The 288,358-nt window shown below is 41.2% G+C and overlaps 2 protein-coding genes across 2 annotated transcripts; one reads left to right on the forward strand and one right to left on the reverse strand.

The window, feature by feature from the left end:
- Window positions 1-5,231: 5,231 nt before the first annotated feature.
- LOC126209861 (mucin-17) lies at window positions 5,232-159,543 on the reverse strand. The gene is made up of 18 exons (XM_049938987.1): window positions 159,482-159,543; window positions 155,879-156,092; window positions 147,353-147,676; window positions 136,081-136,644; window positions 131,899-133,098; window positions 122,335-125,050; window positions 116,372-116,673; window positions 95,387-95,560; window positions 91,980-92,064; window positions 90,441-90,734; window positions 70,925-71,154; window positions 64,638-64,948; window positions 60,170-60,494; window positions 52,336-52,627; window positions 49,525-49,865; window positions 38,133-38,485; window positions 31,294-31,475; window positions 5,232-9,086 (listed from the first exon to the last, which is right to left on the reverse strand). The coding sequence occupies exons 2-17, from the start codon at window positions 156,062-156,064 to the stop codon at window positions 31,319-31,321; spliced, it is 7,854 nt and encodes a 2,617-aa protein (XP_049794944.1). The 5' UTR covers window positions 156,065-156,092; window positions 159,482-159,543; the 3' UTR covers window positions 5,232-9,086; window positions 31,294-31,318.
- Window positions 159,544-159,582: 39 nt separating this feature from the next.
- Window positions 159,583-162,223, forward strand: LOC126210500 (probable 39S ribosomal protein L49, mitochondrial). Its single transcript, XM_049939744.1, has 4 exons — window positions 159,583-159,735; window positions 159,914-160,097; window positions 160,778-160,905; window positions 161,651-162,223. The coding sequence occupies exons 1-4, from the start codon at window positions 159,610-159,612 to the stop codon at window positions 161,795-161,797; spliced, it is 585 nt and encodes a 194-aa protein (XP_049795701.1). The 5' UTR covers window positions 159,583-159,609; the 3' UTR covers window positions 161,798-162,223.
- The last annotated feature ends 126,135 nt before the right edge of the window (window positions 162,224-288,358 follow it).

Genomic DNA, 288,358 nt, shown 5'->3' on the forward strand with positions numbered 1-288,358 from the left:
TACCATTCTCGGAGAAAAGAAAAAATACCAATGCGAATTCCAATAACCACGAAATATCAGAGTGGCTAAAATCTAAAAACATCGATTTCGAAGACGGTATGTTGAAGAAAGAACTTTTAGGTATAGTTAAAAATCACAGAACAGCGCACAACGAATATGCAATAGATGAAATGGCGAAGAATGCAGGGAAAACTGTTCTCAGAATTCCTCCGTACCACTGTGAATTAAACGCCATCGAGTTAGTGTGGACAGAATCAAAGGCTATGTTGCAGCGAAAAACGAAACATGCAAAATGCCGGGAGTTAAAGTACTGCTAGAAGAAGCAGTAAGAACAGTGACTGCACAGGACTGGAGCAAGTGTGTCCTCCATGTTGTAGAAAAAGTGGAAACTCAAATGTGGAAATTAGACTGCATTATAGAGGAGAGGAGCGGTTTGTTATAAACCTCAATGAAAACAGTTCGACAGAGTGAACCTTGTTTCGTCCTTTATCATTATTATTACTGGTATTGTTATTAAAATTAACAATTAATTGTGTTTGACTGGAGCGTTTTGTTAGCAACCTGAATGACAATAAATCTGCTTCGACATAATGAACTCAGTTTAACATTATTGTTAAATTTATTTCGTACATTGTTGCTCATGTTTCTCACGGTCCGCTGTGACAGCTCGGCAGCCAGCCGAATGCCGCCAGCTGCAAAGCGTGCGCCAAGGATTTTCCACACCCCTACGTATCACGTGAACACCGAATGCTTTCTCTGGAAACGAGCGTAGTCACTCATGTGACACTGTTTATGTTTCGTCCCAGCTCTTGGTGAATAGACTGTAGTGAACGAAATCCAGCAAGCTCTTTTGCTATCCTGAAGAACGCGACAACACTTTGCACGCATCTGTTTATAATGAATACAGTTTACCATCGTAGGATGGTGGTTAAAAAGGCGGAGGGCATGTCTCCATGTGCAAATTGCATCGCAGCATGCCTCAGTCCACCAAGGCACTGGGACACGACATGGTAAAGAGGAAGTGCAGGGAATGGAACGTTCTGCAGCAATAAGGATAATGTTTGTGAGATATTCCACCTGGTCATCACAACTGGGGAAATCTTGTTCTTTGAAGGTTGCCAGGGAGGAGTAAAGCTGCTAGTCAGCCTTAGGAAGCTGCCATTTACAAGTGCACACAGATGTGGTAGGAGTCAGCAAACGGATAGCACACGGGAAATGACCACTTGAGCAGGTGACAGAAAGGACCACTCAACATGATGGGCAAGATGGGCAGTGCAGAAAGATAGGTCCAAATGGGAATAGGTGTGCGAGGAATCTGAGAGGAACATAGGTGCTCCTGTCTTAAGGCAGAAAAGGTTAAGTTGATTAAGAAGGACAGCCAATAGGGCACCTCTCGGACAGGTTCTGGGACAACCCCAAGTGGGATGGTGGGCAGCAGAAATGGGCGAGGTAGCTGCCCAATAAGCTAGAGGAAGTTGGCCCTTGTGACACTGAATGACGGAGGGATGTAAATGGTACAAAGGGAAAAGGTTAAGTGAGGAAGGAAAAGGCAAACTGCAACAGCTTGAAGGCAGTCAGTCAGGAAGATGGGTTGACTCTGAACGTCATCCAACATGAGCAGCAAGCTTCCCCCATGAGATGGAGTGCAGACCTCAGGTGGAAGGTCAAAATGAACCAGGAAGAAATGCAAAAGCTCAAAGCAATCGTGAGTACGCAATTTTGTTTCCCGAAGGCAGAGTACAAGTGGACGCTGCAATTCTAAAAGCAGTCATAAATCCTCTTTGTTGGATTGAAGGCCGTGAACATTCCATTGGAAGAGTGTCATGATGAGGAAAAAATGAAGTGGTGTCACCTTGGCAGCTGCCGAGTGTCAGCCTGCGAAGACTAGCTGCTACAGGGCACCGAGGCAGGAGGATCCTGCTCCATGAGGTCAACAGAAGTGTCGGCTTTCTTCCGCTGTTGGCCTGCAAAGTCCAATGCAGAAAAACGGTTGGTGGTGTGCACCAGCAATACGGTGGCCGGACGGGCGAGGTATCACATGGTAACACCGTCAAAGAGGATCTTCGAGTTGGCGAAGATCATTTGCCGTTGTTGGACTTCTTCGAGCCTTTCCGGTTAGCAGAGGAAGACTTAGGCGTTGGTTGGCTGGAGGGACATAGGAAGTCTTCACAGGAGCATTCGTTTTGTCCCTTCTGGCCTGCCAGTTGTGTAGCTGGTGACTTCGCCCCACGAGGCGAGAGTTTGATAGCTTGTTGCACAGCTGGACGAGGGGACTGCAATGCTACCATGACACTGGGCGATTTCACGACCTCAGAGCTGAATTTGAGGTTGCATGTCTGTGTCGTTATGCCCTTTGTGGAGTGAGATGTAGCAAGAACAGTACTAAAAGTGCCAGACAGTAGAACACAGGGTTAGCAACTAGCCAATAACTTGTGAGTAACCGGGTAAGGAACTTTTTCCTTTATATAGATCTCCTGGACAGCTCACTCATCGAGATACACAGGACAATCTCGAGAGGAAGTGGCATGGTCACCATTGCAGTTGATACAGTAGGGAGGAGGAGGAGGAGGAGGTGGACAATCACCCTCGTGCGCATCCCTAGCACAGATTACATATTTGGCCAGGTGTTGACAAGACATTTGAGTGTGGTTGAAATGTTGACACTGGTAATAGCACATCAGATTTGGAAAGTACCATTAGACTGTGAGGACCTCATAGCCTGCTTTGATCTTGGACGGATGAACCACTCTATCAAAGGTGAGAAGAAGAGTGCATCTACTATTTCGTCACCCGAAGGATGGTAATGACACTCTGATCAGAGAGGTATGTTTGGATTTTGGCCTCGGTCAGACCAACGAGCAGCCTAGTGTAAATAACACCAAACAAAGAGTGTTTGATGGGCCTTAACACAAACAGTACAGCCGTGGAGAAGTGATGCGGCAAGCAGTTTTTGTGCTTAAGAACCAGAAGTAGACTCCAAAAGCAAAGAGCCATTCCGTAAACAAGAGCAGGATTTCTCATAGGGCCGGCAACTGCAGCAACACCTTTCTAAATAATAAACATATTTACCATTGCCAAGGACTGGCCGTCTTCAGTATGTGAAACCAGAAGGAATTGTTTATGTTTCGTAGACGTCGATTGTGAAATGATTGGTTCATTGCGAGAAAAACTCCCACGATTGCCAGTGTCTCCGATGGCACAATCCTTCCAACTGGGGTCCCCCTTCACGAGGGGGGCACACTCGCCTTAGGTAACTGTTCACACCTCCCAAACACCTGACAGAGGGACCGATTGGCAATTTGGGAAGGTAGCAGTTCAGGCAGTCACCTGGCAGAAAAATGCATTCCACGATGCTGTCTCATTATTTCATGATATGGTCCAGCTGAAATGTTACATTCTTCTGCAACCTCTCAGACAGCCTGTCTTCTATTCGCACGCACAATTTCGTTGACATTCCGGACGTGAGTGACGTCGGTATACGTCGAAGGGCATCCTGAATAAGGATCATCTTTAACTTCCGTCCGGCCACTTTTAAACCATGTGAATCATTCGTAATACAGAGTATAGCTTAATCACTCATCACCGTAGGCTTTCTGCATCATTTGGCGTGTCTCTGTAAAGGTTTTCTTGAGTTTCACACAAAATTTAATGGAGACCCATTGCTCTTCTTGACGATGCTATCTTGAAATTTGCAAACTGTATGACTCAACATTCTACTCAGTACAGTACTGGACAATAACTAACAGACACATAACAAACTTTCATCAATTACACATTAAACACAGGCTTGTGCAAAGATGGCAACCACATTTCTCTCCAACACACCATTGGCATGAAATTATAAATGTTCTGGAATTTTCTGAACCGACCTTTTAATATGTTAGTACTTTTCACTTTGGATATTAATCTTAATTATGTCAGTCAGAACAGCATGAAGAGACAAAATATGTATGAAAATGACAAGTTGTTGCTGTTGTCATAATGTGTGAAGACCCATTTGATGCAGCTCCTCACACTAGTCTACCTTGTGCACGTCTTCTCACATCTATGTCACTACTGCATCCTGGATCCATTGAAATATGCTTACTGTATTCCAGCCTGTAACGCTCCAACACCAAATTAACTATTCCATGATGGCTTAGGATGCATCCCATTCCTTTTTAATCAAATTATGCCATTAATTACTTTTACTCTATCTGTACTTTTTAGCATCCACATTCACTTTTATATAGTCCTGTAACTTTCAGAAAATGTTTTCCTAAGACTTTTATCTGATGTTATATTTTTCTACATTGCCAGTCTACCTTTCACATCCTTTTTATTCCTGTTGCTGCTTTGTTTTTCTATCCAAATATCTCTTCTATTTTCAGCATTTCATATCTAATCTAATTCCCTCAGCATCACTTGATTTACTTCCATTGTCCTTGTTTTACTTTTGTTGACGTTCATCTTACAACCTGTTCTCAAGATACTATCCATTCCATTCAACCTGTCTTCCATGTCCTTTGTCATCTCAGACTGAATTAAAATGTCAATACCAAAACTCGTAGTTTTTGTTTCTCCTCCCGGAACTTTAATTCCATTTCCACATTTCTCCCCAGTGTTTACTACTGTTTGCTCTATTACTGTTTGAATAACAAGAGGGTATGCTACAACCCTACTTCACCCCTTTCTGAATGAATGCTTCCCTTCCATGTCCTGGGACTTTTAGAAACACAATCTAGTTACTGTACAGACAATGTTTTGCCCTGTATTTTATCGTTGATAACTTTCAGAATTATGAAGAGTGTATCCTAGCCAGTACTGTGAAAATCTTTTTCTGAATCTACAAATGTGGGTTTGCCTTTCTTCAAGAGGATTTACCTTAACCAAAATTAGTAATTTTTATATGACAAGAAATGGTTATAGCCACAGACGTACACCAAACACTTTGTAACAATCTATCTCTGCTACTTCAAATGTAATGTTTATAATGACAGACTATATAATGAATTCTCTGCTCTAATAAAACAGGGAATTGATCCATATGATGTCTGAAACTACTGTAAGTTCCAAGAGTTTTTGTGGATTCAGGTGCGGGTCTATTTTTTAGAGCCAACAGCATGCCACAAGTGAAACACACACACACACACACACACACACACACACACACAAATAAATTGAGACACTTTTCTGTCTATAACTTAAATAGTATTTATTATAAACTTTAATTTCTTTTGAAAAATGGTAAAGGTAGATCATAAAATAAGGTACAGTATGTGATAAATAGGCACTATTATGATGAACCTGACATAATTAACACTACATGCAAAAATATAATTCTTTTTACAGGCATTTCGAAACAAGTGCACTTTTCATTGAACATAATTATTAAGATGGTCAAAAAACTTTAAAAATAAAATAGGTATTTTCGGTTCATTTAACATCTGCCTGCAATAGCAATGGAACAACACGTGCAAACATTAATAAGTGATTATGCAGTCCTGGTACATGGTACAAATAACAATGGTAAAAAAAAAGAAACATTATTTTAACTACCGGCATTATGGAAATGGTAACCAACAGTAAAAAAAAATATAATGAAACACACATTTACAACCCAATCTATCAACAGTCAGCTAGTATCTAAAATTAAGATTACTTAGCTTGTAACCCAATTTTCTGAACAAATTTCATTATATAGATAAAATATTCCATAAAATTATCTTTTCTCTGAAAAAACTGAAATATTGTTCCTGAAGCTCACCCTGTAGAGATCATAGCACTTCGCTGCACTTCTTATTTCCATGACTGAATGGAAAGGGCATTTAATGCCCACAGTTGTAATTAGAAACAGTTTCCTTCTCATAGGTAGATTGAGTTGTACCACGTCTGTATTAACGTAACAAACCAGGTACATCAATGCAGACTGAGATATGTGTTAGCACAACTCTGTTCCATAGTTTTTAAAATATTATTTTATTAAATACATAAGTTACTGGTTGTTCTAGTTGCTATGGATAATTAATTACCACTTTCTGACTCCAAATACTGCGGATTACAAGTAATGTATTGACTTGCCATATATTAGGAATTGCATGCTTCATCATATTGGTTTACTGTTAGGTACTTATTTTTAACTTCAAAGAAATTTTATATGAAATCTTCCTAAGCCTTCATAAATCTGTTTTAAATATGGACACAATAAGTGCTTTAGAAGGCTTTAACACACTTGTGTGCAAACAAAATTCACAAGGCACTTGCCTTAAGGAAGATACTTTGGAGATTACACACATATCATGGTAAGTTGTCACAAAAATATAAATACAGAATTTCCAGAACTATCAGTGTTTGGAGCCAAATGGCATTTCAGGCTGTCCTGGTCTTTAAAGCTGCCAGATAAACAAAAGTCTTAGATGTTTGTGCTGACATCATCTATACTGAATAATTTCATTGGCAAATCCACACTGGAAGCCAGCTTAATAATACAAGTTTTGGACTGTATTCAGTGAGAGGACAATTTCAGTTAACAGCGCTTCCAATGGAAGGCTTCTGCTGCCTGTAAAGATGTACAAGTGAGATGGTGAGTACTCACACAAGTAAGGACTCAAAAGTTCTATGTGCACACATTTGCTCATAATATTCTAAAATGACTGATAATACAAATTTAGATTAACACAATATATTTTACACAGTAAAGCGAAGAAGTACTGGTATTATTAGCTGAAGGGCATCACTGTAAAAGGGGGGAAACTACATATACAGACTGCCAAACAAAATTTAAAGGAAGAGAACTGAAGTGGGGAGAAACACTTAACTGAAAATGACTTTCACTAACAAAGAGGTTTTACAAAGTGGAATTATGAAATATTAGAGAGATAAATAAATATGAAGCTTTTTAATTGCTTGTAACATTTCAAAATTCTACCACATTCCAGCAGCTTTACAGCCCAAAATGCCGACCTAGTTAAGACAAGATTTCAATGAATACCATTTCCCACAGGTCAAAAATAATGGTGCTACTACTCGACCGCAAATGCGGTTGGTGTATACGTACATATTTATATATTTACAAATCATTTTCATTGAAATGTATTTGATACTGCTCTTTAAAAAAAGTAAAGAGCTATTAACATTACCATTCTAATTCTTATACTGTATTTACATAACTCAGGATGATTTTTAACTATTGCTTGTTTGTTTCTACACATATTACTCCTCCTTATTGATAAAAATTACAAAAACTGATGAATTAATCTTTTCTTGCCTTACTGAGTCTCATAGATTCCCAAAGATATGGGAGGAAATCTCAAATGTAGCACTACTTCACTGAGAAACAAGACACTGAAAAGAATCAATAGATTAGGAGTGACACTATGAGCTTACTTACTAAACAACTTTTTTCTTTTTACAAGGAAACAGTACACACATCTGATGCTAACAAAATACAGATTCTTGAAAAACTGTTAAGAACAATCTTTGTAAGCCAAGAAAATACTTATTCATTAGTTTTACAATGTAATTACATCTGCCACTTTTATGAAAAGCTTTGTATTATTCAGACAGGACAAATGTAACATTTGAGCAAGCTACGTTTATAACTACAGCTCTCACGTTTGACAAAAATATTTTCAGGCACAATGAAGACAAAGTGTTCTTCCAAAAAGACCTGACTCAAGATTTTTTTCCCTAGCCATCTGAAATGAGCACTAAAACAAGATTTCTCAGAAATTGTATTACTCACTGAAAAAGTTAACTGCTCAAGGAGTCTGCCCAGAAGGAAAAAACTTTTAAATGATTTGTGTGTGACAGTGCTAAAATGTCACCAACTGTACGCATAAATAACTGTAGCCATGTTGTCAATAATTTTCAGATTACAAGGAAAATGAATATGAAACTTTATTACAAGCAAGCTACAAATAATGCTTAAAATGTTTTCTTTTTGATTACACCAAAACTGTCTAGTACACAAACAAAACAGCATTAAAAAAAACTCATGGAATCTTTCCTGATTAATATCAGCTTCTTGTATCCGACATTGGTTGAAAACCAAACAAATGACACATATTTCAGTCTAAAATTACTTTCCTCTCATTTTAAAACAGTCTCTGCTTTGACAACAAACAAACATATACAAGATATCAACAAATGTAAAAAATATCTTTTAGGAATCACAGCAACAAAATGCACCAACATCAATTAAATCTGTTGCAACCCCAATTCACAGCTGGAACCTTTGTATCCATATATGACGAGAAAAGGATTTTAAACATATGACAATTCACATTACTGACAAATATCTTCACCAGTAGCAGCAGATCCAAAAAGACGGGCTGTAACTTTCCAGACACCTTCAAGAATCACGAAATTGAAGCAAATTCGAAGGAAACATTCACTAAAACTGATACCACAGTTCAAACAATGTCACAATTTAACATATCCTAGTTTGTTTATCACTTTTTGACTATATCAATACCTATGCGAGATTTTGCACATGTGCACACACTTAAGTACATCACTTTCTGCAATGCCCATGAGAATCATGGGCATTCACTGTACATGAAGAGACATTCTCTATACACACAAATTTCCTAAAACTGAACCAAATATTAACATCAGTCCATTCCACAGATATAAGTGAGTGAACAAGTTCTGTGATAAACCTCCTATGACAGTTTTAAAAAGCTAAAATGAATTGTCTCTATCAGAAATATCACATATAACAATGGTATCTTGTTATCTACCTGCAGTTACTTCAGTGCTTACGAACTGGTAATAATTCATAAAAATAATCTTACTCCACACCACTACAGGGCAAAATTTCAATAACAAGTCTTTACAGATATTGTCAAATACATGACAGGAAATAAAGGCACAAATGTGCCCATGACAGGTGAAAAGTGTATGAAGCATTTAAGCTCTGACAGAACGACAGTTTACTAAATACCAGTGGATTAAAATTGGAGGCAAAGTGAGCAATGCTTTGCACAATTTTCATAAAACCATTTCACGCCAGTGCCTATGTTGTTGACAATCAGCTTCCATCTGATGTGTACGTTGGAACCAAGACTGCTGTAACGTAATAGCACTTTGATGTCATTGGTCACCTAGGATAAAAAGCAAATTTGGAGACGAGTTAGTTACACATTCTATACATCATGTGCATGTCATAAGTTAATGCTTAACACTAAATGTTTATATATATTTGTATGTGTGTGTGTGTGTGTGTGTGTGTGTGTGTGTGTGTGTGTGTGTGTGTGTGAGTGAGTGAGAGAGAGAGAGAGAGAGAGAGAGAGAGAGAGATTAATGACACAAATAGGGCAAATTACCTGACAACAATAACTGTTACTAGTGAGTTGAAATATTTGTTGTGAGCAGATGTGTTGCATTTTGATCATAAACACCCTTGTGAATAAACAAATTTTTGTAAAAAAAAAGTGACCCCTACACAATACAAACAAGGATGGATGTTGAATATTGACTAATTTCAGGCTCTGCCCATTTCTGTACGTCACATATTTTGTATTTGGGGTATACATGGTGTTGGCAGTTCTATTTATGTCATCACACTTCAGGTGTAGCTCAGATCTTCATTATCCAGTATGATCAGCTTCATGTGACAACTATACAACTATGTGTAATATGTAACGGAGAATTTGATCTTATTGGAGTTCAATGTGTGTCATGGTGTAACAAATTTGGCAAATGCTTGTGAAAATGGTCAAAGCCAGAAACCAGTCAGCCAATATTTAAATAGAAAATTATGTGCAAACAATACAAAAAATATATTTTCTTCAACATGAGGGCTCCAAGACACGGCATACTGCAAACTTTTATAAGGATGTGCGAAATATTTTCGTAAGGTGGTGCTCTTTTCTGAGCTCATAATTGCTCGCTATAAATATTTGCAGAGGCTTCCAAATTGTGAGGGGCAATGACATGTAGTGTGAAGCTGGTGGCAAACTTACTATAATTGTGGGGCACACAACTGTGAATGTGGCCATCGCCTTCACTGATTCTGAGGGCTTCCCAACAGCCAGTGTAGAAGAAATGGTTACATGCAGCTTCCTTGCTGACAGTTAATATTTAATGGGTGTTCTTACATTGTGAAAAACATTCAACTCAGTATCAGACAGGGTATATACGATCTGGGACAACTGGGAGACTTGGGAAAAACCCGGAAATTTTTTCATTCGGGAGAAAACCGGGAATTTTTTAGAGTCCCAGGATTTTTTTTGTTTTAGTTTTCAGTTAAATTTTCGTAATTTTGAGTGGTAAGAAATAATACTCTAACAAAGGATATTACTGTGTCCCGTTACTGCAGAATAATACTGCAGCAATAAAAAAAAATTAAGTTGCAAAGGAAATGTGCCAGATACAACAACAAAGAAACAGTACTCATATGCCAGCAGCAAAATGTGTCAAAGCCTTTAGGAAGACTATGCAGGAAGACTATGCAATACTTCATAACAACAAATTGCCTCCGATGAGCATGACATCACAACTTTTTACATTAAATTTGTGTGTGCAGTTGCGAGCGGGCCCATGCACATGCGCTGTTGATCATGCATGTATAGTATCTTCTCCTGCTTTGGGCTAGTGAATGTGGTGGTTAGCTGTATAAGCAGTAGCAGCAAGCAGCAAGATGCTTCCCAGAAAAATTTTACTGGCACGCACAAGCTGCCATATCCACTGGGAGCAAACCGAGGTATCTGCACCAGGCGGCAATTTCAGTCAAGCATTAATCTTCTTGCAGAATAATGAAGTTATTTTTGTCGATTTGCTAAAGTGATATGGTTTTTATTAATCTTTTCCGATAAGGCTGTCAATTTATTTGAAACGAAGTGTTTAATTCAACACTACTGGCTAGTTTCAACTGTTCGCTGCATTTCAAAAGATCATGTTTTCATCTTCTAGCAAGTACGGCATTATACCATAGTAAAGAACCAAATATTAGATAATACTGTATGGTACTCCAAGAAAATTTACAACCAAATCTGGAAATACGAATGTGCACTTTAAGCTGAATTATGCATTTTAGTATGGTTCACGAAATTCCGATGCTCTTGGAATATCCTCTGATGTCTTGTTTCTTTATGACATAATGTAAGATCTAATAATGTTTTACTCGTACGAACCTAAGGGTTCAAATGGCTCTGAGCACTATGGGACTCAACATCTTAGGTCATAAGTCCCCTAGAACTTAGAACTACTTAAACCTAACTAACCTAAGGACACCACACACACCCATACCCGAGGCAGGATTCGAACCTGCGACCGTAGCAGCGAACCTAAGGGCTTCCTGTGTTATCGTAGCGGCACAAGGGCGGTGATGCCTGTTATCTGGTGCTCTCTGGCAACTGCTGAAAGGAACCTCTTTCTAACTGGTCGCGGAAAAATATTGCGAATGATTGATTGAAAAGCATTACTTTCAAAGTAAATTTCCTTTTACACAAGATGAACTGTGTGCAATGAATTTCTAAACTCTCAGAGCATTTGTCTCTCATTTAAAAATCAACTCTTCGAGGATGACCATTTAGAAAAATTTCGAACCCAGAAAATCAGACATTTATGTTGTTATTCAAAATTTCACTGGCACATCTGTGTGATGTATCTTAAAGTGTAACACGCGCAAAAAAGATCAATATTACACGTGAAAGTTTAGCTTCTCTTGCAGCTTATCAATCGTCAATAACAATATTATATGTGAAAGCTTTGCTTTTCTTGTAGCATCACTATGTATATTAATTTAAACCATTCACTTTTCCTATTTGAGTGTATGCACTACTTAACAGTGACAATGCTATTGGCTGACTACATCACGTGTCCTATGCTCTGAATATCTGCTGTATCGGCTGGCGAGATCATGTGACTTGAGGTATGACTGGCTTACAAAAGCACATCGCAATCTCTATTTAAATGCTTCGGAAAGTAACAGCATGTTTGGTGGAATCCAAATTTATACTTTTGTAATACGAAAATATGCAGCGGACATGTTGCTGCACATCAAAGATCTTTCCAAGAGTTTCAACCATTACCATTCAAAAGATTGACAAGTTTTACATTTCTGAGGAAAAGTATACAGTCGCTTAACATGGAAAAAGTGTATTTTTAACCGGGAAATTGGCAATTTTCTTTCATTGTCCACTTATACACCCTGATCAGAGTTTGATGTATTAAACTGTTCCTGCACAGTTGTGTAACTATAATCTACTGTAGATACCTCAAACAAAAAGACATGCCCCATGGTTGCAAGAAAGCAAAGGTCACACCTGTCTACAAGAAGGGTAGCAAAGTGATCCACAAAACTACATTCTAATAACCTTGACATCTGTTTGTTGCAGAATCTTACAAGGAGAGGTCCCCAGTAGTGGAATCACCTTTTGAAATCATCTATACAGTTATGTAGGTTATGGTCCAAGGTTCACACCCTGTAGCCATTCATTCTGATGGGCCCTCATTTGTGAGTAATCAACAAAAAATTTTTTTTAGAATTCTGCATGATGCTCTGTAGCTTTAAAAAAATAGAAACATTAAACAGACTGGTAGCATAACAGTTAAAGGTAAATTCCTCACATGCTAAATGTTGTGGTTTGTATCTCTTCACATGCTTTGAAATTTGTTATCTCTAAATCTTTAACAAAATGAGGCTGATCGTTATTTTTATTCAGTTAATTGATGTTAATGTATTTTTTTTGTTTCTATTTGTTTGTCAGCTGTTATTTTTCTTCCTTTCGTTTATTTCCTACTTGGAATCTTTGGTCACATGATTTGAATTACTGTTATGTAATAACTTCGCTTCAATTTACTCCATTTCATCATCTTATATTTTTGTCCATGTTACTGCATTCATGATGTTTTTCCTCATTTTACTGGAAATTCCTTTCTTTCATTTAACCCTTCTACATTATTTTGTCCATGGTACAATGAGAATTTATGTTTTAAATGTCTGTGTGAAGATTACCATAAAAATGTATATCTTGTGATGAGAAATACAAATTTGGCACCATTGCAAGATCAATGTGAATACATTATTTCATCTTCTGTTTTTAACAGCTAGATCAACATTTTCAAATGTTCAAATGTTATGAAAGATACACAAAAATAATTAAATTTGCAGGCACAAATATCACAAGTTAAAAGAATAACAGGGAGAAAAAATGAGACCAAATTAAAAAGTTAATACAATGATTAAAATGATGTGACAAAGGAATAGAAATAAAAAATTACATTTAAACCAATTAATTGAATAAAAATAATGATCAGTCATTTCAATAAAGTTTTTAAAACACAAAATTTACAAGTGCCTGAAGAGATGTGAACCCACAACCAGTCTGTTTAATGTTCTTATTTTTAAAGCTGTAGCGCATCACACAAAATTCTGAATTTTTTCTTCTTCCCACGGATTAAAAGCAAATGAGGGCTCACAAGGGTGAACGGGTGCAGGGCATGATACCTTGGACCCTAACCTACATCACCATACAGATGATTTAAAAAGAAAAGTCAGTTTCACTGATATGGCTGTCTCTTCTGAACTCTCACATAATTAGGTATCTCGAGCAGACTGACCTCCTCCATGGCAACCAGCATGGATTCTGGAAACATCAATTGTATGAAACCCAACTCACACTTTTCTCACATAACATACTGAAAGCCATGGATCAATGCAGCAGTTAGATGCAGTATTCCTCAATTTCTGTAAAACATTTGACCTGGTACAACATCTACGCTTATTATCAAAAGTATGATCATATAGGGTACCAAGCAAAATTTGTGTCTAGGGAGAGCACAACATGTCACCTGGGATGGGGAGTCATTGACAGGTGTAGAAGTAATTTCGGGTGTGCCTCTGGGAAGTATTTTGGAACCCATACTGTTTATATTGTATATTAATGACTATATGGGCAATATTAATAGTAACTTCAGACTTTTCAGAGATGATGTATTGATCTGTAGTCAAATACTGATAGAAAGAAGCAACACAAATATTCAATTGGATTGTGATAAGATTTCAATGTTGAACAAAGATTGTTGACTTGTTTTAAATATTCAGAAATTTAAAACTGTGCACTTCAGAAAATGAGAAAACATTCTAGGACTACAATATCGATGATTCACAGGTGGAATTGGTCAATTCATATACATACCTATCTGTAACAATTAGTAGGAATATGAAATGGTATGGTCAGAAAGCCTCGGTTGCTGGTAAAGTAGGTGGCAGACTGTGGTTCACTGGCACAATACTAGGGAAGGGAAGGCAGTCTGAAAAGGAGATTGCATGCCAAACACTCTTGAGACTCATCCTAGAACATTACTCAAGTGTGTAGGACCTGTACCAAATAGGACTAACAGGAGATACGGAATGTATACATGTAAGGGCAGCACGATTGGTCAAAAGTTAGTTTGACCATGGGAGAGTGTCATACAGATGGTGAAGAAACTGATCTGGCAGACTCTTTAAGACAGATGTAAATTATTCCAAGAAAACCTATTCACAAAGTTTCAAGAACCAAATTTAAATAACAACTCTAGGAATATATCACCCCCCAGTACTGCTTGCAAAGGGATTGTGAGGACAAGATTCAACTAATTACAATCATACGGAGGTATCTAAATGATCACGCTTCCTGTGTCCCATATGTGACTGGAACAGAAAAAAAAAACCTTAGTAACTGGTACAACAAGATACACATCTACAGGCACTTTACAATGATTCACAGAGAATAAACTTAGCCAGAAAACAATTTCAATAAAGGAAACATAGTAGAATTACTTGAATGAAATGAAATGTTGTGTGGCTTGGGCCTCTTGTCGGTAGACCGGTTGCTGATGTAAGTCTTTTTGGTTGATGCCATTTCAGCGACTTGCATGTCGATGGGGATGAGATGATGATGAAGAACAGTGCATATTCTTATCCTCACTGAATGTGATGTATTTGCAAGTGAAATGTGAACTTAAATTTGTCAGCACAGCCATGTTTTGATCTACGTACTTTCCAAATCTGTTGAATTGAACAGATATTCCAACAACTTTTAATTGAAAGCTCTGTTTCCCCTGGTTAAAGCAACTCTGTGAGCTATTCAGAAATATATCTTCATTAGCCTACATATAAAATACTGGAAGAGTTAAAGCTAAGATCACTGTTCATATTTTGACATTTATCATCTTTGTAAGAAGATGAGAAATTCCCTCTATTTAAAATACTGCCATCTTAGATTGCAATGATTCCATGACAACATATCAAAGTTAAAGTGATGGGAACCAAGCCACTTCTCATGTGCATGAAGGGGTAGGTACCATCTGGAACCAAGTCTGAGCTGTTTCTTGAAGTGTTTCTGGCAGATAAAATATTCCATCTTCTTTCAGTCATGTACCATGGACACCAATGTTTCTTCTTCTGACATTGCAGCCGATAACCATACAGATATTATCAAGGTAAGCCAATGACTGAATTAAAACCACTCGACACAATGATGTAGTGTGGAATAAATGTATGTGCGACAAGAGACAGCCTTCACAAGAGTGGCTGCTACAGATTATACTTCATGCGGCCAAGAATAAAACATATCAAGCACCAAGTCAGCAAACCCACAGTGCTTACTAATTCTGGGATAAATTATTAAAATGGATGGCACATGTAGCAATGCTGAGCAGCGAAGAGTCAGAACAGCAATTCCTCTGAGAGCACAGATATGAAGTGAATGGTTACCATGGCTTGTCGAGCTGGAAACACTTGTCTCGGTTGAGCAGGATGTCTGCTACTCTTATTTCTAGAGCCTTCTTGACCACTGAATGCCAATATGACAATGACAGTACCTTCACTATCTCATAATCCCACTGCACATTTATAGGGCTGCAGAAAGTAGGTGTGTCAGTGGTGTTCAAATGCACTTCTCTTGTATAGTGTGTACTATTTGCCATATGCAAAGAGTTACTTATGGCAAACAGTACACACTGTACAAGAAAATTGGTAAGAGTACCACACTGATAAAGAATTTGATATATACCTGCCTTTCACAAAAAAGTGTATCATTTTTCAAAGACCCCAGAGGGGCTGCCATCTTGGCTGCTGAGCGGGAAGATCACACCCACTTTAAGCTGCTTCATTATTCAGGCAATTTTTGGAGAAATGTTTCCCATATATGCGTCATCCATTTTAATAAATAACCACACAATGTGTAAGCCATGCAGATTCACTGACTCAGTGCTTGTTATTATTCTTAGACTCAAACTTTTACCTGTGATTGATACTCTTCTGACTACTGTCATTTCTGACATGCACGCCTATGCTCCACACTACATCACTGCATCAGATGGTTTTAATTCAGTCTCCGACTCACCTTGGAACTGGCTGTAATGGTTATCAGCCAAAACATCAGAAGAAATATTGCTGTTCCAATGTATGTCTGAAAGGCGTTGGAATATAAAGGTCTGGGCCGTAAGGTGGATGTTAAAAAAATGTCGCATTCACAGAGTTGCAACAATTCCTGTATTTGTCAGGCAATGTGAGGGCAGGCACTGTTATGCAAAAACACAATACCAGTAGTCGAGAACCTCCATCATTTGCTGTGAATGGCTCTTCTCAGTTTTCTAAATGCCTCTCAGTATGCTTCAGAAATGACTGTCCTATAACACTGTACAAAATCCACAAACAAGATTCTTTATTGTGTTGTCTTCCGCCAGGAGACTGGTTTGATGCAGCTCTCCACATTAGTCTATGCTATGCAAGTCTTATCTCTGTGTAACTACCACAACCTATATCCATTTGAACCTGCTTACTGTATTCAGGCTTTAGTTCCCCATTATATTTTTTATCCCTTTCAAACAACAAATTGACAATGCCTTAATGCTCACCACGTGTCCTATTAACCAATCCCTTCTTTTGGTCAAGGTATGCCATAAATTTCTCTTCTCTCCCATTCGATTCAGTACCTTCTCATTTGTTACTTAATCTACCCATCTGATCTTCAGCATTCTTCTATATCACCGTATGTCAAATGCTTTTAGTCTCTTCTTGTCTTAACTGCCTACTGACCACATTTCACCTCCATACAAGGCTGCACTTGAGAAAAATAACTTCCGAAAAGACTACAGCTGAACTTATACGAGATGTTAAGAAATTCATTTTTTTCAGAAATGGTTTAATTGTTATTGCCAGTCTGCATTTTATATCTTCCTTACTTTGGCCACCATCAGTTATTTTGTTGCCCAAATAGCATAATGCAACTACTTCTTTTAGTGTCTCCTTTCCTAATCTAAACTCCTTCGGCACTGACTGGTTAATTCACTTACATTCCATTAACTTAGTTTTATTTATGGTCATCTCATAATCTCCTTTCAACACATCATCCATTACATTCTACTACTCTTACAAGCCCTTTGCCATCTTTGACAGAATTAAAATGTTATCACTAAAAAAGAAAGTTTGTACTTATGCTCCCTGAAATCTCAAATTTCCCCTGGTTTCCTTCACAGGTGGTTCAATGTGCAGACTGAATAACATTGGTGATAGGCTACAGCCCGGTATCACTCCCTTCTCAACTTCTGCTTTCCTTTCACTTCCTTTGACTCTTAAAACTGCAGTCTGGTTTCTGTGCAAATTTACATAACCTTTAGGTATAAGTATTTAATCCCTGCTATCTTCAAAATTTCAGACAGTGTCATAAGGTTTCTCTACATCTCTAAATGTTATGAGTGTAGTTCTGCATTTCTTCAACCTATTTTCTAAGGTAAGTCTAAGGCTTGGTATTGCCTCACCTCTAGTTACATTTGTTCGGAATCCAAACTGATCATCCCCAAGGTCATATTATACCAGTTTTTCCATTCTCCTATGCACAATGTGTGTCATTATTTTGCAACCCTGACTTATTAAACTGATGATTCAACAGTTTTCGTACCTGCAGCACTTCCCTGCTTAGGAAATAGAATTGCTACATTTTCCCAAAGTTTGAGGTATTTTGCCCATCTTGAGGGATCTTGTTTCCACTTAGGTCTTTCTGTGCTCTATCAAATTATTGATGCAGTATCATTTCACCCATCTCATCTTCACCTACTCTCTCTTTCTATAACACTGTCCTCAAGTTTGTTCCCTTTATATAGATGCTCTATATATTTCTTCCACCTTTCCATCTGAGCTCCTAATACTCAAACAGCTTCTTCTTTTATCTCTAACTACACTACAATAAACCAAACTAAATTCCACTGGAACAGGCCTTGGAAGGCCCAATAATACAAATCAATTACAGTGTCGTCGTCAACCTATTGGTGTCATTGGATGTGGATATGGAGGGGCGTGTGTTCAGGACGCTCTCCTTGCTGTTGTCAGCTTTCATGACTGGAGCCACTACTTCTCAATCAAGTAGCTCCTCAGCTGGTCTTAGAAGGGCTGAGTAGACCCTGCTTGTCAACAGAGTTCAGCAGACCCGGACAGTCCTGTCCGAGTGCTAGCCAAGCCCAACAGTATTCAACTTCGGTGATCTGATGGAAACCACTCTAACCACCGGTGCAAGGCAGTTGGTTTCTTATCTACATAGGCCTCCTTAATTTCCCTATATGTAGGATCTGCTTTTCCTCTAGCTATGCATGCTTCTAGGGGCTTGCATTTGTCCTTTAGCCTCTTCCAAAAATGATAGCCAAGATCTTTGTGGCATGCTTCTTTTGATTTGTTGAGCAAGGTGATCTAATGCCACAGCATTGCCTGCTATTCTGTCCTCATTTTTGGGTCAGATACCGATATCTCATCACTCATCACAATTTTCTTCAGCTGACCATCTCCTGTCACATCGAACTCAAAACATTCTCTTAAATGTTGTAAACAGTTATGTGATCAACTAACAAAGACAACAAACATTTCTTTGCAAAACAGTGTCATACTTCCAATGAATGTCGAGCGTCTAGTGAAAACACTTCAGCTACAAACAGTGAGTCACAGTGGCAGCCGTTGCCCCAGGGGTCAGACTGAGTTTTGAAATTGCAATGGACACATAATGCTCTCTCTATATCTGTGTCTTTCTTCAGTGAATTTCTGTTCCATGAACTTCTTCCAGAGTAAGGAAACACATTACATCCCTTTGCTCTTAACAGAAGGTTCCATTTATCTGTTTTCAGCACTACCGAGTCCAGTGGGTCAATGCGTGCACGTGGTCGTTAATCGTCGAATGGGTGTGGCCATATCCCTCTAGTGGCAAGTTTGAGGCCTCAGTGCTCTTATAGAGATGACACATTTTTCTGTAGGCAACAGAATTACACTTCACTTAGTGTTTTTCATTTTATGACCTCCAGCTTGTTTATTTTTCACAACAGCTAACTTCATTTACAAATAAAAAAAAATAAAATAAAAAAAAAAAAAACACACACACACACACACGAGCAGAGTGGTTGGCTATCCACATCCAATTCATGATTCGTTGTGTTAACGTAACGTATCATGAATTGGATGTGGATAGCCAACCACACTGCTCATTTGTAATTTCTTATGATTTGTAAATGAAGTTAGCTGGTACTGTGCTTCACTCCCAGCAATTCAAACTCAAGTATTAGCTTCCAGCCTAACCATAACATTGGAAATTGTGATATACTTGTAAAATAACAGCAAAATATTTGTGACAAATTGCATTTTAAGACTAAACGATTCTCACAGGCTACCGTATACTGTCATCCACTCAGCTGCGAACAATGATACTGAATCACCAACAGCAGCATGCAATGGAAAAGCTACAAACACTGTAAGTGTACTTTGGCCATGAAGAAAATCAACAAGACCAAGTCTTCACAGTCCCCTTGCTAGACCATTCCAAATACTACAGTCTTCAGATATACATGGTCATGCATATTTTCTGCTGTTAAGTGCCCACTTCCCATTAGGCAGTTGTCTCCAGATCCAACCACCTCCATTTAATTTTCATTATGGCCATAATTATGTATTCCACTGAAGTCCTGTCTGTCTGTTTTCCTGTCTCTCCCAGTAAATCCCAACACGCACATCTCTACCGCTTGCTGGGCAGCCCACAGCTTTGTAATGTTCTTTTTTGGATTAAAAATCTGTGTCAAACTGCTTTAAACTGACACACTGCCTGGAAACTTTCCTTTTTGCACAGATCAGAAACTCAAGTTTTGAAAATCCAAATTTGTTTACCAAAAGCACTCCAGGCCTGCTTATTATTTATGCCCCCCTGCCTCCCAAGTCCTTGGCTAACTGCCCTACAGACAAAAACTCGTCAACAGGTCCCAGTACTTAGTTGTTAATTCGTACTAGATTCTTTTCAATGTACTGATAACACATTATTTTAGTCATATAATAACTGATTAACAAGCCTATTTTCAAACTCATTTTATGGAGTTCTTCCATTTGTAGTTAAACTTTTATATTGAGCTCAAGGACTTGGAACCATCAGTGTACAAAAATATGCTATTCGCAAGTTGTGAGCGAAGTTCGAGAAATTTGCAGCGATAGGTCAGCTTGAGAATTGAATCCTTCGGGAACGAGCTGAGGTCAAAATGAACAAAAACCTGTGCCTGAAGCTAAGATGGTGAAGGGCTCTCACCTATTCAGAAAGAAGCAGGTGACGAAAGCGGACGCCAGAAGGCTGCAGAGAAGAAACGTACGTGTCGTATTGGCAGTCAAGAATGTCATAAAAAAAAGGGTCAAAGGTGGGTGAGCTGTGCGTGGCTCGTGTTCATGTCATCTCTTATTTAACATCCTGTTTTTGCTGTACTGCCACTTTGTTATGTTAGTTTCAGTTACTTCTGTCACTGAGTTGCTGCCTTACCTGTAAATGAGCGGCAGCAGTAGCGCTTATTCATATAAGCCCTGCCGTATTATCTTTGTTGGACTGCTATTACTTCCCGACCGTCGTGTGTCAACCAATCAGTTGGAACGTGCCAGCAGTTAGTTTGGGCATGGCAGCAGTGAGGTCCGGACTGCACTGACTCGCCCGACAGTTGCCGACACACATCATTTGAGTGGGGACGATTTTGGTTGGTCGTCAGTTGGTCATCTTGTAGGACGACGTGTATTTGGCCGGCGATCGCTTATGGGTTTGCTGTGTGTGCCGACTTGTGATTCGTCGCTGTTATTGTACTGTCTCATCTAGGAGTACAATGTTATCAGCAAATTGAAAGTGGCTCAACTATCTGTTATTAATCTGTACTAGATCTTAGTTTTTACAGATTAATGTTTTGAAACATTTCTCTTGGTCTGCAGGGAGTAATTTTTGTGATCTGAAATCTCCCTGTCCAGCTCCTTTTTCAATTTTGAATTTCTCACTATCCCAAAGAAGTCTTATGAAACCTGTAGCCTTGGTGTTAGCAGTCGGCAAAAAATTTAGTCCTCTACAGGAGATATTGTGCTAATACTGTGTATAACAGCATTTAGCTTCAAGAATAGCCGTAAGTTTCTTCAGTCTACCATAATCAGCTAATGATTTCACTCTGTAGAGCTACAGTCTGTAAACCAACGAGTGAGCAACACTTGGTGGGGGAAGTAGCCTTTCCCAGAAGAATGCTTTACCCACGCGTACAGGATGGCTAACAATCAGTTTCCTGCTAGCAGTACAGTGCAACAGTGGTGATTTACACAGATACTGATGATGAGTGTTTCTTGCTTTAGTTGTATCAGTTGCTAATTTCGGTATCCCAAATATTTAGTGGAAAATAAACATTCCTATGTATGCATAAGGATTTTGTTGTCATTCACTTCCACACTGTGGAAAGTCCAGCGTAACATTAGAAATCGGCCTGTAATTTTTTTCATTATTTTTGTGACTTAGCTGGGTACAGAGAGTGGGGACTGACTCGCTCCCATGTCAGTTTACCGAAGAACTGTACCAAACTGTGGGGGTGTTGACTGCTACGTTTCACCTGCTGCTCATTCAGTTACAGACATTTTTTTATGGGGGTTTAAGATAGGATGATTTAGCAGGCCAGTCAATGTGTGACAGGATGCACTGGTGTCTGTCAATCAAGGAATGTATACACGTGTGGCCCTACGGTCACAGCTGCTGTCGTCTTTGAAGACAGCAGTGCGCACTGCACTCCTCATGAGGGTGTGGAAGAAATGGCAATACTTGGTCAGTGGGAATCCTGGCAGAAATATCAGGGAGGCAGGCCTGAGCCGCAGTAAGAAAAATATCGGCAAAACTTCAAAGAAAAGCCCGTGATGATACACCAACAAATTGAACAACTTCATTCACAATTTTGTCATGTGCTCCACCACAGAGCCCTCTCTGACACCACCCTCTTCATCGTTGTGTACCCACAAACTAACTACAGCTGGGCCTCTCTCATCCTGGGGTCTGAGTGACTTGCCTTCCTTTTTAATCCTTCACAACTTTTATCTGTCTCCTTCCTGAGGAAGGAACTATTAGTTTCAAAAACTAGGACGAGATGTAACTTTCATTTTTGCGTGTACCTACTGGCAGTACTACACATTTCGCTTACTTAAGATAGGTAGTGAACAGTAATTCTGTCTCAAAAATAATCAGTTTTCTCAACTGAACTTTCCTCCGATACAGTCAAAGCCTATAATGTGCACCATAAACTCTCACATGGGGGGAGTAGGGTGGGAGGGGGAACATTCCCAGAGTTTCATGCTAAACAATTACTTGAATCGGTGCAGCTCATAGAATTTGTAACCAAGGGACGGACAATTGAATGAAGTGTTACACTCTCTTCAGTTAAAACTTCCGGGCTGAGAGGCCATGATTGATGTACAAAACTGCTTCCTGACTTGTCTCCAATTTTATGAGCCATCTTCTAAGGTAAAAAGGCTACTCCCACTAGGGTTTGAGGGGCTCTTGCATTTATGGAGCACACAGAGAGCTCTGCCATATGTCATGTGATGCCAACTGTGCGACTGTCTCTGCTCGGCATCATCATTCTCTATTAAAAATAATCTACTGTATTAGCGCAAAGTTTATGTCCATATTTTATCTAACTTCAAACCACCATCTTTTATATTAAAATTATTAACAGTCACTTTTTGTTATGTCCCAAATGACAGTTCTTTTGTATTTGGCTACAAAGGTGCTTTTCGTGGTTCCAATGTACATTTGTTCACAACTGCACGGAATTTTATATATCCAGATGTTGCTGGGGGTGCTGTGCACCTTTTGCCGTTCTTAAATATTCACTAATCTTCCTGGTGGGTCTACAGATCATTTCAGTCCCATGCTTGGCCAAAACTTTCATGATATGATCCATAATTCTGTTAATGGACAGGAGAAAAACTTTTCCAGGTGGCTGGTACTCCTGGCTTCTTCTCTTCTTAGATGGAATGCTCAATCAATCTCCTTGCTAGCATATCCATTTTTATTGAAGACCAACTGTAAATGATTTTATCCTGCACAGACGCACAAAAAAGGATCTGTTGTTTGGGATATAACATAAATTGGTTGTAGCAGAACATGTTTTTGGAGATGGGAACCACAAAATAAAATTCAGTGAGATGAGTGTTTTGGTAAGGACACTGCATTATCATGTATGCTTGTATAGAGAAGCAGTAGTAATTCATAAACACCAAAATACTTTTAACAGAAAAGAAGAATGTTTGAAGTTAGATAAAATACTGATGTTGAGTTTGCGCCAATAGAATGACAGTCAATCACTTTCAACTGAGGATCATGATGTCATGCAGAGATAGTCATACAGTCAGCACCATATGATATATGATGGAGCCCTCCATATGCTCTCTAAATGTGAGAGCCCCTGAAGCCTTAGTGGCAGCAGCCGTTTCACCTTGGAAGATGTCTCCCGCAGTTGGAGACGAAATGTCATGAGGCAGTCTCAGCCTGGAAGTTTTGAGTGGAGAGAACACGGGCCACAAAAGCCTTCACTGTATGATTAAGCCGTAACACTGGTTGTTACAGTAGAGGAAAATAAACCAAAACTGACATAAAAAATTATATGCCTCAGTATTTGCCAGAAGGTTTAGAAACCTGTCACATCAGATCATCATTCTGAATCCACACAGAAGGTAAGAGTAGAGCTTCTAAACATATGCATACAGAATTTGAAACAAAAATATAGTGAACCCCCGCTTTTCCACTTTTCAAGGGACCTCAAAAATATGGGGTGGAATACAGGAAAATGTAAAATGTGGAAAATAATGTTTTAAGCTGTAGAAGTTAAATATAGGATATCCCCGCTTTTTCGCGCTATTTGTAGAAGTACATAATAGGTGTCAAAATACTTGTCATGGACTTGTTTATTATCTAATAAAAACTGCTAATGTAATGGTAACAGATAACTGTCTGGGCAGTAGAAACATCTGACTCAATTTCATACATCATAACCGATGTTTTCGGAAAGCCTGCAGCTGTCATTCATTTTTTAAATAATGAAACACTGTACCATTTATGTATTTTTTCTTGTTGTCAAGTGCAAGTATTTTGTGTGGTGTTTACATACATGTTGTTCTGTCGCTCTTGTTGTTCTGCGTCTCTTGAACTGGACCCGTCTTTCACATTGTCTGTCTCTGTGTATCATCATTAAATAAAAAACAACCACACATAAATACTACATTTGACAACGAGAATAAATTCTTGAAATATGTTTTGCTCAGCATGAAAAAATAGGTAATTGGCACCGTGTATAGACCAAAAACATTTGAGCAACACAGAGGGAGTGAAGGTGTCAACTAGCGCTACAAGTAGCCAAATGATGAAACGTGTGAAATGTGAATTGACAAAGGTGTGAAGACGATCACAACAATCATGAAATTATGCACGTGCAGTATGGTGTTTGGAATGGTTGTGATTGGTCATGATATCCCCGTCAGCCACCACACCAAGTAGAGCTTGGCAGTGGTGGGAGGTATGACACGAATTGTTCCAACTTTTACACGTTTACTGGTTGAACTCCAGCACCTTGGTGCCAAGAAACTTAACCACATACCATATGTAAACACTGCTTGATGTCCAACATCATACCAGTGTCACTTTATTCTTCACAAACATTTTTTTTATAAAGCATAAATTGCGGGAAAATTATATAAATATGCTGATGCAAAATTGGGTGCGAATTAAGATTGTGGATGTAGGAAAGTTGATGGGAGTGATAAAAAATGTTGTAAATGGCGGGAAAACTTTAATTCCAGGAACATAAAAGTGGGGTTATACTGTATTCAGTTGCTGACTTTCTAATTGTAATCTGCACTTTTGCTGGTCGAAAATTCATTTAAACCACTCACGCAAATGGCTCTAGGTTATTGCATGTGTGTGGGTCCCTTGCCAAATAGGACTAACAGGGTATATTGAATCTTCTGCCAGAAGAAGGAGCCAATGGATCCAAATGCTTGCATACATAATACCTTTTATAAGTGTGTCCTCCTACCATTGCTTGGTGAGCAGATTGTTTTACCTATCCAATTACATTGGTTTCCAAAATCTCAAATTAATGTTATTAATTCAAAGTGTCCAATAATTAAGCAGTACATTCTATCTTGGTTCAGTCTCACCATGTCCCAGCAAGAATGAAAAATAAAATTAAGAGTACATAATCTCTAACTCATTAGTAAAAAATGTCATTGTATGCCATTTAGGGAAGCAAGATGTGAATTTGTATTCAAATCAGGGTAAAAATCAAAGTGTAAAACAATGGTTTCATTCATAACACATGTAAAACATTTTTAGATGTGACAAAATTAAAGCTACAAATGACATAATATTCTGTAACAACGACAAAATCTTCTCGAGTGATCACCCAAATTGTGGTGACATCTTGTCACAATGCTTCAGCGAGTTTTGTACCATTCATCTGTGCGTGAAGTGATGGACTACGCAATGCCAAGAGGGTTCTGGGACACTATTGTCAAAGAGGTGATACAAACATGGCTGCACCATGGCAGTGGCATCTGCAGATAGACTGGAGAAACACCAGGACGTGATGCCTGCACCAGGGCCGTGTCCCCTGACCACCATTGCATCACCCTCTTCTTTAGGTGCACGAATGGCATGCCCACTGAAGAGGTCAGCAGTCCACCGGCTATACAGATACGCTGTACACAGCATCCCGATACTTCACCTGACAATGATGGGTATGAAACTAATTGAAACATTGTGATAAGACGACATCACCACTCGGCTGATCACGTGATAAAATTTTGGAATATGCTCAGAAAGCCTGAAATCACATACTCTGCAACATTCTTAATACACTTGATGCTTAAAAATATTTATGGATAAAAGTAGAATGAACATGAAGAAGCACATGCAAACTGAAGTTATAAAACTATGCAACTGAAAATGAATATTGTTTGTATAGATACCGTATTTCAAGATACTAACATACATACATATTGTTCTTGAGTTTACAGCTGAATAATGTTGCTAAAAGTGCAGCTAGGACTTCTCTGTTACTGTAGATAAAAATGCAGTAGCAGAATTCCATCCATCCACCATGTACAAATTTATGTTAATTCCTTGCATGTCAGTACATTACTGTCCCTTTGCCATAAATGCGAGACTGCTTTATACACTCTTAAGATCTTTCATTCTTTGACATTATAGATGAAACTAGTAAAATGCTATCATCTGAGAAACACTTAGCCCAAATTAATAACGAAACAATAAATCTTTTTTTAAACTGTGACTGCTTATAGCACTTTTTCTGTGTGTTACATCTCAAGGGCTTCATTTTCTTTTCACAGCGTCTGAATACTGAATTGATTTTTTGATGAAATATTGCACACTTTTACCATTATTATTTGACTGAAAACCCGAGAAAAAATGTAATAAATTACTGAATTAAGGAATTCTTAAGCTTACAAGAGAGGTTATGACTTACAAGGGAAGTCTATGACAAATATCGGTGTTTCAAAGTGTGTGGAAAAAAGGGCATTTCTCGCCAGCTGTTTATTGAACTTTTAAGTGGTCATTTAGGTGAACAAGAAAGTGTAAAAATATTTTTTTCCATAGGATCTGTAGTTTATTTAACAAACTGCGTCTTTTGCAACTGCTGTGTCACCGGTGTTAACTTATCGATAAGATATGGGAGCCACACAGGGAGTGACTGCTCTGCTCCGCTTCCCCCCTTTCCTAATGGAAAGTAGCACAGTGACTAAAACAAGCTAATATGATGATTATAAAATAAAGAAAACATATAATACATATTGATGACATTACTATTATTATTATTATTCTTTGTTTTCTCAGACGTCATGTCTGGTCAAAAGTGGAAAGCGACGCGGACCTTGATCAAGCGTGACTTCCTTTTAACTGTACGGTATATGTTACTTTGCATTTAGGAACTTTCGGGTAATTGAACATGTATCAATAATTATAGATTTCTGTAGTTGAATATATAAGTTTGGATGTAGCTGTATTGCGTTGATGTACTGGTGGATACTGTGTGGTATGACTCCTGTAGTTGATAGTGTAATTGGTATAATGTCAACTTTATCCTGATGCCACATGTCCTCGACTTCCTCAGCCAGTTGGGTGTATTTTTCAATTTTTTCTCCTGTTTTCTTCTGTATTATTATTATTATTATTATTAGGTAGATGTGGTCTTGTTTGCTGCAGCTCTCCACACTGGTCTCTCCTGTGTGAGCCTCTCCACCCAATTCAACATGCTTGCAAAATTTGAATCTGTCTCCCTGTATAATTTTATCCCCCCACCCTCACCCCAAAGAAAAATACACTTCCTTCCATAATAAAACTCATGATCCTTTTTTTTTCCTGAGGATGGGATCTATCAGTCAATTACTTCTTTTACTCAGGGTGTGCCATAAATTTCCTTTTTTCCCCAAACTCAATTCAGCCCTTGCTCAGTAGTTATTGAGTAAATCTACCTAATTACAATGTCACCACCAACCCTAAAACGATTTATTTTTGTTCCACAAACTTTAATTCTCTTTCTAAATTTCTACTTTGTTTCCTTCAAAGCTTGTGCAATGTACAGTTTGAATAACATCGGGGAGAGGCTACAACCCTGTCTCATTTCCTTCTCAACTACTGACTCTTTTTCATGTGCTTTGACTTTTACAATTGCAGTCTGATTTCTGTACAAGTTAAAACTTCCTTGCGGATTAAAGCTGTGTGCTGGACCAGGACTCTAACTCGGGACAGCTGCCTTTCGCGGGCAACTTGTCTACCGACTGAGCTACCCAAGCAAGGTTCATGACCTGTCCTCACACCTTTACTTCTGACAGTACCTCATCTCCTACTCTCTAAAGAAGTTTTATAGCAGCACACATACTCCAGGCAAAGTGAAAATCTCATTTTCTGTACGAGTTGTACATAAACTTTAGATATCTATATTTTACCCTTTGTACCTTCAGAATTACAAAGACTGAATGCTAGTCAGCAATGTCAAAAGCTTTCCCTAACTCTCCAAATGTTATAAACACAGGTCCTATGGTCAGTATTGCCTCATGCGTTCCTACTTTTCTCTAGAACCCAAATTGATCTTCCCCAATATCAACTTCTACTAGTTTTCTCTTTCTTCTGTAAATAATTTGAGTCAGTGTCTTGCAAAAATGACTTATTAAACCAATAGTTTGGTAGTGCTCTCACCTGTCAGCATCTGCCATTGCTGGAATTACAATTATGTTGTTTTCTCTCTCTCAACCACACCAGATGGAATAGTTTTGTCATGGCTGGCGCTGCCAACAATCTCAATAATTCAGAGGGAATGCCATTTAATCCAAGGGTCTTGATCCAGTTTTGGTTTTTCAATACTCTGCCAAATTTTTCTGGCAGTACTGTCCTCATCTTCACCTACTTGCTCTTTTTTTCTACAACTGTGTCCTCAAGCTCGTTTCCCTTTTACAGCACTTCAATATGTAAATTCTATCTATCAGCTTTCTCCATTTGTTTGCACTTTTTCACTGCTATAGACGTGCTCCCTCCATTCTGTGCTGAGGGAGGCTTCTGTTACGGCCATATTGCTCATCAAATACTGGTTACTGAGCAGAGAGAGAGAGCGTTCTGGCTAATATGAAATACTTATTAACTGTTTTTCCAAAACTATTAAGTGGAAAAACTTTATTTTTGCACATCTTACAGTCTGATATTGTCACTTGATGTAGGACTGGATTTCTTTTTGTTATATGGGACTGTTACTGTGCTGCATCATGGTAAGTAAAACAAAGTGTGAAAATTTGAAGGTTTTGTAGAGGTAAAAACACACTGCATAAGCTTTACATATAGTTGATTTCAGTTCATACATTGCAGTAAATGAAATGTAGGTAATATATCAAACTTTATTTGAAATTGAGAGCAGGACGATATCTGATTTCGTTCTCGGGTTATTGGGTTTGTATATGACACACAGTCATGTGCGACGTGCCCATTCATGTCATTAAACATCATGGATTATGTGGTCATAACAATCCTCATATCTCAAATGATTCAAGCTACCGAAATGAGGCCTGACCGCCCACCCCCCAATTAGAGCACACAGTGAGGCACATCTGTTGTATACTAAATGACGAACTTTTTTATTCACCGAGATATGAAAGTAGCTTGTCCACAGGAATGAGAGGTCGGCAACTCAGGACGCATACAGACATCTCATAGCACTGCAGGAAAACCTAAGCGGTGTACATATACACATCCACAGCAGCTGCGGAATGGCGCAGCAGGATTTGTACACACATCCACAGCAGTGAAAGAATTAACATAGGCTTGGAATATCACCTCTTTCTTCCATCTCTAATTTTGCTATAAGTGACACCTGTCTTTTCCTTGGCCATGCATTCTTCTACAGACTTGCATTTGTCCTCTAGCACATTTTGCACAATATGTAAGTCTCATTTTTTAGCCACCAGTAATGCCCTTTTACCTGCTGCAATTCTATATTTTCTCCTTACATCAGTTAAGTTCTATATCCTGCATCTTGTCCAAGGATTTCTAATAGGCCTTGTCTGTTTACATACTTGATCCTATATTGGCTTCTCAGTAACATCTCTCACGGCTACTAATTTGCCTTCTGTTGTATTCCTTTCCCCCGTTTCAAACAGTCTTTGCCTAATGCTCCCTGTGTAACTCTCAACAATGTCTGATTCTTTTAATTTAATCAAGTACTGTGTCCTTAACTCGTTTCAATAAGCAGAACCACCAGTAAGTTATAGTCATAGTCCACTTCCGACCCTAGAAATGTTTTGCAGTTTTAAAATTTAGTTTTGAAGTCTCTGTCTCACCATAAACTATTTATGTCTCTAGGTCTCTTCCACATGTACACCCTCCTTTAAAATTTAGTTTTGAGATCTCTCTCTCTCAACATAACAATCTATGGGAAATCACATTCTGTCTTCACATCTCTTCCACATATACAACCCCCTTTCATGACTCTTAAACCACGAGTTAGTAATACTATTATAATGCAATTGTTTTGTGTAAAAATAATATAACCCTACAGTTTACCCAAATCCTGTGCCTTTAATTTTTTTCAGTTTTAATACTCAGTTCATAATCCATAAATTCTCATCTGCCCCAGGAAATGTTTTGCAGTTTAAGATTTGGTTTTAAAATCTGTCTTAGCGTTATATAACCTGTCTGAAACCCTTCTTTCTCTCCAGTTCTCTCTCGTGTATACAACCTCATTTCATGATTCTTAAAGCAAATGTTGGCAATATTACCATAATGAAACTGTTCTATGTACAAATAATACAACCAAATAGTGGCCATTAGGTGTGTCCATTGCTAACACAATGTGGTGACAAATTACACAACTTAATTTGGTAAACTAACTATCAATCCTAGACAAAAACATTATTGCACTTCTTTGTTCCTCTTGGTGAACACTGCCAACAAAAACATGTGTGTCTATGGCAAATTTTAAATGTAAACCATTAAATATGTTTTGTAAACACACCATTATACTCTTGCCAGTCGTAGTCAACTACATGTGGTTTTCTTGCACACTTTGATACATGAGGTCCAATTTACAGACTTGCCTTGTTAGTCTTTCACATATAAAAATTACTGAAGAGAGAAGGGAGCACAAATGAGACAGATGTGCTTTTAAGTTTAATTAAGGCATGCGCTAATGAGTGAGAAAACAGGAAGTGGGATGTGCTTATAGGCACAGTGTTAATAGAGAAATAGACTGAATAGGAAATATAAGAGAATACACAAGCTATTTTAAATGCACTATCTGTTAAAATTTTGAAGCAGCCAACAGTTATGGTGGGAAAATAGAAAGCCAAATATCAGAAACATCCTGCAGTTAGAATAGAGTTCTGATGAACAAAGACTCTGATGTACAGATTTTCAGGTTCACCCACAGTCCACAGCCAGCGTCAGACAAGAAGAGCGACAAGAGAGTTATACACACATGCTGTTACACAATCTCTATTCTATCACTGACAATTACCTGAAAGTATAAACACACTTTTTTTTTACTGCGGGGACACAGGTGACATGGTGACATCTAAGTTACGGCTCAGCACGATGCCAGTGGGTGTCACTATGGTGCTTGGTTTTGGACCAGGGACAGAACCTTTTGGCAAAGAGGTGCTTGTTGTACCACTCTTGGGCACAACTGTCACCGATAGCCTGTGGGCAAAGTCACTACAGTACAATCTAATGCTCACATTCTGGAACACTGACAACCACAACGCAAAATTACACAAAATTTTAATCTCCAAGTTCATATTACTGTAATAAGTATCTGGCTGAACAACTTTTACACCCTGCACAACTTGTGAAAAAGGGTGCCCCCAATAAGAATGCAAAATTTAATTTTTGAATGAAGCACAATAGCTACTTGGAATGTTTTTATTTTAAGTTCATTAGTGTATAAGGCACTTACATGTGGAAAATGGCATCACACAAACGTCTGCAGAAACTTTGTTCAAAAATCTCAAGTATTCTCGTTATCATAAATGTAACACTTCACTTCAGTGATGTAGCCATCCAGTTGGAAATGTGCGTAACTGTTCACGCCGACATTCCTCACAAAGATAACTACACATAAAACCACGCAACGTGTCGCAAGCTCTCGGTGGCCAGTTTCGGTCTCTGTTGGGTGAGTTAACACAAAAAATTTCTCTTGCAACAATGTCCACAATTCACATGCAGTGTAACAGGTGATGCCATCTTGCTGGAGCCACGAGTTTTTGCGGACTGCCCCCGCCCCCCTAAACTGGGGGCCAAGAAACTCATGTTGAGCCAAAATACACCATCACAGCATAACCTGCAGCATTTCATTTGCTCAAAATCAGCACCAGACTGTGGCTCATTGCGCATATACCAGTTGTCGAAGTGTTAGTCTAGGATTATTGACATCTCAAATGTGATATTTATGCCTGTTGGGAATGTGCCATAATGATGACATTCCTTCCCAAATTGTGATCCACATTTTGGTATTCCAACACCCAATTGGCAAATTCACTCTGATGCAAATGATCAGCTGGCAGTAGTAAGTGCATCAGTTGGTCCTTGTAGCTGTGTAGATGAATATAATTATTTAGAATTGACTGCACAAGTCTCCTTGAAATGTTCAATTCTTGTGATCAATGGAGAATCGTGATTCGATGACTGAGTTACACTCTGATTTGCTGAGGTAACATTTTCAGCATATTTGTTAGTTCATCATTTTTGTAGCTTATCATCAGGAACTAAACAATTTCTTTGAACTTTTCAATTACTAGTCAACCTGTCAAGAAACTGAGAACGCAATTTGCAGAGAGTCACAGAAGAACTTTCCCCATGTTTATAATACATTTTGACAGTGACCGTGTGTCGTTTGAGAGCAATTCAGTTCATTTTCATCATCTGCAATGTTTCTAGCTGACAAGTGAGCAATATCAAGCACTGCCAATTGATCAGAAAAAAATGGTTTGTAATTTAAATTGTGCATTCTTATTGGGCCACATTACCATATTTATTTTTTCGTGGGGTTTCACTGCCTCTTATGACAATCTCATAAGACGTGGTACACTAGTTTAACTGAATACAGATGGATTAAAGGAATCTTGCGGTAGGAACTATTCCAGTATCAGTCTGAAGGATAACGACCAACACGCTGTAAGGTGACTACAAATTACTGGAAAAAGAGAAGACTGTATATTTTCACTAAGACTGAACATAAATACGTGATCTTACCGCCATCTTAAAGACAGAACTTTTAATTTCTCACACTGATGTGAGCCTTTTGCATAAAATGTCAAGACATTCCGAAGGAAATGCCATTTTCACGGAACCCTATCACATAGCTTTAGTGTTTTTTTTTTCCTCAGAGGCTTCAGTAATATCACAAAAATTGACACTGCAACCACTGCCTCATCCAAATACACAGCAGTATTTATAAGCTGCCTGCAGAATTCTCAATGAGTTGCAGTCTTAAGTTACATAAATGCACGTTGCCTCACCATGTTTTATGCATGTTGCCTCGCCATGTTTTCTGATGTCAGTCACTCATCTTCCATTAAGGTCACCTATTTTGTCCAATCTTATCTCTTGGAATCTGAAAAGAAATTCACTGATCCAAGCTCTATCCACAGTCAAAAGCACATATTCCACTCTGTTTTGTTTCAATGTTCATTTGTCTGTTTCCCTACCTTTCAGAGTAATTCCCAGCACACATTACACCATTACCCATCGAACAACCATCTTCTTTGTATGCTTTCTGCACTGAAAGGCCATGTCTCACTGTTATAATTCATGACTGGTAGTGCACACTGATTGCAAGCTTTCCATTCCAGACAAATATGAAACTCAATTTAAGAAACACATTCATACATGTACAACTTCCGGTGTGTGTGTGTGTGTGTTTTCTATATCTCTGAAGAAAGACTGTCCACTCCACTTACGGTGTACACGTTTGCCATCACCATCGCATCTGTGTGATGAGTAGCAACCCATCTTATTTCAGAATCAACAGAAGAAGAGAGCAGAAATGGCCTGGAGTGTTTTCAGTTGACCAAGAACACTCCAGGCCATTTCTGCTCTCCTCTTCTGTTTATTCTGAAATAGGATGGGTTGCTACTCATCACACAGACGCAATGGTCATGGCAAACGTGTACACTGTAAGTGGAGTGGACAGTCTTTCTTCAGAGATATAGAAAAAAACACACACACACACACACACACACACACACACACACACTGCAGAAGTTGTACATGTATGAATGTGTCTACCTCTGAAGAATGTGCAGTAGTTTATAATACCTAATTGTCTACTTTCAATGTGCCCTTCTGCCACCTCTATATGGTGAGTAGCAATCTACTTGGATTTTTCACTGTTTGTTTCTCTATTTTTCTGCATATCTCGTCACTGTCTTCAAGTGGTTTTAACACTTTCCCAGTAATTAGTACTTCTTTCTTTTCAATGTATAATGGCATATAGTTCTACCTTCACAAAAGCCAATCAAAAAATTGGTCACACCCAGTAGGTGGGATAGTCCTTGGCAGAAGTAGTTCACTCAACTGGGAGATGTTGATGTAAGAACTTCTGGATTTTATTTTCCAATGCGGTTTAGCCTTAATTTGTGTAATGTTCATCATTTCCCCCTATACCACCACAAGGACGTGGTCTGTGATACTTCTTTGGGGAGGGGGGGGGGGTGCTTAACACATTTACTTTTGTACTGTCAGGTTCCAATTTCAATCGCATTGTGCTGCTTCCCAAATAACTGTATCTGGGCACTGTAGCTGTCAAATTTTCTACATAAGTGCACTGTATCTTTTTCACTCATATTCAATAGTGTCCATAGATTTCTCAGAACCTCCTCATTAGGATACCCTTTATGTTTCAGTTGCAATCTGAATGTGATTTACTAGAATCACTCCTTCAGACCTTCCTCACTTTTCCTTGATGACATGTGCATCCTCTTTTGCAAAATCTAAAGTGTCATCAAAACACCTGTTAAACTGCATAACTGTCTATTTGTAAGTATATACCACCTACAATCAGTCAATAATATTTCCATTTAGTTTTTCAATAACAATAACAACGACAACAACAACAACAACAACAACAACAACAACAACATGAGCCACTTTTTCCACTAGATGGTGAATGCAATCAAAAAGTGACATAAGCACCTCAGACTTCTCTCTTTGATATTGTTGTAGATGAATGAATGTATGCAACATCAAGGAAACTAGGACTTTAAGGAAATGTTGGATGATTCTTAATGACTCGGCACATTTTACTTGTTCAGTTGCATACTATAGAGAAGAAGAGCACAGGGATAAACATGTTTTATCCACAGAACATACGATATACACATGAAAATAAACTGGAGCTGTTTCCAAAGGCCATAGCAAATACACTTGTTGATGAAGTGATACCTCAAACATGGGATATGGAATATGGAGCACACTGCCATTTTGATGGAAGTTTTCAGGAAAACTTGCCACAATTTGAAAAATCTGTAAGACAATGTCAAGTTCATTCTACTGATTTACACTCTGCAATGAACTTGCCTGAGATTCTTGGATGAGTCATGTGGAAGGAATATTACTTTAATAGAACCGAAGTTGATTGTAACAATTCTTTCACTAATGTGGCAAAGAACAAGAGTAAGAGAAATCGTGCACATCACCAACACAAAAAAATCTGATAAGTCTTGGGTGAAAATTACTGCCACATACATATCAGTGACATCTGCTTGTAGTTTTCTAAAAAGGTGACGACTGCAGGCTGTAGGACTGGATTAAAGCTGGATAGAGAAAGCACTCTTAGAATGGAGAACGAGCTACTCTGCATCTGGCTTCTTTGCTCATTTACAACAACTTCCTGTATGCTGTGTTAACAAGATCTACAGCAGCCAGTAAAGCATCAATTATCCAAATACTGACCACAAGTAGCATCAGTTAACCGAAAGTGTTCCAGATGGCAAAATCAAATTTGCATGCGTACCACGTAGAAGTTCTGCTGCTGGCCAGTTCGATAATTTCCCCTGCCCTGCCAACTGTCATTGTTTCTGTTGTATGTTAACCTCTGAATCCTTGCTTGTGACAGACCCTCCTGTTGTCATGCTGTTCACAATGCCAACAAAACATGAATGTGTTATTATTTGAGATTCTGATAAAGCAACAGACCAGTTGAAGAAAGGTGTTTGTGGATGAAGCTCAGCTCGAGAATATGGAGTTGGAAAAGAAGCAACCACATGCCTTACAAAGAGCACTGATAATATTGCAAAATTTGTGATTGTAGTTGACAATAAGATGGAAATTTGCACAGAAAAATAAGAAAATGGCAGGAAATGGGATTTAAGCACAGTATATATCTTCGAATACTTTCCTTACTTTAGTTGGGTCTATTTTTGCATCTGAAGAACTATCAATGAATCAATTTTTATTTGAACTGACCAGTATGATTCTAAAATCTTGAGGATTTGAAGACTGTGAATGGGAAAATATTCAAGACTGGGTGGAATGTGGTGATGACAATAACTATCAATAACTGACAAATGACGAAACAGTTGCCATTGTCAATGATGAGCCAGTGAGGAAGCCTTTCACTAACTAGAGATGACAATGAAGTGCTTGCAACAACAAGAAAAATGTGGCATCCAACTGATGTCTTTAAAATGCTTGCAAAATCTAACTAAAAGAAAAAAAAACATATCTCAGCTCTCAATCAAAAAGAAATTTTGGCCTACTTTAATGGCCATTTTGAACTCTTCAAACAAGGATATGTAGTCAGTTTTTTTTTTTCTTTATAAGAAATGTGGTACAAAATATGAACTTACAGTTTTTTGTTTAATTTAGTGTTTATTTGTGTCATATTCTTATGAACAGTTGAGAGGGAAGACATACAATCTTGAGGTTTGCTGATGACATAGTTACTCTCTGTGAGACAGCAAAGGATTTGGATTGGTTGGGAGGAGGTGACCAAACAGTGAGATCATCAGTCCCATCAGATTAGGGAAAGATGAGGAAGGAAGTCTGCCATGCCCTTTCAAAGGAACCATCCTGGCATTTGCCTGAAGCATTTCAGGGAAATCATGGAAAACCTATAACAGGGCAGCTGGACGTGGGTTTGAACAGTCGTCCTCCCGAATACGAGTCCACTGTGCTAGCCACTGTGCCACCTCGCTCTGTAATGGATTTGGAAGAACAGTTGAATGAATTGGATAATGTCTTCAAGCTGTTATGAGAGGAACATCAACAAAAGTAAACCAAGGGTAAGGAAATGAAATGGATTAAATTAGGCGATGCAGACAGAATTAGACTAGGGAATAAGACACTTAAGCTAGTAGGTGTATTCTGCCATTTGGGCAGAAGAATAAGTGATGACTGCCTAACTAGATAGAAAATAAAATGCAGGCTGGCAATGCAAGAAAAGCATTTCTGAAAAACATAAATAAAAATTTAAATGTCAGGAAGAATTTTCTGAAGGTATTTCTATGGAGTGAAGACTTACACATAACTGAAACACCAACAATAAATAACACAGAATAGAAGAATTTTAAATGTGGTGCTCCAGAAGAACAGTGAAAATTGGATGGGTGCAATGAGTAACTAATGATGAAGTGCTGGACTGAAATGTGAAACAAGAAATTTATGGCACAGCTTGAGTAAAACACTGGATCAGTTGATATGAAACATCCTGCTGCATCAATGGTCAGTCAGTTTGGTTTAGGGTAACAGCTGTAGAGACTGACCAAAGCTTCAGTAGTGTAAGCAGACTCAACTGTATTAGGTTGCACTAGTTATGCAGTGATGAAGGGGCTAGCAATGAGAAGACTAACATGCACCAAATCATTCTTTTGAATGAAGACCACCGCAACAACAAACAACAAAAACAACAATATTCCTAGGACCACTGGTACAATACATTTTCGGAAATGATCAGTTACGTGAAAAACCATTTACCTGAATGAGCAGCCCCACTGCAGTTGTTTCGGATAGTTGATGCTCTACTGTAACATTACTTTTGCTTCTTCAGTATGCGCTTAATAGAAAAATGTCAAGGACCAACAGTTTTCTTTTGATGGGTCACATTTGAATACTACCATTCAAACAAAACAAGTTTCATGCAATGAAACCTATCAAAGTTCTCCAATTATACAACATTATATTTGTGCACTTAAATTAACTACATAACAGCAAAAAAATCTATTGTGTGAAATATGAAAAGAAGAACAACTAGCTTGTCTACATTTACAAATAAAACAATATTCACGAGTGCTAAGAAGCAGATACAAAAAGAAACCAAGATGACTCTCAGAGACATTTTGGTACAGTGGACAGAATTACCTGGGCTGCGAAGACTTTGTCGTTACAGTCGTGGTGGCACTACTGCTGCTACTGCTTGAACCAGCCGCCCTGTCCCAGGCCCGTGGAGCTAGTGACCGCACACTGCTTATACGCGGGACAATTGGACTGCTGGCAGGGACGCTCGGAGATGTAACCAGCCGACCAGTAGAAGCTGCTGTCGCTGGAGCGGAGGCAGTGACTGCTACCCGCCGTGCGTTGCTCGCAGACGGGGGCGTGTACAAGTATGTCCTCCCACCCACTTGCATGACATTAGTCGGTACGAGCACGCCACCGCGGCCCATTGACAGCATGTAACCACCTGTGGGACTCGTAACCTTACCATCCAAGATAACCTGGAAAGAGTTAGGACAGCAACCTTAATTACTTGTACTCTACTTAGAAACTACACAGGCTCACTGTGTGTGTGTGTGTGTGTGTGTGTGTGTGTGTGTGTGTGCGCGCGCGCGTTTCAAGTTGACATAAATATAAACACAAATATGTTTTCTGGGAGTAGGTGTTGCACACCTACATTTCACAGTTTTTCTTTTTTGCTTCTAGAGTTGCTTAATGGTTCCAGTCCATTCTAAAATGCTTGTTGTACATGCAAACTACACAACTGATTTCTGTCTAATGAATGGTCCTTCTGCAGTGGCCCTCATCAGTATTTTTCATACATGCAAAATTTGAAAGTCAGTGGCCAGCCACACAGAGGGTGGGGCAGAGAGAGAGAGAGAGAGAGAGAGAGAGAGAGAGAGAGAGAGAGAGAGAGAGTTCAAAAAATCAATTTTTAAAAATATGATTTTTTATCTACACACTTTAATCAAAGTTGTATGTGAATCTTATTGTGATAGCAGCTTTAGAAATGCCTTTAAATTGTTAAACTTATTAACTCTGCACTGGCGGCCAATCCCACCTTTTCCGACATTTGGGAAACTGCTTGCTACAGCGGAATTTTTGTCAGTGTGAAGGCTATCTTCTTTCGATATCTTTGGCCGACATCTATGTCTTTGCCTGAAAACTTTATTGCAGTGGTTTATTTACGTTTCAAGAATACTTTCATATTAGTAGGTTGAGGGTTGAATTCGCAAACCTTTATGTGGAAGTCAAGATTTATGCATAATGGGCGGTGGAAAAACAGTGTTTAGGAAACAGGGTTTCATGAAAATCAGTTTGCCAACAAAAAGGAGGAAGTAGCTTGACATGAAGAACATAAGCATCGAAACGTGGGACAGGAGAATTGTACAGGTGCTTGAATGCTGTTGATATAGATTCCACTGAATTCAGACTTATTGATTTAGAGCTTCTCTGCCAGGCTATAAAGTTTTCATGTTCACGTGTTAGTTGTTAGACTACGGAATGCGTGATTGTTGTTGAAGAAAGAAGAGTGGGAACAGCTTGCGGTCTTAAATTAATTTGTAATTTGTGCGGCTATGAATTTTCACTTTCCTCCTAAAAAAAAAAAAATTGACTATGGTAGCCTATGAAAGCAATTTTAGGCTAACATATGTTCTGATATGCCTTGCATAGGGCAGGGAAGGAGGTAATTTATTGTATGGTTTCCTGAACATGCCTCCACCTTGTATAAGGTTTGAAAAAATAAATAAAGAAATGTCTGATGCTCTTCGCGATACTGTCAAAGTTTCTATGAAGAAAGCAGTGGAGGAATTGGTGGAAACAAACCAAAAAGAAATAGATCCTGGGGTAGATATTCATGACAGTGAATCTCCTACAAATGTTACTGACGCGTGTGTGTGTGTGTGTGTGTGTGTGTGTGTGTGTGTGTAGATAGGACCTTAATGAAAAGGGGTCACACATCTCTGTATGGAATTGCATCTGTTATTGGTGTTGACTCAGGTAAAGTTTTAGACGTAGAAATTATGTCTAAATACTGCCACCAGTGTGCAACAAGGAAAATGTCCAACAATGAAGACAGTGAGAAACTGTGGCAAGAAAAGCATGCCGTAGCATGCTCTAAAAATTATTAGTGGCTCAAGTGGAGGCATGGAGGCTGCTGCAGTTGTGAGGATGTTCTCCAGATCCAAGAACCAGTATGGTGTTAGATATACTAAATACGTTGGTGATGGGGATTCCTCTTCGTTCAAAGATAAAGATCTGTACAATACAACAATAGAAAAGTTGGAATGTGTTGGCCACATCCAAAAGAGGCTTGGTGGTAGGCTTTATCGCTTGCTGAAGGAGAAGAAAGATGAAGTACCTGAGGATGGAAAACCACTAGGACAAAAAGGCAGGTTTACTCTGAAAGAAACTGATTTTCTTCAGTTATTTTATGGGAGAGCTATCAGGAAAAACACACACAATTTAGAGGCAATGAGGCATGCTGTTTTTCCACGAACTATCCACTGATCAAACACCAATGCACAATCTGTGCCCGAAAGACGGTTGGTGTAAGTTCAACAACGGAAATGAGACGTAATCACATAAACACCCATTACCAGAAACTGTTATGAATGCGATGAAGCCCACATTCAGGTTTCTTACAAACTCTGATTTATTGATAAAGTGTCTTCATGGAAAGACACAAAATGCAAATGAAAGCCTCTATAATTTAATTTGGATTAGATGCTCAAAAAGGACATTCTGTGGACTTTTAAGTACTCAAAATAGGTGTCTATGATGCAGTTTTATGTTACAATAACGGAAATAATGGCAGAATTGAAGTGCTGAAGAGAGTTGGTATAGATCCTGGTGTGTGTACAACAAAAGCATTTTACACCATCAACAAGAGCAGGGTCAAGAAAGCTAACAGATCAATGTCTTACCTGCAAATACTGGCCAGGCAGATTCAAAGAGGAGAGAAGAGAAACCTGGAGGATGAGGGGTGCCAGTATGGAGGATTTTAAAATTGAGGTAAGCTTAGTACATGTAGGACTATGAGAAGCAAATCTTTGAACCTCATTTTTCCGGTTCTACATTTTTTATGTTATTAGTACACTTTTCTCATGAAGTATATGCACTAATGCTATGAAATTTTCATGAACTGTTCGCAGAGTGTTGCTATCTCCCTGGAACTAAAAAATATGAGATTCTGCACTTACATTCTGATTTTTATATGATAGAATGTAGGAAACAAAAAGTTAATTCTGGATGTGCAAAATTAAAAACTCTGTTAATGATACAATTCGTACCACAAATTAATAACTGTAGTTCAGTGGTCTTATAATCTTCTCAGGACACTACAATAACATTTTCAGATTAACTGCATGACTAGAATTTGAGTTATGGCTTCTTATAAAAAAGACAATTTAAAAAAAAATTCAAATTTCTGGCAAAATATTAATCCTGCATATTTTATTATATTTTTTCTGTTAAAACACAGCTCTTTTGCTTTACACATGTAAAATTTTAGATTTGCACATTAATAAATATGGCTGTAATGATTCTTTAAATAAATGTTTATATTTTCCGTTACATCCCCCCCCTTAAGCACAAAACATTGCTCTCGTTTTACAAGATTCACTGGGACCTGAGCACATTGCATGTAAGTCTTATAAATACAAGTTGGCTGGTTCGGTTCTTGTTACACTTTTTTATTTTTATTTAAATTCTACATTTTGTATCAGAAGGAAATTTCAATTGACATATACTGAATAATAATTTTATAACAAAAATATTTTTATTTTTGATTATTAATCATATGAAAACAAAATTTCTGCTACTTTTTTTTATTTTTAAATGATGAGTCAATATTTGTAACTAACATTTCTATTTGACAACATAAATAGAATCTATATAAAAGTAAAAAAATTGCCCTAGCTAGATTCGAACCAGGGACCTCGTGGTTACGCGACTTATGCAGTATGCACTTGTCTGCCAGTAACTTTGGTGAAGTAGTCTAAATGTTGATGTTGCACTTAACAGCTCCAGGATCATATATGAATGTGATTTTTTGGGTATTTTCTGAGAACTGAACTGTACTGCTTTAGAAACTTGACATCTGGACACGGACCTCCACACCCCAGAAGTATGGAGAAAATTGAGGAGTGCCTGTCCATAAAGTCCTGCTGTAAGTATGGCCAGTGCCACTACCAGCTTGTCTAATTACAAGAATGAGAGGTTAAGGAATGGGACTGTGCCCCCGGAACTAGTCACAAATACATATATACTTTATCAAAGCATTGTTCACAGTGTGCAGAACTGAGTGTGTGCACAGTGTGTTGTGTGCGTGTGGTACGAAGCTTGGCCTGTCCTGGTACTACTCTGTACATCTCGGCTTTGCTCAGCCCTCCTCTGAAGTACTTAGTTCAGCATGACATTTCATTTAGCAGACTTTTGTGGCATTTTTCAGTCAGCACAACATTCTTCAGTTGGCAGAATTGTGGTGTCATTGCTCTTTACCCTACAAAAGCAAGTTCACAGGTCCAGCTGCTCTTTGCACAAAAATTGCACAATTGCACATGCCTTTAACAATGAATGAGAATGACAGAAGAGAACAATCGGAATTCTCAATCTCTATTACGCTATTGCGTAACTCATATGTACCACATAATTGCTATGGAAGGATATTACAAACCTGTGCAGAAAGATTCTAAAAATTTTTTTGGTGATGAAAGAACAAAAAATTACAATAATTGACAGACAATTTGTATGGGGTTCGTTGTTCTGTACATCGACAAGCACTTTGTGCTAAATTTGCAGGCATGGAGCACATGATGAAACTGGGCGTAGGAGTAGTAAATTTTCTTAAGTTGGACACATTATTACACCGCCATTTGCAAAATTTCTGATGGAACTGAATGGAGAGTATGTAGACTATACACAGAGTGAAACACCTAAAACTTGCACCGCAAATGCTGTGGAAATGGAAAGTGCTACTTATGTGCAGTTTTCACAGAATAGATTGGTGGTCAAGGGCTCTATTGTTAACCAATCAACAGATTCTAATAATACTTAGGAAGTGTGTATGTTGTGAAAACATACTTTTTTAAATGGAACAATGCCTATTGATGTTAACAAAGTAAAAGTAGGGTAAATTAGAATGTCACTGGCATTTGTTGCAGGACTGTAGTGTGTCATTTTTTATGAGATATATTTTATAAGTTCCCACACTTGTACAGAACCAATGACAGCACACAATAAAGAACAGCAAAAGTGCAGACACTAGTTATGTGGATTCTGACAAGTAACAGGACAGCTGACCATCACGGGTTGTGTTCAAAATGACTGCCAGCAGTGGAAGCAATCATGCTTCCTGTCTGGTATGGAACAACTGCTGCACATGTGCTAGCATTTCAGCGATGATATCCAAGCATGCTGCAGTAACATACTGTTGCATATCATTGGGTGTAGTTGGTTATGTCCTTTTAGACAGTGTGTTTCAGCTTTCCCTAGTTTACAGATGTCAAATCCGGGGACTGAACTGTCCAAGATACAGGTCCTTTGCATTGAATCCAACAATTTGGAAACATTTTGTGAAGACATGCTGTAGTACTTTGTGCACTATAGGCTGGGCAGCCATCATGTTGGTACCACACATTCCTCCAAGTCTGCAGAGGAACGTCTTCTAGTGTCCATGGAAGGTGATCTGTTAGGAGGCTGTGATACTTTTGTGGGCGTTCAGTGTTCCATCTATGAAACACGGGCCTATGTGCTTGTTGTTCACAATCCCACACGCCATGGGCACAGACATTCCACTTGACGAAGGCAATGGGGATTGTCAGCAGACCAATAATGCATGTTTTCGTAGTTTACCTGGCTGTGATTGGTAAATGTGGCTTCATCATTAAACAAGGTACGCGATACATCTGGAGTATACTGTCTTAATGCCCATGTACACAAGTTTACACGATTCTCATAATTTAATGTTGATGTCTATTGGGATATCTTGCTGCATACACTGTACATGAACAAACTGCATTCTTCCTAAACTCTCCATAGACCATGAGCAGGTTGGCTTTTTCTGTGATGGTAATTCCCATCGTCCACTCACGACCTACTGCTCGGAATGTAACACACTAACTGAGTAGCAAGTCACAATGCACTCAAGGGACACACAGGGACACTGTAAGCAAATGTAACAACATCATAGCCAGCAACTACACAGGTTGAATGGTGCACACAAGTGCTGGTGTGAAACGTTTTCAAAATACAACACCTCGTAAACAACGTGCACAAGAATTCTGCAAGAAACACTGCTAACATTCTAATGTATCCTACTTTTAGTTTGTTAATGTCAACAGGCATCATTCTCTGTTGACCCGGTCTGACAATTTGAACAACCCGGAAGAAGGCATGGATGTAGATGATAGCCACTAGGTGGCACCCCTATAATCTGTGAATGCTGCTGTCACTGCCACAGTGCTGTGCGTGGGCCACGCACGCCACGCCAGCCTCTCGGCACTCACGGGGGCCTATAAAGCCAGCAGCACAGGGGCTGCTCAGAAGTCAGTTGTGTTCTGACTGCATTCTATATCCTACATCGAATCCATCATTGTTTGGTTCCTTGGACTTGCAAATTCTGCCGTATCCATCCATAGCTGCTGTTGTCATCTTCATTGTTATCCTTCTGTAGTTTTTGATGACTCACCATCAATGCCATCGAGCAACTGGCCTGCACTGCCTGGTAGTGTTGGATTCCAGTTACAAGATGCTCCATTAAAAAGTATATGTTTGCACAAAAAACACACTTATTATTATTATTATTATTATTATTATTATTATTATTATTACAGTCTGTTTATTTCCTAACAACACGAGCCCCTGACTACCATTACAGTCTGAAAGCTGCACATTAGTAGCAATTTCCATTTCTACAACATATGCAGTGCATGTTTTAAGTGATTCACCCTGCATATTACTGCAGAGTACATTGGTCAAGTACAGGGGAACACCTGGATTGATTTTTCGATTTAAAACCAGCTGAATTTATGTAGGAAGAAGCGAAGCAGGAATGGAAATTACAATATAGGGAACAGACCGTAGACCTTGCATTTTAAGTGGACTTCACTGCACACTGTGTGCAGTAAGACAATGCAAAGTAAGGAAAAATTAATTTCTGATTTGAAATTTAAAAAGAAAATGGGATTGTCAGGGAAAAAATGAAACGATAGAGAGAGAGAGAGAGAGAGAGAGAGAGAGAGAGAGAGAGAGAAGGGGGGGGGGGACAAAGAACATCAGTCTTAAATAAAATGTGAATTTTAAAGAATTAATTGTGGCACTGAAAGAATTTTCTAAACTTTTGCAGTCACTGACAACTTTTCCATCTGTTTTTCAGCTGTTTTCGAGACCATTTGCTGTTTCATTTGAAAGTGCTCCTGCACATGTGCAAATGAAACTGATCAATCTGCAAATTCTTTTACCTGGAAACTGTCTAGGACAGTTTTCCTTGATAAGAGTTTCCACCTCCCCATAATGAGGTTGAAAATGTGATACTTTATTTCCATCCACATGTTTGTGTGGAAGGTTATTTTTATTATTAAATTAAATAAGTCATGATTACCTTAGTAATGAAAATGTGCAAAACTGTCTGTATCTGCCCATATGGTGACAGTTGGTACCAGATGAAAACTTTATTATATCTCCAGTACACCACAACTAATTAAATAATACCGAAAATTCGTTTTCTTTATAGTTTTGTGGTGTTGAGCATTGAAATATGAAACCAAGCCACTTCAAGCCGTTCACAGTTGCACCCCTCCCCATCAGACAGCATGGTGTGATAGTGGGGGAAGAGTGCACAGATGTGCAGAATTCTTGGCCATCCCTCCATTCTCACTTAATGACCCACAAACTAAATTCTCTTCCTAAAATATGCAGATCATGAAATGCACACAAATAGGCAATATGTGATGTTAATACAACACACATTTAAAAAAAAGTTTTGCATCATCCCAGTTCCCAGAACTCCTGAAGATAGACGTGGATATTGTATCACAGACACAGATCCTTTGATTATTCAGAGATCTAAACAACCATGCACGAGCAGCGCCTATTAGATGGAGAGGGTCCAACAGCTGATCAGTTCATCATTTCACCAGGAAAGAGGTACATGGCTCATGTTGTCTGTAAGTTCAACCATGCCTAGATGGTCAATATCGTTGTTCGATTGCATTCGCATTATTACTTTGTGCCAGGAAGGGCTCTCACCAAGGGAAGTGTCCAGGCGTCTCAGAGTGAAGCAAAGCCATGTTGTTCAGACATGGAGGAGATACAGAGAGACAGGAACTGTTGATGACATGCCTCGCTCAGGCCGCCTAAAGGCTACTACTGCAATGGATGACCGCTACCTATGGATTATTGCTCGGAGGAACCCTGACAGCAACGCCACCATGTTGAGTAATGCTTTTCGTGCAGCCACAGGACGTCTTGTTATGACTCAAACTGTGCACAATAGGCTGCATGACGCTGATGCACAACTTTACTTCCGATGTCCATGGCGAGATCTATCTTTGCAACCACAACACCATGCAGTGCAGTACAGATGGGCATCATGTTCTCTTCACCAATGAGTGTCGCATATGCCTCCAACCAGACAATCGTCATAGACGTGTTAGGAGGCAACCAGGTCAGGCTGAACGCCTTCACATGCTGTCCAGCGAGTGCAGCAAGGTGGATGTTCCCTGCTGTTTTGGGGTGGCATGATGTGGCGACGACATACACCGCTGGTGGTCATGGAAGGTGCCGTAATATCTGCACGATACGTGAATGCCATCCTCCGACCAATAGTGCAACCATATGGGAGAGGTATTGGTCTTCATGGATGACAAGTCACACCCCCACCGTGAACATCTTGTGAACGACTTCCTTCAGGATAACGACATCGCTCGACTCAAGTGGCCAGCATGTTCTCCAGACATGAAACTTATCAAACATGCCTGGGACAGATTGAAAAGGGCTGTTTATGGCCCACGTGACCCACCAACAACTCTGAGGGATCTACGCCGAATCACTGCTGAGGAGTGGGACAATCTGGACCAACAGTGCCCGATGAATTTGTGTATAGTATGCCACGACGAATACAGGCACGCATCAATGCAAGAGGACATGCCACTGGGTATTAGAGGTACTGGTGTGTACAGCAATCTGGATCACCACCGCTGAAGGTCTCATGTATGGTGGTACAACATGCAGTGTGTGGTTTTCTTCAGAGAAGAAGAAACATATACCTCACCTGTATTAATTGTATATTGCTGAATTTTTTAGAACATTCTACCAATGTTGGTAACTTTAGAACAATGAATACTCCTCACTGAACGTACACTCTGTGGCATGGTGAACAAGAAAAGAAAGTAAAAGGTCAGCTTGTTGTCAGACTTCCAGACACCCCCATTTCAAATCGGCAAGGGGTTAGAACATTAATCAAAAATTTTCAGGAAATGGTAACTGTATTGGTTGCCAGGAAAAGTAGTTGCAACTAGTACGTAATGATGATATACTTCAACATATACCAGGAATACAGTATCCAACAAGGACCTGGTATAAAATGGGAAAAGAATGAAACATTGCTGTCAAAACTGTATGAACAGCTGTTTGACGGAGACAAAGGTGTTTCTTTGTTTTTGTGAAGTTACGAGCAATTCAACAGTTATGGTGTTAAATTCTCCCGCTTTTCCTTTGTCTGACAGTAAGTGTGCTGCATACATTGCCATACTTGGTCTGACACTATCCACAGGTTGTATAGTTCTGAACAGCTGTCAGCCATCTTCCACAAATTCATGGAATGCTAATCAAGGACGAAAAAGAAATAATGTTTGGATTCAGCTGTACAAGATTCCTGGAAATCATTACATGCAAAAGGGACTACCATCCTTTCCTCCTCAAGATTTAATCTTAATTTTAAAAAAATCAACAGAATGCTTATCACGGTGAAACCTGAGAAATTTGAAATTGTATTCCAGATTTCACGGGGGATATTCCACACAAGAATATTCTTTGAGGGCCTTAGAGAAAAAAAATTCAGGGGAAATATTTACAACCACCACTAAAACTGAAAGTCAAAATTATTACTTCTTTTTGTGCTTTTACATGACAACTGTACTATCTCATCATCTACGTATTTGGCAGCATCGAACTTGAACATTCCCCTTTCCATTTTTCACCGTAGGTGTAACTTCACCATACTGGTTAACTACTTCTGTTCCATTTATATTGAAATTAACTCTGTTGCCTTTTGTCATGAATTTGCTAAATGCTGCAATAAAGGAAGTCACTACTTAAGTGAGAAGAAATTAGTGTTGTTTGTAGTGAGAAACTTATGTTTCTGGTTCTCTCAGCATCACCAGCTCTCCATGTAGAAAGCACAGGTTGTTCCTTCTGAGTTCTGTCTCAACTGAATTCTTTAACCCCACTGCCTAGAATTTTCAGTGCAAATTATTGGTCTGCCATGAAGATATTGCTGCAACTGATGCTCAGTGCTAACCTTTCACAGCCAATTCTAACACATGATTAATGCCGATCCAAACAATTATAGTTTTTTTTCCATACAGACTGATGAGCTGTAATAAATTATCTATACAACAGCAGTTTGTTGAGTTTAACATGAAGTTTAGAGAAAAGAGGAGGCAGCATCCTGACAGATAATTTTACCTAGTATACATCTACTATCGGCCTAAACATCTGAAAAGTCATTTTTAAGGTAAAGCTGCCATTAACCCAAACACTTATTTAGCACAATAGTGCTTTATTAGACGCTGTCCTTTTGTAGCTGATATGCCCTTTCCATTATCTGACTTACCAAGCTATTTAAAGGGAACTACAGTAAATGAGAACTCTGAAGCAAAGAGCAACTTGACATATTTAACACTGATAAACACTGCCAGAGATAAAGGAAAGGCTAAGTGACAAATAAAAAACACTAGTCTTGACTGTGAATCGAAGCTGAGACTTTTGGGTTGTAGTCTGGACAATAGTTCAAAATCTTCTATTTTGTTCTTGTCTGAATTGCTTATCATTCACATTAAACTTCCATATGAGGCGCAACTCCAAACAAATTTTTCACAATAAACTTCTTATCACTTAAATTCAAATTGATATGAATAAGTGTGTCTTTTTTCAGAAATTATTTTTGCTACCGATAGTCTGCATAGCAAAACTCGTGTACCGTGTCTCTAATCTCCCCCCCCCCCCTCCCCCCAGCACTGCTTAATTTGTTTTGAGTACATTCCATTACCCCAATTTTACATTTTTTTCCATCGTATTATCTCTTTTCAAGACTCTACTTGTTGAAATCATATGCTGTTCCAAATCCTCTGCATTCTGACAGAATTACTGTGCTGTTGGAAAACCTCAAAGTTTTATTTCTTCTCCCTAAGCTTTAACTGCCTTCCCAAATTTCTTCCTGGCACCCTTTGTTGCTAGCTCAATGTACAGACTAAGGTCTATAACTACTGTACAACAAAACTACATGTCATAATACGATCAAAGAAGAAGCAATTACCTTGCGCATACCGCCGTTGGTGCCGGGGGATCGACTGACTATGTGCTGTCCCTGGACAGCTAATGGACTGGCTGTGGCAGGTGGTGAACGGAGTGGTAACTCTAAGACGTGGGGCTCTGGTTCACCGGACACTCCCACTGGTATAACCGAGACTGAGTTGGTTTCCGTTACCATCCCTCTGCGAGCCGCATCGGAAGCACTAGGCGACGATGTCAAGGGCTTTTGCTGGGGACGACTGTTATTCTGAAGAGGATTGTAGTCGAAGGCACGGAGACGATGTTGGACGCTGGACACGTATGTAGCTGCTCGATGAGAAGCGCGCGGCGACAGAACCAGATCACCTGCAAAAAACAACACTGTGATCAGCAAGATATTTCACAGGTGTGTATGAATATACTGTATTTGTCAGAGAGTAAGATCACCCTGAAAATAAGACAACCATCTTTTTCAAGACACTCCCTCACAAAAAAATTATTTTTTAACATATTCTTTCTAATCAAAATTATGAACTTTTATTGATGTAAGAGAACTGCCTAAAAATATTACACCTATTCTAAACTTATGCCATTTATTGGCTGTCTCCCATTCTGATAATACATGGAGAAATAAAATAAACAAAAATAATTGTTAACATTAATTTTTTATCTTCATTGCCTTTGTTTGTTTACTTATCCTGCCGTCTGTGGTATCACTTGCTTATTCGAGGCATGCTGCCACGGAATGGTAGGGCCACAACTGAGGAAACTGGATAATTTTTTAATTTCGTCTGTCTCAATTGCACTGATTCAGCTGTAGTGGTTAGCAGTTTCACGCTGACAAGCCCATTCTCAAAACACACACCTTGCTATTAACCACAATTATTCATACAAGCTGGTGCCAAAAGGTACAGCAAACTATATAGTGGACAATAAGTATCCTCACTGATCTTAGTCTATGTGTATGTTGGTGGCGTCACTATTTGTAATCATCATCACCACCATCCTCAGAAGGCAGCTGCGAAACTTACCTTGTGTTGTCACAAATATTTGTCTGGTTAGAGATGGAACTGAGAACACAGCCTGTGGAAGAGCCCATAGGGGTAAGGTCTGGAAAGTACAGAGGATGAGGCAGCACAGTGATTTTGTTTTTTGTTCAATAGTCACGCACCAACAGGGATGAATATGCAGGTGCATAATTGTGATGCAAGAGCCATGAATTGTCTTGCCACATTTCAGGCTGTTTCCTTCTCACATTTTCTCGCAGGGGTCACAACATGTTCCTCAAAGTCAAAGAAAACTATCAGTATGGCTTTGAAATCTGACCTAACCGGATGAGCTTTTTTTGGTCTTGGAGACCCTTTCCCGACCCACTGTGAAGACTGAACCTTGGTCTCAACATCTTAACCGTAGACCCACATTTCATCACTGGACGAATCTCTTAAGGAACATTACATTCTCATCTGTGCAACCCGGAAGTTCTTCATAGACTGCTAGTTGAAGGTCTTTCTTCTCTTGACTCACGAATCGTGGGATGAACTTGGCGGCAACACAATGTATTCCAAGATGCTGTGTCAGGATTTCATGACGTGATCCAACTGAAATACTACGTTCTTCTGTAATCTCTCTGACAGTCAGTCTTCAATTTGCACGCAAAATTTCACTGACGTTCCTGAAATGAGCATCTTCGGTAGATGTCAAAGGCCGTCCTGAACGAGGGTCATCTTTTATGTCCGTCTAATCATTTTTAAACTGTGTGAACCATTCGTAACACTCGTCACCACACGTTTCCTGTGTCATTTGGTGTGCCCCTATAAACATTTTCTTGAGTTTCACAAAATATTTAATGCTGACACACTGTTCTTCTAACTCTTCCATCTCGAAATACACGAACTGCATGACTCAGCATTCTACTCAATACAGCATTGAACAATAACTAACAGACACCAACAATTAAATTTTCAGCAGTTACACATTAAACACAGGTGTGTGCAGGAATGCCAACCATATTTTGCTCCAACATGTCATTGGCAGGAAGTTATGAATGTTCTGTAATTTTTTGAACAGACCTCATACAACAGGCTGACAGCAAGATCAACAGATACAGTAGCTTCTCTCTCAGTAAATTGTGGGACCCAACACTCAGCATTGACAGAGTGACTGCTGTGCACAAAGAGGGCAGCAGAAGCACTGAGAGATGGGTTCACACTCGGCACTCAGCAACCACATCTCTTCCCACCACCACTCTATCTGGCATGCAGGTGGCTGGACAGTGAAGGGATTGGGGGAGGGCAGGGCAGGGGGAAGGAGAGAAAGAGAAGTTTGAAGCAGGTGCTTCTCGCCATACAGTGGCGACACTGAGTCACAGATAGGCACAACAAAGAGACTGCTAAATCAGTAAGCTTTCGGCCTACTTACTAATTTAGTGGTCTACCTGTGACTCAACATCTCCACTGTATGGTGAGAAGCTATCTATCCTTTTCATAATATTGTCATTATTCGATACTGGATTTTTCGCTGTTTGATTTTGTATAAATGATTTTATATGAAGGAAGTGTGATGTAGCAAAGACGGTAGAAGCACTAAGCGACTGCGTTTCATGCAAGGCATTCTGTGGTCTTGTCCCCCTATCACTCCACCCAACACAACATGTGACCAGGTAGTGAATAAAGGGACGATGACTGAATAGAGTATAAAGGAGTAGTGCTTTGGCACAGACGCTCGCTCAATCTATAGGTATTACCTGAAGATGGCGGGTGCACTGTCAAAATATCAACTGCATCCGTTTGGACGCCTGAGAGGAATAAAAACAAATATAGCAATTGTCGACGGTCACCTTGTCGCCAGTATTTCTCCAAGAGTAGCAGGTGGCGCATGAAACTGGAGTGCGAGCCGTAGGGCCGCTGGAGCGTCTGGAAAAGGCGCTTGGTGTCAGCCGTGAACTGCAGGGATGCAGTGCACTGCTCCCACTCCCCACCTCCCCGTGGTGCACCGCCCGCACCGTGGAACTCGAAGCTGGCCTGGACAGGTGGCGGCTGGTCCTCATCGCCGGTGTGGTGGCTGCTACTCGCACCGGAGGACTGTCGTCTCCCACCGACTGGCCCGGTAGACGCAGGTATGGGGGTGACCTAAAAAAATATTTGTCTCCCTTGAATATTTTTTAAATGAGAAATGCAGCATTACTTGGCAATACAAACTGTGGTCCTGACTGATGTAGGAACTAACTTTGTCACATGGTTAAGCACAGTCACATTTTAGTTTCAAGCATTCAGTGGTGTTACCTAATAGCACAAAAACGAAAGTGATTATAGAGACTGTCCCGGCGAACCGGGACAGTGGCCTACTATTAATGCTTCAAGCCGGGAACGTCAGTATGTACTCAACAGCTGCGAGTGCCTGGTGATAATCTGGTGAAGTACTCGTATATTGTCACAAAATTGACACGGACATTTATACCCCTATCACTGGTCCTATCACTTGTAATGTTACATTTAGCTATGATTTGTAAGTTTACCGTAAAGTTTATAGATACAGTGTCTTCATGGAATTTTTATTTAATGTGTTTAATTTTTCCTTCACAGAGATTTAGTTCTTACTTATTATTTACTTATTTTATCTGAGGTGAGTCAGCACTACTGTCGTGCCTGCAGTGCAGGCCAAAGACACTGAGAGGATGAATTCCATGGCACTGCATGGACACCTTTCTTTTTTTAACAATAATTTATACCCTCCTTTCAAGACACTGTCCATTCCGTTCAACTGTTCTTCCAAGTCCTTTGCTGTCTCTGACTGAATTACAATGTCATCGGCGAACCTCAAAGTTTTTATTTCACCTCCGTGGATTTTAATACCTACTCCGAACTGTTCTTTTGTTCCTTTACTGCTTGCTCAATATACAGACTGAATAACATCGGGGAGAGGCTACAACCCTGTCTCACTCCCTTCCCAACCACTGCTCCCCTTTCGTGCCCCTCAACTCATATAACTGCTTTCTGTACAAATTGTAAATAGCCTTTCGCTCCCTGTATGTTACCCCTGCCACCTTCAGAATCTGAAAGAGAGCATTCAAGCCAACATTGTCAAAAGCTTTCTCTAAGTCTACAAATGCTAGAAACGTAGGTTTGCCTTTCCTTAATCTATTTTCAAAGATAAGTCGTATGGTCGGTATTGCCTCACGTGTTCCGACATCAACAAAAGCAAAACAAGGATAATGGAATGTAGTCGAATTAAGTCGCATGACGCTGAGGGAATTAGATTAGGAAGTGAGACACTTAAAGTAGTATAAGAGTTTTGCTATTTGGGGAGCAAAATAACTGATGATGGTTGAAGTAGAGAGGATATAAAATGTAGACTGGCAATGGCAAGGAAAGCGTTTCTGAAGAAGAGAAATTTGTTAACATCGAGTATAGATTTAAATGTCAGGAAGACGTTTCTGAAAGTATTTGTATGGAGTGTAGCCATGTATGGAAGTGAAACATGGACGATAAATAGTGTAGACAAGACGAGAACAGAAGCTTTCTAAATGTGGTGCTACAGAAGAATGCTGAAGATTAGATGGGTAGATCACATAATTAATGAGGAGGTATTGAATAGGATTGGGGAGAAGAGGAGTTTGTGGCACAACTTGACTAGAAGAAGTGATCTGTTGGTAGGACATGTTCTGAGGCATCGAGGGATCACCAATTTAGTATTGGAGGGCAGTGTGGAGGGTAAAAATCGAAGAGGGAGACCAAGAGATGAATACACTAAGCAGATTAAAAGGATGTAGGCTGTAGTAGGTACTGGGAGATGAAGCAGCTTGCAGTCTCAGGACTGAAAACCACAACAACACTGTCAATTGTTTTTTTTTTTTTCTTGTCTTATTGGGAGAAGTTTTGTTAGTAGGGTATAGGGATATGTAAATTAACTTTGTTGAGCAGTAACATAGAAGAAGGAAATGTATTTATAACTAGTGAAAAACTTGACTATATTTTATGATAGCTGTGAAAAACGAACTACAATTAAATTATTTTTCAAGTTAGCTTCCTGTTATAAGGAAATAAAACTGTCACTGAACCTACTACTTGGGGACAGTTACAGAGAGAGAGAGAGAGAGAGAGAGAGAGAGAGAGAGCGCATTACTGTACTTGCCAGCTGCTGTCTCACTGGTAAATTTGGTCCTCTGCCATGAGCAACACTACTTTGTTAGTTAAGTGAGGCGTATCTGTGCTGATGGGCAATCTTTGCCAGGAAGTGAGCAAAACAGAAGAAATTGTGCAGTACAAATAGTTCTCGTTGAAAGAACAAACACATTTAAAGTGGTAGACGGAAATATTTAGAATGCTACTAAATATTTCAGAGCGGCAAAGAAATATGCACTTACAAAATTCCAGGCTGCAGCTCTTAACAGAACTGTGGAAAAATCACAAGAGAAGACCAACTCAGTATTCTGTTTCTAAGAGTATACTACACCAAGTTCATTTTAAGTGATTGTGTGTGTTTTAAATGCAGTAATTGATGATTGTTAACAATTTCTGGAAGAAACATTAATTTTTAACAACTACCTTTTGTGTTAGAGTAATTTAAATAACACGCTGCATGCCTATAACAGAATGCTGTGTAAACAACCACCAGTCAGCAAGGAGCTATCACAAAAGCTACTGGTTTGAAGGGTTAACGTCATTAAATTTATTGACAGTAAGAAGTAAATAAAAGTAAACATGATATTAAATGCACATTCACAATAACAAGAAAAGCTTTACCACATAAGAAAAATCTGATGACATTCAACAGAAATTTAGCTGTTAGGAAATCTTTTCACGAAGTATTTTTTTGTAGTGTAGCCTCATACACAAGTGAATTCAGATGAGAAGCGAACAAAAGCTTTTGAAACATGGTAGCGAAGAAGAATGCTGTCAACTGAATGAGTAGATCGGGAAACTAATGGGGAAGGGCTTCACTGAATTGTGGAGACAAGAGCTTTTTGTCACAAAATAACTAAAAGAAGGTATCAAACAATACACAATGAAATAATGACAATGTGAAAAGGATAGATTGCTACTCAACACAAAGAGGAGGCCTTGGGTTACTGGCAGGCACTGACTTTTTTGTCCAATAACTTAGATGTCTAAAAACCTCCTTCAATGTGCCTTCTGTGTCTCAACATCTACTCTGTGTGGTGAGCAGCAATTTATCCTTTTCATCTGAAAGAAAGTATTGGTTGAGAAGGCAAAAAGGAAAGTCGGTTTGGTAATGGACGGAAGTGTGATGGTAAAAATTATAGAGGAAGACAGACCAGATACAGTAAGCAAGCTTATGTCGTGTGGACCACGGTACTCATGCAGAGATGAAGAGGCTTGCACAGAATACACCAGAGTTGCATCAAACAAGTCTTCAGACTGAAGACCACAAAAACATGCACAAAAGACCCACAGCACAAAGGAGACAATGTAATTTGATTCCGAAAGACTGAAGTTGAATACTCTGGCAATGTATTTATTAGAGGAGGAGGAGGACAGGGTACATAATGTCGAAGTGAGTGGGCTTTCAGGTCTCAATCTGAAAGAAAAGGAAGCAACATGTTCACAGAATTTTGTTAACAATATGGGTAAATGGGAGAATAAAAAACCCTTGCACAACCTTCACAGCTATTTATGGACACAACTATACATCTGATCGAGTGTTAACTATTTCTATTTGATGATGTGTAGCTACAATAAAATCTATGATATGATCTGAGGAAAGGACATTAGCATCTCTCTTCCTTTTTAAATATGTATCAGTGTTTTGTTTATGAGATTTTCTCCAACTTTCAGCCTCTCCTTTGCACAGATCTATATGGAACCTACCCGCCAAAGAAACATTCAGAAAAAAATTATTCTACCTAGAGTAGAGGTTCCCAATCTTTCTGAGAACACTGTTCCCCAAGAACTACCAGATATTAGGTAATACCTGATGTCTACCTGATCATAGAAAAAGAATTTTCTTCAAACACTTGTTTCTAAAATGGTGAAATATAAATGACATTTAGCTTTTGTTTATTAAACAACAAACTAACGAGTCAATGACACAATTGGTACGGCTTATTATAACCAGTTTCTTTATAGAATGATAAAACAATTTTCAATGCATCACGAGTATTACCTACACTCCTTCTCAGCAAAGAAAGCAAACTATACACACTTGTTACAAAATACGCTTTCTCTGCACTACTCCTTCCCCATTGCGATACTTTGTTCACCCACAACCTGCACTCCCAATTAAAATCTACCAAATTAAGAAGTGTCTGCAGCTCGTGGTCTCGCGGTAGTGTTCTCGCTTCCCGAGCATGGGGTCCCGGGTTCGATTCCCGGCGGGGTCAGGGATTTTTCCTGCCTCGAGATGACTGGGTGTTGTTGTGTCGTCTTCATCATCATCATTCATCCCCATTATGGTTGGAGGAAGGCAATGGCAAACCACCTCCACTAGGACCTTTGCCTAGTAAGGCGGCGCGGGGACTCCCGCGTAGCTCCCCTACGCTCTGTAAAGGAGTATGGGGTCATCATCATCATCATCATCATCATCACACTATATTTATTGTCTGTAGATCACATAATTGCTGGACTCCTTGCTCCTGAACTGGCAGGAAATGAAAAGACTTCACACTGCCAATGCTCCATCTCTGGCCACTGCCGCCACCGCCGCCACCACCACCACCACCACCACCACCACCACCAACAACAACACTGAAGGTCCTGCAGCAGTGTATTAGCCATTACATAGTTACTGCTGTGTTATGGTGCGATGTCAATTAGTTTACTTATTATTGTGAAGTTAATAATGAAGCAGTTTCTGATCTATAGCATGAACAACCTACAACCCAGAGAAGACATTTTCATGAGACATATAAGCATATGTGATGTATCATATTTACGCGAGTATAAGACGGCAACACCGTTTTTTAAGAGGCTCCTTGACAAAAATATTTTTTTAACGTATTCAGACTAATCAAAATTACAAACTCTCTTAATGAGAAAATATCTGCCTAAAAAGTTAACATTATTATATATATAGTACATCAGACAAATGTCTGCTTGTGTCTGTGTACGTGCGGTTGGATATGGGTGTGTGTGCGAGTGTATACCCGTCCTTTTTTCCCTCTAAGGTAAGTCTTTCCGCTCCCGGGATTGGAATGACTCCTTACCCTCTCCCTTAAAACCCACATCCTTTCGTCTTTCCCTCTCCTTCCCTCTTTCCTGATGAAGCACCGCTGGTTGTGAAAGCTTGAATTTTGTGTGTATGTTTGTGTGTCTATCGACCTGCCAGTGCTTTCGTTTGGTAAGTCTCATCATCTTAAACAAAGATTCCATGACTTACCAAACGGGAAAGCGCTGGTAGATAGACACAATAAAAAAACACACAAACACACACACAAAATTTCAAGCTTTCGCAACCAATGGTTGCTTCGTCAGGAAAGAGGGAAGGAGAGGGAAAGACGAAAGGATGTGGGTTTTAAGGGAGAGGGTAAGGAGTCATTCCAATCCCGAGAGCGGAAAGACTTACCTTAGGGGGAAAAAAGGACAGGTATACACTCGCGCGCACACACAAACACACACATATCCATCCACACATATACAGACAGAAGCACACATATATATATATATATATTTATTTTCTAAACTTATGCCATCTATTGAGTGTCTATATTCTGATAATACAAGGACAAATAAAAAGAAAAGGTTTATAATACTGTTTACCTTCATTACCGTTTTGCTTACTAAGGCTGTCGCCTGTCTTATCACTATTCTGAATCACCACCACCATCATCCCAATAGCACAGCTGCAAAATTTATATTTCTGTTGCCACAAATATTTGGCCGTTTCTTTCGAAAATGCTGCAACTTCTCAAAGTTGTGGTTGTGGTGGGACCTGAGAACACAACTGTTTCTCTACCACCCCAGCTCCCATATACATAGTAGATTTCACTTCTATGCTGACATAAGAATGTAACAATGTCTCTCGCTTCCAAACATATCGTATGCCTGCTGCACTCTCATTGGCCACATAGAACCAGCTGCTGACAACCCCTTTTGTTCCCATTGTACCTCATGGCAATTGTTGATAACATTGCTGCACAAAACAGGTAAGTTTGGCACAGGCCCCTATCTAGACTTTTACCATATCCTGCAGAAATGTACACTATTGTTGAGTATTTGTGCAATTTTAAAGTAATTCAATTCTGACTACAAATGGATTCAGTTAAACTGCGGTTTAAGCATGGTAGAAGTCCATAAAAAACTGAAGTATGTGGCAAAGATTCCCACAGTTCCTAATTTCTCTTTGCCCAACTCTACCTTCCTGAATTTTTCAAAATAAATCTGCATGTGATCTCAATAGAGAAAGCTACATCTGTAAATTTACGCCAACCCCAAAGCTTTATTTGTTAATCTAAGATGGACCCCATTTATCAGTCTATTAAACAATTAAGAATATGGACTTCAGCAGCAGTAGTTTAATTTGTGAATACAAGACGACAATGTATTTTTCAAATGCTGAATTTGGGAAAAAATTCATTTTATAATAGGGTAAACACATGATGTGTCTCAATTTTCTTATCATAAGATGCACGGTATTAAGTATGTGTGTAGTGGGGTGACAAAGTGAGGAAGATGATGTTCACACTTTCATCCCACAGGTTGTCAAACTCCACTACATTGTGTCATGCATTAAGGCTACTTTCTTTTTCAGCGAGGCACACAGGGAGGAGGTGGGGCAGAAGGGGTGGGGGGTTGCTGGTTGTGTGTCTAATTATTGGTAACTTACATATTCAACATTACAATCTCACAAAAGTATTGTTAATAGTAATGATCTTTTGAAAATAATTTAGTTTTGTGACCAAAACACCATTGCACTTTGACTTTACTTACTCAGAACGACAAGGAAGGCCAGGAATTTTTGAATTGCACTGTTACTGGTGATGAGACCTGGGCTCCCCTTTAAAATTTAGAAAGAAAAAGCCAGTAAACGAAGTGGCATCAGTCACAAAATGATTATGCCTCTGTGCTTTGAGATTGAAAGTGCCTCCTACTCATCGACTTTATGCCTGACAGAGAAATAGGCCTACTGTCAGACCCTTCACCAACTGTCGTGTACCATTAAAAAGAAAGTTTTTTCACAACATTCACTCACTTTCTGCTGCGTTGATAAAGTATTTGCTTCCACAGTTTAAATGGGAAGTTTTTGAACATTTACCTTATAGCCAGGATTTGGCCCCAAGTTGTTATGATCTTTTTCTGAAATTGGAGGATTTTTTGGGCACAAAGCCCTCTGGAAATGACAACGATATGACAGAGGACGTTGGTGAGTAATTTGATAACTATGCACCAACTTTGGAGGCAGAGGGCATTGGAAAGCTTGAGGAAGCCAAGATAAACTTTTAAATTTGAACAATGACTGCATGGGAAAAACAGTATGCTGTAAAACAAGTTATATTTCATTATTAGGAGAAACAAACCTTATTTAATTTTAGAATGACTCTCATATTTTCATCTCGTGTGCACAAGTCTGTGTGTATCTTTTTATTACAGCTCTATATTTTACACCAATCTGCTACTTTGTGTTTCAGCAGGATAGTTATCTACCATAAGTGGCATAATGGAAAGCACTCACTGGTATCAGGACAACATGAAGCTGCAATTTGTGTCGCCACTTACAGTGAGGTTGTTTCCAAACGTGGCCAGATTGCTGTAATCCATCATCACAGCCCCACTGCCTTGCTGGGCTGTACCATCCGTGATTCCATCACTGTCATCTAATCGTGTACTGTTGTTAGCTGTCGAATCTCCACTCTTCGGTGCAGTTTCCTGGGTCTCCTTCGTTGTCGAGCTGTCTGCCTTGGTGCGCCTGCGCTTTGGCTTTGGCTGGCCTGTCGACGAGGACTGTTGCTGCGCATTTTGCCCGCTAGATTCCTTAGATTGCTGAGGCCCCTCTTCATTTTCCGAGCCAGACGGCACCTCAATGTCATGATACTGCAGTATCCTGTGTAAGAGATGAGTGATGTGTAGCTCGCTCAAATATGGCACCCTCATAAATACATACTAGAATTCAGCTGTTACTATGTAAAGCAACAAAAGCATAGTTTGGTATAAAAATTGTGAACTTAAGAATTTCCCTACAAAAAGCAGTTCAAAGTTCATTATTGTTGCTTGATAATCAATATAATCTGAGGATTGGAATCTCTGAAATAAGTACAGAGGTGAAAAGTAATAAGGGATGCATGAGCCTTCTTATATTCAGAGCTGAGAAGTATCTTATTCACCATTGCTTTCTCAACTGAAAACAAAACAAGCAGGAGCAAATGTGCTGGATAAATCACAAAAACATTATTTACTAATTCATTATTTATTTGGTTAACAATGCCAATGAATAAGTAGCATCTTTTGGAACACAATTTTATTCTTTTATAACTAAAACAGTCAATATTCATCCAATGGTGAAGTAACTGCACAAAAGTGGTGTCTGGGGTGTAGAGACTCCTTTACATCATAATTATATGATATTTCTGTGCCTGGGTTGTTCAGAATTATGACGCAAAGTTCCTTTGGGACTACAATGACTACAGCCATTATGAAATATAGTATGACCCCTCTTTTATGTTCTCAGAATTAATGTTCCCCTGGCATTTAAGACATTTCTTATGTTCAATCAAATTTCCTCTGTTGACAAAATTAACTTGCACCCAAGTTTACGTTAACCGATTGTAATTTTCCTGCAGTTTATACTTCATGAAAAAATGTTCATGGAGAAAAGAAATGACATAACTGACGGCACTGGCCATAAAGCAGCGTTTACAAACATTATGTGGTTAAGTTTCTTGACACCAGCATGTTCTACATGACAGACCTGAACCGGTAACTGGGTAAAAGTCTGAACAATTCACGCTTTATCTCTTGCCGCAACTAACTGCCACTGCCACTCGGCTTGGTGGCTGGTGGTAGTAATTAGGTTTGTTTGAATAAAGTTATCAGGACCCACCACAGTCATTTCCAAACTGTCTCTACAGCACATATGCATTTTCATGAGTGTTGTCAATGTCATGACACTTCTGTATTATTCGAATCATATTAGTGTGTTTTGTAGTTTGGCCACTTGTAGTGCTAGCTGACACCTTTGCTCACACTGCATTGTCAAGTTTTTGGTTTAAACACAGCATCAGTTATGTATTTGTTTGTACTCAGCATGATGTGTTTTGAGATTTTATTCTCGCTGTTGAGTGTGAATATTCACACATGTATTTTTTGCAATGTTTGACAAACAAGCAACGTGATGATAGTTTGTGTGTGCATGGTTTTCTAGATAACTGAGGAAGCACAGTACCCGATAGCCTCAAAATGATGCAGAACAACACATATGCAAACACCAAACAAAATACTTGTGTAAATATTTGCACTTGACAACAAGAATAAATTCTTGAAATTTGTTGTGCTAAGCATGGGGAGAAAAAAAAAAATATAAGCAAGACCTTGACAAGTATTTTGATGCCTATTATGTACATATGTCATACATAAAGTGCGAAACTGCAAGGGGGGGAGGGGGGGGGAGATCCTATACGTAGCTTTTACTGCTTAAACATTATTTCCCACATTTACATCATTTTTTCGAGTCTCTTGAAAGGTGTAAAAGTGGGATTTCATTGCAGATAAAAAAATATTTGCAGTTGTGAATATGGACAATCATCAGCCGTCTAATGGGATGATAACAATGAAAATGTGTGTCGGATCGTGACACGAGTCTGGATTTCCCACTTATTGTGGGTTTGAGCCCTGGTCCGGCACAAATTTTAACTGTCATCATCCCATTATACAGCAGATCATTGTCAATATTCACAACTGTGAATACACTTTTCATGTATTTTATGTAACAACTCTTCCGTTACTGTGTAGAGTTGATAACCTAACATCTTGCGGAAGCTTCTTCAGGGACTTAGGGACTCTTGTACTTTCATGTCAGTACATATATTCCCTAAAGGTATTTGTGGTTAATAACAAGAGTTAATTTAGGATGAACTCAGCAATTCACAACCACAATACAAGAAGTGAAAATCATCTTCACAGTTAGTAAGCATCTCTGTCTAGGGTTCAGAATGGAGTCTTTAATATTCCGGGGCAAAAGTCTATAATAGGTTGCTGGTGGAAGTCAAGCACGAAACTGAAAACCCCAAATATTTAAAAACAAAGTAAATGTATGCTTCATTAGCCAGTCTTCCAATATATACCATCCATCCAAACAGTTCGAAGACTGATGTTATTCCCGGCATATGAGTGACGTAAGCACAGTTGCTACAGTGACAGCTTGAACTAAGAAGTGTGAAAAAGAAATGCGTATTCGACCACGCAGTGTTAAGTTGTGATGTGTGGCCGTAGCACATCTCTAAATCAAGTGTTCAAGACATTCTTCAGAATGTTTTGAAGAAAGTAAAAATCTGTGGAGTGGAATGTTTGTCGCACACACATCACCTCCTGAACAAAGACAATGACCGTGGATGCCTGTGCAGCTCAACTGAAATGCAAAATGTGTACAATACTTTCCTGGGAAAGTCACAAAAGCCACAAAATGACAAAGTGCAGAAATGCACATGAAGGATCAACATTTTGATGAAATAACCAACAGGAGAGTTGAACAATATTACAAAGGACTTTTCTGACATTTTAACATTGTTGTACGAATGATTTGTGTGTTGCATTCAAGTGGTGGGAGGCTATGTAGATCATATGACACATTAAAACCATTATTTTAATTTTTCTCCACTTTTTAATTAACCCTTTGACTGCTACAGATGTGCTCTCTACATTCTGTGATGAGCACGGCTTTTTTGTCATTGTTCTGCCTGCCTAATGCTGTTACCTGTGCTGAGATGACGACGTTCTGGCTGCTATGAAATACTTGTCATTGGATTTTAAGAAAACTATTTGGTGAAAAGATTTGTGTTTTGTGCATCGTACAGTTCGATACCTTCACTCAATAAGGAACAAACTTATTTTCAGTAGCATTGTGTATGACTAATTCTACCTTATACACTGCTGTGTATGAGATGTAGATAAGATGTAGAAATTTTATTTAAAATTGAGACCAGAACTACACATTTCATTCTCAAGTTACTAGTTTTTATATCCAGCAGATGTTCGAGCACAGTGCACCCAATTCCATTGCTGTGCATTGGGAATCATATGGTCATAACAACTGTCATATTTCATAAACGGTTCAACATAATAAAAAGAGATTTTTGCAAATTGTAGCACTCAAAAAGGCACGTATGTTGCATGATAAATATTCAAAACTTTTTTATTCGCTGAGATACAGAATATCTCATCCATTGCAGTGAGACTGTTGGCGGAATGGAATGTGTAAACATGTCAAAACCACTTCAGGAAAACCTGGTGGCGACATTTGAACAGAATGTAAATTCTACCCAATTAATATTTATATCAGATAGATTCTGATTTTACCAGTATATAGAGAGCTGACAGTTGTCTATGTGAATAGAAAAAGGTTATTTGAAGTATGAGATGAAAAACAACAGATGAGAGGAGGAGGAGGAAGAGCAGTAGCTCATTCCAAAGTAATTTTTTTTTCTCCTAATGTACTGATCTAGAGGTGTGAGTAGATTATCACTAGTCATATTAGTTGTTCGTGTACTTTACAGAAGCAGCCAGCAGTTACTGCTTCTGCCTGTTAATGTGTAAATTGAGTTATTTCACATCCCTGAAAGGTCCTCTTCAGGACATGACTTACAGAAAATAATGAGTGAATGAATGAAATGAATGTATGGAGCTGTTTATTGCGCGGTAACTTGCTCCTTCATGAACAGAAACTACCCTCTGAATTAAAGAAAGATCTTATATGCCAGATTTTGTTTCTTCTAAAATTCATAATAGTCTCATTAAGTAGAACATAAAATTGTGTAGCTTCTAAATTCCACTGGGGTAAGATTGGAAGGAGAGGGGCAACAAAGAAGAGCAAGCGTACAGGAGGTAGAGGCATATACCATATACTGAAACTGAATTAGACGCAATTGCACTATCACGAAATTTCATATACATCTTAAAAAAAAATCTGAAATGCTCTTATCATAACTTCATGAATACACAATGAGAAAGAGAACAACAGAAAGCACACAATTACCTTTTCCTATAGCTATCGAAAAACATCTTTTGGTTGCCAGTGAGGTTACTTGGGTTACGACATTTGGCTCGCAGACTGGCATAGTACCGACACAGCTTGCACAGAAAGCGCTCTGAGCTGACACGCGCAGGAATGCCGTCTCGGGTCAGTGCCGCATTGAGTTCTCTGGCTTCCGCATTGCCCAAACCGTACATGTGAGCACGTACAAGCCTCCGATTGCAGATACCACACACCATGTAGAAGTCTACCCATGAGAAATGTTGCGAACAAAGTGCGAAGTGGGCCTGGGGCTTGTCCGTGTCAACAGGGACCTGTAGACATAAATTATAACAAATCTCTATGGTACATATCTCCAATATCAGAAAATTTTACATCCAACTTATATCCAAACAGCACATGGGAATGCAGCCAACACAAAATACTCTTACCAGATGATATTTCAACAGGTAACCTCCATTATGGTTCTCAAAATGCTTAATGTAGTGTGACCTGACTGTGCTCTGCTATTTAAACCCAGCTATATTCCCATAAACTATTTGAACAATGTATATGATACGTAAAAAGTAGTTTTCACATTCTGCTTCTATTCATGAGAAAAGTGATAGGTACATGTAAAAGACTGAGGTGTCCAAGTTTCATACTTCTCGATAGGGATTAGTAGCTATACTGATTGGTTAGTATTCTAGGTTTGGCTGTCCACCACTCGCAGTACTATTTTCTAGATGAATGTTGGTACAACTCAAGCCACAGTATGTTTTTTTAAAAACACAAAGACAGCTCTGTCGTGACATATGAAAAACCATAAAAATAATAAATATCCTTCCTATAATTAACTATATGAAATCTGTACTGACACACATTAGCTACAAGCTGTAATACATACATTAAAAAACTTCTATATTTATTAATAAATGGAAATGTTGATTAAATACTGAATCACTTTTTTAAATAAAAATAATGTTTATAATTTTCATTATCAGTCACTTGAAAATGAGAGTATTTACATTAAATTACCATTGGGACAAAGATGAGAAATGTTATATAGAAAAGGAAATACTCTTTTTGTTTATTTCTTGTGTATGCTGTTCTGCAGCCTTAAGAAATTGTATGAATTGCATAGTATTGTAAATATTAATCCACCAGAGCTGCTTTTTTATATTTTATTTACTGCCATCAGTTTCGATCAATAACTCATTCTCAAGTGCTCCTTTTGTCCTGAATTATCTGTCACCAATAAGAATTTCGTCTCAGTGCTCAATACATTTTTTATTTCTAAGTTCTCTCTGCTCATTCAACATGTTATTCAGATTTCTTGTTAAATGTGTGTAGAGTTCTAGATGCTCACATACTGATCGTGCACTTTTACTTGGCCCCTGCCCAGAGGATGCCAGGAGCGGAAGCTTGTGATCAGCTCGTAGCACATTGGCTGCTGAGACAAGCCCTACCTCCCCCTCCCACAGCATGTAATGGGTTAATGTGTTATGGAAATGACACAAAAGTCACTAGAGGGACCAAGTACGGCTTCTTTGCTCATTTCATGTAAATAATATTAACTATCACAACATCGCAAAACACGGATCAACACTGTATCCACAATGGTTACTTATTGCTATGTTGCACAATACTGTTACATAGCTGAGGCTGGCAACAAGCTTAAACATTCTGGAATGGTATGAAGTTAGACTACTTACACAAATCACGTAGGAGCTGAGTAAAAGTGTGCAACCAGTAGCTTCCTCCTTCAGGGCTCTATGAAGGATGGAAAGATTGACATACAAACTTTTTTCCTGCAATACTTGGTCAACTGTACATGTCAACTGATGCTTTTCCTAATCACAAGGATGCCCTCACTAAAGTGAATTTAAGATAAGACTTTTGAGCAAAACACAGTAAGAGGATGTAGTGATGTGACCTGAGAGAAACTTTAATGTTTTCTTCGTGTTCTATAGGCTTAAAAATTACACCACAGGTCAACAGCAAATGAAAATAGAGAGAACATACTATGAAGTGTATCAACACTGCACAGAGCCTTCCTTAAGATACGAGAAACTTCAATTTGAAGTCTCTCATATAATATCATCATTAACGAAAAAACAACCCAGACAACAGTGTTTTGCACACATTTATACTTTTAACCATTCCATCAAAATGAGTTTCTGGAACCTCTCTACATTATTTGTGCTTACTTCACCCCCCCCCCCCCCCCCCGCCCTTTTTTATTTTTTTAAAGAATGATAGTGTGTTATGTTCCTCAAAAAACATTTTTTACTTGATAAGCTGTAATTGGTATGCTCTGGGTCTGACTAGAATCGTTTGGTCACTAAACTAAAGAAGGAAAGAAAATCAAGAATTTAACATACCATAGGTATATAGTCATGAGCACAAGCTAAGGGACAACAATGGAACAAGGGGATAGGAAATTGGTGGTGACCTTCTCATAAGAACCATCTTTGCATTTACCTTAAGTGATTCGGAAAAAAAGCACAGGAAACTTAAATCTAAACAGTCAAACAGATATTTCAACCCCGGCACTCCAGAAACTCTCCACTATTTCCTCAGATAACATCAGTTCTTGCATGATTATCTTTTAAGCAAAAAACCATTTAACAGGAACAAGAAATACTCTATAATATCCAAATTTCACTTTTTCTTACACATAAATACAAAACTGTTGTGCCAAATGATAAGGAAGAACACAAGCATCCAGCAGATGTCCGAGTGCGTCATATACGGGGAGAACCTGAACTACTCTCAACTGAATTTCAGAGGTTTGTCAGGAATATTTTCTGCGTATTTCGGTATGAGGAACCTCAAGTCTCCAGTAGCTCATTTTGGATTAGAAACGTAATTATGGTTTATTTGATTTGTTGCCCTAATTACTTACACTATCTGCTCAAAAGTACCTGCATACCTATTAGTGAACATTTATATGCGGTGGGTCCGAGCCTTTATGATGGCTTGGAATCTGCTGGGGGCATTCTCAATGAGCTGTCTGAATGTTTGTGGAGGAATTGCAGCCCATTCTTCTTGAAGAGCAGAAAGCAGAGAAGGTAGTGATGGGGCATGGAGCAAAGTTGATGGTCTAACTCATCTCAATGGTGTTCAATGCATTTGGGTGAGGGCTCAGCAGGCCAGTCATTTCACTAATATTACTGTCCACAAACCATTGTCTCACAGATGCTGCTTTGTGATAGGGTACACTTTCAAGCAGATAAAAGAACAACCAGCATCTCTAAACTGTTCCTTTACCACACGCAGTATAAAATGCTTTGAAATGTGTTCCTATATTTCTACATTTAGCATTCTCTAAAGCACTATAAAGGGACCACATCTTCACCACAAAAAGGATACCCATACCTTAACATCACCTCCACTTACTTCAGTGTCGGCACTGAACATGACGGCAGGTAACACGGCAGGTAACATTGTTCGGGCATTCACCGAACCCAAACCATTTCATCAGAATGGCACAGGATATAATGTGAGCCGTCACTCAAAATTACTAGTTTTCAGTCATCCGCTGTACATTGACATCACTCTTTACACCAACTCGAGCATCGACTAGCATAGAAAAGGTAAATGGCGTGGCTTATGAGGGGCTGCTCCACCACTGTACCCCAATCTCTGCAATTCCCTATGTACACTCACTGTGCTGCCTCAACTGCTGGTAGCACTTTGGAACTCTCAAGTGATTCTTTCCGCTGATTTCGTGCGATTTTTTGCAACCACCCTTGCAATGCTCAATGGTCCCTGTTTACCAGTACACCAAGTCAGCTTGGTCCTGGTTTAGCTGTGGTTGGATGAGCTCCAGAGCAAACTGTTCTGGTGTTACTGCTTCTCTACTGACACCATAATACTCTGTCTTTTTAAACTGGTGAGTCTGCTTCGTGTGACATCTAATTGTCAATTCCACTTTATATACGGGTGTTCAGATAGTTCTGATCAGATAATAGTTCTGATCAGATAATAGTTCTGATCAGATAATAGTTCTGATCAGATAATAGTTCTGATCAGATAATAGTTCTGATCAGATAATAGTTCTGATCAATTAATAGTTCTGATCAATTAATAGTTCTGATCAGATAATAGTTCTGATCAGATAATACACTCCTGCAAATTTAAATAAGAACACCGTGAATTCATTGTCCCAGGAAGGGGAAACTTTATTGACACATTCCTGGGGTCAGATACATCACATGATCACACTGACAGAACCACAGGCACATAGACACAGGCAACAGAGCATGCACAATGTCGGCACTAGTACAGTGTATATCCACCTTTCGCAGCAATGCAGGCTGCTATTCTCCCATGGAAACGATCGTAGAGATGCTGGATGTAGTCCTGTGGAACGGCTTGCCATGCCATTTCCACCTGGCGCCTCAGTTGGACCAGCGTTCGTACTGGACGTGCAGACCGCGTGGGACGACGCTTCATCCAGTCCCAAACATGCTCAATGGGGGACAGATCCGGAGATCTTGCTGGCCAGGGTAGTTGACTTACACCTTCTAGAGCACGTTGGGTGGCACGGGATACATGCGGACGTGCATTGTCCTGTTGGAACAGCAAGTTCCCTTGCCGGTCTACGAATGGTAGAACGATGGGTTCGATGACGGTTTGGATGTACCGTGCACTATTCAGAGTCCCCTCGATGATCACCAGTGGTGTACGGCCAGTGTAGGAGATCGCTCCCCACACCATGATGCCGGGTGTTGGCCCTGTGTGCCTCGGTCGTATGCAGTCCTGATTGTGGCGCTCACCTGCATGGCGCCAAACACGCATACGACCATCATTGGCACCAAGGCAGAAGCGACTCTCATCGCTGAAGACGACACGTCTCCATTCACGCCTGTCGCGACACCACTGGAGGCGGGCTGCACGATGTTGGGGCGTGAGCGGAAGACGGCCTAACGGTGTGCGGGACCGTAGCCCAGCTTCATGGAGACGGTTGCGAATGGTCCTCGCCGATACGCCAGGAGCAACAGTGTCCCTAATTTGCTGGGAAGTGGCGGTGCGGTCCCCTACGGCACTGCGTAGGATCCTACGGTCTTGGCGTGCATCCGTGCGTCGCTGCGGTCCAGTCCCAGGTCGACGGGCACGTGCACCTTCCGCCGACCACTGGCGACAACATCGATGTACTGTGGAGACCTCACGCCCCACGTGTTGAGCAATTCGGCGGTACGTCCACCCGGCCTCCCGCATGCCCACTATACGCCCTCGCTCAAAGTCCGTCAACTGCACATACGGTTCATGTCCACGCTGTTGCGGCATGCTACCAGTGTTAAAGACTGCGATGGAGCTCCGTATGCCACGGCAAACTGGCTGACACTGACGGCGGCGGTGCACAAATGCTGCGCAGCTAGCGCCATTCGACGGCCAACACTGCGGTTCCTGGTGTGTCCGCTGTGCCGTGCGTGTGATCATTGCTTGTACAGCCCTCTCGCAGTGTCCGGAGCAAGTATGGTGGGTCTGACACACCGGTGTCAATGTGTTCTTTTTTCCATTTCCAGGAGTGTAGTTCTGATCAGATAATAGTTCTGATCAGATAATAGTTCTGATCAGATAATAGTTCTGATCAGATAATAGTTCTGATCAGATAATAGTTCTGATCAGATAATAGTTCTGATCAGATAATAGTTCTGATCAGATAATAGTTCTGATCAGATAATAGTTCTGATCAGATAATAGTTCTGATCAGATAGTCCTGATCAGATAGTGTATATTTCTGTGAAAATACCTTCACAACAGTGGAAAAGCCAGTAGTACAAAATCACCAAGATGGAAAACACAAAACAAAGGCTAATGCAAGAACCGTAAAGTGACTGTTGTCTCTGAGTGAACAGCTGGGCAGTGTCATAGTATCATTCTTCCACTGCAGTCATTCAACTAATATGCGAGATGGATATTGGCGAACACTTTGTCAGTAAAAAAATCCGTACAGCTACATATCGCTGTTTCAGTGGAGTCCGAGTTTGCCCTGTGTAACAAAAATAGTGTTGCAAACTTCCAGCAATTACGGCGAGACATACTGTTCTCGGATGAGCTCCAGTTTTATCAATAGGTACTACGGTTTTTGTTCTGTGGTGAAGACTGTTTTAAGCAACAGGTTGCAGAATGGCTGAATCATGTTTAGCAATCCCATTCGACAGCAGTGAAAATGCAACACTTCACATTTAACATCACTGAGGGGTCACATTCTTACCTTATAATGATGTACATATTACAACGGGCTAGGTGGTTGAGGAAGGATCGAACAAGCAAAAGTCTGCCTCTGTGTGTGCCAGTACCTTGTTCATGATGCTCCTCTTCAGCTTCAGGAGCCACTTCCGACGGACATGGTGCGATGCAGTCTGGTCACAACCCTGGGCCGCGCACACTGCAGTCGCTCCTCCGAGCCCTCCGCCAGTGCGGTGGTAACGCTTACGGTTGTCCTTGTATGACGGACAGTTCGCCTTGCGGTCCACATGACGATAGCAGGCATCGCAGAGACAGGACTCGGCTGTGAGGTGCGTCTCGACTGTGATCGAAAAGACAATGGGTAACATTTTAAAAGAAAGAGAGAGAGAGAGAGAGAGAGAGAGAGGGAGAGAGAGAGAATTACTGGATTTATAAATGAGTGCACACTTTGGTTTTATACTTTTCAAGTGCAGGCACACATTTTACTATGTTATCAACTGCGTATATGTACTCCAAAACGAAACAATATTGGAACTTCTCCTTTATTACTTAATTCTGTAAATATACAGATATAATTTCACCTTGTAATCAATAAGAAAAGAACCTCTCTAATTTTCTTCATATTTTATTTTGAAGCTCAGCACCTGGACATCAAATTCCTAATTACACAATCCAGGAGGTGGAGGAGGAGATGGGGGGGGGGGAATGTATTTGCAAATTTTTTTTAATAAAAGTGAAATATTCTATGTTTAGTTACTAACCACATGAATATTTGAGTGTGCACAATAAAATCAAAACTTGGTGAAAAAAAATGAGAAACACCAGTTAGAAAATGAAACATATTTATTACTTTTAGAGACGGAACAGTATTATTGATGCCTGTAATTTTTTTCATTTAACAATGTGACATTTAACATGTCCTTATCAATCTTTGTTTTCATAACACTAGTAATAAAAAATGGTATTTTTAATAAAAAGTCATGATAAAATATTTGTTTAATAGCAACTCCATTTGAAAAAAAAAAAAAAAAAAAAAGAAGGGGGGTTTCTCACCACTGATTTTTTGTGTTTATGGGACTCATACAATTTGGATTAAGCTACTAGTAATTGCATTCATTAGGATACCATTTTGAACTTGACAACAATGGACGACTTGTAATCTTCAAATATGATTCCTCCCCCCCCCCCCCCCCCCCCACCCCGCCAAGTTTTTTTCGAGAACTGCATTGAGTAAGAACTTCCAGCAAATTGGTATAGAACTTTTGAGGTTTTTGCTGACAATGTTTACCCCGTAAGTTATAAATATATGCTTATAATCCACATATATTAAAAATTATAGTCTATGCCCATCCAACTGTTTATTTGAGTACCGTACATAAGAATTTGCAGTAAATCGATCACGAATTTTTCGAGATTTCTGTTAACAAACTTTCCTCAGATATATATCTAAAAACAAAGATGATGTGACTTACCAAATGAAAGTGCTGGCAGGTCGACAGACACACAAACAAACACAAACATACACACAAAATTCAAGCTTTCGCAACAAATTGTTGCCTCATCAGGAAAGAGGGAAGGAGAGGGAAAGACGAAAGGATGTGGGTTTTAAGGGAGAGGGTAAGGGGTCATTCCAATCCTGGGAGCGGAAAGACTTACCTTAGGGGGAAAAAAGGACGGGTATACACTCGCGCACACACACACATATCCATCCACACATATACAGACACAAGCAGACATATTTATAGACCACATATATAATTACAAAAAATATGTAGCAATGTCCTTCAAAACATTTCTAAGAGAACTGTGTAAAAATGTGAAGTAAATCGGCCAAGAACATTGAGAATTTTGGTAACAGCTTGTCTTTATACAGAAGGGCAGATCATCATTACCATTTGATGACAAATACAAAACAGAAACAAAACTCACCAAAATAATTGCTATTAGTAAGATTCGTATCACAGACATTATGATTACATAATTTTTACCCTATTTACTCAGCTACAAATACACGTTAAATTGCTGGAAATTATTTGCACTTAACAGTGTTCAGAAATAAGGTGGCAAGCTACTTTAAAGAATTTTATCTCACTGCTTTAGAAAATTGATATGTGAATGTCAGATTTCAAATCTTGTTAAGTATGAAGAAAATCAAAGAGGGCCAGTCCATAACGTCCCCCTGTAACATTAACTTCTCCTCACTGTCACATAACCCAATGAAAAATATATGAGATAGTGCAGGGCATATACCATATGTGCACGAAAACATTTAAAAGTCAACCAAAATATGCTAGTAATGGACTGCATTCGAAACAACATTCATGACAATATAACGTAACAAGTTGTTCAAGGCATATAAAGATCATATAAAACCTGCACAACAGTCAGTGAAAATTCGAGACACACAGTGTGCCGCAAGCACTAACCGAATACAACAGCTATGCAACACACTATAACAGCCATTACGATAAAGGTGAAAACCTTCACATTAAAAGAATGAAGACAAAAATGTTTAAGGAAGACTTCTAATTATGCTCTAAAAGTTCTGTGAAACAACGAGATTGTTAAACAAGCACCTTCAAAATTTTATGGCTGAGGCTTGCTCAGCATTCACTGCTTATAATTGAGAGTAGTGCTAGAAATACTTAACACTGCCTACATTACTGGATGCAAATATGGAGCAAGGAGTGAAAATTACAAAAACAGAGAAAATACATTAAACAACCCCAAAAAAATTGTGTGCACATATTTTTAGTGAAACAAATTTTATAGTCATAGGTTGATGAATGACACAGCTTTCCATTTTTGAGTGTTGTAAGGAAGAGACTATTTCATAATATGCACAATACTTTCAGTGCAAACTAAATTGTCTCTAGGCACTGCAATCAATATACTTAGGTATGAAGAGAGAGTGTACACATAACTCTTCTAACAATAATTCTATTCAAAATATACATAAATGACCTTGTGGATCACATCAGAAGTTCACTGAGGCTTTTTGCGGATGATGCTGTGGTATATCGAGAGGTTGTAACAATGGAAAATTGTACTGAAATGCAGGAGGATTGCAGCGAATTGACGCATGGTGCAGGGAATGGCAATTGAATCTCAATATAGACAAGTGTAATGTGAAACTTCCTGGCAGATTAAAACTGTGTGCCAGACCGAGACTCGAACTCGGGACCTTTGCCTTTCTCGGGCAAGTGCTCTACCAACTGAGCTACCCAAGCACGACTCACGCCCCGTCCTCACAGCTTTACTTCTGCCAGTACCTCGTCTCCTACCTTCCAAACTTAACAGAAGCTCTCCTGCGAAAGGCAAAGGTCCCGAGTTCGAGGCTCGGTCCAGCACACAGTTTTAATCTGCCAGGAAGTTTCATATCAGCGCACACTCCGCTGCAGAGTGAAAATCTCATTCTCTAAGTGTAATGTGCTGCGAATACATAGAAAGAAAGATCCCTTATCATTTAGCTACAATATAGAAGGTCAGCAACTGGAAGCAGTTAATTCCATAAATTATCTGGGAGTACGCATTAGGAGTGATTTAAAATGGAATGATCATATAAAGTTGATCGTCGGTAAAGCAGATGCCAGACAGATTCATTGGAAGAATCCTAAGGAAATGCAATCCAAAAACAAAGGAAGTAGGTTACAGTACACTTGTTCGCCCACTGCTTGAATATTGCTCAGCAGTGTGGGATCTGTACCAGATAGGGTTGATAGAAGAGATAGAGAAGATTCAACGGAGAGCAGTGCGCTTCGTTACAGGATCATTTAGTAATCGCGAAAGCGTTACGGAGATGATACATAAACTCCGGTGGAAGACTCTGCAGGAGAGACGCTCAGTAGCTCGGTATGGGCTTTTGTTGAAGCTTCGAGAACATACCTTCACCGAGGAGTCAAGCAGTATACTGCTCCCTCCTACGTATATCTCGCGAAGAGACCATGACGATAAAATCAGAGAGATTAGAGCCCACACAGAGGCATACCGACAACCCTTCTTTCCACGAACAATACGAGACTGGAATAGAAGGGAGAACCGATAGAGGTACTCAAGGTACCCTCCGCCACACACCGTCAGGTGGCTTGCGGAGTATGGATGTAGATAATGAACCACAAACCATTTTGAGCACTGGAGCACTGAAGGTATGGTATAATCACTGAGGATGGCTGCACTACAGGTATATTCTACTGATTCAAAAATATTTTTGAAACTGGTTGAAATATCACCACACTGTTTATCAAATTCTTTGTGACACTAACAGGAGCAGAAGCAGAGAAAGCCAGCAGGACCCAACACACAAATTACTGCAAGGTAACAAACTGTGTAAGGGGAACAAGAATCAGCTTTTAATTACAAATACAGTAGCAGCCTGATATACTGCAGATTCGGGTATAATGTGATGTAAAGGTTGTCTCACAAAATATAATATTATTTATGAACGATTTTTATACTTTCAGTATATTTTATAAGATTGGAAAAAACCTTATTACAGCCTGCATGAAGCCTTTCTGCAGAATAATTTAATGCTGCAACCTCCAAGTTCTCTAAATAACAACTAAAATAGCTAGACGTAATTAAACTCAACCTCTGGTTTGTCTTATCAACAAACCAGGACTGTTACTGAACATAAGCTTCGCATATACATCCATCTCACTGTTAACATCGTGACGCAGTCAACAAAGTGACTGTGCAATAATGCTTGACAATGATCAAAATGAGCACAACCAACATGTGGATCATAAATTATTTATTTGTTGTCTAGATTTGTGTGCTTGTTACAATGTCACAGAAATTCTGTGAGTGATACACTAAAAATTATTGATCACGTGAAGAATGATGTGTGCAGTGTACCTGAAGGAACAATCTGGGGATGGGAGAAAGGAGAAGAAGACGATTTTTAATAAAGAGAAGTGAGGCGTGCCACTTTCAGAGTCAATTATTAAGTACAAGCTAAAAAATTTTGCTTTGATTTACATGACAACAAAGATTTTATAACTTCCAATGAATGGTTTTCAAGATGCCACCACAGAATTTTCCAAGCCACCACTGAAGGGGAAGCAAGGGCTTGTAACAGTGAATCTGCCTCAGTAGCCTGAATTTCTACACAAAGTAATGGTAGATAAAAATTTAAAAGAGCATCAAGTGTATAATTGTGATGAAACTGTGCTTTCTTATCAATTGCTCCCAACCAGAACTCTTTATTAAAATAATAATAAAGTCAAGAAATGAGACAGATCTGAAAATAAATGGAGACATAATAATCCCCCTTTTTGCCACAAATAAATCGGGCAGCCAGAAGCTGAAACCTCTTCGTATAGGGAAAAGTAAAAGACAGATGTTTCAAGCATATAAACATATCATTACTATTCACTTATAGGCATTCAAAGAATGCTTAGATGATATGTGACATCTCTACCTATTGGTTTCAAGAAGAGTTTGTTCTGTCAGTGTGACAGCACCTATGATCATTTAAGCTGAGAGAAGCAGTTCTACTAATCCTTGATCACTGTCCAGTTCATCCACCTGCTGACGTGTTGCAATCAGGATGTGGAAAAATAAAAACTTTGTTTTTGCAAAAAAAAAAAAAAAAAAAAAAAAAAAAAAAAAAACCACCACCACACGACAGCATTAATTCAGCTGCTGGATCAGGGCATCATACAAGCATTTGAAGCTAATTATTACCATGGATGGCTCACTTCAATGGCAAATTCAGATAAGGAAATGGAAATGTTCTCGTAACGTGTAAATCTTAAGAGTTGTGTATTCAGTACATCTGGCAAGGCAAAGCACTGGTCATACCACTACTAGGATTTGCTGCAACACGTGTTCTGTTGAAGAAAATATAACAGATGGACACTTCACTGACTTAGATTTCAACTGCAGTGACATTCAGTCTGCATGTGATGTTCTACAGTGCAATATTGATCTTGCAGACTTGAGGTAGTTGTTGGCAAAGAAGAACCAATTTCAGAGATTACAGATGACAATGACATTATTGATTCTGTTCGAAATGAGAGGAATCAAGCAATCGAGGATGAAGATGATGTTCCTTATACATGTGAAAAGACTGGATGATACAAAGAAAGTGATTATGTAGATGGAGCGACAAAGTGAAGCAAACGAAATTGAGTTGTTGCAACTGACGAGCATAAATCAATACGCACTAGAGAAACTGTGTGAAATGACCTGCCACATGAATCTGAGATACTTCATTAAAGCAGTAGAAAAATGATGTACTATAGCTTGCAGGCAGTTTTGTAAATTACCACAGAGTATTTGAAAGTGTACTTTATACACCATACTGAAGCTCGTGTTATGGTTTGGGCGACATTTCAGAGTAGTTTGACAAATTGCTCTACACTATTTGGTACGTTTCTGAAATGTACTCCTAATGCTCTTTCAATTTAAATGCAGAATGTATAATTTTACATTTTGTGTTCTTCCTAACTTTCCACGCATAATTTGTCATTACATGTCACTTTCGATATACCATGGGTATGTTATAACATGAGAGTAAAGCATTCCTCCCCCCGACAACCACGTTATATCGACTGCTACTGTAACTTCATAAAAAAATGCATTCCAGCAACACAGTATCTTTTTAAACTACAACAATATAAATGTTTGCTTCTTTGGGACATAGTTCCAACATTTGGGGATACTTTATTTCAACATAGCTACCATCTCTGGCCATAGTAACAGAGTTCTTATAGGGGGGGGGGTGGGGTGGGGGGGTGGGGGGACATATCCATACATAAGATATTCCATCTGATTCTTCCCAAAGTCTCAAGGACTCATGTCTGTAAGTAGGCAGAATGGGGAATCACTTTTCAAATGTATTCACGAATTTTTGGTTACAATATGTCAGATGAGCAAGTGAATACTGTCATGGAAATGACATATAACCTCAAGCAACTGACGTCATATGAAACTTTAGCACCTCCTGGTGTATCAAATAACTTAGAGGAATGCAGCCAGATAACAAACTTGACAATTGCCAATATTTACACATGTGAACAACCAGTCATTTCCAAGGCACAAATGACATGAAAGATTGCTGTGCACGGTAAATTAAACCCTCAGTGGGTGGGGCTGTGCCAACCAGGAAACTAAAAGATGAAATATGCACAAAAACAACCGAAATTATAAGTTAGTGCCTCCTTGCAACTGAAAATGTCAGACACTGTGACACTGGAATATTAACGAACAACAAATGATCATATAGTGCTAACTCCATCCCTCTGTTGTTTGAACAGGGAGAAAGCAGGATTCCAAGCAGAAGTCAAACACAGATATCTGTACGTATTTTTATGCCATTTGCTAATTTTAATCTCATTAGTTTCCTTCATAACACTATACTACAAACTGGAAGCGCTCACCAGTAGCAACACAGAAAGAGTGTTGTTAAAGAAGTGGCTGAGATCAAACTAGCAAGTGACCTTAAGCTGTGTCTGCTAGGAGAGAGAGTACATGGTCACACACACAGGACCACGGCAAGGCCAGTCTCCAGCATAGCACAATATATGAGGGCCTGCTGAAAAATAATGTGTCTGAATTTTTTATGTGAAAACTCTTCATGCTTTTTACGTAATACAAATGTTATTAATATTGTACATCTTCATTTTTCAAGTTTACATATTTATTTCTCAACTTAGTCACCCAAGTGACTAACACATTTCTCCCAACGAGATACCAGTCTGCTGGTACCATCACTGTACAAAATATTTGACTTAGTTGACAGAGCTACAACCCCACCTCTGCTTGCACTGCTTCATCACTATCAAAAGTGACGTCCTCAAATGTGACCTTTTGGAAATAAGTGAAAATCGAATGTTGGGACTGCATGGAGGATGACAGACGACAGTGAATCAAAGATGTCTGATTGTTGTAGATGTCACAGCACTTGTGTGTGGTCTGGCATTGTCACCGTGAAGGAGAGGATGCTCTGTGGGAGGATGAACTCTTTGAACACAAAACTCCTTTACAGTACACACTTTCTCACGCACCAACATTTACATTATAAATCACCATGTTACACATTACAATTCATAGCCTCTAGAGGTAGAGACATAAAGAACAAAGATGTAATATATTAATAACATTTGTTTTATTTACAAAGCTTTAAGAGTTTTTTCAAAAAACTTTGGAGGCACTGCTTTTCAGCCAGGCCTTGTAGTTATGGTCAGACACTGAATGGGCACACAAAACACACGCTGTATCATGCTTCTGCCTGACATTATGCAAACTGTTTTCTAATGAACATTCACTCACCAAGTGCAGATATAAGTGTGTGTGTGTGTGTGTGTGTGTGTGTGTGTGTGTATGTGTGTGTGTATACTGTAACTGAAGACAGCACGAGGACTTATCTAGTGTCCTTGCTGGGACAGCCCAGGCGGACAGTCTACTAGTTACATTAGTTATTGTTCACTGGGGTCAGGACTATTCCAGTGTTCATAGTTATACAACTCCGAGTCAACTGTCAACTTTTAACCACATTGCCACACCTCATCTTAATACTAAAGTCGGTAATTTCTTCAAAAATTATTGTTAAGTTTAGTTAATGGATGTTCCCAACTTCTGCCCAAGCCTAGCTGGCCCTGCAACAGAGCTGTTTAGTTGCTGTGTTCTAGCAAGTTACCTCTATAACAGCAACTACTTTCTGTGGTAAGGTGTTCTCTTCCTGTCACATTTATTTTAGTCGCCAAGTGTATTTGGTGAACTCAGCACACACAGTTGGAGGTTTGTTTCTAAATTATACTTGGAATTCTGTCCTGTCCCTCATCAAAAAACAGAAGAATAGAGTTAGTGCTACTCGCTTATCTGTTTCAGATTAATATTTCACTATCAACAATGTATGACTATAATGTTAATTGGGCAGTGTTGCTACTTGTTTATGACATGTAACGTATTTCTGCATATGCCCTTCTTTGGGTTTTTTGTTTAGGTGCAGCCCTTCCCACCAAGGGTTTAAATTGGCATACAACTCACCTGTCAATATATCTGTAGTTATTGAGGGTGTTAATTGGCTGCATTTATAAAAGTTATGTGAACAACTAAGGTCATGTTTTGAGCATTTACCTGTGCAGTTTTTGCATGATGCTATGGTGATAAACTGCAGTGATAGTTGTTCAATGTGAAAAGAGAATTATCAACAACAATCTACATAAAATTTTCATTACTGTCATCTCATCCTCAGCACTGCCGATGTGGAACTTTCATTCTTTCTGGTAAAATGAATTCACCCTTTTACACTGGCATATAATTCAAGACAAATATCAGTAAACACTAGTATTATGGCAGTATTTCTCTTGTTAGGAGAAATAGGTTTATTACTGCTCCTGAGGGGTGTTGTAGTGAGAACGCATTTCTCTCCTGTGTAACTCCTTTTATATTTGGTCTCAGCAATGCTCAACACTTGCCATATATGGCAACAATAAAACTGTTAAAAGAATATTTGACATCATTTAAGACAGCACTGAATTCCACATAGGTTGGATTTCATATTTTCTTTTACAACATTCTAGAAACCTCACAATAATAAAATAAAACTGATCTTCTTATGCAATGATAATTTATTCCTTTGAGACCATCTTTAACAACTAAGCAGTACAGAACATTCTGTTGCAGATACACATGTAAGTAAACGAATATAGCAAACATAACCACAAAGCTCTGAACAGATAATGGCAACACTAAATGCCACAGCATTAACAACAAACAGGCACACTGCAGCCGGAACAACTAAAAAGCAGTAGGTATTCTTCTTGTGAAGAGATGCTGACTGACAACAAACATTCTGACGTACACAGGCTAATCTGAACTTAAAAGTACTGTTTTACATGTACAAAATGAAAGAAAATACTGTCAATTCCGAAGTTCTGCATAATATAATATTTTTGTTCCACTTACTTTTTTATTTCCATGTTCGTGCAACAAGCTACAATATATAGACGTCCATAACAGAAACTAACAATATTACGAAAGATTGGTGCCAATGAGAAAATAAAGCTGTTTGCATAAGGAAGGGACAGAATGCCATTAACAAGGTGACCTTACACACTGCCTTTTCAATTTTTTTTCATAATACAGTATTTGAAGCTCAGTGCCCAAAACATTTCCTAATGGCAAGCCACTATGACGAAAATCATTTTTGGAGATTAGAATATTTCTGAGCATTATTAAGAACAAAATATTTCGAGATTATTAGCTATGTTGTTGGCAGCTATATCCCTAGAGTTAAAGGCTTACAATGGTTCGAATCTTACTAGCATCAATTTTTAAGATGGTTCAAATGGCTCTGAGCACTATGGGACTCAACTGCTGAAGTCATTAGTCCCCTAGAACTTAGAACTAGTTAAACCTAACTAACCTAAGGACATCACAAACATCCATGCCCGAGGCAGGATTCGAACCTGCGACCGTAGCTGTCTTGCGGTTCCAGACTGCAGCGCCTTTAACCGCACGGCCACTACGGCCGGCGCTCAATTTTTAAGATTTTTATTTAATTTCCTTATTTATTAACTATGGAAATATTAATTAACAAATATCAAATCTGAATTTTTAATAGAAATGCTATTGTTTTTAATTATTGATTACATGAAAATGTAAGTAGTCACAACACATCAAAATTTGGACAAAAATGAGAAACATTAAATAGGAAATAAAATACTTTTTATTTATGAAGATTCAGCAGTTATTATTGGCATATACAATTCTTTTTTATTTAACAATAAGGTACTCTGTAGGCCTGTATCAGATTTTTGTTATTTTGATTTAACCAGAAATTCAAAATAAAGAGGCAGAGTTTTTATTAAGAAATTATAATTAAATATTTATTCATTGACAATTCCATTTGATAATAAATATAGAATACAAATAAAAGTAAAAAAAGTTGCTAATAACAAGTACTGAACCGGAGACTTCACGATTACAAGACTTTTCCTCAGTGCACGCAGCTACTGACGACATTGTTAACAAACTAGAAATGTTTTGTACTTAACAGTGCCCAGAAATATTTTACTCTTCAAAGGCATTTTTTTTTTTTTTAAAGAATTATGTCATACTGCTTTAGGAACATTGGTGTTCAAACACTGGCTTTCAAATCCTATAAGCATGAAAGAATCGAAGGAGGCAAGCCTATAAAGGTCTCCTTATAAGAACCTGTACATCACCACTGGAAATGCATGAGCAGCAGATTATTATTATTTTTGTTTTTCAAGAATATTAACATGCACACAGTAGAGTTGGAAAAGTATTTCACCTAAGTACACATAAATACAAGAGCCAAAACCTATATACACATGTAAAAGGAATTACATCTGACAGTACAGGATAACCACACAACTTACCCCACTGAGCACCTGAGATCCATAATGTGTCCACAGACAGCAGCACAATTTAGGAAGATGTGCTGAATGTAGATTCAATAAAATACAAGTAGTGCAACTTAATCATTACTAGTTTTATAGTCTCCAAGGTTAACAAAACAATAATAAGTATTAAAAAAGAAAAAAAATTATCGACAGCTCTCAAGAAATTTCAGGAAAGCTGAATAATCTTATGTTACAAAAGGACAACAGCCATGCAACTCTGAATTCTGTTTATAATAAACAAAAGGGAAGACAACACCAAAGTAGATTTCACTTCAATACAACAAATTCTGCCATGTGACAGAGCAAGCAGGCAGGGAAAGAAAATATGTACTGGGGTTACAGCTTGCAATGCATTTTCCATTTCCAGTTTGAAAACAGGAATTACAACTTCAATATAAGCAAACTATTTTATTAAATATTCTATTGTATTAAATATCCCTGGTGTTCTTGCCTTCTAAAATTAGAGTAAAAAACTGAGCTTAACATGGTTACTTATATGGTCTCCATTAGGAGCCATTGACTGTCATATTATTTATTCATTCCAAGAGGACTCCTGACACTGTGTTTGATGGGAGAAGCTGAACTGATTGAAATTAAAGGACACTGACTGATGCTGATTGCTTTGTTGTCACTGACAGTGTTAGTGCACAACACTTGTTAGGGCATCTACGTCTGTGGAATGGGAAATGACATGTGGAATTAATGACTGCTGAAAAGTTGCGAGTTATAGTGTGTGAAACTATCTATCCAATCAAAAGTTTTAACAGGACAAAAACAAGACTCTCTAGAAATTACACAATGCATTTTTGTTTTAATTTTCATAGCCAAACAAAGGGGCATCCAGTTGAGCAGCATGAGGTCTAGTTTTACAAATGAGGTTTAACTGCTTGAAAGTAAACAAAGCACTTAAGAAAACCAATTAGTGATTTCAGGGAAAAATTGAAATATTTCAAGAACAGCTGCTGGGAGTTATGTAAATGGTGTGTCCACAAACATCAACTCACAGCATCGATTGAAACTTCTCTGTGTTCTCTTGCTCTATATACTCTTCAATAATAATAGAATACCGACTGATATTTAAATACATAATATTTCATGCATTCTGAACAAAACCTGAAAAATTAAGTGTCGAAAAATGGCAAATGTTTTGTCTAAAAGTAGGAAATAAAATAGATTCGAGAAACATTTGATATGTCTTTGAATGATGCCTGAAACCATGTACGGCGGACAAGTTGCCGTATGTGTATTTAAACTCAATGTTTAACTAGAATTTTAAAGAGTTCTACAGGGGCTTTGTTTGGCAGAATTTCACTCTGTCATCTCCTTAATATCACTAATGTAAGAGCATCACAGCTGTTGTATATGAATTCAAGCTTCATAAAAGGCATGATAAATGTTTCTTTAATTTATTTTATTTCCTACTTTCAGAACAACCATTTCACAATCAATTTTTACTTTTTATTATTGTTATTATTTTAATGACATATCACATATGTTAAACACTGTGCCATCTGCTAGCTGTAGTTGGTAGCATCCGAAAAGGACTCAGAATCAGTCAATGGATTTTAATTTCATACCTGCCAACTTTTGAAAAGGGCTGTCAATCACAATCACACACAACAACAAAATCAAACTATTTTCGACATACTCCAACTTGACAAAAATCGTATCACTTCTGGGCTACAAAATATAATAATTCATGCTTTGAACAGGATGTTTCTATGAAATTTCATCTACTTACATCATAAACCAAAGATTTGTGGACGAACATAACAATCATGGAGAAATCCATTTTAAACAGCAGCAGGCTTGGTGAATATTGGTTTGGAGCATAATAACAAGACTTCTTTGGTATATTAAGCAGATATGTGATAATTGAAAAAGACTTTATGCAATAAAATTTGTTTAACACAACACAGGCAAGAAATAACACAACACACCGCAAATCACATGCTAGTTTGACTTTAAAATCATAGTAGTGGCCTTTTTAGTTTCCTGCAAAAAGTCTTGAGAAAACATTTTGTCGTAACAGGGACCACAAATCCTGGTCTTCAAAACAGAAATAGACACTAGAAATTCACTGTACATGGATGATCTGAACTTTGTTCTACGAGGCTGAAAACATGTTCACATTCTGCATTGCTATGGGGTATGGTGAGATTCTAAGTACATTACTATAGAAATTTGGTAATTCTTAAGTAGTCCATTAGCTCCATGAATTCTTGATATCTGTGCCCAATTGGAATCACTTGCAGCAACTTGATTTACAGCCAAAGTGTCATCTACCTGAAGAGCTGTGAACAGGCTCTGAAGCTCATTCATTACTTAATCTGTAGTTTCATCCTCTTCCTTGTATAACATGCCAGAAAACTTTTCTGAGAAAAAACAAATGAAAAGAAATCTGTGCAGCTTCAATTTTATCTAACCTAGAAACTTGAGCATGCTTTAACACATCATTCTTCAGTGAAACTTTGTTGATGATGTAGTCACAGGCAGTACAAAAGTAGATTCTCACTAATGAAAAGAGAAGGCATTCATTTGTATCTTGGAGATCATTCACTACGTTTGAAGTCTGAATGACAACAACTAACTTATCATCAATTCTTTGGTTTTGAATCAAGTTGCACTCAACTTCAAGCAATGAGGAGCTCTTGACAATTTTGGGCTTAACGAACTTGGTGAACAATTGCTTTGGCAAATCCATTAGAAGTGTGAACTTTGGGGGGAAGATGTCTGAAGGGCAACACTCAATTTGTCAAATGCAAGAATAGTCACATGAAGGGGAGTGCAAAATGTCTTGTTCAAGTTTAAAGACAGGAACATGAACAATTTTTCCTCTCATGTTGTAGCAGAAATCTAACTTTTTAGAATGGGTTTGCCACATTTATTCTTTTAGGGGCATGTGTAGTAGCAGAACCAAGAATTATCTTCTTCTGATACTCTTTGGATCCACTTTATTAAACTCTAGGTATTCTGAAAGATGTCCACAGCTCGTGGTCTTGCGGTAGTGTTCTTGTTTCCCACGCAGGGGGTCCCGGCGATGGCACGTGTGCGGGCGTACATTGTCTTGATGGAAGATGACTTTCTTCCTTGCTAAGCCTGGCCTTTTTTTGCATATCTTTTGTTTCAATTTGTCCAGAAGGTTAGCATAGTACTCTCCAGCAATTGCTTGCCCAGTGGGGAGATAATCTACAAACAGAATCCCCTTCGCATCCCACTAAACACTAATGCCATGGCCTTTCCTGTCAAAGGAATTGTCTTTGCTTTCTTTGGTGGCGGAGAATCAGCATGTTTCCACTGCTTTGCCTGTTGTTTTGTCTCTGGGATATAAGAGTGCACCCAAGATCTTTTTGCTCCGGTTTGTGACCATAAACCCTTTCAGACGACATCTGGCAAATGTGAGACATTCCATGCACTTTCAATTGGCAATCCTCCATGACCATTCTGTGCACTTTTGAAATGATTTCTCGAGCAGTGACACATCTTGGCTGACCACTGAGTAGATCATTATCTAAGCTCTTCCAACCAAATTTAAATTCATTTGTCCACCTGGCAACAGTTGAATATGAAGGAGCACAGTCCCCCCAGTGTACTCTGGAAATCAGCATGAATGTCCTTTGTTTTCATACCTTTCTTTATGAAGTACTTAATCACTGAGCGAATCTCAATTTTTTCCATCTTTGCAAATCACTAAGTGGGAACAACAACAGAGCCATGTCACCGCCACAGCTCTCTTCCAAGACCACTGACGTGGCACATGTTTACAGACAACAGTCCAATGAATATCACAGGAACAATTTGTTGTGCTATTGCTGACCTCTCGTGGTGATTCTGATAACTTTTCAAACCACCCTCATGTGAGGCACAAAATTGATAGAAATTTTTGAAGTAACAATGCCTGCATTTGGTGGTGGTGATTCATGGAAATTTCTGAAGACCAAGATATAGATGGTCTGATGAAACAGGGCCCTAAAATACTTGTTAGCATGATTAGGAGATACACAGTGACCCAAATTTGTACAATAGCTAGTGCTGATTTTTGCAGGCAAATTTCATGAGATTCAATGTGTGCAAGAAGGGATACCAAACTACTAACTTTTATTTTAAATGTGACTGTTATGAGCAAGGTTCACTTAGGATACAAAATTTTCACACTTTGCTTCATAAAAGTAAAAACTATACAGTATAAACCCATTTTTGCATTTCCTGAATTAATGTGTTCCCACTGTTTAACAACACGCATTTATTGGCTCCTTCAAATTTCCTACATTAACTATCTTAATTTGCACCAGCTTCAGCATTAACATAATCATAAACTGCACAATGGGAAAAAAAGGTTATGAAACAAAAGAAACCCCTGTGTAATTGACCTTTTAGGCACTGGCCTGGTGCTGATGTTCATATAGTGTTTATAAACATCCACCAGCAATGCAGGTGCCCTATATGCAGCCAATGCCAGGTCCGGATCGGTATGGTACTTCTCCAATTTTGTGGATAACCATACCCACATACAGGGCATTATTATGATGGGGTCGCCATTTGCAAAGGCATTTTAAAAGCTACTGCCAGCTCCACTCCTTCCCACACCCCAGGAATCTATGTACTACTCCTGTCTGTATTCAATGTGTATCACACAAGCAGATGCGATATCATTTCCCAGTGTTTGTGCAATGTGGAACTGAGCAGAACATGCGAACAGGCCCAGTCATTAGAGGTCATTACAAGTCTAAACACTTCATGATGCTAATGCTTTGTCTCATAACACTGTCACCCTAGTAATAACTAGGTTCTGCGTAGTCCTGTTCATAGCCGTTATGTTAGTGAATTAAGTGTTGTGTTTCATTAAATTTCAGTATAACTCAGAACAGAAAGAAAGTTGGTGACAATTAACAAGAGCTACTACGGTGATATCTCTTCTCGAGAACGCGTGAACTAGTTTCGAACTGCCGCAGATGTGGAGCCCCGTTTGGAAAATGTATCAGCTACAATGGATTTGTTGGGATATTATTTTGTTAAAAAATGTACTACATTTAATTTTTGTGGAGCGCTATCAAATTGTGGATTGTGTATCTTTTATATTTTTGAATATGTAAAATTTGACAAGGTGGTGTTTGGGTTGGCACCTACAGCACAGCTTATTGCTACTACTTCTGTCAGCCGCTGTGGCCAAGCGGTTCTAGGCGCTTCAGTCCAGAACTGCGCTGCTGCTGTGGTTGCAGGTTCGAATCCTGCCTCAGGCATGGCTGTGTGTGATGTCCTTAGGTTAGTTGGGTTGAAGTAGTTCAAAGTCTAGGGCACTGATGACCTCAGATGTTAAGTCCCATAGTGCTTAGAGCCATTTGAACCTTTTTTCTTTTTTTCTTTTTTTTTTTTTTTTAAATACTTACACAAATTGCACAGATATTTAGTTATTACTGTCACACCATTTCAGTGGTTCATTCAGAATGCAGGCAATTTCGAGGTGGTGTTTATTTTGGGACATGACAGCACAATTAAAATGTATCTGTGCATTTTACTCTACTTCATGCTCAAAGGAATTATATTTTGTTCTTCATAAAAGTAACAAAATGATTATGTTCATGGAAAGCTATTTTCTCATTCAGTCCGCTGTCTTACATAATAAGTCAGTTTCAGGTATTGTCACTTGTCACTCCACATCTTGCTCATTTTTCTCAGAAGTTTTTTAGATTTAGCTGTATCAGATGTTATAGTTTGAAGTAATGGGTATGCTCCTTGCCTACATGTTGGTAGCATATATTTGTAACAAATGTTCAGGTCTTGTAATCACTTTGAGAATTCTCCTAAAATTTTACCAAATGCAGTAGTGAATACAATAAAGAAACACACAGGGTGACACAGAATAACGGGAATGTTTGAAATGAGTAGTGGCAGCCATGGGCAGATGGCAGCACTGCGGGTTCGTGACAGCGAGTAAATAGTCTGCCATTTCAGTAATCCTGGATCAGTGGTGGATAACAGTGTGCATTAGCCATAAAATTGTTTTATAAAAACAGTGATAGTTTGGTAGCGCCGCAGAGGGGTTTTCGACGTTTTTGTAATTTAGGATGCCATGATACCATTCTGTTGAAACACGCGATGAAAGTGTTGGGAGTTTGAAGAGACTGGACTGCCCTCAAGAAGAAACCAACAGGACAACCAAGAAGTGTGCATTCTCCAGAGTCTGTCTTACAGAGCCCACGGCGTTAGATTTGTAAGCAAGTAGCAGCGGCTGGAATGTCCCGGGAGAGTGTTCGCACAATTGTTCATCTTGATTTAAAATTTCATCCATACAAATTACAGATGGTGCAACTACTGAAGGACAAGGTTAGGATTCTTGTCAACAAACACTAACAAAAATAAACAATGACAATGAATATCTGAACAAGTTGCGGGTGTCAGATGAGGCACATTTTCATCTCACAGGTTATGTGAATAAACAGAACTACCGTTACTGACAAATACAATTCTTAATGACATTCATGAGCACCCTTTACACACTAGTAAAGTGACAGTATGGTGTGGTGTTTCGTCACATGTGATTATCGGACCTTATTTTTCTGCAAATGAACTGAGAAACACAATAGCTGTCAATGCAGATAGTTACATGGAGATGTTACAAACTTTCGTTACACCTGCATTGAACAACTTTCCAAACATATAAGAAGCCTGGTTTCAACAGGATGGAGTGACATCACACACTGCACAGCATCAATGGCATACGTGCGAGAATTGTTTGGCAACTGTGTGATCTCACAACTCGGTAACATTCCCTGGCACCCTAGATTGCCAGATTTATCAGTTTGTGATATTTTATTGTGGGATTATCTCAAGAGCAAAGTCTATATGACTTGACCAAGAACCTTAAATGAGTTAAAACAGAGAATTCGGGATGCAATTCACAGTATCCCAGCTGAGATGTTGCAGCTGTCAATGAGGAATCTCAACAGCAGATTTCACAAAATTAATCACACATGACGACGCCATCTAAAGGACGTAATTTTAAAAAAATGATAAATGCCATCAATGTTTCATAAATGGCATGGCAAAGTTGTAAGGCTTTGATTACTATGAATGTTATTTCTTTCCTTCATCACTTCTAGCTTTATTTGATTGTGGAAACAATCCTGTTTTTCCTATGTCACCCTGTACTTCTGCTGCATCACACCTTTTGAACCACATAACCAGATAGAAAAGATCTACCAGAAGGCATTGAAACAGACTGCAATTCTGAAGTTTTTGATAGACTAGCAGGAACTACAAATGTGCTCCTGAAATGTTTAACCTATGTAAAACCATGGGTCTCAAATTAAAGGTAAGAGCATTGAATGAATGGGCTCACTGGTGCTCTATCAAGTATGTGCATGAAAAGTAATTTTCACTATTTACATAATTTTTTTAAAGTCCCCTGAAAAGCATAGAAGCCACATTTCACTGTAGTCCATATACAAAGCCTTCCTAGAAGGAAGGTCATAACGTTCAAGTCACCCAGAGGTTACTCAAGTACAGAGGAGATGCAACACAGCCAGTGATACATCTGCACCATGGAAAGTATGATGGCTGTTTTTATAACAGAATAATTGGTTGCTGAATAGTAATAATCTCAAATTAACAGTGGGCTGTAGACAGATTTTTTTTTTTTTTCCTTTTTGCCCCAGAATACACAGTATCATATTACGAATAAATGTCAGTTTGAAATCCTTACTCCAAGAGTTTGCACAACACAATTATTAGCTCTCAGTCTTTATTTCAAACAATTCCAGAAATGTAAAATTTTGACACCTTTGACGCTAAGGGGGATCCAAATATTTTACAAATATATTTAACATGGCATTCATAATCTACTAAAATTGCTGCAAGATGATACTGCCATGGCACAATTAAAATTTTATTTGGTATAAAATAACTACTGTTATCATGCACTAGTTGCAGTTATAGAATTTTAGAGTGATCAAATATAATTGTCAGTTGAGTAACTGAACCACTGTCCACAATCACATGATCAAGTAACAAAGAAAAAAATAGACACGAATAAATGGGTGTACGCACATTCACAGCAAAATGTATGCTTCAATAGAAGTGTCACTGCATAATTTGTGATAATGAATTCATGTATTTTAGTACAGTTTCAGTGCAAACAAGCAGGCATGTACAACACACACACACACACACACACACACACACACACACACACACACACACACACACAAAGAAAAATCACAAAGTAAATGAAAGCACTGTAGATAATACTCACTTTCTAGGACCTTCCGCTGTCGTTCAGCAGTTTTAAGCTGGGCTATGTGGCATGGGGTGTCCAGAGAACCAAACTTCCCAAAACAATATGAGCAGACATCTGAACAAAGTCGGCCAGGATGTATAGAAAATGATGCACTCTTCTCAGGTATGATGAGGTCTACTGGCGGCTTTGCAACATCATCCTTTCCTGGGGCTGCTCCATTTGAGACCCCTTCAATACTACTGGTGCCCAGTGCAGCTGCTGGGGCCTCATCCTTGCCACACGCGACGTATGGTGAATTTGTACTCAGTTCTGGAAGAGAAAAAAAATAGTATGTGTGACGATCAACATTTAATAAATGTTATGAACATTTTCAAAGTAAACACCACAAAAATGACTACCAATTAAGAAAACAAAGTTGAATAGGTTGCTATAACAGAGGTGATACAGGTTCAGTACATCACCTCTGTGATGGCAATGCACTCAGTGTTGTGCTTCATAAAAATTTGTGGTACAAATTGCTTGAGTTATCTGTAAATAGCCTAATTCAATGCCTGAGAGTAATATAGCAGTTGATGTGAGGAGGACAAACTTTTTCTAATTGTTTATGTTCAATAATTCAAGATTCCTGTTAATAGCACAACAAAATAGCAATGCTCAATGCGAACAAGCCAATACTCATAAAACTCTGAAATAGCTGGACCTCCGTAGTAAATATCAGTGTGTCATTTAAATATTGCACTAAAAACAGGACATAAGCATCAGTTATACAATTTGATTCAGGAAACAGTAGCTTTTTTCCCCCAAAGTAATGCCTTTCCAGTTATTAATGTAGTTTTCTAACAACTATTTCATTTTTAAGGTATACCTCGACTTATTTCATGACTGTAAGGGTCAATGGGGATCTACGGAACATGATAAATGAATGAAACACAAGACAATTTGTTTAATGGGATTGAGAGACTATAAAATTGAATGAGCTGTAACAGAAATCAATTGACAGACTGGAGTTAGGTCAACCTCGGATGGAACTGCCAGCCAAGTCAAATGTTTATCCTCCCATTGTACACAGACTGTGGTAACATTTTCTAAACATAGAGCTACAGAGTGGTGCACAGTACAGTGTGAGAACCATGAGGGAATTGGATGACTGTAAAAGAATGAGACATTATTCCTTTCTGTCTTAACTGGTTGATAATGAGATATCCAGGCACTTGAAAAGAATTGATCATATAATGTAATTTGGAAATTTACACTGAATGCAGTTCATTTTAATTACCAGTGTGAATATTTCCTTAAAAAAAAAACAGCCTTTTAAATGCCATTTCAGTGCATGTTAGAAACGATTGTAATATTGCAACTTCTGAAATGGTGTTCTGCAATTTATTGCCCATACCTTTGTATGAGAGTTAATTCACCACTTCTTTGATATTCCATAAATAACTTACAAAAACAGATATTTTCATGAAAATTACGTTATTTCCATAGCTTCAATGATTTGGTAAATATTCACAGCTTTTAATAAAGAATATGACAGTTAAACAAATGAAATCTTACCATGAAAGGACTTATGGGATGAATTCTTAACCAGCTTCTTGTTATTCACACCAAAGTTGCTTGGGTCCCCAGTTAACAACTCATTCTGTAACACACAATAATTCGGTGTTATACGATGTTCTCACAGGAACCGCTAAGAAAATGATATACTGAAACAACATTACTTTTATGTGAAATGATGACAGTTTTAAAAATTTTAGGTACACTTAATTTCTTGTCAGAAATTACATGACGTGGGGAAAAAAAAAAGAAGAAGAAGAAGTAGTTACACTTTTTTTCAACATAGTTACATCACTACTATGCACACATCTTTAGGAAATCTGCACGTGCCTTTGTTGTCTTTGCCCTAATGGGGCAATTGTGACCGACAGTGTGTTGTTTTAATAGCTCTCCCACCTTTCTTTGGGTGAATTTTACAATTCCATCAGCAGGCAATTTTAGCTTCATCAGTAAGTGTTATCCCAATAGATTACGCCAACGCTGCTCTCTTTGAATAAAATTCTTTGGATATGCCATAATGTAAAATGATGAACTAATGTATTGTCCTATAATTCAAGTATGCAACACATAATGAAAGTTCAAAAACGGCCAACAGCAGATGATATGAAAAGAATAACACATGTGGATGATGTGATGATTTGGGAAGAAAATGAGCAGAAATTGGAAGTACAATTAAATACCTGACAGAGGGTAATTGAAGAAGCAGACATGGAAATAAGGTCAACAAAAAGTGATACAAAAATCATAACACATGCAGACAATGTGATGTTTGGGAAGAAAAGAGCAGAAATTGGAAGAACAACTAAATACCTGACAGAGTAATTGATGAAGCAAGCATGGAAATAAGTTAAAAAAAAGAGAGGTAATGAAAATAAGCAAGAACAATGAAAAATGAAGGATGTAAGTTTTAATGGTACAAACATTAAAGAAGTAGATGTTTTCAAATTTCTAGGAAATACGTTAACCAAGAAAGGAAACATCAATTATGAAATTTTGGAGATAATAGAAATTGTTCAAAATTTTATCATTGTGTATCAAAAATAATTAGAAAATACCTGCTACAGCAAAGAGTGTGGAGCACAAGTCATTATCTGCCAATTTTGACTTAAGGAGCAGAATGTTTGTCTTAGACAAAGAAACATCTGAGCAGAATACTAGCAATAGATGCACTTACTACAAAGGATACTGGGTAAGACAGAAAGGGACAAGATAAAGACTGTGACAATATGAAGCACCCTTCAGATGAATCCCCTAAATGAAACTACGGAGAGAAATCGGTTGACCAAGTTAAAAGAATGGGACAAGAAAGACTTCCAAGAAGAGCTTTAGCATGGACAGAATCTGGAAAAGACCAAATGGAACGCCACAAATAAGATGGACAGACAGTGTGAACTTAAGACCATTGGAATGGGAGGAAATGCTAAAGTGCAGACCGTGGAAGAAAAGAGAAGCTTGGAAGTAGCTCTGTGAATGACCTGCACAAGCAGAAACATTTCACGAAGAAGAAGAAGATTTTTCATAGTGACCATTTCACCAGATGATAGTCTGAAGAATTTTATGGAAATGGCCTTTAGCTGTGAAAGCCTATGGACATATTACAAGATGATTAAAATTGAACATTCACTATTTGATACGATTCCCATGAAAAATGAGTGACTGTAGGACAACGAAACTTTGGGAAACATTTATAAGGACATAACAAAGAGAAATAAAAAATAAAACACTGAAAGAAGCACATTTTAATTCCCTCATGAGAGGGTAACATCTGCATATTTGCAGATCATGTGTGCTTTCCAGGTTACAAATGTTGCTCAATGTGAACACCACCTGCACCCACGACAGCCTGGAACTGCACTAGAGGTAGCTCTACCGTTGCCCGGAAAATCTCAGGTGAGATGTTGGCTGCCTCCCTCAATATGCTCCTATCAAACCTCCTGCCTTTCAGGAGACCCAACCACACAGATTCAAATCTGGTGATCCTGGTGGCCATGCAGTTTGGAACTATTGGCCAACGATTCGGTTTTCTCCAAATGCGTTACAGTAACTGAAAGACCTCACGAGCAATGTGAGGTGGAGCTCCACCGTGCAGTTTGAAGAACCTCTCTCCGACAGTGTAGGGACCACATGTTGGTGATGCCGACCACAGTGACATGCGCCATTGAAGCTCCACAACTTGGTCCCCAGGATCCGAGTTCCTCACAGAAAAATGGACAAAATATGAACTGTGCCGTGAAGCCACACCACACAGTGATGCATTCACTGTGCATGGGAACTTCACAAACAGTTGTTGACAGCAATTCCTAAATGTGACAATTGTGTGTGTTCACTGCCCACTGAGCACAAAGTGTGTTTCATCACTCTACAAAATGTTCGAAGGCCACACGTCGTGAACTTCAACACTCGAAAGAAATATGAGTTGGCGAGTAATGTGAAGTTTGTACAAGTAACATTTCACCACTGTTAGCAGCATTTTTTGAAAGAATGTTCAGCTGTCGTAATACAGATCTTGCACTGCTTGTAGATCACATATTGCATCCGGCATTCTCAGTCATGGCAACAGTAACTTCAACAATTTGAGGCGCAATCAGCTATCCACATTGATGGTTATGTTTCAATCCTACATCGTCACACCAGTACCAGTGTCTAATGCCAAGCCATGACACTAACACCACTAACAACGCAATCCTGCAGCTCACAGTCTGATCATTTCTATAAAATTGGTACCCATACTGTACATAGTTTGCTGTCTATGTATGAGAAGTTTCATTATAACCACACTGTACACTAATCTTTTTTTGAAGAGGTCATTAACTCTTCCCTGCACTTTAGAACTGTGTCTACATGGTCTTATCTAGTGTAATTAATTACTAGTTTGTCTTCCAGTACATGTTCACAAGTACTGGTACATAATGAAACAAAATGGCACAGTTCATTGATAACGTGGAGTACTGCGTGGTAATTCTTACAACATTTCCTCAAGCTCATATTGCCACATTTGTGAACATTGTAATTCATTTTTGGCAGCAGTGAAAATGTTGCCACTGTATCAGTTTAAATCAGACAGCTAAGAAATTCACATTTCTGCTGCCACCTAAAACAAATTACCGTCCACTTTATCAAATGACTGTACTCTTTTGTTTAGGGTCCTGCAGTGGTGTGTGACAGTGCTGGGGCAGAGGAATTCCAATATGTACCAGCATTGAAGATATGGACTTGTGAACAAACAAATAACTTTATTTTATAAGGCAATGATTAAAACTTTACAACCATACCTCATAGTTATATTTTTACGCCTAGAATGCAATAGCAACAAACAATCTTCTATTTAGACATCATGGCTGCAAATTACAACCCGGAAGCATACCTATTAAATTAAAGGCCATGCAAGTATCTAGATATGAACACACCTCCTTGCAAATCCTGTATTCAACCTTCTCCTCCCCAGAGTCATGTCCTCCACCTTCACGCCTGCCGTTGGGTGCCGAGCCCTGCTTCAACACCATTTTCAGCGAACGGCGTCGTTTCTCTGGAGAAGTTCGCTGCACCTGCGGTTGCACAATATCATTGCAATTGGTACTTTCCTGTAGACAAGATTTCATCAAAAGTTTACAATCATTAATCAGACTGGGGTACTAACTAAAATAGGCTTAGGAAAGAAGTCAATAAGAAAGGCTTTGTTTTAGATACAATTAAAATATGAAAGTAATCATTTCTCTCTCAAATGTGGAGGCACGATCCCATATTTGTCAATAAACACACACACACACACGCACGCACACACACACACGCACACTTCATTACGTTGACAAGGAAAGAAAAGTACAGGAAGACCTCAAGAACCTCACCATTAGTTTCTCTTCAGTTTACCTGATTGCTTTCAGACCAAGGGTTTATTTTTTATTGACAGGCAAACATGCTGCATCATGCCTTGTCTTTTACCTGCAATGGCATCTCCACAAAAAAATGTGTCACATTTACATAGTTAGTTGCAGTGTCTTAATTCCCCCCCCCCCCCCTCCCCCCTGCAAAATATGTACTCCTTAGTACCAATGCACTTGTAAATGTGAATAGACACACAATGTGTACACAATGAGGGCGTACTGAAAAATAATGGCTCTGAATTTTTTAATGTGAAAAACTAATTCTTTTTAACTTTCTATATCATTATTCTTAATGTCTACAAATTTATTTCTCAACATAGTCAACCTGGCAACAAACGCATGTCTTCCAAAAAGGCACTAGTTTGTTGACACTGTCATTGTAGAAAGTTTGACTTTGTTGGTGAAGCCACAGCTTCACCTCTGCTTGCACTGTTTCATAACTGTCAGAGGAAAGTTTTAAAAAATCTTGTTTAAGTATGCAAATGGATGAAAATCAGATAGGGCCAAGTCAGGACTTTACAAAAGGACGACTGATGATAGTGAACCCAAGGTATCAGACTGTTGCAGATGTAGCAGTGCTTGCATGGGGTCTGCATTGTCATGCTGAAGAAGAGGGTGCTCCATGTGCGGACAAACTCTTCAAATTCCAAAGTTGATTACACCATGTTGTTTCTCATACATCCACATCATTAAGTTACATGCTGGCATGTCACATGCTACAATCCAGAGCCCTCTAGCAGCGACTTGTGTCAGTGGAGAGGGAAAGTCAACCGAGTAATATGTGTAACATAAAATATCTCGACCAATATTTGGAAAAGAATAAGAAGATACTGAAACTTACTTTTCAGCACACCATCGTACTGTTACCCAATATTTTATCAACAGCATACCATCAGAATGGTATGCAGTTGTTTCAGCTTACTTGTAACTTATATCAATGCAACCCCAGCACCTGTGCTTCTGAGCCTCCAATATTTAAACTAGCTTTGCAACACGTACTTTGCTACTTCCTGGTGTACTGAAACTGTGTCAGACCGGGACTTGAACCTGGGATCTTTGCCTTTTCTGAGCAAGTGTTCTACCAATTGAGCTATCTGATGATAACTCTCGACCCGCCCTCGGAGCTTTATTTTTGCCAGAAATGCTCTTGAGCAGGGTGGGGGGTTTGTCAGCCACGTTCAAAAACTTCAGTCAGTAGAGCACTTGCCGCCTGCAAAAGGCCAAGGTCCCAGATTAGAGCCCCACTCCAGCACACAGTTTTAGTCTGCCAGGAAGTTTCAAATCAGCATACGGACAGCTGCACTGTGAAATTCAGTCTGGATGTACTTTGCTCTTGCCAGCCCCATCTCAAACCTCTTGACATTTCATCTATGCTCTTTCCACTATATCCGCAATCCCTTTCCTATTTACGGTCAGCATATTTACCACTCTCACACATTTCTCCAAACCGAAACAATACTTCAATTATCAATGTCTCAGCTCTTTTCATTTATTTACTTTTTTGCCATGTGGTCTCACCACGCCATTAGTTACCGTTCATTTGCCCTTAGATTGGAAAGTGAGTATCTATGTCACCTATGGGAAGGAACTTTACTCAAAACCTAAGCTACTTTGCATTTTTTCTTCCACCCACTGCTTAATTTATTGGCTATTTGGCAAGTGGCTATCGTCATTTCCTATGAGTTGGGAAATTCAGAACTAGTGTAGTAGTAGTAGTAGTAGTAGTAGTAGTAGGTGCGTGGTCATCAATGAAAGTAAATTGGTATGTCTGCATGCACAGCCTTTAAGTGGGAATCCCACATTACCATTTTGGATACAGTTCTTGAGGTGGTGGTTTGCTGTTGCCCCCATCTTGTCTGTTACAAATTGTAGGGGTGTATCTCCATCATGTGAATGACTGGTGAGTGCCATTAGTGTGGAGTACAGAAAAGAATGAAGGGGGAGAATCAAACCAGGTGACAATACTTAACCAATATCTCTATAATAGCTTAATGTTCTCATTAATTGGGATGAACCACCACAACAGTGACATGTGATGTCATTCCTAAATATTCCATGAAAAAAATTTGGTTTTCACCTAGAATAGTCATAGAATGTCTGTTGGCCAGAAAATTATGCTATCAAGTCTGCCTCCTTCTATGACTGGGGAAGGAAATTGTCCTTTGCCTTAAGTGATTTAAGGAAATTGTGGAAAACCAAAATTTGAATCGGTAGACAGGGACTTTAACTGCCATTCTGCCAAATGTGAGTCCAATGTCTTAACTGCTGCACTTGGTGGAAACTACTCAACACAACAGTGAAACACACACAGTGGAGAAAGACAACCCAACAACACACTCTGAGGTTACAGGAACTCGATTTGGGCAAAATTAGAAATGTGCTGTTGGGAGCTTAGGCTATAAACTTACAGCCAGTCACTGATGGGCGAGTGGAAGCACATTTATTCAAACTAACTCGTCCCTATTAACATAGTTATGCTGCAGAGCACAGTTAGTTATTAAATTAATTGAAGCAAATGGTTTCAGCTGAACAATCAAAGCAAGGGGGTGGTTATATTAGGTGTAAATATTCATGGTTACATTGAATATAAATGCTAACAGCTACACTAGACATAAATACTCTGATGTTTACTGGATAAAGCTGGATTATTAAATACTAAATTAATTACATTAGAAATACCTTAGTTCCATTATTTTGTTAAGATAAAAGGCAGTACTGCACAATCAGCGCAGCAATAACATAGATGACATGTGATACTGCAGGGTGCAAAGTAGTTGAAATGAAATGTAAAGGGCACACATTTTAATTTTTGCTACTGAACAAAACACATGAATAAACTTTTAATCTAACAAGTGCAGTAGATTAGCAAGTGTAAACTACGACAAAGATGAAAAAGAAAACTGAAATTAAATTTAAAAAACTCTTATTTTTCTCAAATTAGCAAATCAAGTTAATTCCAGCCTCCAACATCATTATAAAGTTGGCATTGTCGAAGAAATAGCTGGCTTACCCTCTTGAAAAACTGCACTGCTGCACACATCCTAACACATTCGCTTACTGGAATAATTTCCATGCAATCATAGCGCCTTAACTGTGCATTTCTGGCTTAGGGTTATACAGAAAATTCTGCTCGATTCAACGTCCTCTATTCCGTTCTGACCTTACTGTGTATGTTACGGCATGAAGTCCACCTCGGCAAAAGTGGATACTTTTCAAATACACAGGTTTGGAAATACCATGTGATTATGGGCAATAAAGAAATACATTATAAAATTGCATTTTATTGTTTTCTAATGTTTATTAAACTGAAACAATACATTGGTAAATATAACTACAAAATTTTAAATTCCTCCAAATAGGCACCTTTTGCTTTAATCAGAGCCTTGCATACTCTCTGCATGCACAGGGTCGGTTTTGCCTGGGTTACAGTTGGAATTAGTCTCCATCCTCACTGCAGGACCTCCCACAGTAGTGTCCCATTCATGATTTCTTGTTTTCAGATCCTCTTTTCCAATCTATCTCCCACAGCACCTCGATTGGGGTACTACCTGGGACTGGGAAGGTCATTCCAACTTTTCAAAATTTTCTGAACCTCCAGAGACTTCACATAGTTCTGACACAAGCAAGATATATGTTTCAGGTCATTGTCATGCTGCGAAACAAACCCTTCCCCAACTAAATGAATCCCAGATGTCTTGGCATGTCACTGGAGAATGGCATGACAATCCTTGTGGTTCATGTTTCCACCTACTTCCATCAAATCACTGACTTTATTCCCTCCAAAAGATCCCCATACCACCACAGAATCCTCTCGATGCTTCACAATTGGAATCGCATATAAAGCTTCACAGGGTAAGTGCTGTACAAACTGATGACATTTATTCCGAAATATTTTGAACTTTGACTTGTCAGCGAGTAACACTTTTTCCCAACCTCCTGCTCTCCAATGTCAGTGTGTCATAGCCCACTGAAGCTCGCTCTTCTTCTTAACAGGGCACAACAATGGTTTCCTTCCTGCTACATAACCCTGGAGGCTGTTTTCTGTGAAGCGCCATCACACTGTTGACTCACTTGTGTATCCCTAGTTGTGATTAGTTGAGCAGTAATTCACGGACAGTTCTGAATCTATTATGTTTACTGGTCACTACCAAATACTTTTCCTGGCGTCCATATTTTCCTGTGTGCTCCTGAGCAAAGACACCCATCACAGGAGCATGTACCTCCATGCTGGTGCATGGTCTTTACAACACTCTTGATGAAACTTTACAAATTCTTTGATATTTCTTGGATACTATTGCCTTCTTGGTGCAAAGCGATTATCTTCATCTGTGAATCATAAGGAATCTGGCACTTTGTGAGCATTAGCAATTACTTTCACTGTGTGTACTACCTTCTTTCGTGGCATATCATACCTTCATACAAATGGAACTACAACTGTCAAAAACGTACCTGTACATAGCTGTGCCATCAACTGGTGCAACCTGACATGTTTGGTGGAACTATTTGGACAGGTAAAGCCAGTTTATATAAAACTGAGGAATATCAATATTTACCAATATTTATGTGTATGCACAATTATCTGTATAATACGTGTCATTATTAATCATTATTTGAGCATACTACTCTGTATTCTAATCGGTAACTCACATAGATCTCTCCCATCTTGCTCTGTTGTAATGTGTAGCTTTGTTTTTCCAAACTTATGGATGATAGTTTATCATCGTCTCATACAACCAAAATTACACATACCCATAATAGTTGCTGCGAATGAATGCTATATCAATTAATCTGGAACCAGGTGGTTCAAAACCTAATCACAGAAAAAAATGTTTGATTGCCAGCATTTTGGCAAGGGCAGGGAGGAGACATAGTGGCCTTTAAAGTTCCTGACAACTACACTTAACAGTTATGCTCTGGGTTGGATTACAATCTCTCCACAGTGCGGAAAGTGTGGTCTTCACTATTTATGACAATCACTTTGACATGACTGTAAAACTCTGAGATTACGAAGTGCAGACCTGGAGCAGTAGACTGCCAGTCAGCAAGCAGATCACTAACTCCCCTCTTTTCAGTCGCTACCCCTGAATAACAGCACAAACAAAACAAAACAAAACAAAACAAAACAATGCACTGCACAAGCTGTCATTACAATAATTCACACTTCACAAGACTAACAAATGCAATGGTGAGGATCTAGTCCAGAACTGCATAACAAGATTCCCAAACTATTCTCACTGTTGACAAGCTGGGTGTTTGAACTGGCAAACTCTGACAGACAAACCTACAATTCAGATTAATATGGTTCTGAGGGGAGTAGTGTAGCGCTTGTGGTTTAAACGAAAAAAACTGTTAAGGGAGCCCATCCATGACTAAATTGGATATCTCTAACTCTTACAGACTGAATAGTGACTTGCACAGTACAAATAAAGAGAGACGAACAACCATTAACATTACCATAAAAGAACAACAAAAACAAAACAAATTAAATTCTATAATTAACACCTGATCCTTAAACTTCAGATTAAAAAGTTTGGACCAACATTCTCAAGATACTAACCAGTGGTCTTTCAAACATCAGCTACACAATATACTGATGCCACCATCATCAAACGTCTGTTTCTACAAATCTACAATGAAATACAATTTTTCCCATATACAGACATTAGTGCATAAAACAGATGAACTGAACATACTTACATTTGAAGAACATCCAAAATGAGAAGCATGCAAGAAAAAAAGGTATTTTGCTAAATATAAAGTTTTGCTGTGAAAATTGTTAATGTTAAGTTTAGTGCTATAACGTTACTTTAGTTCCAAAATAAACAAAAAAATGCTGTTGATTTACATAATTGTATTTTATTTTTCCACACAGGACAAGGACTGACGTAAAAAAAAAGAAGAAAAAAAAAAGACAGCTCCAATAATTAAGACAGTAATATATTGAAAAATGTTATTAAGTTGGCAACACAATAAAATGAAACAGTAACGTTAAGCGGTTGGTGATTACAATAACACAAGAGCAAACAGTAAAAATGGCGAAAGAATAGCAACACGTATGGGTAAAGAGTTGATGACTTGATGTTGCAGAACAACTGCATGAAAAAATGGGAGCTATCAACATTGCAGGCAAGTGGAATAAAGGAAAAGGTGAGTTGGTAGCGTTGGTGATGGCAGGAATTGCAGAGTGGAAGAATTATGCTATCTGAAAGAAATATATTTCCTTCCCACACCATTTCAGCTCTGCAGCCTGGTGACACAGTTCTGTTTGTATCTGCCCACCCATGTCCTTATACTTTCTTTGCACTAATTTTGCAATTATAAGTTTTCTGTTTGTAATTTTTGATCTCCTCTAATACTGAAGAAAGGAAATAGATTTGAAATCAATATCAAATGTTGGCCTGTCTTCCTTATCATTGTCATTGTCATTGTCCTTGTCATTGTTGTTGTCCATACCAGTTTTATTTTTCTGCTCTGACTCAAAACAGACAGGTACAGTTTTTTTAGAGAGGTGCCAGCCTGTCTTAAACATCTGTCCAATAAAATGTCAGTATCATATTTTATGCATGTTTTGATGATTTTCTCAGATACTGGATCAACAGTTGCTACAAATTTTTGAATGACTGCTCCATGTCTGCAGCTAATGATTTTTATTTTATTTCTGTATTGTTGCAAAAGTAATAAGTAGCTGTAAAATAATATGATTTTTATTGTAACCTGTAGATTATATACTGGTATAGCTGAAATGTCATTTAAGTTATTCACTCCATCAAACCCCATATGCATGTTCATAGGAAACATATTGAACATATGTGTTAGACACACATCTCATCTTTGTAAATACTGGGTGATTCAGCTGTCTCTACTGTGGTTGTTTTGTGCAACCCACACTATCACATCTGGCCTTCAAAAACCATACAAGTGATTTTCACATTCTCGCTACATGCGAACTATTAATCCTAGAGAAAAAAATGAACAAGAATACGTTTTCACTACAGGCTGTAGTTTTCAACTTACTCAAGGAAAACTTACAAAAGTGACCTTCAGACCCAACTCCACCCCCACACTCAGTATGTAGTTCACGGCATTCCCTCCTAACATTGTACAAACATTTGCGAATGCGTAAATTACATCCTACAATGACTTTTTTGTCTTCACTGACTGGCCTTATTATGCCACTCACTCAGTCGAGCACTTACAAATTGTAAAACCGACAGTCATGTTTATTTCATCTACCAATTTTGTGAATTCTAGCAGCATAAAATAAACAATGGTGACTGGAATTTGATAGTAGGAAAAGGGAGAGAAGGAAATGTAATAGGTGAATATGGGTTGGGGGTAAGAAATGACAGAGGAAGCTGCCTGGTAGAATTTTGCACAGAGCATAACTTAACCATAGCTAACACTTGGTTCAAGAATCATAAAAGAAGGTTGTATACATGGAAGAATACTGGAGATACTAGAAGGTATCAGATAGATTATATAATGGTAAGACAGAGATTTAGGAACCAGGTTTTAAATTGTAAGACATTTCCAGGGGTAGATGTGGACTCTGACCGCAATCTATTGGTTATGAACTGTAGATTAAAACTGAAGAAACTGCAAAAAGGTGGGAATTTAAGGAGACCGGATAAACCGAAAGAACCAGAGGTAGCAGAGAGCTTCAGGGAGAGCATAAGGGAACAATTGACAGGAATGGGGGAAAGAAATACAGTAGAAGAAGAATGGGTAGCTTTGAGGGATGAAGTAGTTAAGGCAGCAGAGGATCAAGTAGGTGAAAAGACGAGGGCTTGTAGAAATCCTTAGGTAACAGAAGAAATACTGAATTTAATTGATGAAAGGAGAAAATATAAAAATGCAGTAAATGAAGCAGGCAAAAAGGAATACAAACGTCTCAAAAATGAGATCGGCAGGAAGTGCAAAATGGCTAAGCAGGGATGGCTAGAGGACAAATGTAAGGATGTAGAGGCTTATCTCACTAGGAGTAAGATAGATACTGCCTACAGGAAAATTAAAGAGACCTTAAGAGAAAAGAGAACCACTTTCATGAATATCAACAGCTCAGATGGAAACCCAGTTCTAAGCAAAGAAGGGAAAGCAGAAAGGTGGAAGGAGTATATAGAGGGTCTATACAAGGGCGATGTACTTGAGGACAATATTATGCGAGTGGAAGAGGACACAGATGAAGATAAAATGGGAGATATGTTACTGCGTGAAGAGTCTGACAGAGTACTGAAAGACGCGAGTCGAAACAAGGCTCCGAGAGTAGACAACATTCCATTAGAATTACTGACAGCCTTGGGACAGCCAGTCCTGACAAAACTCTACCGTCTGGTGAGCAAGATGTATGAGACAGGCGAAATACCATCAGACTTCAAGAAGAATATAATAATTCCAATCCCAAAGAAAGCAGGTGTTGACAGATGTGAAAATTACCGAACTATCAGTTTAATAAGTCAAAGCTGCAAAATACAAATGCCAATTCTTTACAGACAAATGGAAAAACTGGTAGAAGCCGACCAGAGGGTAGATCAGTTTGGATTCCGTAGAAATATTGGAACACGTGAGGCAATACTGACCCTACGACTTATCTTCGAAAATAGATTAAGGAAAGGCAAACGTACGGTTCTAGCATTTATAGACTTAAAGAAAGCTTTTGCCAATGTTGACTAGAATACTCTCTTTCAAATTCTGAAGGTGGCAGGGGTAAAATACAGGGATCGAGAGGCTATTCACAAACAGAAACAAGATGGCAGTTATAAGAGTCGAGGGGCATGAAAGGGAAGCAGTGGTTGGGAAAGGAGTGAGACAGGGTTGTAGCCTCTCCCTGATGTTATTCAATCTGTATATTGAGCAAGCAGTAAAGGAAACGAAAGAAAAATTCGGAGTAGGTATTAAAATCCATGGAGAAGGAATAAAAACTCTGTGTTTCGCCAATGACATTGTAATTCTGTCAGAGACAGCAAAGAACTTGGAAGAGCAGTTGAATGGAATGGACAGTGTCTTGAAAGGAGGATATAAGATGAACATCAACAAAAGCAAAACGAGGATAATGGAATGTAGTCAAATTAAGTCGGGTGATGCTGAGGGAATTAGATTAGCAAATGAGACACTTAAAGTAGTAAAGGAGTTTTGCTATTTGGGGAGCAAAATAACTGATGATGGTCGAAGTAGAGAGGATATAAAATGTAGAATGGCAATGGCAAGGAAAGCGTTTCTGAAGAAGAGAAATTTGTTAACATCGAGTATAGATTTAAGTGTCAGGAAGTCGTTTCTGAAAGTATGTGTATATTTGTATGGAGTGTAGTCATGTATGGACATGAAGCATGGACGATAAAAAGTTCGGACAAGAAGAGAATAGAAGCTTTCGAAATGTGGTGCTACAGAAGAATGCTGAAGATTAGATGGACAGATCACAGAACTAATGAGCAGGTATTGAATAGAATTGGGGAGAAGATGACTTTTGTGGCACAACTTGACTAGAAGAAGGGATCGGTTGGTAGGACATGTTCTGAGGCATCAAGGGATCACCAATTTAGTATTGGAGGGCAGTGTGGAGGGTAAAAATCGTAGATGGAGACCAAGAGATGAATACACTAAGCCGATTCAGAAGGATGTAGGCTGCAGTAAGTACTGGGAGACGAAGAAGCTTGCATAGGCTAGAGTAGCATGGACAGCTGCATCAAACCAGTCTCATGACTGAAGACCACAACAACAACAACAACAACAACAACAAAATAAACAATTACACCATTGTATTTTTCAAGTCTTCTCACTGCAAAACTACTGTGTGCGTAAGGGTAAGTTTGGACTGAATTGTAAATTTCATTAGTTTTAGTGTAGTGTTTACAAAAATCATCTCTCTTTCCTTATCCTCAGAGGCACATTTCAATTAATAGTGTTAATGAAATAAGAGACTATGCTGGTGGCATAACAGCCCAATCAAGAGAGACCAAAAATGGTCGAAAATCAGGACCAGTTAGTGAAGCTGGATATTTTGTAGAGTGGTAGGAGGGAATGCCACAAACAACATACTAGAAATCCTGACTGGTGAGGTATGAGTGCGGTAGTTGAGGTGCATTTGGAGGTCACTTTTGTATGTTTCTCTTGAGTAATGCAAAAACTGCGGCCTCTGTGAAAAATATACCAGCACAAAATTTAACTATGTTACATTTCTTACAAAAACATCCTAGTCATTTTATCCTGCAGGACAACTAGTTAGCACACAGAGAGCAAAGAATACGAAAATCTTGGGTGTGGGTTTTGAAGGCCAGATATAATATTGTGGGTTTCATAAAACAACATTGGTAGGAGCAGCGGACGCATCCTGTACACAGTGTGAAGTTGGTGTATGTTCTTTGTAACAGTACCTACACTAAATTTTCAGTATTTGTCATTGCAGATATTTAATGACAGAAGTGCTAACAAAATATCCTGTAAGTTATTACCTTTCTGGTAACTTATATTCTATTTACTCACTGCTTTCCACTTTAACTTAAAGAACTCATGTGCTGAATATCTAATATACAAGGGGATTTTCAACAAGTAAAGCAACACCTTTTTTCTGGAAGCATTTCGGTGTTATACAGGATTCCCATAAACCATACTATTCTCCACTCTTTTGGCTAAAAAACTCTATTTGTCAACATAATGTCTGTTCAATGCGACGGCCTTTCACCACTCTATGGGAAGGCACGTATGCCCACATAGTAACATACCATTCTATGATTGAAGTCGGAGGCAACATCTTGCTCTCCATCATCCACATACTGCTTCCTTCATTAGGCGAAATACTGCTTGCTGCAGAGTGCAACCTTCATTGGACTAAAAGATGGTCCTTTGTTGCTCTTTATGGTCATCCGTTAGGCGGTGAGGAACCTAGTTGGCTAAAACCTTTGAGTATCCCAACCAGTGGACGAGAGTGAAAGCACTACCGACAGAGTCGTCCAGTTCACTGAGGGATTCGACTGTGGTCTGTGTGGTTGACCAGCACACGTGTGATCGGACAGGTTTGCACGACACTTGCAATAATGACAGACACCTTGCCCAATGATTCATTGTGCTTTTGTTGACTGCCAGGTCTCTGCAGAATACCTGCAATGCTTTGGTTTGCCAGCAAATAAAAAGTACTTTGCTTGGAATGCACCTCCGTCACAGAAGCCATTTTGAAGGCTACATAAAGCAATGCCACTTATCAGAACTTTATGAAACTACAGAGGCTGAAGTGAGAGTATTTCACAATGTCCCACAACAAACCGTGCATTTGTTTTACACCCGAAATTGACCGAGGAAAGAAATGTGTTGCATTACTTATTGAATGCCCCTTGTAGTTTCATATAAAGCTTTTAGAAGGGTATTTGAAAATTGCCCAAGGCCAAAACTGTATAACAGTGTGAAAATAAAATGAAAATTAACACCTGCAGGCATAAAGTATTAAAGAAATAAAAAAGTTGTGTTTATTGTTTCTCATCTGTTAACATTATGGGCATAAATATTCCTAAATACTAATTAAAATCAAATGCAATGACATTATCAATCATAGTGAGATCTAGATTTCCCCGCAAACAGTCAACTGTCAGAGAAGAACCAATTTAAATGCTTAACAACTGTAAGGTAAAACTGCAAGATTTCTCTGCTGAGTTTGGAACTTTATAAACTTAATAGGCTGACAAGTCTGCCATAGCCTGAGTACAAATTTTGTCAATTTTCTATTAGAAATGAAATGTTATATGTACTGCTGCAGTAGGCTGTGTGACACGATGCCAGACAGTTTCTGTATGGTGGGCGGAGCTGCTTCACGTCTACAATACGATTTTGTAAATGTCTCTATGGCACATCTCTTTGTAGGTCTGTAGATGGCTATTGTTTTTGCCTACAGTCATTTGCACTTCACAGTTGAAAGCTCTCAAAAGTGCTGCGAGGTGCAGGGGATTTCCCTAAGCTGACAACTGTAGGAGTGTCTTTGCAGCAAAGAATAAATGTGTTAAAACTTCACGCAAAATGTGGTAGTTTTTCATGCATCCCACTGATTATGACCTCAAATCCCCCTAACTATGTTAAGTAGGTGTTTCTTACCCCCAGAGTGACTATTGCCTGGCAGTAAGGGATGTGTGTACCAAGTTTGGTTGACATCAGTCCAGTGGTTTGGGAGCAGATGTGAAACATCCATAGACACATACTTATATACATCCATTTTTATAACAAATATGGATTTTAGAATGATGATGATTGACAGTGCAACTAACTATGGGTCAAGAAACGGGCTGCCTAGGAAGGGAAACATATTTATTTCCCAGTTTACATACTATGTCTGTTTTCCATTTCTGTGTAGCAGATTTTTGAAGCACGAAGCAGGATTGTCACACTTCACTAAAATTATAGAGCAGCAATTTGTCATTGTGTTAAAGGTAGCAATGCTTGAACATTATTCCAGCATAAGAGCTTTACTGTGTCTAGCAGATTTATACATAATTCTAAGTCGGTGTCTATTTACCGAAAACATTTGGGTGGTCTCTCATATTTTGGCGGTAGACAGATGTGAATTGCGCCGACGGGGTGAGGTGCTTCCATGTTATCCACTCCAAATATACTTTTTGCCTCGATTTCGGGACTCTCCGAAGGAGCAATATTCAAGATAACTGACAATCCCTTCTTCAAGTTACCCACAGACAAAGACTGCAGCAGTCTAACAAATATGAGCACACAGAGTATACAACAAATATGAGAAACATAATGGGACATGTGAGACAAGCACATTACATGAAAGAATTGTCTGAAATGAAACTAGAAACAAAGACTGAAAAAAAATTCCAGTCAAAACACAGCAGCAGCAGATCGAGAGAGAAAGGTTTCATGTCATCTATCTCTGTATCAGCCTACCTGGTTTGTGTCCCTTTGTTCATTATCCATAAACGTCCAACTCACCCCAAAACTCTCCTCTCCCTTAACAATATTTTAAAAAATTAGATGGGTGGTCTCTAGCTCAATCTAATTTGAGTGTCTCACAGTTTGACGACAACCTAGAACTGCGTGCAATCGCTAACCGAGAGGCCACTTCCTAGCGAAATTATTACAGAAGAGGAATAGAAATTGGTAGACAGAGCCAATGCACCTGCACCCTTGCCCCCAGTTAATCCCCTCTGCTGTCACACCATATGCGGCAGCAACAATTAAATAAAACTATGCAAGCTTTCAGTCGCACATCCATTGTTTCAGTTTAGCTTTCAATTTACATGTACAGAGTTGAACGTGTTTACGACGTTTAGTGTGTTAACATGTTGTGTGCAATGCCACCCGAAAAAAGAAATGTCATTTCGTGGATAGCTGATCATCCTGGAACATTTACATATGAAAGAATTGTTTTACATTGTCAATTTTGCGAGAAAAATGTTTCATGCAAAAAAAGTTTCAAATAGTCCAAAATGTCAAGACAAGTCTTCATATAACAGGAATGTAGAAGAAAGGACCACGACAACAACAGACAAGAGCAAGTTGCAGTAGCAGGGATTTGTCCAAAGGTAACCAAAAAGTCAATTTAAACATGTATCTCTGTGAAGCATTCATTGCAAGCAATATTCCTCTTCAGAAACTTACAAACCCTATCCTCAAAGGCTTCCTGTGCAAATATTGCTAAAATACATCAGATGAACCAACACTGCGAAAATTACATACCGACGATTTATGTAAATGTTCTGGAAGAAATATGCAATGAACTCAAGGACAGCACTATCTCGATTTCTGTTGGCGAAGCTCCAGACACTTGTGGCCATTACATTGCAAATTTAATTGTTGGTGCTTTTAAAGAACAGCCTCCTCCTACCTATTCAGCAGTCTGCAAAGAACTTGAAAAAGTAAATCATTCTATGATTGCCAGATTTGTGAATGAGGGTATTAGAAAAATATATCCAGAATTTTCTGCAGATGAAAGGGTGTTTGTGTTTATTTCAGATGCTGCTGCGTATATGATCAAAGCAGGAAGAGCCCTCCGAGTATTTTATCCCATTTCGATTTATGTGACGTGCTTTGTTCATGGAGTACATCTCCTTGCTGAAGAAGTACATTCCACTTTTGTGAATGTAAATAAAATGACTTCGTCCACAAAGAAAGTGTTTCTAAAGGCTCCTGCTCACATCAGGACTTACAAAGAAAAACTATCGAATGTGCCTTTACATTCCGAACCAGTGGTAACTCGGGGTATGTGGGTCGAAGATGTGTTGTTTTACAATGAACATTTCGAGGCCATTAGAGGGAGAGTAAATGACTTCGATAATGCAGAGGCTTTGGCAGTTTACCAGTGCAAGGAAGCTTTTAATGATTCCGGTATTAAAAAAGACATTGCTGTGATTAGCACTCATTTTTCCCACATACCTGCAAGTGTTAACAAGTTTGAAACTCCATGTTTGGCATTGAATGAATCTATTCAGTTAATGAATAAAATTATTCTAGTGAATTCCTTTTTGGCAGAGGTATTCCCAAGAAAACTTAAAGAAAAGCTTGAAAACATTTTAAACAATAACCCAAGCTCTGAACCCTTGTGCCAAATTGATAATTAATGGGATGGGTGAACTTTTACCAGAAACAATAAGTGCCAACATAGCACCCAAATTCAAATACTGCCCAGTTACCTCAGTTGATGTAGAATAGTGCTTTTCTGTTTATAAAAATGTGTTGAGTGATGGAAGACACAATCTTACTACTGAACATTTGGAACTGTACTTGGTCGTTTATGTTTACAATAGCAGAAAAATGTAAAATAAATTATAAATGATGCTTTGGTCCAATAGCACTAATTAAAAGTTTACACTGTTCAAAAAAATTCATGATTGTATGTTGAAGCTTCCTGGCAGATTAAAGCTGCGTGCTAGACCGAGACTTGAACTCAGGACCTTTGCCTTCACAGGAGAGCTTCTGTAAAGTTTGGAAGGTAGGAGATGAGGTACTGGCAGAAGTGAAGCTGTGAGGAGGGGGCGTGAGTCGTGCTTGGGTAGCTCAGTTGGTAAAGCATTTGCCCGCGTAAGGCAAAGGTCCCAAGGTTGGTCCGGCACACAGTTTTAATCTGGCAGGAAGTTTCATACCAGTGCACACTCCACTGCAGAATGAAAATCTCATTCATGATTGTATGTTTTTTTTTAAATAAAATATTATGCAGTTTTTGAGCGTGCCCCTGCGCGTGCGATATTTCTCAAATTTGGTCCTGTACATATCGACTGCGGCTCACTCGCATCACATCGGCTTGTTACTGACAACAATAGCAAAGAAGGAACAATTCTTGAAACACAGTATGTATCCCCACTTTCCAACTTTTTAGACAATAATCCCAGAAAGACCCCCTTCCTAAACTCTATCAGAAAGTATTCAGAAAATATCAGTGTTCTAAATGTACCGATTTTTTGTATGGTTGGTGCTCATCCTCGTAATTGATAAGTACAGGTTCAACTTTCAGATATAATGCACGCAGCAACTACCATATTTTTTAATTATTTGATCTAGCATATTTCAACACTTTTCATGCATTTTAAAGTATTTTTCATGCATATTTTAAGGTTTTTATGATGCACATAATCCAGTCTCTAGTGATAATGCTGTAATTCTAAATACTATTAACAAGTAGTATGAGCAATTTAAAAGTGGAAATGAGTTTTTAGAGGATGGGCAATATTAGGGACTTCATTGACCTCAAAAGACAGAAGAAAATTGGTAAAAATTGTTCATACAAGGCTGTGAAAAGTATTTTAACCAATAATTTGCAAATGACGTAAGTGCGTGCAAAATTTGTTTCCAGACTTTTGAGTGATGAACAGAAGGAGAAATCTTATGTCACTGTGCATGGATGTGAACGATCATCTCCATTCAGATCCAGGATTCATGTCCAAAATCACAACTGGAGATGAAACTTGGGCCTGTGGATTCAATCCTGATACGAAAATTCGGAGTTCCCATGAAAAACTAGTGAATCTCACTGACCTAAAAATGCCCATCAGTCAAAATTGAATATCAAGGTCGTGCTCATTGATTTTTCCAATGCTGAGGGTCTAATGGAATCAGAGTTTGTTCCAAGGGGAACAACTGTAAAGGCTGAATTTTACAAGGGCATACTGCAATGTTTGTGAAACGATGTACCAAGGAAGAGACCAGAAAAATAGGCAAACAGCTTTCTTCTTCATCACAATAACAAGTCGTATCACATCTTGCTTTTCATTTGTAAGTTTTTGCTGGAAAAAGTGTTCCTGTCTATCAATGTACATCTTACTCAACAGATTTAACACCATGTGACTTCTGGTTCTTCCCAAAAACTAAAACCACACTTAAAGGAAAATGTTTGGACGCCATTCCTGACACAGAGGGCCAGGACAGAGCAGCTGAATGTCCTTCCAACAGAAGCCTTCCAGAAATATTTTCAGTCATAGATTCAATGTTGGGATAATTGTATTGCATGCCAAGGACAGTACTTTGAAGGAGATTCAATCAAATTCCATGTAAGCTTATTATTCTGTTTCTAACAACACCATTCACGGTATTTTTTTTATCACACCTTGTATGACACATCACAGAAGTTTATGAGACTTACACTGTTCTGGATGTAGATTTGCTGCAACATTTGAGTCCAAATTTTCCTCTATCTTTATTTGCTTACAAGGTAGCAACTAGACGATGGCATTACACTGTAACGTAGATACTTCAGTGATTGATATAGTCTAATTGTCTGAATAGCGCAGTCTAGATCATGATTTTATTTATTTTTGATGGCCAATTCCAGCCAGTATAGGCCCTTCAGATCTACATACAACATGGATGTCCAACAAAATTTTTAGTACAGGGTGCAAGATTTAAAAAATTGCCAGTTTTGACATAACTGATCCGGCTAGTTTGAAACTGAGCTTTGGTCCAAAAAGTAAACCAGACAAGAAGTATGCAAAGCTGTTTGTATCTCCAAGTGATTGTCAGTTATCCAATTGGTATATTTAAGGTAGAGCACATGTGATACTCAAAACACTAAGTATTTCTATAGCAGCCTACATACAAAGTACATCTTTTTGTGTTATTAAAATGAATATGCATGGGATCTTTTTGAAACAAACCATCAGAAATTACAACCTCATATGATTAAATCCAGGTATGCAAAAAGTTATTAAATAAAATTTGAAAATGTTCACAAGCACTCCCTTAATGTTGGGTTGAAACTGAAAATTAAAAATCTGAAATAGGAGAAAAGTAATGACAATTCAGAATTGTTGGATATCTCAAAAATGGAGAAACAGGGAATACACATTTAAAAACAGTCTTACTAAACTTAATGCCACCTAAAAACTGCTTCTTACAGAATTTCATATCAGAGCACATTAATTGTTACTGTATTACTTTTACACTTTCTATACTTTTATTTTACGTTTCTCGCCACAGAGGAGGCACTGAGCTGTTATTCCATCCCGAACTTTCTCTCGTTTTATTTTATGTTTAATTGCGTCCTCAGTCCTGCACCATTTTAATGCTGACTGGCACAGCTGAAGTTGAAAATCAATGTGTTCTGAAAGAACATTTTTTGGGTTCGTTAACTGAACTGTAGCCCAGGGCCAATATACGACAAGATGAACATGGTATGTCTCCCAAAATTGCCCTTAAATTGGCCAGCATAACTGGCTTAATAGATTATGACTGAACTAAGATGGTCCTTGTCTCTCTAGCTTGACAAATTATTGTGCAGCTATGCCAACAGGGATGCACAACTCTTGGTTCTATGACCGCATACTGTACTGTATTACATGTCCCAAAGAGTTGTGAAAGCCCAAATTCGTGGAGGAATATCTTTACAACCTTGAAATTTTAATATGTTTACCCCTTTCTTCTAGAGCATAGAATGGCATTTTCTTTTAGTGATTGATTCATTTGGGGTCTTAGAATAAGTATAACTGTACATATCTACATGGATGTATCTACAACATCTATTAAAACAGCTCTGATGGGTAATACTAAATGTAGAATGGGCAAGTCATGATAGACTTCCTTCATTCACAGAACCTGTAGAGCACTGTTGTGATTCCGTTGTGAAGCAAGGGGAGGGGACATCCTCAAGGGAATTGTGGAATGTTGATGGGTATATGTACTGCTGCCATTTTGTGAAGTGCTGGGAATCAGTATGTGAGTGTTTCGGATCAGTCCTTCCTGCAACTCAATAAGAGCAGTATGAGGAAGCCACAGAGAAAAGATTGAGGGCTTTACTTCATCACTATTCCATAAAGGATTGCTTCCATCTTGAAACTGCAGTCACACCAATGAACCTACATAATTTCCCATGAACTGTGTAACAACCAGAAAAAAATAAACATATATAGTAATTGCATAAGCCACATTATTTCCTGTCATGTTCAACTACATTAAATTTGCAGTTTTTGAGTAACAATCATTTCCAGAAATTCTTTAGTCAGTAAGAAGCCTGTATCCAGATACTAGGAGGGGGCAAAGTTTTCGTGTAACATGAGATTCTTCCAGATAGTGTGTTCCACTACTATTCTCTTAAGCCAACAAAAGATGTTTGTGTGAGTTGAAGACTTATTTTTAGGTAGTTAGTAAAGCGAGACCATCCCACTGTATGTGCTTTTGCTGAAATACGTGAAAAGATGATGAAAGAAGCGTGGGCACTGGGCACTGACAAAGCATGATGGTGATCAAGCATCTCCACCTGCTGTGCTTCAGCGTCATGGTTTGGCGCTGTTTTGGCAAGCAGAACAAGACACGGTCTACAGTGTCAACAGCAAAAAAGGCAACTGATATGTTCAGGTCTTAAATGTCTTTTCAATACATTCTCATACATGATGTTACGAAAGTCACTTGGTTTATGTTGTTCTGGCTTACGAAAGATCTTACGGGTCTCAACTTTCTGCGGAAGGAAATGATGTCTACGTGGCCAGGAAGAGAGGCAGGTTCACATCATCAAGAAATCTAGAAGAAGGTGACCATGAACATTGAAGAAGGTGGAGGGGACTTGAAGCTACATGGGTGACACACTGATAATGAAGTGAAAGCCACACAAAACTTGTGTCTAACTTCAAATGTGTGCCGTCAGCCCCCCCCCCCCCCCCCCCAATGCAACAGTTGCTGCAAAGAGTTTTTAGATCTGAAGGTGGTCTATACCAGCTGAAAAGCTTGCATCGAAAATAAATGAAGTTTTGATTTAGACTGTGTTATTCAATCAAAGTAACAACTCTCTTCTTTACAATAGTAAATAGACATTTTAATACTTTTTAGGTGACACACACAGCACCCCTTCAGAAGGTGCGGATTCTACTGTCAAAAAATTGTCCAGACTAAGTATTAATTCACTGTGCTGCTATGGAGTACCTGCAAAGTAACAAGATATCAGGACAGATACTTGTTGGTAGCCTTTTTCTTCTTTTCTGGAGCACTGATATTTTACGAGGATATCCGTTTATAGATGTGATCTATGGATGAATATAGTATTTTGATGCAAACAAACAAAATACTGAGTTTCAACATAAAACATTTTTGTGGCTTCCTAGCTTTATATCCAAGGCCATAAAAATAAGAGAGAATTGTACATTTAAATTAATATAATATGTACAAAAATAGATGGACAACATAGTTAGCCTGATGGGCAATGAGGAATCTATGCAATAAAATTTTCAAGGGCTATTTGCTATACGTCCATGACATTTTGGAAAGCATGTGCCCACCTCCCGATTTCTGCTAATGCCTTCCAGAAGATGTAAGGAGAGTGTATGCCATATGAAATGATCAGAGCACACTACAAATTTTTGGCTATGGGCACACAAAAATTTTACTGTATTAATGTTTTGCAAAAACCTTCATCTGTATATAAAAGATCAATGACTATACTATGAAGCTTTTTTTAGTGCACAAAGTATCATGAACAGTACAATTGATCATTGCCAACAGTAACACATTGTGTGAATTCACAGCCATTTTTATATGTATGGCACGCTGTTTCGAGCAGATACACAACGGCTCTTTAAGTGAACAGTAGTTGTTCGACTTAGAAAAGATCTTCATAAATACAGCCCTAGTGGAAATGTGCCATCACTCAGTAAATTTACTGTTCCTCATTGAGTTATATTTTCATCACACACTTCATGCAAAAGCTAATAATGCTGTTTATTATGGTTTTAGCCGTCTGTTACGGTTATGTAAAATGCAGCTGCATGAGTGGTTGCCTATCTCCCCCACTGTTCTTGTTGTTATTGAAACTATACTGTTTCTTGATTTCACTCATATGTACACTACTTAATAAAATTAAATAGTTCAGAAATTGGCACACAATTCCACTGTCACATTTTTACATGCACCATAAACATGGTGCATACACAAAGAAAAAAGCAAAGCCATGAGAAGTGAAGCACAAGGTGATTAACAGATAAGCAGAGGACAATATCACAGTACATAAATACGCAGATACAATCAACAACACTCACTGAAAATGTAATTTATAAGGGTGATCAAAAATAAACTTCACGAGGCACAATGTCTACAATCAGTACTCACTTTGATGACAGTCTTGAGCGTGCCAGTGTAAGGTGCCGACTTGGGCACTGGGGGTGGCGGGGGCACGGCGTGGCGCATCGTCAGGCCCAGTGCCCACAGGATAGACACTTTTTCTGCCTGCTCCTCTGGCGTCGCCTCAGGAAGCTTCACCGGTTCAGATACTTCGGGCGTGACAGTGGGTGTGTCCTCACTGATGGTAGCTGCCAAGTCTTCATCATTAGTAATTCCTCCAGATTCCTTTTTAGCAATGCGGTCCAGAATTTCTTCCAAGACGCACTTCACATCTGAGGAGAGCTGCTGTTCTGCTGATAAAAGATCCACGAGATGGCTTTAGGAATAAGAAATTCTAGTAAGTTTTTACAGTTACTTTGTACACAACAGTATACATTTTGATTAATCATTTATGTATATTGGAAGATACTACTTCTTCCTTCGAGAAACTATATTTTGCAGAACATGTGCTGTGTTGGTTGAGTGATAACTGCGTTTATTGCTTCCCCAAAATGTTCACTGTGGGACATTAACTGTTATACAATTTATCAGAGGATGTGTGAAGTTATTTGCTCCTACAATCAATCATGCCTAGTTCAAACTCATTCAGTTCTCTCTACTGACTTATTCAGACAGAAAGCAAGTTTATGGTATTTTTATTCCTGTGTGTGTGTGTGTGTGTGTGTGTGTGTGTGTGTTTTGTTTGCTCTAAGGAATTAGGAACTCTTGAGGCTTTTCCACAGTGTGATGAAAGGAGCTGCAGTTTTAAGTCCCCCCCCCCCCCCCCTATATATATATATATATATATATATATATATATATATAACAGAGGGAAACATTCCACGTGGAAAAAATATATCTAAAAAGAAAGATGATGAGACTTACCAAACAAAAGCGCTGGCAGGTCGATAGACACACAAACAAACACAAATATACACACAAAATTCAAGCTTTCGCAACAAACTGTTGCCTCATCAGGAAAGAGGGAAGGAGAGGGAAAGACGAAAGGATGTGGGTTTTAAGGGAGAGGGTAAGGAGTCATTCCAATCCCGGGAGCGGAAAGACTTACCTTAGGGGGAAAAAAGGACAGGTATACACTCGCACACACACACATATCCATCCACACATACAGACACAAGCAGACATATTTAAATATGTCTGCTTGTGTCTGTATGTGTGGATGGATATGTGTGTGTGTGCGAGTGTATACCTGTCCTTTTTTCCCCCTAAGGTAAGTCTTTCCGCTCCCGGGATTGGAATGACTCCTTACCCTCTCCCTTAAAACCCACATCCTTTCGTCTTTCCCTCTCCTTCCCTCTTTCCTGATGAGGCAACAGTTTGTTGCGAAAGCTTGAATTTTGTGTGTATATTTGTGTTTGTTTGTGTGTCTATCGACCTGCCAGCGCTTTTGTTTGGTAAGTCTCATCATCTTTCTTTTTAGATATATATATATATATATATATATATATATATATAACAGAGGGAAACATTCCACGTGGAAAAAATATATCTAAAAAGAAAGAAAGTGATGAGACTTACCAAACAAAAGCGCTGGCAGGTCGATAGACACACAAACAAACACAAACATACACACAAAATTCTAGCTTTCGCAACAAACGGTTGCTTCGTCAGGAAAGAGGGAAGGAGAGGGAAAGATGAAAGGAAGTGGGTTTTAAGGGAGAGGGTAAGGAGTCATTCCAATCCCGGGAGCGGAAAGACTTACCTTAGGGGGAAAAAAGGACGGGTATACACTCGCTGACACACACATATCCATCCGCATATACACAGACACAAGCAGACATTTGGTCCAAACTCTTTGCCTTTACAAATGTCTGCTTGTGTCTGTGTATATGCGGATGGATATGTGTGTGTCTGCGAGTGTATACCCGTCCTTTTTTCCCCCTAAGGTAAGTCTTTCCACTCCCGGGATTGGAATGACTCCTTACCCTCTCCCTTAAAACCCACATCCTTTCGTCTTTCCCTCTCCTTCCCTCTTTCCTGATGGGGCAACAGTTTGTTGCAAAAGCTTGAATTTTGTGTGTATGTTTGTGTTTGTTTGTGTGTCTGTCGACCTGCCAGCACTTTCATTTGGTAAGTCACATCATCTTTGTTTTTCGATATATTTTTCCTACGTGGAATGTTTCCTCAGCTACTACAAGTATTTACGATGCAGACTTTTGAAAGCATCAGAACTTCATTTTAAATGCAAACCAAGAGGGGTACAGCTTGATCCTACAAGGAGAGTAAGGAAGAAGTGCCCTTGAAAATGTAAGTGCCCTTGAAAAATGCCAAACTATAATTCCATAGTGTGGTAAACTACACTTATCACCGCCTGTCACTCCACGCCGGCCACACAAGCAACTTGTTGCGCTGGCATGCCACAGACGTTATTTCATGCCCTGAGCTAATGCTCGCTAGTCGTGGATGTGAGGACCGACACCAGACACTCCACCACCGGCCTCCAGCTCTATCTACGACACCAACTTGCTGTGCCGACTCAAAACTAGTGCTGTCAATTCCAATGACATCATTGATTGTCTCCATCTAGGCTGACGTGAGCCTCCAGAAATCAGCCTACACCATATCATTAGCTGTTAGCTATCAAGCAACCTCGAAGTTTGGACATGTTGTTATGCTACAGACTGTATCACTTCTCTTTGTACTTCCATGTTATGCCATCATGCATTGTATCAAATAAACAAATTCAAAAGTAATTGTTTGTTTGTGTGGTCTGCCACAATACAGTGTCATCTGGTGTTCAAGTATGGTCATTTAATGTGCTTACTTCTTGAGTTTGTCACTGGCCATAAGTGATTTTTCATATATTGGTATTGTGTTGAATCATCATTTGCTATTTTAGAAGGATGCTATTCATGCCATTTTTCCGCTTTACCTCGGAGGATGTCTCCCACAGTCAGAGACGAAATGTCAGGGGAGAATTTTATTTATCGACCACGGCCTATCAGCCCTCAAGTTTTAAGTGAAGACCATAATGGCTGTGAAAGCCTACACTGTATGATCAATCACTGTGTAAGTCTATCCACCAATGGAAGATGCAAATGATGAAGACAAGGATGCCTTTTACGAGCAGTTGCACGATTTATTTGATGAAACAACCAGTCATGATGTTACACTTCTTATGAGCGATATGAAAGCATTACTTAGCAATGTTCGTAAAAGCATTCAATATGTTGGACCCTTTGCAACAGCACAATGCATTTATGATAACGGTTAATGTTTCAGATTAATCTATACCCTTCTGAGGTTCTGTATAGAACATAAAATGATACATAAGATAACCTGGCTTCACCTGACGGAGACACTTTAAATGAATTTGATTATGTTTATATAAATAGTCAATCGACGTCATCTTTGTGAGATAAATGAATCTACCATGCCGCAGATGTGGGGTCAGACCATTTCTTGGCCTGAGCAGACTTTAAACTGAAGTTCAAATCACAGCAATGCTGGGTGTATGTAATTCTGTTGTTAGTTTGCAATGAGTAATATCTTTTATTTGTCGAGACTAAGTTTCTGGCAACATTCATTATCAAACTTTGTGTCCGAAACTAATCATCGCAAATGAAGGATATTTCTTATTGCAACTTCGACAGTGCCACAAATAGTAGTTTCTGCAAAATAAATTTCTGATCCGTTTCTCCTGCATCATGCTGGAGACACTTTAATGCAGCAAAGCCAAAAGACATGAAAGTAGAAAATTCATTCGTAATATGCCTTAAAAATTGATTCCAGGCATTTCAAGATCTGACATCAAAATGGAATGTTTTAAATTCAAGAACTCTGTGAGATTATGTGCTGAAAAAACAATTGGATGACGAAGGGCAATGAAGATAAAGCAAAGGATTCAAGACAGAACTGGACATCTAATAGCAGAAAGAAAGATGGTAAAGCAACACTGTGAACAAGCAAAGATGAAGAAGAGCTTCAAATAGCTAAATGAAAATATACCAAAATAGACCACTGAGACAAAAGCGGTTGTAGAGCTGAGCAAAAGAGAGAGAGAGAGAGAGAGAGAGAGAGAGAGAGAGAGAGAGAGAGAGAGGTTGAGGTTGAACAGAAAGGTAGAGGGACACAAAATGCGGCATCTCAAAATGACACCAGGAGGACATTCTATTGTATGAGATCATTGCTGGAAGAAGCCCGACGGTTGAAGCATTGTTCCAGATTGAAGATCCCCGAATCGGCACTGTTGTGGAAACCAATGGATGGCTTCAGGAATAGATTAAGGCCTTGTAAAACCTGAAAAACTATTGCAAAGATCTTCAATGGAAGGATATGAACTGGACAGAAGCTGAAAACTTTTGCCTAGTATGCTACCTAGCACTGGAGGAACTAACTCCAAGTCTAGTGTGGTTTACACTTTTCGAATAATCACAGGTGAGTTTTTTGCTATAAAACCAGTTTACAAAAAATAAATTAAATAAATAAATACTAATGGTACGTGCATAATGAGATTTTGATTTCCTTACCCAATTATGGTAGGATCAGTAAGCTGATTGTTGGCACGCCAAGTAAAATATAGCCGTTAAAATTGTCTTATTTTGGAATATTACCCTTAAAAAGGTATGCTTTCAAACAGTAATTAATTTTGTCAGAATGATGTATTCAATTTAATAACTGGTCACGTGTAACAGAAATACCACCACATGTAAAGTTTTTGTTACCACATCACTGTATTGCCATTTGACACTTCACACCATGAATAATATTGTGGCCAGCAACCAAAGATGTCGACAAGGGGATAATTTCATAGCAAAATTGCAACCGAGGTTTGAGGAAGGCTGGCATGTACCAGATTCCGTGTCAATGTGGCAAGTCGTATATTGGTCAGACGATGCACACCGTCGAGGATCGATGCTGTGAACACCAGAGGACTGATGTATCCGAGCAAGTCGGCGGTCGCTGAACATTGTTTGTCGGAAAATCACGCTATGGAGTATGACCGCATGAGGATTCTGGTACAGATGTCGAGATACTGGGACAGCGTTGTTAGAGAGGTCATCGAAATTCGCACATATGACGACCTCATAAACCGTGACTGTGGCTATAATCTTAGCAAGGCTTGGGAACCAGCGATTGGGTTAATCAAGAGTAAATCGAACAAACGTATAGTTGCGACGACCACGGCGGACAGAGCCATCACACCGATGTCATCTCAGATGCCGTCGCAATCTGTTCCACCACGCGACCTTGGCGCGGGGCGCGGACGGCGGAGGGAGCGCGCCGCGGGCAGAGGGTATTTAAATCGGCCGCCGCCGCGACCGAACCCAGTTCCCTCTGAGCAGCCATAGCATACGGATCTCCGTGCCGGCACGTTCACAGGAGCTCAGTCCGTCAGTTCACCTGATGATGGCGACATGTATGATCGCCGAAATATTGTGCCCGTTGGACACTATAGACCGGCAGCACACCCGTGAATATTTTGATTACGATAAATTTAGTTTGTCCAGCATTTAATATTTGATTAATTGTCTCAATTGTTTTATCTTAATGTTGAAGTCATGTTTTCAAACAAGTGAATAGGGATTGAATTCTCATTTGCAACCTGTTTAGTCAATCATTACCGTCTCTCACGAGCAAATAAAACATTATACTGGGTCCAGTCAACTGACATTTTTTGAAGAATAACATTTTCGCTTTGCCTGTTACCTTGACTTAAAAATCAGCATAAATGTTTATACATACATATCAGTATTGTACGAGAACTCTTCTTGCAAATTGTTCAAACATGCACTAACAGTGGCACAAAAGTGCAGTAGTAGACACACGACTGACATGTGCTATAACATCAGAATCAACTGTTATGTGAAACATTCAATCATATCATCAATTTTTTAAAAAAGGTTGCTGAAATGACTAGCTGAATACCAGAAACCTATCTAATATCAGCAAAATAACTGACTTTACAACAGTTCTGAGAATTGTTTTTATGACTGTAGAACACATTTTACCTTGCTCCGTTCCAGGTTCTGTGGTCGGTGCTGCGTTGCAAGTTACGGAACCAAAAGAAGCCAGCTCACCAGTTCGACACGATGACAGGGCCTCTATGTCCATAAACAGATCATCCGTCTTTATTGCCTCATCTCGCAATGTACTTTCTGCAGGAAGCTCCATGGACACATCCTCTGCAATGCTGTCTTCCACACCCGCTGTACTCATGAGTGTCGCAGGTTCCACAGATTCACTTTCTGGAATACTCTTTTCCTCGATCACATCCATTCCTACCTCCCCTACAGTATCCGAGGCACTTTCCGCACAGCTAGCATCTTGCTGCTCACATTTACCAAAGGAAAAGGCATTATTAATTTCAACTTCAGATGGAGTCAAATCTGAGACCTGTCCCTCTACTGATGTGAGCGAGTTTTCTGTGTCTGTGATACTGTCTGTTATGTCCCCACAAGCTTCCACACCAACCATATCACTTGTAACTGTATTCGCAAAGGTATCCATCGATTCTTCGATAACTTCAGGTGGGTCACTTCCCGGCCCCGGAACGACAGCTTCATCTCTGCTGGCAATTGAGGCCTCGTCTCCACTTTCTTTACTGCCCAAGGACTCACTAGCTGCCAAATCTGCAGTAGTGGTAGCTCTCACCCGATCAAATTCTACTTCCATTTCTGCAGGTACAGCTTCCGCACCGGATGTCGGCGTGGGATGTTCTATGATCTGAGCTGCTTGTACAGGCTCTTTTTTACTAGGAACAGGCACATCACTTTCTGCTATCAGGTAGTTAGTTATACACATGTTTGCAACAGGAAAGTCTCCCTGTACTCTGCTCGCATTGACGTGAGCAGCCTTGTCGCCAGATTCGGCCCATACACCAGTAACTTTTCTACTGGTCGAATTGACCGCCGGTGATTTTTGCACCTTCTGAAGCAGTCGCAACCTCGCCCCTTCACTGAGGCTTCGCTTCCTGTGCAGTCTCATTTGTCCCAACCTGTCCTTGTACAGCAGCCTCTGCTTATTACAAGGATCCAAACTGCGCCGCCGATTAATACGCTTAACTGCCGCTCGATTTTGAAACCTGGAATGCTGAGTAAATTTCACAAAACTATTAGCAGGTCTCACAAGGACAGTACTAGCTGGTAGGGAAGTTCCTTTCGCAGTCACATCATCTGCTGCCCTCACAACAGTACTACTGACTGGTACAGCGGGTAGCACACAGGAGATTTTGTTTTCTGTTGAGACAGTTTTAGCATTTTCCCCAGTAGTAGCCAGTAGGATGGTTCCTTTGGTCATCACATCATCTACTATCCTCACAACAGTGCTACTGACTGGTATAGCAAGTGGCACACTGGAGACTTTGCTTTCTTTTGGCACTGTTCTAACATTTTCCGCACTGTTACTTTCAGTCCTGTCACACGCCGATTCCAAATTAGACCCCTTCGAAACAGGGCCACTTGCCCCGACATCACATTTAGTTGCGGTCGGTGCAACTGCACTATCGAAATTACATTTGGCAGGGCTCGAACTTATCCTTTCTGATGTGAGATTCTGTTTTACTTCTGGAGTTTTCAAAGCAACACCTTCATTAGTTTCAATACTTTTCTTCTCCACTATTACCACAACAGTTTCACTTTGTACTGTCTCACCTTTATCATTAGTTGACTGTGTTGTCTCAGCATTATTGGCAGAATCAGCATTGGAGATTGGTGGGAGTTCAGTACATGCCATGTTCGTGACTGGAGGAAGTTCAGTACTGGAAGAATCTTTGGTATCATTAGCACAAGACGACACTGCTACACTGTCACACACACTCTTACTACTTGCAGTCTTAATAGGTGACCCTATAACATTATTATTCACAGGAGAATTTTCAAAATTACTCTTTTTAGTCTCTTTCACCTCCATCTTTCGGGAGTGATCACACAGCACATCCATTCTTTCAACCTCCATCTTTTGGGAGTTATCACATACCACATCCATATTTACACAGTCTTCTCTGACATCACTCACTAAAGGCACATCAACTTCTTTCATTACAATGTCTTCCACTTCTTTCATTACTACATCTTCCTTCTCTTTTACTACTACAGCTTCCACATCTTTGGTTGCAGCACCAGCCTCGGCTGCCGAATTTGCACAGCTTCTCTCGCTGTCATCTTTGGTATCAGTAACTTTATTACAAAACACAGTCTCTTTCTTCTCGAATTTTAAGGAACTTTCATCAGTAGTGTATTTGGCTTCTTTACTGCAAGGCAACTTGCAGTCACACAACTCTTTGGCAGTAGCATTAACTTTTGTCGCTAGCAATTTCCCGGTATCTAGCGAGTCCTCCAGTTTTACTTTACACGAGTCGGCATGCAGCTTGCTCGGTTTGCATTCATCCTTAAGGCACAGGTGATCAGACTCTTTAGAACTCTTCAGACTAACATGACTCTGATCTTCCACATCATTAACCAAGTTCTTAAGTTTGTATTTGGAGCCAGTGTCATCCTTTAGTTCTTTAATGTCAGCTTTGCTCTCCTTCGAAAGCTTCGATAGCTTATTCTTCAACTGATCTATAAGCGGTTTTCCTGGTGATAAATCACCATTTACGAGTTTTTCACTTTTGGTTTCCAACACACTGTCTGGAAGGTCTGTTTTTAGTTTGACACCTGTCTTCGGCACCTGCTTGCTATCAGCAGCCTCCTCAGCCTTCTTCACTGTAGTTCCGCTCTCCAGTTTCTGAAATGTGGGAAGATAAATGAATTAGCACTGATAAGTTAAATATTGCAATATGCTATTTTACCTCTCCACCAATTACAAAAGGCTTTTAATCCCCCATTATGTAAAAGTGCGTGTCTGTAGCATTAAGGCAATGATATATACATATAAGTTACCAATACAGTATTATAACAAGAGCAGAGTTCAAATAAAACTGCAAAGGTTAGCACAAAAATTTGCACCAAAATGCAACTTCAGCAATAATTTTTGTAACTCTAAAATACACAATTAGCAAACAAAGCTGGTAGGGCGAAGGAATATCAACAGCACCAAAGAACCTAAATTACCCATGACTCCCAGGTGACATCTTTACAGATAGTTCAGGTCAATATATTTTCACATATTATAGGTTCATTATGATTAATATTTTTGCTCAGGAATTAGAACATAGCTATTACTGTAGATACTTGTTACATTAAACCAAAGATGTCCCGTGAATATAAACACATTACTGCACATAAACAAAAACTGAAGGCTATTGTATCCCTCGTATGGAACTGTAAAACTAAAATAATGTGCATACAAAATTTATAGTGTAAAATATTTCACATAGAGAAAATTCAAGAATGTACGTTGCTATTTATTTGCACTTTACTGCTGTCAACTCTAATATTGTTGAACTACATATAATATGCTACTGCATACAGTTTATAGAACAAATGGCTTTACGTAAGACTTTCAGAATGGCCGTAGCAACACATCATAGATTATAATAATGGAATTCCTAGACAAAGCAGTGTGGAAAATAAGGAAAGACAAGGCTATAGCCGAGTGGTTGTCTTTTCCTATTTCATGTATGTACATGTATACACATTAATAAATTAAAGTCTGCTGCAACATTTTTCTGTTGGTATGTGGAGGCTCATCTCAGGAATTATTGTAGGGATTTTGTTATGGTTTTCACTAACAGATAATACTGTTTCTCAAGGAAGGTCTGCGTACATAATTTATATGCAATGCCAAACATGTCACCCGGCAGTAGATACTTAGTGCTACCCATGTGAAGCCAGAGTAGGTTGCTAGTAACACGTAAAGATATTACTAACTGCAATCATAGTGTAACCACAGGGGCTGAAAAATGGGAACACTGTGAGAAATGTCTGAACATAAATGCAGATGCTAACCAAGCCTGCAGGTTGCGCTGTTGGACCTGAATGTGAATGCTACCTTTGCGATGTACTCAATATGTTGCAAGTGTCAGTCTTGATCAGAACACTGTTCTGTGTAGTTGCAAGTGCAATATATTGGAGCTAAGTCAACTTGAACATAGGTAAATTGCTGGCGCTCGTATGGTGGGTGCTTCCATAATCAAAGTAGCTGAAGTGTTTTATGCTTCAAGAGGAACCATACTGAAGATTTATACGGCTCACAGGGAAAGCAGAAAAACATCATCTGTTATGTGACAATGTGGAAGGAAGTGCATGTGGAGTGAGTGGAATGGATGACCACTGAAGAGGATTATGATTAAAACTAAGAGGATGACAACTGTTGAAGTCACCACAGAACTGAACGTCACACTCGTGAACCATGTCAGCACCAAAATGACATGAAGGGAACTCAATAAGTATGGCATTGCGAGGCGAGCTGTAATCCCAAAACCACTCAGCAGCTATGTAAATTCCTGTAACAGGAAAATGTGGTGCCAAACCAAAAAAAAATCTGGACTTTGGGGCAATAGAAGGAAGTAACTTGGTCAGATTGGTCACGATTAACACTGTTTCCAACTTTTGGTTGAGTTTACATTCAAAAAGTGAAAAATATGGTGGGAGTTACTGATGATTTGGCCAGCCACATCATGGTATTCCATGGGTCTCAAAGTTACTCTACAAGGTTGCATTACCACTACAGGTTATGTGACTATTTTGAATGATCAGGCGAAAGGCTGAAGAACAGAGTATCTGAAAAAGATCTATATGCAAAACTGCTGTAGCGAAGATCTTGGAGAATGTAAATACTATAGGATTATGAAAGACCACTTACTGAAAAGCGGAAGCATTGAGTTGTCAACAGGCACACACAAAAGAAGGCAAACTTGCTGGCTCTTAGAGTTATCCTTTGATGAGCTGGAGCGTGCACACACACACACGCACGCATGTACAAGTATACCCCTACGTAGTACCACACACACACACACAAACACACACACACACACACACACACACACACAAGTATGCCCCTACACAATATGGCTAGACTGGCAGTGCCATTGTTATTTTGCGGCAGATGTACTGGGGTTGTGGTGGGGGTAGTGTTGGGTGGAGTGGGGTGGGGAAAAAGAGAGGGAGGCAGGGAGAGGGACTGCGGGTGGATGGCTTGTGGCTTGGAGGGAATCCTGTTTGCAGCCTAGGAATGCAGGAGGGAGGGAGGGGATGCAGGTATAGTTTTAGCAGCAGGTGGGAAGAAGCACACGCTTAAGGTGACATGAATTGCAAGGAAGTGATGGGATGGAGGAAGGGGAAAGCTAATGGGAACAGTTGGTTACTTGAGATTGAGGCCAAGATGATTAAAGGAGTGGAACATGTGTTTTAAGGATAACTCCCACATGTGCAGTTCAGAGAAACTCTTAGCGGAGGGAAGGATCCAGATGGCTCAAGCTGTGAAGCAGCCATTGAAATTGAGCATGTTGTGGCCGGCTGCATGTTGTGCAACTATGTGGTCAACTTTGTTCTTGACAACAGTTCAGCAGTGGCCAATCATCCTGCTGTACAGCTGGGTGGTAGTCATACCAACATAAAAGACTGTGCAGTGTTTGCAGCAGAGTTGGTATATGACATGGCTGCTTTCACAGGCGACCTGGCCTCTGTTGTGATAGGGTAAGCCTGTGACAGGACTGGCCTTCTAGAGGGAACCTTCCTAGCCCCCTGAAACTCCCAAGTCTAGTTCAGGTTCACTGATGATATCTTCATGATATGGACTCAGGCCCACAGCACCCTATCCACATTAATTTACAACCTCAACACCTTTTCTCCAATCAGCTTCACCAGGTTCTCCTCCACCTAAGATGCCACCATCCTGGATATTGCTCTCCACTTCGCTGATGGCTCCACCCACACCTCTGTCCACATTAAACCCATTAACTACCAACATTAGCTGCATTTCGACAGATGCTATCCCTACCACATCAAAAAATCCCTCCCGTACAGTCTAGTCACCCGCAGATGATGTATCTGCAGTGATGAAAACTCTCTTGCCCAGTATGCTGAATTTCTCACAAAGGCCTTAACAGACACGCAATACCCTCCAAACCCAGTCCTCACATGCCCCAAAACCCTCCCACCACCCTCTAGAATCTGCTACAAAGGAGTGCCCCCCTTGTCATCTAATATCACCCTGGACTGGAACAATTGAACCATATCCTTCGCCCAGGTTATTATTCACTCCCATCCTGCCCTGGTATGACAGACATCCCACCCAAGGTTCTTCCTGACCCTCCTAACAACCTGCACAACATTTTAGCCTGTCCCTATGCCACTTCCACTCCCAACCCTTTGCCACATGGAGCATACCCCTGTGGTAGACCAAAGTGGCAGACTTGCCCAATCCATGCACCCACTACCTTCTACTCCAGTCCTGTCACAGGCTTATTCCATCCCATCAGAGGCTGGGCCACCTATGAGAGCAGCCATGTCATATACAAACTCTGTTGCAAACAGTGCACAGCCTTTTATGTTGGTATAACTACCACCCAGCTGTCCAACAAGATGACTCATCACCAGACTGTTTCCAAGAACAAAGTCAAGGTGCAGCTGAGTACAATATGCTCAATTTCAATGGCTGCTTCACAATCTGAGCCATCTGGATCCCTCCCTCCACCAACATCTCTGAACTACACAGATGGGCGTTATCCTTACAACACGTCCTCCACTCCCATAATCATCTTGTCCTCAATCTTAGGTAATCCACTCTCCCTGCACCGTTTCCCCTTCATTCTGTAACCCCTTGCCAGTTCATGACCTCACATCACCTTCATAGTGTGTCACTTCCCACCGGCCACTACAACTACACCTGCACCCCTACCTCCCTCCCGCATTCCTATCCAGAAAATTGGCCTCCCTCTGAGCTGCTAGCCACTCAGCTCCAGTCCCTCTTCCTTCACCCTATCAGACACTACCCCCCACCACAACCAACCCACCTGCCATAAAATAACATTCGCACTGCTAGTCTAGCCAGCATCACATGGGGTACAGGTGTGTGTGTGTGTGTGTGTGTGTGTGTGTGTGTGTGTGTGTCCATGCGCAATAGTGCATGCACACTCACTGACTTTGGTTCGTACTCAAGTACTAGTTTCTGAAGGACAATATCTTTAACTTTGAATGTTACCTTTACTCAAAAAGCAGATGTATGTATACGGCACCCATACTTGCATGAGAACTATTATTGCAAACCTTTTCAAATACAACAAAAGTTTTTGAGTGATATAATTTATCGCTACAGTATTTCCCCGTGTTTCATAAAAATGCCAATTTTTTATCAGAGCATCAGACTGTTGCAGTGGCTAGTTCATAGTTTCTCGAGTATCCCTTGCACTAGTGCCATGAGTCGACTGTCGCATGATTGTGTAAGGCCAATACTGTATCGAACACAACGGCGCATCGGGAAATCTCAAGCCTACTGAAATAAAGCATTGTCTTCTAAGCCCTACCCTTACAAATTCTTCAAGATAAATTGTTACAAAAACTCAACAGCCAAAATGTCATCTGTAAATGTAAGATGCCCCTGATATTAAACCACGAAACAATGTAAAAACATTGACCTCAGCAGACATAGTTTCATCTGCAAACATAGTACGAACCCATATTATTCAAATGACGAATTTGGGAAAAAATCTCATCTTATAATCTATATATCTAAAAACAAAGATGATGTGACTTACCGAACGAAAGTGCTGGCAGGTAGATAGACACACAAAAACACAAACACACACACAAAATTCAAGCTTTTGCAACAAACTGTTGCCTCATCAGGAAAGAGGGAAGGAGAGGGAAAGACGAAAGGAGGTGGGTTTTAGGGGAGAGGGTAAGGAGTCATTCCAATCCCGGGAGCGGAAAGACTTACCTTAGGGGGAAAAAAGGACGGGTATACACTCGCGCGCGCACACACACACACACACACACACACACACACACACACACACACACACACACACACACACACACACACACACACACATATCCATCCACACATATACAGACACAAGCAGACATATTTAAAGACAAAGAGTTTGGGCAGAGGTGTCAGTCGAGGCAGAAGTGAAGAGGCAAAGATGATGTTGAATGACAAGTGAGGTATGAGTGGCGGCAACTTGAAATTAGCGGAGATTGAGGCCTGGTGGGTAACGGGAAGAGAGGATATTTTGAAGAGCAAGTTCCCATCTCCGGAGTTCGGATAGGTTGGTGTTGGTGGGAAGTATCCAGATAACCCGGACGGTGTAACACTGTGCCAAGATGTGCTGGCCGTGCACCAAGGCATGTTTAGCCACAGGGTGATCCACATTACCAACAAACACTGTCTGCATTCATGCAAATGGACAGTTTGTTGCTGGTCATTCCCACATAGAATGCATCACAGTGTAGGCACCTAACCTTCGTAACCTGTTAGTTCATCCCTATGAAATCCCCAAACCACCTTCCCTACCCTCTGGCTCCTATCCTTGTAACCGCCCTCGGTGTAAAACCTGTCCCATGCACCCTCCCACCACCACCTACTCCAGTCCTGTAACCCGGAAGGTGTACGCGATCAAAGGCAGAGCCACATGTGAAAGCACCCACGTGATTTACCAACTGACCTGCCTACACTGTGATGCATTCTATGTGGGAATGACCAGCAACAAACTGTCCATTCGCATGAATGGACACAGGCAGACAGTGTTTGTTGGTAATGAGGATCACCCTGTGGCTAAACATGCCTTGTTGCACGGCCAGCACATCTTGGCACAGTGTTACACCGTCCGGGTTATCTGGATACTTCCCAACAACACCAACCTATCCGAACTCCGGAGATGGGAACTTGCTCTTCAATATATCCTCTCTTCCCGTTACCCACCAGGCCTCAATCTCCGCTAATTTCAAGTTGCCGCCACTCATACCTCACTTGTCATTCAACATCATCTTTGCCTCTTCACTTCTGCCTCAACTGACATCTCTGCCCAAACTCTTTGTCTTTAAATATGTCTGCTTGTGTCTGTATATGTGTGGATGGATATGTGTGTGTGTGCGAGTGTATACCCGTCCTTTTTTCCCCCCTAAGGTAAGTCTTTCCGCTCCCGGGATTGGAATGACTCCTTACCCTCTCCCCTAAAACCCACCTCCTTTCGTCTTTCCCTCTCCTTCCCTCTTTCCTGATGAGGCAACAGTTTGTTGCGAAAGCTCGAATTTTGTGTGTGTGTTTGTGTGTCTATCGACCTGCCAGCGCTTTCGTTCGGTAAGTCACATCATCTTTGTTTTTAGATATATTTTTCCCACGTGGAATGTTTCCCTCTATTATATTGATATCATCTTATAATCTGGTACATGTGGTATATACCACATGTTCAGTTCAAACTTGGTAAGCATATTACATTCCAATTAAAATAACTCTGTGACTGACAGACATTTGTGGTGGGAAACTGAGTCACTGACCCATGACACATTGCATGACTGACAGATGGTGTATTGTGACAACTATGTTAAATTTTTCTACTTTTACGTGTGCCTAGAGGCCATACTAGAATTTTGCATCCAGGTAGGCTCTGGCCAGCCATTAATTTTAAGTTCACATTAAAAAAAAAGCTTTGAATACATCTACAAAAGATTACTGGAATATTAACTGACCTCTGGAGAAGTACTGGGGGTCCGCCTGACTGCCCGCATAGGTGTGGCAGCTCGGACGAATGGCTGGCCGCGAGCCCTCTTGATGACTGCTGATAGCCCTGTCCTCTTGATTACGCCCGATGGACCTGCTCTCACAAGCCGCTGCCTGCTGAGCCCACCCATCGCGGCGGCCGACACTGAAGACATCCGCTTCCTCTTGGCCGCACTCTCCCCGATCTCTAGGCCACCTGTCTTGCCGGCCTTCTTCTTTCGTGTTAAGCGCGAACCGAGTGGCACGGCAGTACCGCCGAGAGGAACTCCCAGACCCTCTGAGACTTCCAGCCGCCGGATGGCCAGCTTCTTTGTCGGTTCCACGTGGCTCCGTGAGAATTTTGGCCGTGGGGTGTCCGGTCGGGGCATGCCTGGCCGTACGCGCCCCTCAGGCGGGAAGCTCGGCTCGCCTGGCTCCCCTTCCGTGTCTGTATCCTGGACGCTCTCCGTCTTCCCACTTCCCGAGATGGCTTTCGTACTGGGGCTGCGTGATTTCACGGGTGAAATCGGTTTCATAGTGCTTGCGAACACGGGAGTGTTTTCCTTCTGTTTGCAGTTCACTGTAGGACTTGCAGTCTTCACATTAGTTGCTGATGACACACTTTTGAGAGGCTGTGGTTTCACTTCCTTTACTGCCACCGGTGTCTTTGGAACATCTTTACCTTCTGTTTTAGCACTTGTTTCCTTTATTGCCATCGGTGACTTTGAAACATTTCTACTTTCTGTTTTAACATTTGCTTCCTTTACTGCCACCACTTTCTTTGGAACACATTTACTCTCCATTTTAGCACTCGCTTCCTTCACTACCATTGGTGTCTTTGGAACATCTTTACCTTCTGCTTTAACACTTGCTTCTTTTACTGCTACCGTTGTCTTTGAAACACTTTTACCTTCTGCTTTAGCACTTGCTTCCTTTACTGTCACCGGAGTCTTTGAAACACTTCTACCTTCTGATTTAGCACTTTCTTCCTTTGCTATCACTGGTGTCCTTGAAACATTTTTACCTTCTGTTTTAGGAGTCACTTCTTTTACTGTAGTTGGTGTCTTTGGAACATCTTTACTTTCTGTTTTAGAGCTCACTTCCTTTACTGCCACTGGTGTCTTTGAAACATTTTTACCTTCCGTTTTAGCACCTGACTTCTGGTCCACCAAATTTGAAGTTTTCTGCCCCTGCAAAAAGAAAAAAAAAATGTTGGTGCCTAATGCATTTCTGTTAACTTCTTGCAATGTGCATCCACAGCCTCTACAAATTCTTTACATGATGTCATGTTTCCACCTTCTGCTGTAATTATTTTTATTTTGCTACTGCAATTTCAGCTTATGCATCATAGTCAAGCATCTACAAATACACAGTATAGTGTACTAAAAATACAGAATGAAAGTATGTTCATCAAATTTTCAGTACGTTACATTCACGTACTTACAACACTCAGCGCATATTATGGTACAGAAACTTAGCTTATTTTCATCTGCTTATGACATATGACACTATATTCGGGAGTAGCTCCTTGAAGTCACAAAGGATATTTTTGACTCAAAAATAGACAGTTCAAGCAATATGCAGAGCAGGAGTCTGGGAATTCCGAAATTGGCCTCTCAATGTATATTTTCTTTGGTGTAATTTGTTGAGCTTATCACAGGAATTGGCAGCTTTGTCTCAGTTAATACTAGGCAGAGTCCAATCTGCATTTGGATCACACCTCCTTGACTCTTGTGCAAAAAGATCTATGACATTCCTCTGCATCCATTTTCAATAAGCTACCACAAAAATAAAAAATGATCATGTTACTTATGACATTAGTAACAGCACTGACTAGTACCATCAAGGGTAATGCTGTCTTATAAGGACCTATAGCCATGGCGTAATATGACACAGAATTTTGGAAGAATATGAATGTGACAGAAAATCTCCTGTACACACTGTTGTTCTGCTATTACATCTTTCACAGTACACTGTGTTGTATCTGGGTAGATACTTGAGACTGGCACCTAAGCCGAAACTGCAACTGCATGCTCTCTGCTTCTCCACACAACAGTGAATGGGACATGTGAAATTAACAACACACAAAACCAAACTCTGCAAAGCGAAGACAACACAATGATGGCAATGGCAATGCACACTGAAGTGTATACTGTGCTTAAGGATGTTAGTGACATGAACCAAGTGAATACAAGCCCTGTGACTTTTGCTGCTTCTACTATTATGTGGGCACTCAACCTGGCAGGCTTAGATTGGAAGCATTTTGAAATTTAATTGTGTAAGTTAAAGGAGACACGATACTGCATGAAGAGTTTGACAGAGCACTGAAAGACCTAAGTCGAAACAAGGCCCCCATGACTAGACAACATTCCATTAGAACTACTGACAGCCTTGGGAGAGCCAGTCCTGACAAAACTCTACCATCTGGTGAGCAAGATGTATGAGACAGGCGAAATACCCTCAGACTTCAAGAAGAATATAATAATTCCAATCCCAAAGGAAGCAGGTGTTGACAGACGTGAAAATCACCGAACTATCAGTTTAATAAGCCACGGCTGCAAAATACTAACGCGAATTCATTACAGACGAATGGAAAAACTGGTAGAAGCCGACCTCGGGGGAGATCAGTTTGGATTCCTTAGAAATGTTGGAACACTTGAAGCAATACTTACCCTACAACTTATCTTAGAAAATAGATTAAGGAAAGGCAAACCTACGTTTCTAGCATTTGTAGACTTGGAGGAAGCCTTTGACAATGTTGACTGGAATATTCCCTTTCAAATTCTGAATTTGGCAGGGATAAAACACAGAGAGCGAAAGGCTATTTACAATTCGTACAGAAACCAGATGGCAGTTATAAGAGTCGAGAGGCATGAAAGGGAATCAGTGGTTGGGAAGGGAGTGAGATAGGGTTGTAGCCTATCCCCGATGTTATTCAATCTGCATATTGAGCAAGCAGTAAAGGAAACAAAAGAAAAATTCGGAGTAGGAATTAAAATCCATGGAGAAGAAATAAAAACTGAGGTTCGCCAATGACATTGTAATTTTGTCAGACAGCAAAGGACCTGGAAGGGCAGCTCAGCTGAATTGAATGGACAGTGTCTTGAAAGGAGTTACAAAGCACTATGTTACAAAAAGTGCAATTAGTTTTGGTCTATGAAGACCATCTTCAAGACATGCTAAAAAACACTTTTTCCATCACATCCTGCCAACATATTTATTTATTTTATTTTATGCATCTAGTTTTATAGGACCAAACTGAGCAAATCTCCAAACTCATGGAATGAGTTACATGAGATTAACATCTGACAAGTAATAACTGAGCAAATAAAATATGTAACACGAATCCTATGCAGACAAGCTGAGAGTATATAACAGCAGAATAAACAATATAACCCAGGAATTCACTTAATTTTTTCCCAGGAACCCCTAACAGAATAAAAGGAGAGTGCCATAAGGAAATTTTTCAGTTTGAGGATTACTGCTAAGATTTTTTTAAAAAATTATTGCAGTAGCTAACTGAAAATGGATGCAGGAGAATACTGCACACCTTTCTGCACAACAGTCAAGGAGGTTTGATCCAAATGCAGATTAGATTTCTCCCTAATATTACATGAGTGAAAGCTGTTAATTCTTTGAATAAGCTCATATTGTTCATACCGCATTAAAGAAAATCTATATTGAGAGGTTGATGTCAGAAGTCTCAGACTGCTGAATACAAGTCAACAAGAGGTTCATGAACTTCCACCACAAGTTGCATTTATGCCAGGTATCACATATGTAAGAAGGTACAGTCAGAAAATAATAACCCAGGAAAGATTTTTTTGTTTCACATAAAATTTTAAGTACCACATACAACAAATTTGAGCATTTGCATAGGTGCAACACACCTGTTCAGATTTGTTGTATGTGGTACTTACAACAGTACACAAAACAATGAATATTTTCTGGCTTATTATTTTCTGACTGCCCTATACTTAGATACATTGGATGGATGTGGTAGAAAAAGTGTTTTTACTCATGTCAGAGATGGTCATCACAGACTGAAAATAATTTCCTGTTGTACAAGATTATGGTTCGCAACTGGAATAAGATGTAAACACTTTCCTAGATATCTGTAATATTGGCTGTGATTATGTCACAACTCATCAAATTGACAGTGTACTACTTACCTCACTTACAGTCTTTTTGGCAACTGTGCCACGGGACACAGGAGAAATGTTTTTATTGGGAGAGTCCTCCTTCACTTTGACATTGTCGGTACACAGGTTGGAATTTGTGTCCACCGGCTTGTTGCAGCTGCAGCCGCCGGCCTTTGCTTGCAGCTGCGTGGCAGCGGCCTCGGCCGCTTTGCGCTCGGCCCGCATCTCACTGAACTTCTGCAGGATGGCGGTGGCCTTGCTGCGCTTGATCAGTGCCGTGATCTTGCTCGAGATGGCGCGCCCCAGCACAGGGTCTGGCCCGTCCACCTCCACCCCGTCAGTACCCTCGGTGCCGCCCGGGCTGCTGGCGGAGCCGCCTCCCACACTGTCGCTGTTGCGCCGCAGAAACTGGGATGGGGAATCGAACGATATCAGGGGTTGCGTCTTGGGCAGTTCAGTCAAGAGGAGGCGCGGCCGACTCTGCTGCGGCGGCTCCGAGTTTGGAGCACTTTTCACCACTGGTGTTCCCGGCGGAGTCTGCGATGGTGTGGTATTTGCAGAAGTCGGTACGCTGGCACTTGATGTAGGACCGACCTAGAACAGTAGAAGTACAGTTTGCTTTTACTTCGATAATAACATAAGAAAAAATAAAACTAAAAGTCCTCTGGAAGAAAGGAAAACTTTGAGTGGCATTGTAATTCTGTCAGAGACAGTAAAAGACTTGGGAGAGAGAAGCTGAGGGAATTACATTTGGATATGACACACTAAAACTAGTGGACCTGTTTTGGTATCTGGGCAGCATAATAACTGATAATGGCTGAAGCAGATGGGGTTTGAAACATAGACTAATAATAGCAAGGAAACTTTTCCTTCAAAAGAATAATAAGTTAACATCAATTACAGGTTTAAGTATCAGGAAGACTTCTCTGATACTTATATGAATGTTAATGTGGACGTTTAACAACAGACACAAGATGAGAGTTGAAGCTTCTAAATTGTGGCACTACAGATGGTTGACAAACCGAGTAATTAGTGGTAAGAAGTAAAGCTGTCAACAACCCAAACCTTGATACCATATTGAACACATGTTCAATACGGTATGTTTATGACACACACACACACACACACACACACACACACAGAGAGAGAGAGAGAGAGAGAGAGAGAGAGAGAGAGAGAGATAGAGAGAGATTGATTCTAATGCCAACATATAATTACAATATCAACGTTTCCATTTGAATAGTAATGGCAAAATGGGTGTTCAATTTAATAAATAGGATGGGAAAAGTAGTAATTAAAATGTGATGTGTGTTCTCATCCACTGCCTAAGTGTACTTTGAGCACTCATTCAACGATGTAAAAGTGAGCACATGGTATGTTCTATTCGTGATGTGGCAGAGACAACACTCGACTGAATGAATGAACTTTTTGAGAGGTTCATTGAGACTAAAAATTGAGGCAATTAATCACTTTTTTCCTGTAATAGTCAAAGCCTAAAGGTTTCCAGGAAAAGAAAAGGAGTAGGAGATTAATGTTTAACATCCCGTCAACAATGAGGTTATTAGAGAGAGAGCAGAAGCTCAGATTCGGGAAGGATGGGGAAGGAAATCGGCCATATCCTTTCAGAGGAACCATGCAGCCATTTGCCTGAAGCGATCAAGGGAAATCACATAAAACCTAAATCAAAATGGCTGGATGCAGGTTTGAACCACCATCATCCTCCTAAATGCGAGTCCAATGTGCTAACCACTGAACCACTTCACTTAGTGTAAAAGAAATGGATGGACTGCCAATTGGTTCTCTGTGGTGTCAAGAAGGGAAGAAAATGTCAAAGGGAAGGAACTGCAATGGGATAGGAGAGAGGTGTCACATTGAAGCAGTCTGAAATCCCCTACCCACAAAATAAGTCCGTCGCAGTCAACTAACAATCTCTTTCACTGTGGAATACTGGCTGAAGATTCACGTAAAAAAAAAAAAGAGAGAGAGAGAGACAAGACCACAGTAACAAGTTATAATTGAGTGCACACAAATCACTCTCTCAAAGAAAGTGTAAAACCTGATCTGCTACTATTTGGATGTCATCTACCCATGGAGAGAGAGAGAGAGAGAGAGAGAGATGTCAAGCCAGAAAGCAGCAAGTTGGAAAGTTGGAGCACTCTTACGAGGACACAGGCAGCCAATAATGTGGTGGATCCTCTCACCTCAAGATGAGGCCATGAATTTACCATTTATCGTCGAAAAATAGTCGGCAAAGGACATGCACAACTCGCATGCACTAGTGCGTGATGAAGGATTCCTCAAAAGCTGACGTTTTCCAAAATGACTATTTTTAAATGTGCCTTTCCGTCACTACAACCTCTATGTAACGAGCAGCAGTCTAACATAAATTATATTTTTAGGTATTCAGATTACTGGTGGCAAATGTAAAATCAAATGAAACTATTAAACAGAGGAAACATGACAGAGGAACTGATAAAATACCTGCACAAATTGATAGAGATCATGCAAAAGCAACTCGCTCCCTTTCTAGCGGCTGTGCTAGATCAACAAAAAGTGTCAAGCATTTTGAGAAAGGAACTAATCACTACAATTTTCAAGGAAAGCACTCAGACAATGCACATAACTAAAGACCTATAGAATTACAGCAATATGGTGTAGAATTATGGAAGACAGTTTATTCTCACAGAGAACAGCCTTTTAAGAGCATTAAAATCTTCTCTGTTGGAATAAACATCGGTTTTACAGATGCTGTCACCTGGATCAATATCATTTCCCTCGGCCTCAGGAGCGAGTTCAGTAGTCTTCTATGTTACCTAGTGAACAAAGCAAAAGCTTATGGAACCTAAGATCAGCTTTGCCACTGGACTGAATACTCCCTAAACAGCAGATCATTGCATGTCACTTTTAGTAGGGAGAAATTGTCAGAAGTGAAAGTAACTGTGGATGTGCCTTAAGGGAGTGCTATGGGCACATTCCGATCCATTAAATGTTTAAATGAGCTGGCAGATAATGCCAAAAGATTCATGAAGCTGTTCACAGTTGATGCTGCTGTGTATAGTGAAACTGAAGCACCAGAAAAATGGAAAAATGTTCTAGTATGTGTGAAGACCTGCTGAGGATTGACAATTGATGCAGGGACTCTTAAGTACTGCAATGTGCAATGATCACACAAAATTAGTAGTAGAACAGTCAGATTACTGACAAATCATTGGGAGAATCCTAAGGAAAGTTAACTCATCCACAATAGTGGGAGCAAACAAAACCTTTATTTGGTAAATTCTACGAGTGTTGGATTTGAGTGTGGGATCCTTCTGAGGTAGGATTAATTGAGGAAGCACGGAAGATCTAAGTAAATGGTGAGTGTTTCATCAAGGAGATAGTTAAAATGAGAGCTGCACACAACAGAGATGTTAATGTTAAAATCCTGACAGTCTGCTCCAAGAAAGGAGTCTATGAATGTATTACATCCTCTCATACAAACCTCCTGAACAGACTGAAGCTGTGAAATCAGAGAAATTCAAGATTATATAGAGGATTATCAATGGTCATTCTTCCGACACACCAAAGTGAACTGAATAGTCAAGTGATGAAATTATAGCATTACATGAGGTACCCTCTGTCACACACCTTGAGGTTCTTCGAGGACTACAAACCTACATTGCCCAATTATATAGAGCAGAGCCCACCACCCAGTACTTACAGAAATACAGGATGCATTCACAAAGAAATGAGCCAGAAGCTGTAAAATGAAAACCGCTGAAAGGATTGTGATGTCACTGCCTACGAAAGAAAGTGCAGTCCCTGTAAAAGTGTTGATATCTCGAAGTTGCTGGTAGAGGGATACGGTCATACACCCACATAGTGACAGAGCGAGCATGTGAACTTGTCAACTGTCCACTGAATTCAAGCTATGTTGGAAACAGTGAAATGGAGGCTTCAGCACAAGTACAATGGGATTTAGTGCATTTGCTGACAGTGGAATGTGTGCAGAAAATGAAAATTTGTTAAAGAATGGCACAAATGTACAGAGAATACTGCAAGTCCACCGCACGTGTCAAGGTGTGGTGCAAGTGATTCATCAAAGGACGGTTGTCGTTTGCTGATGATGCACAATATGGAATGCCACACTGCATTACCGGTGTCATTATCCAGCAGGTGAATGCCCTCATTATTAAGGACTGGTGAATTCCGGTAGCAGAGCCTATTTATGCAGAGGCTGAACTGAGTGTCAGAAGTGTTAACACCAGAAAGTGTGCAAAGCATGTTCCCAATGGCTGCCTCAGTCTTCAGCTAGCACAGGAATGAGACTCTCATCAACAAAATGCCCCTGCCTCTGTAGCACTGTAACGGAAAGGAATGAGTTCTTATCACGAGTGGTCGCTGGAGATGACACACGGTGTCATCACTTCGAACCCGAGTCACGACACCTTAGTCTCCAATGGAAGCGTGCGAGGTCACCACCACCCAAAAATATGGAAGCATGTAAGATCACTGCCACCCAAAAATCTAAGGGAATCTACATAACTGTGGGAAAGGTTAGGCTCACCTCGTGCTCTAATAAAAATACCACCTTCTTATTGAATCAATGGTGAATGTGCAGTGATACAGATCTTGACCATCCTTCATATAGCAATCAACTCTAAATGACCAGAGCACCTGGTCATTTTGCTCCATGACAATGCAAGGCCCCAGACAGAAAATGCAGTAACGAAGCTCTTGCAGACATTCAAACGGGAGGTCATCTGTCACCCTCCACACATTCCAGACCTGTCTGCCTGCAATTATGCTACTTCAGTGAGCTAAAGAAGGCTCCAAGAGGCAAAACAATTCACACTGGATGAGGATATCAAGCAGTACATTCAGAACTGGTTCACAATGCAGCCCCAGGAATTTTACAAGACAGCCATCCACAACCTCGTGTCACAGTGGGTCAAGTGTCTCACCTGAGCTGGGCCATACTTTTGATAAAGGTGCAAGTTTCTGTTTACTGGTCTCCAGTTCTTTTTTCTTAATGGCCCTCAGATAACGGAACGGTATAGAGTACACGCTGGATAGATTTGATTTGTGAGTAATCAACAGCAGTCTATTTATTAAGAACTCGCCAGCCATCATACCCACCAGAACTGGGAAACGCTGACAGACTGTGCATTTAATAGAATATATGCAAGGACTCTGGAAAACAAAGGAACATCAAAGGGCACAGTAGGTGCCGCAGGTTGAACTCTGCTGTAAACAGCGGTGTGAGACCATCAGTAGTTCATAGTCTGGTCAGAGTCGAGGCAGTGAGTACACACAACAGCACAACTTACAGCACCAAATGATGACTATTCAATTTGGTCTTCAAAATGCCGCCCACAAAATGGAAACAACAACTCTGCTGCATACCAGGGAGCACACCATTAACAGCACAAACTGTTCCCAATTTTTGGAGACAAAAATAAGGAAAGGAGTGAAGCAGGTTTGCTTACTATCAACACTGACTGATATTTGCTCTGTATGTAAAGGAAGCAATGAGGGACGGAAAGAGTTATACCACTGTGTGAGTGTTGGAACTTGCAGACAGAAAACCAGCATGCTACGTTTCGCAAGTGACAAGTCAGCAGTCATAGAAAGTGAACAAGAATCACACCATATGTCTACTGAACTGGACCACATGTTAGCTGATGGCTGTAATATGCATACAAACAGAAAGAAAACTACAGTAATGTGGTGTGAAACAGGCGGACATGGCAGATGGCGAGATGTTAAACTACATCTGCATCAGGGTAACAAAGTGACTGACAGCTAGTTGTCTACAGAACAACTTCCACAGTAATAGTCAATCAGAGCGTGTCTCTGGTCATACCTTTTGTCCTGTGCACAGTTGTCCTGCTGGTTGCCATCCAGATGCGGATGACAATTGCGACGTGTAACGTAACAGTTGTAATTTGTTATTATACTGCTCTGCAAAACTTATGGATGAGAAAAATAATGTAAGATAATACAGCAACTAATTGGTGGAAACAAATGAAAGTGTGGGAGCATGTTGCCAGAGGTCTCCCAAACATGCACATAAAGCTGGAGGTCATATGGCTTGAGGTCAGGTGACACAGCACCAAATGAGGCTGACTCCAAGACACAAGGCATCTGAAGGAATGGGAAAAGAAAGTTTGTGTCCTTCAGTGAACAGTTATGCTGCCATATGGTGGTGTTATTCATTACAACATTGCCTGGAGACAATATTTGTATGGTTTCACATGGAGACGAATCGTGGGGAAATGGGAAGAACGATGAATTGTGACAAGTGAAGCCCAGAAGTTTGTTATTGCTTACAGCACTGTTTCATGTGTACGTGGAGCATTCTGAGCTGTGGGCACTTCTGCTTGAAGGAGAGATGGTAATCAATCACTGTCAACTACAGTAGCAGGTAACCACTAAACTGTGAAACATAAAAGAAGTGAACCATATCAAACAGAATGTACAGGGTTATTCTAAACAAGCTTTATACCAATGAAAGGAAGTAGCTTCAAAGTTTTTGATGGGCAGGTGGTAATGGCTTCAGACACGGCCAGTAGTGTTTGCGCACCAGTAGGGCCATCATTCCGTTTCACTGTCAGTTGTGTGTGAGATGGTGACTGGACCACAAGGTTTTCTGCAAGGTTTGTGAAAGCAAGTCGCAAATTGCAGTGCAGCAGACATTTTGTACCAAGTTCTGTATTCAACCACCAACTTGCAAAAGCACTAACCATTGGCTTAAGCAATTTAAACAGACTGGGAGTGCATGCAAAGGATAAAGCACAGGCTGACCGCCTGTGTCAGAGGACGATGTCAGACAGATTCAAGAAAGTTGTTTGTGCAGTTCCAGCAAGTCTACAACAGAGCCAGTTTGCACAGGCTCCCAAAACTATGACAAAGAGAAGCATCTTGGATTTTGTGGTTATGTGTGGGCAAAAATGGAGGATGACGCATTTTTACAGTGTGTAATTTTTAGCGATGAAGCGACGTTCCACCTTTGTGGAAAAGTCAACAGACACAATATTCGCATATGGGGTTTGGACAATCCACATTCACCATTGCAACACAAAAGAGACTCACCGAAAATCAACGTGTTCTGTGCCATATTCCATACCAAGTTTTATGGGCCATTTTTCTTTGCGGAATGAACTGTAATGGGAATCATGTGTCTGGAAATGTTGGAACAATATTCCCTCAAGTTATGGAAGATTGCCAGGAGTTCATTTTCCAACAAGATGAAGCTCCACCATCTTGTCACCGTGATGGACGAGGCTTCTTGAATGACTGGAAATGTTGGAACAATATTCCCTCAAGTTATGGAAGATTGCCAGGAGTTAATTTTCCAACAAGATGGAGCTCCACCATCTTGGCACCGTGATGGACGAGGCTTCTTGAATGACTCCCTTCCTCAGTGCTGGATTGGTCGCAGGGGACTTGAGAACCTGGCTTTGCACTTCTGGCCACCGAGATCTCCTGACCTCACACTCTGCGACTATTTCTTATGGGGCTATGTGAAGGAAGCTGTTTATGTCCCACCTCTACTAACCACTCCTAATGATTCATGGACCAAATCACTGCTGCTGTGCACTTGGTAACAGCAGATATGCTTTTGCTTGTGTGGGGCGAGTTTGGCTACTGCGTCAATGTTTACCGAGCAGCCAATGGTGGCCACACTGTACATTCATAACACTTATCACATTTCTAATTATTAAATAATGATTAAAAATTAATTACAAATTATTAAATTGACATCAAACATTATTAAAAAAAAACTTTTAAACTACTACTTTTCGTTTGTAAAAGCTAGTTCATCTTGGATTTGAACTTGGATAAATGCAAAGTTTTGAAAATGGGTCCATCATTTAGAATATTTGTCTACAATTACAGCCACATTTAACAGCGCTTCAAAGAACACAATCTCACGCTCCACAGTGACTTCATGGCGGTGGTCTCACCAGAATGTTGAGTTCCGCTGACACCCACACATTGGTGTCACGGTTTGCCATGGTGCTAAGATCATAAGGACTAGACTAACGAGGAGAGGGGTTGCATGCTCTTCTCAAATGAGAGCATATTCAGCCTTGAGTAGTGATTCTGGACATACTATCATATAGTGAGAGGTGGGAGAAATAATGCTCCCATGAACATTATCAAACATGATCGTTTTGATGGTCCAGATGTTATGGTGTGGAGAAGTATATTGTTGTAATGGAGTACTGACCCCCCCCAAATCTTTGAACACAGTACATTAACTGGTCGATGTTATTGTACTCCTTCCTCCTGTGTCTCTTTTCAGGGGTGCATTGTGCCCTGACTTCATTTCTTGGATGAGACTGTGCTACCACATCAAACATTACAGGTGGAGGAGCTCTTGGAATGAGAGGATATTCAGTGAATGTACTGGTCTGCTTGTTCTGCCGCCCCCCCCCCCCCCCCCCGAGTTAAAGTCCACTGAGCATGTGTGGGATGCATTGGGGTGACGTATTGCAGGAGCAAGAAAATTCCCCACCGCAAGAACTCGTTACCAACCTTGTGGCCAGCATGGAACCACATCGCAAAGCAAGCACTGCTGTATGTGGTGCTCACACACCCTATTAAGAAACATATCCCAACTTTCGTAATGCCTAGGGGACCATCATAAATCGTGGTGACTTCAGTGTAACTGTCGTCTTTGAATATAGTGTCATTACTGTGCATCTCATGATGTATTTCTTTCGGTTACTTTCCTGTACAAAACTGTAGCAGTTCTTTTATGTATAGTCCAAGTTTCATCGAGATATGTTACTTGACTGTGACTCTTCCTGAAAGTTACTTCTGTCTTTAAGTTCCCGACCTAGTGTACATGCTTTGTCTCTCTGTATGGAAGGTCTCTTTTATGGAATATGAGAAGCTAACTGTGAAACAAGTTAGGAACAATGCTGTGATGCTCGACTTTGGGGAGGCATTCGATACAGTTCTGTGCTGCTGCCTAATGAACAAAATATGAGTGTACAGAGTATCACACCAGCTGTGAGATGGAACTGAAGTGTTTCTAGCAAATATAACACAACATTTTATACCCAACAGAAAGAAATCTTCAGGTTTAAAAGTAACTTCGGACGTACTCCAACAGTGCGTTATAGGACCAATACTGTTCACCATATACTGTGTATTAATAACCTAGTGGATTTCTGAAGTTCCCAAGGATTTTTGAGGATGATGCTGTTGTACACAGAGGAGTAGCAAAGTTCAAAAATTACTGTTAAATGCAGGAAGACCTGCAAATTGTAAGCATACTAATTTAATGTACTGCACATAAACAGGCAAAAAGACCCATTATCGTGAGATTACACAACTGCAAAAAAAAAAAAAAAAAAGTGTGAAATCTTATGGGACTTCACTGCTAAGGTCATCAGTCCCTAAGCTTACACACTACTTAACCTAAATTATCCTGAATCTCCACCAGGACCAGCTGCACAGTCCGTGACTGTAGCACCTTGGAGTGCTCGGATAACCCCACGCGGCCACAAAACAATCACTGAAGCAATTGTGTCCATAAAATATTTAGGAGTATATATACAGAGTGATTTAAAGTAGAACGACCACATAAATCTAATTGCAGGTAAGGCAGATGCCAGACAGATTCATTGTAAAAATCATCAGGAAATGTAGACCACCCATAAAGGAGGTAGCTCACAAAACCCTTGTTCGACTAATATTTGAATACTGTTCACCAGTTTGCGGTTTACACCAGCAAGGACTGATGGAGGAAATGGAGAAGATCCAAAGAGCAGTATAGTGCATTTCGTTACAGACACGTTAATAGGTGCAAAAGCGTAATGGAGATGATCGGACAACTTTTGTGGCAGACACTATAAGAGAGGCATATGCATCACAGATTAGTTCACTATTAAAATTTCAAGGAAGTTTCTGGTTAGACTGTCAACCAATATAGTGCTTTCTCTGACATTTATCTCGTGTAAAGGCAATGAAAGTCAAATTAGGGATATTTGAGCTCACCCGAAGGCTTATCACAGCTCATTCTTCCCACAAACCATTTACAACTGGAACAGGGAAAGGGGACAGTGACAACGTTACACGAAGTACACTCTACTATACACCACAATGTAGCTAGTGGAGTACAGATATAGAAGAAGAGCGTGACTAAACTATTAGGGTTATGTGCACATTAATGGGGAACTTACGAATGTATTCATTATGGATATGCACAGGTGTTGCTACAAGCCATATTGCCCTTGCGTGTAATGGCAAACTGACAACATCCCCCTTCCTGTGCTCAACTGTTAATTCCTCTGTTATTATGATCCAAGTAAACGACAAGAGCTATTGAAAGAAGTCATTTTCTTGTTTAGGCTATTTTTAAAATTGAAATAAACAATGTGTTCTGTGTATAGAGTGAATTACTGTCTACACTTCTAGTAGTCAATAGCACGCTACGGATGGAAAAGATTTTATTCCATTTCACAACATCAACATCATCTCCAAATCTACCAATATAATGTGTTTTCTACTTTTTCCTGAATCTGCTCACTATTACTAGCCACAGTACTAAAGTACTGTCTTCCATGACACTGCTCTTTCTAATATCAGACCAGTCCTCTGCTAATCTACTTTCAGTTTTTCCACCTAATCTTTGATGAAGTACTCATGAGAGTTTTTGATGCTTGTTATGATGGACAGACTACATTGTAGTTTTGGTACCTACCACCTTTATACACAATTATTGAACAGTACATGCAATGGCACCAGTAAAATACAAACAGTGAAAATATGATTTTTATGAAATGAAATTATCGAACAGCATTATTGCCCAGGAGATCCTGCCTGCACTTGTTTGACCGCTTTGACTTCAGCGACTTGGGTGTCTTTGTGATGAAGATGGAATGTAATGATTCTGATAACACAAACACCCAGTCCCAAAATCTCTGACCCAACCAAGAATCAAATCCCGGACTCCGCGATCAGAAAGCAGCAGTGACACTGACTACTAGATTGAGAACTGCACACAAGATTTTTAAGGAAAGTTAAAGAATGCTCAAGGTTACACAGAACACACATGGAGAGGTGAGACCAGAACTTACTATCTGTAATGCTGGGGGCAAAGTGCATGATTACAGAAGAAAATACAAAGAACATATTAACAGAATGAATGAAGATAGATTGCAAAACAGGTAAGGTTCTATAAGCCACAAAAGGAGGAAATATTGAAAGACCTGGGGAAATATGGAAGCAGACATTTAGCCTACACCATTAAGTGGTGGTGAGGAAGAAGAAGAAGAAGAAATGTTACACACAATTTCAGACCTACCGTTATGCGTCGTTTCTTGAGACTGTATTCGAGTGGCCGTTCGCCAAATTCTATAAGTCCTTTCCCATCTCGACGCTTTCCACTACGCAGCCCTTTGGAATCAGATCGCGTCCCATACGGCGATTTATAGGTAACACCATTGGTCACCAGAGAGTCAGCACGAATTCGCGTGATCTTATTGCCACCAATGCCAGATTTCTTAGCAACTACCCTGGGGTTAATCTTCGAAGAACTTGTCAGCAAATTCTTTGAATTCAATGTTCCGACCCCTGGCTCCGAAGCTGCAACAGAGGCGACAGAGTTTTTCCTCCGCCGTACAAATGCCTGAAACAAGTAAAAGCTAATTAAAAGAAGAGCATGTTCTGATTACTGCAACACAAAAATCTATTTCAAAAAACTTTGAGGGAATATAAACAACGGAAGGAAAGAAATACCAACGCACCATATAGTTGATCAAAGGGATGTCAATAATGACAGAAACGAGACTGAGAATGTTACTGATTTTTTGGATAAATCATGCTGCAGAGCTAACAGAATACATATCTGGATCCTTTCCCCCAACGCCAGCTCCACCAAATTGTGTATCGTAATACACTGTTGTATCCCAAAATCCTCCTGGTGTCAACCCTGTTAGTCCTGTCCCAAACCAACCTCTTCGCCACCCCACTTTGTTCATTCTACACTCGCACTATCCTCTCCAGTATCTGCATTTTTCTCCATTCTATCTTCTCCATTCAGACCATCCCTCAACATCATCAAGCAATGCGCACAGCTCCATCTAGCCTTCCCAGAGTGACCTTACTGGTGCCACATTAACATACTGTGCACTTTCTGTTCCTCCCTCCCCATCTCCTATCCTCCCTCCTGCTTCCTGCCCTCCCCCCCCCCCCCCCCCCACTTGCTCGGTCCCCTCGATAAAACCCCTAAACCCAGTTAAGTTGCTGTGTCGGCATAATGTAGCCACGCAAGTGAATACGTATTTTGTTAGCTCAGAAGGATTCATATGAAAACTCAGCCTTATTCTCATTCTGGTTTGTGCACTTATTGATGACTCAATGCCTCAACTACACAGTGAATTGTTACCTTTACTCCTTCCATAACACTTTTTTCTTAATCTTTTTGAAGTCATCAGTCTTAGACTGGTTTGATGCAACCTACCACCTATAATAACCAATAAAAATAAAAGACACTTAACACTCTTAAAGTGAAGAGTACATGCAAATTAATGCAAAAAATGTAAATCAATAACACGGTGACTGCATTAAAAACACATTTAAGCATGTAAGGAATCTTAAAACTATAAAAACTGAGAGTGCAAAGATGTGGGAGCCAGGATTTGAGCCTCAGATTTAATAAATATGAACTAAACCAGTCTTTTTCTAGTCTTGATTTATTTGCAAATTGGCTCTAGAATAAAATTGTGTTTCATTGACCAAAAAACCAAATCTCCTCCAACACCAAATCCCTCGACATTTATACGAACCACCATTTTCTGATTTTCCTCTCCCACAAATTGTCCACAAACTAATCTCCTGTGCAGCACCCTATTCGCACACTCCAGCAAATACCTCTATCACGTCCAAAAAACTCAGTAGCAGCTATCTTCCCTGCCCTGCTTATCACAACCCTGTACCAACCAGGCCTCTAATGCTTTAATATGTAAATTGACAAGGCTAAGGTTTTCTCAAGTCAAGCCCTAAAATGCAGGCAGGAAAGAGATCAAGGTCTGCACTTTGAAATCTGCTTAAGTCCTCGCTTCTATTGGGATCCACAAAGTTTAGGTTCTACAGGAGAGGAATTCAAACTGTCATCCTATACAGAGCAGAGACCTGGACTGACACAAAAGATAGGAAACTCCTGACATTTGAGAATGCTGTTCCAAGACAGATTTTTGGGCAACGATGGAGACCACTAGAGAAAAAAACCACGAATTGCAGGAGTTGTGCAAAATGCTGGCCATTGTGGCTGTGACTAGAGAGATGAGACTGACATGGTACGAGTATATAATGCATCAAAAAGACCAGATAACAGGCAAGTCGTGGAGGGACATCAAGGGCAACAGATGGAGAGGAAGACCACTACTGAGACTGCCTGACAAGCTCAGGGATGAGACGAGTGTTGGGACTAGCTGGAGAAGAATACTTGGACTAAGGAATGTAGAGGCGGCTAAGTGGCAAGGACAAAGACTAACTGTGATTTGTATGGCCAACCTAGGAAGCAACAAGAACACCCTGATATGCTTCCCACACCACCTACTAGCACCTTCCTAATCTCCTCGTCTAACAACTCCCAAGGCTTCTATCGTTGAAACTGAAGTGTCCTCTGGGACAACGACCTAACTGAAATTCATATCAGTCTGTAATTCTTACATATTACTCTGCCACATCATATATTCTTAAACTACAAGATTTTGTTTATATCTGACTGAAATTTAGTCCACGTACATGAGTTTTAAATGAATGATAAATCTATTTAAAATGTTTGATGCACTGTACCCTAATTTCGATAAATTTAAGTCAGTTCCAAAGAATGCCCCAATCATTCCTGCTGTACAACAGTTTTAAATACCCACCCTCTACTAGTTACTTAATAAATCCTAGTCTTGATAAATCTTACATCGGAAGGAGAGCAACATGTTAAACTATATACTTTTACAAACAAATGTGTGTTCATTGCACTGCTTTTTTCCTAGTGGTAAAATGTCATTATTTGCTCAGTTCCTTATCATCATCTTTATTTCCATAACCCTCCAACATCTTAGCTGCAGTATTCTTTCCACTCTTCCTCCCAAAGCCACCTACTCTTCTCAGTTGGCTCTATCAGTTCTACATTGAAGCTGGCACAGTGCTTACCAGTGTACTGTCTTCAATCTATTGCTCTCTCTGACACCTACCCTTTCATCTTGGTTTCCCTTCACAAAAGGAATGTTCTCCTCAATCTAACCTGTATTAAGTATCAAAGAATGTGGAGCAACAATGTAGTTGTCTGTAGCGGAGTATATGGTGTACAAGTTTTTGAAGGAACACTTCTTTTTTCTTTTATTTAAATTCTTTATACATATTAACAAATGGAAATATTAATAAACACTGAATTAGAATTCCCAGAGGATGGAACTAGAGATGGGGAACAGTTCCAAAGGAATGGTTCACTAAACTGAATGAAAGGACCGAGGAAAGACTTCTGAATAGCAGTCATTCCCTCTCTCTTTAGGTCAATCTTGTTCCCACTTAAATACTTTCCTTTTTTGGGTCCCCACTTGTTACTCATTCCTCATTCTTTCTTCAGTTATGGTTCCTTTTGTTCACAGTGTTCACCTGTCCTTGTTCAATTTCAAATCTTTCTCAAATTCTCTACATCTAGTCCTTTCCATAAGCCAGTAATTTATAACTTTATTACAATTTTATATTAAAATTAACGCAAAAGTTCCTATTCACCGAAACTTATTTTTTTTATTAGCTAGTGTACGTTTGAAAACACACACACACACACACACACACACACACACACACACACACACACACAAACTGATTGGTTTGCAAGAAGGAACCCATATCCAGAAACAAATGGCTTGGATGCTGGAGAGCATGAAAGTATAAGAATGAATGGTTGTGACAGTTTGTTCCAATTTGCTTTACTGCCTAAATACAGAAGGTATGCAACCCTTTAGCATCTATGTACTGCAAATGGATGACCTGGACCTAATAACATTCCTATGCATGCGCTACCTTCCTCCACACAGCCCTTGTGTGCATCCTACTGCAGACGTTGTGTGGTCTGCCAGTGCAGTAACGTTAACATCAACACGACATGTACCAGTACAAAGCTGTGGAAATGTTTGACATGGTGTCTGCATAGGGCACAGAGAACAGCAATGGGAGAGTTACTTCTACTGCAAGGTTGTACGCAGAATGTTTTCCAAACAGATATACCCTATTTCATTTCACATTCGCTGTCACCTCAGACAAGCCGGAAAGTTGCACGAAAGTATTTTCTGCATGAGGTGTGTCCGATGTACAGCAAAGTAGTAGCACTTTGTGCTGGGCACTTGCGAATACTATCCCCAGTCTACTGTTGCCCTGTGGTAGGTGTTGAAACATGATGCGGGTTGTCCACACTTCTTGAACACTACAGTTGGAGGAGCACATGCTGACAATGTTTGAAGAGAACCCAGCCTCCAGCAGTTGGCATGTGGCACAAGCACTGCACATGGGTAAAAGTGCTGTGTGGCACGATACCCATGAACACTGGCTCCAGCCATACCATCTGCACACAGTCCAGTCACTGCGGGAGAATGACTATCCACAAAGGGTACAGTTTGCACAGTGGTATTTACAACAATGCACACTGCACCCACAATCCTGAGCTTCACGCTATTCCCATGTGAAGGGGCATTTTAAACTTGCACAACATGTAAATTTGGGTGGGTGAAAATCCGGGTGCACAAGTGATATAAAATTACCAACACAGGGTCAGTATTAACATCTGGCTTGGATAATTGTTGACCAATATCATTGGGCAATATCTACTGCCAAACAGATTAACAGGACCAATCTATTTCACATTTATTAAAGACGTTTTACCTACCCTATTGGATGTAGTGCGACTAAATGTTCGGGTGGACAAGCGGCTGCAACACAACTGAGCTCCAGCACCCTCTCATGTGGGTGTGTGGAACCACATCCCAGCTGATTGACTGGTAGATGTGGACCAGTTCCACGACCAGCAGGACGGCAGATCTGACATCTATAAAGAGCATGTTGCACTGCAGCCCAGTAACATCAGTGGTGCACCTTATCACTGGAGTTTATGAAGCAATTGAAATACTTCAAAGACAACAGCACGTACTAGCTCATGTGCTCGAGGCTCAGCACTGACGTAGGAGGTAAACAGCTCGTTTGTAATGTAAACTGGTCAATGTACTACTTAAGTTGCATTTATTGACGTAATGTGGAATGCAAATCATCTCAGAATTCATCACTTTTTAGTGCCAAAGCTATGGGTTTCTGGATTCAGGTTCCTTCTTGAAAACTGGTCAGTGTGCCTTTCTACACAACATCGTAAGCGTTGTTGGCATTTTTCTGGGACATCATGTACATAATACAAGTTTTTACAGAATATAATTTTAAACTGACATTAACTGAATTTATTAAAATGGTTCTCTGTACCACCTTCACCTATCAGTTTCTGAGGTACAGTTGGTAATCCACTGAAGGGAGTAGAAGACAGTCTTACTGCCTGAAGTCCCTTCTAATCTATTTTGTCTACTCACATCGCTGATCTTTTTAGTTTGAATTTTGGGAATTTATGCTCCTACATGAGTCTGATGTACAATGATATGAGATATTTACGAAACTAGGGGACCTAACAGACTGCTCTGCCCTCCTCACTTACAGGATTTGAAGATCAGTGATGGCGATCAATTTCCTAAAGCATTACAATGCAATTCTAAAAAAAAAATACTTTATGGATTGTTTGAATGTTTACCTGTATTAAATACTAAACAATGTGGAGCAACAATGTAGTTGTCTGTAGCCGAGTGTATATTGTACAAGTTTTTGTAGGAACACTTCTTTTTTCTTTTATTTAAATTCTTTATACATCTTAACAAATGGAAATATTAATTAATAAACATTGAATTACAATTTTTAATAAAAATTGTCTTTATTCTTAATTAGTGGTTATATGACAATTAATTAAAATATATAACACACATACAGTATAATGTAATTAGACAAGAAAGAAGAATGGTGAACAAATATAAATGAATGGATGTTCATTTAAGTGTTCCTGTCAGTAGAACTAGGAATTTCACCTCATTCAGAAGCATACTGGTCAGCCACAGCCAACTGTAATTTAACAGCTTTCTTGGTTGAATTTTCCTTTTGGTACAATTTACATCACATCTGTTAAAGTGCTGCCAAAACTATGTACGTACACTGTAGAATCGAAAGCTTAGAATGACAACTATATTTCCTGGCATACAATATTATATTTTACTAGTAATTTCAAATTCCAAAGCACATCTTCATCATCAGGCCTTCAGTCAACTACTGAAGACCTTTATTGAGATAGCATACTTTAACAGCAAATATTTTACACTCCTACTCACACTCTATGGGTCAAAGTCAACACTAATGTTTAATCGGCAAGTAAGCTAACGACAGCTCAGTACTCTACACCATTTTTAAATTGCTTTTATACTTACATATTCCATAGCAAACTGGGCATTAACTTAATACTAAAAAACAAGTGGATATGAAAGAGATAAAGAAATGTCATGAATACCAGTTTATTTCTGATCGAAATTATACTTTTCACTAGATATTAAAGAGAGCTTCACAACTTTGAATCAATGCATAATAAAATTACTTAAATAGGATACAAATAGAGCACCAAATATTAACTTATCATTCTCCATCATTTTCTATGCCACCTGCCTACTTATCTCTCTGGGTTTTACTGACTAACTTTTCATCTGATTAAATTTCATTTTCACTCTTTTCTTAGTAATTTTCCGATTTATCTTATAATCTTTCTATATTATTCCAACTTCTCAAGTATTAACTGTAACTGTACCATTTAACTTTGTTATTTCCTTCCAATTTCATCCCCCTTGCCCTTTGTTGTGTTTCATTCTGTTTCTGTGTGTTCTGCCTTTCAACACATCCCCTCACATCTCAGGCATTTGCTCCCTCAATTATTCTTATTTGCCAATTTCTCCTCACTGTTTTCTGTCTTTTGCTACCTATCACATATTTGTCTCATTGAGCTTTTGTTTTCTTCCCCAAAAACTCCACTGCCACACAGGCTTTCAGACTTTTCAAAACTTACACAATACCTCTAATTAGCATTGCCTAGAACAACCTTTCACCATCTGCTTGCATATTTTTTCTCCCACTTTCTACCAATGCCAAACTACAAATTACGTTCGTACAATTCTTTAACTGACTAAATTCAAATATGTTGCAGAATAATACCACCTAAGGAGCGAAGTAAATATTGTAAGAGTGAGATGAAGTTCATCTTATACAGCTATCAATATTTTTCCTTAGGCAATTTGTATTGTTTCTCTCCTTATCTCACTCGTCCCTTACTACATTCTTTTGACATTTAGTCTCTGCCACCGCCATGTGTTCTAAAATGGAATTACATTAATAAAGTAAGATACAACAGTTATCTCCTAAGTAATTAAAAACATCACAGTCTAAAACCTTTGCTAGATTATCAAGATGTTCTCCTGGGAGTCTTTTTTTATCCCAAAAAATCAGTACCTATACATATACCGCTTGGACACTTTTGTATCAATCATGTGTCAGTATGTAATCTTTTGGAAAATAGTAAGACACATTAAAAGAGCATGCTCTTCCAGGAACTTAACAACTGAGGTTTACCTAAAAATTTATTAAATGTTATAAAAAGTATGTATGAAGAGTCAGATATCTACTGCAGGCAAAAATAATCAAAACAGAGAGAGTATGAACCTAGGTTTACTGAGGATGCAGTTTATCACCCATGCTTTTTAATTAAGATCTACATAAAGCAATTTTTTTTGAAAATGATAAATGAACTAACGTCTTACTCTTTCAACTTTGAAAACCAGACTACATACTGACAATGTCATCAGCAGATGGCTGAGTAATAATTACTAACAGTGAGAATAACCTACTAAGAGCAGTATCTTAACTACAAAGGATCTGATCTTCATGCAACTTACAGACACCTGATTTAAAAAAAAAAAAAAAAAAAAAAGGCAATAGTTTTTATGGAAGAAACAAAATTAGATCCAAATGGGAAAATAGGACAGAAAGTAAATTTAAACACTTGGGATGCAATGTATCACATAAAGATGAAATTTTTTTGAACATAGAAAAAATTTTAACTTAATGGTAGTACTACATGAACCTTGCAAAGAAAAGTAAGAAAAGAGAGAATTCAGAAATTTTACGAAACACAGTCATTCCTAGATGTAATGTACAGAAGCGAAAACTAAACAACACCAACAACAACAACAACAAAAAAAAAAGGACCACTAAAAATCCGGAGTATGGAAATGAGACTTTTCAGGCATGTAGCAACATACATGACAGACTTCAAAAAATACTTTACAAATACAAACCGACAGGATGAAGAGACCCAAAGCCAGATGGAAGGACTTGGACTAATCTCTCTAAGTCGATGTAGTAACAGGCAAAGCCTAAAACGTGCAGGAGGAGATGGTGATGACGTAAGACGTCCAATGAAACAGAAGATTATTAGCTAAACTTTTTTCAGTGCATAAATCTGCAATTTCTAGTAATTAACAAAATAAATGTACTTATAACTAATCAGGAACCCAAGAAAGTCTCCACAGAGCTTTATTGCAAATGACAGTTTTTGAGTGGAAAAAAAAAAACCAGATTTCAGAAACTTTTCCACTTCTTGCATTACTGGATGTGCATTTTGACTTGTTTTATATACTTAAGCTTAGCTATGTAAGATACCAAAACATAAATCTGCAAGAGTTATTCACAATAATGACATGCTTACTCCAGGTATTGGTTTCTTTGTGGCTGAAGCTACATCCTCCGATAGCTTCAGCAGATCCTTCTTTGCATCAGCCAAACTATTAAATTTCTTTATAGTCGAAACTGTCAACGAAGTTTTGCTACTGTCAGCATCTCTACGGTTTCCCAACTGTTTGCTTGCAGCTGGCTTTTTTTCACGTGCTGCCATCTCCCCTGTCAGTCATTAGCATAGACACCTGAAACAGTGTGAACAATCTTGAGTAATCATATCAGGCACATACAATGAAGTGAACACATATTTTTCAGCTCTGAATCGACACAGTTACTCCGCAAATAAGCATCTGTTTCAATGACAGGAAAACCCTGTGTAAGTGGATCCATTATACCAAAGTTTTCTTACATAATATGAAAGCAATCTTAAACTGATGTACTGAACCTATACCTCACATGTACATGAATTATGGGTGTGTCAAGGCACTACTGAAAACATTAAAACTTATATTGCTGTGTCACACGACTGCCTTATAGCTACAGTTGGAGTACAAGATCTCTGCTGCTACACGACTCACCAAGCTGTTAAGCGACCCCTGTTCAGCTATTGTCACAAGTGTGTGAGACAAAGCGTTGGTCTTTAAGGGGACATAGACAAGAACACTATCATTTACTAACTGTCACTGGTTCTGTTCTGCTGCAAAAGGCTGGGTAATTAAGTGACCTACAAAAAGAGAAAAACGTAATCTTTAATATTACATTAACTGATGCAATTCCTGGGAAACTGCCTGCAATGTACAAGCTCATTATTCTTCTAGAGTAACTTTAGTGAACAGCTGACAATAGTTCCAAATTATTATATCAAAATGCTTAAGAAGGGTGGAGAGTGGTAGTCTGTAAGCACACGAACCATCACAACAATTAAGAAAGCTACTAGAATGAATTTTGTTATAGTTTGGGGTCAAGGCACAAAACTAAACAGTTACAAAGATCATGAAGGGAATTGATGGAGAATATTAAGTGGGAGCACCTCAATATAAATACTCTTACACAACACTAGTTTTGAATTCTGGCTTTCTAAAGAACCAAACGTCAGTACTTGGGGAACAATGTTGCTTGTATACACATTATCTTAACTGTTGTATAGGAAGCTCTGAAGATGACAATCATTACTAGGACAAGGAAAAAATAATTCTTCGTCAACATGAAAGAACACTTGTGTTGCTTTTATCATATAAGTTACACTGAACACATAATATACTCATTTCAAGAAAGAAGGGAAGCTTTTGGATTTTATAAGATCAGAATATGTAAACCAAGATGACAGCCCAACGTTTGTCAAATATTCATACATACAGAATGCATGATGTATTTTAGGAGCACACATCACTCCTGCGGTAAGCCTATGTAGTACACAATTGAAGACTACATTCACCATGCTGAACATGTAAACGTATTTACATAACAGCTACAGTTGTTAAGCCAGGTTTGATAAAAGAGCATTTTCATGGAAATAAATTTTTCTCTGTGGTTTTATTATTCCACAATTTCAATAGTTGTATTAAAAGGGACACATTTGTGAAGAAACTGATTCCCTCTTTAACACAAATGAAACATTGATTTAATAATGACAAAGGTGAGGATTTTTGAGCTAGCACAGTCTCAAATATTAAAGGGGAGATAGTATACGCAAGCTGACCCATGAACCAAAGAATTCAAGTTCCAACTTGGAGTTGTATGGGAATATTTGAGAAGAGGTTCACTGCTTTGAGCCATTAACATTTCTGCACAGGAGTTTACATAAAATATCTGTAACATACAAAACAAAGAGTCTGCATGATAGGATGGATGCATAGATTAATTCCTAATACATAGAAAGAACATCTATAATTTATGTTTGGCAGTACTGAATCATAATTAATCATAATGGGAGCTACATGACAGTAAATAGTGCAAGGGTAACCTCTTATCATAAAACAAAATTTTCCAGAAAGATCCTTTTGGCAGCATCTGCGAAAAAATTCTGAAGTTAAAGGCTTCATTTAACTAAATTCTTGGTGGCTTCCATACATAATAATGGTAGATTATACATACATTACCTGATACATTTCAATGACACTGCACTACTCTCATATGTTGTTAGAATTCACAACAAGTTTCTGAGTCTAGAAAGGGCTCCAAACATGGCTGAGTGTTTTTAAACTACCATATGTGTTTTCAAATTTTTAATTTATTATTATAAATATGGATGTGCACAGTTCCCCTTTTGGTTTTGCTTTCTCACTACATAATGTTTGTCAAAGAGGTCTGTCTATATATGCACAACATAGTAGCATATTGGCTGGCCTACAAAATATGAAAAAGAAAAATATGATACCTGGAAATACTTTGAATATTAAAAGCTTAAAAGTAATATTACAACTAAGTCTGAAAAAAAGTTTAGCCAATTCAGGATTTTAAATGAAGCTCAACTAGAAAAAAAGTTGCTGGGTTTCTGTCAAACTGCAGAAAAACCAAGCTACATTACTGCAGAAAATGCAACTACTACTATAATATTGCATGCATACAATTAATCGCCAAAACAGTATCAGTGCAAGAATAAATAGGTTAAATGACATTCTCAGGTCCAATGACGAGAAAAATAAAAATATCTACAGTTTTAACTAAGCAGCTGTTTCTCACACAGCTAATATTCCGAAACGCCAAACTTCAGAAGAAATAGGACACCGAGCAAGCGAGATGACAAGATTTACAATAATTTGCAATTACTGTACAGGGCACTTTTAGAAAACCATAATTTTTATGGGAACATTAGCGTTTCGGATAGCCACGACATTAAACAGAAGGAGACAAATTATGTGACGGAAGAAAGATATGATAAGTCTGTAAATTATATTCTAAAAAAATTGTAAAAAGATATTATACCCGCGCGAAGAACAGCCAGAGGGATTTCCTACTGTTTCATTCGACGGTTTTATAAATTTTCCGTATTAACAATTTAAAAAAAAAAAATGGTCGTCCATACATACTACTGTTTATTGTCAAGCCACTACGTTTCCGCATTACAATTACGAAAGTGCTAAATATGCATGCAGGGCAATTCGTCAAGCAACTAATCGTTAATAATGTACAACTTTTTAATTTAGTTTTATTGTTTCATAATGATCCAAGCTTTACTTCTGCAGGACAAGTAGTCAATGACAAAGACACCTTAAAGGGTAAGGCAACACAAAAACTTTACTAATTGACAAACAAAACACGAACGCAAAGTCCCGAATTTCACTAATTTTTGAAGTATGTTTTCGTGCATTTCACTGCTGCGAAGTCTCAAATTGTTCATTTCAGTAGAATGTACATACCTCTTTTTGCATTCGAAACATTAAAATTCAAGTGCCTATTTCATATACTTCACGAAAAAACGTTTTGAAATATAGGCATAGGGAACACACACCGCTATCACCTTCCCTGTTTCATGTTATTTAGCGCCACCTATGCGAAGAAAATCACGTAGCTTGCGAGAGACATATATTATCAAGAATTTCACTGTACTACATAAAGTTACACACTCTGTCGGATGATTTTAATCCGCATGCTAGACTAAAGTTCACAATAAACACAAAAATCAATGTATTACTTGAGATTTAGGGGATTTAAACGAAACATTAGCGCGTACGATGCTGCACTGTGCACTTGCGCCCTACATCCATGTTGGACTAAAGCAAAAAGAATGACGACGCTAAGCGTAACACCCCTAACACGAATATGGCAGCCCTCAGAGTGGGTATAAGGAGCTGTACTACGCTATTTACGCCAAACTCGTGTTTGTGCGGTCATTATGGTCTTTATCGAGATGTCAGTCGTCTTAAAACGTTACCCTCCCTTCGCATGGTAATATATTACTTTCTTTCCGAAGCCTTTATGTTTTAAATACAATAATATTTCTATATTTACATATGAATTACAGATTGATCATCGATACAAGTGTCATAAATATGTTAAGACATCTCAGATTTAACTTGGATTAACGCAGAGGCATGTTTTGTGGAAAAAAATTCTTATTTCGTAGGTCTTGTCTAGAAATTCCTCGTATAGATCTAGTTCCGAGGAAGGCCCCAAGGAATTGTATACGGGCTTTGAAATCTCCAGCTCACCCGAGGAATGGCAATGGGTAGAAAGACTTTTGGGGCCAAAAGTTGTACCGCAGCCAAAGCCGAAGGCAGATTATCCATCTGGCTGGAAACCACCTTCAGGTAAATTTTAATACAGAGCCAAGCAAGGATCTGTGACATACGTATTTTAGGAATGATAATAGAAAGCGTACGGCAAATGTGATCAGTCGACTGTTTGACGCGAAGAAATGTTACAATATAACAGTGTGGTAACCATTTTTCGAAAACTGCTTTTGTACAAAGCGCCATGATTACTATAAAATATAAAGCGAGCTCAATCTGTGTGATCTGTGTATGCTACTTGACAGCAAAAGCAGGCTTCTTATTCTGTGTCATTGATTCAATAAAAGATCGGATTTGACTGAAATGTGAAATGTTTCGGCTGTCAGTCAGTAACGTTCGTGTACTTCGTTATAACGCTGCAGCAATGTTCTGTGTATCGCATATAATTATTTAAGTTTCTGCTAGATAATTCGAAATGTAAATATTTACTTTTACTTGCACAAAAACAACAAACGAGAAATATGTGCATTTTTACATTTTTTGTCACTGTCCAGTCAGAAGAGTATCAGTAGTTTAGTTTTCGTCAACAGAGATGCAGTAATGCACCAGATGGTTGTAGCAGTGACATAGGCCTCTAACTGTTTTGTAACAGAATGGTGTACTTATGTTGTCGGATGAACTCTGAATTATAAACAATTTTTTTCATTTGTGGTATACATTGAACCTTGTCAGTTGGTCTAATATGACTTTTTGTTTAGATGCTGCTTTATCACTACCATATTTTGTAAAACGGAATAAGAACTACATGCTGCCAGTGTATCTGAATATTAAATTCAGAGGACAGCGGCGTATAACTGTAGTTCGCAATATCCAAGGTGACATATGGGTATGTATCTGTTGTATTTTATTCACTGACAAGTATAAATATTTTTAATTGTTTTACATCTGACATAAGTCATTGTTGTACTTTGTACCATAACAAATGTTAAGCGCAGTAGTATTTTATGTAAAATTCAGTTCTTCCGTTAATAATGCTTGTATTACATTCCTGTACTGTGTAAAAAGAGTTTATGGGTGAAAGTAGCAGCCAGAGGGAATTTTCTCTTCACATACCTACTGTGTGACAAACAGGATTGCTGTTTGTCCTAGGATCGAAAATTTTTAATCGCAATCCACTGTTTTTTTTTTTTTTTTTCCAAAGGCAAACTTAGTTCACATAGGATACATGCTGTTTAAAGTTGTAGATCTGTTGAATAACTATACATTTAGCATGATTTCGTATGTCTTTCTTGTGTTTACATTACAAGAAATATTTTGATGTGTAATGCAAGTTTTTTAAAACTAATACCAGTATATTTGGTGCAAGAGCTGTTAAAATACAGCAGGAACTGTAGACACACATATAAAAAAAGTCCTTTTTTAATCTCTCTCTCTCTCTCTCTCTCTCTCTTTTTTTTACAAAACCTATTTTATTATTTAGTTTGATGGTTTGTGGAAAGAACAAGAAACCATTATTTCATTGCATACATCTTTTATTAATAATTGCTTTATGCCTTTGATTAGTTACGTTATTAATATTGCATAGGAACAACATTAATTTTATGTTCATGACTGTTTATATCCTGTTTCAGCTGATGGAACGTGAATTGAGAGAGCATCTGGAATCTGTTGTAAAGAAACCTGTTGTTACAATGGTCCATGAGGTCTGCTGCTTAATAAAAGTCAAAGGAGATGTTTATTTACCTGTGGAGCAGTGGCTTTATCAAAAGGGCTTCTAGTGTGTAGTGTAAATAGAAAACAACATGATTCAAGTAATTTTGTACATTTGATTTCATCCATGCATGAATAACATTGGAAGGGTGATTTTAATTATGAGTTCAGTATACATTGTGGACTGAAGTTTGCAGTACATCATGCATAAATTCTAACACAGAAATCTAGACATTTGTATCCTGTCATAATTCCATGAGGCAAATTTGTAAATAAAGATGGAGCTATATAATCCAAGCTACTAGTAAAGTAATTCAGATTAAAATGATTTAACAAAACTTTTTTTGTGCTCAATAGCTTTTGACACACAGTTTTTGGGTATAATGGAAAAAAAAAAGTTTTTGAATTGTAAATGAGATATTACTACGTAACTTTTTGAAAACTATTACACAATTGATGTTTAGCAGGTAGAAACAATCCTAAATGGGAATAAAATGTGACTAATTTGTAATAAATGTATGGTGTTGTGATATTTGATAATAAATATTCATGTTTGTATAAAAGCAGATCTTAATCTTTAAAGGTCATGACATATACTGTTTTATAGGATAATGGGGAACAGAAAGATGGGGGTGGGGGGGTGTGGGGTGAGAGAGAGAGAGAGAGAGAGAGAGAGAGAGAGAGAGAGAGAGAGAGTAGCAAACTGCTCAGTAAGTGTGGACATCTATTTAGGTCTGTATGTCTTTGTTAATGTACTCCCAATGTGTAGTAAACTGCTACCATCCGCAGGAGAATTAGTAAAAGTGAAAAGAATATCCCTGGCAGTGGCAGTACGCTTGGTGTAGCTTCTTTGCAACTCTACCTCAACCACTCACGTAAAATGATTTGGTATATATTTCCTTGACAACACATCAGTGTTGCGATCTCTCTGTAGGCAGCTATTGTTTTTGTTTGCACTTTACAGTGGAAAGCTCGCAACAGTGCTGCCAGCTCTAGGGATTGTCCTTCACTGACTGGACTATGGTATATGTTTTAACTGCTCTTAATGTCATGGACGAATGGAAAAACTGGTAGAAGCGGACCTCGGGGAAGATCAGTTTGCATTCCGTAGAAATGTTGGAACACGTGAGGCAATACTAACCTTACGACTTATCTTAGAAGAAAGATTAAGAAAAGGCAAACCTACATTTCTAGCATTTGTAGACTTAGAGAAAGCTTTTGACAATGTTAACTGGAATACTCTCTTTCAAATTCTGAAGGTGGCAGGGGTAAAATACAAGGAGCGAAAGGCTGTTTACAATTTGTACAGAAACCAGATGGCAGTTATAAGAGTCGAGGGGCATGAAAGGGAAGCAGTGGTTGGGAAAGGAGTGAGACAGGGTTGTAGCCTCTCCCCGATGTTATTCAATCTGTATATTAAGCAAGCAGTAAAGGAAACAAAAGAAAAATTCGGAGTAGGTATTAAAATTCATGGAGAAGAAGTAAAAACTTTGAGGTTCGCCAATGACATTGTAATTCTGTTAGAGACAGCAAAGGACTTGGAAGAGCAGTTGAACGGAATGGACAGTGTCTTGAAAGGAGGATATAAGATGAACGTCAACAAAAGCAAAACGAGGATAATGGAATGTAGTCAAATTAAATCGGGTGATACTGAGGGGATTAGATTAGGAAATGAGACACTTAAAGTAGTAAAGGAGTTTTGCTATTTAGGGAGCAAAATAACTGATGATGGTCGAAGTAGAGAGGATATAAAATGTAGACTGGCAATGGCAAGGAAAGCATTTCTGAAGCAGAGAAATTTGTTAACATCGAGAATTGATTTAAGTGTCAGGAAGTAGTTTCTGAAAGTATTTGTATGGAGTGTAGCCATGTATGGAAGTGAAACATGGACGATAACCAGTTTGGACAAGAAGAGAATAGAAGCTTTCGAAATGTGGTGCTACAGAAGAATGCTGAAGATAAGATGGGTAGATCACGTAACTAATGAGGAGGTATTGAATAGGATTGGGGAGAAGAGAAGTTTGTGGCACAACTGACTAGAAGAAGGGATCGGTTGGTAGGACATGTTTTGAGGCATTAAGGGATCACAAATTTAGCATTGGAGGGCAGCGTGGAGGGTAAAAATCATAGAGGGAGATCAATACACTAAGCAGATTCAGAAGGATGTAGGTTGCAGTAGGTACGGGGAGATGAAGAAGCTTGCACAGGATAGAGTAGCATGGAGAGCTGCATCAAACCAGTCTCAGGACTGAAGACCACAACAACAACAACAACAACAATGTCATTGTCTGAGCTTTTATCCATTAGCAACATAGTGTAGCTTTCTTGGAAGTCCAAGAAGTTCATAAGTAACACGGGATAAATCACTTCTATTCATTCTTGTTCCAACTAGCAGTGGGGCACCAGTGCGAGTAGAGAAATAAGATGAAAGATTGGCCAACTACAGACTTACAGTGTAAGCTTCTTGGCCTTTCTTTTTCCCTCTTTCCAGAAACTCTTCATTCTTTCATTTATTTTGTTTCTGTCCTCCTTGGAAACATAATATATGGATCTCTTGTTTAGCAATTTCTCTTTAAACAATTTTATGCTGTTGATTTTGTTTCTGAATTCTTCCTTGTTTTGGAATATCTAGTGCAAGGGTAGTCAATCTTTTTTTACCTACTGCCCACTTTCGTATCTCTGCTAGTAGTGAAATTTTCTAATCGTCCACTGGTTCGACAGAAATGGTGATTGACAGGGTAGATAAATAACTTTATAAAATTCGTAAAGCAGAGTTACAGCAAATGAAAGCATAAAATAATAATTACTTACTAAAATTTTTGTAGAAATCTTCTGAAAGTGGAATTCTCACCATAAGGTCACTGGGACCAGGTTGACTACCACTGACCTGTTATGATATTGTGCGTTCTACCCACTTAGAGGTGGATTTAATGCTGTGATGTAACTGAAGATTTTATTATTATTATTTTTTAATTGCTCAGTTGATTTTTGTCTATTCTTTTTTGATGTTGGCAAAATTTCACCTGTTGTTTCCACATTGGTCCATGATCTTTTCAGTGTACTTACAGAGCTCCTCGTTTTCCCTATTTTTTCAAGTCCCATCAGTAATCTTAAGAGTCCGGGATCCAAGGATGTTCTTTAGAATCTTCCTTTCCTTCTTTTGAAATTCTTTCAGCTGTCCCTTTTTATTTACCTTGTATGATATCACTCGTGTGTCATCCCTGTCCTGTGTTAGTTTGTAAGCAAGGTCTAATTTTCTCTCTGTAACTTTGACTGCTTCTTTGTCTAGTCCACTGAGTTAGACCCATTCTTCGAAGTGTTTATATGTCCTGTTTATCTTCCCATATTTTACCTGCAAGTATTTCCTGTGATTTCATGCAAGACCTCCAGCATTTTTGTGCATCCTTCCAGTTTCCAGCTAAAAGCTAAATGTCTGATTCCAAAGGTGTATCCCACTCGTTCCTTCCAACTTTAGAGCTTCTTTCCAGGTGTTCATTGTTGTGAACTGCTGTGTTATATATTAATAATTCTATGTTCACATTCTACTATGAACATCACCTTGTACACTACTTGATTAAGTGATACTTTAAATTTCAGAGTGGAGCATAATTTCTGCCAGTAACTCTTCCCTAACTGCTGAAGCTTTCTAGCATGTAGCTGCAGTGGCAAATTCAGAAAGAAGATTATCACAGAGAAATTGTTTCTGGCCTAGGGAATTATTTTCAGAATGTGTCTTTTCACCCTGCATTGAAGTGCACACTGTTTTGAAACTTCTCAATTTAATGAGAGATTTATTCTGGAAACAATTCCCTAGGGACTGACTCTGTAGCTGAGTAGTTAGTGCCACTGTCTTCAGTGTGGAAGGATACTAATTCGATTACTGATATCGCCTTGGATTTTTCTGAGGTAGGGATGTCCACACAGTCTTGGAGGCCAGATGAGGAGCTCCTCGAGTAAAGGAGCGGTGGCTTCATCACGAATCGTCTACTGGTAATAGTGACTAGAGGGATTGGCAACATGCTAATAGCTTGTCCCCGTATCGTAGACAACTCCTTGTACTGTCTTATAGGCAGCAGTCGGAAGAGGCCTAAGGCCTAATCTCTTAATGGTGTTTAACAATCCCATAGACTGTAGCTAAGCCATTCCTCCACAGTATCCATTCTCCCAGAAATGCTGGTCAAGTGAATAATGCAGAAGAACTTTTTTGAAATTAGGAAAAAAGGAGAAAGATCTTGACTGAGGTGAATCGGGAAGGTTGGGTTTCGAGTACTGTCTGAATAGCTCAGTCAGTACAGGCACCACCTGCAAAAGGCAAGGTTTCCAGTCTGAGTCCTGGTCCAGCACATCGCTTCAATGTGCCTGGGAGTTTGAGAGTTAAGTTAAGATTCCACATAAACCCTTGTCACTGTTCTCTAAACAAGTGTGATTTGAGTCTAGAATAATTTGTACTAAGACCTTCACAGGACATTCGATATTGTGCAGTAGTACATTTTTTTATAGGATTGAAAACTGTCCATGCGATATGGTAGACTTAGCAGCAGCATAGGCCGAGTACGGGAAGTGATTGAGGCTTGTGAGGGTGCACATGTTCATCACAATCCACAATTTATTAACAACAGAATTGCCAAGAAAATTCCAGACAAATGATAAAATTTATTAAAATGTGCACAGTAATGGTAGAACCTCAACAGACAATCTTTAAATAACAGACAATGAATACAGCAAATCTTTCAATCAGAGAAAACCCTGTGCCTAAGATACAAGAACAGCATCTAAAGACTTGCTAAATGAAAGCAAAATACAACTAACAGAGTTCAGTGCCTACGATAGGTCCACCTACAGCACAGGTAACACTATAAATTCCGGAGAGGAGGCAATGAGCGCTCACATCTCGTTCAGTCACATCCCAGATGATATCAGTTGGGTACAGATCTGGGATGCTGGGGGGCCAGCACATCAATTGGAATTTGCCACTATTCCTTGAAGACCTCCATCACACTTCTGGCCTTGTGACATGGCACATTATCTTGCTGAAAATTGCTACTGCTGTTGGGAAATCTGACTGTCATGAAGCGGTGTACGTGATCTGCAACCAGTGTACGATACCCCTTGGCTGTCGTGGTGCCTTGCATGAGCTCCACTGGACCCATGAATGTCCATGTGAACGTCCCCTATAGCATATGGAGCATAATGCCAGGTTGTCTTTGTTCCACTGTATAGGTGGCCAGGAGCTGTTCCCCTGAAAGACAATGGATTCATACCCTCCCATTGGTATGATAAAGTAGTACTTTTGGGAAATTTGTGATAATCTTCTATGGGACCAAACTGCTGAGGTCATCGGTTCCTATATTTACACACTACTTAATTTAACTTAAACACACACACACGTGCGTCTGAGGGAGGACTCTAACCTCCGAAGGGGGGGGGGGGGTGGCTAGCTGCGCAAACTGTGACAAGGTGCCTCAGACCGAGCAGATATGAAGAAGTCATTGGGATTCATCAGACCATGCAATACTTTGCCACTGCGTCAACATCCACAGCCGATGGTCACACGCCCGTTTTAGTTTTAGTTCCTGATGTTACGGTGTTAGCATTTGCACATGCACGGACCATTGGTTGCGGAGGCCCATCATTAGGAGTGTTCAGTGCACTGTGTGTTAACGTACACTTGCACGCGGCCCAGTATTAAACACTGGTGTCAGTTCCACCACAGTTCGCCACCTGTTCTGTTTTACTGATCTGCGCAGCCTACGACATCTGATGTCTGTAATGTGGGGTGGTCACCCATCCCCATGACATCTGGATGTGGTTTCACTTTGATATCACCACAGCACTCCTCAAACACCCAACAAGTTGTACAGTTTCCTAAATGATCATTCGTGTGTCTGACTAGCAGTCATTCCTCACTAGGTGATGCTGATTTTTGTGCGCGTGTGTGTGTGTGTGTGTGTGTGTGTGTGTGTGTGATGTGCAAACTCCTGTGGGAATCCATGTGAACTGCCAGCAGGAGAAGAATAGACATGTATGCTGCTTGTATACATCAAGATAGGAATTGATATGATATGAAGTGGCTCAGGATAGCCAAGGCAGTCAAGATGACAATGCACGTTAAGGAGGAAATACCGGTTTGAATCGCAATCTAGGACAAATTTTCACCTGTCTTCTTCATGAATACAGGATCAACAATGATATCCAAATGGCTGAATTAATTTACACTATGCCCTAGACAAAAGAAATCTAGCTGTAGTACAATGTGCTCAAAACTCTCCAGAGACAAAATGGTATAATAAAATAGTGACTTGAATCAGTAGCATATTAATCTTTACTCAACAACCAAGCAGAGCCATCTTCACATAGAACAGCTGAAGACAGTATTGATACATGGTCAACTTGTAAGGACTCGCTGTCCACGCGAGTTCCATTGCACTAGTGCCTGTTCTATTTCCTGTTAGTACACAGTCAGCCAGACAGTTTCAAAGAAAATAACACTCGTACTGGCCCTTGGGAAACTATGTATGCAAGACACGTCACAGCACAAGGCGCTATCCCTGTCCGTGCACTTCAGGAACAGACTTCTGTGAAACAAAGATAATGCTGACCCGTCTGTCCTCCTGGCACACTCGTGTTGTCAGCTGCCAACTGTAACTTGGCTCCAGGGGCAAACACCTCAAAGTCCAGTCAGTTCTGCTGCTCCTCGACAGACTGACTTCCATTTACTGTGGACATTAGCTCGATGATTTCAAGCGGTGCCAGTGTGGTCTCTGCCCTCAATACCTTTGCCCTCTCAGATAGGCGAAAACAGCTGTACCCTTGGCACCGCCTACCGTATGGGGTGCAATTGGCTTTTTGCCAGGAAATGACAGAACACTTAGTATCTCATTTTCCAAGCTAAATCCCTTAGTAGTTTTGTCAGAACCAACTTTGGGCTAGTTTCCTGCATCAAAGTAATTATACTTATACTGTAGATGAATATTGTGTGTCAAAGACAAAGGCTTGAAACAAGGGTACATTTCAGATGTTACACTTGAATGAGCTGCATTTCACAATAGCTGTGCACACAAACTGTACATTCTTTTTTTAAATATTCTGTGCATGGCACTCCGTAGTACATCATGTATAATATGATTCTAAGTAAGGAAACACCATTAATTCCTTTCGAGCTACCCGCACAAAACTAATGATCTCCAGTCAGATGAGTTTGTAGCAGAGTTAATATTGTCATTTCACACAAGAATTCGACAACATTGCTAGCTGTCTTCTACAGGCTGTCCAGAGAGGATCAGAGTTATTAGCTGTCTGAGACTCTGCAACAAACAGTCAACTTCACTGTTAATTCCAGTCTCATCTGAGAGGATATACAGGGCACCTGATTCACACAGGAACTCTATGACAGTCTCAGATTATTTAGCAATAATGAATGCTATAAATAAGTCACGCATGTATTCACCAATCATATGGTACAAGTGTCAAACAATACCCAAGTGGCAGAGCAGTTATGTCAGGTTGATGGCTTGAAATGATTGTTGCCTTCTGTTGGGAGAGATGTTGATGGACTGTATCATGTGGCGAAATGTATCTAAATTAGTTAAGATACTGTCAGTATGGTGAAGAGCTGCAACTTTACAAATACCCTGATCCCTACCATTGAAGATGTTCACACTTAGTGACAATATCTTTTTTAATGATGGCTTAAAACCTGCATCCATTTCAAATGGCATTTGTAGGGCATTAATCTTCCATCTTCAAAACCTGCATTAAAGCAGCCATTAAATGATACATAAATATGTGAAACGTAGCAAAGGAAAAAATCTCTCTAGAAAACTAATAAACTGTGAGGCAGACTTGCTGTCCAGTCCTCGCTTCCATGAGACAAAATATGCAGTAATACCTACAGACACACATAAAAGAATCAGTTCAACAGTATTTTGGCAGGCCAAATAACTTTTATTGATTGCTGCACTACTCTTCAAAGTGTCTCAGGTACATGACAGTGTTTTTAACACCGTCACCAAAACCTCTGTCCGAACGTTCCACCAGTCTTTCAATTCCTTGGCGACACAAATTGGCTTGTCAGTCATGAGCCATTTGAGAACCAATGTGACTCTACTCATCATTGGAAAATGACTTTCACCCAAGACGTCCTTTCAGTATGCTGGAAAGGTGGAAACTGCACAGTCCAAGATCTGGACTCTTTGGCCAGAATCACACATCTGTGTGGCCTCGGTCATCTTTTTCCAGTTACTATTAATTATCTTTTGATGCATCCTCTGCAGTTTTTTCAGACATTTATTTTGCATATATTTTGTATATGTGCGGCGTCTCAAGCTTCAAACAACCTCTTCTTTACTGAACCTATTTTGGCCTAGTTTGAGATTTGATTAAACATTGTGTGATCGAGGCCCTCCAGATTGGAGGCCCCCCAGGACCAGAGGCCGAGCGTGGGCCAACATTTCCGCCCCCCCCCTCCTACCCCCTCTTAGTCCTTCACTGGTCATATCTCCCGAAAATTGTTTCGTACAATTTTGCAAGTATGTTCAGTGGCTGTGAATAGAGTTAGTAGTAAAGAAGTGATAAATCAAAAGGGCATGCTTGGTGCTGACGTTTTATTGGATGAACAGCGATAGCGTAGTTATGTGATAAAATTTTTTTCCTTCCGTCATTTTTCGGGGTGTGAGTATCGTGAATTATACTGTCTCATGACGTGTGTATTACCCTGATCAGCCAAATCATTATGACCGCTGCCCACCGCGACATTGGATGCCTCCAGGTGGCGCTCCGGGCACGTTACGCGGTAACAAAAGTACCGGGTGATCAAAAAGTCAGTATAAATTTGAAAACTTAACAAACCACGGAATAATGTAGATATAGAGGTAAAAATTGACACACATGCTTGGAGTGACATGGGGTTTTATTAGAACCAAAAAAAGAACAAAGTTCACAAAATGTCCTACAGATGGCGCTGGACAGCAAAACGTCAGTGACTGCGCAAGACAATCGTGTATGAAAGGAGCTGTAATGAGAGAAAGAATCAAATGCGCCAGCAGTCGCAGCATGTTGACGTTACCTGAAAAGGCGCTTTTAGTGAAGCTGTATTATCAGAATAGGGAACGTACTAGTTCAGCGTTACGATCCTACCGCCATAGGAAGGGGATTCGAAGGGGCAAAGGTCCGTTGACAAATCAGCTGTGGTGAGAATGATTTTGAAGTTCGAAGCCACTGGTTCTTTAGACGATAGACTCCGTAGTGGCCGACCGAGCACAAGGCGTAATGCTGCTGAGACAGTTCAGGACGAAATGGAGACTGGAGCGGGTTCGTCTATGCACGGGGAAGTCAGCGCTCGTGCAGTCGCACGTCGGATCGGCATTCCATTACACTACTGTTTGCTTGGCACTTAGGCGTACCCTCAAATCCATCGGCATCATGAACTGTTACCTGGCGATTTAATGAAGCGGAGAGCATTTGCGGTGTGGGCGTTTCAAAAGATGGCGGAAGATGACGATTGGTTAAGTAACGTGTTGTGGACGGACGAAGCTTCCGAGGGTCTGTCAACGCCCACAACTGCAGAATTTGGGCTACCGAACATCCTAGAGCTGTCGTGGAAACTCCATTGCACGACGAGAAAGTTACGGTATGGGTTGGATTTACCACATCTGCCGTTATCGGGCCTATTTTCTTCGAGGAAATGCGTGATTCTGGTTTTGTAACTGCTACCTGACGGGTGAGACGTACGCCGATATGTTACAGAATCGCACCATCCACAGCCTGGCTGATAAACACCTGCTGGAACGTACGACGTTTATGCAGGATGGCGCTCCACCCCATATTGCTAGACGCGTGAAAGATCTCTTGTGCGCGTCGTTTGGTGATGATCCTGTGCTCAGCCGCCACTTTCGTCATGCTTGGCCCCCCAGGTCCCCAGACCTCAGTCCGTGCGATTATTGGCTTTGGGGTTACCTGAAGTCGCAAGTGTATCGTGATCGACCGACATCTCTAGGGATGCTGAAAGACAACATCCGACGCCAATGCCTCACCATAACTCCGGACATGCTTTACAGTGCTGTTCACAACATTATTCCTCGACTACAGCTACTGTTCAGGAATGATGGTGGACATATTGAGCATTTTCTGTAAAGAACATCATCTTTGTTTTGTCTTACTTTGTTATGCTAATTATTGCTATTCTGATCAGATGAAGCGCCATCTGTCTGACATTTTTTGAACGTTTGTATTTTTTTGGTTCTAATAAAACCCCATGTCATTCCAAGCATGTGTGTCAATTTGTACCTCTCTGTCTACATTATTCCGTGATTTATTAAGTTTTCAAATTTATACTGACTTTTTGATCACCCGGTATATAAGCGGAGCAGACACGGACGGTGGATCACCCTAGCGAACATATGGGCTGCAAATGGGGAAATCCAGTGATATAAGTGACTTTGACAAGAGGCAGATTATTTTCACGCGGAGTCTGCGAACGATTATCTCGAAAACGGCGAAGCTCCTCGAATGTTCACGTGTTAATGTCGTGAGCATCTACGGAAAGAGGTAGAAAGCCAGTGAAACTACTACTGGGCGCTAAATGGTTAGACGTCCACGGCTCTTCACAGAACGTGGGGTTCGGAGGCTTCTCTGCCCTGTAAAGCAGGATAGATAGTGATCTGTGGCATCTCTGCCGAAAGAGCACAATGCTGTTGCACATACAAGTGTTTCGTGGCACACCGTTCATCGTACATTGTTGAAAATGGAGCCCAACAGCAGACTACCCCTCCGTGTTCAATGTTGACCCAACGACATCGTCAATTACGATTGCAGTGGGCAAAGGACCATCGGGATTCGACCGTCGATCAGTGGCAACAAGCCGGCTCTTCGAGTGAATCAAATTTTGGCTACACTAGGTCGATGGTCGTCTCCACAATGCCGACATCGAGGTCCTTCTCTAAATCCTCGCACAAACGAAAAAATAGCTGACATCGAATAGAAAAGCATCTGAAATCACTGAACAGAGGAAAGTCCACTGGACCTGACGGGATACCAATTCGATTCTACACAGAGTACGCGAAAGAACTTGCCCCTCTTCTAACAGCCGTGTACCGCAAGTCTCTAGAGGAACGGAAGGTTCCAAATGATTCGAAAAGAGCACAGGTAGCCCAAGCCTTCAAGAAGGGTCGTCGAGCAGATGCGCAAAACTATAGACCTATAGCTCTGACATCGATCTGTTGTAGAATTTTAGAACATGTTTTTTGCTCGCGTATCATGTCATTTCTGGAAACCCAGAATCTACTCTTTAGGAATCAACATGGATTCCGGAAACAGCGATCGTGTGATATCCAACTCGCTTTATTTGTTCATGAGACCCAGAAAATATTAGATACAGGCTCCCAGGTAGATGCCATTTTCCTTGACTTCCGGAAGGCGTTCGATACAGTTCCGCACTGTCGCCTGATAAACAAAGTAAGAGCCTACGGAATATCAGACCAGCTGTGTGGGCTGGATTGAAGAGATTTTAGCAAACAGAACACAGCATGTTTTTCTCAATGGAGAGACGTCTACAGACGTTAAATTAACCTCTGGCGTGTCACAGGGGAGTGTTATGGGACCATTGCTTTTCACAATATATATAAATGAGCTTGTAGATAGTGTCGGAAGTTCCATGCGGCTTTTCGCGGATGATGCTGTAGTATACAGAGAAGTTGCAGCATTAGAAAATTGCAGCGAAATGCAGGAAGATCTGCAGCGAATATCCACTTGGTGCAGGGAGTGGCTACTGACCCTTAACATAGACAAATGTAATGTATTGCGAATACATAGAAAGAAGGATCCTTTATTGTATGATTATATGATAGCGGAACAAACACTGGTAGCAGTTACTTCTGTAAAATATCTAGGAGTATACGTGCGGAACGATTTGAAGTGGAATGATCATATAAAATTAATTGTTGGTAAGGCGAGTGCCAGGTTGAGATTCATTGGGAGAGTGCTTAGAAAATGTAGTCCATCAACAAAGGAGGTGGCTTACAAAACACTCGTTCGACCTATACTTGAGTATTGCTCATCAGTGTGGAATCCGTACCAGGTCGGGTTGACAGAGGAGATAGAGAAGATCCAAAGAAGAGCGGCGAGTTTCGTCACAGCGTTATTTGGTAAGCGTGATAGCGTTACGGAGATGTTTAGCAAACTCAAGTGGCAGACTCTGCAAGAGAGGCGCTCTGCATCGCGGTGTAGCTTGCTCGCCAGGTTTCGAGAGGGTGCGTTTCTGTATGAGGTATCGAATATATTGCTTCCCCCTAGTTATAACTCCCGAGGAGATCACGAATGTAAAATTAGAGAGATTCGAGCGCGCACGGAGGCTTTCCGGCAGTCGTTCTTCTCGCGAACCGTACGCGACTGGAACAGGAAAGGGAGGTAATAACAGTGGCACGTAAAGTGCCCTCCGCAACACACCGTTGGGTGGCTTGCGGAGTATAAATGTAGATGTAGATGAACGGCGGCTCGAAACGTGCAGCGCGCCACGGACCGGGTCTGGTGGGAGTATATGCTATGGGAGACATTCTCGTGCGTTTGCGACCTTTGGTAGTAACATAAGACAAGCTGACCGCTGAAAACCACCTGGATCCCCTATGCTTTATGTCTTCCATGACGGCGATGACGTCTTTTAGCAGTATAAGCGTTCTTGTCTCGGAGGCAAAACCGTGGTTTGAGGCGCACTGTAGTGAATTGGCGTCGATGTCTCGGCGAACAGCTTCGCCTGATGTAGGTTCTATGGAACTCATCTGGGTCGCTATTGGGCGCCATCGTCGCGTAACAAATCAGCAGATCGTTATTTACGTGAATTATATGACATTTGCGTAGACATCTGATGCCACATACCTCCACAAACTTAACAACAAACTGTCGGATCCTTGATACGCAGAATCTGTGATGTATTTCGTTCCAAATACGCACAAACAAGGTATTAAGCAGATAGTCACAATATTTGGCTCATTAGTGTTTCTTTCCTTTTTTTTGTTTTTTTGTAGAATTTAAAGTAGGCTTTCATCACTTTTTTCGTTTCTACAACATTTACAAGTTGAAGTGGCTCTTTCAAGGGCTTTTCTTTCTTTCTTTTTCTTTCTTTTCTTTTTTCCCCCTTTTGTTTAATAGACGGTTTCCATCTATAATAATTGTCATACTGTGCTAAAACTGTAACATAAGATTATAACTTACATCTTTAGGGGTAGTTTATCATAGCATTTAAAATTTTTTAATTCCGTCAATAATTATATTGTTGTTCCTGTAAGTCACAAGATAGACGGCGTGTTAGTAGGACTGTGCAAGTTTTAGAGGTTTAGTAATGTGGGTAGCTGGCCCGAGGACAGTGTTCTGTTAAAAAGAATAACTCAGTTCATAGTGAGCTATCATTTGGAACTGGCATAATAGATCGATATCGCGATCGTGGTGAATAAAGATGTCTCACTAAAAAATGTTTTTATTGGTAAAAAATTGCAGAACTGTGGGCACAATTATACAGAAAATAATGGACTCCGCATCTGTTTCCTTTGCTATTGTAGAGACGTGACACAGGAGTCAGAGATCCACAAACAGTTCCTTGAGCCATGGGCTCTGCGATGTTCGCAGTCACAGGCTATGGCTTTGGAACAATGAAATTTGCGATTATCTGAATGAGACGCGTATTGGCAACGGGGATCAGATATAATAAATAACTGGCGCCGTCCATGAAAACATCAATATAGTTGATAGGAAGACCTTTCATTCCCGAACAGGAAGGAAAACGTAAATCTGCGTGTATACATATGGCTGGCTTTGAACACTATGGGACTCAACATCTGTCATCAGTCCCCTAGAACTTAGAACTACTTAAACCTAACTAACCTAAGGACATCACACATATCCATGCCCGAGGCAGGATTCGAACCTGCGACTGTGGTGGTCGCGCGGTTCCAGACTGAAGCGCCTAGAACTGCTCGGCCACACCGGCCGGTGCGTGTATACACATATTTCTTATGAAAGCCAAGATCGCTTGATTGTAAGACCTTTATTCCAATTACTAGTTTCGACAGAATCGTGCTGTCATCTTCAGGTTGCCAATACACTTTGCGCATATGTTCACATACATGTCTCGTCGACATTTTGAGACGTAACTGTAGAACTTTTCCTCCTCCGTTAACGCCGTCAGAAATTGTTTTAAAATCTTGGCAATGTAACGCTCTGAAATCAGCTTCCGACGCAAGAAGATGGGACCAATAAGGCGACGTGCAGACACTGCACACCACATCCTAACCTTATCATGCAATGGCGTTTCGTGGAAGTTATGCGGATTCTCCACTGCCCAGACCCCGTTAGGTTAGGTTAGGTTTGACTCGGTGCCCCACTGCAGACTCCTAACTAAGGTACGAGCATATGGGATTGGTTCCCAAGTATGTCAGTGGCTCGAAGACTTCTTCAGTAATAGAACCCAGTACGTTGTCCTCGATGGTGAGTGTTCATCGGAGGTGAGGGTATCATCTGGAGAGCCCCAGGGAAGTGTGGTAGGTCCGCTGTTGTTTTCTATCTATATAAATGATCTTTTGGATAGGGTGGATAGCAATGTGCGGTTGTTTGCTGATGATGCTGTGGTGTACGGGAAGGTGTCGTCGTTGAGTGACTGTAGGATACAAGATGACTTGGACAAGATTTGTGATTGGTGTAAAGAATGGCAGCTAACTCTAAATATAGATAAATGTAAATTAATGCAGATGAATAGCAAAAAGAATCCTGTAACGTTTGAATACTCCATTCGTAGAGCAGCGCTTGACACAGTCACGTCGATTAAATATTTGGGCGTAACATTGCAGAGCGATATGAACTGGGACAAGCATGTAATGGCAGTTGTGGGGAAGGCGGATAGTCGTCTTCGGTTCGTTGGCAGAATTTTGGAAAGATGTCGTTCATCTGTGAAGGAGACCGCTTATAAAACACTAATACGACCTATTCTTGAGTACTGCTCGAGCGTTTGGGATCCCTATCAGGTCGGATTGAGGAAGGACATAGAAGCAATTCAGAGGCGGGCTGCTAGATTTGTTACTGGTAGGTTTGATCATCACGCGAGTGTTACGGAAATGCTTCAGGAACTCGGGTGGGAGTCTCTAGAGGAAAGGAGGCGTTCTTTTCGTGAATCGCTACTGAGGAAATTTAGAGAACCAGCATTTGAGGCTGACTGCAGTACAATTTTACTGCCGCCAACTTACATTTCGCGAAAAGACCACATAGATAAGATAAGAGAGACTAGGGCTTGTACAGAGGCATATAAGCAGTAATTTTTTCCTCGTTCTGTTTGGGAGTGGAACAGGGCGAGAAGATGCTAGTTGTGGTACGAGGTACCCTCCGCCACGCACCGTATGGTGGATTGCGGAGTATGTATGTAGATGTAGATGTAGATTCCGTGAGTTTACATAACCACTCAGGTGAATATAGGCTTCATCAGACATAAAGAACAGATCCATGTACAGGCCATTCGTTGTTATGTCAGTGAACAGCCACTCACAAACCTTCAGGCGCTGGGGAGCATCTGTCGCGGTTTTCGGACTAAGCGCTGCACGGCACTCTTTGCTAGCAAACAACTTCTCAGCAAACAACAGACCACGCCGTTTGCACGACTATGTTGTCACGTAACTTTCCACAACGAACACCCGCTGCTGCACTGTGAGCACCATCATCCCATTTGCACTACTCCACTCACATTAACGCAGCCCGCACTACACTCTAAACCGGCGTGCATCTCGTGGCGGGCGTACACGCGGTGTGCGTGTCAAGGGGTGTGATTATAGGCATACATTCACGTCCAATCGTATACGCTAGTCCGACCTACATTTATTTGCCCCATCCCGTATATTGCTTTCACAATAAGTTTTGAATAAATTGGCAAACTCTCTTCTTCCAGCGAGAGCAACGGTCTTGCAGTGGATACACCGGTTCCAGTCAGATAACCTAAGTTAAGCGCTGTCGGGCTTGGCCGGCACTTGGATGGGTGACCATCCGGGCCCCCATGCGCTGTTGCCATTCTTCGGGGTGCACTCAGCCTCGTGATGCCAACTGAGGAGCTACTCGACCGAGTAGTAGCGGCTTCGGTCTAAGAAAACCATCATAACGACCGGGAGAGCGGTGTGCTGACCACACGCCCCTTCTGTCCGCATTCTCAGCTGAGGATGACACGGCGGTCGGATGGTCCCGATGGGCCACTTGTGGCCTGATGAAGGAGTGCTGTGCTTCTTCCAGCAGTGTAAAATATAACAGTAGTACCTAAAATTGTTCATTTAAAATCTGATCGGGCAGCGTTCTAGATTGATGTGATGCTGACAAAGCAAGCTAGTTAACTGCATCGTCATACGACTTCCGGATACGCACCTGTAGAGACCATTATACCAAGAACAAATGAGGGAAAATTGTAGCTCAGTCATCAAATAACGAGTATTACATTTGAGTTTGGCAAAGCAGTGGAGCGGAAATGGCAAGAACAGATCTAAATGCAACGACATGGCGACTGTGAAATAAAACGGTTTCTCTAGGCATTCTGGGCGGAAGTTCCGCCATTTGCAGCAATGACCTAATCAGGGCCGAATGCACAACTGAAAAGATTCACTTGGGGAATAAGTACAGCGTCACAACAACATTGACCTGTGAGTGTACCGTGTTCACATCTGGAAGTCAGTACGCCCACTCAACATTTATTGTCTCCTGGTTAGGAGTACGTTGCCCGCGCAATTTGAAAAGTCAGCTGACTTTTTGAACAGCCCTCGTATACTATAATTGCGAAACTTCGTGCGTGAGTGAGTGTTTGTTACTCCTTTTACGCTGAAACGCCTGGACGGATTTTGAAGAAATATGCAATGGGATTAGCTAATGCCGTGAATTAACACAAAGGCTACTTTTAAAAGTGTGCAGTACAAAATATTTATTGAGTCGAGGAATATAATGTGAAATGTGCACCAGGACTTAAACTCAGAAAAAACTGTGTCATATTTGTAAAAATGTTTTTATTTTTTACTATGTCCTGCCTAATACGATTCAATGTAACGAATACAATGCTTATACAATCCTCAAAGTGTGTAATCGACACCTCCATACAGGCCCGTTTCATTTTAGTCGCTGAGAGTCAGGTGTATCTTACAGCTTCTGAGACGCTCGAAGACTCACAACAACGGCGTCATGTAAATACTGTAAGAAGGAGAGAAATCGTGCTGAAAACAACGCCGTTCATTCTGTTAGCGACTGTCGAAGAAGAACGGAGAAAATCGCGAAGAAGATGCTGGACACGTCGATGGCTTGAACAACGAATTGCTGGCGCAGCAACACTGCACAGGGCTGAACAACAATCCTGAGACACACACCATTGGAAGTTATTAGTTAACTGAATCTCCATTTCACTTCTGGTTTTAAACTGAATATAGTTAAGGTATACTGTCTAACATCAGTTTGCGTGTGCATAACAGCCATGTTCTCGATGTTGCGTTGACTACCAACGCTCTGAAATAACGTACTTCATCACATAAATTTCAACATCGAAACTCGTTTCGTAATTTCATTCGAATGGAAGAGAATATTTTTTTTTTGAAACTGCTCACCGTCATTGACAAAGGTATTTACCAGCAAGATACAAACTTGAGCCAGTCAGTTAACCTATACATATACAGGGCTATTACAAATGATTGAAGCGATTTCATAAATTCACTGTAGCTCCATTCATTGACATATGGTCACGACACACTACAGATACGTATAAAAACTCATATTGTTCGGCTGAAGCCGCACTTCAGGTTTCTGCCGCCAGAGCGCTCGAGAGCGCAGTGAGACAAAATGGCGACAGGAGCCGAGAAAGCGTATGTCGTGCTTGAAATGCACTCACATCAGTCAGTCATAACAGTGCAACGACACTTCAGGACGAAGTTCAACAAAGATCCACCAACTGCTAACTCCATTCGGCGATGGTATGCGCAGTTTAAAGCTTCTGGATGCCTCTGTAAGGGGAAATCAACGGGTCGGCCTGCAGTGAGCGAAGAAACGTTACAGGACACATGTGTCTGGACATGCTGGAAAATTGGCTCATGCCACAACTGGAGACCGACAGCGCCGACTTCACCTTCAACAGGATGGTGCTCCACCACACTTCCATCATGATGTTTGGCATTTCTTAAACAGGAGATTGGAAAACCGATGGATCGGTCGTGGTGGAGATCATGATCAGCAATTCATGTCATGGCGTCCATGCTCTCCCGACTTAACCCCATGCGATTTCTTTCTGTGGGGTTATGTGAAAGATTCAGTGTTTAAACCTCCTCTACCAAGAAACGTGCCAGATCTGCGAGCTCGCATCAACGATGCTTTCGAACTCATTGACGGGGACATGCTGTGCCGAGTGTGGGAGGAACTTGATTATCGGCTTGATGTCTGCCGAATCACTAAAGGGGCACATATCGAACATTTGTGAATGCCTAAAAAATCTTTTTGAGTTTTTGTATGTGTGTGCAAAGCATTGTGAAAATATCTCAAATAATAAAGTTATTGTAGAGCTGTGAAATCGCTTCAGACATTTGTAATAACCCTGTACATATTACAGAAAGTTTCATAGCCGCAAAAACTTATGTTTGTTTTCGGACATAGACTGGCAGTCACCTTAAGATTACTGGCCACTGGGGACACATTCCTGTTAATGGCCTTTGCAACAGGAATTCCAGCAAATATATTATTTGTAATAAATAACACCGACTTTTGAGATCATACTGCTGCTAAGTGAATAATAAAGATTCAAAATCTCGTCGAAAAGAAACGAGGAAAAGAATTTTGGAGTAGGTGGACGCAAATCTGCTACCTTTCTCTTTACAACTAAGAAATTCTCGACGCTATCAACAATGCTATAGCTATGTATGGAAAGCAGATGTAAAGTCTGTAAATAGTGGAAGTTTAATATGTTGCAAATATAATTTGACTGTTCTTAAATGAGGATCGTTGAAATGAATAATTTAATTTTTGACGATACTCGGTTGTAATAGCCAAGTAACTAGCTACTGTGTGAATGATGGATTTAATGAAAGCAGATGTAAGTATTAAACCTGTAAATATTAGAAGTTTAATTTTAATTCATGTACATAATTGTACTGTTTATTGACTGAGGATCATTAAAATTAATGAAACTCAACTTTTTCTAATTACATTTTTGTAATGTGTTTATCTGACATGTTCCACACCCCTCTTTTTTTGGGTCTATGGAATGAATAATTAATCTTATCTAATCTAACCATAGCAACCGGTCGTCTGTACATGGAATACGCTGTGTAAAAGCTGTATCTACAAACGTAATTATTTGATATTTAATATATACATTGCACCAAAACGACGCCCTCACTCTGCCGTAGCTCTGAAACAGTATACTCTCGTAGTACACAAGTAATAACACTAAAAACATCACGTACAGGAAGCCATTACCTGCCGATATGTAGATTCCAGTAAAATTCTGGAAATTAATAATAACAAATCGCATCTAAAACGACGCGTTTTCGTGAGATCTTCAGCTTGCTGATGCTTTGAAACAGGTTATATTCATTCAACATACTCTATGAAAAAGAAGACCCACTAAACGCGATGTTTAACGCCGTACAATATGGCGGCTCCTAGCTCTGCTTATAACGTAAAACGACGTTGCATCTCACTGCCCACATTACACCGCACGAGGCGAAGATATGACGTGCCATATTATTTATGCCATCCTCCGCATTGTGGATGAATGTGGCATTACCCGCTAGAGCTTCTATATATTAGTCTAAATCGTCCGTCACGTTTTCCCCAACTCTGAGGATTCGGCAATCCCTTGTGGGTGGTTAACCTGTTCACGCGACTGTATACAATATTTCTTATAAAATATTCGATATTGCATGTATGAAGTGTACCGAATAGTAGTCACTGAGTATAGACATATTTAGAATGCCCCTTTTCACATAACAGAAAAACTGAAATGTAATATAGCCGGCCGCTGTGGCCGAGCGGTTCTAGGCGCTTCAGTCCGGAAACGCGCAACTGCTACGGTCGCAGGTTTGAATCCTGCCTCGGTCATGAATGTGTGAGATGTCCTTAGGTTAGTTATGTTTAAGTAGTTCTAAGTTCTAGGGGACTGATGACCTCAGATATTTAAGTCCCATAGTGCTCAGAGCCATGAAATGTAATATTGCATGGCTGTGGAAATGTAGGCTCGGAACTTAAGTGGTAGTTTGTAAATATTAAATGTAATGAGCTAAGAACTCGATACCATTGTGTGCAAATATGGATGTTATGCAGTGACAACCTGCGCCTATTTATTAATTTTTACCTTTATATGGGTACTTGTAAAAGTGGTATTTTTTAATCATACGTAGGTACTTAAAGAAATGTTGCATTTTCATTGTGCAGAAGGGGGAAGTATAATTTCAAGTTACAGTGAAATGAATTTTTATTAATAATTTAATCTATCATTTAACCAGTATTCGTTTTGTGTTATTCATGACAGGTTTGTTGCTTGCTGAGTTGAGGTAAAAACTTTACTCTTTGAAGATTGTGTTACTTGTGAGAGTTTCCTTAAAATGATCAGTCCATTATAAAACTATCTTAATTATCACTCGTCCTGCGCTACTGATATGAGCTATGGGGTTAAGTATTATGCAGTTTGTGTGTGTATGTCTATGATAAATGCGTCACAAATATTCCTCTCCTCTTTGGCAATTGCGAAAATATCTCAGGAAGCGAAAAATTTTCAGGCGAATTGCTTCATTATACTTTTTGACTGCGGGAAGAAACGCAATTGTATAACTTGTTTTCATGTTTATAAGTATTTTTATTAACGTGTATTTACAATATACAATTGAGCGCTACATCCTGGTTGGCAGTTATCTCTCCGACAATTTATGACCCATCTTTTTCTTCATTCCGGGTCTCTTGGAAATCTAAACACGCGAAAACTATTTTTGTAATGGCTAGTGCAGTTAACAGCTGAGCTGCCACATGTATTTAAGAAAAATTCTTCAATACGTTTGATTAGAAATCTCCACTCTCGTCGTGACTCGTATTTAAACAAGTATGAATATCATATCCTTTGGGGAAAACACGGCGGATAGTCCAGCTCAGATTATAGCAGTCTTATTCCACGCTATGACGTCAACAGGTCTCCCTTCAAGTGTGTTTTCACATTCCGTGAGAGGACGGCTTTAGGGTGCTTTCGACCAGTCAGGCCAAGCGGTTTTCACACGCCCTGTTTTCTTCACCGCTTTCTTAGTCGCCCATGTACTCAGTATTTTTTTCTCGCGTAGCAGGTACCAACGAGGTCGTGTTGAAAATTAATCCGCCGCATTTTTATTCGAAGTATTAAAGATTTTAAAATAAAACAAACTTTATTGACATTCTACATCTTTATTCTTCGTGTCTACATACTTATTTCTCAACACATTCACCCCAGAGGCGAACACATTTCTCCAAACTAGAGACCAGTTTGGTAGCACCGTTACCATGGAATGTGTGACTTTACTGACGGAGCTGCAACCTCAGCACTTCACCGCTGTCGAAGTGAAGTCCCCGAAGGTGTTCTTTAAATTTTGGAAACAGATGAAAATCGGATGTGGTGAAACCAGGACTTTATGGATGATGATCGATGACGGTCGAGACTTGTTTATGTTCGTTTTAAAGTACTAAGAAAAACCGTTGTTCATCGTGAGAAATGTTCTCAAAAATTATCAGTAGTGTTCCTTGAAAAGAACATCGCCGCACTGTTGCAGCCGGCCGAAGTGGCCGCGCGGTTCTGGCGCTGCAGTCTGGAACCGCGAGACCGCTACGGTCGCAGGTTCGAATCCTGCCTCGGGCATGGATGTGTGTGATGTCCTTAGGTTAGTTAGGTTTAACTAGTTCTAAGTTCTAGGGGACTAATGACCTCAGCAGTTGAGTCCCATAGTGCTCAGAGCCAGCCAGCACTGTTGCAGATGTCGCTGTCATGTCGTCAGAAGAATGCAGTGCCAAAGCAAGGTTGGCACCTCGGAATGAAAGCACAGAAGAGTATGGTCACTGCACGCCGCACTGACAAAAGAGAAATACCGACTTAGCCACGCCTCATAGAGCTTCGCTACGCCACTGCAATCGATGGTCTACTTATGGCTGAGCACAGGAAAGCTCGGCCCAATTCGCAGTCAATGATTACGACGACAGCATCGTCTTAGATACGCCGCCAGTGTATTAAATGCCTTACACATTTATCCTACAAGTGGAAGAGTCTTGTAAATTAGTCACTACGCAAAGATACTTTATCAGAGACAGTTGCAAATACTCATAACATTCCAGTGGAAAAAGATTATACAAAGTTAAGTAAATCCTTACATCTATATTGTAATCTACATCTACGTGGATACTCTGCAAATCTCAATTAAGTGCCTGGCAGAGGGTTCATCGAACCACCTTCACAAGTCTCTATTATTCCAATCTCGGATAGCGCGCGGAAAGAACGAACACCTGTTTCTTTCCGTACGAGCTTTGATTTGCCTTATTTTATCTTGGTGAATGTTCCTCCCTATGTATGTCGGTGTCAACAAAATATTTTCGCATTCGGAGGCGAAAGTTGGTGATTGGAATTTCGTGAGAAGATTCCGTCGCAACGAAAAACGCCTTTCTTTTAATGATGTCCAGTCCAAATCCTGTATCATTTCTGTGACACACTCTCCCATATTTCGCTATAATACAAAACGTGCTGCCTTTCTTTGAACTTTTTCGATGTACTCCGTCAGTCCTATCTGGCAAGGATCCCACGCCGCGCAGCAGTATTCTAAAAGAGGACGGACAAGCGTCGTGTAGGCAGCACCGTTACCATGGAATGTTTGACTTTACTGACGGAGCTGCAACCTCAGCACTTCACCGCTGTCGAAGTGAAGTCCCCGAAGGTGTTCTTTAAATTTTGGAAACAGATGACCTTAGTAGGTCTGTTACATTTTCTAAGTGTCCTGCCAATAAAAGGCAATCTTTGGTTAGCCTTCCCCAAAACATTTTCTATGTGTTCCTTCCAATTTAAGTTGTTCGTAATTGTAATACCTAGGCATTTAGTTGAATTTACGGCTGTTAGATTCAACTGATTTATCGTGTAACCGAAGTTTAACGAGTTCCTTTTAGCACTCATGTGGATGACCTCACACCAATTTTCGCACCATTCAGATATCTTTTCTAAATCGTTTTGCAGTTTGTTTTGGTCTTCTGATGACTTTATTAGTCGATAAACGACAGCGTCATATGCAAACAACTTAAGACGGCTCCTCAGATTGTCTTCCACATCGTTTATATAGATAAGGAACAGCAAAGGGCCTATAACATTACCTTGGGGAACGGCAGAAATCACTTCTGTTTTAGTCGGTGACCTTCCGTCAATTACTACGAACCGACAGGAAATCACAAATCCAGTCACATAACTGAGACGATATTCCATAAGCACGCAATTTCACTACAAGCCGCTTCTGTGGTACCGTGTCAAAGACCTTCCGGAAATCCAGGAATACGGAATCGTTCTGAAATCCCTTGTCAATAGCACTCAACACTTCATGTGAATAAAGAGCTAGTTATGTTTCACAGGAACGATGTTTTCCAAACCCATGTTGACTGTGTGTCAATAGACCGTTTTCTTCGAGGTAGTTCATAATGTTCGAACACAATATATGTTTCAAAATCCTGCTGCAGATCGACGTTAACGATATGGGCCTGTAATTTAGTGGATTTCTCCTACTACCTTTCTTGAATATTGGTGCGACCTGTGCAACTTTCCAGTCTTTGGGTACGGATCTTTCGTCGAGCGAACAGTTGTATATAATTGTAAAGTATGGAGCTAATGCATCAGCATACTCCGAAAGGAACCTAATTGGTATACAGTCTGGACCAGAAGACTTGCTTTTATTAAGTGATTTAAGATGCTTCACTACTCCGAGGATATTTACTTCTATGTTACTCATGTTGGCAGCTGTTCTCGATTCGATTTCTGGAATATTTACTTCGTCTTCTGCTGTGAAGGCATTTCGGAAGGCTGTGTTTAGTAACTCTGATTTGGAAGCACTGTCTTCGATAGTATCTCCATTGATATCCTGAAGAGAAGGCATTGATTGTTTCTTGCCGCTAACATACTTCACATACGACCAGAATCTGTTTGGATTTTCTGCCAGGTTTCGAGACAAAGTTTCGTTGTGGAAATTGTTATAGGCATCTCGCACTGAAGTCCGCGCTAAATTTCGAGCTTCTGTAAAGGATCGCCAATCTTGGGGATTTTTCATATGTTTAAATTTGGCATGTTTGTTTCGTTGTTTCTGCAACAATAGTAATAATGTGATCTAATATTTTGTGTGTTAAAGTTCCGCGCGATCTTCTCACGGACCAAACGAAAGAACCCACTGTTGTGTCGCCGCTTGCTTCCATTATCAACCGCAATGTCAGAATTGCCTCTCTGGCGCCTTTACCTTTTCTAAAGCCAAACTGATCGTCATCTAGCACATCATCAATTTTCTTTTCCATTCTTCTGTTTATTATTCTTGTCAGTAACTTGAATGCTTGAGCTGTTAGGCTGATCTTGCGATAATTTTCGCACTCGTCAGATCTTGTAGTCTTCGGAATTGTGTGGATGAGATTTTTCCGAAGTCAGATGGTATGTCACCAGGCTCATACAATCTACACACCAACGTGAATAGTAATTTTGTTGCCACTCCCCCCCCCCCCCCCCCTCCAATCCAGTTAATAAGTACTTTAAAACAAATATAATTGTATTTGTAATAAGATAAAACGAAAAGGGTGTCTCTTATTCGTGATTAAGGAGTTAGTTTCGTAAAATATACGTATGAAGGTGGGCATTCATAATGCCCTTTTGCATGTTGATAGTCCAAAGTTTCTTATATGTTAAAATATTCCACAAATAGTTTGTTTTAGCGCTAAATCGGTGTCCAATGTGAGAAGCCGGTTAAAAAATATTTCTTACGATACCTCGTTCTTCCGTGTACGATTAGTATGTGTTGAGAAAAAGGTACGTTGACTTGCGAAGTGATACCTCGTACATCTCTGTACGATTAGTATTTCTGTAACACCACATTTCGAAAGCTTCTATTCTCTTCTAGTCTCAACTATTTATCGTCCATGTTTCACTTCCATACATGGCTACACTCCATACAAATACTTTCAGAAACGACTTCCTGACACTTAAATCTATACTCGATGTTAACAAATTTCTCTTCTTCAGAAACGCTTTCCTTGCCATTGCCAGTCTACATTTTATATCCTCTCTACTTCGACCATCATCAGTTATTTTGCTCCCCAAATAGCAAAACTCATTTATTGCTTCAAGTGTCTCATTTGATAATCTAATTCCCTCAGCATCACCCGATTTAATTCGACTACATTCCATTATCCTCGTTTTGCTTTTGTTGATGTTCATCTTATATCCTCCTTTCAAGACACTGTCCATTCCGTTCAACTGCTTTTCCAGGTTCTTTTCTGTCTCTGATAGCATTACAATGTCATCGGCAAACCTCAAAGTTTTTGTTAATTCTCAATGAATTTTAATTACTACTCCAAATTTTTCTTTTGTTTCCTTTACTGCTTGCTCCATACAGAGATCGAATAACATCGGGGATAGGTTACAACCCTGACTGGCTCCCTTCCCAACCACTGCTTCACTTTCATACCCCTCGACTCTTATAACTGCCATCTCGTTTCTGTACAAATTGTAAATAGCCTTTCGCTCCCTGTATTTGACCCCTGCCACCTTCGCAGTTTGAACGAGAGTATTCCAGTCAACATTGTCAAAAGCTTTCTCTAAGTCTACAAATGCTAGAAACGTAGGTTTGCCTTTCTTTACCCTATCACCTAAGATAAGTCGTACGGTTAGTATAGCCTCATGTGTTCCAACATTTCTACGGAATCCAAACTGATCTTCCCCGAGGTCTGCTTCTACCAGTTTTACCATTCATCTGTAAAGAATTCACGTTAGTATTTTGCAGCCGTGACTTATTGAAATGATAGTTCGGTATTTTTCAAACCTGTAAACACCTGCTTTCTTTGGGATTGGAATTATTATATTCTTCTTGAAGTCTGAGGTTATTTCGCCTGTCTCATACATCTTGCTCACCAGATGGTAGAGTTTTGTCAGGACTGGCTCTCCCAAGGCTGTCAGTAGTTCTAATGGAATGTTGTCTACTCCTGGGCCCTTGTTTCGACTTAGATCTTCCAGTGCTCTGTCAAATTCTTCACACAGTATCATATCTCCCATTTCATCTTCATCTACGTCCTCTACCATTCCCATAATATTGCCTTCAGGTACATAGCCCTTGTATAGACCCTTTTCCTTCATTGCTTAGAACTTTCCATCTGAGCTCTTGATAATCATACAGGTGATTATCTTTACTGCATAGGTCTCTGTTGTGGATTGGCAAGAGAGCCAACCCGGTTTTGAGAGGAAGCCGAAAGGCACGCGTTTTAGCTCACGCAGGCTGGCGTGAGGTCTGGAACAGGACAAGGAATTTAGACTAGCAAAAACGGACGTAGCTGTGGAATACTTAACTTTAATCCATAAATGGTGAACATCGCTCGTGACGGTACATGTTAACAGCATCCATAGTAACTGGTAATGGCGCCTTGCTAGGTCGTAGCAAATGACGTAGCTGAAGGCTATGCTAACTATCGTATCGGCAAATGAGAGGGTATTTTGTCAGTGAACCATCGCTAGCAAAGTCGGTTGTATCACTGGGGCGAGTGCTAGGAAGTCTCTCTAGACCTGCCATGTGGCGGCGCTCGGTCTGCAATCACTGATAGTGGCGACACGCGGGTCCGACGTATACTAACGGACCGCGGCCGATTTAAAGGCTACCGCCTAGCAAGTGTGGTGTCTGGCGGTGACACCACAGTCTCTTTAAATTTTCCTGCATTTATCTTACCGCCTAGTGATACATGCGTCTTCATCCTTACATTTGTCCTCTAGCCATCCCTGCTTAGCCATTTTGCACTTCCTGTCGATCTCTTTTTTGAGACGTTTGTATTCCTTTTTGGCTGCAAATTATGTCCCTCGCTTATTTACGCAGAATTTATCACTTACCACCACAATCAGCGATGACAACTCGCAACAAATGGAATCGAAATTCACTGAACAACTCGCTACAATCACGTTTAATGCTCGCATTAGCTACCGTATTCACAGAAGGGCGCTCGAACATACTGGACCTCATTGGCTGTCTTGTGTGTGCGTGACGTGGTGGGCAGAACAAGCCTAACGTCGACCGCCATCGTTAGGGACTCCAACTATAGTACCGGCAATACTTTGATACGCGTCCCCAGACGGTCAACGTGTTGACGGTTTGACGACGTTATCGGACGTATGAGGGCCCCTTAAACGGCTTGAGAGTCTGTAGACATCGAGGTGGCTAATCACTGGCGTGGGCGAATCGAGCATTCACGCCGTACGGCAGGAAACGCCAGCCCGCCGCAAGCGCGGCTAGTGCGTCGCGGAGCGGCTTGATACTGTAATGGCGGCCCGCCCAGCCAACACGGCAGGCTTTGGCAGCGCTGGCGAGGCGTGGCGGCTACCCGCACGCGAAGCGCTCTGCGGGTTGCCGGCGTTCAAGGCGCTCCCGTCTGCCGGGCTAGGCGCCAACGCAAGCTCAAGACGTCGACTCTTCGGTAGGGCCGGCGGTTAACGCCGAAACAACCGTTTTCCGGTTGAATCTTTTTTTTTCAACGCCAGTGAACGTGATTTATTTTCAAAGAATATTCTTAAGAATTTATTTTATTTACTAGCGATTCATCAAGAACATTAACACATTTAATCACACTATGCAAGCATGGAAGTAGTTGCCAGGGAGTAACTGATGAAATCATAACCAAATTCCTTTTAACAAATGGGAATTTTATTCACTTTAATAGTGCCTAAAGGCATTTTTTTAAAGAAACAGATTTAAAACTATAATCAGAACGCATCCTCTAAATATCAAAATTACAATTTATTCAGAGGCAGAAAGAAACAAGTTTTGACTGTATGAGCTTTCGGGCAGAGAAACTTGCCGCTCCGTTTTGACACTGCCGTAGTTACGACCGCTCACAACAGCCTCTGAAAGACTACACTGGTGCAAATCTGCAACACACTAAATAACTTTAAACTAAGAGTTTTAACAATTTACACAAGCACACAAACTATGCACCCCCATTAGGAGGGATGGAAATGGCACAAAACACTAAGAATTTAAACCTTAACCTTGCCACCGAAGGTGCAACTTGATTTTAACTTCTAAGAAAAGTCTTATGGTGAAAGGGTGGCAACTTTATATACTAAAACGATCATTTAAATAAAAGCCCATGAAATGCAATCTTATACAAAATTCTACAAGGTTGGCCAAACAATAGTTAAGATGCTCCACAGTACACAGATATCGCCTCTCAAGATCATAGGCTATAATATCAAAGATCAAAACATATTTCAGGTATTAGGCCGTTACACTCCAAGCAATAAATTCGTTAACACACCAGATCCAACAAACATGACAGAGGCAGCTACTAACGTACAGTAGATTGATAGGGAGATTACCGAACAACCCGAACCGCCGGTTGCTCTAACCCGTCCCTACTCCACAAGGGAAAAACGGACCACCCAATTTATAAATCACCACCTTCCCGCAGGTGGGCAAACGGAGATGAATGGTGGGGCGATCCCAAAGCAAAACGGCTGGTGACCTCACCAAGAAAACAAGTAGAATTTAACAAGAGTAAATCAAACAACACATCACCAATCACTTAACTTCTAATAAACGGCGATTCAGCCGGCCGGAGTGGCCGAGCGGTTCTAGGCGCTACAGACTGGAGCCGCGCGACCGCTACGGTCGCAGGTTCGAGTCTTGCCTCGGGCATGGATGTGTGTGCTGTCCTTAGGTTAGATAGGTTTAAGTAGTTCTAAGTTCTAGGGGACTTATGACCTCAGAAGTTAAGTCCCATAGTGCTCAGAGCCATTTTTTTGAACTGCGATTCTTTAGAAGGCCTCGCGCAGCACCCCCAATCGATCTCCCGACCCGTCCGCTGCCAGCCCCTTCAACGGACGCAGGAAGGCGCGCCGATCTACCGTCTCACGGCGTCGCAGCTCGCACCGGCCAGACTGATGTCGTGGGTTGACTCCTGTTGCTCTCGTGTCGACCGCGAAGTCACTACCCCTCGCTATACGGCGCGGCCCACTGGACTCACGTGGCGACCTCACATGCGCCGACGCTCAAGACGGACAAGTCATCTTGTGTCTCAGTGCGCGACCGACCAACCGATCGATCCAACCGCCAATGACCATTGCCTGAGCAAACTCGAGCAGACTGGCGGCCTAACACGCAGACTCAGATGCAGGAACTAAGCCCCGACCGGGCGACCACTCGCTGAGTTCTCTTACTGGCGGAGTGGAAAGACTCTCACTTTGCCTGCTTTGAAGGTTGATCCGAACGACCAACATTCTAGCATTCCGAACGACAGACAGACACTAACTGCCTAACAAATGCGGACGAGAGACACACTAGCAAGCTAGCGACGAGAGGCTGACCCAGACTGACCCACTGGCGAGCTCATAGCGCCCCTTAAATGCACGTGAACAGGCTACCTTTCCCCTTTCCCACCAGAGGGAGACACCAAAGCTGCGATTGCCATAGCGGCGCCACCGCCAGAAACTGAGGGCGACTGCTTCACACTACGCGCTGCGGCGCGCTCTTCAAAACAGCAATTTTTACCACGGCTCAGCCAGTTTAACCCGAATGTTAAAACCGTTCAAAATAACCGGTTTCTAAAATGGCCAATATTCCGTTTTTATTCCTATTACACTTGGTTCAAGAATCATAAAAAAAAGGTTGTATACGTGGAAGAGGCCTGGAGACACTGGAAGGTTTCAGATAGATTATATAATGGTAAGACAGAGATTTAGGAACCAGGTTTTATATTGTAAGACATTTCCTGGGGCAGATGTGGACTCTGAACACAATCTATTGGTTATGAACTATAGATTAAAACTGTAGAAACTGCAAAAAGGTGGGAATTTAAGGAGATGGGACCTGGATAAACTGAAAGAACCAGAGGTTGTAGAGAGTTTCAGAGAGAGGATTAGGGAACGATTGACAAGAACGGGGGAAAGAAATACAGTAGAAGAAGAATGGGTAGTTTTGAGAGATGAAATAGTGAAGGCAGCAGAGGATCAAGTCGGTAAAAAGAAGAGGGCTTGTAGAAATCCTTGGGTAACAGAAGATATATTGATTTTAAGTGATGAAAGGAGAAAATATAAAAATGCAGGCAAAAAGGAGTACAAACGTCTCAAAAATGAGATCGACAGAAGTGCAAAATGGCTAAGCAGTGATCGCTAGAGGACAAATGTAAGAATGTAGAGGCATGTATCACCAGGGGTAAGACAGATACTGCCTAGAGGAAAATTAAAGAGATCTTAGGAGAAAAGAGAACGACTTGTATGCATATCAAGAGCTCAGATGGAAACCGAGTTCTAAGCAAAGAAGGGAAAGCAGAAAGGTGGAAGGAGTATGTAGAGGGTCTATACAAGGGCGATGTACTTGAGGAGAATATTATGGAAATGGAAGAGAATGAAGATGAAGATGAAATGCGAGATATGATACTGCTTGAAGAGACCTAAGTCGAAACAAGGCCCCCGGAGTAGACAACATTCCTTTAGAAGTACTGATGACCTTGGGAGAGCCAGTCCTGAGAAAACTCTACCATCTGGTGAGCAAGATGTATGAGACAGGCGTAATACCCTCAGACTTAAAGAAGAATGTAATAATTCCAATCCAGGTATTGACATGTGAAAATTACCGAACTATCAGTTTAATAAGTCACGGCTGCAAAATACTAACACGAATTCTATACAGACGAGTGGAAAAACTGGTAGAAGCCGACCTCGGGGAAGACCAGATTGGATTCCGTAGAAATGTTGGAACACGTGAGGCACTACCGACCCTAGGACGTATCTCAGAAGCTAGATTAAGGAAAGGCAAACCTACGTTTCTAGCATTTGTAGATTTAGAGAAAGCTTTTGACAATGTTGACTGGAATACTCTCTTTCAAATTCTAAAGGTGGCAGTGGTAAAATACAGGGAGCGAAAGGCTATTTACAATTTGTACAGAAACCAGATGGCAGTTATAAGAGTCGAGGGGCATGAAAGGGAAGCAGTGGTTGGAAAAGGAGTGAGACAGGGTTGTAGCCTATCCCCGATGTTATTCAATCTGTACATTGAGCAAGCAGTAAAGGAAACGAAAAATTCGGAATAGGAATCAAAATCCATGGAGAAGAAATAAAACCTTTGAGGTTTGCTGATGACATTGTAATTCTGTCAGAGGCAGCAAAGAACTTGGAAGAGCAGTTCAACGGAATGGACAGTGTCTTGAAAGGAGGATATAAGATGAATATCAACAAAAGCAAAAGGTGGGTAATGGCATGTAGTCAAATTAAATCAGGTGCCGCTGAGGGAATTATATTAGGGAATGAGGCAGTTAAAGTGGTAATTGAGTTTTGCTATTTGGGGAGCAAAAAACTGATGATGGTCGAAGTAGAGAGGATAAGAATGTAGACTGGCTATGGAAAGGAAAGAGTTTCTGAGGAAGAGAAATTTGTTAACATCGAGTATAGATTTAAATGCCAGGAAGTCGTTTCTGAAAGTATTTGCATGGAGTGTAGTCATGTATGGAAGTGAAACATGGACGATAAATAGTTTGGAGAAAAAGAGAACAGAAGTTTTCGAAATGTGGTGCTACAGAAGAACGCTGAAGATGGGTAGATCACATAACTAATGAGGAGGTATTGAATAGAATTGGGGAGAAGAGGAGTTTGTGGCACAACTTGACTAGAAGAAGGGATTGGTTGGTCGGACATATTCTGAGATAATAAGGGATCACCACTTAAGTATTGGAGGGCAGCGTGGAGGGTAAAAATCGTAGAGGGAGACCAAGAGATGAATACACTAAGTAGATTCAGAATGACGTAGGTTGCAGTAGGTACTGGGAGATGAAGAAGCTTGCACAGGATAGAGTAGCATTGAGAGCTGCATCAAACCAGTCTCTGGACCGAAGACCACAACAACAACAACATTCCTATTATTTCCTGTAGTAAATATTGACTGAATTTTCTCGTTTTGAGAGTACTGAAGGGAACCTGTCAACAGTTAAATCCCATTCAACACACAGGATCGCATAAATTTTTATTCAAGACAACTGGTTTCAACTAGCTATGCTGTCATCTTCAGGTCTTAAAATCTTTTGTTGCGAAACATGTTCATTTTACGCTAATCTCATGCACAAGATGTCAAGTGGATAAAAACAGCACATTATAAAAAGTTTTTCATCGCTCAAATATTTGAAAACATAAAGCACTTTGTGCACAGACTATGCCCATATGCATATAGCTCACAGTTGCTTGTTGCATCATACAATACACGTACACAATAGCACAACTGTTCCCATATGCTGGACTTATTCTGAACAGTGCGAATTCAGTTTAAAGTGAAAAAAGTACCGTGTTTGTATGATGCAACAATCAACTTTGAGTAATCTGTGTGTGAACATAGCCTGTTGCACAAGGTTATTTATATTTTTATATATTTTAGCGAGGACAAACCTTTTGACATTTTGTGCGTCAGGTCAGCGTGTAATGGTAACACCGGTCGCCTTAGATGGCAATCGATGCTAAAGTTATACCTACCTCTGCGAGGAATTTTTAAGAAGATATGACCTTGACATAATATAATGGAAACAGAACAATCAAGCTGGGATTCGTTTCCGAAACACTCCAGTAAGGTTTAATCAACAATAAACAGGTGGGTCAGAACAGACGTTCTCCCAGCACAAAAGCAAGTTGTAACATTAAATATTAAATTCGGTCGCCAGCCTAATTTGGCATTCTTACGTCAAGCAATGAAGCAGAAGGCAGACTAAGGCTGACCTAACCTTCCTTGACACACACACACACACACACACACACACACACACACACACTAAACTCTTTCCTTATATCTGTTCACACTACCACATAGTAACCTAACCATGCATATAAATGTGCTACTAACTATTAAGTCAGAAAAACAAGTGGCCAGTGAGATACTAAGCAGTAACATATGCCTCTGAACAACACATACATTAAATGAGCTAGATGCAGCAGTTTAATAGAATCAATCACCAACACACATTAAACTAGTAGCAAACTCAACAGGGAAGAGCATGAAATGATTCTGATTTAAATCGGAGGGTCTGTTAATGATTATACTTTATACACCATTGCTTCAATTTACATTACAATAGCCAATACAGTAAATATTTCTTTCTTAAACTCGGCTTGAAACAAACAGAATGCAAATCTGACTACACTGGCTCTGAAGGAGCCTTTGCATTGCTTCATTAACTAACCAGCCTAGTACACGAGGCTCTTAAACTTTCCTGGTTTGAAGAACCATGCTCTTTAACAAAAATACACAAGTATGTATGAAAAAGGGTAAGTATCCTCACCAATGATTATCAATTACGTAAAGCACAACAAAGTATAACTCCTTAAATAACAAATGTGCTTTGATAACCAGTCTTTTGACCCACTCCTCAATATAATTGGCTGTGCAGATGACAACACAACATTAAATTCAAGTCCAACCACTTTCTCATAATAAATTAGGACACTCGGAATTAAATCCCTAGGACAGGATTCATGTCCAGGTTTGTGATTTGGGATAATCACGGGTGTAAGACAGAGTTTTTAGTGACACCACAATTATTATTAAAATCAACCAAATTTCACGAATACGTGCTCCATTTACAGAGTGCCAAATATAAACAATTTAGTGAAAGGCTGGTGGTACTGATAACGTAATTTTCAGTAGCGGTTAACACGGCGGCGATGCAGTCATGGCAGTACTGTTGGTCTCGCCTTGTTATAGATCTTCTTCGCGTCGGAATTATAATTTTATAGGGCCAAAAAACTATTACATGATAATATTATCACCAAATACAGTATCCGAGGCCCATAAATACTGCTCTTAAGATCTACATCTACATCTACATGACTACTCTGCAATTCACATTTAAGTGCTTGGCAGAGGGTTCGTCGAACCACAATCATACTATCTCTCTACCATTCCACTCCCGAACAGCGCGCGGGAAAAACGAACACCTAAACCTTTCTGTTCGAGCTCTGATTTCTCTTATTTTATTTTGATGATCATTCCTACCTATGCAGGTTGGGCTCAACAAAATATTTTCGCATTCGGAAGAGAAAGTTGGTGACTGAAATTTCGTAAATAGATCTCGCCGCGACGAAAAACGTCTTTTCTGTAATGACTTCTATCCCAATTCGCGTATCATATCTGCCACACTCTCTCCCCTACTACGTGATAATACAAAACGAGCTGTCCTTTTTGCACCCTTTCGATGTCCTCCGTCAATCCCACCTGGTAAGGATCCCACACCGCGCAGCAATATTCTAACAGAGGACGAACGAGTGTAGTGTAAGCTGTCTCTTTAGTGGACTTGTTGCATCTTCTAAGTGTCCTGCCAATGAAACGCAACCTTTGGTTCGCCTTCCCCACAATATTATCTATGTGGTCTTTCCAACTGAAGTTGTTCGTAATTTTAACACCCAGGTACTTAGTTGAATTGACAGCCTTGAGAATTGTACTATTTATCGAGTAATCGCATTCCAACGGATTTCTTTTGGAACTCATGTGGATCACCTCACACTTTTCGTTATTTAGCGTCAACTGCCACCTGCCACATCATACAGCAATCTTTTCTAAATCGCTTTGCAACTGATACTGGTCTTCGGATGACCTTACTAGACGGTGAATTACAGCATCATCTGCGAACAACCTAAGAGAACTGCTGAGATTGTCACCCAGGTCATTTATATAGATCAGGAACAGCAGAGGTCCCAGGACGCTTCCCTGGGGAACACCTGACATCACTTCAGTTTTACTCGATGATTTGCCGTCTATTACTACGAACTGCGACCTTCCTGACAGGAAATCACGAATCCAGTCGCACAAGCTCTTCTGGCCTCGAAACTCCAAGAATATGAGCCACATTGATCCGCTACTGTTAGCGAGGTGTTAACCACAGCACTGCTTCCCCACATCTTTTACATTCAACCCTGCTTTACGTAACTATGGACCAAGTCAATTACAGTACATTATATAATAAACGTTCCAGTAATTATTTAAATCCACAAGCATAATTTAAACAACATCATTCAAAAGTTCACATAATTGAAATATGTCTACATAGTCAAAGTATTTCTATGATAGATACAACATTCTATATAAGCAACACTACAAACTGACATAGAAATATCGATACAGATACAAAATAGGTAAGCGTAAAATGACCATGTTTTACAACAAAAGATTTTAAGACCTGAAGACAACAGCATAGCCTGTTGAAACAGGTTGTCTTAAATAAAAAAAAATACATTTTATGCGACCTTGGCTATTAAATGTTTAACAAATAAATCTAGAAATCGAAAAAAGATAGAAAAATTTTTACTCGTTCAATTTCAAGAAACATAGAACCGAAGTACTAAATTAAATAGGCAAATAAAAGAAAAACCCAGTCCACAGTTCAGTGCTTTCCCCGAAAAGTGACAGGTAATTGAATACTACAAAAAATTACTCCTTTGAAATCTTGCTCAAAAATAATGTTGTAATCGAGGATCATATCAGTATTTGGGCATCACTAATAGTGTTAAAGCGTGAAAACTGAGGTCGAAGAACTCTATTTTTCGTGTTAATTTGTCCGTTTTCAAAAGGCGCAAGCAGATAAAGGCGTATTATTTAGACACGGGCAACAGGTCAGCTGCTTTCTGTTTTTATTGTAAACTATGAAAGAAATGTTAAGTTATAAGTTTTCTTCTTATATGATGTGGCAAGTTGGACGTGCTTCCTACAGTTCTTAATCGTTTAAAGCAAATGGAGCACTGTACTTCATTGATACCGCACATCATAGAATACTTCCAAACTAGGCGTGGTGCCGTTCTGTAATACAACTAATGTCCTGTGACAATAGCGAGAAAATACCATACAGGTAAGATGGAGCCAGTCTGACACTCTACATGTACACGCGTAGGCCATACCACACGGTGACACCTACATTACTGTCTCAGCAATGTTGTAGTATCTGATCACGATGATACACACATCAAAAAAAGTTTTACATCACCTCGGTTCCGAGAGTTCCGGAACCAGTACAGAAAATTGGAACAGAAATCAAGATAAACATCATTTCCGCCCTTTTTATTGCACATGAAAATTACACATTGCATGTTGTACCATCATACAGCGAGACTTTCAGGGGTGGTGGTCCAGATTGCTGTACACACCGGCACCTCTGATGCCCAGTAGCACGTCCTCTTGCATTGATGCATGCCTGTATTCGTCGTGGCATACTATCCACAAGTTAATCAAGCCACTGTTGATCCAGATTGTCCCACTCCTCAACGAAGATTCGGCGTAGATCCCTCAGAGTGGTTGGTGGGTCACGTCGTCCATAAACAGCCCTTATCAATCTATCCCTGGCATGTTCGATAGGGTTCATGTCTGGACAACATGCTGGCCACTCTAGTCGAGCGATGTCGTTATTCTGACGGAAGTCATTCACTAGATGTGTACGATGGGGGCGCAAATTATAGTCCATGAAGACGAATACCTCGCCAATATGCTGCCGATATGGTTGCACTATCGGTCGGAGGATGGCATTCACGCATCTTACAACCATTACAGCGCCTTCCATGACCGCCAGCGGCGTACGTCGACCCCACGTAATGCCACACCAAAACATCAGGTAACCTCCACCTTGCTGCACTCGCTGGACACTCAACCTGACCAGAAACACGTCTCCGACTATTGTCTAGTTTAAGGCACGTGCGACACTCATCGGTGAAGAGAACGTGATGCCAATCCTGAGCGGTCCATGCGGCATGTTGTTGGGCCGATCTGTACCGCGCTGCATGCTGTCTTGGTTGCAAAGATGGACCTCGACATGGATGTCAGGAGTGAAGTTGCGCAACATGCAGCCTCTTACGCACAGTCTGAGTCTTAACGCGACGTCTTGAGGCTGCACGAAAAGCATCATTCAACATGGTGGCGTTGCTGTCAGGGTTCCTCCGAACCATAATCCGTAACTAACGGTCATCCACTGCAGTAGTAGCCCTTGAGCGGCCTGAGCGAGGCATGTCATCGGCAGTTCCTGTCTCTCTGCATCTCCTCCGTCCGAACAACATCGCTTTGGTCACTCCGAGACACCTGGACACTTGCCTTGATGAAAGCCTTTCCTGGCACAAAGTAACAATGCGGACGCGATCGTACCTCGATATTGACCGTCTAGGCATGGTTGAACTACAGACAACACGAGTCATGTACCTCCTTCCTGGTGGAATGACTGGAACTGATCGGCTGTCGGACCCCCTCCGTCTAATAGGCGCTGATGTGCATGGTTGTTTACATCCTTGGGCGGGTTTAGTGACATCTCTGAACAGTGTCTGCGATACAATATCCACAGAAGACGTCTGTCTTCAGTAGGTCTGGGAAGTGGGGTGATGCAAAACTTTTTTTGATGAGTGTATTATTGCACTTGGCCTCCCGCAGCCATTATCGGAAACATTCGGTGACGTTACAGTAAACAAGTACTTTGTATAAGGAAAATGCATCGCACTGCCAATAGTTTCAAGACACTTGTTCATATACGAGGGCAGTTCAATAAGTAATGCAACACATTTTTTTTCTCGGCCAATTTTGGTTGAAAAAACCGGAAATTTCTTGTGGAATATTGTCAAACATTCCCGCTTCGTCTCGTATAGTTTCATTGACTTCCGACAGGTGGCAGCGCTGTACGGAGCTGTTAAAATGGCGTCTGTAACGGATGTGCGTTGCAAACAACGGGCAGTGATCGAGTTTCTTTTGGCGGAAAACCAGGGCATCTCAGATATTCATAGGCGCTTGCAGAATGTCTGCGGTGATCTGGCAGTGGACAAAAGCACGGTGAGTCGTTCGGCAAAGCGTGTGTCATCATCGCCGCAAGGTCAAGCAAGACTGTCTGATCTTCCGCGTGCGGGTCGGCCGTGCACAGCTGTGACTCCTGCAATGGCGGAGCGTGCGAACACACTCGTTCGAGATGATCGACGGATCACCATCATACAACTCAGTGCTCAACTTGACATCTCTGTTGGTAGTGCTGTCACAATTGTTCACCAGTTGGGATATTCAAAGGTTTGTTCCCGCTGGGTCCCTCGTTGTCTAACCGAACACCATAAAGAGCAAAGGAGAACCATCTGTGCGGAATTGCTTGCTCGTCATGTGGCTGAGGGTGACAATTTCTTGTCAAAGATTGTTACAGGCGATGAAACATGGGTTCATCACTTCGAACCTGAAACAAAACGGCAATCAATGGAGTGGCGCCACACCCACTCCCCTACCAAGAAAAAGTTTAAAGCCATACCCTCAGCCGGTAAAGTCACGGTTACAGTCTTCTGGGACGCTGAAGGGGTTATTCTGTTTGATGTCCTTCCCCATGGTCAAACGATCAACTCTGAAGTGTATTGTGCTACTCTTCAGAAGTTGAAGGAACGACTTCAGCGTGTTCGTAGGCACAAAAATCTGAACGAACTTCTCCTTCTTCATGACAACGCAAGACCTCACACAAGTCTTCGCACCCGAGAGGAGCTCACAAAACTTCAGTGGACTGTTCTTGCTCATGCAGCCTACAGCCCCGATCTCGCACCGTCGGATTTCCATATGTTTGGCCCAATGAAGGACGCAATCCGTGGGAGGCACTACGCGGATGATGAAGAAGTTATTGATGCAGTACGACGTTGGCTCCGACATCGACCAGTGGAATGGTACCGTGCAGGCATACAGGCCCTCATTTCAAGGTGGCGTAAGGCCGTAGCACTGAATGGAGATTACGTTGAAAAATAGTGTTGTGTACCTAAAAGATTGGGGAACAACCTGGTGTATTTCAATGCTGAATAAAACAACCCCTGTTTCAGAAAAAAATGTGTTGCATTACTTATTGAACTGCCCTCGTACTATCAGATGGTTCAGCGAGTCCTCCTGAAACATCACGATAAAAACACGACGAGCAGACCTATGTGGCCACAATCCCAGGTGCAATACGACTGTGATCGACTAATACAAATTCTTAGGACATGTATTTGTTGCTCGTTTCTGACCTCATTGTATGACAAGTTGAAAAAGAGAGAGAGTTATATATACGTGCGTATGATAAAGCCCTTCCATCGAAAATTTCTCTTCTTTATACTATTCTGCTGGTTATTAAAACTTCTGATGTAGTAGCTTGTTAGCCTGCTATTGAGGGACGCTTTTACAAGAAATATTGTGAATACACTGTTTAGTTTTTCTAGTATTAATAACGGAAGTTTATCGTTTTTGCTTACTACTTCCGAACGCAGCAGCCAATCGCGGAAGAGGACCACCATTTAGGCGGTTTTTTCCCCCAATACTCGTACCGAACAAAGCTTCTGTCATCGGTACCTCACACCACATTACGTCATATTGCCACTGTTGCCTTCTCAGCTGCTCTAAGAAGAGCTTCTTGTAGCCGAATATGATGACGGAAATATTAACATTGTTATTAAAATAGCACTGATCGCTTTTCCGATTTTCTCTGATAAAGGAATATTTCAAAGCAATGGAAGTTTTACTAATCTAAAAGCAAAAAATTTAAGCACTGCTGCTATGGCTAAGATGGCTCTGCGACGGTATCGGATGCGAATTTCTGGACCTCCGCTGTCGGGTGTAGAATTGTAGGGTTCCCCTTAATAGGTCAGGCGTGCACTACAAGCAGGAACCGGCTACTAGGGTAGCGGAGTACGTATGGCGTGCAAATGGGGCTTTTTTAGGTTAGAGAACCCCTTCCTTGGGGGCAATGGCGATTTGCCTGTTAAATCAGCCACAGCGAATCTTTATCCTTGCAGATCAGAGACAGAAAAGATTAATGCGATTTTTGTAAACTGCAGGAGCATACAAGGAAAGACCTCAGAATTAGTATCGCTTACTGAAGGTTATAATGCACAGATAGTGTTGGGAACAGAAAGATGGTTGAAACCAGACGTCAATGACAACGAAATCCTAAGTTCAGACTGGAATGTTTATCGTAAGGATGGGTTAGTCGTCATTGGTGCCGGTGTATTTATTGCAGTAAGAAATTCGATAAAATCTAGCGAGGTTATCACGGATTCCGAATGTGAAATAATCTGGGTGAAATGGTGATCGGATGGTTTTATAGACCACCTGGGTCAGGATCTGTATTTGTAGAGCGCTTCAGGCAGAACTTGCAGAATATCATTAGTAATTTTCCTGATCATGCCGTTGTAATAGGGGGTGACCAACCTGCCAGCTATAGATTGGGATTGTTATGCCCTCAAAACTGGTGCCAGAGACAGGGAATCGTGTGTCCTACAAGGCATGTTAAGAAAGGTAGGAAGATATATTTGCTCAGGATACAAATTTCAGAATATCTCATCAGTCAGCATCAAATATTCGACGATGAGGACGAAGACGTGAAGAACAAATGGAAAAAACTGAAAGGCATCGTTCAATATGCCCTAGACAAGTATGTTCCGAGTAAGGTTTTAAGGGATGGGAAAGATCCACCATGGTTTAATAGCCGTGTTAGAAAAGCGCTACGTAAACAAAGAGCACTTCATCTCAGATTCAAGAGAAGTAAAAACCTAGCTGACGAACAAAAGCTGAACGAACCGAAAATGAGCGTTAGGAGAGCAATGAGAGAAGCGTCAAACGATTTTGAAAGTAAGACGTTGTCAATCGACCTGAGTAGAAACCCTAAGAGATTTTGGTGGTATGTAAAATCAGTAAGTCGGTAAAAATCATATTTTCATTCTCTCAACGACCACACCGAAACGGAAGATAACAGAGAGAAGGCCGAAATACTGAATTCGGTCTTCCGAAGTTGCCCGCATCTCGTGGTCGTGCGGTAGCGTTCTCGCTTCCCACGCCCGGGTTCCCGGGTTCGATTCCCGGCGGGGTCAGGGATTTTCTCTGCCTCGTGATGGCTGGGTGTTGTGTGCTGTCCTTAGGTTAGTTAGGTTTAAGTAGTTCTAAGTTCCAGGGGACTGATGACCATAGATGTTAAGTCCCATAGTGCTCAGAGCCATTTGAACCAATCTTCCGAAGTTGTTTAGTTGTTTCACGGTGGGAGATCGTAACAGCGTCCCTCCTTTCAATCGTTGTGCGAATGTCGAAATGGCAGATATTGAGATAAGCGATCGCGGAATTGAAAAGCAGCTACAATCGCTTACTAATGGAAAGGCTTCAGGTCCAGGTGAGAAACCTATAAGATTCTATAAGATTAGGCGAAAGAACTTGCTCCTTCTAGCAGTAATTTATCGTAGATCGCTTGAGCAACGAACGGTACCTAACGACTGAAAAATAGCGGAGGTCATTCCCGTGTTTAAGAAAGCCGTAAGACAGATCCACACAATTGTAGACCTATATCGTCGACGTCATCTGTTGTAGAATTATGAAACATGTTTAATGCTCAAGAATTAAAGAATAATACGTTCTTGGAAAGTGAACATCTTGTAACGCCGGAAATGCATATCTTCATCTATTGTAGTATAAATTTTTTCCTTATTTTGTTACCTGAAGATATGTCTTCATATATTGTAATTGTTTTACAGTTTATATATATATATATATATATATATATATATATGCATTTATGTCGATGTATAATTGGTTTGTGTTGCAAATATTATTTGTATTTTTACGCTGGGTCTTGTCTAGGGAAACTATACTATCGAACGATGTGGGGAGCCAAAGTGTTTAGGATCTTGGGTAGTGTTAACTTTGCCGCGTGGAGCGCGGGCAGAGTAGAGTCTGGGTGGAGTAGGGCAGTGGAGCAGGTGTGTTGAGTGACGCTCCCGCGAGTTGCCGCGCTTTCGGGGTTTGGCAGCATGTAACTGCGCTCGACTGGCTATGATAGTTTCTGGCACGGTTTCGCGGACGGGAAACATTAGCTGGGACACATCAAGAGCCCGTTTCGCCTGGTGACCGTGTCGTGTCTGAGGATATTCGTGTAACCTAAACAGACTCAGAATCCCCTCTATAAAAATTAACAGATTCCGCAAACAGAGATTGTGCGAAACTCAGCTCGCTCTGTTCCTCCATGAGATCCACAGCGCAGTGGACAAACGGCGTTCAGGCTGATGCCGTGTTCCTCGATTTCAGTAAGGCGTTTGACACCGTCACACATTGCCGCTTAATGAAAAAAATACGAGCTTGCGGAGTATCGGATCAGATCTGCGATTGGATTTAAGACTTTCTTGCAGATAGCACGTCGCTCTTAACGGAACTAAATCGACAGATGTAAAGGTAATATCCGGAGTACCGCAGGGAAGTGTGATAGGACCGTTGCTGTTCACAATATGTGTAAATGATCTAATAGAAAGCGTCGGATGCTCTTTAAGGCTATTCGCAGATGATGCAATTGTCTATACTAAAGTAGGAACGCCAGAAGTCGGTAAGAATTTGCACAAAGACCTGCAGAGAATTGATGAATGGTGTAGACTCTGGCAGTTGACCCTGAATGAAAATAAATGTAACATACTGCGCATACATAGGAAAAGAAATCCACTACTGTACAACTGCACTATTGACGACAAACAGCTGGAGACAGCGTCTGCCGTAAAACATCTAGGCGTAACTATTCAGAGCGACCGTAAGTGGAGTGACTATATAAAACAGAAGTTGGGAAAGGAGACACCAGACTCAGATTACTCGGAAGAATCTTAAGGAAATGTAACTCATCTGAGAAAGAAGTGGCTTATAAGGCGTTTGTTCGCCAGATTCTTGAGTATTGTTCATCTATCCGGGATCGAAATGGTTCAAATGGCTCTGAGCACTATGGGACTTAACTTCTGAGGTCATCAGTCTCCTAGAACTTAGAACTACTTAAATTTAACTAAGGACATCACACACATCCATGCCCGAGGCAGGATTCGAACCTGCGACCGTAGCGGTCGAGGGGGTCCAGAGTGTAGCGCCTAGAACCGCTCGGCCACCCCGCCGGCTATCCTGGATCGCTATCGGGTAGGACTGATAGAGGAGATAGAGAAGATCCAACGAAGAGCGGCGCGTTTCGTCACGGGATCGTTTAGCTGGCGAGAGAGCGTTACGGAGATGCTAAACAAACTCCACTGGCAGACGTTACAAGAGAGGCGTTGCGCATCACGCAGAGATTTGCTATTGAAATTTCGGGGCAGCACTTTTCAGGAGTCGGACAACATATTACTTCCCCCCACATACATCTCGCGTATTGATCACGAGGAGAAAATTCGGGAAATTAGAGCCAATACAGAGGCTTACCGACAATCACTCTTCCCACGCACTATTCGCGAGTGGAATAGGTTTGGAGGGATCAGATAGTGGTACCGAAAGTACTTTCCGCCGCACCCCATTGGGTGGCTTGCGGAGTATGATGTACGTGTAGTTTTAGATGATATGTCGGTATTTTTACCCGGTTGTTAGAAAAAATAGAAAATAATGTTACAACCGAGACCAAACAAATACCGAAAACTACCGGTTATTCACAACTAAAATGCCGGTATCGGTGTTAAACTGCCGGTTTTATCCATCCCTAGTCTTCGAATAGGCGGCCTTCAGCAGCCTTCCACGCAGAAAGTAGCCGAGGTCGCTAAGCGCCGAACCGACGGTGTGGTGGGATAGGTGGTTCAGGTAGTGTACTGCAGCCAAAGTATAGCAGCAGAGGTTGAAAATACCGCTTCACTTGTAAACTACACTCCTGGAGATGGAAAAAAGAACACATTGACACCGGTGTGTCAGACCCACCATACTTGCTCCGGACACTGCGAGAGGGCTGTACAAGCAATGATCACACGCACGGCACAGCGGACACACCAGGAACCGCGGTGTTGGCCGTCGAATGGCGCTAGCTGCGCAGCATCTGTGCACCGCCGCCGTCAGTGTCAGCCAGTTTGCCGTGGCATACGGAGCTCCATCGCAGTCTTTAACACTGGTAGCATGCCGCGACAGCGTGGACGTGAACCGTATGTGCAGTTGACGGACTTTGAGCGAGGCGTATAGTGGGCATGCGGGAGGCCGGGTGGACGTACCGCCGAATTGCTCAACACGTGGGGCGTGAGGTCTCCACAGTACATCGATGTTGTCGCCAGTGGTCGGCGGAAGGTGCACGTGCCCGTCGACCTGGGACCGGACCGCAGCGACGCACGGATGCACGCCAAGACCGTAGGATCCTACGCAGTGCCGTAGGGGACCGCACCGCCACTTCCCAGCAAATTAGGGACACTGTTGCTCCTGGGGTATCGGCGACGACCATTCGCAACCGTCTCCGTGAAGCTGGGCTACGGTCCCGCACACCGTTAGGCCGTCTTCCGCTCACGCCCCAATATCGTGCAGCCCGCCTCCAGTGGTGTCGCGACAGGCGTGAATGGAGGGACGAATGGAGACGTGTCGTCTTCAGCGATGAGAGTCGCTTCTGCCTTGGTGCCAATGATGGTCGTATGCGTGTTTGGCGCCGTGCAGGTGAGCGCCACAATCAGGACTGCATACGACCGAGGCACACAGGGCCAACACCCGGCATCATGGTGTGGGGAGCGATCTCCTACACTGGCCGTACACCACTGGTGATCGTCGAAGGGACACTGAATAGTGCACGGTACATCCAAACCGTCATCGAACCCATCGTTCTACCATTCCTAGACCGGCAAGGGAACTTGCTGTTCCAACAGGACAATGCACGTCCGCATGTATCCCGTGCCACCCAACGTGCTCTAGAAGGTGTAAGTCAACTATCCTGGCCAGCAAGATCTCCGGATCTGTCCCCCATTGAGCATGTTTGGGACTGGATGAAGCGTCGTCTCACGCGGTCTGCACGTCCAGCACGAACGCTGGTCCAACTGAGGCGCCAGGTGGAAATGGCATGGCAAGCCGTTCCACAGGACTACATCCAGCATCTCTACGATCGTCTCCATGGGAGAATAGCAGCCTGCATTGCTGCGAAAGGTGGATATACACTGTACTAGTGCCGACATTGTGCATGCTCTGTTGCCTGTGTCTATGTGCCTGTGGTTCTGTCAGTGTGATCATGTGATGTATCTGACCCCAGGAATGTGTCAATAAAGTTTCCCCTTCCTGGGACAATGAATTCACGGTGTTCTTATTTCAATTTCCAGGAGTGTACTTTATTTTTCACACGACCGGTTTCGGACTGTTATAAGCCCATCCTCAGGAGTCGTAGCTGTGCTGTGGTCCCCGAGCGCCGCGCGGTGTGCTGCCTATGAGCGCAGAACAGGGAGTCCGAAACCGGTCATGTGAAAATAAAGTGATTTACAACCTCTGCTATAACGCTCAGTTGCGGATGTTCTGCCAACAGGACTGTTCAAACTACAGTAGTAATGCTGTGGCTTAATACAGGGTGTAACAAAAAGGTATGGCCAGACATTCAGGAAACAATGCATTACAAACCACCAGCTGTGCCACCAAAACTTTATTCCTCAACCAGTTTCGGTTCTAAAAACCGTCATCACTGGACGGCTTTAACGACGCAGTAAAAACGATGTAAAAGGTATGGACAGATATTCAGGAAATAATGCGCTATAAACCAGCAATTGGATACCAATTAGGTTCCTTTCAGAGTACGCTGACGCAATAGCTCCATACTTAATCATTTACAACTGCTCGCTCGAGGAAAGATCCCTACTAGAAAGTTGCACAGGCCACATCAATGTTTAAGAAATGCAGTAGAAGCAATCCACTAAATTACAGTCGTCACGCAGCATAATTTTGGAACACATATTGTGTTCGAACATTATGAATTATCTCGAAGATAACGGTCTATTCACACACTCAACGCAGATTTAGAAAACATTGTTCTTGAGAAACACAACTAGCTCTTTACTCACACGAAGTGTCGAGTGTTATTGACAACGGATTTCAGATCGATTCCGCTTTTCTAGATTTCATGATGGCTTTTGACACCGTACCTCATAAGCGGCTTGTAGTGAAATGCGTGCTTATGGAATATCGTCTCAGTTATGTGACTGCACTCGTGACTCCCTGTCAGAGAGGTCACAATTCGCAGCAACTGACGGAAAGTCATCGAATAGAACACAATTGATTTCTAGCGTTCCCCAAGTTAGTGTTACAGGCTCTCTGCTGTTACTTGTCTATATAAACGATTTAGGAGAAAATCTAGGCAGTCTACTTAGGTTGTTTGCAGATGATGCTGTCGTTTATCGCCTAGTAAAGTCATCAGAAAACCAAAACACATTGCAAAATGATTTAGAAAAGACATCTGTGTGGTGCAAAAGCAGGCACTTGACCCTAAGTAATGAAAAGTGTCAGGTCATTCATGTGAGTGCTAAAAGGAATCCGTTAAACTTCGGTTACTCGATAAACCAGTTAAGTCTAAAGACGGTAAATTCAACAAAAGACCTAGGAATTACAATTACGAACGACTTAAATTGGAAAGAGCACACAGAAAATGTTGTGGAGAAGGCAAACCAAAGACTGAATTTTTTGGCAGGACACTTAGAAACTGTAGCAGATCTACTAAGGAGACTGCCTACACTATGCTTGTCCGTCCTCTTTACGAGTACTGCTGCGCGGTGTGGGATCCTTACCACATAGGATTGACGGAGAGCATTGAGAAAGATCAAAGAAGAGCAGCACGTTTTGTATTATCGCGGAATAGGGGAGAGTGTGTCACTGACATGATATAGTACTTGGAGTGGACATCATTAAAACAAAGGCGTTTTCAGATGGGGCGGAATCTTCTCACGAAATTTCAATCACCAACTTTCTCCTCCGAATGCGAAAATATTTTGTAGACGCCGATCTACATAGGGAGAAACGATCATCATAATAAAATTAGGGAATAAAATTAGGGAAATCAGAGTTCGTACGGAAAGATATAGATTTTAGTTTTTTCGAGATTGCAGTTATTGTGAAGGTGGTTCGATGAACCCTCTGCTAGGCACTTAAGTGTGATTTACACAGACAAGTACATGATGTTCTGAAAACATAGTCGTAAGGTTACTTACAAACGAGGACGTTGGTGATTTACACACACATCAGTACAGTGGCACCTCACTATAAACTTGCCTCTTTCTTGGCTCACACAATATATGCTAACCATTACAACAACTAATGTCAGAAGACCACGATAAAAAAATTGAACTTGTTTTCACACACATCGATTAAAATGAAAGTTGCAGGTCAAAATCTGTGTTTCAGAAAACTTATAGCTGGTGGGCCAACAGAAGTTTTGAAGTCCATAAAGCGAGAAGCGATGTTCCACCCACGCATGCTGGTTTTAATAGTTACATAAAAAGATCATATGTTTTCCCCTCTTTGTTCGATAGCGAAACGTGGACGACTGGAATAGTGTTTGTTTCCTCCAAATAACTCGTAAGATATTTGTGAAATACAAACAACTGTGCGAAACATTTGTTCAAACTTTTGAACGTTTCATCCACACACACACACACACACACACACACACACACACACACACAAAAAGATTCGCAGATTGATGAGAATGATTTTCCCTTTTCTCCAATAGACACAAAAATTCTCTCATCATTCGGTTCCCTGTTGTCATCGGTAAATAAAAATTTGCGTCATCACTCAACATCAAATTATTTTCTTGAAAGAATATTCTTCCAGGATCGCTCGGGTCCTGCGTAGGTCTCATGCATTTTGTCATCATGCGACGCAGTTATTGTTGGGCACTTGTATGTGATGGTAATGATGTCGGTAAGTCTTTGTGTCGATTGAATCCCTACTTCAACATTGATAAAATTGTAGTATCTATTTCTTTTGCACGCTTTTTCTGCACTTAAAAATATTTTTGCACCTCGCTCGCTGCTTCATCTGGAAGCGAAACGCAGCTACCTTCACCTATAACTGTATTATTTTTACAAGATAGTTTTCCTATATGTTTATTTTGTATACCATTTACACAACGCCAGAAAGTTACATCTTCTTTGGTAATATAGTCCACTGTATACAGTGTTTATTTTAACTTGGGGCAACTAAATGTCACGAGAAGTATGCATCGTATGAAAAAAGTGTTCTAGGTAAAAAGTTAATATTAGTGAAGGTGATACCTGCCTCTGCTACAATGGGTCCCTTCCTAACCACCGTTCCTACGTGGGTGGGGTCAACTTTGTATTTTCAAATGGGAACCCCCACTTTTATTGCATATTCGGATACTACGCCAAAAGATACGCACGGTTTACTCAAACCATTGTTTTCCATTCGTGGTGATGTCACTGTAATCGGCAAATATCAAGTGTGCCTATTTTTGCAATTAAGAATCGACGCATTTTATTCTTCATTTAATGTAGGATGTAAATGTGAACCTCTGGGTTCTAACGGTTGGCATTTGCAAACTGACATGTTGCAAATTTGGCTTTACAGTACAATATGGTTAGCCGTTTCAGTGTCTGGCTAGAAAGTAAGTTGAGTGTGATCCAAGAACAATGTCGTGGATAACTGTTCTCATCGGGATGCTCGTTTCGATGAGCCCTTGCCTCTCACCATTCTGTAATTCACAATCAATGCTCAAACTGACAATTTTCCATTTCGGTACATTAATTAATTCGTGAATGTAAATTTCAGATTGATGAAAGGCAAGGGGACTCACCGAAACCAAGCACCCTAATGGTGAGAGGCAAGGGGATTCACCGAAATCACAGGCAAGGGATCCATCCAAATCAAGAACCCCAATCGTGAGAGGCAAGGGATTCACCAAAATCAAGAACCCCAATTGTGATGTCCAAGGGATTCACCGAAATAAAGAACTCCAACTGTGAGAGGCAAGGGATTCACCGAAGTCACAGGCAAGGTATTCACTCAAATCAAGAAACCCAATCGTGAGAGGCAAGGGATTCTCCAAAATCAAGAACAACTGTGAGAGGCAAGGGATTCACCGAAATCAAGCACCCCAATGGTGAGAGGCAAGGGGATTCACCGAAATCACAGGCAAGGGATTCACCCAAATCAAGAACCCCAATCGTGAGAGGCAATGGATTCTCCAAAATCAAGAACAACTGTGAGAGGCAAGGGATTAACCGAAATCAAGCACCCCAATGGTGAGAGGCAAGGGGATTCACCGAAATCACAGGCAAGGGATTCACCCAAATCAAGAAACCCAATCGTGAGAGGCAATGGATTCTCCAAAATCAAGAACAACTGTGAGAGGCAAGGGATTCACCGAAATCAAGCATCCCAATGGTGAGAGGCAAGGGGAGTCACCGAAATCACAGGCAAGGGATTCACCCAAATCAAGAACCCCAATCGTGAGAGGCAAGGGATTCACCAAAATCAAGAACCCCAATTGTGATGTCCAAGGGATTCACCGAAATAAAGAACTCCAACTGTGAGAGGCAAGGGATTCACCGAAATCACAGGCAAGGTATTCACCCAAATCAAGAAACCCAATCGTGAGAGGCAAGGGATTCTCCAAAATCAAGAACAACTGTGAGAGGCAAGTGATTCACCGAAATCAAGCACCCCAATAGTGAGAGGCAAGGGGAATCACCGAAATCACAGACAAGCGATTCACCAAAATCAAGAACCCCAATTGTGAGAGGCAAGGGATTCACTGAAATCAAGCACCGCTATGGTGAACGGCAAGGGTATTCACCAATCTCAAGCATCCAGATGGCAACAGAAAACTGTTACATTCACGTCGTTGTTCCAGGATCACGCTAAACGTAGTTTCCAACCAGATACTGATACGGCTGCACAATCAAATTTGCAAAATTAAAGTAAATTTCAAACTTAAATTACCAACCGTTAGTACACAAAGATTTTCACTTGCATCGTTAACGTAATATAGAATCAGAAGCATCGGTTCTCAATAGCAAAAACAAGCACACTTGATATTTGTGGATTACAGAGCCATCTACCACGAATGGAAACAATGCTTTGAGTAAACCGTAAGTATTAATGACGTAGAATCCGAATTCGCAATAAAAATACGAAACTAACGCCACCCACGCAGGAGGGGTGGTTAGGAGGCGGACAGTTTTAAGACAATGTCTTCTTTACTACTATTAACATTTCACCTGGAACATTTTTTTCGTACGACGCGGCGATTCGAGATGTTTAGTTGAACTATCTCAAGTTAAAACGAACACCCTGTACACTGATGCCCGCTGTAAATCAAAGGTTTCCCTTTTGTGGTCTCTGTGAACTACACCTCTACAACGCTTACGAGTGTTGCTAGTCAGAGATCAAGTGCAGTGCTGGACGGTCCTGGGAGAAAGCCGCGCACCTTAGCCGCCTGTTAATGAACTCTTGTGTGGACAGCGTTCTTACAAGGGAACCTCCCCATCGCACCTCCCTCAGATTTAGTTATAAATTGACACAGTGGATAGGCCTTGAAAAACTGAACACAGATCGAATCGAGAAAACAGGAAGAAGTTGTGTGGAACTATGAAAAAATAAGCAAAATATACAAACTGAGTAGTCCATGTGCAAGATAGGCAACATAAAGGAGAATATTAGCTGATGAACGCCATGGTCTCGTGGTTAGAGTGAGCAACTGCGGAACGAAAAGTCCTTGGTTCGAGTCCTCCCTCGAGTGAAAATTTTACTTTCTTAATTTTCGCAAAGTTACGATCTGTCCGTTCATTCATTGACGTCTCTGTTCACTGTAATAAGTTTAGTGTCTGTGTTTTGCGACCGCACCGCAAAACCGTGCGATTAGTAGACGAAAGGACGTTCCTCCCCAATAGGAACCGAAAACATTTGATCGCAAGGTCATAGGTCAACCGATTCCTCCACAGGAAAACAAGTCTGATATATTCTTTACGACACTGGTGACGGCATGTGCGTCACATGACAGGAATATGTTGTCGACCCACCTAACTTGCACACTTGGTGAATGGGTAAAAAGATTCTTCTACCTTGCCCGATTTAGGTTTTCTTGTGGATGTGATAATCACTCCAAAAAAAGTGATGAAAACATAAGGGTTTGTCACATAAACTGCATCAAATGAATGCAACAGTTTCAGAGTCGCACAGTTTTCCCTGTGCTCTCTCAAAACATGTTTTTTACGTTTTCAAATGTTTCCGTGCGTAGACCGTCAAATTCTGTATATGACCAAGCAAATCTGAACATGTCCTGGAATTTTGGAGAGCGAAGTTGATTATGTGTGAGTGCCTGAACTTTGATAATTATCTGAAAATAAAAAATTAAAATTTTCACCCGAGAGAAGATTTGAACCAAGGACCTGTCGTTCCACAGCTGCTCACGCTAACCACGGGACCACGGCGCTCGTAAACCAACACTCTCCTTGATGTTGCCTACCTTGCGCATGGACTACTCATTTTGTATATTTTGCTTATTTTTTTCATAGTTCCACACAACTTCTTCCTGTTTTCTCGATTGATCTGTGTTCAGTTTTTCAAGGCCTATTCCTGTGCCAACTTATAACTAAATCTGAGGGGGGTGCGATGGGGAGGTTTCCTTGTTAGAGCAGGGAGTGACCTTTCCCATTAGAACGTTGCTGGCAGCGACGGACAGGTTGGTGAATCCTACTTCTGGAACACCCTGTTCCGACGTCCATTACCTGAAGTGCCCTAGGCTCCGTAGACATTTCACTCCGTACAAGTGTCACAAATTCGTCCAGTCACCGACACTCGTAGGTTAACCCGTCGCTTCGAAACCTGGACAGAACAGAAATGAAAAAGGTGCGCGTTTAGACTTTAGTTTCGCTAATTCTTGTGTAGTTTTCACTGGCGCGTACTTTTCCAAGGTGCAAGTAGGCATAAAAGCATGTCAGTCCTCGGTGAAACCTTGGATGAAACGGCAGATGTGCATCCGATCCGAACTGTGCATGGTCAGAAAAACCTGATTCCGGAAACAACATTCAACTTTCGACTCAATCCTAACGATTTCCAGCAGCATAACGATCAGAATGATCAGGAGCCACCGCTCCCTCGCGCTTATAATCTTGCTTCTCCCACCAAAATCCATAGCGTACTTCTACCCAAAATTACGGAAAATGGACCACCATTTGGAAAACAACCAGATAACGAATTTCACATATGGCTGAAATAAAAGCTTCTTTTGTATCACTTCCACTGAGACCAAACACATTTTTCTGTATATGATAGTTTAAGCATAATTAATGATTCAAATGGTTCAAATGGCTCTGAGCACTATGGGACTTAACATCTGAGGTCATCAGTGCCCTAGAACTTAGATCTACTTAAACCTAACTAACCTAAGGTCATCACACACATCGGTGCCCGAGGCAGGATTAGAACCTGTGACCGTAGCAGTCGCACGATTCCGCACTGAAGCGCCAAGAACCGTTCGGCCACCGCAGCCGGCAGAGTAATTAATGAAAACACGAATTTTGCGCTTGCGTGCTTACAGCAAATAACAAAGAAATTCGAGTAGTTGTTAAAGATACAAAAAAAAAAACCTTCTCCTGCTCAATAGATCCATCCTTTTATGCTCTGCCTATTGGTAGTATCAAATATTACAAACCATTTATCACTTTTAATTTGCGAATGTTTTTAAAACTGAATTCATTTTTAAGCAAATAAATTAGAAATCAAATAGTAACCAAGATACGCGTCACCTGGTTAAGTAGGAAGAGGTGCAGGAAATGCCATACTGCATTTCCTGTGTAAATGTGGAGAATACAATGCTATGACACACTTGTATAATTAAAAAGATATACCATCGTAATCAACAAATAAAATATGTATAAATGTGTGACTTTCAGGGATGGTAGCTGAAGTCCTAAGCCATCACCCAATACCTTGTTTGTTAAGATTTTATGAATCGGTTAGAACTGCAACATTATAAGAAAGGCGACGAAGATCAACCGAAATAAGACAAGAGAAGGAGGCAAGGCAGAGAAGCTTTCGCTAGTGTACTTACCACATACGAAGAGCGTCAGAGCACGGCTAGGCAATGTTTGTCTCAACAGATACCCCTCCATTGTGGTTGCACCTACGGTACGGCTATCTGTATCGCTGACGCACGCAAGCCTCCCCACCAACGGCAAGGTCCATGGTTCATGGGGGGAAAATTTCACATATGGCTTAAATAAAAGCTTCTTTTACATCACTTCCATTAAACCAAACACATTTTTGTTTATAAGATAGTTAAGCATAATTAATGAAAACACGAATTTTGCGCTTGCACGCTTACACCAAGTAACGAAAAATTCGAGTAGTTGTTAAAAGATGGAAAACTATAAACTTCGCCTGCTCAATAGATCCATCCTGTTATGCTCTGCCTATTGGTAGTATCACATTTTACAAACGATTTATCACATTTAATTTGCGAATGTTTTTAAAACTGAATTAATTTTTAATCATATAAATTAGAAATCAAATAGTAACCTAGATACGCGTCACTTTGTTAAGTAGGAATAGATGTAGGAAGTGTCATACTGCGTCATTTCCTGTGTAAATATGGAGAATACAATCCTATGATACGTTTATATAATTAAAAAGATGTAAAATGGTAATCAAAAAATAAAATATGTATAAATGCGTGACTTTCAGGGATGATAGCTTAAGTCCTAAGCTATCACCCAATACCTTGTTCCTTAAGATTTCATGAATCGGTTTCGACTGCAACATTATAAGAAAGGCGATGAAGATCAACCGAAACAAGCACAAGAGAAGAAGGCAAGGCAGGGAAGCTTCCGCTAGTCCACTTACCACATACGAAGAGCTTCAGAGCACAGCTAGGCAATGTCCTCCACCGGCGATGCTTCAAACCGATTTTCCGCAGCAGGCACGGGATCCACAACGTGACAGGTTCCACCAAGAAGGCAGTCAACAAACGAATACACTGCACGAGTGTATAAACTACGTTGTGAATGCGGAGCTGCCTACGTAGGGAAGACAGGGGGGGGGGGGGCAGTAATAGCAGGATACGAACGCTATGTGCGATTACCACCACACCATAATAAATCGGCGACAACGGAAAACCAGTGCGACTGTGGACAGCTTATCTTGTTCCAGGAAGAAACAGTCGTCCACGTGCCACCGTAAAATTTGAGAGACGACTGAAATTATGAAAGCGGCCTGACAATAGAGAGAACGGCTACATACTTCCAGGCGTCCTCTTTGCCAGATATAGAAGTCCGACGGAGCGCTAGCGTTCACGTGGCGGAAGCCTCTCCGAGCACGGACACAACAGCCTAAACAAACAGCTATAGAGGGACTGTCAGTGCATTTTCGCCCCACACCGGGAAACAAACGTGCCCGCCAGAGGCCAAGCGCTGATTTGCAGACTGTCACCAATCAATGACGAGCCGAAAAGACCACCAATAGCTTCTTTCCCAACCTCTCCCATCCGTCATAACTGGCCTATTACGAGGGTCACTCCAAAAGAAATGCACACTATTTGTTTTTAAAATCCATCATTTATTCTACATGTTTGAAAGTTTTACAGTGTGCACATACATTCTTTAGGAACAATATTTTCATTTCTCCACATAATTTCCGTCCCTCTCAACTGCCTTACGCCATCTTCGAACCAGCGCCTGTATACCGGCATGGCAAAATCCTGGACCAACCTGTTGGAGCCACTGTTTGGCAAAGTGCACAAGGGAGCCATCATCTTCAAACCTTGATCCACGAAGAGAGTCTTTCAGTTTCCCAAATCACATGGAGCCAGCTCAGGACTGTAAGGCGGGTGTTCCAGTGTTGTCTATCCGAGTTTTGTGATCGCTTCCATGGTTTTCTGACTGACATGTGGCCGTGCATTGTCGTGCAACAGCGAAACATCCTGCTTTTGCCGATGTGGTCGAACACGACTCAGTCGAGCTTGAGGTTACTTCAGTGTCGTCACATATGCATCAGAATTTATGGTGGTTCCACTTGGCATGATGTCCACAAGCAAGAGTCCTTCGGAATCGAAAAACACCGTAGCCATAACTTTTCCAGCAGAAGGTGTGGTTTTGAATTTTTTTTTTTCTTGGGTGAATTTGCATGATGCCACTCCATTGATTGCCTCTTCGTCTCTGGTGAAAAATGTGGAGCAATGTTTCATCACCTCTCACAATTCTTCCAAGAAATTCATCTCGACCATTCTCGTACTGTGTCCAAACGTTCGCTGCATACCGTTTTTCTCGTTCCTTTGTGAGCCACTGTCAACATCCTGGGGACCCACCTGGCACAAACCTTTATTAACGCCAACACTTTCAGTATTCTGCAAACAGTTCCTTCCCCTATCCCAACATAGCGTGACAATTCGTTCACTGTGATGTGTCTGTCAGCAGTCACCAATTCGTTAACTCTCTGCACATTGTCTGGAGAGGCCTGCCGCTGCGAGGACAATCCTCAATATTGCCGCGCCCGCTTTCATCACGTAACCTGCTTGCCCACCGACTAACTGTACTGCGATCGACAGCAGCATCTCCGTACACCTTTTTCAACCTCTTGTGGATGTTTCCTACTGTCTCGTTTACACAGCACAGGAATTCTACGACAGCACATTGCTTCTGACGAACGTCAAATGTAGCAGCCATCTTGAAGACATGCTGTGACGGCGCCACTCACGGGAAAAGGTTGAACTAAGGTTGAAATCAAGCGGGAAGGGTGTATCTACACACTGTAAAACTTTCACACAAGCAGAATGAATACTGTATTTTTACAAAAATAGTGTGCATTTCTTTTGGAGTGACCCTCGTATGTTTTGGGGCCGATAAACGTTTTTACAAATATGACGTACTGACACTGTTCGTCTGCAAGAAATGGAGGCACTTTTCTTCCACCAAAACCTGATCCGTCCTCTTGTTGTGGGCAGCTCCCGTCTAGTGATACGCAGCTCATACACGACTGCGCCGCCTGCAGATCATACAGGACGAAGAACTACGCATCATTAGCAACACTCCACGCTACACTGGCACCACGGATCTTCACAATGAATACCGCCTTCAAGCCCTCAAGGAAGTATTCAAAAAACTCACCACACCACTGTACAGGAACTCGAGGCACTCGAAGAATCCTTTCATTCCTACTGTGGGGAACTATGATCACAGCCATAGGAGGAAGCATAAGCGACCAAACACACTGCGAGATAGGGCATTATCTCTTATGGCGAGCTAACACACACTCACAAGCGACAATATTGGCGAACCCCCGCACATCAGCAATACTGACTGGATATGTCAGCTGCTACGAGGCGTGTTTTTTTTTAAAGTAAGTACCGTTTTGAAATTAAAAAACACGTGCTAAGATATCTCAATAATTTTATTTTTACAAGAAAGCCTGTACCTTAATCTACTTTTATACATAATTTCCGTCAATATTGAGGCACTTGTCATAACGTTGTACCAGTTTTTGAATACCCTCCTCATAGAAGTCTGCCTCCTGACTTGTTAACCACCGTATCATCACTGTTTTGACTTCGTCATCGTCTTAAAGACGCTGACCGCCCAGGTGTTTCTTCAAGTGCAGGAACAATAAGGTAGTCACTGGGCGCAAGATCGGGGCTGTACGGAGGATGATCTAGAGTTTCCCATCGAAAAGGTGTGATGAGATCTTTGGTCTGATTCACCACATGCGGACGGGCATTGTCTTGCAGCAAAACGATGCCCTTGTTCAAGTTGCCACGTCTTTTGTTATGAATTGAACGGCGCAGATTGTGCAATGCCATACAGTAAGCTGCTGCATTGATTGTCTCATTACGAGGCATAAATTCCACAAGCAATACTCCTTTTCTGTGCACATGATTTTCCGGGCAGAAATTGTTTGCTTAAGTTTCACTTTTCTGGGTGAATCTGACCTCCGTACAGCCCCGATCTTGCGCCCAGTGACTACCATCCGTTCCTGCACTTGCTTCAACACCTGGGCGGTCAGCGTCTTCAAGACGATGACGAAGTCAAAACAGTGGTGATGCAGTGGTTAACAAGTCAGGCGGCAGACTTCTGTGAGGAGGGTATTCAAAAACTGGTACAACGTTATGACAAGTGCCTCAATATTGACGGAAATTACACTCCTGGAAATGGAAAAAAGAACACATTGACACCGGTGTGTCAGACCCACCATACTTGCTCCGGACACTGCGAGAGGGCTGTACAAGCAATGATCACACGCACGGCACAGCGGACACACCAGGAACCGCGGTGTTGGCCGTCGAATGGCGCTAGCTGCGCAGCATTTGTGCACCGCCGCCGTCAGTGTCAGCCAGTTTGCCGTGGCATACGGAGCTCCATCGCAGTCTTTAACACTGATAGCATGCCGCGACAGCGTGGACGTGAACCGTATGTGCAGTTGACGGACTTTGAGCGAGGGCGTATAGTGGGCATGCGGGAGGCCGGGTGCACGTACCGCCGAATTGCTCAACACGTGGGGCGTGAGGACTCCACAGTACATCGATGTTGTCGCCAGTGGTCGGCGGAAGGTGCACGTGCCCGTCGACCTGGGACCGGACCGCAGCGACGCACGGATGCACGCCAAGACCGTAGGATCCTACGCAGTGCCGTAGGGGACCGCACCGCCACTTCCCAGCAAATTAGGGACACTGTTGCTCCTGGGGTATCGGCGAGGACCATTCGCAACCGTCTCCATGAAGCTGGGCTACGGTCCCGCACACCGTTAGGCCGTCTTCCGCTCACGCCCCAACATCGTGCAGCCCGCCTCCAGTGGTGTCGCGACAGGCGTGAATGGAGGGACGAATGGAGACGTGTCGTCTTCAGCGATGAGAGTCGCTTCTGCCTTGGTGACAATGATGGTCGTATGCGTGTTTGGCGCCGTGCAGGTGAGCGCCACAATCAGGACTGCATACGACCGAGGCACACAGGGCCAACACCCGGCATCATGGTGTGGGGAGCGATCTCCTACACTGGCCGTACACCACTGGTGATCGTCGAGGGGACACTGAATAGTGCACGGTACATCCAAACCGTCATCGAACCCATCGTTCTACCATTCCTAGACCGGCAAGGGAACTTGCTGTTCCAACAGGACAATGCACGTCCGCGTGTATCCCGTGCCACCCAACGTGCTCTAGAAGGTGTAAGTCAACTACCCTGGCCAGCAAGATCTCCGGATCTGTCCCCCATTGAGCATGTTTGGGACTGGATGAAGCGTCGTCTCACGCGGTCTGCACGTCCAGCACGAACGCTGGTCCAACTGAGGCGCCAGGTGGAAATGGCATGGCAAGCCGTTCCACAGGACTACATCCAGCATCTCTACGATCGTCTCCATGGGAGAATAGCAGCCTGCATTGCTGCGAAAGGTGGATATACACTGTACTAGTGCCGACATTGTGCATGCTCTGTTGCCTGTGTCTATGTGCCTGTGGTTCTGTCAGTGTGATCATGTGATGTATCTGACCCCAGGAATGTGTCAATAAAGTTTCCCCTTCCTGGAACAATGAATTCACGGTGTTCTTATTTCAATTTCCAGGAGTGTATGTAGAAAAGTAGATTAAGGTACAGGCTTTCATGTAAAAATAAAATTATTGAGATATCTTAGCACGTCTTTTTTTAATTTCAAAACGGTACGTACTTAAAAGACACGCCTCGTATTAAAGCCAACAGGCAACAGCAGGGAAGCCGACAAGCTCGCGCACTAACGCAAAAAAGAACCCGCAAACACTGCTCCACAGTGTGAACCCGGTATATCACCTATAGGACATTAACTGATGATGCACCCAACTGTTACAGGTATGCTGATGCTGACCGAGAAGTCAACGCCGGTACCCAGGTGCAGCCAACGAGTAACAACGACGCACAAAGACATCCGCCTGCATGATCCTCACCGCTAACTTGCCCAACCCTTGCATGATCTGTCACAGAAAGCAAGCAGTCCGCTACTTCTCTTACTACCCAACTCGACTATCGCAGAGGTTCCTTTCCCTTGGCCTTTCCCTTGGACCTTTTTTCCCTCTGCCCTTCAAACCGCTACCTTTCGTTCAGCTTTCGAATCAATCAATCTATAGATGAGTCCGTATTAATGGTTAATCATAGCCACACATACGTAAAATATCGGAGTACCCAATCCTGCGAACACCTCACTTGGTGAACTTTTTGGAAAGATGGCAGTAGACCTGTTATGTTGGCCATCATGCCGGTGTGTGCATGGAGGGGCTCCACCTCTATTTAAAAAAGCCACCAAAACCAGTCTCGCCCTGCGGAAGGCCGTTGGATTATGGTCGAAACGCTGGTTTCACAGTTTATAAGTAGGGTATTTTAAACAGTGACGCGGTACAGCACCTAGAAGAATTTTAATCATCAGGATACTGGTCGTGGAAGCCGACGTAGTCATACCGCATAAAGCGCTCAGCATTTATTAATTTTTAAAGTTTTTTTTAAAAAAAAAAACGGATATCAATGATACGATTTGCTGATGACGTTGCTATCCTGAGTGAAAGTGAAGAAGAATTAAATGAAATGCTGAATGGAATGAACAGTCTAATGAGTACAGAATATGGGTTGAGAGTAAATCGAAGAAAGACGAAAGTAATGAGAAGTAGCAGAAATGAGATCAGCGAGTAACTTAACATCAGGATTGATGGTGACGAAGTAGATGAAGTTAAGGAATTGTACTACCTAGGCAGCAAAACAACCAATGACGGATGGAGCAAGGAGGACATCAAAAGCACACCAGCAATCGCAAAAAGGGCATTCCTGGCCAAGAGAAGTCTACTAGCATCAAACATACGCCTTAATCTGAGGAAGAAGTTTCTGAGAATGTACGTTTGGAGCACAGCATTGTATGGTAGGGAAACATGGACTGTGCGAAAACCGTAGCAGAAGAGAATCGAAGCACTTGAGATGTGGTGCTACAGGAGAATGTTGAAAATTTGATGGACTGATCAGGTAAGGAATGAGGAGGTTCTGCACAAAATCGGAGAGGAAAGGAATATGTGGAAAACACCGATAAGAAGAAGGAAGAGGATGATAGGACATCTGTTAAGACATCAGGGAATGATAGAGATTCGAATACATCCAGCAAATAATTGGGGATATAGGTTGCAAGAGCTACTCTGAGATGGAGAGGTTGCTCACAGGAGAGGAATTTGTGGCGGGCCGCATCATACCAGTCAAAAGACTGATGATCCCCCCACCCCCCACAAAAAAAAAATTTTTTTTGTAAGAATATCATATACTGCGAATTCCCAATTTTTTAGTTTATGTAGTATTTATAATACTAATGCCTCATTTGATACATCTCAGCGCCTTGAGCAGACAGATATGGTTGGATTTGTTCTGGCATGAAATTGCTATTGAGTTTCAAAGTACAGGGTGTTTCAAAAAGAATATACGTATTACAAAGTACTATTTTGTCCAAACCGTAGATCACTGCGGCCTCGGATCGGCTATTGGAGAAACGAATACATAGTCTAGTTTATATTAATAGCCGCTATAAGTCACTTGTCTTCTGTTTTGTTGGTAACCGTCATATGTTTAAAATGGCTACTCTGCAGAAGAAATCATTTTGTGTTCTCGAGTTTGCGAAGTGCAATTCCATGATTACTGGGCAAAGACGTTTCAGGTTGCGGTACCAAACTGATCCTCCGAATGGGTGGAACATTCGCAGATGGTATCGACAGTTTCTAGATACAGGATGTGTATTGATTTGGTTCAAATGGCTCTGAGCACTATGGGACTTAACATCTCAGGTCATCAGTCCCCTAGAACTTAGAACTACTTAAACCTAACCAACCTAAGGACGCCACACACATCCATACCCGAGGCAGGATTCGAACCTGCGACCGTAGCGGTCGCGCTGTTCCAGACTGTAGCGCCTAGAAGCGCTCGGCCACAGTGGCCGGCATGGGTATTGAAACCGGATACTTACGGAAAGGCAGGATTCGGTGTGGACGGGGCCGTAATCAGTTACCGAGGTTGCTCAGTTTTTTTAAAAAAAAATCACGTACACTTTATTTGGAAACAATTGCAAATAAAGTTGACAGTAAGGAACAATTATGAAATTTGACCGTCAAGACACAACATCTAATTAAAAAAAAAATCGTAAGCAAATTGCACTCACGGCTGAAGGCCTTATTGATCAGAAATTCAAATTATTTGTCGGCTGAAGGCCCCAATAGTAATAACTGAAAAAAACAGTTGGACGGCTGAAGGCCTGGATAACAAATTTTTGAGAAGCATTTAAACTTCTCCGAGATATATTTAAAGAACAATGATCAACGTTTCAGTGTTAAGATATTTTGTCTAATTAAAATTTCTTGGTTCAAATGGTTCAAATGGCTCTGAGCACTATGGGACTTAACATCTGTGGTCATCAGTCCCCTAGAACTTAGAGCTACTTAAACCTAACTAACCTAAGTACACCACACACATCCATGCCCGAGGCAGGATTCGAACCTGCGACCGTAGCGGTCGCGCGGTTCCAGACTGAAGCGCCTAGAACCGCTCGGCCACACCGGGCGGCTAAAATTTCTTAAGGCAAGTTACACTCACGGCTGAAAGCCTTGTTGTTGTTGTGGTCTTCAGCCTTATTAACAAGAAATTCAAACTCTTTGTCGGCTGAAGGCCCAAATAGTAATAATTCAAAATTAAAATATTTTAAAAAAAAGACGAGCATCACAATCTGACCAAATCAAGAGAGAAGTGGGCCTCAGACAGTGCTCCAAGTATCGACCTGGGAAAGTCGCTCAACTTCGTAAACGATGAGACAGGCAGCCAAGAGTCGTATTCACTTAACCGGATGGCAACTCAAACTAGTGACAGTTTAAACGCAGACCAACACTCTTGCAAAATCTGCCTAACGTCTGGTAAGCAATACAACGATTGAATAACCCAGGCGAGGCGGAACCAGCGGACAGCACTGCGTCTTCAGAATCCGGTGCTTAGAACATCCAGAAGTAGAAGGAACCACTACGACCAAAGTAGTCCAAAAGAAACAAAATATCCGAACCACAATCAAGGAGGCTGTCGAACTACACTCCTTACCGGACAGCAGCGGCAAGGCGAGGAAAGGTACACTGCCGCGAAAATGTGCTAACCTCCAGGGCAGGTAACTGGGGGCGTTACCGGCCACTAGGGAGAAAAATACCGCTGGTTGAACTTCAACAATAATAACATGAGAAATTCAATGATTAATAAGAAGGGGAGGACGGCTAATTAATTTCGCCAACTCCAAACACTCCACTCGTTGCTCTTCGTCTCATCGACCCTGCGAGCAGCAACGCACCAACCGAACTCCCCGACACACTCCCACCCGGAAAACAGTTCACGTCCCTCCAAAGATAGTACCACCATACTAGATATCGATAACCGCTGCTGCTGCCACTCGCGGACAGACAACGCTAGCAAACGTAGTGGCGCCAGTAAACACAAGAGACGCCTCTACCCCTATTACACGATGCCAACCTGCCAACGGCACCAACGCGAGCTCATGTATGTAGAGAAAAGAACTATCCAGAAAGAAAGGAACTATCCAGACGACCTACGCCTCGCCTTCCTTGTTCCTACTACTCAGCAACGCATCGACGATTTGGCGTTAACGTTCTACGGAAATAAGATTAACTACTCAGCGGCTGTTATAGTGCTGGAAGAACTGTGGTTCTATAAACCTAATCTTCAACAATTAATTAATCAATTTAGAGAGGCATACAGGGAATTTGTTTTCATGCCAAATGGAGTGAGGTGTGCTCATCGGTACTACGATTTTACGCAGGGGAGATACAGGCCTCTGTGGTATAACTATTAGAACCTCAATAAGCACAGCTCAAAGTCCTTCTCAGACACACAGCCGCAGGCCATCCTATGAAATGGCCTCACGTCCAGTGAGGTCTCCTTCTCAGGGTAGACAAAAATATAGGCTTGTGCACAAGTTGGAAAAAGAGAAACAGAGGTGCCAGTGCACCTGTCAGTATGATTACTGTTTACACTTTAGGTGGCAATCATTGGCTAGGCTCTATTATGTATTGGACATTTCAGGATGGCGTACCACATGCGTCCCGCTTTGGGATACACAAGAAGACAGTATGAAAATGCTACCCGTGGTCTACAACAAGCCGAAGGTGGCGAACATTACTCAGCTGCTACTTCGTCGGAGCATCGGGTTGGTGACGACTCTTCACAACATACATTTGACGACGGATGGGAGCTACGACGGATGTTCGTGAAGAAAATGTTGCACGAATTCAAACTGCTTTGAAAATCAACCCATCGTTCCAGTCGGGAGTTACAACTGTCTACAACAACAATTTGGCGTGTTTAGAGACGTCGATTGGTTATGAAGCCGTACAAGTTACAGCTGCTACAAGCTCTGCGTCCTGACGACAAACGCAAACGTGTGGCGTTTTGTAGCGAGAGTCTTGATGCTACTGACAATGATAACACTTTCTCAAAACGCATCGTGTTCAGTGATGAAGCACTTTCCATGTTAGTGGTCAGGTAAACAAACACAATGTTCGAATTTGGGGCCTACAGAAACGACATGCAGCTATTGAACATGTACGAGATGTGTTTTGTGCGATATCCCGATCATCTGTTTACGGCCCATTCTCCTTTGATGGAAATACAGTTAATGGTCAGCAGTATCTCGCTATGTTACAAAACTGGTTGTTTCCGAGGCTGCTCGAAGACAACTTCATTTTTCAATGAGACGGGGCATCCCCTCAACTGGAGTCGCCAAGTGCGTGAAAATCTGAATGAAACTCTACATCTACATCTACATCTACATCTACATCCATACTCCACAAGCCACCTGACGATGTGTGGCGGAGGGTACATTGAGTACCTCTATCGGTTCTCCCTTCATGCCAGTCTCGTATTGTTCCTGGAAAGAAAGATTATCGGTATGCCTCTGTGTGGGCTCTAATCTCTCTGATTTTATCCTCATGGTCTCTTCACGAGATATACGTAGGAGCGAGCAATATACTGCTTGACTCCTCGGTGAAGGTATGTTCTCAAAACTTCAACAAAAGCCCGTACCGAGCCACTGAGCGTCTCTCTTGCAGAGTCTTCCACTGGAGTTTATCTATCATCTCCGTAACGCTTTCGCGATTACTAAATGATCCTGTAACGAAGCGCGCTGCTCTCTGTTGAATCTTCTCTATCTCTTCTATCAACCCTACCTGGTACGGATCCCACACCGGTGAGCAGTATTCAAGTAGTCGGCGAACAAGTGTACTGTAAGTTACTTCCTTTGTTTCCGGACTGCATTTCCTTAGGATTCTTCCAATGAATCTCAGTCTGGCATCTGCTTCACCGACGATTAATTTTATATGGTCATTCCATTTTAAATCATTCCTAATGCCTACTCCCAGATAATTTACGGAATTAACTGCTTCCAGTTGCTGACCTGCTATATTGTAGCTAAATGATAAAGGATCTTTCTTTCTATGTATTCGCAGCACATTACATTTGTCTACATTGAGATTCAATTGCCATTTCCTGCACCATGTGTTAATTCGTTGCAGATCCTCCTGCATTTCAGTACAATTTTCCTTTGTTACCACCTCTCGATATACTACAGCATCATCCGCAAAAAGCCTCAGTGAACTTTCGATGTTATTCACAAGGTCATTTATAAGTATATATACGTTGGATTGGTCGTCATGGAGTTGGCGACTTAGCATGTCTCAACTGGGCTCCATGGTTACAGGATTTGACACCATCTGGCTTACACCTGTGGGGTTTCGCTAAAGATAACATTTATTTACCACTACTCCCACAGAACTTTAACATAATGTAGTGCTTCAGCAACCGTGAATTGTTCAGACAATAAGAAATTCAGCCCTCAGTTGGAAGGTAATTTTTTTTTGTTTATCTAGGTTTCGTTGCCAATAATGGTATCTTCCTTAGAACAAAAATTAAATTATTCTGAGGGCCAAACATTGTCCATGACATAGAGTAAAACTAATACAGAAACTTCTTGTTGCTTACATGTGACCCTTATTCCTGGCCCGACGTAGTTCCGTCCACGTTTTACTTATTGTTTTTGCCCGCATCTCGTGGTCGTGCGGTAGCGTTCTCGCTTCCCACGCCCGGGTTCCCGGGTTCGATTCCCGGCGGGGTCAGGGATTTTCTCTGCCTCGTGATGGCTGGGTGTTGTGTGCTGTCCTTAGGTTAGTTAGGTTTACGTAGTTCTAAGTTCTAGGGGACTGATGACCATAGATGTTAAGTCCCATAGTGCTCAGAGCCATTTGAACCATTTTGAACTTATTGTTTTTAGTATTGACAGACATAATCTTATGATAATGCGTCTTTATTCTGTATTAGTTTTACTCTGTGACATGACCCATGTTTGGCCCTCAAAATAATTTAATTTTTGTTCTAAAGAAGACAACATTATTGGCATCGAAACCTAGGTAAACTAAAAAAAAATATCATTCAACTGGAGGCTGAATTTCTTATTGACTCCCACAGAACCTTGCAGAGTTGAAGATCAGGATCCGCGCTGCCGTAGCATCCGTGATAAAGGACATGCTTGCCTGAGTATGGGAGGAATTTGAATATCGATGTGACATTGTTCGTGTCGCTGATGGAGGACATATTGTACATGTGTAATCTGAATTTCAGAGGTTCCTAAATGTGTGTGTTAAGTTTCATATTCGTATGTCTTGAAGTTTAATAAATACAGGGTGGCGCACGAAATGTGTTACCATTTTGTTTTTGAATATAAACTTTATTGTCAATACAATCTGAAAGGAACATATACTACAATGAAGAGCCGTCCATGGAGATTTGTTCTAACTCAGCACATGCTCAATATGCCCACCATTTCGTTTCCTAACTTCCTTCAAACGAAGACTGAAGTTATCCTTAATTTCACTGCAAGCTTGAAGAATAAGTCTTCTGAGCTCCATTAAATCAGGTGGACCTTTCGGAAAATTTTTTCCTTTAGGTACCCCCAACGAAAAAAGTCACATGGATTGAAGTCTGGACTATTGAGTGGCAAATATTGTCCGTCATTGAAGCGACCTGGAAACCTGAGTGAAATGATCCGCATGTCGAAATGTTCGTGTAAAAACTCCAACACAGTGTTTGCAGTATGTGGCCTTTCTCCATCTTGTATGAACCACTACGTGTTGAAGGGCAAGCCAGTAGCAAGAAGCTGTGGAATAACGCTATTGCGAAGCAAGCTCAAATAACGCTCGCTCTTCACAGTTTCTTCAAAGAAAAAGGGACCAATAAGTCCTTGACTGGAAATTGCTGCCCACGCTGTAATCCTAGGAGCATAATGTTGTCGTTCATGAAGCACTTGTGGGTTTGCAGTGGCCCAAAAGCGTACATATTGTTTGTTAACCACACCGTGTAAATGAAAATGCCCCTCGTCCGAAAACCAAACGTTGTTGAGAGTTTCTTCCCTATCCTCCGCCCACTGAGCAAACAGTAGTTTCTGCTGCTTCTTCAGTGAGCTTCTGTGCACAGGTCATCTTGTATGGGTACATATGGAGGTCACTTTTAAGAATGCGTTGAACAGAGCGTCTGGATATACCCAGTTGCACTGCTGCCTTTCTACACGATTTGCCGGGACTTCTCTGTACAGCAACTCGTACCGCTTCAATATTCTCCGGTGAACAAACAGGCTTAGGCCGAGGTCGCTTCGCTTCCAATACTGTTCCTTCCTGTACAAATTTATCGTACAACCTGTGGATGGTCTTTTTGCAATGGACCCATCGTGTGCTAAACTGTTGTCGAAAACGCCTCTGAGTCACAACAAGGCTTTTCGTTTCATGAAAAAGTAACACAATTGCCGATCGTTGCTGTGTCGTCAGTCTTCCATTGTCAGCCACTGCTGCTTACTAGTCTCCTAGCGACAGTATCGTGAATTACACGTCATTTCGTAACTCATTTGTTTTTCCAAACTCTGCTGGTACTGCTGTAGAGATCCCAGCGGGATATCTAGTCTGCGTCGTAAATTGTGAACGAAACAATTGGTAACACATTTCGTGCGCCACCCTGTATATGCATTCGAAAGATATATTCTTTTTGGAACACTTGCCATCTTCTGTCTCTCTGTGAACGCCGCCCTCTTTGGTGCCAGCTCCACCATCCGCGAGCTGGCTCCGACAGCAACCCCCCTCACGTCGCCCCACTCCTCTGGACCCTGGTCAGACCGAGCTTCCGCCCCCCCCCCCCCCCCCAACACGCTGGTCAAGGCGGACGCTCTGGGCTTGCAGCGGGTCCCCGCTAACGACGTCGGTCCATCCCCATGCTCTGCCTCGACCAACGCTTGAAACTCAGATCATTTCAATGACTTTAGCCGTCTGATAGCTCGCCAGCCTATACTGTATGTTGCGATACGACACTCCAAGGGTAGATTTGGACCCTACATCAGCATCTACATGGATGCTCTGCAAATCACATTCAAGTGCCTGGCAGAGGGTTCATCGAACCACCTTCACAATGATCTATTATTCCAATCTCGTATAGCGCGTGGAAAGAATGAGCACCTATATTTTTCGGTACGAGCTCTGATTTTCCTTATTTTATCGTGGTGATCGTTCCGCCCTATGTAGGTCGGTGGCAACAAAATATTTTCGCATTCGGAAGAGAAAGTTGGTGATTGGAATTTCGTGAGAAGATTCCGTCGCAACGAAAAACGCCTTTCTTTTAATGATTTGCAGCCCAAATCCTGTATCATTTCTGAGACACTCTCTCCCATATGTCGCTATAACACAAAACGTGCTGCCTTTCTTTGAACTTTTTCAATGTTCTCCGTCAGTCCTACCTCTTAAGGATCCCACATCGCGCAGCAGTATTCTATAAGAGGACGGACAAGCGTAGTGTAGGCCGTCTCCTTAGTAGGTCACATTTTCTAAGTGTCCTGCCAATAAAACGCAGTCTTTGGTTACCCTTCCCCACAACATTCTCTATGTGTTCGTTCCAATTTAAGTTGTTCGTAATTGTAATACCTAGGTATATAGTTCAATTTACGGCTTTTAAATTAGACTGATTTATCATGTAACCGAAGTTTAACGAATTTCTTTTACCACCCATGTGGATGACCTCACACTTTTCGTTATTTAGGGTCAACTACCACTTTTCGCATCATTCAGGTATCTTTTCTAAATCGTTTTGCAGTGTATTTTGATCTTCTGATGACATTATTAGTCGATAAACGACAGCGTAATCTGCAAACAACCAAAGACGGCTGCTCAGATTGTCTCCAAAATCGTTTATATAGACAAGGAACATCAAAGGGCCTATAACATTACCTTGGGGAACGCCAGAAATCACTTCCGTATTACTCGATGACTTTCCGTCAATTAGTACGAACTCTGACCTCTCTGACAGGAAATCACAAATCCAGTCACATAACTGAGACGATATTCCATAAGCACGCAGTTTCACTACGAGACGCTTATGTGTTACCGTGTCAAAAGCTTTCCGGAAATCCATAAATACGGAATTGATCTGAAATCCTTTGTCAATAGCATTCAACACTTCATGTGAATAAAGAGCTAGTTGTGTTTCACAGGAACGATGTTTTCTAAACCCATGTTGACTGTGTGTCAATAGACCGTTTCCTTCGAGGTAATTCATAATGTTCGAACACAACATATGTTCCAAAATCCTGCCGCATATCGACGTTAACGATATGGGCCTGTAATTTAGTGGACTACTCCTACTACCTTTCTTGAATATTGGTGTGACCTGTGCAACTTCCCAGTCTTTGGGTACGGATCTTTCGTCGAGTGAACGGTTGTTTATGACCCTGACCACAATTTATTGTTTATGAACTGTAGATTAAAACTGAGGAACGTGCAAAATGGTACGAAATTAAGGTGATTGGACCTGAATAAGTTGAAAGACCAGAGGCGGTCGAGAGTTTCAGAGGGAGCATTGGGCGGCAATTGATCAAATACGTAAAAAGACAAGGCCTGGTATAAATCCTTCGATATCACGGGAGGTATTAAGTGGCGAAAGGAAAAAACATAAAACTGCCGCAAATTAACAAGCGAAGGGGAACTGAAACGTTTAAAAAATGAGATTCGCTGTAAGTGCAAAATGGCTAAGCAGGAATGTCTAGATGACACATAGTGCCTACAGGAAAATTCAAGAGACATTTGCAGAAAACAGAAGCAGCTCTATGAATATCAAGAGCTCAGACGGAAAACCAGTACTAATCAAAGAAGGGAGAACTGAAGAGTGGAAGAAGAATGTAGAGGGCCTGTACAATGAAGATGGAGGCAATATTATCGAAGGACGTAGATAAAGATGAGATGGGAGATATGATACTGCAAGAAGAATATGACAAAGCACTGAAAGACCTAAGGCCCCTGGAGGAGACGATATTCCATCAGAATTACTTATAGTCTCAAGAGATCCAGCAATGACGAAAGCAATCCATCTGGTGCGCAAGATGTATGAGGTAGGCGAAATACCCTCCGACTTCAAGAAGACTGTTAGAATTCCAATTGCCGGCCGCAATGGCTGAGCGGTTCTAGGAGCTTCAATCTGGAACCGCGCGACCGTTACGGTCACAGGTTCGAATCCTGCCTCGTACACGGATGTGTGTGATGTCCTTAGCTTAGTTAGGTTTAAGTAGTTCTACGTTCTAGGGGACTGATGACCTCAGATGTTAAGTCCCATAGTGCTCAGAGCCATTTGAACAATTCCAATTAGAAAGAAAGCAGATGCTGGCAGATATGAATACTGCCCAAATATCAATTTAATAAGTCATGGTTGCAAAATACTGACACAATTTACGAATATTTACACATCAGAGGAAAAACTGGTAGAATCCGACCTCGGGGAAGATCAGTTTCGATTCCGGAGAAATACAGGGGCACGCGAGGTAATATTGACCCTACGACTTCTCTCAAAAGATGTTAACGAAAGGAATACTTACGTTTATAGTGTTTGCATACTTAGAAGAAGCCTTTGACACTGTTTTGGAATACACTCTTTGAAATACTGTAGGTGGCAGGGGTAAAATACAGGGAACAAAAGGCTCTTTATAACTAAAGCAGACGGCAATTATAAGATTCGAGGGGCATGAAAGGGAAGCAGTGGCTGAGAAATGAGTGAGACGCGGTTGTAGCCTGTCCCCGATGTTATTCAATAGGTACCTTGAGCAAGCAATAAAGGCAAGAGACAACATTTTTGAATAGGAATTAAACTTCAGGGAGAAGAAATAAAAATTTTGAGATTTGCCGAAGACATCGTAATTCTGCCAAAGACAACAAAGGACTTGGAAGAGCAGTTAAACGAAATGGACAGTGTCTTGAAAGCAGGATATAATATAATAATAACAAAAGGATAATGACATGTAGTAGAATTAAATAAAGCGGTGATGAGAGAATTAAATTAGGAAAAAGAGACACTTAAAGTAGTAGATGAGTTTTGCTGTTTGGGCAACAACATAACTGATGACAGTCGACATAGAGGGGTAATAAAATATAGACTGGAAACGGCAACAAAAGTGTTTCCGAAAAAGAGGAATTTCTTAACATCGAATGTTGTTTTAAGTGTTGGGAAGTCTTTCCTGAAGATATTTTATGGAGTGTAGTCACATATGGAAGTGAAACGTGGACGATAAACAGTTTGGACAAGAAGAGAAGAGACTCTTTCGAAATGTGGTGCTACGGAAGAATGTTGAGCGTTAGACGATTAGATTGCGTAATTGATGATGACGTACTGAATACAATTGTGGAGGAAAGGAATCTGTGTCACAACTAAATTAGAAGGAGGGATCAGTTGATAGGACACATTCTGAGACATCAAGGGGTCACCAATTTAGTGCTGAAGGGAAGTGTGGGGAATAAAAATCGTAGAGGGACACCAAGAGATGAGTACAGTAAGGAGATTCAGAAGGATGTAGTTACTCGGACATGTAGAGCCTTGTACAGGATAGATTGAGAGCTGCATCAAAACAGTCGACTTTCCGTGTATTGCTACGTACTGTGACCTTTATGATATGAAACCACGATTCCAGTCGCACAACTGAGATGATACTGGAAATCTAGAAATGTGAGCTCTGCCCGCGAAAGGTAAAGGTCCCGAGTTGGAGTCTCGAACCGGCACACAGTTTTAATCTATCAGGAAGTTTCATATCAGCGCACACTCCGCTGCAGAGTGAAAATCTCAATCTGGGAATATGAACTCTGTTTATTTTAGACCACCTATCGATAGCATTCGTTGAACCCAAATTCCTAAAATGAGGCCGGCCGGAGTGGCCGAGCGGTTCTAGGCGCTACAGTTTGGAACCGCACGACCGCTACAGTCGCAGGTTCGAATCCTGCCTCGGGCATGGATGTGTGTGATGTCCTTAGGTTAGGTTTAAGTATTTATAAGCTCTAGGGGACTGATGACCTAAGCAGTTAAGTCCCATAGTGCCCAGAGCCATTTGAACCATTTGAACCTAAAATGAGTTTTGTCAATCTCAAAATACACAATTAATAGCTAGGTCTATATTGTAGCGCAGGAATCTTTCTCCGTAGAGGACACTTATTGGACAATGCTGAGCTGGTGCGTTTCTGGCGCTAGTTGCCATCGATTCTCATTTTCATCTTTGAGTTCGATGTTGATTGCTCTTCTCGATATCTTTGGCGGCGGGCATTTAACGGCAGCGCATGCGTTCTGCTGGGTCTCTGGTGTAGGTAACGGCGGTGTGAGGTGCAGTGACATGGGACTGTGTACGTAGACAGCACGCGGAGAGGCCGAGTCGCCACGACGAAGGAGCGTGGCCAGCCGCTACGGCGTGTTGAATCGTGCAACGCCGATCCGTTGCCCATGGTGATCTGGTTTTCCTAGAGGTTGGAAGGACAAGTTCCTTCGAGTCTCCAGAATGAGAATTTCACTCTGCAGCGGAGTGTGCGCTGATATGAAGCTTCCTGGCAGATTAAAACTGTGTGCCGGACCGGACTCGAACTCGGGACCTTTGCCTTTCGCGGGCAAGTGCTCTACCATCTGAGCTATCCAAGCACGACTCACGCCAGGTCCCCACAGCTTTACTTCTGCCAGTACCTCGCCTCCTACCTTCCAAGCTTTACAGAAGCTCTCCTGCGAACTAGCACTCCTGAAAGAAAGGATATTGCGGAGACATGTCTTAGCCACAGCCTAGGGGATGTTTCCAGAATGAGAATTTCACTCTGCAGCGGAGTGTGCGCTGATATGAAACTTCCTGGCAGATTAAAACTGTGTGCCGGACCGAGACTCGAACTCGGGAGCTTTGCCTTTTGCAGGCAAGTGCTCTACCATCTGAGCTATCCAAGCACGACTCGCACGACTCACGCCCCGTCCCCACAGCTTTACTTCTGCCAGTACCTCGCCTCCTACCTTCCAAACTGGAAACATCCCCTTGGCTGCGGCTAAGCCATGTCTCCGCAATATCCTTTCTTTCAGGAGTGCTAGTTCTGCAAGGTTCGCAGGAGAGCTTCTGTAAAGTTTGGAAGGTAGGAGGCGAGGTACTGGCAGAAGTCAAGCTGTGGGGACGGGGCGTGAGTCGTGCTTCGATAGCTCAGATGGTAGAGCACTTGCCCGCGAAAGGCAGAGGTCCCGAGTTCGAGTCTCGGTCCGGCACACAGTTTTAATCTGCCAGGAAGTTACTTCGAGTCTGTTACAAGCTACACAGGCCGAGTGAATTGGAGTCGTCGAGTTGCTTCGGTGGGATGCTTGCATCTTAACTGAACATGCCATTGTACTAAAAACTATTTGGAATTGTTCTAATTGTTTATCACGCCTCGCGGTGTCGTGACTTGATACTTGACGGCAGTTAAGTAAGTGTGACCAACAAACCGACATGAAGCATGGTTGAATACGTAGATAGAAGTGCAACGAGTAGTGCGTAAGTCGGTGTGTAGCGTTCCAAGCCATGCCGAGATATTTCTTCCATTCTACCTTGTAGTTCATTATTGTAGTTTGGCGTTTAAATGTGTGCCGAGATAATTCTTGTCATTTTAACTTTAGGACATTATTTTAGTGATCCTTTTGCGAATTGGTTTATCACATTTTAAGAGCCGAGACTGGTTGCATTGAAAGTATTGATCAGCTGTTCTCTAGACAAGATAGTGTGTCTCATGCCTCAGAATATTGTCCGCCGCTGATGTGTTTTGTGCTGCAGATAATTGGCAGTGGTGGACGCGAGTACACTGGGAGCAGAGTACCACGGTGGCAGAGTGATATTTAAGGCCCTGCCCCCCCCCCCCTTTACATCGCGGGTCACGTTGTTACTTTCTTATTCAAAAAATGCCTCTAAGCACTATGGGACTTAACATCTGAGGTCATCAGTCCCCTACAAATGGTTCAAATGGCTCTGAGCACTATGGGACTTAACGTCTGAGGTCATCAGTCCCCTAGAACTTAGAACTACTTAAACCTAACTAACCTAAGGACATCACACACATCCATGCCCGAGGCAGGATTCGAACCTGCGACCGTAGCAGTCTCGCGGTTCCGGACTGCAGCACCTAGAACCGCACGGCCACCTCAGCCGGCTTCAGTCCCCTACACTTAGAACTACTTAAACCTAACTAACCTAAGGACATCACACACATCCATGCCCGAGGCAGGAGTCGAACCTGCGACCGTAGCAGCAGCACGGTTCCGGATTGAAGCGCCTAGAACCGCTCGGCCACAGCGGCCGGCTACTGTCTTTTGATTCCATCCTTTCCGTGTAGAGTTATGGTGGCTGAAGTTCAATTGCAGTGCATAGTTGAGTACAGTTCTACTTCATTTGCTGTCTCGTGAATCTCTTGTATTCATTAAAATCCTCTGGTGTGCTCGCGTCTATCACTAATTCACACGCAGTATTGAAGCGGCCTCATTTTGGGGGCTATTGTCATATGGTCATGTTCTAGTAGTAATGATTTTAACAACATTGTTGAATAATCTAGTTGAAAATTTGTTTGTTCAGATTAAAGCATCTCCTTAGTCGTGGAAGTGATTCTGGACTCGGGTAGGCGCACCGGCCCCGGATCGAATCCGCCCGGCGGATTAACGACGACGGCCGGTGTGTCGGCCAGCCTGGGTGTGGTTTTCAGGCGGTTTTCCACATCCTACTAGGTGAATACCGGGCTGGTCCCCACGTCCCACCTCAGTTACAAGACTCACAGACATTTGAAACACATTCACATTATTTCACGATTTACACTCGATGCAGACAGCTGGGGTACACTAATTCCGTCCTGGAGGGTATAGGGTGGCGGCAGGAAGGGCATCCGGCCACCCCTTAAGGGTCTCCGGAAAGGCTCAAAATCATGAAAAGTTCAATTTTTACTTTTTTGCGTTTTCTGAATCTGCAGACTATTACCTTTTAATAGATATATAATTTATTCAATTCCGAAGACTACAACTATTTTTAAATTTTTTTTGAAATGTGTTCTACATGGGCGTGACCCACTGTGGCGCTGTTAAACTGCTGTCAAATGGTGTTATTATTAACGTCCGTGTTCATCAGGTACATTTTAGTGATGTGAGATAAAGTATGTGTTGTGGCTAACCTGTGATGGTTCAATATAAATCGCTGGTGTGATTGTCGATTGTTTCATGTTTATTTACTCTGTCGTTATCTCGAAAATATTCGTAATTAATTCTGTTTCTTGAGTCTCTGTTTTGTTGAAGTATAATAAAGAGTAAAAGTAAAGTTATTAGAAATCCTCTGAAGGCTTTTAAGAAAAGGAGAAATGTTGGAAAGCCAAAGGTATTTAGAAATATGGGAATGAAGATAGGTTCTAACATGGTACGAGCGATGCTTGCTTTAGACAAGGAACGCCTTCGGGCTGCAGACAGGGCTGTAAAGAGTCTAGAAATACAAGCAAGAGTAAACAGGAGGAGGAACAAGAGGAAGCTGGAGGAGGAGTTCGCAGAGGATGAAGATAATCCATCCTATGGACCTAGAATGCACTAAAAAGTTAATCCAATCTTTGTCGCTCGATTCCCAAAACTTTTATTTTCTCATACTAATTACATGTTTTCTAAGGATCTTCCAAACATATTTGTTTCAAACGTTCAGTAAATGTTACACAGTACCTTCTGCATAATTTAACACAGCCATTTTCCAAAAAACTGTATATTTTTCAATATATAAATAAAAAATTGCAAAAAAATGTTGTGAATTTTCATTACAATTGAAAAAGAATCATCTTTAATAACTGAACTAAAATTTTGTAAAATCCCTGAGTTAAGTTGTAGCCCATATTCCAATAAATAATCTGTAAAAAGTTCAACTTCCTACCTCAAATACTTTGGGAGGAAAGCTGTAATTTATAAGCGTTATTTTAACATTGCAAGTATAGGGCGTTCCGGAGCCCCTTAACCACTAACATGCCAAATCCGGTCACCATGGCCGACCCTGCGTCACCGCGGGACAAGGCGCAAGCGATAGATAGATAGATAGAAAGCTTTTAGGAATTGTGTTTTATTTAGGAAAGTTGGCTAGACAAATCTTACAAGATCTGTGCTCTGTCACTTAATGCATTCTTTAGCTTGTTGGAAGTAATTAGAGTTCTGATAGGAATCGTGTGGATATTAGTTCCATCTAAGTAATGAAGTTTTTCTGAGTTAATAACTAGTTACAATCAATTTTCAAGTTTTTATGGGTCTTGTTCTAGTCAAAGAAATTTGTTCGTCATTTATCGAAGTGATATGGCTTTACAAGGCAATCGCCTTTATTATTGTGATTTGATAATGCTTTATGACTGAATAAAGTGTGTGGCAACTACAACGGATTACTATTGTGATTTCGGTGTGTCCTTAGGGCCCACACCTCAAATGCTTCGGTGTGGCCGAGCGGTTCTAGGCGCTGCAGTCTGGAACAGCGCGACCGCTACGGTCGCAGGTTCGAATCCTGCCTCGGGCACGGATGTGTGTGCTGTCCTTAGGTTAGTTAGGTTTAACTAGTTCTGAGTTCTAGGGGACTGATGACCTTAGAAGTTAAGTCCCATAGTGCTGAGAGCCATTTGAACCAATCAAATGCTTCGATCTTCGAGAGACTTAAGCACCATCGAGGAGAGAGACAACAAGCCCGGGAGATATCGAACGCGCAATCATGGAAACAGAAGCGTTGAATTCGGATGTCTGGAAAACTCGAACTCTTCACTAGTAGAAGCGTTTCGCCACCCGTGGTAGCCACGGGAAGATATGCGATAAGGATCATATAACGACCCCAAGGAGAACTGCATATGTAAACCATTCAACAAATTATGACTCAAATACCATTTAATGAAGTGTGAAACCAAAACGCAACAAAAAAGCATATTAACAAAATACTGTTGAAAGCTTAATTCAAATGGAACCTATGTACACATTGTGTTTGGAAAAGTTGTTATTATTACGCAATCTAGAGTTTTCTAGTGATTCCAAGTTGCAGTGCAACAATTTTCCACCAGCGATCACTTCTAATTTGTTTCCATATAGCGCGTTGTCTAAGTGGTCATAATAAAATAAATTCGAATGCACTGATTGGCGTGGATATAGTTTTTAAACAGTCTTTTCCACTTCTTTACCAGCTCACTGACATCCATTAGGAAATTGCATACTTACTTCATTAACAATATTATGATAGCACTGATGATAACCGGTATTTGACAGAGATAGCACAATCGAGCGAAAACCTTCCCGCGCTTGAAAGTGATAGCATTAAATTTTTTAATTTGGAACTGCTTATCTTTATGAAGTGAGATATAACTAAAGAAAACAAGAGGCTTTAGATAAATGTCCGACCGATCAGAGATGGCAGGGAGCAGCTAATACGACACTAGACACGAAATAAACTGCTCGAAAAGGTGTAGCACCAACCGCATATCCGCTAGCGAATATGTACTTCCATTCAATGGGATTAGGGAATGACAAAATTATCACGTCTACCAACAAAACGAAACGCCTATTACAGTTATTACTCTCTCATAGCTGTGAATACTTAAAGTTGAGGATGATATTTTACATTTTTATTGCAGTACTAGCAGAGTAACCGGCGTTGCCCAGGAACTATTTATTCCAGTCACCCCACCTGCCCCCCTCTCATCTCTCTCCTCCTTCCATCATCTCTCCCTCTCCCTCCTCCTCCTCCTCCCTCACTGTGTCCACCTTGTTCAATTTCCACATACTCTCTCTCTCTCTCTCTCTCTGTCTCATCTCCTCCTACCCCATCTCTCTTAATTTGGAACTGCTTATCTCTATGAAGTGAGATATAACTAAAGAACACAAGAGGCTTTAGATAAATGTCTGACCGATCAGAGATGGAAGGGAGCAGCTAATACGACACCCACCATACAATACGCCCCCACCGCAGTAAGACGTTGTTCGTTCTTAAGCCCACAGTATTTCATTCCAGATAGTAAGTAACATCTAGAACAAGTTCAGATGAAATCAATACAGAGATTCACGAGTAACTTTTTATCCGTGGATTCGCCAGTGCGCACACGTCACAAATATTTAACATATTTCGCACATACACTATGTGATCAAAAGTATCCAGATACCCCCAAAAACATACTTTGTTTCATATTAGGTGCATTGTGCTACCACCTACTGCCAGGTTCTCCATATCAGCGACCTCAGTAGTCATTAAACATCGTAAGAGAGCAGAATGGGGCGCTCTGCGGAACTCACGGACTTCGAACGTGGTCAGGTGATTGGGTGTCACTTGTGGCATACGACTGTACGCGAGATTTCCACACTCCTAAACATCCCTAGGACCACTGTTTCCCGTGCGATAGTGAAGTGGAAACGTGAAGGGACACGTAAAGCACAATAGCGTACAGGCCGACCTCGTCTGTTTACTGACAGAGACCGCTAACAGTTGAGGAGGGTCGTAATGTGTAATAGGCAGACATCTATTCAGACCATCATACAGGAATTCCAGACTGCATCAGGATCCAATGCAAGCAGTATGACAGTGTCCGTTCCCGGTAGCTGCGTGGTCAGCGCAACAGAATATCAATTCTAAGGGCCCGAGTTTGATTCCCGGCTGGGCCGGAGGTTTACTCCGATCAGGGACTGGGTGTTGTGTTGTCCTAATCATCATCATTTCATCCCCATCGACGTGCAAGTCACCGAAGTGGTGTCAAATCGAAAGACTTGCACCAGGCGAACGGTCTAGCCGATGGGAGGCCCTAGTGACAAGACATTTTTACTATGACAGTAAGGCGGGAGGCGAGAAGACTTGTATTGCATGGTCCAGCGGCTGCTCATAAGCCACACATCACGCTGCTAAATGGCAAACGACGCTTCGCTTGGTGTAAGGAGCGTAAACATTGGACGATCGAAGAGTGGAAAAACGTTGGGTGGAGTGACGAATGACGGTACACAATGTGGCGATCCGGTGGCAGGATGGGGGTATGGCGAATGCCCGGTGAACGTCGCATGAAATAAGACTTGCACGCGGCGGCCGAACTCCCCCGGACGGGGCCTCCCAGCCAACAATGCCATACGAGTATAGTACTGGTACCGACCTGCCATGGTGTTATCATAAGCTACAATAAAACTAACGTTTAACGCAGCGTACACAAGACCGAAGGCCCATGAAAGAGAACTATTTCTTCGAGACGTGAAGCACATAGAACCGCAAGAACCGATAGGCATCCATTTGTCTATTGTATCCAGCACAATATCCCTCGAACTGATTGACAAAGGGGCCTGTGACAGACGCCTACAACGATCTACCAACGGCTTCCGCTTCTGCCACGCTGACGTTAATGGGAGCGTGGTAGCAGTTGACTATGGTGCTCTGGGGGTGCGTTTTTTTTTTGGTCGTCAGTCTACTGACTGGTTTGATGCGGCCCGCCACGAATTCCTTTCCTGTGCTAACCTCTTCATCTCAGAGTAGCACTTGCAACCTACGTCCTCAATTATTTGCTTGACGTATTCCAATCTATGTCTTCCTCTACAGTTTTTGCCCTCTACAGCTCCCTCTAGTACCATGGAAGTCATTACCTCATGTCTTAGCAGATGTCCTATCATCCTGTCCCTTCTCCTTATCAGTGTTTTCCACATATTCCTTTCCTCTCCGATTCTGCATAGGACCTCCTCATTCCTTACCTTATCAGTCCACCTAATTTTCAACATTCGTCTATAGCACCACATCTCAAATGCTTCGATTCTCTTCTGTTCCGGTTTTCCCACAGTCCATGTTTCACTACCATACAATGCTGTACTCCAGACGTACATCCTCAGAAATTTCTTCCTCAAATTAAGGCCGGTATTTGTAATTAGTAGACTTTTTTGCCATAGCGAGTCTGCTTTTGATGTCACCCTTGCTCCGTCCGTCATTGGTTATTTTGCTGCCTAGGTAGCAGAATTCCTTAACTTCATTGACTTCGTGACCATCAATCCTGATGTTAAGTCTCTCGCTGTTCTCATTTCTACTACTTCTCATTACCTTCGTCTTTCTCCGATTTACTCTCAAACCATACTGTGTACCCATTAGACTGTTCATTCCGTTCAGCAGATCATTTATTCTTCTTCAATTTCACTCAGGATAGCAATGTCATCAGCGAATCGTGTCATTGATATCCTTTCACCTTGTATTTTAATTCCACTCCTGAACCTTTCTTTTATTTCCATCATTGCTTCCTCGATGTACAGATTGAAGAGTAGGAGCGAAAGGCTACAGCCTTGTCTTACACCCTTCTTAATACGAGCACTTCGTTCTTGATCGTCCACTCTTATTATTCCCTCTTGGTTGTTGTACATATTGTATACTACCCGTCTCTCCCTATAGCTTACCCCTACTTTTTTCAGAATCACGAACAACTTGCACCATTTTATATTGTCGAACACTTTTTCCAGGTCGACAAATCCTATGAAAGTGTCTTGATTTTTCTTTAGCCTTGCTTCCATTATCAGCCGTAACGTCAGAATTGCCTCTCTCGTCCCTTTACTTTTCCTAAAGCCAAACTGATTGTCACCTAGCGCATTCTCAATTTTCTTTTCCATTCTTCTGTATATTATTCTTGTAAGCAGCTTCGATGCATGAGGTTAAGCTGATTGTGCGATAATTCTCGCACTTGTCAGCTCTTGCCGTCTTCGGAATTGTGTGGATGATGCTTTTCCGAAAGGCAGATGGTATATCGCCAGACTCACATATTCTACACACCAACGTGAATAGTCGTTTTGTTGCCACTTCCCCCAATGATTTTAGAAATTCTGATGGAATGTTATCTATCCCTTCTCCCTTATTTGACCGGAAGTCCTCCAAAGCTCTTTTAAATTCCGATTCTAATACTGGATCCCCAATCTCTTCTAAATCGACTCCTGTTTCTTCTTCTATCACATCAGACAAATCTTCACCCTCATAGAGGCTTCCACTGTATTCTTTCCACCTATCTGCTCTCTCCTCTGCATTTAACAGTGGAATTCCCGTTTAAGAGTGCAACGGGAATGTTACCACCGTTGCTTTTAATGTCACCAAAGGTTGTTTTGACTTTCCTGTATGCTGAGTCTGTCCTTCCGACAATCATATCTTTTTCGATGTCTTCACATTTTTCCTGCAGCAATTTCGTCTTAGCTTCCCTGCACTTCCTATTTATTTCATGCCTCAGCGACTTGTATTTCTGTATTCCTGATTTTCCCGGAACATGTTTGTACTTCCTCCTTTCATCAATCAACTGAAGTATTGCTTCTGTTACCCATGGTTTCTTCGCAGGTACCTTCTTTGTACCTACGTTTTCCTTCCCAACTTCTGTGATGGCCCTTTTTAGAGATGTCCATTCCTCTTCAACTGTACTGCCTACTGCGCTATTCCTTGTTGTTGTATCTATAGCGTTAGAGAACTTCAAACGTATCTCGTCATTCCTTAGTACTTCCGTATCCCACTTCTTTGCGTATTGATTTTTCCTGACTAATGTCTTGAACTTCAGCCTACTCTTCATCACTACTATATTGTGATCTGAGTCTATATCTGCTCCTGGGTACGCCTTACAATCCAGTATCTGATTTCGGAATCTCTGCTGACCATGATGTAATCTGAAATCTTCCCGTATCTCCCGGCCTTTTCCAAGTATACCTCCTCCTCTTGTGATTCTTGAACAGGGTATTCGCTATTACTAGCTGAAACATGTTACAGAACTCAATTAGTCTTTCTCCTCTTTCATTCGTTGTCGCAAGCCCATATTCCCCTGTAACCTTTTCTTCTACTCCTTCCCCTACAACTGCATTCCAGTCGCCCACGACTATTAGATTTTCGTCCCCCTTTACATACTGCATTACCCTTTCAATATCCTCATACACTTTCTCTATCTGTTCATCTTCAGCTTGCGACGTCGGCATGTACACCTGAACTATCGTTGTCGGTGTTGGTCTGCTGTCGATTCTGATTAGAACAACCTGGTCACTGAACTGTTCACAGAAACACACCCTCTGCCCTACCTTCCTATTCATATTACCCGATACTCATCTGGCCAGAAATCCTTGTCTTCCTTCCACTTCACTTCACTGACCCCTACTATATCTAGATTGAGCCTTTGCATTTCCCTTTTCAGATTTTGTAGTTTCCCTACCATCTTCAAGCTTCTGACATTCCACGCCCCGACTCGTAGAACGTTATCCTTTCGTTGATTATTCAATCTTTTTCTCATGCTAACCTCCCCCTTGGCAGTCCCCTCCCGGATATCCGAATGGGGGACTATTCGGGAATCTTTTGCCAATGGAGAGATCATCATGACACTTCTTCAAATACAGGCCACATGTCCTGTGGATACACGTTACGTGTCTTTAATGCAGTGGTTTCCATTGCCTTCTGCATCCTCATGTCGTTGATCATTGCTGATTCTTCCGCTTTTAGGGGCAATTCCCCACCCCTAGGACAAGACAGTGCCCTGAGCCTCTATCCGCTCCTCCGCCCTCTTTGAGAAGGCCGTTGGCAGAATGAGGCTGACTTCTTATGCCGGAAGTCTTCGGCCGCCAATGCTGATTATTTATCAAAATTTAGGCAGTGGCGGGGATCGAACCCGGGACCGAAGACGTTTTTGATTATGAATCAAAGACGCTACCCCTAGACCACGGGTACCCCTCCCGGGGGTGCGTACCAAACCCGTCTCTGAACTGCCATTCGAAGTCCCTACCAACCTCGTCGTTGACGCACTGTGGCCATATGGCACAGTTTGGAGCCACAGAGAAGAAAAATGGAATACCTTTGAAATGTATCCTGTACTTAAGTAGACAAAGAACTTAAGAAGCACGTTGCATCGTATGTATTCGTTGACGGCTGCTGCACGATATTTATGTATGATGGCCAACTGAGGACCAGCTCGGGCTACAGCCAGGAGGAATGTCCAATCTGAGTGTCTGCAGCGCAGCTTCATGCAGATGCCGTGCACTGAACTTCTCCAGTGATCCACGATGGCCTCTCTTCCACTAACGTACGTGGAGGCGATACGATATGTGACGGATGACCAAAACCTGATACCACATCAAGTCACTGCAAATTCCATTGGAGAGCCGGCACCTACGGCGACGATGACGCCACCGCCGACGAACGGTGCAGAGGTTCTTGCAGCCTCTGTGCGTCGCAGTGTCGGGGACACCCGGCCGCCGTCACTGCCGGAGTCGAAAACAGAGATTCCCGAGACCATGTCGAACCCTGTCCTCTGATGGCTGTTGAGTCACGAACCCACAGGTAAAAGTCACCCAAGGGCACAAGAAGAGACGATTTTCGGCTGAAGAACGCGACAGTGGATGAAATGATTCTGTTGCAGCTTCTATAGTCGCAGCGGATTCCAGCAGCCTCATTCACCAGCAGGCACCAGACAGTGTGGAACACTTGTCCCTTCCAGGTGGTCCTGAAAACGAGATGCATCGGGTAGACCCCCAGAACATGGGCTCCCGTGAAAGTGGCGAGTCACCACTGATCTCCCAATCCTCGCTTGGTGGTTGGGCAGGCGACATGTAGGCAGATGATGCGCAACACTGATCGATAGTATGTCTGGTGCCCATGGCTGACATTGAGTCCAGAGGCCCCTGGCTGTTGGGGGACCATATGGCACAGTTATGCACATCATGCTCCTGGGCAGATGACTGGTGCCCAATCCCACCATGGGCTTGTGCCCTTGCATTACCTCCATTCAGTGTCAGTGGTATCCACTCGACCGTCAAGACCCACATGTTACACAACGTGATAAGAGCAGCAGACTTGGACATTGCCCTTCTCCAGGAGGCCTGCATTTGGAGATTTATAGCTACACCACTTACAGCCAACTATCTGGTGATGGTGCAGGAGGAACAGCCATCCTTCTCTGAAGCGACAGGTATGACATACTTGCACTAGGCATAGCACTCGGTGCAGTCTGCCTCATTGTCATATACGAGGTGTGGCTAGAAAAAAACCGGACTAGTACTGGTGAAACAATAAAACGAATGCAATAAGGCTGAAACTCGCGTGGCCTGTCACGTGACTCTCGCTCCGCCTACTGCTCGAGTTTCATCTGCCTCCTGCACTCAGTCTGCCCGTGGCGTCTGTTTTAAGTAGTTGACGTTTTGTCTGTGCGTCGGAAAATGTTGAGTGTACAGAAAGAACAGCGTGTTAACATCAAATTTTGTTTCAAACTAGGAAAATCTGCAAGTGAAACGTTTGTAATGTTACAACAAGTGTACGGCGATGATTGTTTATCGCGAACACAAGTGTTTGAGTGGTTTAAACGATTTAAAGATGGCCTCGAAGACACCAGAGATGACACTCGCACTGGCAGACCATTGTCAGCAAAAACTGATGCAAACATTGAAAAAATCGGTAAACTTGTTCGAAAAGATCGCCGTTTAACAATCAGAGCAGTGTCTGAGTTAACAGGAGTTGACAAGGAAAGTGTTAGGCAGATTCTTCATGAAAGTTTCAACATGAACAAAGTGTGTCCAAAAATGGTTCCAAAGTGTCTCACAATTGAACAGAAGGAACGCCGAAGAATGATTTGTTCTGACATCCTGGAAAACATTGAAAGTGATCTCACCTTCTTACAAAATGTTATTACTTGCGATGAATCGTGGTTTTTTACTTACGATCCCGAAACTAAACGCCAATCGATGCATTGGAAAACTCCTGGTTCTCCACGACAAAAAAAAGCACGAATGTCAAAATCGAAATTCAAGGCAATGATGATTGTTTTTCTTTTTGACATCAAAGGGATTGTGCACATTGATTGGGTACCAGAGGGACAAACAGTGAATCAGAATTACTACATTAGCGTCCTGGCTACCCTACGTGAGCGAGTACGGAGAAAACGGAACGATTTGTGGAGAAAAAAGTCATGGATCCTTCACCAAGACAATGCCCCAGCTCACAGTGCGTTGTCAGTGAAGACGTTTTTGGCAAAACACAACATTCCCATCTTAGATCATCCACCCTACTCACCTGATTTGGCCCCCTGTGACTTTTTTCTTTTCCCTAAAGTCAAGTCAGCTTTGAAAGGAACTAGATTTGAGACTGTTGAAGCAGTAAAAGAAAAAGCGACGGAAGTAATGTATGGACTTACCGAAAATGATCTGCAGCATTGCTATGAACAGTGGAAAATTCGTATGGAGCGGTGTAGAGACCGAGGAGGACAGTACATTGAAGGAGATAACATGAAATTGTAAATAATTGTAAATAAATGTTTTTTCCAGCATCAGTCCGGTTTTTTTCTAGCCGCACCTCGTATATGCCCTCCAGTACTTCACACCCTGGTGACGAGCATCGCCTCATTAACATATCTACATGCCCTCTGGTACTTCACACGCTGGTGACAAGCATGTCTTCTATTCAGAGGAGGTCGCCCCACTTTTATGGGGAAGCATGGACCATTACACAGTAGGCTGCGATTTTAACAGTGTCCTGTGGCCCGAGGACCAGAGACCGCATTACATCCCATGCCCGACTCTACATGCACTGGTATGTGACCTCACATTCCATAACACATGGCTCTTTTGTCGCGGTAACCAGCATGGATATACACATTTTACCAGCCACTGCCAACCAACTGGGCCTGCGCACAGTGACCCATGATGAAGAAATCTGGCCGATGGCCTTCACGGATCATCTCGTGTGTATCTGCCGTGTCACCCTACCCCAGCAACTCACCCGCCGTAGCAGAGGCCCATGGACGCTAAACGCCACCCTCCTTCGCGAAGAAGCATGTTGGCAAGCAGTTGCTGGCATGTGGCGCCTGTCCATCTATGCTTCCGCGTCGCTGTGATGGCTGGGCTGGGATGTATCAAAGCTGCACTCCGGAAGACCCTGATGGCATGCGGACGTGACAGATCGAGCTGGCAAAGGACGACATCGGAATTTTACTATACAGCGTTATGTGGGCTGGCGATGCAACTGCTGTCGCCCGAACGTCAGATGTCCGTATATGGCATGAAAGCCTGTCTACTCCGCACCTGGAAAAGCAGTTAGAAGGTACTCAAAATATCCACGGATGTACTGCCGGTCTACAGTGTCCAACGGGCACGATATTTCGGCGATCATACATGTCGCCATCATCAGGTGAACTGACGGACTGAGCGCCTGTGAACGTGCCGGCACTATGGAGACTGAAACGGAGGGTAAACTACCTTTCCTTGACGTCTTGGTCAAGAGAAGGCCTGACGGCACCCTAGGTCATGGGGTGTATCGGAAGACAACGCACACTGATCTGTATTTGCACGCAGACAGCTGCCACCACCCTTCACAGAGGAATGGGGTACTTAAAACTCTAGTACATAGGGCGCGCACTATCTCTGACGCAGAGAGTCTACCCCAGGAATTGGAACATCTGAGAACTGTATTTCGAAAGAATGGGTACTCAGAGTGGCAGATTCAACGTGCTCTCCGCCCAACCACTACATCACAACCTGTGGAGATGGATGAAATCACGAGGGAGGAGGTAGGCACTGCGTTTATCCCATATACAGGCGCACTCTCGGGGAAAATCGCCCGCATTTAGAAGAAACACCGGGTCGGAATTGTGTTTTGTCCTCCGAATAAAACTCGTGCACTGGTGGGGAGCGCCAAAGATGACCTCGGTTTGAGGAAGGCCGGCGTGTACCAGATTCCGTGTCAATGTGGCAAGTCGTATATTGGTCAGACGATGCGTACCGTCGAGGATCGATGCCGTGAACACCAGAGGCACACTCGACTGATGTATCCGAGCAAGTCGGCGGTCGCTGAACATTGTTTGTCGGAAAATCACGCTAAGGAGTATGAACGCACGAGGATTCTGGTACAGACGTCGAGATACTGGGACAGCGTTGTTAGAGAGGCCATCGAAATTCGCACCAATGACGACCTCATAAACCGTGACTGTGGCTATAATCTTAGCAAGGCTTGGGAACCAGCGATTGGGTTAATCAAGAGTAAATCGAGCAAATGTATAGTTGTGACGACCACGGCGGACAGAGCCATCACACCGACGTCATCTCAGACGCCGTCGCAATCTGTTCCACCGCGCGACCGTGGCGCGGGGCGCGGACGGCGGAGTGAGCGCGCCGCGGGCGGAGGGTATTTAAATCGGCCGCCGCCGCGACCGAACCCAGTTCCCCCTGAGCAGCCATAGTGTACGGATCTCCGTGCCGGCACGTTCACAGGAGCTCAGTCCGTCAGTTCACCTGATGATGGCGACATGTATGATCGCCGAAATATTGTGCCCGTTGGACACTGTAGACCGGCAGTACACCCGTGGATATTTTGATTATCAAATACGCCGGGAGAAACTCAAGAGTCACATCAGTTAGAAGGTGTCCGCATCCATGTAAGAGTGCAAGATGGCATCCCCAACGAAATGTCGTCAGTCTACCATATTGTGCGCGAGAGGCGCCACCGCAAACGTCAGCTCATCAAAGCGATAAACACGGAGTTGGGCGGACGCGCCGTGACACAAACGGACATAGCGGCTACTTTCGCCCGGTACCGTGGTGTCTTGTACATGGGAGATCCGCGGAGCATACGTGATTATGAAGGGGTGCTGCTCGATTTTCCCGACCCTAGGGACGTGGACCCGTTGAGACCCTGCTGTTGCCCTTCACATCTGACGAGCTGACGTCGGTCTTTGCACGAGGAGGACCAAACAAATCGCCAGGGCCGGACGGTTTACCCCAGGAATTCTAACATACTTTTTATGACCTTATGGGCGACAAGTGGCTCCACATGTTTCAAGAACTGTCTCCACGGATTTCAGAGACGGCATCCTGATCCCAGTACCGAAACCGAATGGTGGCTGCAGGTGGCAGGACTTTCGCCCACTCGCACTCTTCTACAACGACTACAAGATCTTCGCCCGCATCATCCGCGCGCGTCTCCACACCGCTATCGGGATAGCCATTCACAGCGATCAGACCTGTTTAGGTGGTGTCAGCAACATTCATACAGCGATAGGCGCGTAGCATGAGGTGACAGCATTGACAGCAGTCTGCAAAATATGGGGCGCCCTTGTCGCTGTCGATTTCGACCACGCATTCGAGTGAGTCGACCACGGATTCTTACGTGCAGTTTTGGAATGCGCAGGCCTCTCTCCGAAGTCTGCAAAGGAGGTCCTTCGATCGATCCACAGGGAGCGTTCCCGCATGGTGGTGAACGACTACCTGACTTGTCACATTGTTGTTTGATAGTCAGTGCGACATGGATGCCCCTCGTCAGACATATTATTTGCAGCAGCGCTCGAACTAGCTTTGCGTGGTCTACGGCAGCGATTAACAGGCATTTGCACATGGGACGTGACCTTTCGTTGTGGTGCATTCGTCCACGATGTGGTGTTCCTGGCCAGATGAGGGAATGAAACAGACATGGCGCTCCACTGTCTACGTTGATACGGGGCGGTCGCTGGGAGCGTCATCAATATGTAGAAGATAAAATACGTGGATGTCGGAGGGGGCTCCCCCATACAACAGCGGTGCCTTTTGACGAGGTTCCCGTACACAGATGTTTGGAAGTGCTATTCTCTATCAATGTTCGCCTCACGGCGGCAGCCGATTACTACACTAGACACGTGCTCTGATACAGAGGAACAAATTGTATCAAATGGATATGCTCCTGTGAGCATGTTATGACAACGTTTATCTTGTCTCTAAACTCAACTACTTTGCGCACGTCATTCCCTGGACGGTTACGATGGCCGACAGATTTCAAGCAGCATACGGACATTTCGCGAGCGCTGGTCTCGTTTTCAAAGTCCGATACGCCACCCTTATACTGCCGCAGGTAGCGGGGTGTATCGGTTTAATTCACGTCTATAACCGTGCGCGATCGCTCTGCCTCAACACTATGCGTCGCATGTGGATCTTTGCCCACGCCAATATGATGGGCAGCCTGATAGCTGAAATGGCTCCACGCCCCCTGCATCCATTTCACCAGCACTTGACCACATCAGAGAGTTCTTGATTGACCCGAGCTGCTTACGATCGGACCTTCCGTCGATACGGATGCCCAGCACGAAAGACTATTATCGCCTTTACCAACAGCAAAAACCCGTCAGCCGGCCAGGTGGCCGAGCGGTTCTAGGCGCTTCAGTCTGGAATCGCTCGACCGCTGCGGTCGCAGGTTCGAATCCTGCCTCGAGCATGGATGTGTGTGATGTCTTTAGGTTAGTTAGGTTTAAGTAGTTCTAAGTTCTAGGGGACTGATGTCCTCAGGAGTCCCATAGTACTCAGAGCCATTTGAACTGTTTCTGAACAACCCGTCAATAAGTCCGGAATGAGATTTTCACTCTGCAGCGGAGTATGCACTGATATGAAACTTCCTGGAAGATTAAAACTGTGTGCCGGACCGAGACTCTAAGTCGGGTAGAGCACTTGCCCGCGAAAGGTAAAGATCCCAACTTCGGCACACAGGAAGTTTCAACCCGTCAATAAGGTCGCACACAGGTACCCCGTTGGCCGGAACACGGTGTGCCGAACATTACACGCGGCTTTTCTACCTACGGTGGTGCGTTCACTGTAGTACGGCAGTAGGCAGTGAAAGGGAAGTTCGCTACTCGTCAGCAGCTACACTCCTGGAAATGGAAAAAAGAACACATTGACACCGGTGTGTCAGACCCACCATACTTGCTCCGGACACTGCGAGAGGGCTGTACAAGCAATGATCACACGCGCGGCACAGCGGACACACCAGGAACCGCGGTGTTGGCCGTCGAATGGCGCTAGCTGCGCAGCATTTGTGCACCGCCGCCGTCAGTGTCAGCCAGTTTGCCGTGGCATACGGAGCTCCATCGCAGTCTTTAACACTGGTAGCATGCCGCGACAGCGTGGACGTGAACCGTATGCGCAGTTGACGGACTTTGAGCGAGGGCGTATAGTGGGCATGCGGGAGGCCGGGTGGACGTACCGCCGAATTGCTCAACACGTGGGGCGTGAGGTCTCCACAGTACATCGATGTCGTCGCCAGTGGTCGGCGGAAGGTGCACGTGCCCGTCGACCTGGGACCGGACCGCAGCGACGCACGGATGCACGCCAAGACCGTAGGATCCTACGCAGTGCCGTAGGGGACCGCACCGCCACTTCCCAGCAAATTAGGGACACTGTTGCTCCTGGGGTATCGGCGAGGACCATTCGCAACCGTCTCCATGAAGCTGGGCTACGGTCCCGCACACCGTTAGGCCGTCTTCCGCTCACGCCCCAACATCGTGCAGCCCGCCTCCAGTGGTGTCGCGACAGGCGTGAATGGAGGGACGAATGGAGACGTGTCGTCTTCAGCGATGAGAGTCGCTTCTGCCTTGGTGCCAATGATGGTCGTATGCGTGTTTGGCGCCGTGCAGGTGAGCGCCACAATCAGGACTGCATACGACCGAGGCACACAGGGCCAACACCCGGCATCATGGTGTGGGGAGCGATCTCCTACACTGGCCGTACACCACTGGTGATCGTCGAGGGGACACTGAATAGTGCACGGTTCATCCAAACCGTCATCGAACCCACCGTTCTACCATTCCTAGACCGGCAAGGGAACTTGCTGTTCCAACAGGACAATGCACGTCCGCATGTATCCCGTGCCACCCAACGTGCTCTAGAAGGTGTAAGTCAACTACCCTGGCCAGCAAGATCTCCGGATCTGTCCCCCATTGAGCATGTTTGGGACTGGATGAAGCGTCGTCTCACACGGTCTGCACGTCCAGCACGAACGCTGGTCCAACTGAGGCGCCAGGTCGAAATGGCATGGCCTGCCGTTCCACAGGACTACATCCAGCATCTCTACGATCGTCTCCATGGGAGAATAGCAGCCTGCATTGCTGCGAAAGGTGGATATACACTGTACTAGTGCCGACATTGTGCATGCTCTGTTGCCTGTGTCTATGTGCCTGTGGTTCTGTCAGTGTGATCATGTGATGTATCTGACCCCAGGAATGTGTCAATAAAGTTTCCCCTTCCTGGGACAATGAATTCACGGTGTTCTTATTTCAATTTCCAGGAGTGTACATTCCATTCCTTGCCGGCGGAAGACAGTGCTCCCGATTTCGAGTCTCAGTCCCGTACATAATTTTAATCTGACACGAAGTTTCAATATTAACTTTTCTCCCAGAAAGTTTTTTTTCGTACGAAGCCTCCATTTCGAAATATTTAGCTGTCTCAAATTAAGACGACCACTCTGCATAGACGAGAAGCGAAGCTACACCGAAGCGTCAAAGAAAGTGGTATAGGCATGCGTATTCAAATACAGAGAAATATAAACAGACAGAATACGGCGCCGCGGTCGGCAGCACCTATATAAGACAACAAGTGTCTGGCGCAGTTGTTAGATCGGATACTGATACTACAATGACAAGTTATCAAGATTTAAGTAAGTTTTAACTTGGTGTTATAGCCGGCACACGAGCGATGGGACGCAGCATCTCCGATGTAGCGATGAAGTGGGGATTTTCCCGTACGACCATTTCACGACTGTACCGTGAATATCAGAAATCCGGTAAAACATCAAATGTCCGACATCGCTACGGCCGGAAAAAGATCCTGTAAGAACGGGACCAACAACGACTGAAGAGAATCGTTCAACGTGACAGAAGTGCAACCCTTCTGCAGATTTCCATGCTGGGACATCAAAAAATGTCAGCAAGCGAACCATTCAACGAAAAATCATCGATATGGGCTTCCGGAGCCGAAGGCCCACTCGTATAGCCTTGATGACAACACGACACAAAGCTTTACACCTCGCCTGGGCCCATCAACATCGACATTGGACTGTTGATGACTGGAAACATGTTGCGTGGTCGGACGAATTGTATTGAGCGGATGGACGTGTACGGTTATGGAGACAATCTCACAAATCCATGGGCCCTGCATGTCAGCAGGGAACTGTTCAAGTTGGTGGAGGCTCTGTAATGGTGTGGGGCGTGTGGAGTTGGAGTGATATGGGACCTCTCATGCGTCTAGTTATGAACCTGACAGGTGACACATATGTAAGCATCCTGTCTGATCACCTGCATCCATTCATGTCCATTGTGCATTCCGATGGACTTGGGCAATTCCAGCAGGACAATGCGATACCCCACACATCCAAAAGTGCTACAGGGTGGCCCCAGGAACACTCTTCTGAGTTTAAGTACTTCTGCTGGCCACCAAACTCCCCAGACATGAACATTATTGAGTGTATCTTGGGTGCCTTGCAACGTGCTGTTCAGAAGCGATCTCCACCCCATCGTACTTTTACGGACAGCCCTGCAGGTCTCATGGTGTCGATACCCTCCAGAACTGCTTCAGACATTAGACGAGTCCATGCCACGTCGTGTTGCAGCACTTCTGCTTGCCCGCGAGGTCTCTACACGATAAGGCAGGTGTGCAAGTTTCTTTGGCTCTTCAGTTTACAACTGCATGTACAATTTTAGTTTATAAGTATTATTGTTACACCATCACTTTATGGCTCGGCATCTTCTTCCAAGATTTTCCCGATAATCGTATTTGTACTACACTGTCTTGGGGATCCTATAAATGTCTCTTTATGAAATCAGCGCTGATTAATTCTCTCTCTCTGTGGTCGACTCTGACAAGGGGAGGCCGCCAATTGTGAAATTCAGATTCGATTCATACTGCGCATAATAAAAGCTCATGGCCAGAGGTGTAATGTGGCATAGCACCAAGATGCACTTCTCAGCCGTTGTCGAGAAAATCGACAGTTAAAAGAAACCGTTGCGGTGAAATACTCTCTACGATTAATAGTTTTCTACAGCGTCGTGGCGCAGCGGTAAGCGCTAGGGTTCGCAATCCGAAGGTCGCCGGATCGAATCTCGCACCATGCAATATATATATAAAGTATTAATGAATTGTTATGCATGTTGGTGAAGGCGGATCGCTCTCCAATTGTACGGCCTCCATTTTTCCGTTTTTTTAACAGGGTGTACCAAAGCTCTCCCGTCCGCACTGATTTTCGACGATGTTATAACTTGCGCTAGGGACCGCATCTACCTTCTTTCGAAGTTAGCAGGCAACTACGCTGTTATGCGGCGGCTCGTTTCGGCCCATTCAACATCTGTCCTTCAAGTGTAACGAGCGAGTAACGGAGTTTATATTTCATACCTGCCACAGCGAATTTGTGTTCGTGGGGTCTCTATTCTAAGTCGGACGTTTGACTTACGCTATCCGTATTCGTTTCGGAATATCGTTTCTACGTCTTCCGTTAACTGTACGTGGTTAACATTATGAAGACAATTAATAACGTTTGTGAAATATAACTTCGTTTCCAGAAAACATAATGATGTTCGAAGTCGCCAGTTTTTCCACGACAAACGACTTTCAACAACTTATTATATGCATAATTGTTGCAACTGATTGCCGGGAATTATATATATATATATATATATATATATGAATTACAAAAAACAAATACTAAAAAAAAGGGTTGCATAGCGCGAGATTCGATCCGGCGACCTTCGGATTACGAACCCGAGCGCTTACCGCTGCGCCACGACGCTGTAGAACATTATTAATCGTAGAGAGTATTTCACCGCAACGGTTTCTTTTAACTGTCGATTTTCTCGACAACGGCTGAGAAGTGCATCTTGGTGCTTTGCCACATTACACCTCTGGCCATGAGCTTTTATTATGCGCAGTATGAATCGAATCTGAATTTCACAATTGGCGGCCTCCCCTTGTTAGTGACGCAAGGGCTAAGCAGGATTAGAGCACTCCGTCCTGCTACCTGTTTACCCACAAAGACGCAGCGTGCGACGTGAACGCTCGTCTTGCCGGTTTCTGCCCTGCGCATTAACAGTACAAGTCAGCAGCTTGTAACCGCCGTGATACCCGTGGTATTTGAAAATTATTTGAAATATCGTGGAAATGCTGTCGAAATAGCGTGGCGTGTCCGCTGAAAGTTTTCACATTAGCTGAACAATGTTCAGAGATCCGTTTTTTGCTTTCTGAAGGTGAAGGCGGGCTAAAATGTTTTTCCGAATGATGTTATAGTGGGACAGTTCAGAGACGGTCGAACCTCAGTGACTAACGGGCAACGTTCTGGCCGGCCAGTTGAAGTCTCAACTCCGTCGCTTGAAACCCTCACTGACGACATTATTCGAGAAGACTGACGCATTACAGATGAACATACAGCTAAAACAGTTGCTGTAAGTGTTGGCGCAATTCATAATGTTATCAGTAACGAGCTCAAGTACAGCAAAACAAGTGCTTGGTGAGTCCCGAAAGAGTTAACAACACAATGGAACAAGAGTATCATGTATAGACTTTAAAGAACGCTACGAAAGAGGATGTGACTTTTCTAAACAAGATTTTAACGTATGGGTAAACTTGGTTTCACCATTTCGTATCAGAGTCCAAAAAACAACCCACTGAATGGAACCACACCATCTCATCTATCCAAAAGAAATTCAGAATGAGAGCATCAGCGGGATAAGTCATGTTGACCGTCTTTTAGTACACCCAAGGTGACACTTTTTGTGATTATTTGGAAGATTAGCGTACAATAAACAGTAGCTAATAATGAGACACGCTGATGAACAAAGTAAAGCCAGCAGTGAGGATATAGAGTCGCGGATTTCAAAGGAAAGGCGTGATATTGCTACGCGACAATGCTTGCCCAGCTGGCACAAGAAACCACTGAAAAAGTGGATTGGCAGATGTTACCTCATCCTCCCTACAATCCAAATTTGTCTCCCTCGGATATTCAATCGTTTGTTGCACTGAAATGGGCATCACGTGGAAAAAAGGTCAGCAGAAACGAGGGGCTCAAAGAATTTGTGCAAAAGTGGTCCAAGGAACAATACAATTACTTCTTTGCACCAAGTATCAAAAGAATAGTTGACTGTTGTGATAAGTTTGTTAATACTGGTGAGTGTCTTGAGAGGTAGTAAAAATCAAATTTTTTAAAAATACACCTTTTTTTCTACATCGATTGGGCCATGTAATTATTGAACGTCCCTCGTATCTACGTTTTATCCCAGCAATTTATTAATTTCCGTTTGTTCTGAGAATAAGCCACAAACCCCAGTCAAGTGCTTCTCTGTGTTTACCCACCCACTCTCCCTTGCACTTCTGTATGACCCAAAGCACGTTACTTTATTCTCACAACAAATTCTGATAATATAAACTGTAACGTCGTAGACCCTATTACAGTGCCAACATGCTTGAGCTAACTAATAGTGTACATGATTTTTTTGTCTTTTTGCACAGCTGAATTAAATTTTATGAACAATTTATTTAATAATTTAGCTTCGTGCATATCGCACAACTATGTTTGCATATAGTTTAGTTTGTGATGACCTATCTGTTGGTCTGACATATGTATCAGTAACATGTCTGCTAATGGTTATTGCTTTGTTATGTAGTTCTACAAGCTAGTCTGCAATTCATACTTAATTAATTGCCGGAGGGTTCTTCGAATCACCTTCATACTATTTCTCAACTGTCCCATTCTCGGACAGGACGGATGAGAAATGAACAATTAAATCTCTCCGTAAGAGCTATGATATCACTTAATTTATTATAATGGTCATTACGCCGTATGTAGGCTGGCGACAATAAAATATTTTCGCATTCAGAAGAGAAAACTGATGATTTAAATTTTTCGAAAAGTTATCGCCGCAACGGAAAATGCCTGTGTTTTAACGATTCCCAAATCAACTCTAGCATCACATTTGTCATACTCTCCTTTCTATTTCGTGATAGTACAAAATGAACTCTCCTTCCCCGAACTTTTTCGATGCACTCCGTCAGTCCCATCTGGTAAGGATCCCTTACCGCACTGCAGTGCTCAAGCATCGGACGGACAAGCATAGCCTAGACAGTTTCTTCAGTAGACTGTTGAAGCTGCTAAGTGTTATGCCAATGAAGCACAATCTATGATTTGCCTTCCCCACAAAATTATCTGTGTGATCATTCGAATTTGAATTATTCGTAACTGTAATCGCTAAGCATTTAGTTGAATTCACAGCCTTTAGATTTGTGTGATTTACCGCGAAATTGAAACTTAACTGGCATCAATTATAAAATACGCTACAGTTGTAAAAAATATTTATATCTAAAAGGGAATGCACGACCCGGTTTCAGGACCTGTGCCCCACCTTCAGGCGCATATTAAACTGTGAGTCCATAAAGGATGCTTAACTGACATTAAAATATATTAAAATGAATGAGTCACATTTTAATATTCACCTGAATATGGGACCCATGTCCTGAAACCAGCTTGTGCATCCCTTTTTATAAATAAATAATTTTACAACTGTAACGGATTTTATAATTGATGATGAATTTCAACAGTTGTAGACGTTTCGTCAGGAGAAAAGTGTGTGAAATTCTTTTCGTGACCTCTCACTTTTCCTTAATCAAAAACAATTGCAACGTTTCACATCATAATAAGAGAGATCATACATCATACTAACATCATGCCTAAATCATTTTGCAATTTTAGTTTAATCATCTAATGACTTTACTAAATGATAGACTCATCTGCAGACTGTCTAGGAGGGCTGCTCAGATTGTTTCCTAAATGCTTCCTACAGATTAGGAACAGCAGAGGGCCTATAACATTTCCCTGGGCAACGCCATTTATCACTTCTGTTCTGATCGGCGATTTTCCGTTGATTACTACGAATTGTGACCTTTCTGAAAGGAAATCACGAATGCAGTCGCGCAACTGAAACGTTGCTCCACAAGCATGCAATTAGAATTCTCCTGTGAGGCACGGAGTCAAAAGCCTTCGCGCAAAACTATAAATATGGAATGCATACTCATTTACACTGCGAGTAACTTATAGTCACGACGTCGCACGGTGGTGTATTTCTACCGAAAATTCTGGCCAAAATTGCGAAACTTAAAGTGTGCCCAACGACTGTAGCTAGTATATTTTATAGTAACTGACCAACTGGTCGATCCATAACTCAACTGACAGGGGTCTGAGATAAGTCTGTTAGTCCCTAGCAACAGCTGAGAAAGAGCTTATTTTGGGGAGTGGGGGGGGGGGGGGCGTTTTTCTTGATTAAGGCGTCAGTTCGATTCTACTTTTTCTTTTTTCTTTGGCTTCACTAAATGACTGTTTTAAACTGAAGTAGATGATGATGATGAGGTCGCATACTCCGGGAAGCGTAGGGAACGACGCGGGAGCCCCGCACCGGCGTACTAGGCAAGGTCCTAGCGGAGGTGGGGATGGGGATGAATAATGATGATGACGACACAACGCCCAGTCATCTCGAGGTAAGAAAAATCCCTGACCCCACCGGGAATCGAACCCGGGACCCCGTGCGCGGAAAGCGAGAACGCTACCACAAGACCACGAGCTACGGACAAACTGTAGTAGATCTAAATGTTAAACGGTTGTAACAGCTTGTATTTAATAATTACTTCAATTTATAACACAGTAACGACACTGAAAAGTTTTAGTAAACAGTCTTTTAGTTCGTCTGCCATTTTCTTCAGCAGTTTTGAATGTGTGTGTGACTTACCGAACCTATTCTCTAGTCGTGATCCGTGCAGTACATGATGGCCAGTTGCAAAGAAAAAGAATTTCCTCTACGGAAATATATTATTTCTAAATTATGGACTTTTTATTTATATGTATTTCGATTACAAACAGCCTTAGAACTAAAAATGAGCCTGTATGACTATAAAACTTTATTTTTTTCACATATCAATCAATATTCAGTATTTTTAATAAATAAAGACAAAAAAAACTTGTAGGTATTCTTCATACGTTCTGTCCTACAAGATCTTATGTATATATAAAAAAAATCAAGCGCTGAAGTTAAAAAGAAAATTTGGCCAGAAGCCTGAGACAATCGCCTCTCGGGATGAGGATCATTAGACATATCAACGTAATAGCTGCGCCAACCTGCAATACACATACTTCAATACACTACATATAGCTGAATGCATGTACATAGACCACGAAGTACCATTGCATATATAGCTAGATTTACTTAATTAGGTTGAAAGAATACTTAAAAAAAGAATTTCTCCGGGAAATTCAGGCAAACTAAGTACAGGGTGGCGCAAGAAAAACCAGCCCTGAGTACAGATTGCTCGACAGTTACGCACGAATTGTTGTAAGCTGTGAGCAGATACAACAACAAATAGATACGCACATAGTAATCAGATAATAAAGAAACAAATGTAAAACGAAGTCGCAACAGCTCCGAAACAATGGATCACATTGGCGGGCGACAATAAGCAGTCTAGTATTCGGGGCCGGGTTTTCGTGAGCCACCCTGTACTTATTGAACAATCACGTACGCGATGAGACATTCGGCTGCCGTAATAGAAGCATTCCTCTCACCATATCGGCACGAAAAACTGTACAGCATATTAAGGGTGTCTCAAGAGCCTACTTCAAAATTTTCAAGCTAAAACACCCGAAACTGTGGAAAGTGGTGTGGTACAAACTGAAAGATAGGCAGACCAAGCTAACAAATGCATATCGAATCATCCCGGACGCCTCTCCGAAATTGACAATGAAGTGGTTTAGCGATACTAACACTTGGAGATAAGTTAAAAGTGAAATGGGTTGTTTTAAGGGTTTGAAATTATCGAAAATAATTTTTGACAGGATTTCCGTACAAATACTCCACTGTGGCGTCGTAGAAATACAGTGACAATTTTATTGAATTATGGGGCTTAAGCCAATTTCAGTGATTTGATTTTTTATTTGGTCCTGTTGATTACGTATTGCACACAGGATGCACTAATAATATAGGACAAGTCAAGTGAAATAATGCAAAACTATGTGAGTATTTTATATATATCATACAAATATTTTCTATGAACGACTGATTGCGAACTATATTACAACCCGCATTTTATTATACAAGTTCAAGTCAATGCTTAAAATAGCAGAATGAATGGACGTACACATTTTTATCCCAGTGCCACAAAAAATAATGAAATTTACATTTTGTCGTTATGATTTAAATTGAAATACAAAATTTTTCTCTTTATAACACTTAAAAGTGTAGAACAAATGGTAGCACACACGTTAATCTATGATATAAATAAATTTACGTTATATCACTATAATTTATGTTAGCAGTAAACAATTTTGTCTTCATGACATAAGTAAATATTTTTCTTTCTTCTATTTTTACTCAAAAGGAGCCTGCCGATGTAGCCGAGCTGTTCTATGCACTCCAGTCTGGAACAGCGCGACCGCTGCGGTCGCATGTTCGAATCCTGTCTCGGGCATGGATGTGTGCGATGTCCTTAGGTTAGTCAGGTTTAAGTATTTATAAGTTCTAGGGGAATGATTACCTCAGATGTTAAAAGTTCCATACTGCTCAGAGCCATTTTTGTAGTTAAAGGGATGCCTTGTTACTCTAGGAATTCATTCATTTTATAATGTTCTCTGACTGATGATGTTAGCTTCCTTTTGAATACCAGCATGATATTAATTTCTTTTTGTATAGTGATGGGAAGCCTATTATATAATTTTATTCCTGACTCAATTGCTCCCCTATGGACTTCCTGGAAATTTTTCCCCTGTCTTGTGTTATGCTTATGAATGTCAGAGCTTTTCTGAAATAATTCCTTGTTGCTGGTTACAAATATCATCAGTGAGTATATATTTCACGAAAATCTTTAAAGAGATCTGTGCAGGATGTTCTGCTAGAGACCCCACACATTAATCTCACTGCTCGTTTTTGCAGTTTGAAGACTCTTTCAACTTCTGTAGCAATTCCTCAGAAGATAACACGATACGGAATGGAAATATGCAAAATATAACAAAAGTGTATTTCTCTGTTAACAGGGAGAGAAATAGCTCCCAGGGGTAAACACGCTCTCTTAGTTTTTTGACCAGCTGATCAATTTGCTCTCTTCAAAAATGGTTCAAATGGCTCTGAGCACTATGGGACTCAACTGCTGTGGTCATCAGTCCCCTAGAACTTAGAACTACTTAAACCTAACTAACCTAAGTACATCACACACAGCCATGCCCGAGGCAGGATTCGAACCTGCGACCGTAGCAGTCGCACGGTTCCGTGCTCTCTTCATCTTAGCTGTCTGTCTATCTGGATGCCTAGGAATTTTGTATGCGTTGTTTCATAATTTTTTTTGGTTTTTGATCTCGATTTCAGGAACCTGGAGCTTTTTATTTATTGCCTGATCATGATAATGTTGATGATGTTTGGTTTGTGGGGCGCTCAACTGCGCGGTCATCAGCGCCTGTACAAAGTCCCAAGTTTTACACAGTCCATTTTCTTTTCACAGTTTAGTCTAGCCTCTCTCACAAATGATGATGATGATGATGATGATGATGATGATGATGATGATGAAATGATGAGGACATCACAAACACCCAGTTCCCGGACAGAGAAAATCCCAACCCGGCCGGGAATCGAACCCGGGACCCGTGATGCAGAGGTAGCAACAGCCTTACTGTCCGATTCTGTATAATGTTACTTTTTGAAAAATTCAGGAGGGTTAGGCTATTTGTTGTGAATCACTAGTGTTCTTGGTTAGTGACTGTCAGGGCTGTATCCTGCATGACAGAGTTGGGACTCTTCATCAGAATACTCGTGTCATCCGCAAACATGCGACCGAGACTATTTTTGCTCTGTCGTTGGTAAATCATTAACGTAGATCAGGAAAATCAGTGGGAGACTCCGCGTTTCCTCTGTAACTCAACTGCAGGCACCTTTGACTATTTTAGTGAATGTTCGATGATTCCAACACAGTAGTTGCAGTGGCCATGCCATCGTGGCGTTCATTTCCCTCTCGCTTGAAAGGGCCTCTCCCGCCGTGTGTGCTGGGCTTGGGTTTTTCCTAACGCAGCGGTCTGTCCGCGTCCCTTCCGTATTTCGGCAGCTTTGTTCACGCCGCGCCGCGTTCCGACCCTCATGACTCATCTCGCCCGCCCATGCAGAACAAGAAGTCACCTCGCCTCTGCTCGCTGCGATACGGTGCCAACTAGATATGGGCAAACTAAAACACGTAACTGTTTTGAAACAAATGAAACAGTACAATGTAATGTTTCGATACGCTGTTTCGAAACAGTGAAACAGTTTGTGTTTTGTAATCTAATAAACCTACACATTTTATCACCTTGAATGTCTACTGTCTACGTATGTCCATACAAACACAAATGAGGTGCGAGAGCGCTAATCATGTCGCAGAAAGTATGAAACTATCACTTAGGCGTCTTGGCAGTTTCGTATTTCCTGCACCAAATGCGCTGCTTTCGTGTCGTGTGACTTTCATACTTTTCAATTGACTCAGGACAGTCATTGCTGAAGACAGAAGAACCTCCACGAACGGAACTGGAGGTGGGAGCAAACTGCAGAAACAACGGATATGCTACTGGGAGTCCCACATTCCGTTAGTATGGGTAATATACCCATCCTGCTAATTTCCATGCACACAAAGGGAATCATTGTAGATAATAGGCACAGTGACTATAGACTCACAAATAACGCCAAATAATTCGAATAAATAACAAAATATAACAATAAAAAATTTGTCTTTCAAGGTGTTTCGAACCGTTACTATAAATTCACCATGCTTCCCAGCCCTTCCTGTTCACCATTACACTATCAGTGATTTGTCAAACAGATTGCTTGCAATTATACCTACATCAAATTTATGTATAGGTCTCTAATAACTGTCACTCTACGCCTTTTTAATCAAAATGTTGTAGGCTTACTTGCGTTTCTTAATATGATTACTGTACATGAACAGAGAAGCGTATGTTATAAAAAAAGTGTAATTTAAATGAATGATTTTCACATATTTATTATTTTGAATGTGAATAGTATGCGTTGTTTTATTGTTTGGTTAGTGTTTATGAAGCTTTATTTTCGGATATCTTAAGCTTCATGCTACTGCTTGTCAAAAAGACTTCGACACTCTTGAAAGTGTTTCATGAAGTGGTATGTTGTGTTTCAGTACCTGTGCCGAGCCCTAATCTCGTCCGACACAGAGCGGAATGAAACATCACTGTTTCGATACAATTAGTCCTTTCCAAGCACAGGTGGACTGAAACAGCCTTATTTTGAAACAACGATACAGTTTCTGTGTCTGGCTCGAGATCGAATCTGGTCCGGTTATCCGAGACAGGGGCGGAATGAAACACCACAGTTTCGAAACAGTGAACCACAGCCGTTCCGAAACACTGAAACAGTTCCACGTATCGATACACTGTATCGAAACATAGAAACAGTGGCCAAGTCTAGTGCCAACTAGTGGACCGCGCCCAGTCACCGTCAACGATTTCTTCCAAATGTATGGTGTATGAAACGAGGCTATAAACTACAGAGCGTCCATGATTAAAGTTCCAGTTTCAAAACGCTGTAGACAGACAACCAATGATCGGAATGACGTCAAATTTGAGCAGCTTACTATTGACGCGAGGGGAAACGGCAGGGAAAAAACACAAACAAAGAATTAACAAAACTTTTACCAATAAGCGCCGCGGATACAAATGACAGATGAATCGCAATACGACGACTAAGTTTTGAGTTGCACTTTAGACCATCCGTACCGTTCAGCGTTCAAAACTGCACAAGTTCGGCAGTCAACAGTTGTGGCACTGTTAGGTAAACCCATCTACCGCGGCAAGGTCGCACCACATCGGATAAGAAAAACTGTTTTTCAAGTGCCCTGGGGCCAAAAATCAGATAAAAAGCAACATGACATCGGCTCCTAGTTGTCGTGGGAGACTAATCCATGTCATGTTCAGTACACAGCTTCGTCTACATAGACATGATTGGAGACAATGGTTTTTATATAAAATAAATTGTTGACAGTGTACAGCAACCAGTCACAAATCTGGTTTCACGAGGGTAATCCCAAAAGTAAGGTCTCGTATTTTTTTATAAGTACATAGACCTGTTTATTTCTACAATGGTTTACATCAGTTTACAGCTTGAACGTTTAGCATTTCTGTCGATGCGTTTTTGTAGACGCTGTGAGACTCTGAAAGAACTCATACGGGCAATTCAGAACCGGAGAAGAGGAATGCTGAGCAAGGGCGAACACATTCTCCATGACAGCGCTCGCCCACACATCGCTAGGCAAACCGTTGCCCTCCTGCAACAGTTTCAGTGGAACATAAAACACCCACCCACCCTATAGTCCTGACTTGGCTCCCAGTGACTACCACCTGTTCCCTAGGTTAAAAGAAGATTTGGCCGGAAAGCGATTCAGCTCCGACGACGAGGTGAAAGAAGAGGTTTATAACCTTCTGAACAGCATGGTGGCGAGCTGGTATGACATGGATACGCAAAAACTGCCACAGCGTCTACAAAAATGCATCGACAGAAATGGTTCATTTCGACAAATGTTCAAGCTATAGACTGATGTAAACCATTGTAGAAATAAACAGGTCTAGGAACTTATAAAAAAAAAATAGGAAACCTTACTTTTGGGATTACCCTCGTAGGTCACTTTATTCAAAAAGTACCGTTACCGGTTTCGAATTTTTACAGTTCGTCATCAGACGGTGTTTTCATGCTTTCATCAATACAGGTTATACAATGGTTTCCTTTGAGTTGCCCAAGGTTGAACAATAATTAAATTACAAACGTGTAGCCAAAATGGTTTTGCGCCACGTATTTGTGGTGGAATGCAACATACGTGGGATGTCCATCTGGTGCATTAGTATTACCAGTTTTGTTGCGATGAAATACATTTTCTAGCGTGCATGTATTTTCAGTCACGAGCGTTGCACTGCATTGTAAACCACTCTCGTTCGGTCACAAAACGAATTTTCTATGTACGTCACATGTTTTGATTTATAGCATACGAAAACAGACACTCAGCTTGCAAAGTACATAAATGTCAAAGATGCTAAAATGCAATGATACAAAGATATGGTTTTTCTTCGCGACTGGGGGGTGGGGGGGGGGTGGGGGAAAGGAAACTTAAATTACTGTTTTTGAAATAGTATTTTATATGAAATCTAGGGCATTAAATGCAGAAGAAACAGTAAATACATGAGATTTTATGAATTATGGCAGTAAAAACTTATTTTATACAACGGAGAGATACAAGTGTGGGAAACAATTGTGTGATTAACTTCTCATGGTTGGGATTCACAGTCATATAATACTTCTTAAAGGACGTCATAGTCGCCGTTGACTGTATAAAATATTTGTTGTTACTGTTGCACTTTCGGCCTTATGGCCAATTTCAAGTAACACTGCAAAGTTACATCCTGTCAGAATATAAAACTATCTGACATGAGTACATGTCGTCGCCAAAATGCATCAGATTTTATGAATTATGGCATTAAAAACTTATTTTATACAACGAAGAGATACAAGTGTGGGAAACAATTGTGTGATTAACTTCTCATGGTTGGGATTCACAGTCATATAATACTTCTTAAAGGACGTCATAGTCGCCGTTGACTGTATAAAATATTTGTTGTTACTGTTGCAATTTCGGCCTTATGGACATTTTCAAGTAACACTGCAAAGTTACGTCCTGTCAGAATATAAAACTATCTGACATGAGTACATGTCGTCGCCAAAATGCAGCCTTGTGACTGTGAGAGTCCCAGTTTTATATTCTGACAGAAGGTAACTTAGCAGTGTTACTTGAAAATTCCCATAAGGCCGAAATTGCAATAGTATCAATAAATATTTTATACAGTCAACGGCGACTATGATGTCCTTAAAGAAATTGTGTGATTTATTAAGTGTTATTTGAATATCTATGATGATATTACATTAGAATTTATTAGTATTTATTGCCACAAATAATGCTGAATTTTGTAGGTACGTACAATATTGTAAGCTTTGTTACTTGATCTGCAGATAGTTGTACAAATGTTTTTTTTTACATTGGGGCACAGAATGCACTTTCTGAAAATTTTTCAGGAAAACAGTATTAGCCAGTTAGTCTGATCATTAAGGATACTATCAGCGGAAGTGTTACTGTTTCTATGTACATATTTCTATTCCCTCTAATATATTCATAGTGGTCCCTATTTGAGCTTGAATAAATCTACATTTGCAGCCCACATTCAGTGAGACACTGAAAGCAATATGAAAATTTTACATTTAGTAGTAAACCAATTTGTGGCCGGTTGCTGCATATCATCAACCATTTTGATGCTGAAATCGAAAAACAGCATCTTCCAGAACAGATCGGAGTGCCTTGGGGCATCACGTTCAGAATGCGTTGAGCAATGCGTGCCTTCAGTTCAGCTGCATTTGTAATTGCAACACTGAACACAACATCTTTCAGGTTACCGCACAGCGAGAAGTCACACGGATTAAGATCATGCTGTAGGGAGATGTTGTTGTTGTGGTCTTCAGTACGAAGACTGGTTTGATGCAAGCTTCTTCATCTCCCAGTACCTACTGCAACCTACATCATTCTGAATCAGTTTAGTGTATTCATCTCTTGGTCTCCCTCTACAAGTTTTACCCTCCACGCTGCCCTCCAATACTAAATTGATGATCCCTTGATGCCTGAGAACATGTCCTACCAACCGATCCCTTCTTCTAGTCATGTTGTTCCACAAATTCCTCTTCTCCCCAGTTCTATTCAGTACCGCCTCATTAGTTACGTGATCTATCAACCTAACCTTCAGCATTATTCTGTAGCACCACATTTCGAAAGTTTCTATTCTCTTCTTGTCTCAATTGTTTATCGTCCATGTTTCACTTCCATACATGGCTACACTCCATACAAATACTTTCAGAAACGACTTCCTGACACTTAAATCTATACTCGATGTTAACAAATTTCTCTTCTTCACAAATGCTTTCCTTGCCATCGCCAGTCTACGTTTTATATCCTCTCTACTTCGACTATCATCAGTTATTTTGCTCCCCAAATAGCAAAACTCATTTACTACTTTAAGCGTCTCATTTCGTAATTTAACTCCCGCAGCATCACCCGATTTAATTCGACTACATTCCATTATCCTCGTTTTGCTTTTGTTGATATTCATCTTATATCCTCCATTCAACACACTGTCCATTCCGTTCAGCTGCTCTTCCAGGTCCTTTACTGTCTCTGACAGAATTACAATGTCATCGACGAACCTCAAAGTTTTTATTTATTCTCCATGGATTTTAATTCCTACTCCGAATTTTTCTTTTGTTTCCTTTACTGCTTGCTCAGTATACAGATTGAATAACATCGGGGAGAGGCTACAACCCTGTCTCACTCCCTTCCCAACGACTGTCTCCCTTTCATGTCCCTCTACTCTTATAACTGCCATCTGATTTCTGTACAAATTGTAAATAGCCTTTCGCTGCCTGTATTTTACCCCTGCCACCTTCAGAATTTGAAAGAGAGTATTCCAGTCAAGGTTGTCAAAAGCTTTCTCTAAGTCTACAAATGCTAGTAACGTAGGTTTGTCTTTCCGTAATCTATTTTCTAAGATAAGTCGTAGGGTCAGTATTGCCTCACGTGTAGAGAGATAATGGCTGATAATTCTAGCATTCCGCAAATGCGTCTGCAGCAGCTCCTTCACTGGCTGTGAAATGTGCGGAGGAGCGCCATCTTGCATAACAATGGTCGCACCCACACATTCACGCTGTTGAAGGGTTGGGATGACATTGCTGCTCAAAAGACTCTCAAAGCGTTTAGCAGCGATGGTAAAGGTAATAGGACCCGCAGGACTCCTCTCTTCGAAAAAACACGGACCTACGATAAACGATGCCACTCGCACCACACAGCCACCATTGCAGAATGGAGTGGTACCGGGTGTAGCTCATGCGGATTTTACGTTGCCGGTATCTGCGTACTGACATGTACTTGGAAATGGAAATGGACTTCGTCTGTCCACAGAATGGCCATTCACTGTCCATCTCCAAGGCGACAACAAATTTTAGAGCGAATGTTTGTTTTGCTGAAAGGTCAGCACGAAACAATTCCTGTACGTGAATGATAGCAACGCAGGATATTTCTTAGGGTTATACAGGGTGTCACAAAAAGGTACGGCCAAACTTCCAGGAAACATTCCTCACACATGTGGACATGTGTCCGGAAACGCTTACTTTCCATGTTAGAGCTCATTTTATTAGTTCTCTTCAAATCACATTAATCGTGGAATGGAAACACACAGCGTGACTTCAAACACTTTGTTACAGGAAATGTTCAAAATGTCCTCCGTTAGCGAGGATACATGCATCCACCCTCCGTCGCATGGAATCCCTGATGCGCTGATGCAGCCCTGGAGAATGGTGTATTGTATCACATCCGTCCACAATAGGAGCACGAAGAGTCTCTACATTTGGTACCGGGGTTGCGTAGACAAGGGCTTTCAAATGCACCCATAAATGAAAGTCAAGAGGGTTGAGGTCAGGAGAGCGTGGAGGCCATGGAATTGGTCCGCCTCTACCAATCCATCGGTCACCGAATCTGTTGTTGAGAAGCGTACGAACACTTCGACTGAAATAGGCAGGAGCTCCATCGTTCATGAACCACATGTTGTGTCGTAAAGGCACATGTTCTAGCAGCACAGGTAGAGTATCCGGTATGATGGCGGTGAATGGAGGAAGTTTTAACGAAATTGTCGGAATATGAATGGAATTGATTGATTTTTCGTTAAAGAATAATAATAAATTTTATCTTTTGCTTCTGAGTTAATTTTCTTTCGTGCGAACTTTGTTGTAGAACCACTCTCTTATTTTCGTGTGGTAATAAAAAATTTTACTTTCCTAAGAATTACGTACATTTAAAGAAAAAATATTTACGTGAACTCATATGAACTGGTTAAGAATATTTAGTTGAGAATTGAGTCCTTTAAATCATTCGGCCTTGGCATACACTTTCCAGATGCAGTGTGTTTTTTTGTTAAATATTTTTACTGAATTTTATCCCGGCACTAGCCATAGAACACAAGATTATCTCTATCAGCAGAAAATGTTTTAATTATTGCCAAGCCGATCTTTATCACTGATCAAACCTACTTTACTATGCATTTGAGTTATTTTAAAGAACCGAACTGTTTAAATTTCAATGTTAACTAACATTAACTATCCGCCTACGAATGCACAAACGTATAATTAATTCAAATTTTATCAGCCACGGGATCACTGAAAAGGAAAACAATTTCTTAATTCACTATTGATTTTTATGCATCTGTTCCCGATTTACGGGTTTGATAATTTTTTAAATGTGCCGCCTCTTCAGATCTGCGATTGTTGGTCGCGGCACAGCCCAGCAACACCGCTAAAAAATGCTGAAAAATTCTTAAAGAAATTTTATAGATGACGTGGGCAAGCTAATTTACATAAATAATTCACACTTCTGATAAATACTGATATATTTAGCTCAAACAACAATTCAACTCACATTAATTCGTAACGCATCGTCTAATGGCGGCTAAGTCCAGACAGAGACAAAAGAAGTCTACACATTCGTTAAAAGCTTCTTCACACTGTCCTACCTCGATAACTTCTGAACAGAGAAGAGCAAAGAATACATAATGCTTAGTGCTTATATAGCGTTTGCCGACTATTAACATTTCTTTGTAAATTGACGATATTATTCTCTTCTGGCAAATTTTTATATCTCTGATACCGCAAATACTGACACATTTTACAATCACATAATAAATACAGAAAAATTCCTATCCTAAATACAGAGAAATATTACAACAAAAAATATAATGAGAATAACTAATGTATTTTATACCACATTCAGTAATATTTTTGTTCAATAATTACGATATATACAACTTGCCCAGAGCGGCGTATATGGTACAAATACACTCTTGTTGTTTAATAACGTGAAAATGCCAGGGAACGTTACAAAGTACAGTACATACTGACGAAACTAAAATGAGCTCTAACATGGAAATTAAGCGTTTCCCGACACATGTCCACATAACATCTTTTCTTTATTTGTGTGTGAGGAATGTTTCCTGAAAGTTTGGCCGTACCTTTTTGTAACACCCTGTATGCACCGCGTTCGCAGACATGTCCAGCGTTGGGGCAATTCCCCATGCACTGCATGTTTACCACACCACTATTCGACCCCTCCTGCAATGCTGTTTTTTTTTTGTTTTGTTTTAGGGCGCAAAATATAACTGGGGTCATACGCGCCCAAGTCAAAATTATAGAACACAAACACAAAGACGAGGGAAACGACTATATGTCGGTCCAAATTGACAGTAGGATACAGCTAAAAAAGGCACGTGGAAAAACGGCTACAAAACAGCATACAAAAATGGAGGTATAAAACTAAAAATTAAATGTCCTGCGCCATATTGCTTCGGCTGATAAAAAGTAAAACGCGGTCGACCGCCCGCGCGTCATTCGCTAAAACGGCTGATAAATCAGATGGAAAACCCAAGCTGGAACGTAAATTGGTAAAAAAGGGGCATTCCAGCAGGAAGTGGCGGACAGTTAAAATTTGGGCGCAATGCGTACAAAGTGGTGGGGCAGCGCTACTGAGCAAATGACGATGGCTAAACAGGCAGTGCCCAATACGCTGCCGAGTTAAAATAATTTCCTCCCGGTGGGAGGGCCGAGAGGTGGTCGTCCAAGGCGGCGGCAGAGGCTTAAGCCGAAGCTTATACCCGTGAAGGGAGGATCATTGACGATTCCAAAGGGACACTACCTCCAGACAGACGGCAACGAGCAGATCATCGGAGGGAATATACACTACTGGCCATTAAAATTGCTACACCACCAAGATGACGTGCTACAGATGTGAAATTTAACCGACAGGAAGAAGATGCTGTGATATGCAAATGATTAGCTTTCAGAGCATTCACACAAGGTTGGCGCCGGTGGCGACACCTACAACGTGGTGACATAAGGAAAGTTTCCAACCCATTTCTCATACACAAACAGCAGTTGCCCGGCGTTTGCTGGTGAAACGTTGCTGTGATGCCTCGTGTAAGGAAGGGAAATCCGTACCATCAGGTTTCCGACTTTGATAAAGGTCGGATTGTAGCCTATCACGATTGCGGTTTATCGTATCGCGACATTCCTACTCGCCTTGGTCGAGATCTAATGACTGTTAGCAGAATATGGAATCGGTGGGTTCAGGAGGGTAATACGGAACGCCGTGCTGGATCCCAACGGCCTCCTATCACTAGCAGTCGAGATAACAGGCATCTCATTCGCATGGATGTAACGGATCGTGCAGCCATGTCTCGATCCCTGAGTCAACAGATGGAGACGTTTGCAAGACAACAACCATCTGCACGAACAGTTCCACGACGTTCGCAGCTTGGAGACCATGGCTGCGGTTACCCTTGACGCTGCATCACACACAGGAGCGCCTGCAATGGTGTACTCGACGACGAACCTGGGTGCACGAATGGCAAAACGTCATTTTTTCGGATGAATCCAGGTTCTGTTTACAGCATCACGATGGTCGCATCCGTGTTTGGCGACACCGCGGTGAACGCACATTGGAAGCGTGTATTCGTCATCGCCATACTGGCGTATCACCCGGCTTGATGGTATGGGGTGCCATTGGTTACACGTCTCGGTCACCTCTTGTTCGCATTGACGGCACTTTGAACAGTGGACGTTACATTTGAGATGTGTTACGACCCGTGGCTCTACCCTTAATTCGATCCCTGCGAAACCCTACATTTCAGCAGGATAATGCACGACCGCATGTTGCAGGTCCTGTACGGGCCTTTCTGAACACAGAAAATGTTCGACTGCTGCCCTGTCTAGCACGTTCTCCAGATCTCTCACCAATTGAAAACCTCTAGTCAATGGCGGCCGAGCAACTGGCTCGTCACAATACGCTAGTCACTACTCTTGATGAACTGTGGTATCGCGTTGAAGCTACATGGACAGCTGTACCTGTACACGCCATCCAAGCTCTGTTTGACTCAATGCCCAGGCGTATCAAGGCCGTTATTATGGTCAGAGGGGGTTGTTCTGGGTACTGATTTCTCAGGATCTATTCACCCAAATTGCGCGAAAATGTAATCACATGTCAGTTCTAGTATGTTTGTCAAATGAATACCCGTTTATCATCTGGATTTCTTCTTGGTGTAGCAATTTTAATGGCCAGTAGTGTAGGTACTCGGGGGCTGAGGTACGAGGACTGCGGCCTTGGCAGTAGCGTCAGCAGCCTCTTTTCCTGTCAGACCGACATGACCAGGGACCCACAGAAACATGACATTGGCTCCACCAAGAGTGAGCAAGTGACAGTTTTCCTGGACCCGCTGCACTTAGCGGTGAGCAGTGTACAGCGCACATAGACGTTGGAGGGCGCTGAGTGAGTCTGAGCAGAGGACACAATTGGGAAAGCTGTGTCGCCGGATGTACCCCGTGGCCTGATACAATGCGAAAAGCTCGGCTGTTAATACTGAGGAGTGTGCCGGAAGCCGATATCGAAAGACACGGGTGCCAATGACGACGACACACCCGACCCTACGGTAAGTCCGAGAGCCATCAGTGTATACAAATGTGCCGGCCGCGGTGGCCGTGCGGTTCTGGCGCTGCAGTCCGGAACCGGGGGGCTGCTACGGTCGCAGGTTCGAATCCTGCCTCGGGCATGGGTATGTGTGATGTCCTTAGGTTAGTTAGGTATGTCCTTAGGTTAGTTAGGTTTAAGTAGTTCTAAGTTCTAGGGGACTTATGACCTAAGATGTTGAGTCCCATAGTGCTCAGAGCCATTTGAACCATTTTTTTTTTGTGTATACAAAGGTACTATCGCTAAGTTCCATGCGACGGTGGTGAAACTGAAGGCGATAGACCGAGGCCAGAGTAGTGTCCTTAGGAAGCGAATGAAGGCCAAGGTTTACACAGGCCTCTTCACGAAGCCAAGGTGGTGAAGGGTTCACACCCACTGGGAAAGTTGCCGGCAGTGTGAAGTTAAGCCGCCGTAGCAAGTGGCTATCCATATGTTTTTTTTGCAGATGTCCAATCCCTCTTCTCTGTTACCTCCTGGAGTCCACTTTATGAAACCCAAGTCTGTTGTGGATGATTTCGTAGGCAGAAGCGTGACTAATTTGCAGACGATGTGTCACTTCGTCAATAGTTAATCTAAGAGAATCATTTCAAGTGAACGCTCAATGCTTTCTTCATTTGTGGCGGTAAACGGTAGTCCGGCTCCTTCATCGTGCGTAACACTTGTGCAACCATTTCGGAATTTTTCAATCTATTCGTAGACACTCCGTTGTGGCAAAACACTGTTCCCGTACTGTACCGAAAGTCTTCGATGAATTTCAGCCCCTGATACGCCTTCCGGCCACAAAAAACGGATCACTGAACGTCGCTCTTCTTTGGTGCAAATACACAGCGGAGCAGCCGTGATTAGCAGCACGGCAGCGATAACGAAACTAATGTAGCTGCGTGGAAAGTGCAAAGATATAACAAAAAATAAAGCATGTGTCATCAACGTAAAACGATAGTACTACCAAAACAAACAAAAATATAACTAAATTGCGGATAATAATTGACTTATCCTCGTATTTCGTTATAGTCACGCGCAATATACTCCCCTCCTCTATCCCTACAACGCTCCATGCGAATTTTCCATTGATGGCAACAATGCGAGAAGTCTTCCTATGTGAGCTCACAGTTTCAACGCACTGGAATTTTATTCCTTTTAATGCAGCATTGATCTTGGGGAACAGACGAAAGTGCACGACAATGCCCGTCCGCATACTGCTGCCCACACTGCTGAAACGCTCCAGAAACTCAGATTTGAAGTACTGGACCATCATCCATACAGTCCCGATCTTGACCCTTCTGACTATCACTTGTTTAGTCCACTCAGACAGGCATTAAGAAGTCGTCGATTTGCCTCGGACGAAACAGTGAAGGAAGCGGTGCATTCCTGGCTCGCAGCTCAACCGAGAACCGTCTTTTATGAGGGCAACAGGAAGCTTGTACAACGATGGACCAAGTGCGTTGAAACGCAAGGAGACTATGTCGAAAAATGATGTTTTTGGAAGTTTCCTATTTGATTAATATACAATTTTATTACTACTTTGCGGACAATAATTGACTTACATTCGTATGCATGTTTTTGAAATAAACCGTTTTACAACAATAGTCCACTTATTTTACAGCCATACCTCGTATCTAGGGCTTCGCCAGAAGTGAATGCGACAGAAATGGTAGCCCCAGATGGCAAAGCGTCAGGAAAAAAAAAAAGTAGCATTTTTGGAGCGGGCGGGTGAGGGTTGAGCATTTACATTAGTGAAGTTTCGAGGCAGCGGTCAGAGCTGAGAAAAGGGTACAGACCGCTAATTCGAGAGTGCTGTTATCGAGCCCCTGCAAGGGAACTTAACATTATTTACGTTACTTACACTGAAAATAAACCGGGGTGGTGCTCACTGTCTAGTATTTGACGTGATGAAACCCTTGTGTCATGCAGTATTAAAGTGATTTCCCCCCCACCACCACCAAATGCACACCCCTATTGCAACCCTGCGATGTCCAGTTTTATCGTCAGTTAAAGAACTTGATCAAAATGATTTTAAAACTGCTCTTATCTCGTCGATAGAAAAAAAGAAATCACATGCCGAGATGACCGCATCCAAATAAATTCAATTGTCCATCACCAGTTTTCCTGGCCAACATTTGGCGAAACCATGCGTTAGGCGTGGTTTACTGTCAAACTGCACAAGGAGAGAGAAACTTCTTTGAATGTAAACCTATTTCTTACATAAACTTCAAGACAACCATGTAAAATTTCGGCGTTTATAACGCATTCAAGATGCCTACAAAATTAATATTTCACTTACACGTTTGTTTGAGTAGTCATCATCCGCAGCAACCTCAGAAATGCTCCTTTTGTAAATAAAAACCGTCTTTTCTGGCTGAAATGTGTTTCATTTGTTCCAGAAGCGTTGGAACTGCAGCCTGGAAACGCTGCAGGTGGGTTTTGTCTCGCTGGGTGCGCGCCAAAAATGCTAATTTTAGGGTTTCGTACCTCATCGGTAAAAACGGAACCCTTATAGAACCACTTCGTAATGCGTCTGTGTTCTGTCTGTCTCTGCGACCGTGAAAACCCTTTTTCTCAGAGCGGGTAAACGTATCAAGCTGAAATTTATGTCACATACGAAGATCTACAGTCCCCTGGCGGTGTAAACTGAAACTTCAAAGTCAAATACAGTCAAAAGATATGGCAGTTTATGTCACGTATGTTGATGCTCGCAAATTCACTCATAAAACCTATACTACACTTTCCGCTGACCTAGAATCGTGAAATTTGGCAAGAAGCAAGATTTCACAGTACACTGTAGGAAAAAATCCAAATATTATTAACGTTTGTTACCTGACTGTGTACCTGTCGATCCGTCTGTTGACCCCTCTTTTCTCATGAAGGCGTATTCGTATGAAAGTGAAATTTATGACACATCTTAAGGTCTGTAGTCACTTTGCGTTGTAAAAAAAACTTAAGCTTTTAAGCCAATAAAAAACACTACTGAGAATATTTTACAAACAGGAAAAAACTACCTTTATGTCTTCCCATTCTGCAAATCGGTTGCTTTTTAAAGTTAGTACAGGATTTGACAAATAAAAGAGACTTCGTCACTGATGTGTTTCCTGTTTCCTTTTTTAGCCGTTAGTCATTTATAATGTTTCCGAAAGTCGTATTCCTATGTTACGGTAGACGAAGCAGCGACTTCTTCCGTTTCACTTGGGTAGATTTGCTGCTTATAAACTATACTTTTGAATCTTTGTATGGCTAACCCTCATGCTGTTGGATCTTGAAAATGTAGGTTGTTAAACCTTGGATCCAATGAAGAAGAAATGGCTGCGTGGTTATTTAACTCATTAAACACATATTTTTTCTTCAGCTCCCCCGACAGAAAGTCCTTACACTTTTTTGACTATTAAGATCTGTTTAAATGGTTCTTATGGCTCTGAGCACTATGCGACTTCACATCCGAGGTCATCAGTCCCCTACTTAAACCTAACTGACCTAAGGACATCACACACATCCATGCCCGAGGCAGGATTCGAACCTGCGACCGTGGCGGTGGCGCGGTTCCAAACTCAAGCGCCTAGAACTGCTCGGCCACTAAGATCTGTTGACAGACAATCATCTGTATAATTTTAGATTTTCTAACATTCTTTAGTGCACACACCTCTCTTGTGACATATTCAAAAGGTTTTAATAAAGCTGTCGGCTGAGTGTTTCCATTTATTTAGCATTTGGCATGTGAGGTGCTGAAACTAGAAATTAAGATTTCAGATATCAATTTTTTAGCAACTGTAAGAAGCGTCCCGTCACGAAGAAGACCGAATTCCATCTTGTTTTATCATCAGCAGCAAGTGAACCTTCAGGAGCACTGTTTCTAATTTGATTTTTTTTTGTAATTTGTTTGACTGTACAACGCTACTTTTAATCCAGTGCACTATTTCTCGAATTTCAGATATAACTGTTTTAACGCTAGGTAAGTTTGAAGCCTCTTCAACGAGATTTATCGTATGCCCAAAACGCGAGAAATATTTCTCTTCACCAGGAGATGTTCTTGTACCCGCTAACAAAGACTGGCATTGTCTTTCACCACGACACAATTGTGATGTATTCAATTTATCAAGAATATATATTCAGCTATATGTCTTTCGTTTAGTGTACGAGTGCGTGGGTATAAAATACACATTTCGCTGGTATAAGGCCCGAAGTTACTTCTGACCTGTGGTTTTCTTTCTGCTACAGTTCACTGAGTAGTGGCGTATTTAGATAAATTTGACGCATCGCCATAAAAATTCACAGTTGCAAAACGTTATTTGCACTCTGCCGTGGTCTCATTCATTTTGTTGAATCATGTCCATACTTTAGATTACGGCAGCACCATGACACGAGAAAAGCAAATAAACTTGAGCGCAAACTGCACGATTGGAAAGCACAACAAACAATATGACGGACATTGGGCAACACAGGAGAGGGGGTTGGGAGAGACAGTAGCTTAGACAAATCGAATAGTATTTCACTTGCTACTCGGATACACGCGGAAAATAGATTCGATACAAGTACTTTTCTTTCGATACCGATTATCTATCGAAAGCATGATTCGATTTTTACAGTATTCTATACCGAAACAAAAGTATCGGATACTTACTTGTATTTTCTTGTATGGGAACATCCCTAAGCTGTCGACATCTTTAATGGTTATTTCTTCCGTGTATTCTCCTTTCAGTTGATTATACGTAAGTTTTGATAGTCTCTCACATATATCTTCTGTAGCTTTCCTCTTTATATTTGTGTGGTTTTGTGACTCTTAATGTCGCACGTGCATCGTGATGCAACCCCTTTAAAAAAATTTGGAATCGTAAAGCATAACCATTCTGAAGTAGCATTGCCCTTTTTATTCTACTAATTGTAACTCCAACTGCGTCATAGCACAAGGTTTCTATGAAATGATTTGCCGCTGGAAACTATGCCAGCAAACTATCACCACAGACCAAGACAAACTGTCACGACACTCATGTTGATTTTTGCTTACAGTGCGATAGTAGCGCTCCAAGCGGACAGAAAGCTACCGTCCTGAAGACTATGTTGGATGAGCGCAGAGTATCGTTTATATTGATTTGCAAAATAGTTTATGTATTGCAATAAAAGTCGCCTGTAACTAAGAAATGAGACCAAGTTTGTCTTTCTTTAGTTTCCTAATGACTGTGGGAGGTATGAAACGATACATTACAGGGCAGTTCATTTACGATTCTCTTATAACCTACAAATACATGCTGAAAATGGCGTTTTCAAAAATGGCTCTGAGCACTCTGGGACTTAACTTCGGATGTTATCAGTCCCCTAGAACTTAGAACTACTTAAACCTAACTAACCTAAGGACATCACACACATCCATGCCCGAGGCAGGGTTCGAACCTGCGACAGTAGCGATCGCGCGGCTTCAGACTGTAGCGCCTAGAACCGCTCGGCCACCCCGACCGGCAGAATGTCGTTTTCTTTTAAGAACAATAAAATGGTTAAGAAAAATAAAAGAATTACAGACATTGGCTACGAGCGGGCATTGATTTAAATCGAAGGGAAAAGTTGAAAATTTGTACCGGACCGGGACTCGAACCCAGGTCTCCTACTTACTAGGCATATGCTGTGATCTCATTGTGCCATCCGGACACAGTGGTCACTGCAATTGCATGACTACCCTAGAACACCTCCCGTCAGCCACAAATTCTCATCTTATACACACACTAGTAATGCAGTGCTCCTTGCCCATTATCCGCATTATTCATGGCATTTCGCTGATTCCTGTAAGTGTTCGAAAAATGGTCCCACACGAATTTTAAGTTTGCGCCATTGATTTAAATCAACGTCTGCTCGTAACCAATGTCTGCAATACCTTTGTGTCACAATTCAAAATGGCTGCTGGATAAAAAATGGTGTCCATATATATATATATATATATATATATATATATCACACACACACACACACACACACACACACACACAAAGATTAGTAATAAGCAGAAGATCTTACCTTTTGCAGAAAAACGTAGTAAATCTACTCAACAAAGTGAAATTTTTTCACTGCTACTAAGAATAAAATCAGTGAATGTGGAACGTAGGTAACTTGTATGGAATGCAGGGAATGCAGTACCTACATTATGTAACCTACAAATTAAGCCATCACAACTGTTGCTGAAGGGAAAATCACACGGACGTGATAATAAACGTCAACAGCTATACGACTGTTTCCCAACAAAGAAGAAACCAGTTCCACAATTGTTGCTACATCTGAGCCACAAATGGCAAGAATCTTCAACACATTCCATTTTGAAGCAAAAGTAATTACAGTGACAAAAATATTCGTACATTAGAAAGTCGAGTGAAGTGTAAGAGCATGCGAATCATTAGACTGCGCATAGAATTGTTACATCTCAAGAAAAGTGCCTAGTGTAAAAAGAACAGCTAACAAGAGAAAAATACACTTGTCATGCATGAAATATGTATTTCATTCTGTTGCTTTCAGTGACGTAAGTTGCATTATACGCATATTCGGAAGTATTTCTCCATGAGCTGTTAAAAATTTAATAAATGATCAAGTAGAAAGCGTCGGGTGCTCTTTAAGGCTATTCGCAGATGATGCAGCCGTCTATACCAAAGTAGCAACGCCAGAAGATAGTAAGAATTTGCAGAACGACCTGCAGAGAACTGGTGAATGGTGCAGGCTCTGGCAGTTGATCCTGAACACAAACAGATGTAAGATATTGTGCATACATAGGGAAACAAATCCACTACTGTACAGCTACACTATTGACGACAAACAGCTGGAGACAGCGTCTGCCGTAAAATATCCAGGGCGACGATAAGTAGAATGACCATATAAAACAAATAGTGGCCAAAGGTGACACTAGATTCATCGGAAGAATCTTAAGGAAATGTAAATCAGCCACGAAAGAAGTGGCTTATAAGGCGCTTGTTCGCCCGATTCTTGAGTATTGGTCATCTATCTGGGATCCCTATCAGGTAGGACTGATAGAGGAGATAGAGAAGATTCAACGAAGAGCGGCGCGTTTCGTCACGGGATCATTTAGCTGGCGAGAGAGCGTGACGTAGATGCAAAACAAACTCCACTGGCAGACGTTACAAGAGAGGCGTTGTGCATCATGGAGAGTTTTCCTAGTGAAATTTCGGGACAGCACTTTTCAGGAGTCGTACAACATATTATTTCTCCCCACATACATCTCGCGTATTGACCAGGAGGAGAAAATTCGAGAAATTAGATCCAATACAGAGGCTTACCGACAGGGGCGGTAGCAAGGGGGGGTGGGGGTGGGGGGCTATAGCCTCCCCCCCACCCAATGGAGTATCGTATTACACTGGATAAAATGACTTCAGAAATCAGCGAATATATTACTTGAACAGATTCAATCATTTGTTTGATTATTATGTAGCAATATAGGTTGCAGTGTATTTCAAACACATTTTAACAAAAGAATAAGAGCGGCAAGTAGCTTACTATCTAAACCAATTAACTTAAAATGGGTGTCTTATTATTTATTAATATACATTGGGTGGATATTAATGTACCACTTACAAAAATCAAGAAAGGTAAATATGTCGGGTATGCCTACCAGCACTTAAATTGTTGACCCCAGACAAAAACCTCGAAATCGCCGGACATCTGGGTCAAATCGTATTATTTTCCCGGGCGCACACATTCTGTAGAAACGTGTTTACATTGAACTTCAAAACAGCTACCAAAAACTACTTTAAGCAACACCAAATTTTACCAATTTGTCGGTGGAGGACCCCAATTCTCCTTTTTGTTAAGCTCCATTGCACTCCCCCAAACCCCCTCCCCATTAGCCCGCCCCCCACCCTTGACCGACTTCTAGAATCGCCCCTGACGAAATAAATCTCGGGTGAACAGCCTGGTATGAGTGTGCATAGGACACAATATTTCTGCAATCGACCACGTTGCCATCATCAGGTGCGCTGATGTACTGACCGGCGGTGGGCCGGCGCCAGGTATATATAGGACAATCCCCCTCCCGCTCCTCCCTCGGCGATTCCTATGGGCCGGTGCGGTCGAGGTGCAGCGTCCGTTCTCCTGCCGTCTGGGCGCTGCGCCCTAGGTCTCCTTCAGGAGGGTCTGCCGGCACCGCTCTCGTTATTCTTCCCTCCACCCCTGAAGTCGGTACACTCTGGGAAATATCCTTTTTCTTCTTAATCCGGGTGATCGCTGGTTCCCACGCATTGCTAAGGATGTAACCGCTCTCACGATTTAGTTGTAGCTCCCTTACTCTGATGTCTGTGGCTTCTTTGGTGACACAGTCCTAGTATTTGGAAGTCTGTGTCAGGACTTTGGTTTGGTCGTAATCCGTGCTGTGGAGTTCCGACAGGCAATGCTCAGCGATTGCCGACTTACTGGGCTGTTGCAGTCTAGTGTGCCGTTGATGTTCTCGGCATCGGTCCTCAATGGTACGAATGGTCTGCCCTATGTATACACTCCCGCATTGGCAAGGTATCTGATAAACCCCAGATTTACGTAGACCAAGGTTGTCCTTGACACTACCGAGAAGGCTCTTGGTTTTGCTTGGAGGACGAAAGATGGTTTTCACTTGGTGTTTACGCAAAATGCGTCCAAATTTTCCGGATAAGGCCACACAAAACGGAATAATAGCCAAGGCCACCTCCTCCTGAGGTTCATCCTCAGTTTCCGCCGGTGCTGCAGGTGTGGGATGTAGAGCCTTCCCTATCTGCCCTTCCTTGTAACCGTTCCTCCGAAACACGGTCATCAGATGGTCCAATTCTTCTTGGAGACTGTCCCTGTCGGAGATGGTGTGAGATCTGTATACAAGAGTTTTGAGCGCGTCATTCTTTTGTGCCGGGTGGTGGGAGCTATCCGCATGTAGGTACAAATCGGTGTGCGTCTTCTCCCTATACACGCTGTTGCCCAAAGTGCCGTCAGCTCGTCTTCTAATCAAAACATCTAGGAAAGGGAGCATCCCATCCGTTTCGATCTCCATGGTCAACTTAATATTCTCGAGTCTGGAGTTGAGATGTGTGAGGAAGTCTGCCAGTTTATCTTTTCCATGTGGCCAGATAACGAAGGTATCATCCACATATTTAAAGAAACAGATGGGTTTCAGATGTGCTGATTCAAGAGCTTTCTCCTCGAAATGTTCCATGTACATATTTGCGACAACGGGTGAGAATTGACTCCCCATGGCTACTCCTTCTGTCTGCTCGTCCTATATATACCTGGCGCCGGCCCACCGCCAGTCAGTACATAAGCGAAGCTGATGATGGCAACGTGGTCGATTGAGGAAATATTGTGTCCTATGCACTCTCATACCAGGCTGTTCATCCGAGATTTATTTCGTCATAAAATACGCCTGGAGAAATTGAAGAATCACATCGCCCCTGCTTACCGCGCACTATTCGCGAGTGGAACAGGATTGGAGGGATCACATAGTGTTTAGGTGGCTTGCGGAGTTGACGTAGACGAGTAAGTTGTAGCTGAATCACTAAGTTTCGGTAGTTTTTACGTTTATATCTCTTGTTAATTTATTAGTGATTCGAACGCAAAATTATGATAACTATTTAGTTAATTAATTAGAAAAAGAACTCAAAACGAACATTAATCTTACGTCTGGCTTTCTCGTCGCTAGGAGCGCCAGTGTCGTTTCAGCTGTCAGACGGTAACAACTTTCACAGCAGTGGTTGTCGCGACTGTGTGTGTTAGACTGTGGCACCTCTCCATGGAGGCTGGGAGGGCTCGAGGCTTCTACCTGTTGGTAACTGGATTGCTCAGAAGGTATGAGTCGTACTATCTGCTAACCCTACCTGGTTACTGGAGGCGTGGGTCCTGGGCCCTCAACATCTGTTCCAAATGCCTGCAGACACAGGATTAAGATCAGGTGGTTTAATGGGACAGTCGAATTGCGATGCCTGTGAACGTGGCTGTTGTCGTAATGGAAGAAGGGATTATCTACAACACACACGTCACGAAGATACAGAAGAAACGGTGACGCTTGTCACCAAGAAGGGGAGACTTGCCGGAATTGTACCACTTTTGAGATTTTATTTATAATAGCCTAAACAATCATCATCGTCATCTACATCAAGGGTTGGGCCTTTTGTCCCAATCTGTCTCCTTTAAAATTGTTCAAGCTGTCTCTTCATTGGTCTTCCTAAATATATTTGCCCCTTGGTTTATATTGATTTATGGCTTTAGTGATTCTTGTATCTGGCGTACAGTCTATATGTTCCATCCCTCTTAACTGATACCGTTTTACTATGTCAATTATATTTCGGAAATTCATTTCAGCTCGAAAGTCATCATTTCTCTTTTCATCCATCAAAGAATACCCAGCCACGTATCTACGGAAATTCATTTCTCATGCTGCCACACGCTTTTTACGTACCTCTCTTCTTAATAGTCCAGTTTTCGCGTCCATAGAGCAGAAATGGTATAGCCACAACTTTAGTAGAGTGTCTCTGCGTGAAGTTCGGCAGGAATAGTTAAGTGGCTCAGTGTTTACCCTATGTGTAATACTGATCCTTAAATATTTAAGTGTATTAATTTGCTCTATGATCTGCTTGTTAATTTAAATCTGAACTTGCACCGGCTGGTGTCCTAAGAATTCCACTGATTTTATCCTTGTGATGATACATTCAGATTTTATTCTCGGGCTATTTTACTTAAAGACAGCTTCTTGAAAGTTTTTTCATTCTAACGGTTCCTTGCTCGTCAGCAAAGAGTAGCCTACTTACATCCACATTATTAATTTTTAAATGTTTTATTGTCCGTACCCCAGTTTTGGGCACATTGTCGATACATAGATTAAAGATAGTGGGCGAGAGGCGATATTTAAACAGTAAGTTATTTAAACAATGACGTCCTGAACTGTAGGATGTTGTTCTTCGTATATGATTTAAAGGAAGGAAATTCTGAGATAAATAAACACACTGTATTTAATTTTCTTAAGTTGTGCAACTCGTAGAAATTACAAATCTGGTTTCCTTATTTGTACCAGTGAACGCATAAATTGCACCGTCCTTATTAACAATGTTCCTGAGCTTGAGGATATGTATTAGTCTAAGTTTAAGGAAATTTTCCATTTTTTAGTTTTTGAATCACAATTTACATACATTACAATACAACTTTATCACTCCTTTTTCCACCCCTGAGAACTTTGCGTGAATCCTCATTTTGTATTTCATGCATCTGATTACTTGTTCCATTCGATCTTCTTTGCAGATTAATTTTTTCATAACGCGGGGCCACAGTCATAATGTATTTCTTTAAAGTCAGTACCGCCGTTAGACTGTCGTTTATTTATAGTGTTACATTTACACTTACACAATCATGATTTCGGCTTCAATGTGCCATTATCAAGTGTTTTAAGTGTTATAAATTGCCTGGGATGGCATACTGTCGTATTAAAATAGACTATTAGACACACTGTCGAAGAGTCGATATTTCTGGCAGAGCCTACTGTTTTGTTTCATTACTGTGTACTGTGTTCTTTGCGGAACTCTCTGTATCGTTCATCAGCTTTACGAATTAGGTTCTTTTGTGGCTTCTCCGCATAGTCTCCAGTATTTTTCACAGCTGAAGCCGTAGTTCTAGATTTCTTCTCCTTTGATTCGATTAATTTTGTTTTCCATTTTGTTTGTGCCTGCATTGATCGTCAGCTCACAAGTTCCTTGGTCTTGAAGTATTGCTTGGAACTTTTGTTGTTTCTCTCGGTCTCGGCGATATTTCTCAGGTTGATACCTACAGCTCAATTTTTGCTTGCCATGGCATGTTGTGCATTGAAACTGTGGGGCGATTCATTTCGTTCTTCAATGTCGAACGCAAGTTTTCTTAAGTCCTGCATGCATTAACCGAACATCCTCTCTTAAAACTGTAAGAATGTCTTTTAATTCACTTTCATCTTAGTAGTGGCCAAAACTTTTTATACCCCAGTTTGCATTTTTATTTTTGTTTTCATCGTGCTTCTTAATAGGTTGCTCAGACGTCTTGTACATGCGTGCACGTTCACTTAATCCGTACTGTTACAGATAAATGCTGCTCATCTGTGCTCCTTTCTGTTGCAGTGCGGTAATACAAAATAACTATTTAACTAACAACTTAGCGTAACGAACTTCTTAGAAAATCACTACATCCTTTCTAAACATTATGTTGCACTAATAACGCTCAACGTATTTTTTAAAGTTCAGTACACGAACAAGTTTCTTAAATTGTACCAGTACAGTAGTGGCATTAATTCTGGACGCTTTATTGAAGTGTTCATTCATTTTAACATAATGATGTATAAGTAAGTTTTGGTATAATAAAATAATGAATTATGCTTTTATTTTTTGTTTATCATTTTTAGAAAACGTGAGGCTACAGTTTTTTTTATTAAAATGAATAAATAGACTTAACTGCCAACGATCAAAAAAGGTTTCACTGTTTCATCTGCTTTTGCGGCAGTTTGTGATTTTTTTCTGTTCCAACAAATCAATAAACAGAAGCGTGTTATTATTGCTTTATCCAGTGAGAAAAAGTGTTCTGATCATAGTTGTAACTCCAGTAGTAGCAACATATTGTTGTTGAAGTGCAAGCTTTCTTTAGAGTGAGTTGAGCTGACACGTATGACTGATTGAAAGCTATGTCTTCTCATATTAACAGAATCTTCCGTCGGTTCTTGGTAGAACAACATTATAATAATAAATGAAAAGCACCAGTTTGCTTTTGTTCTACAATATTAATTTTATTGCTAACCGGTTTACGGCTTACAAGGCCATCTTCGGACATTTACTGAGTATTATCACCAAAGAAGTTAAATGTTAGCAGACAACATTGGAAGAGGAGTAACACATCTAGAGTGAAGTAGAAACATACAGTGAGTAACATCTTTGCAATGAAATAGTAAAAACTGAACAGTACATAAGTAACAATGGAGTTGACAGGAAAACCTTTAGCACAAAATAGGAATAGCATGCCTACATAACAGTTTCTATTAATAAACAAAACTAATGAAATAAGATAAAATTAGTACTAGACAAGCCTGCATCAAGAGGTATGAAACATGGAGAGTGATACACAAACAATTAAAAAATAAGAGACAGTTGTCAATGTAAATACAGAGTACACGAGGAACTTAAACAATATCAATAAGATAAACAGAAATTAGTATTGATATTGTTTAAGTTCCTCGTGTACTCTGTATTTACATTGACAACTGTCTCTTATTTTTTAATTGTTTGTGTATCACTCTCCATGTTTCATACCTCTTGATGCAGGCTTGTCTAGTACTAATTTTATCTTATTTCATTAGTTTTGTTTATTAATAGAAACTGTTATGTAGGCATGCTATTCCTATTTTGTGCTAAAGGTTTTCCTGTCAACTCCATTGTTACTTATGTACTGTTCAGTTTTTACTATTTCATTGCAAAGATGTTACTCACTGTATGTTTCTACTTCACTCTAGATGTGTTACTTCTCTTCCAATGTTGTCTGCTAACATTTAACTTCTTTGGTGATAATACTCAGTAAATGTCTGAAGATGGCCTTGTAAGCCGAAAACCGGTTAGCAATGAAATTAATATTGTAGAACAAAAGCAAACTGGTGCTTTTCATTTATTATTGCTATGTCTTCTGTTACGAAACGTGCTGACTGGTCACCGAGTAAACGGAATAAGGCAGTAACACTTCGTGAAGAAGGACATAAATGCCATCTTGAAGACTTCAAGGGTTTCTGGTCGAACCGTCAGTCAGAAAGTTTGCGAAAAGGGTTTGCGAACGATAACTCTAAGGAAGAGGCCTTATCTGAACAAAATGAGGAGGCAGAAACCTGTGCAGTGGGCATTAGCACACACGGAATGGACGCAAACAGAACTGGCTAGAATCATTTGGAGTGACGAGACTAAGATCACTATCTTTAGGAGTGGATAACAATAACAACACTCGACACTCAATAACCATTCAAAGTATCATAAAATTATAACAACTAAAAAGTCAAGAACGATGACTTATTTCCAAAAGTCGCGTAGCTGCATGAAGATGTTTTGTTAGCAGCTACCGGTTTCACGTCAGTGTAGACGCATATTCTTTATCTGTCGATAATAATATCACACAATGCAATTTTTGAAAGAAATACACAACTATAATGTTGGCTGTATGGTTCTCGGGCGTGACGTCGGATGTTATAGTGAAAACTCCACAATATTTGCCGGCGGATAAGGGAAATGCGAATGTTATCCTCTCCACGTCGATGTATCTGAGCAAGATGCACCAGCTTCTGGACGACTCTGCATATCGCACACTAAATAAGGACCCCACAGCAAAAATTCAGCGAAAAACTTTGGAGCTCCTGAAAAACAGGACGATCTCCGATGTGGTTGCTAAGAGACTACGTACACAGGCGCCCGTACCTCCCAGGCTGTACGGATTGCCCAAAATTCACAAGGATAATGTGCCACTGCGGCCTATTGTGAGTAATATCGGGGCACCAACGTATAATCTCGCGAAACATCTGGCAGCACAATTGAGCCCATTAGTAGGAAAGTGTGAGCATCACATCCGTAACTCACAAGACTTTATTCGTCGGCTCAAGAACTTACGACTCGCGCCATCAGATATACTCGTGAGTTTTGACGTAGTCTCACTTTTTACTCGAGTACCATTGCAGGAATCGTTGTTGCTCATTAGCGAGAAGCTGGATGGGGAATTTTTAGACTTATTCCAACATGTGCTCACATCGACATACTTTTTATTTAATGGACAATACTTTGAACAGACTGACGGCGTCGCAATGGGTAGTCCCCTGTCACCCATTGTGGCTAATCTTTTCATGGAAGACTTCGAGGAGAGAGCGCTCCAGACGTCGGATTTGAAACCTACGTGTTTTTGGCGATATGTGGACGACACCTTTGTTATCTGGCCCCACGGCATTGCATCGCTGAATGTTTTTCTTGAGCATCTTAACTCGCTTCATCCCAACATCAAGTTCACGATGGAGATGGAGAAAAACGGCGAACTTCCATTCCTGGACGTGTTGGTACGGAGAAAAGAAGATGGCACATTAGGTCACGCAGTGTACCGTAAACCAACGCACACGGACTTATACTTACAGGCCACCAGCTGTCACCATCCTTCGCAACGAAGTGGCGTATTGAGGACGTTGGTCCACAGAGCACGAGCCGTATCAGACTCAGACAGCTTATCCAATGAGCTACTCCATCTGCGTACCATTTTCCAACAAAATGGGTACTCCGAACGGGAGATTCGCCGTGCCTTACAACCAAAGCGGGTTACCCAACGTTAGGTAGTGGAAGAAGGCGAAGAACAAAGGGGAATGGTCATCTTGCCATACATCGGCGGTGTCTCTTCAAAAATAGGAAGACTATTGAAGAGGCATAAAGTTAAATGTGTTTTTCGTCCGCCAGCAAAACTCAGAGCTCTCTTGGGCTCATCTAAGGACAGCCTTGGCCTAAGAAGACCCGGTGTTTACGAGATTCCTTGTAGCTGCGGCATGTCGTACATCGGACAAACTTGTCGCACTGTGGAAGAGAGATGCACTGAACACCGACGCTACACTCGTCTGGAGCAACCAGAAAAGTCTGCAGTGGCCAAGCATTGTCTCAGTACAGGACATTCTATGAATTATCAACATACAAAAATTCTCGCATCGACGAGTTCGTACTGGGACAGTGTTATTAAGGAAGCAGTGGAAATACGTAGCTCGACGAATCTTGTAAACAGAGACACGGGCTTTCAGCTTAGTTCAGCATGGGATCCTGCACTGGCCATATTGAAGTCGCTTCGAGCAGAGAGGAATACTATTGGTCATAAGACGGACGACGATTCGCCGGCAACATAAATATTCTGTTGACAACGGGAGGATAATCAAGGCGCCTACGTGGACGCGCAGTTTTGCTTGCGGCTTCCGACAGAGGTCGCTGGGGCGGCCGATGGCAGCGCAGAGTAACAGCGGCAGCCTCCGGCCTTGCGGCTTCCGACAGAGGTCGCTGGGGCTGCCGAT

This window comes from Schistocerca nitens, chromosome 10 (genome assembly GCF_023898315.1).
Source record: "Schistocerca nitens isolate TAMUIC-IGC-003100 chromosome 10, iqSchNite1.1, whole genome shotgun sequence".
NCBI classification, from domain to species: Eukaryota; Metazoa; Arthropoda; class Insecta; order Orthoptera; family Acrididae; genus Schistocerca; species Schistocerca nitens.

Bases quoted from the DNA above. Each gene is read 5' to 3' on its own strand.
- LOC126209861 (XM_049938987.1), bottom strand. From the start codon at position 156,064: ATGGCAGCACGTGAAAAAAAGCCAGCTGCAAGCAAACAGTTGGGAAAC. The intron at 136,645-147,352 runs GTAGGTCTGAAA...CTACTGTTCTAG, and splicing joins TCAAGAAACGACGCATAACG to GTCGGTCCTACATCAAGTGC. The intron at 92,065-95,386 runs GTGTGTTCATAT...TGTGTGTTACAG, and splicing joins AATACAGGATTTGCAAGGAG to AATGAGTTGTTAACTGGGGA.
- LOC126210500 (XM_049939744.1), top strand. From the start codon at position 159,610: ATGGCAGCCCTCAGAGTGGGTATAAGGAGCTGTACTACGCTATTTACG. The intron at 159,736-159,913 runs GTAATATATTAC...CTTATTTCGTAG, and splicing joins CGTTACCCTCCCTTCGCATG to GTCTTGTCTAGAAATTCCTC. The intron at 160,098-160,777 runs GTAAATTTTAAT...CTTTTTGTTTAG, and splicing joins TGGCTGGAAACCACCTTCAG to ATGCTGCTTTATCACTACCA.